The sequence below is a fragment of the Cynocephalus volans genome, chromosome 8 (genome assembly GCF_027409185.1).
Source record: "Cynocephalus volans isolate mCynVol1 chromosome 8, mCynVol1.pri, whole genome shotgun sequence".
Taxonomy (NCBI): Eukaryota; Metazoa; Chordata; class Mammalia; order Dermoptera; family Cynocephalidae; genus Cynocephalus; species Cynocephalus volans.
In genome coordinates, this window is record NC_084467.1 from 7,906,547 (window position 1) to 8,194,904 (window position 288,358).

General features: G+C 40.3%; 6 protein-coding genes and 1 non-coding gene across 22 annotated transcripts in view; 5 read left to right on the top strand and 2 right to left on the bottom strand.

Moving 5' to 3' along the window:
- The first annotated feature begins 4,006 nt into the window (after nucleotides 1-4,006).
- Nucleotides 4,007-137,960, top strand: KIF1B (kinesin family member 1B). 15 transcript variants are annotated; one of them, XM_063106852.1, is made up of 50 exons: nucleotides 4,007-4,087; nucleotides 17,067-17,247; nucleotides 36,519-36,595; nucleotides 37,817-37,996; nucleotides 40,612-40,677; nucleotides 45,531-45,709; nucleotides 46,286-46,397; nucleotides 48,452-48,529; nucleotides 49,244-49,309; nucleotides 55,630-55,705; nucleotides 56,604-56,682; nucleotides 57,437-57,579; nucleotides 58,681-58,722; nucleotides 61,502-61,713; nucleotides 67,995-68,074; nucleotides 69,178-69,253; nucleotides 70,942-71,004; nucleotides 71,532-71,611; nucleotides 72,128-72,234; nucleotides 73,052-73,135; nucleotides 73,357-73,537; nucleotides 73,671-73,743; nucleotides 92,715-92,808; nucleotides 93,850-93,998; nucleotides 95,441-95,619; nucleotides 96,456-96,593; nucleotides 97,819-98,067; nucleotides 103,468-103,586; nucleotides 104,485-104,570; nucleotides 104,917-105,046; nucleotides 105,217-105,379; nucleotides 107,771-107,861; nucleotides 109,562-109,680; nucleotides 110,302-110,357; nucleotides 110,986-111,024; nucleotides 112,328-112,436; nucleotides 113,636-113,702; nucleotides 114,430-114,514; nucleotides 116,150-116,255; nucleotides 122,856-122,970; nucleotides 123,811-123,944; nucleotides 124,876-124,937; nucleotides 126,134-126,279; nucleotides 126,462-126,701; nucleotides 128,130-128,201; nucleotides 129,551-129,672; nucleotides 131,014-131,163; nucleotides 131,536-131,728; nucleotides 131,939-132,057; nucleotides 132,686-137,960. In XM_063106852.1, exons 2-50 carry the CDS (start codon nucleotides 17,142-17,144, stop codon nucleotides 132,726-132,728), a joined length of 5,535 nt encoding a protein of 1,844 aa, XP_062962922.1. In that variant the 5' UTR covers nucleotides 4,007-4,087; nucleotides 17,067-17,141; the 3' UTR covers nucleotides 132,729-137,960. The 15 variants fall into 15 exon arrangements, with proteins under 15 accessions (XP_062962922.1, XP_062962921.1, XP_062962926.1 ...); XM_063106851.1 differs by lacking the exon at nucleotides 4,007-4,087 and adding an exon at nucleotides 4,106-4,192; XM_063106856.1 differs by lacking the exon at nucleotides 4,007-4,087 and adding an exon at nucleotides 4,106-4,192 and having other exon boundaries at nucleotides 61,580-61,713.
- A 15,449-nt stretch (nucleotides 137,961-153,409) lies between these two features.
- On the top strand, nucleotides 153,410-167,850 carry PGD (phosphogluconate dehydrogenase). The gene is made up of 13 exons (XM_063106868.1): nucleotides 153,410-153,510; nucleotides 153,908-153,983; nucleotides 154,682-154,861; nucleotides 156,513-156,578; nucleotides 157,227-157,345; nucleotides 159,169-159,238; nucleotides 161,533-161,667; nucleotides 163,178-163,367; nucleotides 165,879-166,009; nucleotides 166,253-166,386; nucleotides 166,743-166,842; nucleotides 167,015-167,137; nucleotides 167,228-167,850. Exons 1-13 carry the CDS (start codon nucleotides 153,503-153,505, stop codon nucleotides 167,345-167,347), a joined length of 1,452 nt encoding a protein of 483 aa, XP_062962938.1. The 5' UTR covers nucleotides 153,410-153,502; the 3' UTR covers nucleotides 167,348-167,850.
- Nucleotides 167,851-181,035: 13,185 nt separating this feature from the next.
- On the top strand, nucleotides 181,036-192,013 carry CENPS (centromere protein S). Its single transcript, XM_063106869.1, has 5 exons — nucleotides 181,036-181,133; nucleotides 184,382-184,505; nucleotides 185,172-185,205; nucleotides 188,951-189,017; nucleotides 190,952-192,013. Exons 1-5 carry the CDS (start codon nucleotides 181,083-181,085, stop codon nucleotides 191,090-191,092), a joined length of 417 nt encoding a protein of 138 aa, XP_062962939.1. The 5' UTR covers nucleotides 181,036-181,082; the 3' UTR covers nucleotides 191,093-192,013.
- A 7,578-nt stretch (nucleotides 192,014-199,591) lies between these two features.
- Nucleotides 199,592-201,082, top strand: CORT (cortistatin). Its single transcript, XM_063106870.1, has 3 exons — nucleotides 199,592-199,681; nucleotides 200,726-200,861; nucleotides 201,000-201,082. The coding sequence occupies exons 1-3, from the start codon at nucleotides 199,592-199,594 to the stop codon at nucleotides 201,080-201,082; spliced, it is 309 nt and encodes a 102-aa protein (XP_062962940.1).
- Nucleotides 201,083-207,559: 6,477 nt separating this feature from the next.
- Nucleotides 207,560-215,716, bottom strand: DFFA (DNA fragmentation factor subunit alpha). Of its 2 annotated transcripts, none has more exons than XM_063105337.1 (6): nucleotides 215,501-215,716; nucleotides 213,637-213,798; nucleotides 212,195-212,337; nucleotides 209,674-209,863; nucleotides 209,303-209,451; nucleotides 207,560-208,531 (listed from the first exon to the last, which is right to left on the bottom strand). In XM_063105337.1, the coding sequence occupies exons 1-6, from the start codon at nucleotides 215,634-215,636 to the stop codon at nucleotides 208,319-208,321; spliced, it is 993 nt and encodes a 330-aa protein (XP_062961407.1). In that variant the 5' UTR covers nucleotides 215,637-215,716; the 3' UTR covers nucleotides 207,560-208,318. The 2 variants fall into 2 exon arrangements, with proteins under 2 accessions (XP_062961407.1, XP_062961408.1); XM_063105338.1 differs by having other exon boundaries at nucleotides 208,440-208,690.
- Nucleotides 215,717-216,061: 345 nt separating this feature from the next.
- TRNAV-GAC (transfer RNA valine (anticodon GAC)) lies at nucleotides 216,062-216,134 on the bottom strand. Its single transcript has one exon. It is a non-coding gene; the product is annotated as a tRNA-Val (tRNA).
- A 1,505-nt stretch (nucleotides 216,135-217,639) lies between these two features.
- Nucleotides 217,640-288,358, top strand: part of PEX14 (peroxisomal biogenesis factor 14) — a 129,778-nt gene continuing 59,059 nt past the window's right edge. The window contains exons 1-3 of the mRNA XM_063106056.1: nucleotides 217,640-217,680; nucleotides 235,064-235,111; nucleotides 269,067-269,151. Of these exons, the coding sequence (XP_062962126.1) occupies nucleotides 217,645-217,680; nucleotides 235,064-235,111; nucleotides 269,067-269,151 (169 nt within the window). The 5' untranslated portion in view covers nucleotides 217,640-217,644. The remainder of the gene's footprint in view (nucleotides 217,681-235,063; nucleotides 235,112-269,066; nucleotides 269,152-288,358) is intronic.

Here is a 288,358-nt window from a genome sequence, read left to right on the forward strand (position 1 = left end):
TCTCATGCATGTTTTAAACTTTATGTTTAAATGGCATTATCCTACACATATTATCCTGCAACCATTGTTATTATTATTTTGCTCCGTATTACGTTTTTGAGGTTTAGTCACCATGCTAGCTATTTACCTATTGTTTCTCAGCCCTGTACCCACCCTTCTATACTCTATGTTCTTTTCAGGTTCCTTTGCCAGTTGGTTTCTCTTTGGCTCCAACAGGAGCTACCAGACTAGAAATGAGGAGAGAAATCTTAGTTCTTCTTTCACTTTTGTTCTTTTCCCTTCTTCTGGTGCTTTTCCCTGACCCAGCAGCCTCTCCTCCACCCCCCACTAGCTTCAGGAACCCCCTCCTCATCTTTTCTCCCAACTTAGGGATGTGGCACCTGCCTGCAGTTTCTAGGGTGTTAGTTATCATTTCTTCTCTTTTTGTTTCTCTTTGAGACTGGCAGCAACTGGATAACCAATTTCTCTATTAAATCTCCCTGAATGGGCCCTGGCTGTTGTAGACATGCTGTAGCTCTGGATCATTTGCTTTTAACTGCTGCATAGTAATCCATTACATGACTGTATTACAATTTATTCATCTATTTTCTTGTTTTGGTGAACATTTCACTTTTTCCCCATTACAAACAATGTTGCAAAGACTGTTCTTTTACTTGTTTCCTCATCTACATATGCAAGTTTCCCTAGGGTATGCACTTATGAGAGGAATTGTTGGGTTAAGGGGCTGTGCTCTTCTTCCATTCGCCTAGCTCTCACACAGTTTTCAAAGTGATTGTACCATGTCACTCCCTTATGTCACTTGGTATCATCAGACCTTTCATTTCTGGCAACCTGATGGTTGTGAAATGGGATCTCATTTCCAGTGAGTGAAGTGTCTTTTCGTACCTTCCTCTGTGAATTGCCTATTCATACTCCTTGCACATTTTTTTTTTTTTTTTGGTTAGGTTGTATGGATTTGTATTACATGGATTTCTTCATATATTCTGAATACGTCACTGGTTAAATGTATTGTAAATATATTTTCCAATCTATGGCTTGTTTGCTTTGTTTATGATATCTTTTGTTGTATAGAAGTGATTTTTAAAATTATAGACATGTTCATCAGTCTTTTGTGGTTAGTGATTTTTGTCTCTTGTTTAAGAACTTTTCTCTATCTAAAGGTCATAAAGATATTTTTTTCTACTAAAATGTTTACAGCTTTCCTTTTTGGATTTAGGTTTTTATTCTACCTGAATCTATTGTTTGTATGATGTGAGGTAAGGATCAGATTTTTTACCATATAGTTAAGCAATTTTTCCAGTGCCACTTATCATTTTCCCACTGATTTGTAATGCCAGTGCTGTCATATGTTATATTCCCATACCCATGTGGTCTGATTCCAACTGCTGTTCTGTTACATTTCTCTATTCGTATACTCTTGTGTCCATACAACACAGTTCTAATCAGTACAATGTTACAGAGAATCCATACAACACAGTTCTAATCAGTACAATGTTACAGAGAATCCATACAACACAGTTCTAATCAGTACAATGTTACAGAGAATCTTGCTAATTTATGGGCAAGTTCTCACACCTCATTCTTCACAATTGCTGAGTGGCTTTGTTCTATCATGATTTTTAAAAAAATGGACATGGAGTAGATTTATCAAATGAATTTTACTATTGTCTTGTCAAGTTCTCTGAAAAATCCTGTTGAAATTTTGATTGGAATTACATTGTTTTTAGATCAACTTAGATAGAATTGACATCTTTATTTTATTTTATTCCTGTCCTCAAATAGAGAATAAAGAATACAGCTCCATTTATTTAGATCTTCTTTAATGTATTTCAATACAGTTGTATACTTTTTTCCCACATGGATCTTGCTCATTTATCCTTAAATATTTAACTATTTTTATTGCTATTTTTTAATGGGATCTTTTAAAAAAAAATCGCATTCTCTAATTGGCTCTACCTAATGAAAAGGAACATTTTGGATTTTTGTATATTGACTTTTACCCAGAACCCTTATTAGTTGTAATCGTATGTCCGTATGCATCACACTAATAGATCTTTTGATGTCTCCTTGCATCCCAGGGATAGCCCTACCAGACCATGGCCAAATTCAATTTTCTAGTTTTGAAGAGGTGCTTTTGCACACAATCTATAATCTGAAAAACTAAATGGCTGCGCAGAGTGACTTTATCTGTCAGAGGGGCAAAAGGCTGATGTAGAGCAGGCTGTTTTGGCCTTGGAACCTAGAGCAGCCTCATCTGCCTCTGTTGATCATTCTTTGCATGTTTTTGCTGAATTCTTCGAGTGCTGGTTACCACCACACCCCCTTCACTACGTTTTAGGTTCTTTTTAGACTGAGTTCCATTGAGAGCTGAACAATATTGACTAATCATCCAGTTTTTTGTAACTCTCCGTGCTGCTTATCATATACTTAGGCAAAGAACTCCAAGCTAGGACAAAGTGGTGTCTACTGATGAATTCATGAACTTCTGTTTATTAACCCATTTTTGTCTTGGACTTTAGGAAACTAAGCTGAGTTATATGCTCAGTGGTAGCATATTTCCTTGACTCGGGGTTTTTAATATTTTTCTTTCTACACACTCGCCTTATTCAAACAGTTTTTTAAATAGCCTTTTATTACTTGTTTTTATTTATTATTATGAATTATATTTTAATGCTATACAGTTTTATTGCTTGTGTGCTTCAGTGTACGCTATATCAAATCCTTTTGTGGGTAGATGAGTTTAAATTCTAAATAAAATGAGAAATGTTCAATAAATGTTGAGTGGATGGAGAGTCTGGGGACTCCAGAGGTGGTGGAGATTTTCCAGAATCATTAGCGTAGAAAATTAATTTTGACGTTTTAGTGTGTATGCTTGTAAGTAAGGCCTTTTACACCCAATAATACTGTTTTGAATTCAGGGGGAAAATCTGATTTTACTTTCAGTTTCTGCTAGTAAATCAAAAAGCATTTCACAGCCTTATAAAGTAATGGTGTTTGGCATGGGCATGATAATTGCACATTTACCATTGAATATTATATTTTATTAAGTACTGAATTGAACTGTTCATGAACAGTTGTGGGGTTTTTCTTTGGAGCTGAATAAAATCTGATTTTAAAAATCGCTTCTAGAGCTCTAGTGCTCTTCGGGTTTCTGAATTCTAGTAACCCTCCTTCAAGGACGTCTCCCAGAGGGGAGCCCGGTTCATTCACTCAGGGGCTATAGAAAGTATTTTGTTCCCCTACTCACAGCCTGGTCTCCCAAGGAGACAAGCTGAATGCCCACTAAGTCATGCTTTTCTATTACTCATTCCGCCTTTTCTCCCAAGGTGGCGTGTGGGAGGTGTTGTGCCCGGGTTCGATAAGAATAGGCCGGGAAGCTGTCCGCGGGATACACGCATCCTCTGCGCGGTTCAGTTCCGACTGCGCCCTGCTCGGCCGGTGCAACGTGTGAAATGTTTTCCAAAGGGACAATGACTCCACACACTCGGCCGCCTCTCATATTAATCTCAGCTCCTCCACGGGCGTCTGGACCCTCCCCAGTCCCCACTCGACCACTCTTTTGTCTCCTTACAAGGCGGATTATCGGGTTGGCTAGGCGCGGCCACTGCCGACTAACGCCCTTTGGGGGGGTCACTGGACGCCAGCTTCGGCCACCCTGCACCCCCGCCAGCTCCTGCGCCACCAGGGGGCGCTCGGGTGTCTCCAAATCTCCTTGCAGCATGCCCCCCGCTACTCGGCTCCCCCTGCGATTGGCCGGCCCTTCCGAGCTCTGTGCTCTGATTGGTTACTGCTCGCGTCAGTCGCGGGCGCCGGGCGGGCCGAGGTGACGCTCCGCGGCCGGTCTCGGGGCGGTGTCCCGCGCCGGCGGCTGCCGGGGGAGTTTCGTGAGGACCGACGCGGGGCGGCCAGACGGCAGCGCTACAGGGAAGCACCCGTGCGCGTCCGAGCCGCTCCCGGTCTGCCGCGTCCCGGCCTTCCGCACTCCCGCCTTCCGCCCGCCGCCACTCTCGATGCGGGGCCGGGCGGCTGCGTGATGGGGCTGCGGAGCGGCGCCCTGCGGCTGGCGGCGGCCTCTGCTCGCGCTGAGGTGCGTCGGTGCCCGGCCCCCCGCGTCCCCGCGCGCCGCGGCGCCTGCTGACCCGGCCGGCCCGCCTGCCCGCCCGTGGGTGCGTCGGTCCGCAGCGCGGCTGAGGTAAAGCGGCGGGGCAGGCGGCGGTTGGCGACCTGGGGAGGGGGCCGCTCCCTGGGGGAGGGACGGCCGGGCGGGGGTCGGGGCGGGGTACGAGGGGAGGAAGCGCCGGGCGCGAGCGGGCGGCGGGCACGCCTGGGGGGGGCGGCAGCCTCGCCCTCGGCCGGAGGGAGACCCCTCCCTGGGCCGGCGCCGGGCTTGCGTCCAGCGGCCTGCCGGGTCCCCCGCAGTGCCCCGCACCGGCCCTCCGTTTGCCTGGGCTGCCTGCCGGGCCCCGGCTGTGCCCTGCGGTCTCTGGGGTGACGGCGCCTCTCCGTTGGAAGCCGTCCTTTCTTCTTTCTCCTCTCCCCTCTCCCCCATTATGTTCGCGTCGGGATTGGGCCGGGGAGGTGGCTGTGCCCTTTTGTCAGGTGAAGGTGGGAAAGCGTCGCGCGGCACGGCGGGAGCCGGGGCACAAGGACTGGGAAAGGGGCGCGATGGAAAGGGAGGGGGCGTGTTGGACGCTGGCCAGCTGCGCGGGAGGCTGGCGTGGTCTTGGCGTTCAGCAGACCAGGATTACCCCGGCAGCCATATTGGGAGGATGATCTGACAAATCCTTTAGGAGCCAGGTCCGGTTGCTGGAAGGCACCGAGTGACAGCCCTGGCAGCTTTCAGGGTGACTGGCCAAACCAGTAGCCAAGTTGTGGGGGTGGGGAGGCTGCTCGAGCAAGCTCGTCATTGTTCGTACAACACAAAACATTCCCGTCCCTGAAACCAGAACTGAGCTCCCAAATCACTCTTTTCTTCTTGGTGAATTATTAAATGGGCTTCCAAGGTAAACTGCCTTCAAGATTCCATTCTTGTTATGGTGAAATTCTGTGTTTCTGTATTCATCTTCTATGTCCAGTGCTGTGGCTGTAGAAGGCCTGTTGATGCCTTACACGTGCATAGGCAAATCCGAGGGTTGTTAAGGCCACTTGACCAGTATGGAGGCCTCGAGTTAATATATTGCATTGGATGGATAGATTTTCAGAGTAGCTCAGCATGCAGAGAATTAATAAGATTAAGGGTTCAGATCCCAGGACCAATCCATTAAAAAAAAAAAAAAAGTAAACTGGAATATTCTGGTAGTGGGGGAGGTAGCAGCAATATTTCTGAAGACAGATCTTTGTGGAATCTCGAGGTAGCTGAAATTAGATTGTCAACAGATCCCTTGCTCATATATCTCTTACTGCTCTAGGTAGCTGTTCTGCCAACACTGAACATGCTGCTCTGTGTCATGATGTGTCTGTCTGAGCCGGATCAAAGTGTGGTGATTGGATTTGAATGACTCCAAAGAAGTGATATCATGGTGGATGTTTTATTTAAAGGTTGGCATTTCATGCGCTTAGCTTAGTCATAACAGAATCTTAACTGGTATCTTCCTCTAAGAAGTGAGGTGGTGCTTTCTAATTAAGTTGGTATGGTTGTTGGATTATAAAGCAAGTGGGGTTGTTAATGTACTGCTTGAGGATGTAATATGAAGATCGCACATATGTTGGTGTTGTAAAGCAGATCTGGAAATGATCAGTATGGAAATGATCACAAATGTTCAGCATGGGCCTGTAAACCTGTCTTTTCCTGTGTCTTAGGCATGGACAGGTCCTGGCGAGATGGCATACCTGCTTTCTTCTTTGTGCTCTTTGCTTTCATTCAGACTCTATTTCTTAATGAATACATTCTTATAACTTCTTAATTGAACTATTTAAAAAATTTCAGATAAGCTTTTCTAAGAAAAGTTAACACTTTATTTTTTGTTATTTTTATCATTGGGCTTTCCTTTTAAAACTTGTGGAATCAAATATGGCTTAAACAGAAACTAGTGTTTTTTGCATTACATTAATATGAGAAATACAGAATGTCTGTTTTGAAATTCTGTGCCCCAAATAAGAAATATTTCTAAGTCTTGATTTTTGCAGTTGCTTTATTAGTGTAAAGATCTGAAAAATTGTGGTTAAATATAAAAAATATAAACAATTGTGGTTAAATTTCAGCATTTGATAAAGTCAGACCTGATTGTGAATCTGATATGGAGGCAAGATTTTATGAGTCTGTGCAGCTCTGCTCTGATGAATGTTTTTCCAAAATTTATCCAATTAAGTACAGCTTTTAAGGCTTAGAACAGACTGTTTTTCCTTTTCAAGACCAGTTATGAATGCAGTTTTCCTTTTTTCTCTCTTTCCTCTTAACCATTTGAGTTTGTATAGAGAATAAAATGCCCGAGAAGAGTCTGCCAACAGTGTTTCCAAGGCCAAAGCTTTGCAGCCCATTTTCCTGCTGTGGTCTTGTCCTGGGTACAAAGTAAAAGAGAACAATGGGCCCCCTGCCTGCTTGTTTGTAATCCCCTTCTGAGGCTGCTAATCATAGCAAGTCTTTTCCAGGAGCAAACATGTCCCTTTGGTCTTATAAACTGACATGATGTAATTTCACAAGGCTCTGAAGTTAAAGGTATATCATGTCTACTTCATGTAGTTCTCTTTGAAAGATGACCTTGTTTGAGCAGATACTGGTGAATTTCTGGATTCCATAAGAGAGAGTGAATAAATATGCACACTCGTAGTACTTTTTTTTTTTTTTTGGTGCAGCTCATCAGGATAGAAGAGAAATTAAACAGATGTGACTGTGATAGAAAAAACCTGCAAAAGGTACCTTGGACTTCTCTGAGTTGGACTTTTTGGTTACTGGCCCAGCAATTCATTTATGCTCACTTTTACTACAGTCATTACCAGTTAGTAGAGAGTGCGTATAGTAATTTAGTTCTTTACCCTTAAGGAACTTACGCTTTACCATTTGTATACAGATATGGTGAGATAAGATCAATTCCAATTCCTTTCCATTTTAGTACGATTTAGTGTACTGTTCCCCATGCTGTGGTGGTTTCCATGATTTTCACAGTCAGAGCCTTTTTCAAAACTCTGTAATGTCATGTAATATTTGTGGTCTAATACTCAGTTCTTATGGTTGTTTTGTGGTTGTATATATGAGTATGACTTAAGTCACAAGACTATAAATGTCTGAAAAATTTAAAAATATTTTTTATATTTAATATCACATTGTTTACGCCAAAACTTATCATTAAACTATACCATCCTCTATTATTGCATTCTTTGGTGACTTTGATTCTTGGCTTACTTCTCCCTTCTATCCAAATTTTTGACATTATCTTGGCAGATGTTGATGACTGTGTAAATAAACAATAACAGTAAAAACAATAATGATAAAATAACTTACTCATATTGAGCACTTCTGTGTGCCAGGCTCTTTTCTAAGCTTTTTACATTTATTAACTAATTTAATCCTTATAACAACCATATAAAATAGATACTATTATTATCCCTGTTTTACAGGTGAAACTGAAACAGAGGCTAAGTGACATCCCTAAGGTCACTAGAACTAGGAAGTTCACTATGCTGAACTTCCTTTGTAACTACCCTTAACCTTAAAATTCCTTGACTTCAGCTCAAGTAAACTTTGGCATCATTCTGTCCAATAACTCAGTATTGTGACCACATCTTCTAATGTGTTATCACTTTCAGGTCTCAAATTTGCCTTCAGATCTTAAATTCCGATAATGATAATTTACATCTCTTACTTTCATAGTCTCTTTTTGTGTGTTCTGCCTCAAGACTCCTAGTCCATCAGCCTCTTTCATGCTTTACTTCTTTTCCTTTCTTTTCTACACTGTGACCTCTGTGGTGCATTCCTTCAGGTATTTTCTTACTACCACTTGGAGTTTTTATTCTTCCTTATTATTTTGCAGGACCCAACCTCATGTCATTGCCGATGCCAACTTCATATCATTCCTACTGTCCTTACTCTTGGTTCTTACTCTCTGTCATGGAGAAACCTCATACAGTGCTGGGGATGAGTGCTACGATTGATGTGTGGTCTGAGTTCTCCCCTGAGTCTGTCTTTGGTGTCAGTTGAAGCAGTAATGATCATTTCCCACCCCAGTTCTCTAAAGTTGCTTTTGTAAAATCTTGACATCTTGACCACCTGACTGCCCATGCCTGGTAGAAAATCTCACCTACCACCTCATAGGAAAAAAAGGCATGAACTCTCTGAACTTCCTCTTCCTCTATTCACAAACTTCTCTGCCGTCTTTCTTCCCCTCTTTCCTCCACTCTGAGAAAGAGGTTACTCTCGCTGACTTCAGTTAATCCCTTGGCCTGTGTTCTGGATATCACTGCCTTCTAATCTTTAGGGACTTGCTATATTGGTTTCTCATCTTTCTCCTTTACTACTTCTCCACTGTCCCTTGAACACACCAGGCACAGTCCCACCTTAGGGCTCTTGCTCTGATTCTTCTGCCTGGAATCTGCTTGACTAGCTCCTTCACCTTTTTCAAGTCTTTGCTTAAATCTCACCACCTCAACAGGCCTACGTTGAATTGATTTATGCACCTGCACAACACTCTTCCTCACCACACTCCTGATCCCCCTGACTTTGCAGTACTTTCTCTCCTTCATAATGTCAAAGGCCTTTCTTAAAAAAATAATTCATCTGCTTTCCAAATTGAGAACATAACATTAAAATGTAACTAAACTAAGTCTTTTCTATGAAGGATATAACTAATGTCATTCAGGTATGTAACTTTATATAAAGATAAATCTGAATATCTCCACAGAAAACTCATTATTCAACCCTGGTGAGAGCCTGCAATACTTGTATTCTGCATTGTCATCTAAAACAAAACATACCTGTGAAACTTTGAGTATGGGTTTCTCATGTGGCAAGACTGACACATTGATGATACGTGGAAAAGTCTGACCTGTATTCTTGCCCAAATGGTGAGCTACTTCCCAAGTTGCTCCCATGTAAGCTGCAAAGGTGTGGTCAGGACAGGAGCAGATTTCAGAAAGGCAGAATCTTGATTAATACCAAATTTTAATTAACCTTTGATTGAAACTTACCATTTCTATAAGTTTGTAGAAAAGGTGTAGAAATGGTTGAGTTCTAGGGGTAGGTGTTGTCATTCATTTCGACATTTCAGTGGAATGTTGGGATTTGAGTGGCAGAGTTGCCAGTGGATCTGAAAAAAAAATCTGTAGGAGGTAGCTTCAGGTATTAGGACTACTTGACTTAATTGGTAGAGTCTAGTATTTTGGGTAGATTTGACCCCACCCAACAAATTTAAAAAGAAAAAAAAAAGAAAAAAAAAAAAACTTTCGTTTAGAATATTTTAAGCCATGGGCCATAGGAGCTGTTGTTTCTTGATGCACCTCTAGGTTTATGAGAATAAAACCATATCACCCGTGAAAAGGAGGATAGAATTTTTGCTGAGTATCTGCAGGGAATTGGTTCGAGGACCGATACCAAAATCCTCAGATGCTCAGGTCCCTTATATAAAGTGGCATTATATTTGCATGTGACCCACACATATCCTCCCATGTACATGAAGTCATCTCTAGATTACTTATAATACCTAATGCAGTATAAATGCTATGTAAATAGTTATTATACTGTATTGGATTTTTACTTGTATATTTTTTTATTGTGTTTTGTTATTTTTTATTTTTTTCCAAATATTTTTGATCCTCAGTTGGTTGAACTGCAGTTGCAGAACCTGTGGAAATGGAAGGCCCACTGTACTTGATTTCTTATTTGCAGTGGCAGGAGGACATGTTTGTCTAATAATCTAAAAATTGAATCAGGTTATTTTAGATAGCAGTTAAAAGGAAACAGTTGAGTAGCCTGACTGAGCCTGCTCACCCATATTGGAGGTTGGAAATCTGGTCTGTCAGGAAACTATTCCTGTGAAGTTTTATTCTAGGCATTTGGTTAGAAAGAAGAAAGAAGCTCTTCTAATGTGATCTATTTTGAACATTCACAGTGTAGCCCATGGCTGATTTTTATCTGTAGAGTCAAAGATCAGGAATAGACATATCTCATACAGACACACAAATAAATTCTTACATTTTGGGGGGCCATTTTATCAGTATAGCCATGGTCTATCCTAAAACCTTCTCTGTCCTCATGGAAAATATTAGCCTGAGAGATGCAAAAATGTTATATAAGAATGAGTTTTTCGTAGCATCTCAGTAGGAACTGTCTAGCTACGGAAATTTACTTCTGGGTACCAATTCTTTAAATTATAATTTGTTCTTTAAGATGTAATTCAGTGGAAGAGATTATCTTTTAAATAAACTACTTGATGTAAATTTGTCACTGTATAGAAAATTGTGCAAATGTCGAATTTAAAAGACTACTTCTTGCAAAATCTATATTTAATTCTAACAAACATATACTGAATAAAGTATCAAGGTAGAGAGTTACATGAACTACTGACTGTAACGTAGGATAGAATGAAATAAATAGAAAAATGAGCACTCAGTAGAGCTGTTTTTTAGGTTACAGGATGGTGCTGAGAATATCAAAGTCCAGGGTTAGATCCCTGTACCATCCAGCCAACAAAACAAAAACAAAAACAGTTTATAAACTGTTAAGCAAAGAAAAAGAAGGTATGACTTTTGACTTAGAAAGGTGGATATTAAGGAATGTATGACTTAATGCTTCCTGCTCCGTAGTGATATTTGACCTTGTTCTTGAATGATAAGGGCTTTTAATAGGTTAAGAATGGAGATTGGGCTTCCTGGAATTTGTGTGTATGATGTAGAAGATGGGGGCTGGTGGAGAGAGAAGGCTTAGAGTTGGGCAGTGAAAGCTGAGACAGGAAAAGTAGGTTGAATTGTGGAGGCCCTTGAATCTTTTAGGTTATGCCCTGAGGCTTTGGGAACCAATTGAAGGTTTTTAAGTAGAAGGAATGACATGAACTGATCTCTGTTTTAGGAATATAATCCTAAAATTTAAAAAAAAATTTAAAAAGATATTACAGAAACAAACCCCAAAACTAGTATTATCTCACTCTTGTTTATTCACTTTGCTAAAAGATCAATTCAAGTCATCTTACTTAGACTCCTAATAATCCAGGTACCTCTGAACACAAGTGGGAATTCCATAAGATCAAAATTAAGCAGTTGGGCAAAAATTAATTGAGAAAATGCAAATGAATTAGACCTAAATATTTTATTGTCCCTTTAATGGTAGTGAATGCTTTTGGAATTTTTGCTCCATTCCACTTTCCTAATGCTTCTAATTGTATGTCATAAGGAAGGAAAACTGGTCAGAGGCACAGTCTAGAACTGAGGCTATGTAAGTGATTTAGAGTGGGTGTGGTTACCTTTCCTACCTACCTTTCTTCCCTGGCTCTTCAAAACTTGGAAAATGTATTTTTATGCTAATTATTAAGCGTTGTTTTCCTGTAACTTCTTAAAAATGCTCTAATTATTGTTTCTCACTGAATTTGAAACTTGATTTCAGACTTATATAATAAGTAACGTTTAAAAGGAACAGGGAGTTTTGAAGCTGTAATTCTTTGATTGATATGTATTATAGAAGGAGATACTGTTTATGGTAGTAGGGAAGTAATAAGTAACTTTGTATAGTCCACTTAATTGTAGTTTCCAGTTACCGTATCGAATTTTAACTCATTGTGAGGATGGTTGCAGTTTTTCTACCGGACAGTTAAGTCAGAAAAAAAATATGTATTTAGGTTCAGGTTGTTTTGGGGAAAACAATTTTAAAATATATATATCACTTCCAAAAAAAATGAACGTTAGCTTTTTAAAAATTTATTTAATTTTTTTGGCAGCTGTCCTGTATGGGGATCTGAATCCTTGACTTTAGTATTACATATAACACCATGCTCTAACCACTGAGTAACCAGCCAGCCTTGTTAGCTTTTTTAATTAGAAAGGAATTTGAAATTTATGTTTTCCATTTGCTCACACAACCTCTTTTTTGAAACAACTTATGTTTTTTATGAATACCATTTAAACATTAGTCTGTTGACACATTGTAACTAGGAATTCAACCAAAAAAATTCAACTGCTATATTCAAGACCCTTTGTTGTGCGGGATTAGAAATTTAACTGAGATTGTGTTCTTGTCCTTAAGGAGCTTAAAATCTACAGCAGGGATAAGAAAAGTAAATAATTAGTTTTGCCCTGGATAAGGTTAATGAGTTGAGAAAAATATTAGAGGGAGAAGCAATTGGGGGGTGGGGAGAAACTGTGAAGGCTTTAGAGATAGGTAGGATGTGAGAAGGTCTTTGAAGAATAATTTGGATTTTGAAGAGAAAGGAGTGGAGAGAAGGGCATAGTGGGTAAAGGGAATGTTGGAGCAAAGGCACAGGGGCAGAGGAACATGACATGCATTCTAGAAGCCCTCTGGTGGGTGGTTTTTAAGGAATGTGGACTGAAGGCAGTGTTTTGTGGGCTTGTAAAAATAGGTGGTTTATGTTGCAGAACAGTTTGAATGTCAGTGTGGGGAGTTCAGTCATTGCTTGTAGAACACAGGGAAACTGAAGATTTTTAAGTGGACAATGATAGGGATAGACCTGTATTTCAGGAAGATGAATCTGGCAGTATTGTGTAGTATGGATGGAGTAGGCGAAGATGGGAATATTATGTAGTCTCGATGGGTTAGAAGGAAGAAAGAGAATGATGGTTGAGAGGCCTAACAGGGGTGGTGGTGGTAGAAGTGGAAAGAGAGATTTTGTAGATAGAAGCTGTGTAATTTGGCACCTGATTAGGTGGATAGAGGAAGCAAGCTTGTTAGCCTGTGTGGTGGGGACAGGATAATGGTGGGAACATTTAAAGAAATACAGAAGAGGCAAAAAAGCTGATGGTGTTTGGGGGAGAGATACTTTAACTTTGGTTGTGTGAGGCTGAATGAAATGCTGGTAAGATAGCTAAGTAGAGGCGTCCAGCAGTCTATTGAAATTAGAGATGTTAATGCTTTTGTTCGTACTTACACACACATAGTACTTCATATAAAGCCCAGCAAGGCGGTTTCAGCCTTTGTTGTCTTTTTTGTAAGTCAGTCAGTAGTATTCAACACTTTGGTAGGCCCTGGATAGAAGACAAAATAAAAAAGACTTTTTACAAAAAATTTAAATTTCTAAAATATTCAATAATTATGAACATTTTGACAATTTTGATTCTTCTATCATACACTAATAATTGCCTTAATATCTAATACCCATTCTGTGTTTAGATTTCCTTGATTATCTAAAAAATGTATTTTTACAGATTTTCTTGATTAAAGATTGATAGATTACACAAGTCTCTTTTGTGACCTTCCCTCCCAATTATGCTATTTATTTAAAGAAACTGGGTGACTTGTTTGTAGGTTTTTTCTTATTCTGGATTTGGCTGATATCTTTGATGTGTCATCTAAATTGCTTCTGTGCTCTCTATATGTCTTGTAAACTGGTAGTTAGGTCTAAGGTTTGATTCCAATCTTTTTTTTTTTTTTTTTTTTTTGTGAAGTTGGCGCAAGAATACTTACTAGGTAGTGCTGTGTATTTTCTAATGTAGCAGATCAGGAAAATATATCACTTAGGTGTCCTATTTCTAGTAATGTTAAGATTCATGAAGTGGAAAGGGGGAGGGGAAGGGAAAGGGGGCTAATGAGAAATCATTTAATGGACACAAAGAATGATTCCGTATTGTAATGATGAATAAGCTAACTTGATTTGATCTTCACATATTGTACACAAGTATTAATAGTTGACTTTGTACCCTACCAATATGTATAATCAATTATGTTTCAGTTAAAAAAAAAAAAGATTCATCATTTGGTTCAGGTGTTCTCAGCCTAATCCATGTATTATAATATTTTCCCACCAACCAGTCTTTCCTCTAATGCTTTTTAGCAGCCAGTGACGATTATTGCAGAAAGCTTTTATTATTATTAGAGTTGAGAAAAGGTGACATTCTAATTCTTTTATTTCTTCAGCATTTATTAGCCGGAATTTTTCTGTAAAGAAGAATTTACCATCATTGACTATTTGGTTATCCTGGAATATTTTATATATGATATACAGACTGGATATATGTTCAGTTATTTTATTTGCTAGTTTTCAGAATAATGAGGTTTTTAAAAAGTATCATTATGGGGTCCAGCCAGTTAGCTCAGTTGGTTAGAGCGTGGTTCTGATAACACCAAGGTCAAGGGTTCAGATCTCCATACTGCCAGCTGTACCCTGCCACCACCACCACCCCCACCAGCCAAAAAGTTATCATTATGAACTCATGAATTTACTTATTTGATGTTTTTCATTTCATTTGCATTCTTTTTTTTTTTAATGCTCTAATTATCCTATCTTTGGCCAGTAGGAGCTTCTTTAAGTTGGTATTTGTGTCCTTTTGACTTGACCCTGTTTATCTTTGATGGATATCTTCTTTTGGGGCACAGTAAAATGTCCTAGGATCATCTTGAAATGAGCCATTTTTTTTCAAGGAGCCCAAATTCGAAAAGATATTTGAAGGAATGGGGTTTTCACTTTGAGAAGCTATAACAATACATGATAGAATGCTTGTAACACTACAAGATAGAATGCAGTCATATAAAATGATAGCAGTGTTCTCACAATATGTTTGAGGCTGTAAGAGCTGAGGATATGCCATTGATTCTTGGAATGTTTGGGTAAGGCATTTTGGAAGAGGTAAGACTGGAACTGGGCAATCAAGTAGAGAATAAAGTGAAAACTCATATGCCCATTGTAGGGGCGAAATAATGGGGAGAACATGGGTGTGGGATAGTAAAGGAGCTTGTCTAGAACAAAGTACCTTGACTTTGGTCTTGATCTTGTTGTTAGCCCCGGGGAGTAAGAGACCAATTGGAAGTGACATTGAAAGTGTTTTAGAAAGGTTGATTTTGCAACAGTGTTTAGCAATTGCTTAAAGCAGTGGTTCTTAGCTAGGGATCGCCACAGCATCTTTGAAAAATTAAAAACAAACAAACCCATAGCTGGGGCCTGTCTCAAAACTGTTGAATACCAGATTGGGGGAATCTAGGCTCATTTGCTTTTCACAGGACCCTGGTGTGATTCTGTTTTGTGCAACCTTGTTTAAGGACTATTGGATCAAATACTAAAAGCTTAAAGAACAGTTTGGCTATTGCAAGTATTCTAGGCATATGGTAGTAAGGACATGGATTTTAGGGTAATGGCAATGGGAATGAGAGGAAGGGAAGCATAGAATAATACAAATTTATGTCTTAAAATTTTTCATACGTTATTTCATTATAATATTAATAAGAGGATTCAAAGAGAAGGAAACAAAAATGACTCCAAGATTTATGGTATTGGGGCTTGGGAGAATAATGTTGATAGAAATAAGATTAGCAGAAATTGCTATTTTGGGGGAGAAGATAATGAGTTTTTGGACATGATGGGTATTCAGATGATGGCTATATATCAAAGGGAACTCTGGGGGTTTGGAATGTATTCTCTATGACTTGCTTTTTCTGAATGCTTCGTTCATGGCCTTGGCAAAGTACTCAACTATTGAATATAAGTCATGCTACATTTATTAATAACTAATTTATTAGGGTTAATAACTCTAAGCTTTTATTTGGTAAATGTGATCACAAAAATATTTGATATGTTTCATAAAGAGATATCATTTTAATGTAAAATAAAATGAGAAAATAGACTAGAAAAAATATTGCAGGAAGTATCAAAAAATATTGTAATCATTTGAAACAAAAACAGAAAATCTGTAAACCAGGCAAAAGACTTAAACAAATAATTCTCACAACTGAGAAATATGATTCATTAATTTATTTCTTCAGCAAACATTTACTGAGTTCTTACATCAGGTACTGTTCTAAGTGCTAGCAAACAGACAGAGAAGATTTTGGGCATTCTAGTAGTGGTATGAGAGACAGACAAGAGACATGTTCCAAAAAGCAAGAATTTCAAATAGTGAGAATGCAATTAAGAAAATAAGATAGAGTAATGAGGTAGAGAATGACATTTTGGTTTTTTTGTTTTGTTTTTTTGCCTTTTCCTGATGAGCATATTGGTGGTGGTGTGCAGCTGGAGGTTAACATTCCAGTTTTCTACTTAATATGTAGAAAAAATTGGTTAGATTTAAGTACTGTTGGGGTTCCCTGATAATTGGACTCATAAATACTTTTCTTTCTTAGTTTTTTCTTTTATTTGGTTCTTCTTGTAGATGTTTATATAATGGGTAGAGTACAGATTTCTCACTAGAGACATTGGTTGTTTCTTGGGGAACTTTTGTGGGTTGTTTTCACAGAATAGTGTTTGTTTTGTTATGTTGGGAGGGAAACGATTCCTCTGAAAAATGTTCACATTTTTCCTGAGGCTTCTCTCAGTGGTGAAATGTAGTGATTTGATTCTGCTATGAGTCAGTGGCACATATGAGGATAGAACCCAGGTCTCTCGGAACCTTCTCTGCTTATTGTACCAGGGTGGTTGTGAGGTTTCAAACGAGATATGCAAGGCATCATTGAAATTAAAGATCACTGCATGGCTTAGTTAAAGGAGCAGGCTAGAATTTATCTTTGTCCTTTGCTGTTTAATTATACGTCATGTAAGCAAATGTTTCAAACTGTAATTAAATTATAGAAAGTTCAATGCATTTCTTTAAAGAAAAGTAATGTGGTTTGCAGATGGAAATTTACCTATTTAAGGAACTTCAACAAGTAAACATTCTGTGTTTTTCATGTTACTGAAGATTGATTCAGAAACATGGAAAGCAATATAGATGCCTGTTACTTTGCAGTCAGTTATATTTTTTATTAATAAGTTTAGGGACTCTTTACATATGGGAAGGGGATAATGGAATAGGAAAACAAATTTTAGTCTTTAATTTTCTATTTGATAATTTACTGTTGAGGATATGAGATTTGCAGGAGAGAAAAGGGATGAAGTTTTTAGAAATGGAAATAGAAATAGAACTAAAATAGTAGCTCTCATGCTTACGTTAGCCCATGCTTTCTTTAATTCTGACTACCTTGTATGTGATTTTTTTTCTTTTTAAAGTAAACTTGAACATAACTTCAAAAGAAGATTTGATTCTTTATTTCTGGACTGCATATATATAACAAGGCCATCAGAATGTCGGGAGCCTCAGTGAAGGTAGCTGTCCGGGTGAGGCCCTTCAATTCTCGAGAGACCAGCAAGGAGTCCAAGTGTATCATTCAGATGCAAGGCAACTCGACCAGTGAGTACCTGTTTTTTTCTATCAGTTTTATATCTCACCTTCCTCTCCTCCCTCCCTTCCGCTCTTGCTGTGGTCAGAATAAATGAACATTTGTTTATTAACATTTTGAACTTTGCTATTCTGCATAATCTATTGAATACTTTCCCTTCTGTGATATTTGCTGCAGTATGTTTAAATATGGACTGTTTATTTTGCTCTTTACAATTGAGAAACCCTGAATAACTGAACTAATTTAGCTACTGTTAATGCTTATTAAGTTGAAATATTAATAATATTAAAGGTGTTAAACAGTGATTTTTACTAAATCCTGTCGTGGAATATGCCTATTGAGACCCCAAGATTCAATCATTTTCTTTCTTGATTTAAAATAGCACTTTAGCTTGCCAAGATGTAATTAAAACTTACTCTTCTACCTTATAATGGTTCTTTGAGTTGAATGATGGATATAACTATAAGCTCGTAAATGTTTACTAAAATTATCAGTCATTGTTTCCTAGCTTGTTACTCGATAGAATTGCTTAGATGAAAAATGACTTAACGCTAGTTTCTTTTGTACTTGCACTACTAAATTACTTGACATGGGTCTGTAGGCAAATTATTACTTAAAATAAAGGTAGGCTTTACCATCTATAGAACTGTAACTGTGTGATAAAGCAGAATGGTTGCTCTTTCAGACGCTAGTTACTGCTGCAGTAACCATTTTGACCTCATCTGCTTGTGCGCCATTTGCCAGTGTTCTGTGTAGAGGAGTCTACCAGTGGGAAATATTTGTTTCACAGAAATACAGCTAAATATTGCAGCCCACATTTCAGGTAGTTCATGTACAACTTTCTTATACTCCTATTTTTTATTTTTTGCTTAACTTCTCTGAGCTTGATATATAGAGCTTGCAACTGTCTGTTTTTTAAAAAAAAGATTCAAAAGTAAAGCTGTACCATTGTATTTTACGTTTGTCAATTGTGTCAGTGGTTACACGAATTATATTCTGTGAATAATTGTCAAAGAAAAAGATGCAACAATCAATATTGAATTGTACACCTTAAACAGGTATATAAATTATATCTGAGTAAAGCTATTTTTAAAAAGTTAATATTGACCATTTGCTCCTTTCTTAAAGTTTGGTCTAGACTCATAATTAAACTAGAGAATAACATGTTAAATGTTTATGTTCTTGAATGTCATTCATTTAAACTGTGTTATTGTTTGTACTTTATTTTAATAATTAAATTTTATAGAGTATGTAACTAAGTCCTAATTATTGAGCCTGTCATTTCTCTCTGTGAATAATATAATTAATTATAACTTTGTTTTTCTTTATCTGTTGAGATGAGAAAAAAAATTAGTTTGGAGGCATTTTTTGCTCTTGACATTGGCTCTAAATATGTGGGTTGGTATATATCACAAGTTCTTTTAAAAGGTGGACTTTAGGTAATCCTGGATCAAGAGCAGGAAGTGGTTCCAAAAAGAACTACTTTTCTCTGTATGTTTCACAGACTGAATGTCTCTTGCCTATCCAGGAGAAATCCCCAGTGTCATGAGGATCTATTTTCTTTAATGCTTGGGGTATCTGTTGCTACTCTCCTTGTACCGTTGGAAATTTTACTAAAAACTTTTAAACAGGAAATAAGTATTAAAAGGCCGTATCCAAGAAATGCGAAAATCAATTTATCATATAAGTAAATGGAAAATTTTTATTAGTACAAGTAATGATACTAATATTTTTTCTTGATGACAGATCATTTTAGAATGCCCACATCTTAAATTGGTTATGTTTGTATTTATTGTCAAGGCCAAATAACATTATCTTATTTCCCCCCCAATTTTGATTTACTTTTGTGACTAAGTGAAACATTCACTCACAAAGTATACAATTCAGAAGGTACAAAGAGTGTGCAATACAGACTTCCTCTCATCCTGTGATGTAGTCAACTATATCATATAACCTATCTAGGAAGTTCCACTTCCTAGAAGCAACTTATGTTAGGTTTCCTCCCAGTAATAATTTAGATTTCCTCCTAGAGACAGTTTACACAGCAGTATCTTTCTCTTAGATAGTTATTTTCCCTTTCAATTAGTGATAATGTGTAATAGTAGTTTATTTTTCAGTCTTGATTGCATTGTATGTTTTAAATTCCTGAATGATACAATTCATGTTTATAATACGTGAGTTGGGGTTTTTTTTGATAGTTTAGCATGAAAGAATATACATATAAGTTAACAAGGTTGTATTTATTAGCAAGTATCTATTATATACTGAGTAGAAAATATGCTAAGTACTAAATAGAGTATCAAAAAGTAATCAATTGACTATCCAGGAAAATAAAATTATCAGAGTATGTGGTAAAATTTAAAAGCTTTTTTGTAGTTCTGGGTTTCTATAGCTCTGGGTAGTTATGAGAAATCGAATATGGGTCTGCTTGATTTCTGATTTTGCTATTTTTTGATCATCTGGATTAAAACTCAATTATTGATGGCTAATAAAGAAGGAATTAAGTCTCATTGTTTCTAAGATATGTCGCTCTTGTTTTGACCTTATTGTTTTGATTATATACAAAATAATGTCAGTTTAGGAGAAAAAAGTAGTTATCTGAATATGACGTTCACTCTGAATAAAGGATTTCGGAAGTTTTCATTTGTTGTAGAAAACGATCTGAAGAAGAAAAAAAGAACCCTAGTTGAACAGCTTTTGAGAGTAGGGCCATAAAATTTTAGAGTTTATGGGGATATAAACTGTTCACCCATTTTTGCTTATCTCACACAAAAATCTCTCCAGAATTATTGAAAATATTGATATGTATTTTGATGAAACATTAAAGAAGAGACACTAGGTTTGTAGTAAAAGTAATTAATAATTTGTTTAGAATAGGCTTAGTTATATTGTACTAGTACCATGGAAACCAAACTGTGAACCACCTCAAGCACGGTGCTGAAGTACTAATGGTTTTTCCACCATATTTTCAAAACCTTTCCAGACAATAGGCCGAGTGGCTCTGCCTTGCCCGTCCTTTTTTTCCCTTATGCCCTTTTGAAAGTCTGCTATGGGCCAAGTCCTTGGCGCACTCGGGAGAGTGCGGCGCTGGGAGCACAGCGATGCTCCCTCCGCGGGTTCGGATCCTATATAGGAATGGCCGGTGCACTCACTGGCTGAGTGCTGGTCACGAAAAAGACAAAAAAAAAAAAAAAGAAAGAAAGAAAGTCTGCTATAATGTGAGTCTGTAGGAATCACAGAGTTGTATGTATCATGGGGTCCTGCCCTTAGGGCAATTTAAAAGTTGTGATAGGAGAGATAAAACATACTAAAATAACACCAATACAAAGTAAAAGTGATCTAAGTGATAATTGCTATGAAAAAGGGTTTTAAGAAAATGCAAATGTGGGTTGGCAGACGGCATAAGTAAGGATTTATCCATGACATGGTATTTAAACTGGACTTGAGGAGTGAATAGGATTTAAACTAAACGTTCATAGCTCATTTGGTTAGAGTGCAGTGTTATAAGACCAAGGTCAAGGTTTTGGATCCCCCATATCTGCCAGCTGCCAAAACATTTAAATAAAATAAAATAAAATAAAATAAAATAAGCATTCAGTATATTTGGGGAAATTTTTATAATTGTAGCTTATTATTCGAGCTTATTGGTGGTAGTATTAGGATTAGATAATGGCACTCCTGACCCTCAACTGACTATAACACGTTGCCTCGCTGCACGCAAAATTTCAGCAGGAGAAATTTGGGACTTTTAAATTAAGAGTCTACTGAAACAAAAATTCTCATTAGATGAATTGGCCTTGGAAAAATTAGGGTTTATTTTCTAGCTAAATACTTACTTTGTCATGGCTCAGAGATTTGGGGTCATTTTGTTTCCCTTGAAAGGGTGTCTGTTCTCAGAAATCTTTAACTAATTGTACGAGAACTGTTGCATCCATCATTTGAAAAACTTTCCTTTAGTTTTCTGTTTCTGTTTTTGGTCTTATACGGCAATTTCTTAGTAATTTGACTAATATGTAATTCAAATTTTTAAATGAGAGATTTTTTAAGTGGGGCATTTGTGTGAAAGATGCTATGTTTGGAAAGTATTAATGGCTTTTAAAAAAAAAAATTGGGCTTAGATTGGGAGAGTACATACGTTTTGAACATAGAATTGTTGCAAAAATGAAATGAATGTACCGTAGCCACATGTGTCAGCTGCATTGAAAAGGCTGCTATACTGGCAAGCTGGCCTGGACTGCTGCTCACAGGGATTATGGCTGATTGCAAATGGAATGCATTGGAATGTTCCTGCCATAAGGTCTCTTATGAAAAAATAGAAGGCTATGAAGAATACTTTAGTGAATGTGCCAAATCTGAAAACTGAGTAGTAGTCGTTTTATTTGAGCACTTTCTGGTTTTGGAGAAAATATTTTCCAAGGCACAGATAAATGTTACTGCCCTGGCATTTTGGAGTCCTGAGCGCATACAAATGGCTTTGTTCAGTAATATATTCCAAGTTTCTCCCACTTTGGAAACATTTTTTGTTGTCTGATTATTTTGTAAAAGGGAAAATAGGGCAAAGTTAGTGATCTAACTGTTCACACTTATAATTTGGTTATAGGTATAAATCTGGAGACATTGAACCTATATAAATTCCCTCAGAAAAACAGGAAATAGATAAAACTAGTTTTTACTTATGATGTGAGATACACCCCATCAGGTGATTGAATTAGAATATCCCAGTTTTTTGCTTTGTCTTTAACCACAGGATTCTGTCTTTTGCCCTTTGGTAAATCTTATTCATATATTTATCAATCTTCCTTTGCCCAGAGTCTTTTTTCCCTTCAGTGTCCAGTATTAGTGGGAAAGAAGGAACCCTGGCATTTTTCCTGTATGTTGCTTACATTGTATGTTTTTAAAGGCTTTTGCATTCACACATGTATGTTTCTAAACCAAATGCTGCACATCACTATCAAGGTCCAGGGTTTGATTCTTGTACTGTCCAGCTGCCAGAACAAACAAACAACGCAAGAAAAAAATGCTGCACATCACAACTGGTACAAAGAATGATTTCATGTTCACTACTGAAAATTTGGGATGAAGGAAGGGCAGGGATAAAGTGGCGATTTGGAAGGGAAGAATTTAGGAAGGAATGCATTTAAATTTGTATGCTTTTTCTAGCATAAATTAGTATCACCACATGAAAATAAATATGAATCTATTAAAATTGTGAACATTCTGGATAATAAAGAAGTGGGAAGGGACTGTCATCTCTATTCTTAACCTCCTAGCCTCCTGCTGCATTTTGATAGATTTTTGTTGTTATTTTTGTTCCGGTTTGGTTAAATAGTTAGAGTCTTTATACAAAATTAGTATTCTAGTCTTCTCTTGTTGGTCTTTAGTTTTGTTTCATTTTCTTTATTAGTATTGGCTAATTCTCACTTGCACTTTAGTCTGTGTTTCTTTACTGGGATCTATGGATAGACTTCTGAGTGTCTGTCAGGATGGGAACCCCTTGAAATTATATGCAAAATGTATTCGTGTATTTTCCTAAGGAGTGGGTATTCATTTTCCATACAATTTTATAGGGATCTCTGCCTCCGCAAAAGGTTAAGAATCACTAGCTTAGAATCAGAATGAGGTCTCCTTCAGTTTTTTCCAGGATAAGCCAGGACATAATTAGTTAAATCAGACTAAGGTATAAACTTTAACATAGCATCCAAAGTCTTCTCACAATGTGGCCAGAGAAGTAGGATAAGGCCAGCTCTTCAACTACTACTTTTCCACCTTCATACCATATGTTCTAACCTTAGGGATAGAATTTTCAGGTTTTTTTAACCTACCCTTTGTTAGGATTCATTCTGTGAACTGCAGATCTCACTTTATGCCCAATCATGTATCTCCCTATAATCTCTAACAATGTGTTGCATTTCACCAAAAGTCACTAATCTAAAACAAAACTGGAAACAACCCTCATGACCATCAGCAGAGGAATGGATAAACAAATCATGGTACATTTAAGAATTATTGCACATGCACACACACACGCGCGCGCGCACACACACACACACACACACACAGAGAAAGAAATCCTTAATGAACTGTGGCTAGACAAGCAAGTTGCAAAGGAAACCGCATTTTATTTACATAGGTTCTGAAACATGCAAAGCTCTTCTCTATATTCTTTACCTTATACAAACACATGGTGCAAAAATATGAGGAAAAGTAAGACAATGATGACAAAATTCAGGATGGTGGTGCCTCAAGGGGAGGTGGGGTTGTGGGCAAAGAGATGGGGAGGGTCATGTAGTAGAGCTGGAGAGGTAAGAGGCTTGTTCTGTAACTGACTGGTGGGTACGTGGGGTTTTGCTTTGTTGTTAATGTTTATACTCAACATATATTTTGTAAATATATTTACTGTGTAACTACTAAATATTTAAAAGTCTTAATCCTGCAAATAGAGATGTTGAATACCCACGCCTGTCCATGCCGGGAACAGAGCATATCATATCACAGGCACAAGTCCTGCTCTTTCTGAAACCTTCTAGCACTTTTTTACTCCATCCTTTTCCAAAAAGAGTAATCTTTACTTTTTAAGTTACATGGCCACATTGATTAAATTACTCTCATTCAGTCACTAATGTAAGAAGGTAAGCAACTAGAAGATAAAGAGGCTTTATACAGCATAAGAAGACTTCAGTAAACTCTGTTGAAATCAGGTTGAGTCCAGTGTCATTAAACTTCTTTTACATTTTGAAATACAATGCTTTTCCAGTGATCAGAACTTGGAGCTAAAGTAACAAAGGGTGTGTGTGTGTGTTTGGAGGAGGGACAGGTGGGGAATGAAGGTGTCTCTGAAATGATGCTACATTTACTCCACTGCAGTCGATTGAAAGCAATTTGGAATGGCTTGTTCCAGAAAAAAACAATAGAGGGAAGGTCTGGGTCTCACACTGTCAATGGCTTTCTCTTCCTTCAGATACATTGGCTGAAACTGATGGCATAGTCCCTCAGCATTATCAGGGTTGGGGAAGACTGTGGTCCTCAAGGTCACCTTTCTTTAGCATAGGCCTGTCTAAAGATTCTATGAATAAAGTTTAATGGCTTGTTTGTGTTGAAACCATGTTTGGTTTTTTTTTTTTTTTGCATATCTTGCAATTTTTCACTAGTGACTGCTGTGGAGCTTGTATTTATAGCACTATATTGAGAGCAACTGAAGATGATGCATCTTCTGGTTGCTTCATTGAACAAGAGTGTTCTTTTGACTTAATTATCATTTTGCTCCAGTACTTGCCCCATGTCTCTTGTCATTGTTTTCTTTATATTAGGAAAATACTGAAGTTGATAATCAGGGGAAAGAACTATTCTGTAATTCTCTTGGGTATTTATCCATTTCTCAGCAAATTAGAACAAGTAGCATGTTTATTTTTTCTTCAGTGGTTCTTTCATCTGGCTGTAAGTGTCCTTCTCACTGCTTTAGTTAAGAGTTGGAGTGTTGGACAAAGTGCTGATAATAATAGTTGTTCAACAAATTGAATTTGCTTTACTTTTCTGTTGTCATTTGCTATATATAATTTTTCTTCTGAATTAGTAACTATTACCTTTAAATATCTATTGAACAATTATTTGTTTTGGTGCTTTTGAAATAGAACAAAATGAGGTTTGGCATCTCAGGAGTCTCTTGTTTGAGGTGTTCCAATTTTTTGTAGTAAATACAGTAATAGCATAATTACCATTCTTTGGAGATACTGACAACTTCTCTAACTCTTGCTGAAGAGTTATCTTCTGGTATTTTCCCTGGTAGGAGTTTTACTCCATTGATCTTTATGTATAAATACTTTTAGTTAATAAACACAAATGAAAAGTAATTTGTTGGCTGTCATGGCACAGGTTCTTCCTGTCCTTGCCTTTTGTTTCAGAACAATTTCTTGAACATATTTATTCAGTCTATCCATAAATGATATAAACCAGTCAGTTCCAAAATTTAAAGCTAGCATGTAATGCCTTTTATTCCGAAAACAAAAGCAATTGAAAAATTGGAAAACACCAAAAGCACAAAACAAAATCATTTCTAATCTTGCCACTCAGAGAGAACTACCATTAACTTCTTTATGTATATTCCTCTAATCTTTTCTTTGTACCTCCAGACATAATACATTTTTTTTACATAATTGGGTTATAATATATGTACTATTTTTAGCTTGCTTTTTTCATTTTCTAATATTTTAATGTAATTACTTTTTTACATGACTTTTAGTGACTATATAAAATTCTATAATATGGGCATATCACAATTACTCAACTAGTTTTGTTGGGTTTTTTCCCTTCTATTTCATGTAACACTGTGATAAACATTTTTGAAGAGAAATGTTTACATACATTTCCTGAGCAAAAATACATAGATAGGGATTACTCGATCAAAAATATATTCACATTTCAAAATAATTTTTTTTACAGGTGTTTAAAGGGGAAGTATGTCTAGTGGTTATTTTTTATGTTATAGAGAGTTTTTTAAAAGTGTAGTTATAGGTTTTAATATCCAGTGTTTCTAGATATTGAACCATTTTAAATTCCATAGTGATCTAGATGCACCATCTCAAACAGAGCCCAAAGTGCAGAAAGGGGATTGCACAGACTTGGATGGCTAGAAAATATTATGGAAATTACGTTAAATATTGTGTTCTTCTTGTGATATGTTTGTTACTTTTAATAACATTTGACAAATCAATACAAGGATGGAGTGAATGTATTTGATTAAAAAATTTGTGTGTAGTTCATTCTTAAATAGATTATATCATCACAGTTAATCCAAAGGTTGACCCTGGTTAAGTCTTCCAGCTTATTTTTACCTTAGGGACAAATTGAGGTTAACTATTTTTTGTAAACTATTTTTTGTATCATTCATTAATGTCTGTTAGCAATAGAAGTGACCTCTCCAAATGAGTGCTGTCTTTCAATAATGTATTTCGTATCATCTTGTTCTAGTTCTTTATTATTCATGTCTTAATGCATATAACATTCTTACAGTTATATCCCAGTTTATTATAATAGGATGTTTTAGATGTTTGTCTCTTTCTAATAGGGAGGGTTAACTGTGAGGGTAGGGACCATGTCTGTCTTGTTTTAGTACCTAGCCTAGCACCTGTTATTTTAGTAAGCGTTCAGTGAATGAATGGATGAGTCAATGAATGTAGAATAAGACCTGAATGTCCATACAGAAAAAAATTCTTTTTTTTCCTTTTTATCTGAGCACAAAGCTTGTAAATTAAGAAAGATACCTATTATATATAGGTATCTAGTATATAGAAAATACACTATTATATATTAATATTAATATATTAATAATTTATGTAGTATATTAATATATAATACAATGATTAATATTATCATAATATATTAATATTATGATATAATATAACAATACAATTAATTAATATATTGATATATATATTGTGATTTAATTAATGTTACATGTTAATTAAATTAATGGTGTATGTTAATTAAATTAATGGTGTATAGAAAATACACTATTATAATTAATTAAATTTATTAATTTATTGAACACATTCTTAAGTATTCTTCAAAAACATGATTTTAGTGGCTTTATAGTATTCTGTTGTATTTATGAACTATGCTTTATTTAGCTAATCCCACATTATAAGACAGTTGAGCCTTAAAACCATTTCATAGGACTGCTGTGAAGTAGAATGTAAGCCATGGATGGGTGGGGAAGGAATTGCTTTTAGAAGGCAATTTATGCAGCTGTCTACCTGGCATCTCTACCTGCATGTCTAATAAATATTTTAAACTCAGCATGTCCAAAACCGAATTCCTGATACATCCTCTTAAAACCCTGCTACCCTGTGTTCTCCCTCAACTCAGTTAATGACAGCTCTGTCTTTATTGTTGCCCAAGGAAAAAATCATGTAACCATCCTTGACTTGACTTCTCTCTCTCTCTCATATTCTGTCCAACCCATCAGAAAGTCCTGTGGGCTGTGCCACAGAAGATACCCAGTATCTGACCACTTTTCACCACCTCCACTGCCACCACCTGCAGTAACCTCTTACCAGGTCTTCTTGCATCTACTCTTGTCTCCAGCAGTCTGTTCTCAACAGAGCAGCTAGAATGAACCTTTTAGAATGGACATTTAACTATTTTTTTGCTCAAAATTCTGAAATGGTTCCCTTTTCAGTCAGAGTAAAAGCTAAAGTTTGTGCAGTGACTGCCTTTCTCAGGTCATCAAACCATTATAGCCTCCCTGATCTGTCACTTCATAGTCTATTGGGCACATTTCCCCATTTCTTAAATATTCTTCAACGAACATGATTTCAGTAGCTATATAGTATTCTATTGTATTTATGAACTGTACTTTAATTCATCCTCTATATCAGACACTTGAGCCTTAGGTTCTTCATTTATTAAATGGAAATATTGCTAATGCCTACCCAGCCTTCTATCCAAGGGTTTTTGTGAGGATCAAGTGAAATCATGTGTACTGTATAGGATGGTATTTGAAGAATTATTTAAGTTGCTTTTTGTGGTTAGTTTTAAAACCTAAATTGTTATGTTCCGTGGGAATGTAAATTTAAAGGCAGAAATAATTGAACCTATCATGAGGTCGAAGGGGGCTTTTGCTATTGTGTATTTGAAATGTGTTTTTATTACATCATGTAAATTAAACTTCTTCAACTACCAAATCAATTGTTTTCATACCAAAACAGCTAAAAGTGATGACTGGATAAAATCTTTTTGTAGGAAACTCAGTCCTCTTTTTGCTACTTTGTATCTTACAGTTCTAGCATTTTAAGGCCGCCTTAATTAAAATCTGTGCGGCATTTATATATGCATTTGTTGACTTCTCATAAGAGAAAGCAACTATGCCCAGTTTTTTTCATTTTTTTTATTAGTGCCTTCTTTGCAACTCTCAAGAGATGTTCTAGAGTTCATTTTTAAAAGTCTGTGCCAATAACATGGTGCTGATTACTTTTGGTAGTTGCCCAGTGAAGTATGAAAAGCTGTAACGGGAGCTAGCAAAGTCCAGAGTGCAGTTAAAGGGACCACTACTTCCAGTCCTATGTTAGGCAAAGTCGGCATTCATAGATTTAATTTTTGGTAGTGTATCAAGGAGTGCACATTATATAGGCTAAAAACTGTTCTTAGTTATATTGTTTAGAGATGGATGCTGTGTACATGTGGGTGGTAGGAATAAGAAATATGAAATTAGGTTTTTGTGGTTTGCTTTTTTTAAATTTTACTTTTTTTTTTGGCAGCTGGCAGGTAAGGGGATCCAAACCTTTGACCTTGGTGTTACCAACACTACACTCTAACCAAGTGAGCTAACCAGACAGCCTGAAGTTAGGTTTTTGTTATTCGGCTAGCATAGTCCTCACGGCCACCAAGCCTTGAGAATTTTTGCTCTAGTCTTAGACAGAGATAGATAATCAAAGCAGTGTGATGACTATTAGGAAAGCATCTAAATAATTGAAGGGCGAGGCTGGGAAAGGTAGGGAATATTTGAGAAGCCCTTTTTGTTTTGGCAGAACAGAGAACTGTAGGGCCAGAATTAGAAGCAACACAGCAAGGAAATGATTTAACTACACTTATTGTTTCCCCGCTACGTTGTTCTTATTTGGTACCAGAGAGGTTCGTTACCATGAGTAGACTTGAGGGGGCGAAATGGTTGAAGGGAAAACCAAAAACCTTTACTTTTTAAATTGCCGTTTAGTGGGGGAAAATATCATGATTAGTAATTGACAACAACAACACTTAAGCTGTGCCAGTTACAATTAGGCACTTACAGATTTAATTCATTGAATCCTCACAATAATCCTCTGGCAGGTACTCATATTTTCCCCATTTCACAGATGAAGGAATTGAGGCTAAGAGGTATTGGCTAACTTGCCAGGGCTCACGTACACATCTAGAAATTGGGAGAGCTAGAAAATGAACTCAGGTGTTTGGCTTCAGAGCCCTCACTCTTAACCTCTGTGCTCTACATATCACTCCTCAAAATATTCAAGTTTTACTATTCTGTGCAGAAATACTTAATGTCTGTGTCTAATTTAACGGTTAGATTAAAATTTATTTTGATGTCTCTTCTTGATGGAGGGAAATCATGAAAAAGGGGGGGGGGCATAATTATCCGTTCAGACATCTTTGGGCCACTTATATTGAGTGAGATCTAGGTCTTCCAAATCATTTTCCTTTAAAGTCATTCAAAATTTGCTTAGGAAAAGCAGCATTGTTGTTGATTGAGAGTTTATTTACTGTGTATTATAACAAACATGTTTTATATCAGAGCAATCACACTGTGACACTTAAGAGTTTTTTTTTTCTACAGTATATTTTTTAATACTCTGAGATTGAGTATATGATGAGCACATGTAGTGTATTTATGCCTGTTTTATAAGATTAGGAATCTTAAGATTATTGTTTTAAATGATTAAAGAACATTATGATTGTAGGTCTTTTGCTTAAATCTGCTTTATGGCAATATGCTTTATACTATTTTAATATATTTCCAGAAATATATTACTGTGAAGAGGAGAGGGGGCTACCCATGGGTTTTGGTTTTATGGTTTTAAAATATAAGTGGTGTACAAAATATTTTTATTGTGTGCCATTTTTCTTAATTTTTGATATAGGAGGCTTTTGGAAGAGGAAGGTTGTACTGAAGATGTCACTGGGATTTTTAACAAGCCCAAAACATGCTGTGTTAGAAAGATTAATACAAAGTTACAGTGTTGCTGCACTGATATGATAATTATAGTTGCAGACAAAATCTTTAGTAATTTGCCAACAACAGTATAATTGCTACATAGAGACTTTGAGATATTAGATAAAACGAATTTATTCTGGAGAATAAAAAGGCTTTTAAGTACAAATCTTGTTTTGACTCCCTTATTTTCTAGGGCTCAGTAATTAAAACATTATTTCTGCATCTTTATGCTGAAGTAAGAAAGTTGGAAAGAAGGCAAGGAGAAAAGGGATAAAATGGGGGCTTTAACAGACTTTGTAAGGCTAACTTCCACTTGAAGCAACTCCAGAAAGAAGAAGGAGATAGTTCATTGTAATTCATCAATAAACTAAGACCTTTGAAACATTTTGTGATCATCATTTTGAAGGCATTCACATTTATTTTGGATAAGGGACTTCATGTCAGCCGTTACGGAAATGATGTTATCCTGCTCTTCTCTAATATGAATTAGCTACAGTATGAGGAATAAAAAGTTTGAAGACAAAAGGCGAAAGTTGTATGGAGAGGATAAACAGCGGATCATCTTCACTTTGGACTTGGGAAAAGATACATTCAAGCCTTAGATGCAGAGGCTGCCTTCCAGACTTATGTAAGAGGACTCAGGAAAGTGGCCTTGAAACCGATGGGATTTGGATGGTGACTGGGAGCCAAGGCACAGAGGTGAGAGTAAGCAGAGTGAGTTATTGGAATCAGGCGATAGCCTGAACAAAGACTCATTCTTCTAGGGAGTCCTGAAAATGGTTATGATAATAATCATTATAATAATGGTAGGAAACATAGTTTGATTGCCTCCTTGAAGTATTTCCGTCTCTTGGCTATTAGTACCCTATGCTCTCCTGATTGCCTTCCTTCCTTCCTGCCTGCCTTCCTTCCTGCCTTCCTTCCTTCCTGCCTTCCTTCCTTCCTGCCTTCCTTTCTCAGTTATTCCTTACCTCCTCAGGTTAAAAGTGTACCAGGCTCTTATCCTCACTCACATCTTTGTCTCCAGAGGAGACAGACCCCCTAAGTGATTTCATCCAGTCCTAAGACTTTATTTTATTTTGTTTTTGTGGCTGGCCACTATAGGGATCTGAATCCTTGACCATGGTGTTACAAGGTGGTGTTCTAACCAACTGAACTAACCTTCCAGCCAGTCCCAAGGCTTTAAATGTCATTGAGATGATGATTATTTCCAAATTAATTTCTCCAGCTTAGATGTCTCTGTAGAAGTCTAGACTTGTCTACCCAGCTGCCAACTTAACTCTACCTGGAGGCCTAAGAAGCATCTCAAACTCAACGTGTCCTAAACAGAACTTATTTCCCCCTCCCTGCTTACCCAAAGTGGCTCCTTCACTTCATTTTTACCCATTCTTTCAGACCAAAAATATTGGAGTCACACTTACTTTCTTTTTCTTATAGGCCATATGCAATCCATCAGTAAGTCCTATTGTCTTTGCCTTCACAACATATCCTGAATCTAATTACTTTTTACCATTTCTACTCTAGTCAAAATCTGTACTGCAATAGCTTCATATTTGCTTTTGCCCTTGTTGCCATGCAGTGGCCAGTTGTATTTTGGAAACATAAATCAGATCATGTCACGCCTCTGCTTTAAATTCTTCATTGGCTTCCTATCACTTTTAGAATACAACTAGAAATTGTCAACTTGGCTATAAAACCCCACAAAATTTGTCCTCTGGCTAGTTATCTAATCTCACACCTCATCATTGTTGGTTTTGCGGTTCCTTAAACTTCATTCAGATCTCTGCTCAACTATTACCTCCTAAGAGGTGGCATCCTACCCACTCTTATCTAAAATAGCCACCTCTGCTACTTCCACTCTCATCTTTTATTTTCTAACCCTGCTTTATTTATTTATTTATTTATTTTGATCTTATACTACTTTTATTAGTTATTATCTGACTCCCTCACTGAACTATAAGCTCCATGAGGACAAGGACTTATTTTCATTGGATATCTGCAGGTCTGGGGGACATGGTAGACACTCAAATATTTGCTAAATGAAAGAATATTTTGAACATTTACTTTGTGGTAGGCCCTGAGCTAAAACTTGACATGGAGTAGTCATTAATCCTCACAACAATTCTATAAAGTTAGGCACACTATTATTATTGTACCCATTTTACAGAAAAATTGAGGCTTACAGAATTTATTACATGCCAAGTTATAGATGGACCTAGGATAATATTGGATAATCAAGGTGTGATCAGTTTAAATCCTCTACAGTATTCTACTTCCTTCATTGGTAAAATCTTTGAAAATGTCTTCTAGAAATATTTTTTTAGGACAACTTACGATTTGATCATTGAATGTTGGATCAAATTGTAGGAAAAAGTTTAGTCTTGGATCAAGGGACACAATGCTTTTGATGTAGGAATGGATCCTTATCCCTTCCCTCCCCCACAAATACCACATACGGGGACTCATGGATTTCTGATGCCAGATGCAGTTCTCATGGGAGTCATTTTATTATACAGATGGCCAGCAGAGTTCCCAAACATTGTGTAGTGGTTGATGTGTTCAGTGTAATTGGTCTCCATACTTCTACTCATGCGTTCCTCCAGTCTAGCCTCCAGCCTCCAGTCAGGAGGTATTGCAGTCATCTAAGTGAGAGAGGTGGTGGCATAGACCAAGCTGGTAATGATGGTGGTGTGAGAAGCTGTGGGATCCTGGATATATTTTGAAAGTAGAACTGAGAAGATAGATCAGATGTGTAGGGCGAGAGAAGAAAGTCAAAGATGACTCCCAGATCATCTGTGAAAAGTGGCTTATTGGGGGTAGGTCCAGGTCTGGGGTATACTGTGTATCCAAAGAAATCTTGATTGGAGAGGTGGCCTCAGGCACAGGAAGTATAAAAGGGTCCTTGAAAAATGGCATGAAAAGGAGGTTTTACAGGATATAAAGCAATTTTAAGTCTACAGTGCTTAAAATAGAGTTGTGTTCTAACTCCTCAAAAATATGCCAGGAATCTACTCTTTGCAGGAAAAGTGGTGATTTGTCCCAGACAAAGCCTACGTACTGATGACACATGACCCTGGGGGTAGATGCTACATTTTTAACAGCTTTTATGTTGGCAAAAATATGGTTTATATGTTGAATGTATTCATTAGTTACTATAATTCCATTATGTGTATGCTTTCTGAGAAACTAATTAGAAGTCCTACACACTGTATTTTAGCTCAGTTGACCTTGATACAAGAACCAGTGTGTTAATTATTGCTCAGTCTTTCAGTAATGCAATTTTGTTTCTATTCTTTCAGTGAAAGTTGATAAAATCTACTGGTAATTTATGTATATGTTGCACAGGTATGCACTGTTTTGGTTTTTCTTTCTGTGTTCCTGAAAGTGGTATAGGATTTAATCAAACTAAAATTGTACATGACATATGGAAAATAATCATCTGACTACCTGTTTGGTATGGGAAGGTGTAGAGGACCCATAAGACATGATCCATGTACTTATGGGATTTATGATGTGGTAGGAGCACCAGAGATTGCATGTAACAAGGGACCTGAGTGTAGTACTTTACTCTTGCCAAGAAATAGAAATCTTATATTATGCTTTTGTTTACTTTATTAGTTAATGAGCTTTTCTTGCTTTGGTGTAAAGACCATTAAATATTGTTATTAAGCCCACCAAATATTGAGAGCGTCTAAAACAGGGTAAAAATGCCCTTTTTCTTTTTGAAAATTAACATTTGTGTAGTGCTTTACACATTTAATTCTATGAACTAGATATTTCAATTTTAGAGAGAATGCAAAAGCAATATAATACCCAATGTTACAAAAAAATCTGAATATAATATTTCTTTATATGTTTAAAATATTACAAGATATCGATATGTAGGTACTGATGCTGGACCTTTATTCCAAATCTTATGTTCTTTCTATTCTATACCCCACCCTCTACCCCACCCCCACTTTAATGTTTGCAAACATTCAGTTTCTTTCTTAGTTGGGTTAAAGGAAGTGAGTTAGATCTCAGCCATTATTAATTCAGAAAGAAAAGTCCTTTGGCATATTTGAAAACACGAATTCATTGTCCATGGGAGTAATAGTGGAGTTTATGGGCTTTAGAGAATTCTGATGAGCTCAAGTGCTATCATTAATATTTTATCCTTATGAGAATCTTTTTAATTTGCAAGTTCGATTTTTTAAATGTTTTTATTATATCATATATGCAGGATAATACAATGTATATGTAAATATAAAGAGTAAAATAAGAAATGCTATAGGTATAGATATATAACAAGATATAGAAATTAACACTGCCTTCTGAAGCCTCCCTGAAAGAGGTAACAACAATATTGAATTTTTGCATTGTTCTAAAGTATCACATATATATTTATTTTTGAAGGAGGAATTGAAATCTGTGTGTAAATTTAATCTTGTATGACAAAACTATTGTATAAATAGCTGTGTAAATTTGTGTTTTGATTTACTTATTTTAAACATTTAAAAAATGCTTTTGTTGCTAGAGGCAGTAATTTAAAAAGCAGCTTGGTTCTGAAGGTGTAACTTAGGAAAATTTATTAGTTTCAGAAGCTTGAAAGATCTGGGAGTAGGGAATATTGAGGAAGAGGAAAAGGATTTCATGTGAATCAAGAAGTTAACTCATTGGTGTAGTTTTTCTTTACTGGGGAAAAGAGAACAAAGGAGTAGGATCTGAGAACTAGTCCTTTCTTAAGTTGTTGGCAGAATTGGTAGCTAAAAGGCTGAATGAAATATGGCTTACAAGTTTTATGATATCAGATTTTCTGGAGGCTAGAAGTGTTTATTGTAACCATGTTATTGAGTGGTGAAGACTGCTTCAGAGGGCGTGCCCCGAGTCACATCAGTGTTGCTCTTGCTGAGCCACTGAAACCTAGAAACTGGCTCATGCAGCCTGATGCTAATTTCCTTTTTCTTGCTAGAGTTTTTGTGGTCTTGCATCTCTTAGCCACTATAATCTTCGTAGTTCCCAGTTTTAAATGAATGAAGAGTTTTAAACAATAACTGTGGTATAATTTTAGGGGGGTGGCCATATTCATAAATATGTGCATATTCATATATATAGGAATGCCTTTCTGCGGTTTGCCTTGGCAACCCTGCATGTAGGGAATAAGCATTTAATGGATGGTGTTTTGGCTAAGAGTGTGAGCTCTGGAACCAGACTCTCTAAATTCACATTCTGTATTCGCCACTAGCTAGCTCTGTAGCCTTGGGAAGGTTATTTAACCTCTCTGTGATGGTTTCTTTATCTGTAAGATGGGGATAATAAAACATCTGCCTCATTGAGTGGTTAGGAGCATTAAATAGATTGATAGACAGACAGTACTTACAGTTTGGAGTAAGTGTTCTGTGAATGTTGGCTATTTAAGTCTCGTATGTAGTACCTTGTGGTTAGAAGTGTACTTCTTTGCTTAGATTACCATCTGTGTGTGTGTGTGTGTGTGTAGGGAGATGTTCTTTCTAGAACCATGTCTCCTTGTCACATGATTATGCACAGTGTGAGCCTTATTAATACTCTGTCAGCATTTGAGGTTGGAACATAAGTGTGTGTGTGGCCATACCCAGTGGAATCCAGCAAGAGAGAGAACTAGGCACCATAGCAACTGTTGCTATTTGTGTCCTGAGCAGCAGCTGCCGAGACAGATTTATTTTTTAATCCTGATCTCACAGATAGCCTGGGATGTGGCCCTGGCTTAGAGACGTGGATTAGTTGAGATGTCCAGTCTTTGAGGAGATTTCATGACCACATGTTATAAAGATTCTGTTCTATGTGAAATATGAGGAGTTAAAGCTTTGTGTGTATGAGTAAGGAAGAGAGATGAAGCGTTAACATTCACAGTCAGTCCCTGAACTGACTGGATTAATTACATGAGAAATCACTTTTAATATAGGCAGTGAGACTTCATGCTTTTTAGTAAAAAAGTAATTTTGCTGTTTATAACATTCTGTAGGTGATTTAGTAGTCTGTGTGATTCCACTGTATATGCACATACACATATATACATCTATATGTAGTAACATATATTTATTATTGTTAACTGTGGATTTTAGAAATAAGACTGTCTTTGCCATGAAAGCTTGATTCATTACCAAGTGCTTTTCTGAAGTAGATAGTAAGATCTTTAAAAAAGGTTTCAAATAGTGATTGGATTGATTCAGTAATTTTCTAATTTTTGTGTCTGATGTGTTGAAATATTTCAAGCCTTATGAGGGGCCTTGAAATAGTAATGTGGCCCATTTCCAAATTTTGGCTGTTAACTTACCTAGGGAGAATAAACATTCAGTCACAAAGTATTTACTAAGCATCTACTATGTACCAGGCTCTGTTCTGAATACTAGTAACACCACATGAATGTTGTTGGTATGATTTTTTTCAAGTTCTATATATAAATTACCTCTTAAAATGTGATTTTTTTGTTTTTTGATTGCCCTATTCAGATTCAGTGGTATGAATTTACTGATTTGGATGTTTTGTATATACATTGTTACATCACGTTGAACTAAAGAATGTGTAACTGAGTGACTTACAAAATTAAACATTTTCGTCCTTTAGGTATTATTAACCCAAAGAACCCAAAGGAAGCTCCAAAGTCCTTCAGCTTCGACTACTCCTACTGGTCTCACACCTCGGTGAGTGTACTTGTGGTGCAGCGTGCTGCCATCTCCTGCCTCTCCTTTCCTTTTCTATTTGTCTTTTCTCTGAGCCAAAGCAGGACCATGTTTTATTTTGTAAATGTGGTCTAGCATGAGTTCCTGTTTTGATATAGTGAATACTGTCTGAAGAATAAAATCTTTTTGTTAAAAAAGTTTTTTGGTTGATGGAAAGTTCATGCACACTCACACACACATATACATACATATAAAACTGATTTAGTTTACGCTAAATTTATACTGAACCTAATTTAGTCTGATTTTGACATCCTTTGAAGATTTATTTATCAGTTTCTGAGGATTCTGATTATGAATATTATTGTACTTACAGATCTTACAAAGCAACAAATTAAAGATTGCTTAATATGTTAATTTGAAGTTAAATTTTGAGGGAATGGCTGATAAGATTGGAATGGTGAAATTATTACTTTTTTAAAAATTATAGTAGGACAATGCAGGTTTTAAACATTTTGAAAGAGCTTCAATGTCCACAAGGAAAACAAAAGATTACCAACGTCTAGGAAAATGGGGAGTAGGGCCCTTCACGGTATCCTTATGCAGTATAGAATCCCAAATCTTGCTGGCTTCTAGGGATTGTTCACAAATTAGAGTTTGCTACTGAATCATCCATCTCTTTATTATGCATTTTTGTTTTTATTTTTCCTGTTTTGTGTTGGGGAATAGGAGATATTTTTAACTACTGACAAAGCCTAATTGCCAAGGGAAGGGTGTGTAAAAGGCATTGGTAACATTCATCACTGAAAACTGTGTTTTTTGAGAAATAGCCACACTAGCTGGAGTGAGTTCAAAGAAGTATTTTTTATATGTGGATGTTATCTTTGATCTTTTATTCCCCTTTTCTACTGAAAAGAATTTTCTTGGAGCTCCCTGTGAATGGAATAGTGATTACTTTTAAGGTTATGGAAAATGAAATGTAATCATGCCAGATAATTTCATATAGATATTTTTATGTATGGCTGACCCGGATGACTCTAAGAGAGAGAGAGAGAGAGAGAAAGAGAGAGAGTGTGTGTGTGTTTAATGAGAAAAATAAACTATATGTAGGGGAGACTTAAAACATGTATCGTGTATTTTAGGTGACTCTTCTGATTCCAAACACTTTTTATTTGGAAGCAATCAAATAAATATAGAAAAGAACATGAATAAAATGCCTTTTATTTCTCCTTTTAATCTTTACAGCCAGAAGATCCCTGTTTTGCATCTCAAAACCGGGTGTACAATGACATAGGAAAGGAAATGCTCTTACATGCCTTTGAGGGATATAATGTTTGTATTTTTGCCTATGGACAGACCGGTGCTGGGAAATCTTATACAATGATGGGTAAACAAGAAGAAAGCCAGGCTGGCATTATTCCACAGGTAAAAATCAAAACAACAAAAAAACCCCCTCTGTTCATCATTACTCTTAGTCTTAAATTGCTTTAACTGTTATTTTTATTTGGCAACATTTATTCAGGAATTATTTTATGCAAGGCACAAAGATGAACAAACTGCCCCTTTCCCTCAGAGGAGCTTACGGTTGAGTAGAAAAGATTGACATGTTACACATGTCTGTCTTTAAAGGTGGGAAAGTTAATGTTCTGTAAAGATTTTGCCATGTATCCAATGCCGTATTGTTTTGCCTTTTGAAAAGGGCTACCAGCTTTTTAAAGCTCTGTTCTGCATCCTGTGGACACCCAGTGAATGTTATTGATCTGATTTTTTTCAAATTCCAAATATATATATATACAGATTTTCTCTAGTGAATGTGATTATTTTTGTTTTTTGATGGCCTTATTCAGAGATATTTTCATTTTATCTTATTAATTAAATACTATTACTTTAGACTTTGAACAGCCTGAGATTTCTTTTTTTTTTTCCTATTTTTCTTTCGGCAGCTGGCCAACATGGGGATTCTGACCCTTTACCTTGGTGTTGCAAGGCTGTGCTCTAACTGACTGAGCAAACCAGCCAGCTCTGAGATTTCTTTTTTTTAAGAGCAGTTAATATTATTTCTTTTGATCTTTTGTTTAGGAATGGAGAAGAGTTCTGAGAAAAGTATTTAGAAGGAACTTCATTTTTTAATAAAAAGACCGTTGTTTTCTTTTATTAATGATATTTGGGGTTAATTTTAAAGTGCTCTTTTACTATAGGCCTGACACTACCATCTCTATATTCTGAGAATAAAATACAAGGTAGCTGCTTTTTCTACTGGATTATTGGACTATAATTTTAAATTCAGCTGTATAATTGAAATGCTTAATTACTAGTAAGAATAGGAAATTTTTAGGAAGCACTGAACATACTAGCATACTTTTTTTCTGTTAATATATGTTTATATTAAGACATGTATTTGGGAATTACGCTCTTTGTATATAGCAATAGCAATAATTATTATACTAATTAGAGAAAACATAATATAGCACTCCGTATTGCCAAGCATAGGTCTAAGTGCTTTACAAATAATTGCTCATCTGATCCTCCTCATGACCCTAAGAGGTAGGGGCTTTTGTTATCCCCATTTTATAGCTGAGGAAACTGAGGCACAAAGAGGTTATGTCAGCTGCCCAAGTAAGTGCCAGAGCCAAGATACAAAAGCAGGCAAGCTAGTTCTGTGGTCTTTGCTTTTACTATTGTGTAATACAGTACTTCTTCAACAATAAAATAAGTGTTTGTAGATTATACCAACTCATGCTAAATAGCCATATTTGTTTTATCCCATTACGACACTTAGTTTCTCCTTCCTTTCCTTTTAACTTTAATTTGTTATTATAATTACATAAGTACCTCTTTTCTGGTAGAAATTGGGGCGCTTTATTTTATTGCCAAAGCATGGTTATATAAGAAAGAAGATGACGATTATTTATAAACTGCCATTATTTACAAACACACAAACTGCCATTTGTAATAAATTTTAAATTCTATTTAGACTTCTAGAGAATCACGAACATATAGTTCATTTGCGAAATGTATATTGCCTAAATGTATGATTGTCACTATAATGTATGATTGCCTTAATACTAAAGGTATAGCAAATGAAAACTTAGTAGGATTTTTATTAATTTTATTAAAATTTCACATATTTTAAATAAGAAATTCAAGGGGTAGGAAGGAATAAGTTTATAATTTTCCTGATCTAGAAAAATTAATATTTTCTGTTAGAAATGCCATTGTGTAGTAGAATAGCATCTCACATAAGGGTGGGAGTCTTAAGACAGCAGTACAGGGAAAATTTTATGGAGTCAAAATTATTCTTAAAAATACTTTAATTTGGGGCTGACCCCCTGGCTCACTCGGGAGAGTGCAGCGCTGGGAGTGCAGCGGTGCTGGGAGCACCGAGGCTGCGGGTTCAGATCCTATATAGGGATGGCCAGTGCGCTCACTGGCTGAGCGCGGTGCGGACGACACCAAGCCAAGGGTTGTGATCCCCTTACCAGTCACAAAAACAAAACAAAACAAAACAAAAAAGCAAAAAAACTTTCATTTGCCCCCTGAAATAGTATAAATTCTCTCTGTAGATGTATGTATAAATTTGTAATGTATATAGTAACCAATAATATATAATAAATTTTATATAAGTAATGAATGTGTGTAAAATATAGTTTAATAGTTTTACTGCTACAATAGTACTGATATTAGAGTCACAGTTACTCTAGTATAGTATGAAGAGTTAAATTTATAAAAATTAAATGTGCCAGTGACATAACTCTTTTTATGAGAGACATAATTCTGTCTCTTCCCCTAAACATGGCTTTCCTTCTAAGGAGACAATATTGAGGTGCTATTGTTGAGGGAGAATAAAAATTAGATAAGAAGAGTGTATTATAAGTTTTCCTTTTATTTCATTCAAAGCATTAATCATACTTTGGTGTTTATGACATTAATGTTTTTAGAGAGAAAGAGAAAGGGGTCTTACTAATTTATTTAGCACTCATGGATAACTTAGTACTTCTCTGATTTGTGTTATTCATGCTGCTCTCATTCTGCTTCCCTAGTTATGTGAAGAACTATTTGAGAAAATCAATGACAACTGTAATGAAGAAATGTCTTACTCTGTGGAGGTGAGTACAGCCATGGGTTGAAACGAGAGGCCTCTGTACTCCATTTCCTCAAACATTACTTTAAATGACTCCAAATTATGACTCTGCTACACAAATCACTTAACCATTCTCTCAGTTTTGTACTGTTAGGCTATTTCTAAGCTTTGGTTATAATGGATAATATTGGAATTAAATATTTGTTCCTTAGTCTATGCATTTATTTTCAGTTATTACCTTTGTATGTATCTTGCTTGTTAAATAATAAATTTGAATTGCTAAATGATCTTTTAGAAAGAAAAACTGTAATCGATTTTCAATCCCACCAGGAGGGATTGTGTCCTTGCCAGTATTTAGTATTTTTATTTTTTAATCTTTGCTGACTTGATAAGGTAAAATTTCTCTTATGTAAATTTTAATTTCTTTGATTATTAGTGTGTTTGAATGTGTTATAAGTTATGCATATATCTGTTTGTATTTTGGGATTCCAGAGGTTTTCTTATTCATTTTTGTGAACTCTTTCCCCTCAATATTGTTAATAATGATTTTTAACAGGCATAGGTTTTAAAAATATATATAATCAGAAAAATTTTCCCCCTCTAAAATTGCTTATTAGTTTGGAAAATTATTCTGCATCCTGTGTTCACTCTGGCTCTTTCAAGAAGAGGTCTGTAGAATTACTTAATACACATTAGTTTATTGAATAAACATACTTTCTTTTTTGTATATCTTTTATGAAGCTGTTACACACACACACACACACACACACACACACACACACACACACATTTTCCGTATTGTTTTGTAGTAACTGAAATTATTAATGTGTTCAGTTAACATGAGCCTGTTCTTCTGAGAAACTAAGTTGCCTTTTAAGTAAACTCTAGATTTATTTAATCTATAAAGTGTTGCATAAATTTATAAATTTTAAAGAATTCTGCCTTGTGACTATCATACACTAGAAGAGGAATGTGGTGCTTTAAGAATATTTTGTGTTAAAATGAATTTTCTAAGTATCTTGTTTCATCCTATAACTATTTTTTGAATCAGATGATAGAGTTTTTTTTTTTTTTTTTTTTTTTTTTTTAAAAGATGACCGGTAAGGGGATCTTAACCCTTGACTTGGTGTTGTCAGCACCACGCTCAGCCAGTGAGCGAACCAGCCATCCCTATATGGGATCCGAACCCGGGGCCTTGGTGTTATCAGCACCGCACTCTACCGAGTGAGCCACGGGCCGGCCCCAGATGATAGAGTTTTTGAACTCATAAATAATAAAAGATGCCATTTTCTTTCATATTAATCAGAGTTCACAGGCTTATTTGGAGTACAGTGCAGATCCCTAGCTGATACTGCAGTTCCTTGCCACATTTGTGGGACCTTTTTTTTTTTTTTTAAAAAAAAAAAAAAAAAAAAAAAAAAGATGACCAGTAAGGAGATCTCAACCCTTGGCTTGGTGTTGTCAGTGCACTGTGCTCAGCCAGTGAGCCAACCGGCGATCCCTATATAGGATCTGAACCCGTGGCCTTGGTGTTATCAGCACCACACTCTCCCAAGTGAGCCACAGGCCGGCCCCTTGTGAGACCTTTCTAACCATCTACTTGTTTCTCTATTTACTCTTCTCCAGCCACACTGGCTTTTTTGCTGTATCTAGAACACACCAGAAACATTCCTGCCTCAGGGCCTTTTCATGTGCCTTTCCTTTTGTCTGAAATATTCTTCCCCTGGATGTCTTTTTGACTATGTTTCTTACCTCCAAGTCTTTGCTCAAATCATACCTTCTCAGTGAGGCTTGCCTTGACCACCTTATTTATTTATTTATTTAGTAAATTTTATTTTATTTTGTTCATTTGTCTTAACAAGTTCAAGGAATTGTGGTTGTTGTGTCTTCTCCCCTGCCCTGTTTATTTTTAGCTCCCACAAATAAGTGAGAACATGTGGTATTTCTCTTTGTGCCTGACTTATGTCACTTAATGTAATTTTTTCTAAGTCCATCCATGTTGCTGCAAATGGTAGTATTTCATTCTTTTTTATAGCTGAGTAGAATTCTGTTGTGTAGATATATCACATTTTCCGTATCCACTTATCTGATGATGGACATTTGGGCTGGTTCCAACTCTTGGCTATTGTAAATAGTGCTGCAATAAACATTGGAGTACAGGTATCCCTTCAACATGATGATTTCCATTCCTCTGGGTATATTCTCAGCAGTGGAATAGCTGGGTCATATGGTAGATCTATCTGTAATTGTTTGAGGAACTTCTGAACTATTTTCCATAAAGGCTGCACCATTTTGCAGTGCCACCACCAGTGTAGGAGGGTTCCTTTTTCTCTGCAACCTCGTCAGCATTTATCATTCTCAGTCTCTTGGATATTGGCCATCCTAACTGCAGTGAGATGGTATCTCAATGTGGTTTTGATTTGCATTTCCCGAATGCTGAGTGATGTTGAGCATTTTTTCATATGTCTGTTGGCCATTTGTATATCTTCCTTTGAGAAATGCCTGTTCAGCTCCTTTGTCCATTTTTTAATTGGGTTACTTGTTTTTTTGCTGTAAAGTTGTTTGAGTTCCTTATATATTCTGTATATTAATCCTTTGTCAGATGTATATTTTGCAAATATTTTCTCCCACTCTATTGGGTGTCTTTTAACTCTAATAATTGTTTCTTTTGCTGTGCAGAATCTTTTCAGCTTGATATAATCCCATTTGCTTATTTTTCCTTTGGTTGCCTGTGCTTTGGGGGTCGTATTCATGAAGTATGTACCCACTCCTACTTCCTGGAGTGTTTCCCGTATGTTTTCTTTAAGGAGTTTTATTGTTTCAGGGTGTATATTTAATTCTTTAATCCATTTTGAGTTGATTTTGGTACATGGTGAAAGGTATGGGTCTAGTTTAATTCTCCTGCATACGGATAAACAGTTTTTGCAGCACCATTAGCTGAAGAGGCAGTCTCTTCCCCAGTGTAGACTTGGTGCCTTTGTCAAAGATCAGATGGCCGTAGGTGTGTGGGTTGATTTCTGGATTCTCTATTCTATTCCATTGATCTGTGTGTCTGTTTTTATGCCAGTACCGTGCTGTTTGGGTTATTATAGCTTTGTAGTATAGTTTAAAGTCAGGTAGTGTTATACCTCCAGCTTTAATTTTTTTGCTCAGAATTGCTTTGGCTATTCGTGTTGACCACCTTATTTAATACAGCAACTTGCTCTGTACCACCAGCACTCCTGATCTCCCTTGCTCTGTTCTATTTTCTTTTTTCCATAGTATTCATCATGTTCTAAATACAAATTACCTATTTTTCATATTTGTTATTTATTGTCAATCTTCTTTAATAGTATCATAAACTCCCCAAGTGGGGTCTGAAACTGATGGTGCAGAAGTCAAAGAAATAGTGATGGTTTTGGATGGATTCAAAAATTAGAGAATAAGGAACAGAGCACATTAACCTTTACCCAGGTGATTTGTATCCTCTTAGTCTCATACCTGTGTGAAAAGGGACACATTTTCCAAGAATATATAATATCTTCCTGGGGTTCAGGGTTGTAGGTACAAATTAAAGTACACAAGAATAATTGAAGTATCTCACTTTCTAGGATGACTTGCTGTCGGAAAGAATATTTGTTGTCCTGTTGCTTTACTGTCATAATGGGTCAATTGCTTTGTATTTCAGGGTTTTCAGTTTTTTTTAACTGATTTTAAAGTACAGTATGAAAACACAGACCAGAGACTGAATAAGAAGAAAGGCAATAGAAATGGAGATAAGATTCCATTTCAGAGACTCTGAAAATGTATCTGTAGAAATTTAAAGTTGAAAAATGCAGGAGTTATATTGTATCTTGAAAAGCTCGGTGATACAGAAGGATCTGATTCCTGGGAAGCATCATAATGTGGACTACTGTGGTGAATTTACCCCAGTTCAGAGCCTTGTTTGCTTAGAAGTCTGATTTTGTTGATACATCAGGAGCAAAACCATCCTTCAAAGTCAGACTCCAGTGAGGCTCATTTGGCTGTTATGAAACCAACATGTTGCTTTGTTACTTTCCAGTGAGGAATAACTATTACCCAGACCAGACCACTCACATTTGCAAGACTAGTGTGTTGTCTTTCTATATACAGATCTCTATTGGAACTCTGTTAGTTGTTTGTTGGGCATGGAATTAGAGAGAGGTGAGTCGATTAGATAAATTAAATGTTTAATTGCCTCAGGTTAAGAAATGATAGCCTAGTGCATTCATCACTGTGATAGGAATAGACCTGTAGATGGAACAAGGATTCATTCAAGCCTGTTGTCTGAGGCTTTCTCTTTTTCCCTCAAGTCTTGGATAGGTCCTGCCATCATCAGCTTCCATGCTGATCAGCCTTCACCCGTTCTTGCAGATACCTTGTCCATAGTTAGTAACAATGTGGTCAATCTCAAAGAATCTCAGTGTGGTGAGTCTATTTTGTCTTCCCTGCTCTGGAATGTTGATATTGTTCCTTGGTTTTAACTTGGATATAAATCTTATTTACAAGCTCATGGAGTAACCCCACTGTAAACTCTAATTACTGACAGCAGTGTACATTTAAAAAAATATTGATAAGTGATAAATTGGTACTAAAATATCTTTTCTAAGACAAGTAGCAGCCACTATTGGCCAGGGATAATTTGTTTACCTCCTTTTCCTTCCTGAGAATGTCAGAAGGCTAGTTCTAATGTACGCAATGTGGTATCTGTGCAGACTGTTAGTAGAATAAAAGGGCCTAGAACTATGGTATTTCACTTTGTAAAGGTTGCTGATCTCTAATCATAGAGCTTTTAATAAAAGCTTAAAAAAATCGTTTTTTAGCGTATGTGATTTTTCCCCCCACATGCTCTAATTCACTTTAATAATTTGTTCCTAGGTGAGCTACATGGAAATTTACTGTGAGAGAGTACGAGACTTGCTGAATCCAAAAAACAAGGGTAATTTGCGTGTGCGTGAACACCCACTTCTTGGACCCTATGTGGAGGATCTGTCAAAGTTGGCAGTCACTTCCTACACAGACATTGCTGACCTCATGGACGCTGGGAACAAAGCCAGGTATGGTAGGAAATAGATTAATGACAAAGATCTTTGGCACATTTTGAGGCCCTTTATTCCCTGTTATGGGTTTGAGGCCACATTTATAGCTATGAAAGTTGCTTTAATTATGGAGTCCTCCAGTCTTTTGGCTATGCTGCACAGGCGAGAGCATCAGCATATTAAGTATCTTTCTTCTCATCAAAACAATACACTGCTGAAACTCATTAGTACTTAAGTTTTACTGTTAGGTTTTGAGCATGTCAGGGTAAAATGTTAGTCATCGTGTCTGTATGTAGCTATGGTAGACAATGATTCTGGAATAGATGAGCACCTAGTAAAGAATAACAATTAAATGCTTCGGTGGTTTCTAAAGGGGTAGCTGGAGTATGAAAAATGATTCTGATGGATGCCACTGGAGTGGGCTCACAAATAAGGCAGTATTGGGAGCAATTGTGTAAGTGACAATCTTGCAATCTGTGAATAAGTTTAAGGCTATTACTTGTGATTGTTATGCTTATAATGTGGGGCCCGCTTTCCATTTTAACTCTCATCTAAGAATTCCATTGTCACACAGTCATCTTTATGTTTACTTAGGACAGTGGCAGCTACCAACATGAATGAAACAAGTAGCCGTTCCCACGCCGTGTTTACCATTGTTTTCACCCAGAAGAAACATGATACTGAGACCAACCTTTCCACTGAGAAGGTAGGAGAACTTTAGTCCTTGGGCTTGAGTTATGAAGGATGGGGATTTTGCTACCCTCTACATTTTGTGGAGGGGGGTGTTTTATAGCCTCTGCTTGTCATTTTTCTTAAGAAAAAACTAATTAAGATTTTGGATCTCAAAAACCATTCAATGCAAGATAGTTAAGTAGTTCTCTGGGGAGAAAAATCCGTTTCTTTTTCTTGACTGGAACCTTTCAATTATTACTTTATTAGCCTTCTTTGGTGTGTGTATTCTCTCTCTCTTTTTTTTTTTTAGCTAGGATAACATTACTGTGACATTAAGTGTTTAAGCAAATGATTAGGCAGGCAAGAGATGTTTTATTCCTGGAAAATAAATAATTGCACAACAGTTCTGATGTTCTTCAGATATCTTTGCTTGTTGATTTCTTATTTTCTATAGTGGTTAAATATTGTAGACTTTAGAATTAGACTGCTTGCTTTGAACTTGGCTTTGCCTCTTTTCACCTATATTACCATGGGGAAGTTACTTAACGTCTTCGTGCCTCGTTTTCCCCATTTGCAACAAACCTCATAGGGTTGTTAAAAGGGCTAAGTATTAATGTAAGTTAAATGCATATAATAGTGTCTGGAACAGAGTAGGCACTCAATAAATGTTAATTATATTATTTTTGTTAATAAAAAATTTATGTTGAATTCTACTCTGCCTAAATTGATAAGTAGCATGCAACTGCATTTTAAAATCTGAAGTTAGATTTATTGGCAGTTACAAAAGATCCTTTGCCTAATAAAATGAGTACTTTATGATACCATCCGTTGTCAGTAAAAACTAGAATCACCTTTTACTTGGTGACTTTTGTTTGTTTTTAACTGGAAATTATTTTTAAAAATATACTCCTTATATAGCTGATCAAATAACTTGTTTAGCCAAAGATTATAATATTAATCCTATTTGGTAGTTAGGATTTATCTGAGTGATACCAAGGAACATTCTTTGTGAAAGCATTTTTGCCCTTTTCCCCTAGTGTCAAATGTGCAAAATTAATGACGTTAATCCCATAACTATAGCTTTCTTGATAATCCATTTTGGATACTTTTGTCTAAACATTCTTGAAGCTTTATTTTTCTAACAACTTTATTGAGGTATATAATGCTGAAGTATATAATAAACTACACATACTTAAAGTGTAAAATTTGATCATTTTGACATGTGTATACACCTGTGAAACCAGTACCACAGTCCAGATAATGAGAATTTCTATTACCTGGAAAAGTTGCCTCATGTCCCTCTATCCCTTCTTCCACCCCATCCCCAGGCAATTTCAGCATTTATCACTATATATTAATTTACATTTTATAGAATTTTATATAAACGGAATCATACAGTATGTACTATTTTTGCCTGGCTTCTTTCACTTAGCAAAATGATTTTGAAATTCATCCGTGTTGTTGTGTGTGTCAATAGTTCATTGCTATTCATTGCTGACAGTATTCCATTGTATAGATTCACCAGTTTGTTTACTGATTCACTGTTGATGGGCACTTAAATTGTTTCCAGCTTTTGATTATTAAAAATGAAGCTGCTGTGAACATTTGTGTACAGGTCTTTGTGTAGACATTTGTTTTTGTTTCTCTTGGTAAATACCTTGGAGTAGGATGATTGAGTCTAATGGCAGTTGTATGTTTAGCTTCTTAACAAACTGCCAAACTGTTTTCCAAAGTGATTGTACCATTTTACATTCCCACCAGCCATTTGTGAGAGTTCCAGTTGCTCAAAGCTTCATTTTTATTATGCCATTTAATGGGTTGATGAGTTTTATATATTTTTATGACATACTGTTGTAAAATGTTATGTTCATCCTAAAATTACTTCTTTTGAACCAAGATAATTGCAGTGAATTTTATGCACGTTCTTTAAATTATGATATATGTTGTCTTTATCATCTTGTGCCATAGCTATCTAATATTTTTAGTCTTCTCCATACCTTAATCTTTTAAAAAATGTCCTGCTTCTAAATGTTTTCTGTCTCTACCTTGCTTATTTTGAATTGCCCCCATGTTATTGTTCTTTATCAGGTCAGTAAAATCAGCCTGGTGGATCTAGCTGGAAGCGAACGAGCTGATTCAACTGGTGCCAAGGGGACTCGATTAAAGGTATTTATTTTACCAAATAAATGGCCTAGTCAATAAATATTCTGTAAATGGGTCAACAAACTGTGGCCAGTGGGTTAAGTCCAGCCCACTGCCTGCATGGCTATATCCATTCGTTTATGTATCCTCTGTAACTGCTTTTGCACTGCCGTGGCAGAGTTGCAAAAAAGATCATGGCCCACAAAACCTAGAATAATTTTTATTTGGCCCATTACAGAAAAATTTTGCCGACAACTGATTATAACTGCAATGAAAGGATAAGTTATATAGCATAATAGTTAGGGAGGACTTCATGGTCAAGGTGAAAGATGAATAGTATTTCAAGAAACAGGCTAGGTTTGGCTAGATGGAAGTAAGACAGTAATGGAAATAGATTATACAAGATCTAGATATGAGAACAAGCATAGACTTTGATAGAGATATTGCTTAATGAGCAGAAATTTCATGTCAGTGAGCTATGGGAAGAAGGCTCCATCTGTAAGGTTTTGGAGTATAGACATCTTGAAGATACTTTAGGACTATGAGTTAGGCATATGGTCCCAGCGTGTTATCAGTTGGAGAGGAGCAAAGATTGAGGATGAAAGGAGATTTTTAGAACTTGTGATCTTAAATAAACAAATATGCTAGCATATGACAAATTGTATTTTATGTTGTATATGATCTGGCAATAGTAGAAATTCTTCACCATCATTCTTTTATGTTTGGTATTTATTTTAGGAAGGAGCAAATATTAATAAGTCTCTTACAACTTTGGGCAAAGTCATTTCAGCCTTGGCAGAGGTGGTAAGTTTTATACTTCATAATAAGGAGAAATTTGTCTGCTCAGCAAATATAATCATTGGTATTTTTCATTGTCTATGAAGGCTGTCTTTTTTTGGACCTTTTATGTAATCTTGACTTTCTCCTTTTAGAGCTTTTCAGATAAGATACTAGGTATAACACAGTTTGACTTTGTACTGAAAGTAAAAGAGATTGAGGATGGAAAGTAAATACAGATCTGTAAAGGCTAGAGCAGAGACCTAAGATTTGACAAATATTTTGAGCCTTGCTTCATATTTCTCACAAAAACCAAGTGTTTTTATTTTATATTCTTTTCCTATGCAATCTTTTTAAAGTAGAATGTCATACCTTTTGGAGTATTTTGAGCAATTTGGCTTTGGTGAATGCTGCTGATTTGGGAGTCAGTAATACATATTTTTAAAATATTCTTTTCTATTCCTTAACAGTGGAACACAAGGGGTTTCATTATTTAGGTTAGAAGCTGAGGAAGTATTAGTCATTGTGTGCTCTAATTTAGTTTAATAACTCATTTAAGTTGCTAAAAAGAATTAAATGCTTTTTTGCTTGTCTCTGAGAAGTCAATGTGTAACTTAAAATTTAAATGAAATATTATTTTCTATTTGGAGGCTTATTCTGTGTTCTTGTTCATTCCTTTTAATGCTTTCCTCTGTAGGATAACTGCACCAGCAAGGTACGGTGGGGATTAGTGGAGATGAACTAGCTTTAGAATTAACTGTTATGGTTTTAAATTCTCAGCAGGATATATAGAGGCATAAGGAGGAATGGAACATTCAAAAAACTTTTTGTCATTTGTTTTCTTTCTGGCTCTGGAATTCAGAATGGCTATTTAGGGTTACCATGAATCATGAGACTTCACACCAAAATTAATTTAGGGAACATGATGTGCTTTGGAGAAGGAATTAAAAATAAAGGAACAAGAGAGAAACTTGAAGAAACTTTACATTGTGTTATCTTACAGTACTTCTAGTGATCTATAGGACTGTCTTTTGACAGTTCTGCACACCACTTGAAAAGGCAATTAATTAAATTTCTTAAGGGTACCTTTCTAAAACCATAGCTGGCTATTTAAAATTATTGGTATATATTTCCTTAAACCTCTTCGTATTATCTTAACTTATTTCTTACCTTGAAAGGTCGTGGATAAAAACATTAATTTTTTTTTTTTTTACTCTTTGGTTATATTTAAAGTGAAGCCTATAGAATCAAATTAAACTTCTGACTGCATCTAGAAAACATATTTGCATCCTTTTTTACACAAATACTATAGATTTTTCTCTTCCTTATATTTCTATTCAAGTGCTCTAAAATTTATTAGTACTCTTTTTTGTAAAATAATAGTTAGAACCCCTAACAATTTGTTACAAATCACATGAGTATAATTGGAGATAGAGGCAGTATTTGCATTGAAATATTTTATATTCATATTTTCAAATATATAAATTTGTTTATTCTCTCAACTTCTACAAAAATAACTTAATAAAAAGTAATGCCCTTTTTCTGTTTTTCTCTATCAGAAGAAGGTGCCTTAGATTCAGAAATCTACCTGCTATTTGATATTGTATATGTGCGAACACTCTTCAAATATCTATCTAATCTGGGTCCTAGAACGATGAAGAGTTAAAATTTAGTGATCATTCTAACTTGTCCTCTCCATTTGCTCATCTGTCAGAGTATCAACCACAGGAAAAGTTTACAAACTATCTGTATATGTGCCACGTTGCTCTGTGCCACAATAATTCATAAATGATTTTTTTATAATCAGTTTTATAAAACCCAGTTTAGTGCTTTACATCTATGTCAAAACTATAATAGATCAGAAATAAATTTTAGTTTTTATGTAATAAGCATAATTTTTGATGAATTAAGATGTATTATTATTTCTACTGGAGAGAGAAACACACTTATTACCATCCACACTTAACAGTATTTCTTTTTAGAGAGGTTAATGATCCAAATAAAGCTTTTTATGTAACTACTGAAGCACTTATTTTCAAAAAATGTATAAGCATGAGAACAGCTGAGATTAATTTTATAAGAGAGCAAATAGAAAAGAAATGGCTAAAAATTGGACTATTTCAAGTGGAAAAGATTGAAGTTCTACTTATGCTCCTTCATTTAGCTATTCCTTCTTAATTTAGTCTAATTGACAGAAATGAAGACAGAAGATTTTTGGCAAACCCACGTTACTTATTTTTATAGTACTGTTTGTGGTCATTGTAACTGGCATACTTTAGATCTTACAGCATTTTCAGTTCTAACAATGGACAAAGTGAGGTGTTTAGGTGTATTTAGGAACTACAAGAGGATAAACTGAGGTGTTAGGCCTTAGTTGTAGTGATGAAAGTTTGTCCCACTAATCTGTGAATAAATGAAGGTTTAATTCTCTCTAGAGGTCTGTGCAATTTAAAGTTGAAACTGTTATTGGAAATAACTTTCTAATTGGTGGTGTGTGTTTGTGGGTGGTGTGGTCATTTTTGATAAGAGATGGAATTAAAGTGCCCCTTGTCTGGGATTCATCCCAGGGATGCAAGGTTGGTTCAACATACGCAAATCAATAAATGTGATACACCATATTAATAAACTCAAACACAAGGACCATATGATCATCTCTATAGATGCTGAAAAAGCATTTGATAAAGTTCAGCACTCATTCATGACAAAGACCCTCTATAAGTTAGGTATAGAGGGAAAGTATCTCAACATAATTAAAGCCATATATGCCAAACCCACTGCCAATATCATCCTGAATGGGGAAAAGCTGAAAGCTTTTCCTTTAAGAACAGGCACTAGACAAGGATGCCCACTCTCACCACTCCTATTCAACATAGTGTTGGAAGTACTAGTCAGAGCAATCAGAGAAGAGAAGGAAATAAAGGGCATCCAGATTGGAAAAGATGAAGTCAAACTGTCCCTGTTTGCAGATGACATGATCCTATATATCGAACAGCCTAAAACCTCTACAAAAAAACTGTTGGAATTGATAAATGATTTCAGCACAGTAGCAGGATACAAAATCAACACACAAAAATCAGTAGCATTTCTTTTCTCCAATAGTGAACATGCAGAAGGAGAAATCAAGAAAGCCTGCCCATTTACAATAGCCACCAAAAAAATAAAATACTTAGGAATTGAGTTAACCAAGGAGGTGAAAAATCTCTATAATGAGAACTACAAACCACTGCTGAGAGAAATTAGAGAGGATACAAGAAGATGGAAAGATATCCCATGCTCTTGGATTGGAAGAATCAACATAGTGAAAATGTCCATACTACCCAAAGTGATATACAAATTCAATGCAATCCCCATCAAAATTCCAAAGACATTTTTCTCAGAAATGGAAAAAACTATTCAGACATTTATATGGAACAATAAAAGACCACGAATAGCCAAAGCAATGCTCAGCAAAAAAAATAAAACTGGAGGCATAACACTACCTGACTTTAAGCTATACTACAAAGCTATAATAACCAAAACAGTATGGTACTGGCATAAAAACAGACACACTGACCAATGGAATAGAATAGAGAATCCAGAAATCAACCCTCACACTTACTGCCATCTGATCTTTGACAAAGGCACCAAGCCTATTCACTGGGGAAGGGACTGCCTCTTCAGCAAGTGGTGCTGGGATAACTGGATATCGTTATGCAGGAGAATGAAACTAGATCCATACCTCTCACCATATACTAAAATCAACTCAAAATGGATTAAGGATTTAAATATACACCCTGAGACAATAAAACTTCTTAAAGAAAACATAGGGGAAACACTTCAGGAAATAGGACTGGGCACAGACTTCATGAATACGACCCCAAAAGCACGGGCAACCAAAGGAAAAATAAACAAATGGGATTATATCAAACTAAAAAGCTTCTGCACAGCAAAAGAAACAATTAAAAGAGTTAAAAGACAACCAACAGAGTGGGAGAAAATATTTGCAAAATATACATCTGACAAAGGATTAATATCCAGAATATATAAGGAACTCAAACAACTTTACAAGAAGAAAACAAGCAACCCAATTAAAAAATGGGCAAAAGAGCTAAGTAGGCATTTCTCTAAGGAAGATATCCAAATGGCCAACAGACATATGAAAAAATGCTCAACATCACTCAGCATCCGGGAAATGCAAATCAAAACCACATTGAGATACCATCTAACCCCAGTTAGGATGGCTAAAATCCAAAAGACTATGAACGATAAATGCTGGCGAGGCTGCGGAGAAAAAGGAACTCTCATACATTGTTGGTGGGACTGCAAAATGGTGCAGCCTCTATGGAAAATGGTATGGAGGTTCCTTAAACAATTGCAAATAGATCTACCATACGACCCAGCCATCCCACTGTTGGGAATATACCCAGAGGAATGGAAATCATCAAGTCGAAGGTATACCTGTTCCCCAATGTTCATCGCAGCACTCTTTACAATAGCCAAGAGTTGGAACCAGCCCAAATGCCCATCATCAGATGAGTGGATACGGAAAATGTGGTACATCTACACAATGGAATACTACTCAGCTATAAAAACGAATGAAATACTGCCATTTGCAACAACATGGATGGACCTCGAGAGAATTATATTAAGTGAAACAAGTCAGGCACAGAAAGAGAAATACCACATGTTCTCACTTATTGGTGGGAGCTAAAAATTAATATATAAATTCACACACACACATACACACATACACACACAAACGGGGGGGGTAAGAAGATATAACAACCACAATTATTTGAAGTTGATACAACAAACAAACAGAAAGGACATGGTTGGTGGGGAGGAGGGGAGGGAGAAGGGAGGGAGGTTTTGGTGATGGGGAGCATTAATCAGCTACAATGTATATCGACAAAATAAAATTAAAAAATAAAAAATAAAAAAAAAATAAAGTGCCCCTTGTCTACTCTCTTTTTTCCTGAACAACCCAGAGATCATCCACTTACTATCTTTTTCTGAATACCTGTGCTTTTGCAAATAGTTATCATTCTTAGTTTAAACTTTGATTACACCAGGAATGAATTATAAAACTGTCATTTGCTGGAGCGATGTTTATCACTGAACCCTAGCTTTCCCCCTAATAGCTTCTTAAAGCATCACAACACAGAAGTCAGCCAGAGGATATTTGAGTAGCTATTTCCTGCAAAGCATTTGCATTAATTTTTACTTTTAGAAAATATAATTTCTTCCATTTCAGCACTGCCTTAACATTGATGCTTTTTGCTTTGTTCTGTGATAATGAGAAGGGCCATGAAGAGAGCAGTAAAGTAGACCCTTAATAGAAAAATCATCTTATAGTTTTTACAAATCTCTAAATTAGCAAATTGCCCCACTTTGACCTTTTCACTTTTAGTCCTCACTCCAATGGTTAGTTTTATTTTTTGTCATAATTTTCTTTCAAAGAAACCAAATGTATATCACCTTACAAGAGTTATTAGATAGGCAACAATCCACTTGATGACTTGGTGGTTGGCCAAATAAATTTGTTAACTGGGGCTGGCCAGTTAGCTCAATTGGTTAGAGCGTGGTACTGAAAACACCAAGGTCTAGGGTTCAATCTCTGTACTTGGCAGCTGCCAAAAAAAAAAGGACTTTCTCTACACATCCAACCTGGAATGCACAGGATTCATATCTCTCCTGCAGAAATAAAAATTACTGTTTGAGGAGTAGGTTTTAGATGATATTAAGGAATTACTGTTAAGTGTGATAATGGTTTTGTGAATGTTTTCTTAAAAATGTCCTTCTTTGTGAGAGATGTATACCTGAAGTATTTATAGGTGAAATATTGCATTGTTTTAAAACACTAACGTCTATAAAAGACGTGATGTGGACAGAATATTAGGTAATAATATTGTATTGATGTTAAATTTCTGGAATTTGGTCATTGTCCTCTGACTGCACAAGAGAATGTACTCTTTTGCTGAAGTGTTTAGGAGTAAATGGACATGATGTATGCAACTTAACTCCAAAATGGTTCATGGAAAACAAGTGTAGAAAATCTGAGTTTGGGGGATAATTGAAAGATTATTGGCAAAATAGTGATAATGACTGAAGGTGCGTGATGGGTATATGATAGCTCATTATACTACTCTCTCAACTGTTGTGTATTTTCAAAATAAAATGTAAAAAGAAAAAATGATTTTATTGCATGAGCTCTGGGTATTGTGAAGAATTGAAACTGAATGATAAATTTTAACAGTGATAGAGTTCTACTGTAATTTGATTTACTTGTTAATTTTAGTAGACTGGTTTGCCTTTCATGTAAATATTTCCCCCCAAGAATGCTAAGGCTGATCCTTTCTCTTTAATAGAGTAAAAAGAAGAAGAAAACTGATTTTATTCCCTACAGGGATTCTGTACTTACTTGGCTCCTTCGAGAAAATCTAGGTATGTTGACCACTGTTGAAAATGCACTTTGTAGTTATCTTTTTATAGCTGTTTACTGATTATCTTTTGTGGTTAATTGTCCTGTGTCTGTTTTGGAGAAGAATAATCTCTACATATTCATGTTACTAACTTGAGTGCTCCTTGCCTTTTACTTTTAATGTAAGCTGGTTGGATTCACTAACTTTTAAATCAGGGTGTTCTTCCATATTTCATTTACTTTGGGGCATGAACCCTGGTGTCTTCCTGACTCCCCACACTTGCTTCAAACTATTGCTCCTCCTTGAAGTTCTTTCAAAACCCCACGCTCCTCTGAGGTTCACGTAATCAGATGTTGCCAACCCTTATTCCGCCCTTTCTCTCTCTCTCTCTCTTTTTTTGTTTTTTTGGTGGCTGTCTGGTACAGGGATTAAACCCTGAGACCTTGGTGTTATCAGCACCATGCTCTAACCAACTGAGCTAACTGGTCAGCTCCCTTACTCCTTCTTATTGCTAATGTTTTCGGGCCTTCAGGTCATTGCGGTTTATTCACTGCTTTTTCTTACCAAGATGGAGGGAGTGATCAGCTATGTCAAATGTTGCTGATAGAAGAGGCCGAGAATGAACTGTTGAGCTTATCCCCATCACCAGTGACTTTCACATTGCTAAGGGCAGTTTTGATGGAATGGCTGAGATTTTGATTGGAGTGGGTTTGGGAGAGAGTAGGAGGACAGGATCTGGACCTATTAAACCTACACACCAAAATTTGAGTATTACAGTACCTGGCATGGGAACATTTAAGGAATTTGTTGACACTGGATGAAATCTTAGGATCTGAGATTATGCCATCAGATTTGACACATTTAATAAAATTCTTTCTAAAATAAGTGTTATTTGAGATATTTGTAATTCATCTTTTTAGGTGGCAATTCTCGGACTGCAATGGTTGCTGCTCTGAGTCCAGCAGACATCAACTATGACGAAACTCTGAGCACTCTGAGGTACTCTCATTTGATCTCAGTAACTAAATAGACCACATTGCCATCATAAGTCAATTTTTTATATCATGGATTTTCTTATGCTGTGTGGGTAGTCATTTATATAAATAATGATTTCTTCCTCTCATGGCAAGGAAAACTTGGGGGAAAAACTATTTGTATTATAATGGAATTTACCTGTTTATGATTTTCAGTTTCATTGGAAAGGGCAGGAACTTTTTCATAAAAAAGAGGTTAAAATTGCTCAAGTGAGATTTTTGGATAACTTTTAGATAATAGTGAAATTTTCTTATAATATTCATTTCTTTAAAAAGTGTCTCCTGGTGGTTTTTGTCATTATACGAATGTTCAAGTCATAAAAAGTAATACAATTACAAGTACATGTAGCATTAAAAATTACCAACAGAATGTTTTTATATGTGAGTAGGTTCCATTACTTTAATCTGGAGCTCTGTTCTCCCATTTAAGACACTTGATATAATGTAATGGAAGGAACACTATATAGTCTGACAGACTGGGTTTGAGTCCTCTCTTTGGTATTTATTTCCATTGTGATGTTGGGCAAATCACTTAAATTCATTTGCACTTTTATCCTCATCTTTATAAGATCCCGTAAAGCTTTATGTAAAAATATTATTATCAAGGCTCATAAAATGTTTAAATACTCAGGATATTTTATTTAGAAATAATGGTATTTTACTTGTGAGAAGTAGAGCATCTGAGAAATGGCAAGAATGAATTTCCTTTTTGGATCTAGATATGCAGATCGCGCAAAACAAATTAAATGCAATGCTGTTATCAATGAAGATCCCAATGCCAAACTTGTTCGTGAATTAAAGGAGGAGGTGACACGGCTGAAGGACCTTCTTCGTGCTCAGGGGCTGGGAGATATTATTGATAGTAAGTGAATTAAGGATTAACATAAAATCTAATCCTTTCCTCTTCAGGGTTCTTATAAACTTTGATTTAAGGAATTTGATGAAGCTAGATGATAGTGAAAAAAAAAACCAATTTTTTTTAACTCAATGGAAATGATCTCCAGATTCCATTTTGTAGTATGTACCTAGGTTATCCATGTGAACTTATGAAATTAGTTTTTAAGACATGAATATGTCACTACTTGTATCTGTACTAGAATCTATCTTAGATGAACAATGAAATTTATTTTGAATGTTAAACTTATTCTCACTGAGAAATTAATCACTTTATATAAATGGTACTCAAAATTTTTGTTTTTGCTTCATGGGTTTCTCTGGATTAGTGTAGTAGTAGTAATGTATGTATAAGAAGAAACGCTCCATTCAATTCTAGTTTCAGAAAAGATTCATCTTTGAGATGTTCCTTTTTATTTATTTATTTATTTATTCTTTTTTTGGGGTGGCTGGGTAGGTAAGGAGATCTGAACCCTTGACCTGCCCTTGACATGATTCACCGTTGAATGGTCCCCTCCTCCTGTAAAATGATTGAATGCCCCCTGTTCCCTATGAACATAAGAAGGGGAAAAGTCCTATTCCTTTCAAGTTTAAGAATTAGACTTCCAGAGAGTATTGTTTTATAATGTTGTCTTAAAATGCATCTTTTAAAGTCTCAGTGATTTATTGTCTGTATTATATCTAATCAGAAGTTCTCATAAGTGAGTAAAATAGATTATTCAGATAGAGTAGAACATAATGGAATATGGGTTTGTTTAAGTTTTTTTTGGTGTCTGGCTGGTACAGGGTTGAACCCAGGACCTTGGTGTTATCAGCACTAATATTTTTATTTTTTGAGTGTAAAATTTATATTATAGTCCTTGGAATTGTAAGATTTTCAAAGACTAGTTTAGTTCTTCTTATTGATTAGAGCCTAAGTTTAGATTAATATAATTTGTAAAATTGATAATATGTTTTAAGTGTTAACTTTTTCATTTTCCCAAATGCCAAGTACCACTGTTCCCTCTCTGTGTCACTGCTTTACCTGAAGTTTGACCCTTCTCGTATTTTCCCTCCTGCTTACCTTCAGTTGATCCACTGATTGATGATTACTCTGGAAGTGGAGGCAAATGTGTGTATTTCATGCATTGGTTATTTCCAGCACTCTGACTTGCTAATCTGCCTCTGCTGGATCAGTCTTAAAATGAGCTTTGCATGCCAGCAATCCTAACAGGGAAATCCCAGACAGAGCATACAGTAGAATCAGAAATGATCCTATTTTTGCCCTTCTTTATTTAGCAAAACAGTCTTCGCTGAATTTCAGTTAGTTGCTTGAGTGAAACTGAGAGGCTTAAGAATCTCTTGCTGCTTCTACTCTTCAGTTTTTCCCCCTTATGTGATTAAATTAAATCCAAAACCATAGATTATGATGATAATGATGACAGCAGCTCACATTTATTGAGTGTTAATATGTGCCAGGCCCTGTTCTAGGCACCTTGAATGTATTATCTCTTGACTCTGAATAAGTTCCTTTATGCCCACTTTACCAAAGCCTGGAGTGGTTAGTTTGCTCAAGTTCCCATGGTTTCTACTCAGGTTGGGTAGTGTAACTCAGAGCCCTTGCTTTTAATTAATATTACACTTTTTTTTTTTTTTTTTTTTGCCTCGAGTTGCTCCCTTTAGGGTCTGATTATTTTGTAGAAAAATCCTTTTTAATTAGCATTGTAAATTTGAGAATTCATGTATATAATTAAAAATTATCATTTCCAGTGGGCCACACTATCTGTGATTGAGGAGTCTGTAAATGTTGGGTTAGCATTCATTCAACTGTGTCATGCTAAGTTGGTTTTCTACAAATCTTGGGCCTCAGCTTACTTGATGGTTAGATAAACATTTTTTCCCCTTCTCGTAAATTAGAAGTTAAATTTAAGAAAACTTAAGTGTCTAAAATGTGTGCTTGAAAAGAGGACATTTTATAAAAGATTATACCTTTCATTATTCTCTCCATATATATCATTAAGTTGGTGAGGAAATAATTTCTTACACTTTTAAGGTAATTTATCAAGGAATTGTTGTCTTAGAAAAAATGAAGAATCTTGCTTTTGGAGTTAATTTTTAGATTCTTATTAATTTGTTTATTTCTACAGTAAGGCACGTAATGAAGCTTACTGTAATACATAGGAGAAACCAAATGTAGCCCTGTTGTGATAAGGTTAGGCCTTGAAGGCACTACAATGTCTAACACAGAAGTGACCCTTGAATTAGAACAACTCTGTCTGAGATTTCCAAAGCTGAATGATACTGGTGTGGAAAAGATGACTTCTTGTTCTTGCTTTTGTGCTCAGGGTGTTGCCGCTACCAGCTTGTTGCCTACCTCTTTTCTGAGCAGCTGTGGCATTTCCTGAAAAATCATGCATGACTAAGTTTTAATTCTGTATCTGTGAAGGAAAGCAGCCCTGACTACTCTATTTCCATTTTGGTCTACTTCTCTTAATTCCTTTTAGGGCTTGCATGTGTCCATTGGACCGTCTAAACTCTGTCCATCTTGGTCTTTCCCACCTTACTGCCATCACCTGGTAGCTAATTTTTTGCTCCAGGAACTATCCTCTTTTTAAAACATGCCTCTTTGCTTGTTTTCCTGTGTTTTCTATTTGCAGATGGTGGTTTTCAAACTGTCTTGAAGCAACCACTGGCTTTAAGGGGCTTTAAGAACTGACTTTGATTTAATAGTAGAGATGAATAGATCCAGAGAAAGCTAATAATATTTTTTTTGAACTATTTGTATTGACTCAGATAATATCCTTTAAGGAAAACTTAGTTTTTTGGTATGAATTTTAAGCAATACAGATTTCCTCAAATTTAAAAATGAGTTAATTTTAAGGTAGGAATGCTTCAGTACCTATAATTTCCCTTTGGTGTCTCTTTGAGAAGAATGACAATGAAGGAAAGTACAAACAGCAAATTGATGAATTTTGTTCTTTGTGGCCTTTTTTTTTTTTTTTTTAAACCAGAACTAAGTTTAAAAGCTAAATTTATAGATTTATTAGAGACCTTGGTAAATGAAAGTATGTCCTTAAAACTTGCATTTCATACTAGGAAGTAGGATTACCAGTGACCCAAGGTTGTACTCTTAGGCAAAGTAAGGGCTTAAATTAGCCAGTAATCAGCCTTATTTTTTGCTTGTTCTGATAGATTAATGGAAACTACACCAAAACTTACTAATTTGCTAATTGTTTTTCCTTGTTGAGGCAATCAGTTGGTCCTGAATTCTTAACTGGGACTTGCACAAAATCCTGCCATTTTTACAATTACTTCTCCTTTTTATTTGAGGTGTATTTTAAAAATCATTTGAATATGTTGAAATGTTGCTATACAAGGAACACTAATAAGTGCTCAGATTTTTGTTTTAACTTTAACATTTTCTTGGAAATTTTTGCTGAATTTCGTAAAATACTGGGCCAGACTGATATGGGGTATTATTGATAAATAAATAATTATTGATTGTTCCTTACTGGAATTTATGACTAGTGTAACTCTAAAGGCATTGTGGACTTGGAACAATAGAAAGAACAGAAGGAATATAGTTTGGCTTTTGAGGGAGTGTGCCTAAGTAGTGTCCTTTGAGGCTCTGGTTACCTCCTACCAGGTATAACGTTAACCTGCATTGGACTTTCTTAGTTTCTAAATTCAAAAGTGGTTCTTAACCTCTAGGATACCAGTTTTAAAGACAGACATGTTTTAGAACTGCCATCTAGAATAATTATAACTTGTCTTTGTATTGTAGCGTGTCTTTGTTCTGGCGCTTTAATGCTGTCCTTTCTTATACCAGTGTTCCTTCCTGTCTTTTTTTCTTCCTTTGCTCTTTTCCCTCTTTCCCACTTTTTCTGCCTTCCTTTTTTTCTATCTCCCAGATCTGAAAGATTTTCAGAACAATAAGCATAGGTACTTGCTAGCCTCTGAGAATCAACGCCCTGGCCATTTTTCCACAGCATCCATGGGGTCCCTCACTTCATCCCCATCTTCCTGCTCACTCAGTAGTCAGGTGGGCTTGACGTCTGTCACCAGTATTCAGGAGAGGATCATGTCTACACCTGGAGGAGAGGAAGCCATTGAGCGTCTAAAGGTAAGTAATATTTTGGTCTGATATGCAAGGTATTCTGTATAACTCCACAAGGCAGAATTCAGATTAAAAATCACTGAGATTTGGCTCAGTATATGGAGAACTTTCTAATTCTTAAAGGTGTCCTGAAAATAGAATTTTCTGCTTATAAGTTAATTTATTTTCACCAGAATGCGTAAATTTGACATGGCCAGGTGAGATGGGAGAGATACATGGGCAGATGATAGGTTGGCTATGAAGAGTAACTGATAAGTAGACATGTACATTAATTCTAGGGTAGTTTATGTCACAGTGAAATTGTTTAGTTAGAAAAGAAATAGTTGGAAACATTTGGTTCATTTGAAGGTGGAATTCTGTATAGAGCCATGCTTCTGTTAGTAAAATAAATATACAATTAAAAGAAAGTTTGAACATTCTAGTAGCTGTACTAGGTTTATTCAGATACATGTGAAATTATAATTTCTAGAAGTTCACAGAAGGCCTTGACACCTTATGATTACTGTAGAGGAAGGGCTGTCTCCTCCTCTGGTGGCACACATGGGGACACAGGGCCATAGTGCTGCATGTATGCAGGTCACCTGCCTATGGCACACAGATTTGCTGCTGGAGATTTTCCCCAGCCTCTTCCTCTGTCAGGTTCTATTTTGTCTTTCTCCATGAATCTGAAAGAGGAGCAGCAAAGGCTTCCAACTCATAGCTTCTTCCCTTCCCCCTCAATGACTACAGTGAGAACAGACTATTGTCACTTGTGATGCTGAGATAAGCTGTGCGAGAATCCTGCCATCCATCAGATGACTATAACAGCATCGTCTACTTTGAAGCAGATAGTTTTGTCTTCCCCTACATGTCACCTCCAGGAAGATAGTTTGATCCATACCTTTTGGCTTTTGTATTCAGGGGTTCCAGAATAGGGTACACAAAGAGGGCAAAGACACTTTGTAAGGATCTGGGGAGTTGCATTTATGCTGCCAGCCAGCAGTCCTCTTTATGGTCACTCACTATTCCCATGAATGCTGCTCATTCAAGGACGATTGAGAACAGTGACACACTGTGACAAATTTAATGACTGAAAGGCTTGCTGAACCTCTTCACCACTAAAAGTGAATTGAGCTTTTCAAATTGAAGATGTCAGATGCTTTCATTTTGGTTTTCAGGTGAGTCAGAAAAATATTTTATATGAAGAATGGGCTTCTGCTTTTTCTTTCTTGATCAGCCTACCTTTTCCCTTGACATTTTACTCACTTCAAAATACAGTGCTTCAGAAACATAATGATTTTGTTTCCATCAATACACGTTAACAAAAAGTGGGTGAAGTTCTGAAATACCTGGCAGAGGAAGAGGGAGTAAGAAATCTTTTCATTAAATGTTGGAAGCCACAGGGTAATTTCTGCTGTTGGTAAAATTGAAGTTTTACTAAATACCTTAGTGAAGTCCTGTGTGATAAGGCTTCAGTCACTCATTTTCTCACAATAGTCCTCAGTGACCATGTTGCTGTGCAGGCTCTATTCAGAGCCAGGGTGGGAAATAGGGGACTCCATGGGAAGGAGGAATGAAACCTCCCAATTATTGAGTATTTAATATAAAATGTTCTTTTTCTTTTGGAATTTTGAATCTTACTATTTAATTATTAAAGCCTTAGTGCACAGATGAGATTACTCTTCCCTTTGACATTCATCTTGGTGTGGAGAAATTTCTTCCTAACTGCCAAGAGGGACCAACTGAAAATAATGTCGAATGTTAGGAATCAAGACATTAATTAGACTTTTAAAGAATTAGGTCACCTAGTGTCTTCCAAATTGTTTCTAAGGAATAATGCTGTCATTATTCAGGGCTCTCTTCCCCCAACCTACTTCCCATTAAAACAAAACAAAACTGTATTACTTTAGTCAGAAAATAAATCCCTCTGTTTTAATTCTCCCTTAAGCTAACATAAATGAAATCTTCCATTTTCCCTAGCTTTATTCTAGAAAGAAAATAGCCTCTTTACAGTTTTGTGTTCAGTCTTGAGTTTTTAATGCAGCGTGGTAGTTCACTGAAGCATAAGCACCTTAGTTCTGCTCTTATTTTGTGAATGGTGAGAATTCCATTCGGGCAGACCTGCATTTTAATGCTGCAGGCAGATAACGTCTTGCATCCACAATGCGGGGCAGTGGTTGTACAACAGAAATGCTTGAGAATGTTTAGGAGCTGGGTTCCTATGACATGATACTGCAGGAGAAAAATATTGTCATGGAAAATAGCAATAGAGGATGTTAATTTATTTTCCTAACATTTCATTTCCTTTTGCTTCTCTTTATTTTTAAGAAAATAAAAATCAGTTGGTAAGATGCTACTTTTACACAGAATGTTGTTGTCGCTTCATTCATTGTCTAGCCTATTTCCATGTGTAGGACACTCATGTTACTCCATCATAAATATCTTGAACTCTCTACAAACCTCCCTGGTCAGAAAGAGTGATATGTAATTGCTTTGAGTTTTAAGTCACAACTCAAACTGAGTTTGTATCTTTGGTTTGGTTTCCTGTCCAATAAGGTTTTAAACACATAGCTATAGCCACTGTGTGGTGGTTCTGGTATTTATTAGTCTAGCATTAAGTCAGTACTGTGAGTGTCATTGCTTAGGCTCAGTCTATAAATATCCACAAATATCCATTACAGAAGGAGGCAAGGACAAATGCTGTGCTAAGCAGCCTGAGGGCCTTACCCTTGGAACTCACTTATGAAGCATGCTGTGTTCATTACAGTAAAACCTTGGCTATCTGATGGCTTCAAGGAATGTTACATGTAGTAAGCATTTAACCTTTTGAGTATCACATCTTAACCTGTAATTTTTTTTTATGGAAATATTTCTGACTTGTCCTGTGGATTTCTCTGCCTCCTTGACTGAATCATCAGAAAAGATTAAATTGTGTAGTGTATGAACATACTTCAACATTTATTAACCAATGCTGTGTAAATAGCTAGCGATGTAGACATACATAATGTGAGACCAAAGAGTGAGTGACACCTGAGCCCAGCATTCCTTGGAGCTATAAAGAAGGTACTGATATCCCTCTGTTTTTTGGAATTTATTTTTAAGTTTAGTACCTGCAGGAAGGGAGATTAAAGATCTTCTCCTCACTCTGAACTGTGAATCCCCATTTCAATTTTATCTTACATTAGGTTCCTCAAGTGGGTTATGGGCAGCCCTGGACACCAGCATGCTGTGCCTGCCTGCAGAATGAATTGATGTCTCTGAGACTGCTGTTTTCCTGTTGGCATCTCTATTTAATTTACACTAAGTTTGTTATTTGGGCTTGAACAGAATATCCTTTACTTTTTCTTAATTTATGGTGAGCTGTTTTGTAGAATATTTACTTGAAAGCCTATTTATTCTGTCTTATTTAAAGAAAGAACAGTAAGAGTCAGGAAATTCAGCTCTAGACCTGGCTCAAGGAGTAGTGTGGCTTCAGGTGAATCTCTTAGCTTCTCTTTTCCTCAGTCTCCTTATCTATAGAATGGTTCCAGAATAAATGGTTTCCCAGGCCTTTTCCAGTACTGAAGTTTTGCTAATATGACACTCAGTTATCATTTTCTCTAACCTTTCCTCATAGTTTTTAAAAATAGCTTTCTAGACAGCATAAAAATTGCAACTTGAAGCTGTAATGAAAAGTACTCAGCTTATTCATTAATCTCCTTTCTACAAAGAGATCGTGTTCTGATTTACACTCCAAGTGGCAGATAAAATAGAAATCACATTAGAGTTGGCAGCAAAATGGTAAAAGGATTTGTAGACAGTAACTTTGCTTCCTTAGGATGAGTTCTACAGTTGCCCTAAAGTAGGATAGTTTTAATATGACCAGATAAACCTCTACTCTAAAATGATCTTTTTCTGAAGGTAAACAACAAGGAAAAAAGGTTTTTTTTTAAATATCTCATGGGTAACTTTGTATTCCCTAACCACCATAAGTGGTTTGTGGGCCACACTATAAATACTAGTCTAGGTGCTTTGGTTTGGTCCGGTGCATCCTATTGTCCATTTCCTTTGTTTTTATAGTCTTCACTTTGAGATTATAAAGATTTCTACCCAGTTATCTTTAATGAGCCTTAAAATCATGTAGGTTATGATGTCAGCTTGTCTTCTACTTGCCCATTTAAAGTCATATGAGAGCCGGCCTGTGGCTCACTTGGGAGAGTGTGGTGCTGATAAAGTCATATGCAGAAGCATTTAACGCCACTCTGTCAGTCATTGTTGAATAACTCGTGGTGCTTTATAGATATGCTATTGACTACTTGGTACCAGGCACATGGTCTTTCTTGGCTTTCTCATTCCTTGCCAGGATTATATGGAATTGTCATGGTTGCTGGCCCTCTAGTTTGGCCTGTTGGTTCCCCTCTTAGCTTTGGAGTGGCATGTACACTGCATACTAATCATTACCACTTGAGAACTGTATAGAGATGCCATTCAGGTAGCTGTTTTAGCCTTTCAGCCTTGGTGTGTGTTCTGAGGGCTAATGACAGCCAGTTTAGGTGTTTTCACCTTCCTACCCCCACTGCAGACTTGTTCTAGTTTCTTCCACTTAATAACTGGCTCTTTTCTTTTCTGAAAGAGTATCTCCTATGTGTCTGCCTTTATATAAATATTACTGATGCCCATGCCTTTTCTAACTTTTATCTGTTTAGATATTTGCTTAGCTTTGCTAGTTGTTATTGTTTTATTATGCTCTCCTATTTGTTTCTCCTGACTCCTGTACTTCTTTGCTTTTGCAGCTGCTGCCTTGAATCTTTACTCCTGGCTTTTTTACGTGCTTCCTTGCCTTTGGTATATTTTTTGTTTTTGAGGAGATGTCCAATTGTGGAATTATTCTGGAAGCCCAAGAATTCCAGAAAACCGAATACTAGACACCTTAGGGTTTATTGTATTATACTATTCATAGTTTCTTTCTATGTAGATAATTAGATTTTGGAATCCCAGAGGCTTCTTATAGTAGCCTGTTAAATGAATCATTCAGTGAGCTATCTTTTGTGAACTGTAAGACTTTTCCTCGTTAATCACTGCTATTATTGCCATCGCTACTGTCATGTCATCATCATCATCATCATAACACTTTCCAATTTTGTCTCTATGACTCACGTTTTCTCCTTTTGCATCTGCTCATCCCCCTTTTTGGTACTCCTTTTCCCTCCATTCTTTGCCTAATCAATTCCTACTTGTCTTTCATTCATCTGTATGGGCATCCCTTATCCCTGATTCATCTACCTTACAGATTCCTGTGAATACTCCAATTGTAGCACTTAGCGTATTGTTCTGTTGTTAACTTCTGTCATACCAATTTTCAGTCCTCAAACATGATGCTCTAGCCACACGGTTGTTCCTAGGAAACTCCAGGCACTTTCCTACTTATTCCCCTACGTACTCACATCACAGCTCCTGCTCTTCCTGTGTCACAACTCCCTCATAACTAGTCAGTGAGGCGTGTCCTGACAACTTCACTACAAATTGCTCCTTCACCTACCTTCCTCCTATATTCTTTCCCTTCCTTGCTTTATTTTTCTGCAAAGCACCGACTACTGTCTCACGTTCTATGTACTTATTGGTTAAAATTGATTATCTCAGTCTTCTTATGAGAATGTAAGTCTTATAAAGGCAGGAGTTTATACCCTTGCCATATCCCTGGTTGCCTAGCACAGGGTTTGGCATATAATGAGGTTACATATAACTGTTGGTTGAATAAGTCTTCAGTTACTTTTCTCCCTAGTATACAGTAAGCAAAAAACATGTTTTAGTTCTTATATTTCTATAATATAATGAACACTCAGCAAGTAAATTGTCACTTCAGTGGCTAGATGCCTTCAGATGAAATTTAATACTAAGCCTTACTTTATTGACTACTGAGTTGTGTTAAGGAAGGTATTGTGTTATGTTGAAATTATACCAAAGCAAAAGCAATGAATACCTTTGAGACTTTATTCTTTTATAGAAGTGGTGGTCAGAAAAAAGTTTCTTGCATTTTGGGGTGTTAATATTACCCTTCTCCTTTTACACACACAGACTCACTGTTAAGGTATTTTTATTAGGATTTGGAGGATTTATATGTCTGGGGTTGATTTAGTTTTAGGCCTAGTCTTTATGATTTTTACCTTACATATTAAAAGAAGAAAAAAAGAAAGAAAGAAAAACCTCATCACGTTAAACTCTGCATCTTATCCTCAAACAGCATAATCTGCTTCTTGCTTTCCTTTCTAGACAGGGTATGTGAAATTATAAGACTCTTTGCCACTTCATCTGTGCTCTTCTTTCCTTAGGAATCAGAGAAGATCATCGCTGAGTTGAATGAAACCTGGGAAGAGAAGCTTCGAAAAACAGAGGCCATCAGAATGGAGAGGTCAGGAGGTTAAAATCTGGGAATGTTTCTAAGTTTTCAAGGGAATTTGGATTTACTTTTATCGTAAGAAAAGATGAAATAGAAGTTAAAAACAAAGAACCTCCCCTGCTAAAACAGTAAAGAAAAAATAAGCCTTGCTGGGGACTATGGCCAGTTGAATTTACACTTTGAAGTGAAATACACATTTTAAATATTCTCTATGGAGTTGTGTGGTTAATAATTACCATACTACATGTTGCTAGGGACCCATAAAAAATGGGACATATTGAGGGATGGAGTTTTTCATTTGCAAAAAGTAGACTGCCTTTGATGAAGGCCCAACTCCAAGTAGCTCCTCTGATTATTGACTTTTCAGAGTTATCTTCTCCAGAACCTCTTTGGTAAGAGGTGGGCGGTTTGGGTTGCAAACTTTAAAAAACCCTATTCTGTCTTAACCTCTATCAGTTCTCTAACCTGAAGATGAGCATAACCCAAAATGTTGCTTTTTCTATTGGAATAAACATTCATTTAAAAAATGTCTGTTCATGTCTTCCCCTTTATGGAATATGAGGCAGAAGGGAGTTCTAATGTACTGATATAGTGTGTGTAACAAACAATTAGAATTTTCTTATTTATTATGGAAATTTTAAACTAGAATTATTGTGCCAAAATATGGAGGACATGTAGTATAACATTTGAGAAAATCACACTTATAGACCATACTCATATACCAAAGTTATTTTCTGATTGCTTTCTTAGATTCTGAAGAAATGGTTCTTCAGGGTTGATGTACGGCTTTAAAGAATATCTCCCCTTCCTTTTTTATATTAATAGACATATTATTTATGAATTATTATCTATCTCCAAAGTCAGATGAGGCAGAGTTTTTATCCGAGTGAATATAACTTTATCTAACATAGGAGCATAATTTATTTTGAATGTGTTGTTTTTCTTAATAATAATTTCTCATTCATGATGAGATAAGCACATTATTTTGCACTTGTATTACTGACTTTAAATATGGCCAATTGTTTTTGCTTTGCATACTTTATTTTCCAGTTCATATTAGACTAATTTCATTGACATTTTGGTATTGATATTCTGATGTACTTGTTTTTTTCTAGAGAGGCCTTGTTGGCTGAGATGGGAGTTGCCATTCGGGAAGATGGAGGAACCCTGGGGGTTTTCTCACCTAAAAAGGTAGGAAACAACCAACATTGTAAAACTCAACCAAATGGAAACGCTTTTTGTTTGTCTTACTTGCTGGGGCACCTCATGTCTTTCAGGGCTGACTCCTCCCCCTCCCTTTTTTATCTTGACATTTGGCTTAATTTCAGGTATTTCTGTTTCATCTTACAAGGGCAGCTTATTTCTAAAATGCTTATCATGTTTACTGTTTACAAGAGAAAAAATCTAAGGCAGTAAATCTATAACTTTCGGTAATGATTCCGTATGCTTAGTCATCTTTTTTGTTGGTTTCTCATAAATTCCCAGCCTAACGTAGCATAACTTGCTTCAGTTTTGGCTACTCTTTCTATGTAGATTTTGTCACAGAAGTCATCAACCCTGTCTTATAACTTTTCGGAACCAATCTCAGCTGTTCAGGTTTGTGTAGAATAATACTGCTTCCATTTACTTCCATAGTTTGTACAACCATTGCCCTGAGTAAAGCAGTTCCTGTTTTTACCCTTCTAGACTCCTCTGCTCCCTTTTGCTTGTTTTTTTAATAATGACCCCAGTAGTTACCTTCCTAGTTACATAAAGTAGTTAATTAGAATAGTAAGGCTTTTTAGCTAATTAGAATAGGAAGGTTTTTCTAACTAAGTTGCTACTTAGTTAGTATTGGATACTGGAAAACTATTTTTAAATCGTTATTTTGTGTGCTTATTTATATGACAATAGTAGACCAATTATTAATGTACAAAGCATATATTTCATACTACTAATAAATGACCCTTCATTTCAAATGACCTCAAGTTGGCTATTGGAGACTTAAACATCTTCATGCATGGGTTCTGATTATAGTCCCTCTAGGTTAGGATAGAAGGGGTGGGGAGTTTTTAATTGGTACTTTTGTTTTATGTAATATGAAATATTCCTGTGGTTTTTGCTAGGATTCTTTTGGTTAGGTTTTTCTGTCATGGTCACATAACTTTTTTTTACAAATTCTAATGTGTTATTTTGAACAAAAAAGATTGATATAAAGATGTTTTAGATACATATGGTAGAATTAGAACAATGAATATTTTATGTTTATATTGTGAAAGGTCAGTGGTTTTCACAGTTTAATAGTTTTTCCTTTAGTAAGATACATATTCATTCAGATATGTTACCTATGATTATAGAGATTTTAGCAGTCATAGTTTTGATAGAATTTAAATTGTGCCTTTGCATATATCTAAGGGTATTTCATAAAATCTTTCATTGTTAAAAACTGTGGGGAAAATATTTGTAACAACATGTGAAAATATTATGGCATTTAACATGAATCATAAATAACCTGAACAAGTGTGATATAAACAGTGCAGCATTCCAAACTGAGATCTCAAAGCCTTTTCTTTAATTTTACCTATCTTGCTTTGACTTTCTAGACTTCCTCAGGAAAGGAAGGAATATACCACTGACCACATCCAAACTCAGTTTTAGAACCTGTTTCTGAGATTTGTTTTTTCTTAGGCCAGATGGGCTGGCTTTAAAGAACGCTGCCCACAGAGGGCTTTGATTTTCTCAAACCAGCACAGTTCTTAAACTTCAAAGATAGATGCTAGTTGAGAAAATGTTGAAGTTTTTCTAATTTCTTTTTAATCATCTTTTGCAGTCCATTTTCTTAATCCCTTCATCTGACTCTTCTTTCATTTTTCCACATTTGCTGGCACTATCTTGAGTAGATTTTGGCCCCAAGACCATGTGACTTATTTTTGGATCCCAGTGGGGTATTTTCACCAAAGAAGGTTGGTTTTTAAAAAATTTTAGAAACATTAGAGTTAGATGAAGTCTTTTAGAAGACATTTATATTGTTGAATGTACATAAATTTAATTTTTTCTTTAAGGAAAGACTAATAAAGACAATAACTGGGACCATGGAAAAACTGATGAAAATTACAGAAGGAAATGGCAGGGGGTTTGGGGGCTTTTTAGTAAAATTAAATCTTTCTTGAGACTTTTGTCAAAGCATTTACAAACATTGCAATTAACCCATCCAGAGAATCAACCTGTCCTAATTTTTCCTTTGTGTTTTAACCTTTAACCAATAATTGGGTCTTGTTCTTTATGCCAGAACTAATGGTTTATTTAAATAGAATGCATTGGTACAGTTTGGGAAGACCTGAAGAGAGTGTTTTCTGTTTATTATGGTATTGCAACTGGGAAAAAAGAAGTCTCTCTTCAGGCACTGTGGGGAATTGGAGAAGTTTGGCCTCCTGTAGGTCCCCCTTTCCTGGTGCCTTGCTCCAAACTGATAATCTGTGCTCTTTTTCAGACCCCACATCTTGTTAACCTCAATGAAGACCCACTAATGTCCGAATGCCTGCTTTATTACATCAAAGATGGAATTACAAGGTATATTTGTTTCTTGTTTTGGTAACTTCGTGTTTTCTTTTCTCTTAGATGATTGAATAACCAAAAGGAAGTTGTTTGTTGAAAAATTTATTGTAATGATTTGATGTTTTTCCTGTCTGAAATAGTTACAAACTGTCCTCTCTACTCTTTCCAAATTATATAAGTGTTTTAGCAGCAGAACCAGTTAACCTGTAGTTTTTCTCTAAAAGACCCTGAATAAAAATTTTCATTTTAACAACTTATATAAATTCATTAGGGAGTTTATTTAGTTCACTCATGTCTTTTTATAATGCTGTATGAGTTACATTGGTATATTGTTGTTCCTTGGTTTCTTATTCTGATGTAGGGAGGTTGATCATATATGAGAATAGAATTTGCAGTTGAAAGCTTCTGATACAAAAAGGCGATACCTTTTTTATATGTACCAAAAGGATATTCTTTGAGAGAAAGAGGTTCATTGTTTGTAGCGCTTTTTGTGTCTAAATTTCCCTGGGAAACACTTTCTCTTGTGTTCAGGGTTGGCCAAGCAGATGCTGAGCGGCGCCAGGACATAGTGCTGAGTGGGGCTCACATTAAAGAAGAGCATTGTATCTTCCGGAGTGAGAGAAACAGCAGTGGTGAAGGTGAGAGCTTATGGTTTGAGCTTCTCCAATAACTTTTTCATTCTATGTTATGAGAAATCCCTAAGACTTGGTATTCTGTCTCAGCCAGTGGTATTTTCTTGTAGAATCTAATATTGAAAAATGGAAAAACCTGGGCTGTTTATAAATGCAGGGATGGACATAGCTACTTTACATGAAAATAGCCTGGATGGACAAAAGGAGCCCTTTTGTTACTGCCAAGAAGTGAGCAGGACATAGGCAATTAGGCTTGGTCTTGAATTTTAATTATTTAATGGAAAAGTAAGAAAAGAACAAATATCCTGGGTAATAGGAGATTTGAAGGACCTCAGGTCTTAACTCAGTAGAATTTATTTTTTATCTAAAAGGAAAGAAAGAGTCAATTTTAATTTTGCCCAGGTTATTAACAAAACAATACTCTAATGGTATTTTTATGCTATATAATTCACTCCTTCCTTAGTGAAAATATTAGCTTTTACTCTTTAGTTTCTAGTTATTACCTATCTCATACATAAGATTTCTGATGATTTTCAGTTTTCTTGATTGAACTGTCAGATATCACTAAAACTAGCATTTCCTGTCTTCTTCTTCTGAGGTTTTCAAATTCAGTTAAATCTTCCTATCTTAGCCACAGCCCCAAACTAACCTCTTATATTGGATCTGGTTTTGGTACCCTGAAGTGAACAGCTGTATAGATGCTTTAGCCACTTGATTGGTGGCAGGAATCTCTTCTGGTTACCATGAATCCTGAGAGTCAACTGCTTTCCATTATTTGATTCCAGTGGTTTGCAATGATAACATAAGTTTGTGTTCCTTCTAGTTATTGTGACTCTAGAGCCTTGTGAACGCTCAGAAACCTATGTAAATGGCAAGAGGGTGGCCCAGCCTGTCCAGCTGCGTTCAGGTGAGACTGAGAGGGGTTTAAAGTCTTGAGCAATGTACACATGGTTTGTATGTGCAACTCATAATTTTTGACTCCTTGTTTAAAGGCTGAAGTGATAGCATTGGGATTTATGTTCTTGTAAATCTCTAAAAGCTGTCTTCCATCAGAGATAATGGGGTTATTAAACTAGATGCTATACATTTAAAAATTGATGTCTTAACCTGATTTCTGTTTTGTGTTAGGAAACCGTATCATCATGGGTAAAAACCATGTTTTTCGTTTTAACCACCCGGAACAAGCACGGGCTGAGCGGGAAAAGACTCCTTCTGCTGAGACCCCCTCTGAGCCTGTGGACTGGACGTTTGCCCAGAGAGAGCTTCTGGAAAAACAAGGAATTGATATGAAGCAAGAGATGGAGAAAAGGTAATGCACAAATACTATGTGGCCCACGTGACTCTTCTTTTAAACATGTAGTAGCATTCATGAAATAGTTCAGTGATTTCACAATTTATTCTATCTGGGGGTTTTTTGTTTTATTTTGTTTTTTCCCTTCTAGGCTGCAGGAAATGGAGATTCTGTACAAAAAGGAGAAAGAAGAAGCAGATCTTCTCTTGGAGCAGCAGAGACTGGTAGGAGTCCATCCTGAATCTGCTAACTATTAGGGAAAGGGCACCTTGCTCCCATACTTTCCCTGTCCCATAGATGAGCCCTCGCCCAAATTGCTTATCTGGTTTTCAGTGATACCACACACTGTTCTTTCATTTTCTTAATGGAGAATGAACTTAAATCTCCTGGTAGCCTTAGCCTGAAAAACTGTCCATAGAGGTACTATTTTTTGCCCATTTCTATTACAATCAAGTACTTTTTGAGGAAATAATGAGAGCTTTTCTGGTAGCCTTTGCCTCTTGATAGTGGTTTTTGAATTTTCATCAGTGGTGTTTCTTTTAATGATAATTACTCTGAATATTGAATTTGGTGGGAGTTTGCCTTGGTTTTGTTTCTGATCACCTGATAGTACTAATTCTCTGCTCTTGGGCTGACTTGGGGATTGTTCTTGTGCTGGGCAGTTTTTTTTTTTTTTTTTTTTTTTTTTTTAAGTTAAACTGTATCTAAAAGTGTTGCTGCACAGTTGCATGTGTTAATCCTTTTCTGTTCCCTTGCATGGAGTCTGAACTCTCAATAAGGCACGTGTTGTGATGGAAAAGTAGGGACTGTATATCCAACTTAGACAGGAGAGTAAGGCCTGCTTTCTCAGGGTTGAAAAAGGATTTCGGTGAGCAGCTAGAAAGTCACTTTAAGGTCCTAGCTATAATGCTAATGGCTGTAGCATTTTATGATGCTAATTGATTTCCCAGGTTTGATAGAAATTTGTAAGTTGACTCCTTACTGAGATTTTCATTTTTAAAGCCAACCAGTTTTGGTTAACAAAACCCTGGTTATCTGAAGCTTCCTGGCATTCATTTGATATTTAAGGAAAAAGTATAAATAACCTTTGGATACTGTCAAGTCACAGTTTAACAAGTTTTCATTTTTTAAGATTCGTGGTCTTCTTTTAAGATAAGGGGGCATTAGGGAGAAAGGTAAGGCACTGGCTTCTTCCCTTAACATAAAATACAGCATGTAAATGTAGCCTTTAACCATGTTCTGTGCTTTGGAGAAGAAGGGGCCATTGCTAAATGGGCCAGAAAAGCCAAGAACTCAGAAAAAGCAGCCTTTTCTGGGGCAACTCAGGTTCTCAGTCTTGGCTATGGGTTAAACCAGTTAGTTTGTTATTTTGGAAATTATAGTAAAGCCCCCAAAAGAATGGATTTTAAGAATAAACCCAAGTGTTTGGGGCAAGATAATAGTAGTGTTACAGATAGAGTCTCTTTAGGAGGCCCACTTGGCATTTAGTTTTTAATGAAAACAGAAAGATTTAGCTACATTGTGATTAGGGGCTTGAAAGGCTTGTGACACATAAAGAGCCTTTTATCTTAATAATGTAGAATCTGATAACATGTCTCTGATGGTTTGTGAGAGATCAAATGAAGACAGGTGTAATTAAGCTCTCTTTATTATTAACAATAGTGCCTTGTATTTGTATAGTGCTTTATAATGTACAAAGAGTTTTAACATCCATCATTTTATTTGATCCTCGAAACAACCCTCTTTGGTAGGTGTGTACATAAGTAAAATGAGTAATATTACTTCCAGTTTATAGTTGAGGAAACCAAGGCTAAAAAAAAGCGCTACCTTGCCCACTCTTAAACACGTGATCAGTCACAGGTCTGAAGCTTAAACTTGGGTCTTCTGACTTGCTTTGCTGTTCTGTCCATTAGAGCAGTGCTTCTCAACCACCTGGGAGTCTTGCTAGAATGTAGATGCTGATTCAGTAGGTCTGAGGTGGGACTTGAGATTCTGCATTTCTAACAAGCTCCTAGGTGATGCCAGTGCTGTTGGTCCTGGGACCATACTTGAAGCAATGAGGCATGGAAGAATAGGCATGTCTGTCTATCTCCATAACCAAGAGTTGGTGATCACTCTGTCCCCTAAAGTAAAGACATTGGCCTTTAAATAAAGAGAAAATGAATGTCTCTAAGATTTATTTAGTTTCCAGGGGGCAAACATAGGCTGCAGATAATCAGGGTCTGTTTGTCGTTTGCTCTGTGTATCTAAAAGCAAGCTAGGTTACCAAGAGCAGCTCCTTAAAGCAAGGAAGTTGCTTTCCTTCCAAAAGTACAGCTGTCTACTGCACTTAAATTTCTTGGTCTCAAGAGGAACTGATTTTTGACACTTCAGCTTAAAGAATATCCACCAGTAACAATACTAAATGGAAAATGTATTTTTATTACCCTATGTTGGTCAATCAACAGATATATCTCTAATGTATCCTGTGAATAGTCATTGAGAGGATACAAAAGAATTATTATTCAGTAAATATTTATTTAATATTTATTATATGTAATCATTTTTGCATAATGACAGCATTAAAAAATGGAATTCAGACTCATGAGTTTTCTGTTTTGATAGTTCTCCAAATACGTCTCCACATTCCATTTTTTTATGTTACCGAGCATTCTCTTATAGTTAGTGCTCTATTATATACCTAGTCCTTTACGTGCTTGCTTTTTTACACACAGGTTTATGGGTATCTTCTCTCGTATTTGAATAAGCCTCTTGCAGAGGCTCTTCAGGAGGCCCCCTTTGCATTTGGTATTTCATGAAAACAGAAGGATCATTTGGTAATATATGAATTGCCAGACCTGAGTAGTTTTTCCAACCCTGTAATAAATGAATCTAAATATCTTAAAATCTTTTATTTTTATATGAGATAGGATTTACATCTTGGCACATAAACTTTGCATGCATACAGAGTTTTAGTGTCATGGTCAGTATGCGTTAGGGTGGTATGTTTGAACTGTAGAGAGGACATATTCTACAGAGTCAATATGGCAATATTTTTAAAAGAAAAAATTATGGCCACTTGATTTAATTTAAGTTCTTTTGGGTTTATGTAGACTCTCATTTATTTATGTTTTATTTTAGAGTTTAAAAATATAACTTTTGTTTTTCCAGCATGTTACTAAAGCAATGATTAGAATATTTGCCATTTCCTAAATTAGGTAATAATATTCATTTCATCCTTAAGCAATTCTAAGAGCAAAGGAAAAACAGCCAGAAAAAAAGTGATAATTGTTAATTTTATGGGGAGAACCAAAGAGAGTTTATGTTCTGTATAACTCAAGTTTATATGTATACATATTTTTTCAGGAGTTAGGAATACTTTTTTCTCTCATGTTTATTAATATCATCTTTTATCACTTAAGATTAGCCATTCTGATTTTTAAAACTAAAAATGGGGAAAAAAAAGTTTGTACAATTAGCTTTATCTGTTTTTCGTTGCTAAGTTTCAAATAGGTAGGGGTTATGAATGGGTTTAGTACCCATTTATAGGCCAATAGAAATAACACAAATCAATAGCAACATCTTTAAATTCAGAAGCCAAATTATTGTCATAATTGTTAAAGGTTATTTTTTCGTTCCCTAGAAAGTGACTCTACATATAAATATTTGGTATAGAAAGCAAGATACTAGTTATCAGTTTCAGTTCTTTTTTTAAAAAAACAAAAAACAAAACTCTACTAGAGCTATTTTAGGTAATCACAGCCAGGTAAAAGAGACTATTATGTAACAGTATTCTCATTTACTAGACTATCTTGAGCTACTCATTAGTATTTTCTTTTCCCAGTAGCTCTTATTTTCTGAATAGGAAATTCTTCCTAATCCTATCCATTATATGGAATTCTAAATTCACTATTGCTTTCATATAGATCCACATTATCAAGATTTGCTTCTGTTAGTTAAGAATAATTGGTTATTATTCAAATAGCTCTTTAAACTACATTTTTGTGAAGTTGGGTTGCCGTTTTAGGTCTAAGTAAGGTATTTTGAAAAAAGAGGTGATACTGCAAAGACAGCATTGAGATACATTTTAAAGTGAATTCACTTTACATAAGCAGAAAATAATCTTTGTGTTTTATATGTTTATTGTGTTAATGTCACTGAAACTGATATTCCTCAAATAGCTAGAAATGCCATGGGTTTTCTAGATAGAAAGCATCTCTAAGTTGCATTTATTAAAATATTACTTGGGCGTCGATCCCGTGGCGCACTCTGGAGAGTGCGGCGCTGGGAGCGCAGCGATGCTCCGGCCACGGGTTTGGATCCTATATAGGAATGGCCGGTGCACTCACTGGCTGAGTACCGGTCACGAAAAAGACAAAAAATATATATATATATTACTTGGGCAATTTTAAATTATATTTGCCTAGCTTAATTTTTGTTCTGGTAATTTATTTCTCACATTTTGGAGGTGAGGTATTTATCAGTTTAAGTGTGCAAAAACCAAAAATAAAGCAGACCCATTATAAGAATCCTTTTTAAAAAATGGTTCCTTTTTCTCCGGATAACACAGTTTAATTGCACAACTGAAATGGATTAAGTTAAAATAGCAAAAGAAAATGGTAAATTCAATATCTGCTCACATGGAGAGACTAGTTTCAAAACCCTCCCGTCTTACAGAAAAAAAAAAATTAGTTGGTAAGAACCTCACATGGTCAGCCAGTAGGGATTCTTATCACTTTTAACATCATCCCTATTTGACTGCTTCTTTTTCTACTTTCTCATCCTCTAACTTTTTTCTAGGGCTGCTCTTTTTAGTAAAGCTAAACAAAACTGGCGTCCTACAGTCTTACTAACCTTTGTTAATCTGCCTGCTCGTCACATCTTTGTATGGCATCTGTACTCACTCATGGGGGAAAGAGATTCTGGAAGAAGCAACAGCAATAACCAAGGCAAATATGGGGAAGTGTCTGCATGGGTTGTTAGCATGTGTGGGGCATAGGTTTTACTTCATTTTTTTGAGATTATGGAGATGTTATGTCATACCATTTTGTTAATTTCATATGACCTTAGAGTGAGAGACTAACTCCCTCCTAAGAAATTTGGTTGCAGATTTCATCACTTAAGCCAGAAAGTGGAAATTTGGATTAGGGATGCTAAATAAACGAATCTTTATATTAATAGTAATCTACATATGCATATGTCTTAATAGACTTTCACATCATTGAGGGGTTTTGTTTTTGGTTTTGGGTTTTTTTAGTGTTTTTGGTTTTGTTTTTTAATTTGGTTAAGGCTTTTTTTTTGCTTGCTTTTTCTTCAATTTGATTTTCCTTTTTTACATTTTAATTTTGGTTATTTTGGGGCCATTTTTTGATTTTGTTTTTCCAAAGGACGCGGATTCTGATAGCGGGGACGATTCTGACAAGAGGTCGTGTGAAGAGAGCTGGAAACTGATTACTTCTCTGAGAGAAAAGCTACCTCCCAGCAAGTTGCAAACCATTGTTAAAAAGTGTGGCCTCCCCAGCAGTGGGAAGAAACGAGAACCAATTAAAATGTATCAAATCCCCCAAAGAAGGCGCCTGAGTAAAGATTCCAAGTGGGTCACGATCTCAGATCTTAAGATTCAGGCTGTTAAAGAGATTTGCTATGAGGTTGCTCTCAACGATTTTAGGCACAGTCGGCAGGAGATTGAAGCTTTGGCCATCGTTAAGATGAAAGAACTTTGTGCTATGTATGGGAAGAAAGACCCCAATGAGAGAGACTCCTGGAGGGCAGTGGCCAGGGATGTCTGGGACACTGTCGGTGTTGGGGATGAGAAAATTGAAGACGTAATGGCCAGTGGTAAAGGCGGAACTGATGTGGATGACCTCAAGGTTCATATAGACAAGCTGGAAGATATTTTGCAGGAAGTCAAAAAGCAAAATAACATGAAAGATGAGGAGATAAAAGTCTTAAGAAATAAAATGCTCAAAATGGAGAAAGTCTTGCCACTGATTGGATCTCAGGAACAGAAAAGCCAGGGAGACCATAAAGCAAAGGAACCTGTTGGTGCTGGTGTTAGTAGCACCTCTGAGAATGTCGTAAGTAAAGGAGACAATGTAGAACTTGGGAAAGAAGAACGTGTTTCCCAGCTGATGAACGGGGATCCAGCTTTTAGACGTGGACGTCTACGTTGGATGAGGCAAGAACAAATTCGGTTTAAGAACTTGCAACAGCAGGAGATAACGAAGCAGCTTCGTCGGCAGAATGTTCCTCATAGGTTCATCCCTCCTGAGAACCGGAAGCCCCGCTTCCCCTTTAAGAGCAACCCTAAACACAGAAACTCTTGGAGTCCTGGGACACATATCATTATAACAGAAGATGAGGTTATAGAGCTTAGAATTCCAAAAGACGAAGACGGAAGGAAAGGAAATAAAGAGGAAAGCCAAGGAAAAGGGAGTAGAGCAGCTTCTAAGGATCCCCAGTTATCGTGGGGCTCCCTGGGCATGCGAAGTCAAGACCACATCCAAGTTAGCAAGCAGCATATTAATAATCAACCACAGCCACCTCAGTTACGTTGGAGAAGCAATTCTCTCAATAATAGCCAACCGAAAAGTATGTGCTCCCAGACATCTGCCTCTTCAGAATTGTTAAACTCCCACAGTGGTCGCCCCACTGCTGACCTGCAGACTTTCCAGGCGAAGCGTCATATTCATCAGCACCGGCAGTCTTACTGTAATTATAACACTGGAGGTCAGTTAGAGGGCAGTGCAGCCATTTCCTATCAGAAGCAGACTGACAAATCCAACCACTGTAGCCAGTTTGTGACACCTCCACGGATGAGGAGACAGTTCTCAGCACCCAATCTCAAAGCTGGCCGAGAAACCACAGTATAAACTAATTACTGGACAAACTTGAAATTGTGATGGAGGAAACAGGCAGTATTAGCTCATAATTTGAGTTGGTTCTACCCTTGGCCTTGAGTTCCTACTATTTACATTGCAAATATTAACTGGTTTTATATTGTTAAAGCATAAAACACTGATAAACATTTCAACACCTCCCTTTTGCTTGTATATTATAAATGGGCAGTTTCTGGAATTTTGGATAAAACATTGAGACCTCCTTTATTTTTTTGAGACTTTTCTCCTTTCTTGGTGCATAGATAATTAATGTACTTACTTACACAGACTTGTTTTGGTGTAAGTTTATGTTTTTATAGTGCCTATAAATTGATCTAATATCCAGAAAGACCTGCCTCTTAGTTCATGCAGACATTCAAAAGGGGAATTTGATATGTAAAATTAAATGTCTGTTACTCTACATAAATGTTAGAAATTGGTTTAAAAATAATAACATGCGACTGTGTGGACACAGCTTTGGATTTCTCAATTCATGTCTGTTCCTTTAAATATAATTGGAATTTTCATAAGCCAAAACTAAATGTCCTCGGACATATTTTGTAGTACACAGCTTTGCATCTTCCACAGAACTTTCACATCATCTTCTATATTTTACATAGAATTGTTTCAATAGTTTTTTTTTCTTTTGAATGTGTCAGAATATGTATGAAGTTTGTCATAATACTGAAATCTTTAAATTGGCACTATGTCTGGGTTTCTGTTTGTGGTTTGCATTTTGAAGTTTAAAGTATCATTTGACACACACACACACATGCACACACACAAAAATCAACTATTCACCAAAATCATGCCAACAGAAATACCAACAAAAACTTTTATAAGTGTTTGGAACAGTATATATAAGTTTGTAAAGAGGTTATTTGGTGAGAGAGGGAAAAGGTGGGGCATGAGGAGAAGGTTACAGCATAGGGCTCTGTGCTGCATTTTTCCAGCAGTTGATGAAATAATGAAATAAAAGTTAACTTTGGGTTTGGAATAAAGGAGATGATACACAATAAACTCTTCTTTGGTGAGCAGTAGTAGGTAGTAATGCTCACAGATACTCAACCAAGGAAAGGGAAGTCCTGATGAACATTTATTGTATCAATACCTCATTTTACTGTTGTGTTCTCAGTTTGCCTCACTGGAGAATCCACTAAAAAAGATGGATTTTAATGGGAAGAAAAGAATAGTTTTCTACATCCTTCTTCATCTCTTGAACTTGTCAGAAACTTTTCTCAGAGGCAGTGTGAAGAGCCAGAGATGTCAGAGATTGCCTGACTTCACAATGTCGAAGATTCCTAAGTCACACTAAATCATCTATCAAACACTTGTCTTCCAAATGGTGTGAAAAACTGTAGCTGAGATATCAATTGGCATTTTAGGAAGCCTTAAAGATTGTGATTATGTGGTTGTTTTTTTTCTTTGTGTGTGGGCACTATGCTTTATTAGAACACATTGTTTTTAATCATAGTATTTTTTCTTTGCTTCTAAGAAAATGCTTTCTTAATCCACAGAAAGTTGCTTTCAATTAACTTTTTTCCCCCCCCTTTAAAAAGAGAAGCTTTGGGGAGTATTTTTGCTTTCATAGCTGGAACAGTTCTAGACTTCAACTGAGGTTTTAGGGCAAATTAGACATGAGCGAATGATATTTGTAATGGGTTGACTTAATTGAGATGACAATCTCCTGTGCCATTTGGTTTGAATGTACTTGGTAGGCTACTTCAAATCAGTCACTTCAATGCATCCTGTGTAAATCCCACTTGTCCTTTATTCCTTTTTAGACTTAAATATGCTAACTATTCCTTTCTTGCCAAAAAATATTATTATCTAAGATTGAAAATAATAATGACTTAGCTTTCGATTCTTTAGCAAAAGTGGGCCTTCATTTCCTTAACTTGAGATAACATAGGCTAGGCCCATATATTTTTATTTTTATGGTGGCCTTTTATTCTTATTACGGACAGTTGCCTCCCTTTCCCACTAAACAATGGGAGTGAGTTACTCTCCACAGGTGATCAGATGACACTGTAGAATGAAGAGTTATATAATATTTTCATTTACAAAAGTGGGTTGTGATAAGGAATATGCCCACAGTGATATTCCAAAGAATTAGGTTCGTGTTTGTGTTTTATCTGCTGATCCAGGTGCCCTCATATTGCCAGAATGTTTAGATAGCTAAAGGAGCCCTTAATTTTATAGATGACCAGGAGGAAATGAACCAAGGCTTGATTGACTGCTATATAAGTCCCTTCATGCAATTCAGAGCAGATTCTTATCTTAGAAAATACCTTTGTGTGAATAATTGCTTCATTGAATCTCTTACCAAATAGGTGACTAGTACCATGTTTTTGTGAGGTCTTGGTGTAGCCCGTATTACTTTTTTTTTTCTTTCTTAATTTAATGCTTTCTTTCCCTAAAATTTAGTACTACAAGACCAAAGAGAAGTGGTCATCATTAAGCCATTATGATATTATTGAAATATTACTAGCTATTATTATAGCACAATGGGGGAAAAAGTATTTATGCTATCAAAATTATATAATGACCTGACATTAATGGGAATATAGAGGAGTCCTAATTAATTGGCATGCTTTCACAAACTGAAATGATGTTCCTTGGAGAGTTAAAGACATTTTGTTGATCTGATAAGTCCAAACCAAAGGGCTTTTCCTTTGTTCTTGCTTCTTTTATTTTTTATTTTTTTTAAAGGGATGACCAGTAAGGGGGTCTTAACCCTTGACTTGGTGTTGTCAGCACCACGCTCTACCAAGTGAGCTAACCGGCCGTCCCTACATAGGGATCCGAACCCGCAGCCTCAGTGTTATCAGCACCACGGTCTCCTAGGTGTGCCAAGGGCCAGCCCTCATTCTTGCTTCTAATTGTTTCTAGCACAGCGAATTGTTTCTCCTTTCACTGGTAATGCAATGAATGGGAATTATTACACTGAAGTGACTTGAAGTGACTTTTTGTGCTTCAGGTGCAGGTTGATACTGAAACAAAAGGAAACAAAACACTAAGTTTGTCATACTGATGTCTACATTAAAGGTTATCAGACTACAGGAAGTTACATAGACTTCCTACAGTCAGCTGCTGTACCCTGGTGCCTTACTGGTCCTTTGTAGACTTGCCTTAATGATTTTGTACAAAAGACTGGGAGGAGGGGAAGCTGCCTGTGTCCTGGGGTACCTTAATGAAGAAGCCTTCTCAGGTACAGTGCAAACCAAGCATTTGTTCTATATTGTTAGAGCCAAAATTGTTATGAGCAATTTTCATAATTGTCTAGTTGATGTCATCTTTCCCAGATTTTAAAATCTGCTCTAGATATACTTATTTTGAACCACTTTAGGTTGTGAAATGTATTGGTTTTCCTTCCATTACTACTGTAAAAAGAAGTTGTGAATCTTCTTGTTAACAAACTGTGGATTTTACCCTCAATTTCTTAAACAAAAAAATGCTTGACGATTGTCTGAGTGTAAGATCTGCCTTTTCAGAAAGGGAGAGTTAGTTTGTATTGTTAAAAAATAAAGTCCTCATTCAATAAAAGTTGAAGTCATCTTTTAAGAGTGTGATTTCTCTCTGTGTGGGAGGAGGGAAAAGTGAAACAAGGTAATGCTAATGAAACCTTGTGTTGACTTTTATTTATTGCTTTTTCATCCAAAGATGGCTGCAAATCAAGTCTTTTTTTATATTTCTCCATGAACTTGATTAGTTTAAAGCTTTTGCTTCTGCTGCCCTTATCTATTTAACAAAATTCTATCTTAAATGGGATCTTTAAGCCCTGCTTTATGCTGCATTTCACTTTATTAAGATGTTTTCTCTTATAATATGACTAAGGGGATATCACTTTCTGATTTCTTTATCTTAAACTGTGCTTTCAGGTTTTTTTCCTTAAATAGTCTTGATTTGAAGTTCTTTTAAATGAAATAGTATACTTCCTTCATATGGATAGAAACAAAATTTCTTAAAAGCTTTGAGTAACATTGTAGAGCTTTTCCGTTCTCCTTTAATCTCTGCTTTTTTCCACGCAGAGTATTGGTGGTACACTAGATAGAAAACAGGACAAAACAGAATATTTTTCTGTAGTGGGCCATTCGTCTTAACTGAAAATTTGGACCTGACATTATTTTTTATGTTGAAAAATAATGATCATGCATTATGGAGGCGAATACAAAATCTACATGAGTTTTTAGTATGAAACTTGAAACTTTAGAGGAATGTTATGCTTGAATTAGTCTGCTTCAGGCATCATACCCTTTGCCTTCAGGTACTTTGTATTTCTCTGCTATTGGAGAAACTGGTTGGAACATTGCCAAAACCCTACCATTTATGGAGTGACACAGATGATTCTAATACAGTGTTGTATATATAGTGATAGTTGTATGCACAAGGTGAGAGTCACATCCAAAGATGGAGTGGGAGAAGGTTTTTGAAGAAGGAAGCCCTGAGCCAACAGCAGAGTCTCAAAGTACAACTGGAAATTTATCCAAGTGAAGAATAGCAGGAGGAGGGAGGAAGCAGGGACTGCTTAGGACCTGGGAACTGTAACTTAGGATAGTCAGAACATCAGATGTGTGTGGGAGAGTGATAAGAGATGAAGGGGACTGGGGGGACAAGGATCAGATTGTAGCATGCTAAGGAGTTGGGATTTTATCTTGAGTTTGATAAGAAGTTACCAAATTAATTCAAACGGGGAAGATTGTATTATTAGATTCGCCTTTTGGAAAGTTCACCATGGCCAAAGTATAGAAGTTGAGTTGTAAGAAGGCAAATTCAGAGCCAAGTGCATCAGTTGGGAAGTTACTATATGAAACAAATGAAAAACAATGCTTTTCCAAACTAAGGTAGGGAGAAAGGAGAGAGGGAGTGACTTTGATAAATTATTCAGAGGTAGAATCAACAAATTGGTATATACAACCCTCTTGCTTGGATCATGGTTGGAAAATAAAGTAAACAAGACCAAGAAGGAACTTAGAGATTGGGAGAAAATGGGAGCTTTTCAGGTCTAAGAAAAGTGTTGTGGAAGCCCTGGAGGGAAAGATTTGAGACTGTGGTCACAGCACTGCTGATGGTGAGGAGCAGATTTAATTGTTGCCAAGAACTGAGATGTCATTTTGGGTATGGATATCTCCCTTACAGCTATTGCTTGCTTATTATAATTTGTCATTAAGAGCCAAGCCTCAATGTCAAAAACAGCCTAACCAGAAAACTCAGAATGGTGACATTAATTTTACCTTAAATCTCACTTCCTCAGAGATGCCTTAGTTGTGCCATCATCATCTCTCACCCAGACTACTGCAGCAGCATAACTTGTCCCTTTGCTTCTATTCTTGACCCCTATAATCCATTGTCCATATAGCAACCAGCACCATATTTTACAAACAGGTCATATCAGTGGCCTCAGGAGCTCCCCGTTGCACTTAAAAATCTGAACCTTGCCATAGCCTATAAGGTTTTACATGTTTCAGGTGCTTGCCTACCTCTCTGATTTTATATCTTAAAACTCTTGCTATGAACACTCTGGCCTTTTGTTCCTTGAATGTGCCAGGTTTGTTCCCATCTCAGGGCTCTCGGACTTCCTCAGTACTGGAGTCCTTTCCCATCATGCTCAACTCCTCTTCCAGATCTGAGCTCATGTGCCACTCTTCCTGCCTCAGCCAACCCCAGGTCAACTCTCATTGTTTTAATAATGATAACCTGTAATTATCTTTGTACTTGTTCTTCCATGAGAACGTAAACTCACCTAGAATAAGTACCTTATCTGTCTTGTTCATTACACCAGTCATCTGTATACACTACTCAGAAGAGTGGCTCAGACTTAAGGTGCATCAGAATCCCCTGGGGGTTTTGTGAGGACACAGACTGCTGGGTCCACCAGCAGAGTTTCTGATTCTGGGCCAGAGTTTCTGATTCTCTAGGTCTCGAGTGAGACCTGATAATCTGCATCTCTGATAAGTTCCCAGGTGATACTGGTGCTGCTAGTACAGCAACTACCTTTGAGAACCATTAATCTAGAATGGGGGTTGACAAGCGTTTTCTGTAGAAGGCCAGTTAGTAGATATTTTAGGCATCTACCCAACTCCACTGTTGTAGCAGGGAAGCTGCTGTAGACAATACGCAAGTAGTAGGGGTGGCTATGTTCCAATAAAACTATACTACGAAAACAGGCGGTGGGCTGGATCTAGCCTGTAGGCCTTAGTTTGCCAACCCCTGATCTAGAAGATAGTCACTTTTGAGAACTGTTGATCTAGAAAGTCAATACATGATGGTGTATCTGATCTAGAAGACAGATATGTGCCAGATGCCAGGGATTCATTGGCAAAGGACAAACATATGGTCCCTGGCTTGGTGGAGTTCACAGAGTTGTGGAGTTAGCCTTTAGACACGTAACCACACCAACAGTTATTCAGTACATCCGTGGCAAATGCCATGAGGGAAAAATACAGGGCACTCTGAAAGGTTATAGCAGGTGCTTCTGGGAATGAAAGGTGTCCTCTCCTTGCTCTCAGCTTATGGTCTTTGTTCACTGAAGAAAAAAGAAGCAATTAGAAGAATACGTCCTTTTCTTCCTACTTCTAATTCTGCATGCATCCATAATGCATACATACCCATTCTTGTCCTTTCCTCCTGTTAGTGGATGAACTGTTCTTGCTCTTTTCTGAGCCTAACCCTTGTTCCCTGCATTCCATACCTTCTCAAGGACTTATTGTACATTTGTGTCTTTCTCTTTTACAACATCACATTCTCCTGGATTATTCCTGCCAGCACACAAGCATGTCATTTTACCAGTTTCAAAATAGTCCCATGTCCCCTATGAGCTGCCACTCCATTTCTCTGTTCCTTTTTATAAAAATACTCCTTGAGAGAGTTTTCTGTACTTTTTATTTCTCACTTGTCCACCTCCTATTCTTTCTTTTTATTTTTCCCTATCCCCATTCTTGCTTGAACTCATCTAGTGAGACTCCTTCTCTTACCTCACACCACTGAAGCCACTCTTATCAGGATCACTAATGATCTCCATGGTGACGTATCCAGTGGTGTTTTCTCAGTCCTCATCTTACTAAATCTCTCTAGCATTTGACACTGTTGCCTACACTTTAATTCTTGGGACACTTTCTTCTTTGAGCTTCTTATTTTCCTCCAACCTCACTAACTACTCTTTCATGGTACTCTTTTACTCTCTGGCCACAGACCTTGGCTATTTATATATCTTTATCTATTCCCCCTAATTATCTCATGTATTTCTGTGGCTTTATCTTCCATTTTTACACTGATGATGAAAATGATAACTCATGTATTAAGCATGTATTACATGCATTAATGCACATAAGCCTTTTACGTGTGTTAACTCATTGAATCCTCACAAAACCCCTCTTCTGTGAGGGAGGTATTGTTATTCCCATTTTACATACTTTCCTAGACATACCACAGCTACTAAGTGAGAGAGCCAGGTTCAATCTCCTGGAGTCAGTCTGTCTACAAACCACTGCCCTGCCTTGCCTCTCTACTGACTGTCAGATGTACTCTCTCCAGCCTGGGCCTCTTCCCTGGGTTCTAGATGCAGACATACAACTGTGACCTGATGCCCAGATAGCGAGCATGCACATTACATTTAAATTAAACCAGAGCAACTAGCTCAGGTCAAGCCAAAAATCCAAGTTGTCCTCAGTTTCTCCTTTTTTTTCTCACACCTCGTGATCAGATCATCAGTAGGTCCCATTTCCTCTGTCTGTAAAACACATCTCAACTCCATATCTTTTCACCAGCTTTACTACTCACACCCTGGACCAGGCCACCACCATCTCCCTCAGATACTGCTATATGACAGCCTTATAACTACTCTCCTTGCTTCCAGTTTCTCCCAAGCCCCAGAGAGAGTGGTGCTTTTAAAATCACTAGACTGTTTTACTTCCCAGCTCTAAACCACCTAATGGCTTCCCTTAGAATAAAATCCACAGTCCTTACCTTGACCTATAACTCACTCCTGACTATCTCTCAACTGTATTTCCTACCCTTCTCCTTGCTCTGCCACTCCACACACATAGGTTTTCCTGCTTTCCTTAAACACACTGGGCTCCTGGGCCGACCCTGTGGCGCACTCGGGAGAGTGCAGCGCTGGGAGCGCAGCAGTGCTCCCGCCGCCAGTTCGGATCCTATATAAGGATGACCGGTGCACTCACTGGCTGAGCACGGTGCGGCCGGTCACAAAAAATGACAAAAAAAAACCCCCAAAAACACACTGGGCTCCTTTACATATCAGGACCTTTGCACTTGCTGTTACTGTTACCTTGATTGGAATAACCCCCCTCCCCCAAGACCTCAGGCGTGCTTGCTTAGACCTTCCCAGACCACCTAATCTAAAAGTCTTCCTCCCATTCTGCTCTTCTTCCTATTAGCCCCTAATACCTGCCTTTCTTTATCTTTCTTAATAGTACTTCTCTTTACCGAAATCATAATGTATACTTTGTTTACTGTTTATCATCTCTCCCTCCCCTGCCAATGGGACCTTTGTCATATTGACCACTGTATTCCTAGCATCCTGCACATAGTAGGAACACAAAAGGTATTTGTTGAATGAGTGAATGGATGGATAATGATTTAAAAAACATGCTCTGTAGGTTGGCCAGTTAGCTCAGTTGGTAAGAGTGCAGTGTTGTAACACTAAGGTCATGAGTTTGGATCTCCATACTGGCCAGCTGCCCAAATAAAAAATAAAAAGTATGCTCTGAATTGCCTTGGTTTGAATCCTATTTCTACCACTTTCTTAATTCTGTGATCTCTAGAAAGTTACTCAATTTCTTTAAGCTTTTTTCTTCCTCTTTTACATGAGGCTATCAATAGTACTATCTTCGTAAGGTTATTAAAAAGATTGGGATAGTCCATATCAAACATTAAGAACAGTTTCTGGCACAAAATAAGCTTAAAAACAAGGGCGAGTGGGTAGGAGAGAACATTCTAGGAGAGGGAACAGCCAGGACTGTGCCTTTATAAATATGGGGCATATTTTGAGTTAGGACTTTTTATAAACATAATGGCTATTGAAAAATATATTTTTTAGTGCACTTTCCATAATTATCCTAGTTTTCATGAAATAAACAAAACAATAGCATCTGACTCTTATCCAATTGTAAGAAAATCCAATACTTGCAGTTTTTCTCGTGACGTGTAAAATGTTCTTGTTGGAAGCTCATATGCAGCCTGGTTTGGGGAAAGGGGCCAATTCAAGAAATGGTATTGGTATTTGGACTACCAATTGCTGATCAAAATGCAGTTAAAGTTTTTAGGTCCACAGAGTTATGGGAAATCATTTTATGTCAGTTTTACTGTCATGAAAGCACAGCCAGAGCCCATAGGGAAGGTCGTCTTCATACCTTAACTGTCAGAGTCTAAGTATTTATTTTCATTGGTAGTTTGACTATTTAACCAATTTGACCAGCTATCTTGAGAATTTCTTCAAACTTATTCTTAAAGAAATCTTCAAGATAAAATATTAACAATTTTTTACCTGATCATTTTTACATAATCCAGCAGCCTTTCTCTTTTTGCTGAAAGAATCCCTTCTAGTGTATAGTGTATTTTTTAGGGAGAAGAAACTTCTCCCTCCCCAACTTTTTATTTTGAAACATTTTAAACCTACAGAGAAGCTGAAAAAAATAGTACAATGAACTTGTGTATATCCATATGTATATATTTTTTCTGAATCATTTGAAAGTTGCAGGTATTAGCATAGTTTACTCCAAATGCTTCCATATGTATCTCCTAAAATCAAGGATATTCTCTTAATACCATTACCCCATCCAAGAAATTTAATACTGATTCAGTATTATGCAGTATACAGTTCATTTTCAAATTTCCCTAAACATCTCAAAAATATTTGATGTTAGAAGAATGAGAGAGAAAGAGAGAATGTTTTAATCCGAGATCCACCTGAGGTTTATACATTGCATTTGGTTATGATGGTTTTTATCTTTGATTACATTGATATTTTTGAAGAGATTATGCCACATTCTGATTTGACTGATTATTTCCTCAAGATGAGATTTAGGTTAAACATTTTTGGTAAGAGTGCTAATGGTGATGTCTTGTACTTCCCATTGCATATCAGTAGACATAAAATGTTAATTTGTCCTGTTATCAATAAGATTAAAGTTTAATAAATTTGGTTAATGTGAAGTTTCCCAGTTCTCCCCATTGTAAATATATCATTTTCCTTCTTATTAATAGGCATCTGGGGTAGACTTGGGATTATGTGAATATTCTGTTTCCTGTCCACCTTTCATGCAATTATTTTAGCATTTATTAATGATCTTTGCCTAATTCAGTTACTGCATCTGGGGTTGCAGTATGGTAATTTTCCAATTGTTGATCCTTCTGCATTTATTAGCTGGCTTTTTTTTTTTTTAAGATGAGCTTTCCCTTTTTCTCTCTTTCTTTCAGTATCACTATGGACTCATGGATTCTTTCTATACTCAGTGTGCTGTATTTTTTTTTTTTTTTCTGTTGTTACTCTGATGTACTGGCCAGTGGGAGCCCGTGTCCTTTTGAGGAGGCACCAGCAGTCTTTGAGTTCTTCTACCCTTTCTGGCACAAGATATTTCGGGCACACCTTGTATGTTCCTTGCTCCAAACGTAGAAGCAGCCATTTTCTCAAGGAGCACTGGTTCCTTTCAGTGGGGAATAGTATTTAGAAACCAAGATCTGGGTGATAGGAATGCTTAGAAAATAAACTTTTAAAAAACACTGCCTATCATTTTGATAGTGTGTTACCATTTAAGAGACTTTCACATGTTTTTTAAATGGTTCATCTGTTGGGCCTTTCTTCAGTCTTGTGTGGTAGGCAAGTCAAATGCTAAAATCTTTATTTTAAAGGTGAAGAAAGTGAAGTTTAGAGAGGATTTAATTTTCCCAGAATTATAAGGCTAGTAAAAACAGGTGCCAGAACCAAAACTCAAGTCTTTTACTGCTAGTTTGATTTTTTTCTTTCTTTCTTTCCTTTCTCCCCCCGCCCCCCCACCCCATACTTACAGTCTCCTAAAAAGTGTGCTTGCATATCTAATAAAGCTGTGTTGTTGGCTGTTGGTCTTGGTCATTGCCAGCCTCACTAAAGAGAGATGCTTCCTTTGTGAGACTAACTGATAAATATTTGCATCCTTCTTAACATTGCCATTGGGAGCTCCTTCTGTAATGGAGTTTGCTAAGGAGGCTTTCAGTGTGCTGTGTGATGATGGGATGTTTGACATGTGACTTGGAGAGCTCTGTTTGGAAACAGTGCATAGTCATATCTAAACCCTCTGTCTTGTGACAGCCTGCAATTGGGTCACTCCCAAGGAACCAGAGGAAGCAGGAAACCCAAGCAGTAGATCTTAAAATGCTATGCTTATGCTATGATTTAGTATTTCATTATTGAAGGGATCTTTTTTTATCCCTAGTTGTTTTATTTTCATTAAAATTCAAGCTTTTTTTCATTAGCACTCCAAGGAACCTTTTTAGACATTTTTTCCCTAATCTCTCTCCACCATGAGATTTTAATACTTCAGATATACTGTGTATCTGTTTATATACTGTATGTTTATTTGTGCCTTAACATAAAAAAAGTAATTTTTTAAAAATTTCCCAAGAACAATTTTTGCCTCCTTTGAGGGTGACATTGCCCTTATTTACGGTACATGGAGTAGATGGAGAACTGAAGGATAAATCTGATTTTTATTATAATAACCCATTTTGTATTATAATAGTATATTTTAAAATAAAGTGTCTTTCTTGAACAACCAAATGCTCTCTGTAAATTATCTCAATCCTAATAGCACTATGAGCTTTTAGTTACCTGAAAGCTAAATTCATCCCACCACTGCAAAGATAGTAATTTTTCACTTTTATGGGTCCCTTCTAAACAGCTAGATAATTGGGACTTTTTGCAATACTAGTGGATTTAGTCTTTTCCAGTATTGTTTTTCTCTAGAATTCCTTGCTGTATAAGATACTACTTAATTGTATGTTAAACATTTAAGGGACACATGCATTTTTCCCCCTCAAATCCTCCCCCCCTTCTCCTACCACAACCCCAAGTAAAAAACTCTTGAGTCTTTGAGGAAGTAGAAACAGAGAAACTACAATTAAAATGTTTTTGTGCATTTATTCATTACAGACTATCCTGTGTGCTTTCTGTTTTTTTTTTCCCCTAAGCATTTCTCTCATGTCTTTTTATTATTGTTTCCTGCCTCTGTCTCTCTTATCTTTATCTTTTGCTTTCCCTACTTCCCCCAATATTCCTTCTATTTCTCTTTTTCTTCCCTCTTATTTCCTCTCTCCTACATGTTATCTCCTTTCTTTTCATTCAGGACTATGAGAGTAAATTGCAGGCCTTGCAGAAGCAAGTTGAGACCCGATCCTTAACTGCAGAAACAACTGAAGAGGAAGAAGAGGAGGAAGAAGGTGAAATCTAGCAAATGACACTTTCCTGTGTATATCTTTTGGATCTGTACTATCAAATTAGTCCATCATCTGTGATCAAAGCTGGATTCCTCATAATTGGCCCTACGATTTATCTACATTTTACTGAGCCAATTTAAAGATGATTTAAAAGATGCTCAATGCTGAGAATCCAGGCTGTATCCTATGAGGTGGGGGTGGGACTGATAGTGTTTCTTAGAATGTCACAAGGTTTCTGAGCTCAGTCTTCATATAAATCTCTTGGGAAGTTTACATAGGCTGTCTCATATTACTGTACCTATGAAGTTCACATATCTGTTGCAAATAAATGTAGAGCTTAATCTTTGTTAAGATAGTCTATTCACTTTGCTGGTGTATATCAGAGATTTCCCAATGAGAACTTTGGAATGTATCAGTGTACTTTAAAGCCATTTCTGGTAGATTTTGAATCACATTGCTTAGTCATCCTTGCCTTTCTTACATTTTACAGCATTTCCTAGCTGAATTAGGGCTTTTAATGTTAGTTATTGCCTTATAATACCATATGAACATTCATCACATTTCATTTCTCCACCCAACCTTGTGGTAATCTCAAGACTTCAAACTAACTTTGAAGGAACTCTTAATTTATGTACTAAATTCTTTATTTTTAAAAATCTAGGTAGAATATGACCTCCCCTCGTCCCATACTAGAAAGTTAAAAAAAGAAATATACGAAGTTGTCCAATATACCAGAAGCCAGGGGTATTTTTTTATTATAGCCACACATTAGAATTATATCTTTTTAAAAAAGAGAAAGAAGTTTGTTTCTTTGATGTACTGTTTTAAATAAACAGGATGATTTTTTTTTTAAGTTTTCTAAAATGTATATACTATTTTCATAGTATCAACAGAATTTAGTAGCCTTACTAAAAAGAAGAAAAATAAAAGCAGCTGAATGGAGAGAAACTGGAAAGTATCTTAACTTGATAAAAGAAATAAGGTAGAGGAGGGATGTAATTTCCATAAAATTCACCATTAAATATACTTCATTTGCTCTTTCAGTTCCTTGGACACAGCATGAATTTGAGTTGGCCCAATGGGCTTTCCGAAAATGGAAGTCTCACCAGTTTACTTCATTAAGGGACTTACTCTGGGGCAATGCTGTGTACCTGAAGGAAGCCAATGCCATCAGCGTGGAATTGAAGAAGAAGGTAAGGAGGGGGAGAGAACATGGGCAATCTGGAGGCAAAGCTGAGCCTGCTCTGGGTTCATCTGGGCTCTCACCTTAAACTAACCTTGCCCTTGGGGAAACTCATCTTCTTTATGCTATGAAACAGCTTTATTTATGCCTTTATTTAATATATGTGCCTGGAACATAGTAGATACTAATTTAATTTTTATTAAATAACATTTAAAAAAAGTTTTCTAGCTTATTTTACAAATGAGGAGACTGTATTCCTGATAGGAGCTGGAGAAACATATGAGTAGAAAAATGCTTCTCTTGGATTTCTGAAAAACCTCATTTTTGGTTTTCTACCATTAAGTTTATACCCCTGAGTCCTGTGTGCTGCATTGCCACTAATTTGCTCATCCTCTAAGGTCTGAGAGGCACTGTTGTGTAGCAGACAAGTGTATGTGCTCTGTACCCAGACAGTCCAGGTTTCTGTCCTAGCTCCACGAGTTGTATTGACCCTAATAGCTCCATGCCTCTATTCCCTCATCTACAAAGTAGGGTTGGCAATAGTACTTGCTACCCAGGGATTTTATAAGGAATGAAAGCACAAATACATACAGCACTTAAAATAGTGTCTAGACATGGTAAATGGCAATAACTATTATCTATTTTCATAATTATTATCAAAACTTGACATCAAACCTTAGATTCATCCTTCTGTATGTCCCACTGCTTAACAGTCTCTTGACTGCTAAGATTACAGTGGGATACCGTATTGTGTAGTAGGTAAGAGCACAGACTGGCTGACGTTGGGAAAATTCATTATCTTTTTCCAAGGCTATATTCTAGTTTTGTAAACAGGCAATAAGATATCTTCTTCATTCATAATCTCTAGCCCTTCTCATTTTATAATTATTTATTAACCACTCCTCTCCTCAAATAGACCAAATAAAGGCAGGAACTCTGTTGTTTTTTCCCTTACTGCGGTACCTAGCATTTAATTAATATTTGGTGAAAATATATGGTAGCAGTGAGAAATAAATGGTATGATACATGCAAAGTGCTTACCATATGGTGGTAGTTGTAATCCCCAAATTTAAAATGGAAAACCTTGATATGTTTCCATCCTCTCTCAGTGAGGGATTAGAGATATATTCTTGGGTCCACCTTTTGGTTTCTTGTATAAGTTCTACAGAAGTCTTCATTCAGTCAACCAAAATATATTTATTGAGATTTTAGTGTGTTCAAAAACACTTTCCCAGGTTAGGTAAACAAAGTCTGTAAATAGCTGAGTTTGAAATTAGGATTAGTCCCTATGATTAATATACAGGTGGCCATTTTTTTCAGTTTATCACAGCTATTTGTTGAGTACATAGTAGTAATGTGTGACCTATTTCCCAATGGGCATTATCATATCAGCTCATCTCTGAAGCTCACTTGCTGAAAACCATCTGTCTATGGTTTATTTTTTCCATTCAGGTGCAATTTCAGTTTGTCTTACTGACTGATACACTGTACTCCCCTTTACCTCCTGAATTACTTCCCACTGAGATGGAAAAAACGCATGAGGACAGGCCTTTCCCTCGCACAGTGGTGGCAGTAGAAGTCCAGGATTTGAAGAATGGAGCAACACATTATTGGTCTTTGGAGAAACTCAAGTATGAAAACATTCATAAAAACCAGTTGTTTATTAAGCAAGTAATAATGAATTGCTTAAGTGGGCACTCTGAAACTCTCCTCTCTCCGAGGATGCTGTTGCTTTTTTTTTCTGTGGTTTCTGTAAATGCTGTTGCTTGCCAGTGATAATTATCATCCATTTTTTTTTTTAAGTGAATGAATCCCACTCCTCAAACACCTTTAGCATTTATAGCTATTTAAATTTACCCTCCAAGGGCTGGCAGTTAGCTCACTTGGGAGAGCATGGTACTGATAGCACCAAGGTCAAGGATTCGGATCCCCATACTGGCCAGCCACTAAGGAAAAAAAAAAATTAACTTAAAAAAAAGATAAATTTACCCTCCTTTACCCTCCATAGACCTGCTTTTAAATTTTACATGTTCCATTACCATGATATTTATTTCTGTCTTGGATTTAGAAATTATTCATCTTTTCTGTCCTGGACTGCATGATGATCAGTAATAAACAGGGAAGTTACCGTTTAATCTAGCTTCCTCTACAGTATGCTGAGATATTTTCTGCTGTCTCAGTATATTTGAGATGTCATACATCACTGAACTACATTCCCCTGTGACTGTTGACTCAGTAGAGGTTAAGTGGCCATTCTTGACTTTTGGTGGCTTGTTCCTAGATTGAAACACTTTGAATACTGAATGTTTTAGTTTCTGTACTTTTGGCCTTCATTCTTTTTTAATAACATTAAGTGGTGGGAGCATCTTCTTTTTTATAAAAATTTTAGCATGGAAGATGCTTCCAAAGCAAAATTTTAATACAACATCATGATGTTTACCCAGTGCACTTTCTGTGTCCTAAATAGGCAGAGGCTGGATTTGATGCGAGAGATGTATGACAGGGCAGGAGAGATGGCCTCCAGTGCCACAGATGAGAATGAGTCCACTGTGACTGGCAGTGATCCATTCTATGATCGGTTCCACTGGTTCAAACTTGTGGGAAGGTATGTGATGATTTTGTTGACGTCTTCTTTTAAAATAATGAATTTTTTTTTTTATAATTGTTTGAAACCTCAGCAGATATTACAGAAAGTTAAAAGAAAAAAAGGAATATAAAAAAGCTCCATTTATAATCCTATCCACTCATGCACAACCACTGTGTCATTTGGTTTATATCCCTTCAGTTTTATTCAACATGCATATTAGTTTTGAATCTCAAAATTTCAACCAAGGTACAGTATTTGACTGTTTTCCCTGGCTCTCAGCCTATTCACAAAATGCTTTGCAGTTAAGATAGATTTTTTAAAAAAGAAAACCCTTGTCTGTATCATACTTAGCTTAAAATCACAGTACGACTTATCAGATTGCACTCTCTCCATGACCTGATTTGTCCTCACTTTTTTTTTTTTTAAAGTAATTCATCCCACATTAGTCACAGCCAAGGGTAAGTTAATTGCACACCTTGGTAGTCCCCTTAAGCTTCTTTTATGTATTTATTATTTTCAACATTTAATGAAAACATGTAGTGCCTCTGTGAGCCCATATTGAATCAAGTTCTTAGAGGTTTGGAATTTTAAAAGCAGGAAAATTTAAGTTTAACTTAAACTTAATGATTTTGGAATTTGTATTGTTTTGCAAAAAGCCTGTGATGGTTTTTAAAGGAACTGGGTAAAAAAGAGTTGCTAAAGTCATAGTATTTTGTAGAAATGTAAATCTTTTCCACTCCACTCTGATTGTAGTTTTTTTTAAAGAGATGAATTGGCCAAACACATCTTACCCAAGCAAAGCACTTGCTACTTTGGCATATATCATTTCATCCATTTCATTTTCTGCTCTGAGATGATGTGAGAATTTGAATAAAAATTTAAAGCCTTATTATTTTACCTTTAGTGTTGAGTGGCTCCTTTGAGTCCTGAATGCTGATCTCTTGTGCAAACTGGAGAATATAAACATTTTTATAGCACAATATTTACTTGGGATGGTCTACTCATGTATATCCTTTGCTTTTCTTATTCTAAGGATCAGTCCTTGCATAAGTTTTTTAACTGCCCTTGTTCCCTTTCACCTGTTCCAAGTGATTTATGCTTATTTTATCCTTTTGCTTTTCTGTTTGCTTTTATTGTGTTGATTCCCCAGTGGATTCTGTCCTGTTGGCATCTATAGCTTCCTGTTTAACCAACTATTCCTCTCTCCTTGGCTGTGTTAATTGGCGTCTTACCTGGTGTCTAGCTCCCCCATTTTCCACGGCTGTGTGAATGAGCGCCTTGCCGACCGCACACCCTCCCCCACTTTTTCCACCGCCGATTCCGACATCACTGAGCTGGCTGACGAGCAGCAAGATGAGATGGAGGATTTTGATGATGAGGCATTCGTGGATGACACCGGCTCTGACGCAGGGACGGAGGAGGGATCAGATCTCTTCAGTGACGGGCATGACCCGTTTTACGACCGATCCCCTTGGTTCATTTTAGTGGGAAGGTTGGTGAGGTTATTTTGAGAAAGGCAAAAAGGGACCAGCTCTTGTTCTGAAGGCCTCTTGTGCAGTTTTGGATAATCTTGCTTTAGCGAATTCAATTTATTAATGCTCAGTCCCAAGTTCTCCAATGCTTCAAACTCTTTATAAATGCTAATCTGGCTAGAGAGAGATCTCAAGCATTGTTTGTGAAGCACTCAGTCTACTCAGTACAACCTACAGCAATATATGAGGACTCTACATGGAGGACCCCTTGTCTTAAATTGCCCAATAATTTTGGAAGGAATTTTTGAAGAAGGAAACTCCAAAGGAGAAAGTAATTAAAGCTACGTCAAATGTTATAGCTTCAGTGAATGGTATTCTGGTCTAGGTGTTTCCTTTTTAAAGGAATATGATTGAGGAAGCATATGGGAATAACATGAGAGAGAGCAGAACAAGTCCAAAGTTAGGCTAGAAAATTTGTGGTGCTGTAGGAATCAGAGGACAAAGTGGGACTCAGGAGAAGTGTTAGCTTTATTTTTGCTTAGTCTACCAAGTCCTAAAAAGAATCAGGAAAGTCAAGTTTCCCCTTTGTCTAAAATGGATGCCTTTCTTTGGCCAATTTCACTGAGCCTATCTATAGGTCTTTGGCTTCTGCTAAAATTTTACTTATAGCTTTATAAGGATGAATTTCAGAGAATTGTCTGACGCCATCCACAATGAATATTTGTTCAGTGCTACATGAAACTGCTTTGTATTGAGTTGAGTTCACCAAACTGAGACATTGTTTCTGGCTCTCAGTTTGAGCATCCGTCAGTGATGCAGAACTCTCCATGCACGTGTTCCTAATACTGGTGTCTTTGTATACATCCAGTCTTCACATTGAAGTAATTTTAATTGCAAGTTCAACAGTACAGCACTCATTGGGTTAACCAAAAAGTATGTCCAAGTTTTAAAGTATTAAATTTAACTTTAATGGTGCATTAGAACCATACATTGTTGAACCCTTTAAAAATAAGGGAATTATGTCTGTTAAATGCACAAGCACCATTAGCTAAAAATTAAAGTGCAGCAAGTTTCCTGACCCACCAGAGACATAGAATCTCAAAGTTAGCTCATAGTATGGTATTGGTCACCTGATGAGAACTTCTTAATTAATGTATGAGCATACTTCAAAAAGCTCATGGAAAAATAGAATTAAAATATGGGGCTGGTCAGTTAGCTCAGCTGGTTAGAGCATGGTGCTGATAACACCAAGGTCCATGGTTTTATCCCTGTACTGGCCAGCCATACACAAAAAAGATAATACAAATCTTTACATGAACTTTTTGAAGTACCCTCATAGATGATGATCACTTGTTATGGAAAAGGTCTAAAGAAAAGCTTTTTTGATAGAAATGAAAACCTCTATTACAACTGTTGGTCATAATATCAGGCAGTATCTGAGGTTTACAAGGACAAAGGGGCATTTAAAATTCCATTAATAAACATAAAGGGATTATATAGCCATGAATATTGTTTTCTACTGGTGTATTGCCAGGAATAGATGCTTAGAATTTCAGAGAAGCTGATTTATATTAAAATAGGGTCTGTGTCCTTCAGCGTATTTCTGTCCTATTGTAGGAGGGTTGGAAGTTAGAACCAATTTTCTGGCAATAAACTTGGTTCCAGTGCCAGCTCTGCAGCTTTGCAAGCTGTTCGCTTGTGTTCTGCACCATTGCACAGCGAGGAGAAGGCAGCTTCATCTTACATACTATGATGGGGAGAACCCTGACCGAATTGTTAGGAGGAGCCTTGGGTCCTGGCCCATCTCTGTCACTAACTTAGGACAAGCAACTTAAACAGAGGCCTATTGGGTTCTCAAGTGTAAAATGAAGAGTTAGGTAGAAAAAAAAAGAGCCTTAAAGATCTTTTTTCTCTTCTGTCATTCACACAAGCAAAATGAATATCCTGGTTGAGACTTTTGCTCAGAAGCATTTGCGTTTTGAGTCAGTGGTTTGTAAAACTCAAGTCAGAGTCCCACTTAATGTGAAAATTAACTGGCTTAAGATACATGTATTATTTTCTGTCTAGTTTTATTCCTTTTAATCATATCAGGTTTAAGTGTAAGTATAAAGCAATCAACTCTACTTTGATTTGCACATAAAATATTTATGGAGCTATGGCTCAGGAATTGACCTTTCCATTTGTTTGGGTTCCCAGGTTCTAGAACTAACTTTGCCTGCAAGAAAAAGACTGAGATAGGAGGTGAAATCACTGCAATCAGTAAAATGAAAGATAGCTCTCCATTTTTGCCCTCTACTACATTTCTTGTCTGCAAACAAAATTTATAATAATGCAACATCATCTAGTCATGTAGTAATCATTGTCTGTGTAATAGGAGTAAATTTTTTGCTGTTTTTGTGATTCACAGGATTGGATTTCTCCTATTGGTGCATAATTGTAAATATAATTCACTTGTAAAAATTTCTTGTGAAATTCCATTTGTTGGCTTGTTTCTTGGCCTTGGGTGCCTCTGGCGAATCTTTATATGAAAATTAAAAGAGCTTGTCCCTTTAGCTATTCTCTTATGGCATGCTGGGATATTATGAACCATCCATCATAATTTGGGAGGAAATGTAAAATATTTTAGCTAGGCTTCTGGGTTGAAAGAGGGCAAAAGATGGTTATTCTGTGACTTCTCTAAGTACCTGTACTGACATTCTTTCTTTAAGTGTCACCATAATTATGCTGATTTTTCCCCATGTTTATGTTGGCAAATTTGTTTCTCTATTTGACGTGACTTCACAGAAATTTATGCTAATACTAATATATCCTATACATCTTCCCCTCTCTCATCCCTGTTCTCCTTCAGTCTGCTAGGTCAAAGTATAAGAACTCTCAAAAATGCAGAATAATTATGAAAATTCCAGTTTAAAAAGCTTCAGAGGAGAACTTCCATACAGCATTGATTTTGGACTATGAGCTGTGTTCTGATAACATAAAAAGATGCTATCTAGTGAGCATGCAGTTGTGTAGTCACAGAGCTGATGCCTCTGCTCCTGCCATAGAATTGCAGAATTTTCTTTTCTAAAAAGGGAACTCTACAATAATATCTTCAGTTCTTCTGTATTTGGAATAACCATTGCCATAGGCAGAAAGGAAATTCTCATCTTTAATGTGTGCTCAAACAATACTTTATTGTAATGTGTGTATGAATATGATAAGCTTTTTTTTAAAAACAGTGGCTCCTGCTTTTGAATAGCTGTTTTTAAGATAAAAATTAAGTATAGTTAGGAATCTAAACGTGTTCTATATAGTTAATATCCATCATGAGTATGGCTTTGAAAAGTCAACCTAATATAAAGTTGAATGGCTTTGCTTTTCTGCCTTTGGTTTAACCTATTTTTCTGGAAAATCTTCCACTTTTACTTAGGACAGATCATTTTCCTGTTCCCTTGTGTATATAGGTGTCCACTCATCAAGTTATTTATTGAGTGTATTTACTGTATGCCAAACCCTCTGCAGACAGTGGTGAACAAAACCAGACATGGTTCCTGCTCTCATAGACTTATAGTCTAGTGGGTGACACAGACATAAATTAAATAATCACACAAATAAATGTAAATTATAGCAATGATGAAAGAACTGTTGCTGAGATCATATAACGTTGGGGGGACCTGTCATGAGAAAGTGGTGTTTGAAATAAGACCTGAATGGACCGATCCCGTGGCGCACTCGGGAGAGTGCAGCGCTGGGAGCACAGTGGTGCTCCCGCCACGGGTTCGGATCCTATATAGGGATGGCCGGTGCCCTCACTGGCTGAGCGCAGTGCGGCTGGTCACAAAAAAAAGAAAAAAAAAAGAAATAAGACCTGAAGATGCAAATTCAGAGGCACGAGATGGGCAGTGAGTACAGAGAGGACTTGAGGCAGGGGACCTGTGTGATGGCTCTCTAACGGCCCAGCCATTGAAAGTGGGCACGTGTGGCTGGAATGCCGTTAAGAGAGGAGAGTGGTCTGTATGGTGCTGACTTTGGAAGTGAAATTATCCATATGGTAACTTATGCCAGACTCTTAGTCTTATAAACTGTGTCACAGTAATTGGTATATGATGGTCCTGTTTGTAATCCTTTTTAGAAGAACTTTTCATTGTTACATTTTTGTGCAACAAAGCTTTAACCCTCCCTTTCTTAGCATTGCCCCCTGTACCGCTTTGGAGCAGACTGAAAGGGAAGTAGACATTTGATTTAACGTCACTTGCCATTATTTTTGTTATAATTTTTATTCATGTTTCATTTATATCCTTAAAGTTTTATTAACGTTCGTTTTCCGTGATGTGTTTTGTCTATTTTCAGAATTGTTTTCATTGAAATCCCAAGTACCCGCCACTCCATCTTCCTTCTCTTTTTGTTTTAAGGTAGATTTCAGAGCAGGAAAAGAGCAGACAGGCATGTGTGTCGCGTTTAGTTATGTTTGATGTCTTGATGCAAATGTTTACTTTTTGTCTTTTGTTTTATGTTCAAAGATCAGCATATATTATGTGGGAAGACAGGAGTAACAGTAGAAACTAGATTCTATTTCCCTTCTGCTAATAGGAATGAATACCCTTAAGCTTTGTGATCACCAGTTTTTATTGCTGTTCTGTTAAAAAAAAAAATGGCTACAAAATAATGAACGAAGGAAAAAAAAAAAGAGTTCAAATGTAATAGGACTTTACTAGTTTGTTTGAGATATAGTGTTAGATCCGTAACTTTTTATATGCATTTCTTAATTAGGTTTTGGACTCTAGAAGTAAAAGCAAACTTATTAAGGATCAGATGTCTTCTTCTCCCTTAGCATTTATCCCAGTGCCCATTCAGAGTCTCCTATAAACTCGCTACTCAGAATATTCTGGCTGCACAGCCTCTCTACTCATATGTGTCTGCTTTCCTCACCTTGTCAGTCACTCTGCCTGAAGATAATAGTCCTTTCTTAGAGTAAAAATAAAGACCCATAATGCTGTGATGTGAAATCTGTTTTCTTGCCTTTTTTATCTCCTTATTTCTGTTTTATCTGCTGGGAAAAACAAAACAAAACCTTTTTACAATTCCTTAAGTTATAAATGGTTAAGCTCTTTAATGGGCTCATCCCCTTCCCCCCAGCAGTATTCATAGAGCAGTATCTTGAAAATCTACTTCAAATTGTTACTCTTCTACTTACAGTAGTAATTTTTATAGAGATTACTTTGGTGTGAGTTGATCTTTATCAACTGCTTTGTTAGGTATTTGCCTTTGTTCATATATTATCTTTGCTGAAAAAGCAACTGGAGGCAATCAGAGTACAGAGGTAAACTTAAGACAAGGCCAGGAAGCCAGCTCGCAGGTTCATGAAGATATTCTCAGTGAATCTTAAAGCCACATCTCTCTCTGTGGGATGCTCTGATGTTTGTCTCCTGGTTTTTGTCTAGGGCATTTGTTTACCTGAGCAATCTGCTGTATCCTGTGCCCCTGATTCACAGAGTGGCCATTGTCAGTGAGAAGGGTGAAGTGCGGGGATTTTTGCGTGTGGCCGTACAGGCCATTGCAGGTAGGTGACCCTCTTCTGGACTAGAGACAGAGCAGGCCAGTTCTGTGGGGGCCATGCTTCAATTACGTGTGTAAACTGATGAGTTTGTCTTTCTTGGAGAAAACCTTTATTGCTTCCTTTCTAGCTGTTGTTCCCAAGAATCATAAATAGATTTTGTTTAGTCTGGGATACTACTGTTGTGAATAATGGGATAAAGAGATTTCCTTTAACATGAAGAATAACTCTTGGATTTACTTTATAAAATTCATTGGCATTTTACATAATGTATCTTAACTGCTTCAGAATTAACAAAGGATTTTTGGGACTTTTTCTTGCCTAATTTTCTCTCAGGACATTCTCTCTCTAATGGACATTTCTTTGGCCGCTATTATGTAATGCATGGATAAAGATTTTTATATTTTCCTCTTTTCCATGATCCAACCTACATTCTGAGGAAAGAATGTGGCCATTTCCTGTAATTTTTCTTTCTTAACTTCCAAACACTGCGCTGTTTAGTTACCTTTCAGCCTTATCCCCATGGAAACCTGTGACACAATCACCAGCTTTGAGTTTATGGAAGTCTCCTCCACAAGTACAGTATAATATTTTCAAATTTTGTTGTATATTATTGAATATAATCTTGCCAAGATAGAGGCTGACAGTATTTCTAGGTATGGCATTTGAAGCAGTCTCAAGAATATAGCCAATTCTTCATTAACTAGTCTCATTTGAGCTAAAGAGGTTGGTAAATCTACATAGGTAGAGTTGGAAGCAGCCATGTAATTTTACTACTTCGGTGTCATTCTTTCTTTCTTATACAAAAGAACTTTCCTATTTATTTTATAATCCAGTAAGAGTCATTCCCCCCACTCCCCATATGAGGTTTCATTCAATCCTTGCTAATTTTTTTTCTACTTAGCGGATGAAGAAGCTCCTGATTATGGCTCTGGAATTCGACAGTCAGGAACGGCTAAAATATCTTTTGATAATGAGTACTTTAATCAGGTGAGAAACCTTCAGGAGGAAGGAAAACCTTGTGGAACGAGAAGGACGTAGATGGGTTTATAAGGAAATGTTCAGCATTGAAGACCAATTCCCCTACCAGAACTAAAAAATATAGGATGCAGGTAACTACAGAGTTGTTCAATAGAATGTGGGTCACGTCTATCATTTGCAGAGGTAAAGACCCAATATTTATATTTTATTGTATTGCTTTTTCTCAGACATCTGTTAATCCACATGATTTTCTAGTCACTATTATTTGTTGAGCAAATAAACAGAAGTAAGGAAACTGGGGGAAAATACATTTTTATATTACTTTATCACATACCTACCCCTGCCTTGTTTTCAGAGCGACTTTTCTTCAGTTGCAATGACTCGTTCTGGTCTGTCCTTGGAAGAGCTGAGGATTGTGGAAGGACAGGGTCAGAGTTCTGAGGTCATCACTCCTCCAGAAGAAATCAATCGAATGAATGACTTGGGTATGTAGACAGAGTTTACTATGATCAAGGACAAAATTTTTAAAGAGGGGAAAATATTGATCATTGTCATGGGGCATAGTCACTTTCCTGTACTAGGAATGGAAAGAATGCCCGACTTCCTCCTCTTTGCATTATTTGAATCATATATGTGTTTGTTTGACCCTCTTTAGATTTGAAGTCAAGCACTTTGCTGGATGGTAAGATGGTAATGGAAGGGTTTTCTGAAGAGATTGGCAACCACCTGAAACTGGGCAGTGCCTTCACTTTCCGAGTAACAGTGTTGCAGGCCAGTGGAATCCTCCCAGAGTATGCAGATATCTTCTGTCAGTTCAAGTAAGCTACCTCTTTGCCCTGCCTACTTAACTAACTAGCTGTTAACTGAGATAACATCCTTTGTGCACTGCAGAGTGCTTTACTTATGTGAGATGTAAACACTCTTGAGAGATCAAAGATTACCAGTCTCTGAAGGAAAACAATTTCTTCACTCTAGACAGGAGTAAGAACCAGAAACCTGCACTGGAATGAACAGGGATCCTTGTGGGGACGAGTGTGCCACACATCCTGCTAGAGGGTTCTCTTGTATACTACTGTCCCACTCTGCCAGGAATATAGTCTGATCCAGATAAGCCTGTGTACCAGTCTTTTTAGTACTCTTCATGCTGAAGTGTCTTATTAATAAACAAGTCTGAAAGCAACAAATTATCTAGCCACCAATTATGCCTATTTAATACTTGGGAAAAGGCAAATTTTGATAACGTAGATAAGAGTGATGTTCTGCATCAACTGAAAAAAGCTCTAGTATGTAGAAAAGGTGTGACAGGTCTCATTTCTCATCCACTTAGAAGCTTTTTATGTCTTGTGACCCTCTTGAACCCTATCATCTAGGTTCTTTCTTCCCAAGACTTCCCTAGGAAAACACTTTTTTACGGCTCTTAAGTTTTAGTACCTCCAAACATCAATATACCTTTTCAAACTTGGAAAGGGCTGCAGTACAAGAGAATGAAGTTTGACCTGCTTCATACCTAAAGCCCACAGTTTGCCACTGGTGCTACCAAAAGGCTGCTTTAAAGTTCTGCCATCCCTCTCACCTCAGTGTGGGCCTGAGCCTTCTTGGGGGTGGGTCCTAATGCAGTTTATAAAGCATTCCTTTTATATAGGTTTTAGCCAAGTCCAGAATTAAATGTGATTACTACATAGTAAGCCACTAATAATATCATTTACTATAATGCAAAATTGTTGGAATATTACCCATCTAGTATTGATTTTGCCTATTTGGTGTGTTTTTGCTATTAGCCTTTAATTTACAGTAGGATGGAATTGGCTAGATGAATCAGTTTTTTGGAACTTTTACTATTATTCTAATCAGGTAACTGATATGTTTTATGGAAAAGCCCTATTTGATTAACTGATGTCTGAAGTAACAATAATAATAATATGTTGATCTTTGTACTAAAATCTCCTAAAAAGAGTGCAGCATCTCCACCTGGTATTAGCTGTGGAGGAAAGGGGCATGTTGACTCATGTTGGGAGAAGACGCAGAGTCTTCCTCGGTTTTTATAAACACTCATCTGGCCTGTGTAGGGAAGATATAGTTATTAGAATGGTGTGAATGAGTTTTTGTGTCACCAGTGGAACCCCAGGATATTTGTACCTCCTACAGTGGCAGAGCATTAGAGGAGTGTAGGTCAGGTCAACTAATACTCATGGGGGGACCTGTGGCAGGTACAGTGTGTCAGTGCGTGGTCAGGAGAAGGAAAAAAATGGGAAAAAAAAGAAGAGAAGGAGAGGGAAAAAGAAATGAGAAGAAAGAAAATAGAAAAGGATACTCGTGGTGCAGGATGCTATAGTGCCAGCAATGCATCATTGATGTATGGAGCACTTGGCAAAAGTACACTACTGTTTTCAGACTCGGTGAACTCATTTGGAAGACAAGGAGTTCATACTACTATTCTCTCCCGTCTATTCTCTAATTATTTTCTTTTTTTCCCTTTTTTCTTGTGGCGATAGGGCTGTCCTTCTGATGGATATTAATGTCTGGCAATAAATGTTTGTGTTGGATATTCTTTAACTCTCCACTTATTTTTATTTCAGACTAATAACAGGGAGGCAGAGAGAGCAATAAAATCTCACTATCTGTGAGAGTAAATAAACATAGCCCATTGATTCAACAAATATTTCTGGAGTATCTTCTATGTGTTGAGCCTTATGTGTGTCTGATGGGGAGACAGCATTACAAACAGTGAAATCATTGCTGTTGAGGAAAAATAGGTCCCTAGTGCTGTGGGAACACAAAACTGTCAGGGTAAGTCAGGGAAGACTTCCTGGAAGAGGTCACATTTGAATCCACTCTTAGCTGGATATTGGAGACTCCTAGGCAAGTACACCACCCACAGGCTTTAGTTCTACCTCATAGAAGCTTGAGTCTTCTTCAGAGGAATAGGAATTCATTGAATTCACTTCTTCACTCTCTCTAAGGCATTCTTTCATATCACCCACATAGTGAAGTGATCAGAGTCAGTGAATTTTTCAGTCATTTTTGGAAATAAAATCTAAAATGCTATCTGTGTGATATGGACACTTTTCTGCCAAGGAAATGTAAATAACTTAGCTCTGTTAAAAGAATCTGCTTAGGTAGGAAGCTTCCATAGGATCTGAGTTGGGCTCTTAAAACAGAGATCCTTATGAAACTGATGCAACATTCATGTATTTTATTTTTTTATTAAGCTTTTTGCATCGCCATGATGAAGCATTCTCCACTGAACCCCTCAAAAACAATGGCAGAGGAAGTCCCCTGGGCTTTTATCATGTGCAGAATGTAAGTGGCATGAACATTTTCGCCAAACATCAGGTTTGTGGTACCTGGCTTTCTTAGCTGAGGAAGGATGATAATGTGACAATGTGAGGCGGAGCTGCTTGCTGTACTAAAGGGAGATTGGAGGGAAGAATAAACAATAGAGGGAGTGGCCAGAGTGGTGAGGTAATCCTCTTAGCAGGGAGCCTTCTTAGCGGAATTACAATGGGCCCAGTGAGTGGTGTGCCAATAAACTCTTCCAGCTGTTTGAATGTAGTGAGTTGTTTTAGTGTTTCTGTCCTAGAAAAATAAGCTTGTTTAATATGAATTTTGTTAATGCATTGTCCTTTAAACCCTAAGATACTTATATTGTTTGGTTGCAAGTAATGTAGAAAATATTAAATACCTTCTGTAGCTAAATTAAGATTCAGAGTCTGTTTCCTTGCAGCTATTACTATAATTAACCCATTAATGCCCCTTACAACTGTCTTCATACATGGAGTGAGAAAACAGACCTTCCATCTCTTATAGGAAATTTCACTCAAACTCTATTCAGAAGTCATCATCCTCATCACAATAGCAAACCTTTGTTGAGAGTTTATTTTGTGTCTGTCACTGTTCTGAATGTTTTCACGTGTCATTTAATCCTAACCTTTACACCAGGGACTATAATAATCCCTATGGTACAGCTGAGATAACTGAGGCACAGAGCAGTTAAAGTCACTCACCAAGGTTAGAAAGCTAGGAAGAGGCAGGGATGGGATTTGAACCAAGAGAAATGTGGCTTTAGTGTCCAGGATCTTCACTACTACATGAAACTGCCTCTCATTCTCTTCCTAACCATGTAAAGTGAAGGAGGAAAGGACAACTGCAAAGATGGAACAAGCAAACACAAAGTACACTTTTCTTTTTCATGCTTGTATAAATATGAGCATGCATGTATCAGATAAACATTGGTTGGTGCTATGTGTAAGGACTGTGCCTGACATTTTTGGGGAATGCAGATGAATCACAGATACCCCCAAGATGCTTAGAATTATGTTAGCAGAAGTAAAATGCATACATAACATTAGTACAAGATAGAGACATGAGAAAAATATTCATAAAATATAGTGGGAGTAAAGAAAGGGAAAGTTATTTCCATTAATGGAAAGATATTTTAAGTTACAGTTTTATTGGAGCAGGGATGGTGGAGAAAGGAAGTGGGGGAGCTTCCTGAGGGCTGTAGTGTAAGTAAGAAAAGGTACGTCAGACGTGACGTTGTGCCTGGCACAGAGTCCACAGGCAATGCATGTGTTTCTTATTGTTACTATTTGAGCTGGGCCTTGAAGTACAAGAGTGACTTAGATGCATGGAGAGATGGAAAGGCCTTCCGGGTAGCAGGGTTTCAGCTTGGGCTGGTCCTGGCATAGGAGGAGAGAGAGCAAGTGAAAGGAGCAGCAGGTGAGTTTGACTATGTGGAAACTAAAGTGTTTGAAGGGCAGAAGGGGGCCAAGGTCAGTTGGAGAAACTCGTGGAGAGTCTTGAGTGCCTGAAGCTTAGTAAAATTACTTTAGAATGAAAACCAGAGGGCAGCCGCTATCTTTTTGTGCAGGAGCCCTACATAGTAAAATACCCAGAACATACTGGATACTCAACAGTACCAAAGTTCTGATTGACGCACAAATGTGTGTTTTCTTATAATAAATCTTTTCCTAATCTTGCTTGGCTTTATTCCTTATTAGATTGCAGTGGAAGTCACAGAATCATTTGTGGAATATATCAAAACCAAGCCTATTGTATTTGAAGTCTTTGGGCATTATCAGCAGCACCCACTTCATCTGCAAGGACAGGACCTCAACAGGTTTGGACCAGATGAGCAAAGATTTTTGTTGTTGTTACTGTTTTGTTTTTTAGTTCCTCAATTCCTGGAAAGGAAGAAATCTTTTGAAGGATTAAGATAACTAAATAACAGTTTTATGTATAACCCCATGTTTCCTCTTTAGAAATGTCACCACCTTTTTCTAGGCATCTAATTACTAATTTATATAGAACAAATTGAATTTTGCCCAGATGACCTTGAATACCCTCTTTTTGTAGGAAGAGACTTGGAATAGGGCAGAAAATTGAGGTAGTAGGGATATAACATGAAAGCTGTGTAGTGTCCCACAACTCAGTGCAGCAGAAGCTCTAAGTGGTGTCATCACAGTTGATGAGAGAGCCACAATAGGGACTTTTTGATGATGGCAGAGTGTCAATATCAACAGAAGAATTTTCTTATTTCATTCATTAGCTAAGATTTACAGGGGGATTTTTATTAAAATGTTTTAGCCTGTTTCACTATGTGGGATTATGTTTACTCTCTGGTGTTATGCCAGAGTTGAAAATGCGAAAAGACCTGTTTCCTTAAAGGGAATTTAAACATGCCATTAATATCAACATCTGACTCTTTTTAGTCTTGAAGTTTATTTTCCTTTCTTTGCAGTCCACCTCAACCATCTCGACGATTCTTCCCTCCACCCATGCCACTCTCCAAGCCAGGTGAGCACTAGCTACATTCTTTGGATGATGTTCTCTGCGTGAATACATCTCTTATTCTGAATGACACTCCAGATAAAAACCATATTCGAATTCTTGTTCCTCTTTTATGGGTCTTTATGTGTTTCTGCTCCTCTGTGTGTATCCAGCAGAAACTAGAATTCTTGGTTCCAGCTTTAAAATAGGAAGTAAGAAACAATAGGGCTCCATCTGTGCCAATTCTCTGGTTTTATTGCAGATTTTGATTACCTCCCTGTACCTAAATCTCTATGCTTTATGTGTAACTCTTCATAACTGTCAGATGACTAGGCATTTCTTTGCATATTAAAGTTATTCTGCATGCTCACTTGTCTTGTTTTGATTTTTCTTTATTTTCGTCCTTTTTCCTCATTGCCCACTTACCAAATCCTCCCCTTCCCCGTGCTCATTCTCCACCCTCTGTGTACTCCTCATCTCCATCTGCCATCAGACCACGAGAGAAAGATTGAGCTGATTCGGTTTCTCGTGTCTGGCTATGTGAATGTGCATGTGTTGGACACGGTTTCTGAGCACGCCATTGTGCTCGCATCTTCTGCTGCAGCCACCTTCCAGGATGAGGCTGACCCATTGCCACCTTTTCTCTTTCTGCCAGTTCCCAGCTGCCAGAGCGAGAGGGTACCCAAACGAGATGGTTAGTAGCTAAATTAGCTCTGCCTTAGATGTAGAATCAGCCTCAGGGGCTTGTCCTCAAGCCTGGCTCTCTGTGTATGAAACACTGACATCTGTTTGCTACTTGACCTGAATGTAGAGTTTGGCACATTGTCAAGATCATATCACATTTCCTTCAGAGAGATTTTATGAAGCACCTTCTCTACTTGTGCCTCTTTCACATCACCCTAGAGGTGAGGGGCTCCTTATATTTGTCCGTTTGGATTCTTTGCAATAATAGCTTTAATTTTGAAGATTTTTACTAGCAGTTGGTTTTGTTTTAATACGTCTGGTTTTGCTTTCTGACCTTTAGATGACTGTCAGAATCAGTAACCCTGTTTTTTTTCTGACTCGCATCACCAATTCATGTGAATTTCAGCTGGGGTGAATGCTGCTGATAGGCTACACATTCAGATAGTGCTATATGATTCATAAAGCCCCTTTATATACATTATGTTAGTGGAATTTCACAATGCCTTTTCAAGATAACAGACTAACTATTGTGATCCACATTTTATCTTTCTGCTTGATTTTTTTTTTGGTGGCTGGCCAGATAGACTCACAGAGGTTAAGCGACTTAACTAAAGTCCCATAGCATACACACAGTTAAGAATATGGAATTTACATCTGAAGAAAATGTGTAACATAAGATCATTTACTGAATCCTGTATTTACAGATTAGACCAGTGGTTCCCAAATTTATGTGCACATTGGAATCACCTGGGGAACTTCAAACCTCATGGAGGAAGGACTGTGTCCCTGTAAAGATTGTGATTAGTTGATCTGGGCATGGCCTGGGCTTTCATCTTTAAGATCCCCAGGTGACTCTTATGTATAAGGAGGTTTGGAAGCCGCTGGGCTGGTCACCACACCAGCTTTGAATGAGCCCCTGTGATGTCAAGGCTCTACCCAGGTACTTTCCAAGCATGGTCTCTCTCACATTATTACAGTGCTCTGCATGCCACAAAATGTGAGATTCTAGAATAGGAAGATTTTTTAGTGGTTTTGTGAGCACATTTATTCTGCATGAAACCTGTTTTCTCATCTTTGGAGACAGTTTGTTGAGAGGAAAAAAGATACTGACTCTTCATTTTCCTCATTCTCTGAATTTAGAGGTAGTAACAAAGTTGATGTTGAAGTTTCTCTGGGTCATCTGCATTGAAATCTATCCCCTGACTCTTGTTGCCTTTCCCAAGTGTGTTCTTGAAGACTGACATTAGACAAGCTTATACTTTTGCTGAGTAGACTTGAACCAAATTTTGACATTTTCTAAAAACTTTCAAAAGTTCCAGCCACCAAGTTAAACACCATGAGCAAAACCAGCCTTGGCCAGAGCATGAGCAAGTATGACCTTCTGGTTTGGTTTGAGATCAGTGAACTGGAGCCTACGGGAGAGTAAGTCTAACTTTCTAAACTTTTAAATAAGGCAAAGTATTTCAAAATTAGGAAGGGTAATTTTGAGTCTCTTGCATTTGGGTTCATGAATCATTGTTACTGTCAAATCCCAGTTTTTAATTGAATTTTGGTGGTCTTGGTAATTTTCTTTGAATCAGATGTTTGTCAGAGAACTGACTATCCAGCATAATAATGTGCCTTCTTGTCAGCAACAGCAAGGTAATGGAGACTGGCACTTTGTTATGGGGGAAAACCACCTACATAGTGGGTTTTATCAGTAGCAAAGAAAGGAGCATATTGCACAGAATATGGTCAAGACCTTCTTTACTAATCTCAGTGAGGGGTTTGAGGGGCAGAATGTTTCCCTAGACCAGGGCTTTTCAACCTGGGCACTAGTTTAGGCCAGATAATTCTCTGTCGTGGGGGGCTGTTCCATGTAATGTAGGTTATTTTGCAGCATTCTTAGGCTCTATTCACAAGACGCTGGTAGCACTTCCCCTTCAGTTGTGACAAGCAAAATGCTTTTGGAAGAACAAAAATAGAGATTTTCCTGCTGAATAGTGGCAAGGGACTGTATCAGTTAATGGAAAGGGTAGAGGGTAAATCCTAGTATTCCTCTGTGTATAATGCTGAGAACCACCATCACAATCATCACTGTGAAACATTTATTAAGTTCCTACTGTGTGTAGGACACAATGTTAAGTATGGCTCTATTGATCCTTCAGGTAGTTGTCAGTAGTGACATTGCTTTGAGGAATTTGCCTTTCTATAGATCTATAATGTGATTATAATTTGCATTATGAGGGAGAAGTAGTTACAGTAATGGTTTCTACTGAATTAATTGCTTTCTGAATCTTAAAAAAACCATCTAGAATCTGAAATTATCTGTTTCTTACTTCCTGTCAATTGCCATAGCTGTTATACATTATTCATTGAGTATTTTTTATGTAAGGGGCTGGGATGGAACAAATAGATGTTACTGTCCTTTGAGCACTTCAGTCTAGTAAGGATGATGTGGCATAGATATGTGGAAAGGGGTTAGTAAATACAAATGACTGTATGATAAAATGCCAGAACGGTGAGAGAGACATGGGGTCAGAGTTTAGAATAACAAAGACCACTGGGGGCTAAAGCAACCAGGAGAGACTTTGCCAATCGAAGTAGCACTTAACTTTTCTTTTGCATTTCTATTTTTATAGGTATATTCCAGCTGTGGTTGACCACACAGCAGGCTTGCCGTGCCAGGGGACGTTTTTGCTTCATCAGGTACTAATGAGGGAGCAAAATAGGCCTATGAGGTAATACCCAAAAGAGGTTAAAATAAGAAACATAACTCTTTTTTCTCTTCATTTCATCTGTTTCAAAGGTGGGAGGTTTGAGGTGAGGGCCATTATCCTGTTTTCTTGTCCTTTTTTTTCTTCTTTTTATGTTTGTTTTTTAATGTTTCTTCCTCAGATCTTCGCTTACATATACCCTTGCTTTTATATATAAGTATATTTTATAGTAGCTATTTGAAAAAGAGTTTATTTCATTCAACTATTAACATTTGTGTGGCTCCCATGTCATTTTCTACACTTCATTTCATGATGTTTGGAAGCTCTGTGCTTTCATAGCCAAAAGTTCTTAATTGGGGTTGAGGATGAAGGTTTCAATGGACAAAAAATCTGGTCATGAAATGTAGGTCCCCCTTTAGTAAATTAAATATAGATTCAGTTAGTGCTCAAAAATGCTTATGACAGGTGGGCATAGGGGCTGGGGGTCCTATACTCTGGCACATACAATCTGGGCATCTGTTCTTAAAACCGTATTAGAACCCAACTATTCCTCAGTCCTTGACCCGTTCCCCTTTATTTAAAATAACAGTGTGGACAGCATTTTCCCTCTCCATACCTCTCCTTCCTTTCCATTCCCACACCATACAATCCAGTAAACAACAAACAAGAGGAAATGATAGATTGCTCCAACTAAATTGCAGCCCTTCTCCATTATCTAGGGCATCCAAAGAAGGATCACAGTGACCATTATCCATGAAAAGGGGAGTGAGCTTCACTGGAAAGATGTTCGTGAACTAGTGGTAGGTGAGTACATTCCATTGGCTGAGGACAGAGCCAGGCTTTTTAGAGAAGTCATTATTTCCTGTTTGGAGCACAGAGAATGTGGGGAAGACTGTACTGGAGAACACAGACTGTGGAGAATATGTAAAAGCCTTGAGTTTGAAACTACTCTTTTGTTTTCTAGGACATTTTGAGTTAGAGAGGAATATATCTAACATGGAAATGGCTATAAAGCAAAGACCAGAGTGGAGAAATTAAGGCATATTGACTAAATAGTATGAGATTTAGAATGCTAGTCTAAGGGAAGGGTTTGGAACTGTTGTTGCCACGGACCTCTTCGGCAGTAGTGAAGCCTCAGAATTATGTTTTAACCATGGAAAGTAAAGTACTTAGGATTACAAAGGAAACTAATAATATTGCAATACAGTTGTTAAAATATTAAACAAATCTGTAATGTAAGCTCTTCTTTATTGATTCATTAAATTACATGATTTAGTAGCTGGTCTTATTACCATAATTTCAAAGTGGTGATGAATGAGAAAGATATTTTGCATTAGCGTGATATGAAAACATCTGTGGTTTCTGCTGGGGACAGAGTCAGAGTTACTGCTAATTCTTCTGTGGTTTATTGCCTTCCTTCATAATTGAATGAAATGCTAAATTTCAGAAAAAGTTTATGAAAATAAATATGTGATTTTCTTTCCCATCCAAGCTCAGTGGACCCCCTGAATTCTATCCACAGACCACTTATGGTTCTTTGAGCCAGATTAAGAACTCCTGGAAGGGAGATTATATTCTACCTTGTCTGGGGCAGTGGTTTTCAAGCTTTTTCAAAATTATTTTTTATATGGAACACTAGTATACAAAACAGAAGAGATGCTTTCTGACCAGAAAGTGTGGGGGAGGATATAGAGACAATGGTTGCTAAGGCTTCTCTGAAGAACCCTGCAATTTATTTTATTTAACAGACTCTTATGTAGTGTTTATCATGTGTCAATTGCTTTTCTGAATGTTCTAACAGTATTAGTTTATTTAATCCCCATCAGGTAAGGGAAGAATTGTTATTCTAACTTCACAGATAAGGAAACTGAAGCTCAGAGAGGTTGAGTATTATGCCCAAAGCCTCACAGCTAATAAGAATTGGAACCAAGATTTGAACACAAACAGTCCAACATTCAGAGATGGTGCTCTTAACATCTGTGCGATTCTGCATCCCCTACTGTTAATTTGAAAACAGAGTTGTAGGATTTTGAACAAGAGAGCAGTATAATAAAGTCAGTGGCTTAAGAAATTTATATGAGTGTAAAATGGATTGGAACAGGGGAAATGTGAGAAGCAGGGAGACCAGTTAAATGACTATTACAAGCTTGGAGGGGAAGGTGGCCTTTGTGAGCAGGACAGTGATATTGGAAATAAAAGTTGGGATGAGTATGAGAAACTCTTTATGAACAAAGAATCAGTAAGGTTTCACAATTGATTAAATGTGGGAAGTAAAGGAAAGACAGACTGTGGAGAAGAAGGGAGAACCCTACAGGTAACCAAATGACTCTTCTAGTACCTGAAGTACCACAAAGATTTGAAAGTCTCTTTTTGGCTTAATGAATTTATGTTTTGCTTTTAAATGTGTCCATGTTCTGGTTTCACTATTCTTTCTTTTAGGCCGGATTAGGAATAAGCCTGAGGTGGATGAAGCTGCAGTTGATGCCATCCTCTCCCTAAATATTATTTCTGCCAAGTACCTGAAGTCTTCCCACAACTCCAGCAGGTGGGGCACCCTGAGCAGCACGATGAGTCAGCCCCTGTGGGGGTTGATCAGTACACCATTAGATTCCTCATTTGTTCATGACTCCTAGTTCAGGTGAAGAAACTAGTTCCCTTCTCACTTCAAAAATCCCTGTTTCTTCCCCTGCCCACCCAGCTCTCCAAAAAGAAAGAGAGAAACAATCAAAGACATGTGTATGTGATCAGTTACCCTTAGAGATGGAAATGTCCTATCCCATATGGAGTTTGAGTAGATGCAACACAATAAAGAAAAATCAGTAAAGAGAAAACTCAGGGCCAGCCCCGTGGCTCACTCAGGAGAGTGCGGTGCTGTTAGCGCCAAGGCCGTGGGTTCGGATCCTATATAGGGATGGCCGGTGCGCTCACTGGCTGAGCATGGTGCGGACGACACCAAGCCGAGGGTTGCGATCCCCTTACTGGTCAAAAAAAAAAAAAAGAAAGAAAGAAAGAAAAAGAAAACTCGGCATGCTACCCAAGGGTTTAAAAATACAAATTAATTATTGCTAAGCCTAGCGGCTGGCTGGTTAGCTCAGTTGGTTAGAATGTGGTGCTGATAACACCAAGGTCCATGGTTCGATCCCTGGACTGGCTAGCATCTAAATAAGTAAATATTGCTAAGACTAAATGTTTTTCTGTGAAGTGGTTGCTATGGAGAAAGGCTTCTCACTCCTGAGTATCATGGAAATGTGCCCTCCAAGGGATACTGAGGCAAGCCTCTTATGTTTAGGCTTTGCTGCTGCTAGTGTAGGCTCAATTATTCTCAGTATTTGCTTTTCATTTTCATTTATGTGTAAAGGTGTGATAAATTAAGTTTCTCTTAAAATTCCCTTTTATAATCATGTGATTACAGACATTGCGTAAAGTATGTAGCCATTTTACTTTCCCATTGTAGAGTGGAACTAAACCTGCTGGGGGACTCTTATGCCCCCGGCCCCATCCCCCCCCCCCCCCCCCCCCCCCGCTCCAAGGAATTATGTCATTGTCTCAAAGATTCCCTCTCTTCATATCATCACGGCTGGGAAACAGGAGCAGCTGCATGTTCTGATGTGGGCTGAGAATGCTGCCTTCAAGTTACAAGACTTCCCTGCACTTCTCTTTGCTCTAGAGAAACTTGCTTGCATCTGTGTTGAGAAGAGGGAAGGGGAAAATAAGACAGTAGGCAGAAACAGAAAGAAAAGTTTGGGCCAGGATTAATTCTTTCCATTGTGTTCTTGTATTATACTTTTGCTATATGGAAGAGAAAAAAGGAACAAACTTTTGTTTGCTTTTTTGCATATAAGAGGAGCTGTAGGGGGAGGGGTGGCAGAGATAAAGAGGGGTGCTTTGACCATCCCTAGGCCAAATTGTGAACAATATCATTTCTCTGAAGTTAGCAGTAACTCCGTTTTCTCTCTTCTGCTAGATATTTTATAGCCAGTGCTTAGCTGGCATTCACATTTTCTTTGCAACTGTGAAAACTGAATTAAATTTCCCTATGGTAATTATCAAAATACACAGGGAAAAATGGTGTTTGGTAGAAATTTGGTTGTGCTAAGTTTGTCTGCATTAGAGTAACCTTGAAAAGTCCTTTGATTTATGTCTAGCAGCAGGTCAGGTGCTGGAGAAAATGAATTTGGCTTTGTTAGAAGCAGCTTATCTTATATAATAGAAGTTTAGAGTTAGTTAATCAAAAAGTTGGCTAAAGTCAAGAATAATAGAAAGATAATCCACTTTAAACATTTTTGTTTTAATTTAAACTATATGAATGTACATTAATTTATCAAGTTCTTGCTGTAGGGCCAAGGCCTTTTCTTTAATTACATGACCATTTGTTGGAATTCTGATTGTTTGTCTCATAAAACCACACCCATAATTCATCTTCTGTAATTTTCAGTTTGGTGAACAAGAACTAGAAACCTATGCAGAAAATCTAAGTCCAAAATTCTTTAAACTTTTTATCATCTATCACTAACATTTGGTCATTTAAACATTTGATCATTTTCCCCTTGCTTTTATGTTTATCTCACTCAAACTTAATTTAACAGCTATCTTTAAACAACTCATCATTATCAGATCTTTTAAAAACAGTCACCTTTGTTTTCACAGAAACAAAAATTCTTTTTGCCTTCACAGTTGATTGATTTGCCTAATATTTAATTGAATTAACTAATTATAATAAGTACAACTGGCATAAATAGGTTTGAGACCAGATATTACTTTTTACTTTCACTTGATAAGCACAGAACTCAACTCTTGGGAGCGAATTGTCTGGGCATATGAGACATCTCTGTAGTTTAGGATGTTCAGTGAAAAATGGACACCAGTATTTATGTTACAGCTGTGGAGAACATAGCTTAATATGGTAACCTATGTTGCTAAATGGAATTTGAGAGCTTTTGTACTATTTGTCTAAGGTTTAATGTTTAAAGTTGAACTTGTAGAACTCCAATTTGGATGTATAATGTATGTATCTCAGAGGGATTTACTAATGTATTGATAGTATAATTGACAAGGATCATTATTCCTCTTCTTCCCAGTCCTAAATTTATGTTAACTAATTGACGTGGTTTTCCCTTAACTCTATGGCAATTTCCTCCTATTCCCAATACTAAGTCATAACTGGAAGGTATGTTAATAGAGGTGGTCTCCAAATTCCCTTCTATACCCAGCATTTTCTTTAATTGAAAGTCTTAGGAGAGGGACCCATGTCACTGTAAGCCTGCTGCCAAATTGTGCCCCACTGAGTTCTCTGTTAATTGTTGTCCACTTGAATTCACTTTACTTACTAGCAAATTTGTCTTTTTTGTATACATTTTTTTCTCTTCTGCTTTTCTTTTCTTTTTTTTTTTTTTTTCTGCACTAACAAAAGCCTTTTCTATATTTTTGCAGGCTCTTTCTTGATAAGGATATTCCTAGGTATTTTCTGTTTGCTTTTTTGTACATAAAGATTCTAGTTTACCAGAATACTTTATGTCTTATGTTGCTTTGATTGCTATTTTAATTTAGTGTTTTTTCCCCCCGGTAAACCTTAGCTGTACTAAGCATAGAGCAAGACCTTATCCTGTACCCTAAGTCACTCTCCTATACCCTAAAACACTTCTCCTTTGTGCCCTGAGTTTTTCTGATGTGTGTACAGTTTTGCGAATAGCTTCTTAAATAATTTCTAGAGTTCTGAATTATTTTCTCATAAATCTGAATTATTTTCTCATAAATTATTTTCTCAGTAAATTTGTCCATTTTATTCTTATGCCCCTCCAAATTTTCCTCTTCTGTATTATAAAGTAGAATGTTTCTCCTCTCATTTTATACGGAACCTCAGGCTTTGTTTTCTGTTCTCTTTGTCTTCTCTCTCTCAAAAGCTTGAAAGATTTGTTGCTGTGTAACCTTGCAGAACCATTCACTTTTTTGTTTTGTCCTGTGCAGTAGTAGACACTAATTTGGTTATTTGGGTAGTTGAGTCTGTGAGAAATATTTTGTTTATTTTTAAACATACCTCTTTCTCCTATCAAGGTTGCTTGTCTTACCTATTTTCTTTTTGGAATAGAAGAATATCCTGGTGTGGTGATGAAGAAAGCTTTTTCCCATCTCTCTCTTTACCTGATTTAGAAAACTGATAGACATGATACATGACAATATAGCCTAAAATGTTAATATATATGCATATATACAAGTTAGCTGATGTTATCGGTTTAATGAGTTTATATCTTAATCTGGACTCCATTCAGTTCATATTTCAGATGTTCTCCTAATGAACTCAAGAGAGTCCATCAGGTGTGACCATAATGTAAGAACTTGGTTTTTAAATTGTTCATAATTAATAAATTCAAGGAAATAAATTCTTCAAAGTAGTCACCCTGAAACCTATTTCTTCTCTTGTGCTGCTGTTGTTTGGAACATCTTGAGAAATCCATATGGGATCATTTTCTAACCATCTCAAGAGCTGTATAGGAAAACATGTCTCAGTAGTCAGCCCTATTTCTAACCCTAAATTCTCTTGCCAGCTTGCTTTAACTGCCATTTTTCAGCATTCTTGGTTGTATTTCTTACAACCATCTCTCAAGAATTGCCACCTGTGGTGGTTATTACAAAAGAACGTGTTGCAGCAACTTCAAAGCAAAAAAAAAGAAAAAACTTTTTTTTCCTAGTACGAGAAGATTTTAGTGGAGTCAAAATTTCCTTTATGTTAGTCAGGTTTCTGCCAGTGAAATTTTCTCTTTAGGTTAAGTGAAAACCTAATGTGAAAACAGAAATGTGAAGAGGCCTTCTTATACAAATTGAAAACATTTGCCTCAGTTGAAAAAGTCACCTTAGTAGTTACTCTGGGAGGTGTTATCTATGGTTTGGAATTTAGTGAATCACTAATCACAGGCAAATGTGGTAGGAATTTCTGTCACATATCACCAACATCATAAATTCTCTCACTCTAAGAAAGGGGGTGTCAAAAACAAAATTACAACAAATTTAATTGAAGATCTCAATTGGCTTTATTGCACTTCTAGAATTGGGCAACAAGTTATTCCATAGAATAGAATAAGTGTTCCAGTGAGCCAAGCAAGAGGAGAATGGTTTTATAGAGAGAAAAAGGGCTGATGAAAGTAGAAGTAACGAAAGAATGGATTGGTCATTTCAAAGTTACTTTTCTTGTACGGTGGGAACAGGAAATCAGAACTATAGGAAAATAACTGATTAGTTAATATCAGATTACTTCAGGCTATATCATTTGTATAAGGATTAAAGCAGAGGGAACTTTATTATCATACCTACTTAAGATTTAAACTTGGCTATTATCTCTCCCACCTAAAGGTCAGACCACAGCCTAAGTGACATGGAACTTAGCAGGGGTGACTCTGTTTTGATTTTTAGTCTGGTCTTTTGGGACCTAGTGCAGGAATTTAGTCCAAAACAACAGCATCCTATAATTTTTATTTAATAGGGGTTTATTTCACGTTAGCACAGTTGTATCCAGCCCCTGTGATGGGACAGGTAGGCCGCATTCCTGGTACCTTAACAAAAACAGGGACACGATAAAAGAGCAGCTCTCAGGATGATAAGTGTTCTCAGGTGGCTTCTGCTGAAGTAGTGGATATCATCACCCAATATTAGGATTTGTCTTAAGCCAAATTAAAATGAAAATTTGATCTAAATAGGGCTTCGCGGAGCATGAAGGGTTTTCTGCTGAACCCAGGGAGCCCAGGAGCTATGGAAAGACTTCCATCATCCATCATTTCTGTTGCTGTTTGGGTCACTTGGTGGCTTTGCCTGTCTTGTTAGTTGCCCCTATATTCCTTTGGTGTCTTTGTAGAAAAATTTCTTGACCCACACTTGCTGCTTTAAAAGCCGGACATTTAAGACAGTATCAAGTACCTGAAGAAGACTTAGATCTAGAAGCAGCTACAAAGTGAATTGATCAGATCTCACACACTGGTACTTGGAAGATGAGGTGTGGTCAAGGAGTTCACTTTCAGAAATGTATTCTCTTCTCTGTTGATAGTTTCTGGAGGAGGAAGCATGGGAGTGTGTTTAAAGAGAGGGTTATGCTAGCTATTTGTCATAGGAAATCTAGAAGAGGCATCAGTAGTGAGTTTACTGTTTGGGAAGGAGTAAGGAAGAAGGTATTGGGCAGGGAACAGAATGAGCAAATATTCTTTCTAAATGAATTGGGTGAGCTGTGTTCTATCTGCAGAGAGCTAGTGGTGATGGGGTAGACAAGGCTTGTCATGTAGATCTGAGAAGGGAAACCATGGAGTTGAATTTGGAGTTGATCTGTAACACTGCTATTGAACTCAGTACAGTATTTCAGATGAGACTTCTTAAACTGGAAGAATTACTGTCTATTAGGGTCTATGATGTTTTACCAGTAGAGAAAAAAAACAATATTAGAACAACTTACAAAACCAGTTTGCGGGTCTCTATTAAATTAAGCTTCTGGTTGTTATTTAAATGTAAGATTGATTTTCAAATGGCTTTTTTTAAAAAAAACTAATACATAGATAGCATTTGGCTGGCTTTGATGTTAAAAAATCATTCTCTTTTACTGAAACATCAGCTAAGAATAACCTCTTGATCTTTTATTTAAAACAAGGGTCTCTATACTTACATTTTTCTACCTGTTTCCACCATTAATCCTCCCAGATATATTTGTGACGTTTCTGAAGCTCAGCAGAACCGGGTTGTAGGATGTGGAGACCTCATGTGATACAAAGACTGAAGCTTACAAATTACTGTTTGCTTCTTGCCCTCATTATTGACTGACAGGATAGATTAGTAGTCTTTCTTCTCTCAGTTTCTGTCCATATTCACTTATCGTTTTGATCTTAGTCCTTTTGATTGATCACACTATTTCTATGATTATAGGCAGAGGCAAGCTCGTTAAAAAAAAAAAAGCAGCATAACTGTAAGTGCTACTTAATTATGGGTGGGGGCAAGAGGATGGGAGTCCCTTTTCCTCCTAGTTAGATAAGGGCTCCCCTGTGTTATTAGATTTTGATAAATTGAAAGCATTGGTTGGTTGGTCTAAGAGTCTTTAGGATTACTGACAGTGGCAGTACCTGGACTAAGGTAACTTCAACTTTTGGATGACTCCCTCTTGTCTTTCTGATGTTAGGACCTTCTACCGTTTTGAGGCTGTATGGGACAGCTCCCTACATAACTCCCTTCTTCTGAACCGTGTGACACCCTGTGGAGAAAAGATCTACATGACTTTGTCAGCCTACCTAGAGGTGAGGAGACCAGAACTTCAGTTGCTGCAGTCAGCCAGCCCTGAGCAGTGGGCAAGTTATAATAGGAAATGGTTAGCAAAGATTCAGTTTGTTTTGTCCTCCTTTCTTCCTCTGCATCCTTAAGTTATTTATTATATTTGCTGACTGTTCTGAATATGTTAGATTCTGTTCCTGGACTCTATTTAGTCAAAAAGTCACATGACTTTTATTCTAGCTTCAGCTTCAGTAGTAGCCTAATCATCATTCTTCAAAGAATGTATGCTTTTAAGAAAACTTCACCTCTTGTTTTTGTAGCTGTGGACAGTATAGTAATGCTTAACAGCTCAGACCCTGGCACCAGCCTATCTGAGTTCAAATCCCTGTGCTGTCACTTACTGCCTGTATGTCCTTGGACAAGCTTTCTGTGCCTCAGTTTCTTCATCTAGTAAACAGAGGTAGTAATAGCATTTACCTCACAGAAAAAAAAATGCATCTGGGGCCGGCCCCGTGACTCACTTGGGAGAGTGCAGCACTGGTAGCGCCAAGGCCGCGGGTTCGGATCCTGTATAGGGATGGCCGGTGCACTCACTGGCTGTGTGTAGTGCAGACCACACCGTGCTGAGGGTTGTGATCCCCTTACCAGTCAAAACAAAAAAACAAACAAAAGAAAAAGAAATGCATCTGTAAGGAATACCACCTAAGCTTGCTCATATTTGTTGAGTTGCTATTGAAATAATTGGTGGAGCTTAAATCCTCAAGTCCCCACATCTGGGACCAGCTTTCCAAATACACTCGTGCACAGACTCAGATCACAGATACTCTGCCTACATTTCATTAGCATCCACTCCTGTCTACTTTCAGCTGGATCATTGCATCCAGCCAGCTGTCATCACCAAGGATGTGTGCATGGTCTTCTATTCCCGAGATGCCAAGATCTCGCCGCCACGCTCTCTGCGCAGCCTCTTTGGCAGTGGCTACTCAAAGTCACCAGACTCGTAAGTTTTTGAGACAAGTTTAGCTTCCAGTTTGTTTGTACAGTACAACAGAATTAGCAGTCCTTAAGTATTCCTGGCTTGCTGTTTAACGGTTAGTTTACAATTTATACACCATTTTGGTGACTGATACCTGGAGTACAGTGACTTGCATGCTGGCATTTGATAAAATGTTGATGGATGGATGAGTTAATGGAGGAAGGAAGGAATATTATATTGCAAAACTTGCAAAACAGTTTTGCAGGGACTAAATGTTCTTTTAAGTGTTATTAATTCTAACAGATTACCATTGGGATTTTCTTCTTTTTAAGACTTATTGTATCAAAGAGCTGGCTAGTTAGCTCACTTGGTTAGAGCGTGGTGTTGGTAAGACCAAGGTCAAGAGTTCAGATTTTCTTAGTAGCCAGCTGCAAAAAAAAAAAGAAAAGGAAAGGGAAAAAATGATTTATTATATCAAGAATAGTACAATGAATAGCTGTAGATTTATTATATCAAGAATAATATGATGAATACCTGTGCATCAAGGAGTACCTGTTTAGTACTCCTTGCTACTCATAATCCCCAGAATTTATCATTTCATTCTAGTCAGACTTTTTTTTCCTGCATCTCTTCTCTCTTTTGGTAAGAAAAAGCAGATTTTTAGTTTTCCCATTTGTATCATAAATTTTCTGGTTTATTCTATTTTATCCATCTTACTGAAGCTGCAGTGTTTAAAATAATGAGATGAAAACAGGCTGCTTCTAGGAAAAGATATACTACTTAAGTTCAGAATAGGAACAGAACAGTGACTAATAAGAAATGTCTGTAATTATATTTGAGTATAGGTTTCAGTCTTGACAGAGGAGACAGTATTTTAAGTAAAGAGAATTGAGATTTTCCTGTTTTTGTGCTGTTAGAAATTAAACAATTGTTTTCTTTTGTTTTCTTCAAATAGCAATCGAGTCACTGGAATTTATGAACTCAGCTTATGCAAAATGGCAGACACAGGTAGTCCAGGTGAGCTCTTATGGATCACGGAGTTGATAGTTATCTTTGCATATGTTTCAAGTATATTACATAAAAAAATTGGAGAGTCTACCTGTGTAGGATAAATATAAAATCTTTTAGAAACAAACAAAAAGAAACCGTGTGTGTTTTACCATGTGTGGTGGTGGTGATAGGAGTTATCTTTTTCTGAGTTGCAACATTGTTTGGTTTATGATGAGCAGTAACGTTATAAAAATTGTAAAGAACAAAATGTTGCTAGGCTATGAAATATTGTAAAAAATTTGAGTGAATTAGAATGAATTTGGTTTGGAAAACTTCATAACCATTTCCCTCTTACCCAAAGATAACTTGGCAGTGTAACTTTAACAGGTGCTGTCAAACTAGAATTTGAATTTCCTGCCCTAGAAAGACAAATTATTAGGTCACATTTGTTCTACGTCCTTTCCAATGTCTTTTTAGACTGCTGTTGTTCCTCTAGCCGGGTGGACTTAAGCAGCACTTAATTTCTATGTTTGTAAACAGGAACATGAACAAAAGTCAGAGTTTTTTAGAAGCATTTAATTAATGTGAGTTAGAGTCATTTTAGGGAACATATATGGAAAAGAAGTCAGGGCCCATAGGTGAGATTTAGATAAATAAAGAAAACTTTGAGTATGAGCCCAAGTCCCAATAGCAGCTACTTATACTGTCCAGATAGTTCCTTGAGGGATTTTAAAAATTAACGTAAATTCATGTATTTCATATATAAAAAACCAATATAACATTTTTAAAAAGTAAATGGGAAATGATGGAGGCTAAAGCCATCTGTCATCTACTGGCCACTGAACTACTCATATGTGTGTGTGTGTGTGTGTGTGTGTATAGTACCTTCTCACTTTTTTTTTTATATGGGTCTATTTTTATGTATTTGGAGTCAGTATATAGACTATTTAATCTCTCTATACTTTCACTTAAAATAACTTTACCATTTTCCCAAATTGCATTGTAGTCTTCCTAATTATCAAAGAATGTAAAACTCACTTTTAAAAGAAGCTCAGAGAGTTTCTTTGGGGAAAAGGCTTGAATTTTTATTGAAAAACTAAATCCCATTTATCTTGAGACCAAACTGTCTTAGTTTGCCATATATAAGTTTTACTGATTCACTTTAACCAAAAATTGGAATTGAATTTTTCTCTGAAAAAAAGGATTATTTCTTCTTGTCTTAGGAATGCAGAGAAGGAGAAGAAAAGTCTTGGATACATCAGTGGCATATGTGCGGGGTGAAGAGAACTTAGCAGGCTGGCGGCCCCGTGGAGACAGCCTCATTCTTGAGCACCAGTGGGAGTTGGAGAAGCTGGAGCTCCTGCATGAGGTATCCAAGGGCAGGAGATTCTCAAATGCAAGAATTCTCGGGCAGGGTTCTCAAAGTATCAGTCTTACACCCACCTTCTCTATGTGATCATGCCTTCTCAGTTTTTTATCATAATAGAGGCATAGTTAATAACATCTTAATGAGCTTTGTGTTTGCTGAGGCAGTAGTGTTGATCTTCTTAGGTGGAGAAAACCCGCCACTTTCTGCTGCTACGTGAGAGACTTGGTGACAGCATCCCTAAATCCCTGAGTGACTCGTTGTCCCCCAGCCTCAGTAGTGGGACCCTCAGCACCTCCACCAGCATCTCATCTCAGATCTCAACCACCACCTTTGAAAGTGCCATCACACCCAGTGAGAGCAGTGGCTATGACTCAGCAGACATCGAAAGCCTGGTAGATCGGGAGAAAGAGCTGGCGACCAAGGTGTGACTCTCTTCCGCTTTGCTGGGCATTGTCTCACCATGAGGCTTTGTGAGCTGGTCTCTCAGTTTACTCATTTTCAACACCTTTTTTTGAGGGCCTCTGTTTCAAGGCCTGTGCTGACACTGTGAAAATAGAAATAAAACTCAATTCCTACCGTTTACAAGCTTTCAGACTAATGGGTGACAAGCATATAATAGAGGTATGTGTCTCCAATGCTTTGTGAATGAGAGGAGAGGTCTCTGTAGAAGGGGACTTGTTAAACAGGCCTTGGAAGGAGGCACAGGAGGGAGCCAGTGGTGTCCTGCACCGTCAGCCTTACGGAATTCATGTGGGAGAGAGACAGGGGATGGAGTGGAGGGTCGTGTGTGCTACACTAAAGAGTGTAGAGTAGATCCTGATAGTGATGCAGGAATATTTAAACAGGTATTTGTGTCTTAGAAAGATATCTTTGGTGGCAATAAAGAGGATGAATTTGTGGTGAAAGATAGACTGAGGAAGGGAGAACTCTTTATTATAGTAATCTGATGAGGAATGATAAAGGTGTTTTAATGAAGGCAGAGGTATATGGGATGAAGAGGAGGGGGAATCTGACTGGATATGGTGGGGTAAGACGAGGAGTTGTTGAGGATGACTCCCAGGTGTATAGATTCTGGGCAACTGGCTGAAAAGGAAATATAAAAATGAGAGAGGTTTTGTGTTTGTTTTGTTTTAATAATGAAATAGTCTTCTAGTTTATTTGGGAAAATACGTCTATCCAGAAGTCTGCATGTCTTTTAGGACCAGAGTGACTTGAGAATTAAAGCGATGCTTTTGCATTCTTAAGCACTTCTAACCTATGGTGTTTGCAGTAATTCCCTTTTGTAGTCTTGAGAATGACTTTGTTTGTTTGTTTGTTTGTTTTAAAAGATGACCGGTAAGGTGATCTTAACCCTTGACGTGGTGTTGTCAGCACCACGCTCAGCCAGTGAGCTAACCAGCCATCCCTATATAGGATCCGAACCCACAGCCTTGGTGTTATCAGCACCACACTCTCCCGAGTGAGCCACGGACTAGCCCTGAGAATGACTTTTTTTAATCCACTATTTTATCATCTTTATTAAAACATATACTAAACTTGGGCCGGACCCGTGGCTCACTCGGGAGAGTGCGGCGCTGGGAGTGCCGAGGCCGCGGGTTCAGATCCTATATAGGGGTGGCCGGCGTGCTCACTGGCTGAACGCAGTGTGGGCGACACCAAGCCAAGGGTGCGAGCCCCTTACTGGTCACAAAAAAACAAACAAAAAAAAACATATACTAAACTTACCTTGCTATATACTTAATTTCTAGAGCTGTTTAGGCAACATCTGAGCTCCATTGTGGGTTTAGGCGTGTTATTTTCCCTCCTGCCTTACATCCAGGGCTTCTTACACTTCTCTTTCTCTTCTCTAGTGCCTGCAACTTCTCACCCACACTTTCAACCGAGAATTCAACCAGGTGCACAACAGCATCAGTGACTGTAAGGTGAGCACATTGAAGCCATGATTTTTAACCAGCATGTTGGTGACTGATTTCTCCACAGCGGCCCAGATTTGCTGTCCCTAGGTTATGCTGCTTTTAGGTGGCTTGAGATGGGCATAGCATTGTATTTGAAGATTTATGATATCTCTGGTATTTATTCTGATTTTTCAGAGTCATAACACTGACTTCTGAAGATAAAAGTATTCCTCTGTGTCTCTTAGAGAGATTATCAGGTGGGAAACATTTTGGCTTTTCCCTGAATCCCTTAGAGAAGAGTATTCTGTAGGGAGATGTTATGTTGTTGTATGACAAGGCACAAGGAAGTCCTACAGCCTTGACGGCATAAAGTTTTTTTGCCTTCAACACAGTGAGGTGAACACTTCAGAGAACTTCTGTTCATTGACTATTCTAGTCAGCTTGACCTTTTTTTTGCTGTTTCTTAAACACTCCCAGTTTATTCCTGCCTTGGGGTCTTTGCACACTTACTGTGCCTTTGCCTGGAATAGCCTTCTTCCGGATAATCTCATCATTGGCTCCCTTCTCTCTTTTATTTTTCTGCTCAAATATTGCCTCCTTGCAGTGGACTTCCTTAACCACCTGATAGAAAGCTGACAGAACTTTCTACCCATCCCCCGCTTTTTTTTTCTTTTTTTTTTTTTGCTGTAGTTATTACTACTACTGACATTTTTTAGTGTTTGTTGAGTAGTTTATTGTCTTTCTTCTCCCCTAAAATATAAGTTCCAAAAGGGCAGTGTCTCTGCTGTATTATAAGAACAATGCCTGGCACATGGTTGGTGCTTGGCACATATACATAAGATTGTTCTATTAATGCAAGAGGGAGAAAATAATAATACAGGAGAGCAGTAGCAATATTAAAAGCCAACATCAAGGTCAAGGGTTTGGATTCCCTTACTGGCCAGCTGCCAATAAAAAAGCAATATGAAAAGCCGGCTTTGCCTCTTTTTGTAAATGTCTTGATTCCTAATGTGGCACTCAGGCTTTAAAATATTTGTAGGCTTGTATTCTTTCTTTCTTTTTTAATTTGTATTTAATTAATTTATTTATTTATTGACAAATAATATTGTATATATTGGCTTTTTTTCTTCTTCTTTTTGGTTTTGTGTTTTTGGGGTTTTTTTGGCAGCTGGCTGGTATGGAAATCTGAACCCTTGACCTTGGTGTTATAACACTGCTCTCTAACCAACAGAGTAACTGGCCCTTGGCTTGTTTTCTTGAATAACCTTCTGAAGCAGAATATTTATGAAAGTGAAACACTGATTGTGAAAGCTTCCTATTGTAGAGGCAGCTTTTTTTCCAGCTGAATCTTACTTGCTATATCTGTTTTCTTCCAGTTGTCTGATATCTCTCCAATTGGACGGGATCCCTCTGAGTCCAGTTTCAGTAGTGCTACGCTCACTCCCTCCTCCACCTGCCCCTCTCTGGTAGACTCTAGGAGCAACTCTTTGGATCAGAAGTAAGTATCACTTTTCTTCATAATCTCTTTCTGCTCATTTGGTTCTCTTTCTACCCCTACATATTTCCCAATCATATCAGACATAGGAAGCCCTGTCTTGGGGAAAATATTTAGAAACTACTTTGGAAATCTTATTTTGATGCCACCACAAAGCATATAAGTAAGAAAAACAAGGAAATTTAGCCTAGATTTTATGATTTATTATCAAAATCACTTCTTTGTGATATATCCTCAAATTCTTTCCCTTCTCCATTCATTATGCTCACTTATCTAAAGTCACTTGGTTGTACTCATATTTAGAGACTACATTAGAATAGTTTAAAAACAAATAAACAAAACCTTCTGCTTTGAGTAAATGCTCAAAATGAAATAAAATTTAAATTAAAAAAAAACCCACCTGGTTATTTATCACCTATCTACTGTACCAACACTGACACAGTTGAAGGTAGCTGGAGAAAATAACACAATCAGGTAATTTTATTAAATTTAGGATGTCAGTAAGAGATTATTTTACGTGCCATTAAGAAAGAAAAAGCACTGTCAGCTAAATTCACCATGTCATCGATTATAAGATGCATCCCAATTTAAGAAATAGTAAAGTATGAAAAAATGGGCTTTTTAGAGTCAGTGAGGTACAATTAATTAGGCTAAGCTGCTCTACAGAGATACCTAACAATAAAAAGCATAGCAATTTATTTCTTACTGAACAGTCCTGAGGACTGGTCCAGGTTGGTGGTGTAGCTTTGCTCCTCATGGCCATTCACAAACCCAGGTTCTTCCCATTTATTTATTTCTCTGCCATTCTCTGAGTCTGTGGATCTCCGACTTTAGTGTACATCAGCATCCCTTGGCAGGCTAGTTAAGGAACAGGTGGCTGAACCCCACCCAGAGGTACTGATTCTGTAGGTCTGGGTTGGAGTCTAAGAATTTGAATTTCTAACACTTTCCCAGGTGAATTGGATGCTGCTGGTTGGGGGCCACACTTTGAGAACTACTGCCCTAGGTGTGGCTACAGGACTAAAAGAAACATATAAAGGAATAGTATTCATATTCCAGACAGTTGTGTTTACAGAGCTTTAGAATAGGAAGAGACAGTGTGACTTGGTGGTCATCAGTGATCAGTTTCTTTCTGTAGCTTTTGAAAGATGACACCAGTTGAATCCAGAGTTAACTTTTTGACACTAGCTTGTCTCCTCAGCTGAGCTCTCTGAAAATGATGTTGGCAACTGGTGTTCAGGGAGAGGCATTGTGTTCCTCCTGGTGAGGTGGTTGTATGCAATATGCCTTGACCTTAACTGAAACTCTTGTTACCCCTTTCTTCCTAACCTCTCTTTTTTAAAGGACACCAGAAGCCAATTCCCGGGCCTCTAGTCCCTGCCCAGAATTTGAACAATTTCAGATTGTCCCTGCTGTGGAAACACCCTATTTGGCCCGAGCAGGAAAAAATGAATTTCTCAATCTTGTTCCAGATATTGAAGAAATTAGACCAGGGTGAGTACTTTATTGACCAGGGATGCCAGATATAAAAGACAAATCGGCAAGAAGAATTTGCTTCCAGCTCTTCTATATGAGGTCTGTATTATGGTCTGAGGCAAATTGAATCTGGGGTGAAAGAACTGGGCCGGTTTTGTGCTCCAATTGTATCTCAGAATACATCCCCACCTGGCATAGCGGGTTGTTGTGGCACTTTTTGCCTTTTAACTCTATTACTTTCACAGATAAGATTCTAGGCCAAATAGATCATTAGCATGTTTTGTTGAATATGGGGACTCGGCCTAGGTGAGACATATTTTGATAGTACTCAGCTCATGATTATTTTCTTTCTGTGAGAAACTAACTTCTCTTTTGTGCTGTCTTTTTTAGCTCAGTGGTCTCTAAGAAAGGATACCTGCATTTCAAGGAGCCACTTGCCAGCAATTGGGCTAAACATTTTGTCGTGGTTCGTCGCCCTTATGTTTTTATCTATAACAGCGACAAAGACCCAGTCGAACGTGGAATTATTAACCTGTCCACAGCACAAGTGGAGTACAGTGAGGACCAGCAGGCCATGGTGAAGGTAAGTTCTGCCCTGTTTTGTCTTTTCGTTGCCACACATGCCCTTTCCTTTCAAGTTCCAAACTCTCTGTAGTGTGGCCTCGAATCTCTCTTCTGTATCTGGTCTCCTTGAACTTTCAGTGTGAACTGCTGTGTGCACTGTAAATATGGCAAGGTGGTCCGCATTGCTCAGTCTCCGTAGTAACTTTCTCTCTACCTGTGTTTCTTCCAGACACCTAACACCTTTGCTGTATGCACAAAGCACCGTGGGGTTCTTTTGCAGGCTCTCAACGACAAAGACATGAATGACTGGTTATATGCCTTTAACCCACTCCTCGCTGGCACAATACGGTAAGAAGCTGTTCTTGTGTTTCCTTTATTTCCCTGGCTTTTGGCCCCAGGGATATCAGCATAAATAGGAAAGGAAGTATTTTTCTAAATAGGTTTAAAGGAAAAGAAGGAGACAAGTGTAAGTGTGGTCATAGGGTGGTAATGTGGCCTCTGCTTCTCATAAGAGGTCATCTTGTGTCATGAGCCTCTAAGGAGACTCTGGTTGCATTTGCACTGAATAATCTCCTTCTTTGACTTTTTCTCTTTTTTGGCGGCTGGCTGGTAAGGGTATCCAAACCCTTGACCTTGGTGTTACTGCACCATACTCTCCCAAGTGAGCTAACTGGCCAGCCCAACTTTTTGTTCTCAAGAGGTCTGCAGATGGGGTCTAGGGGATGGAGGAAAGGGAAGATTGTGAGAACCTTAACGGTCTTCCAACATTCAGCCCTGTGATTCAGCCTCAGATCCTGTGGGGGGCTTGAGTCCCCAGAGTGGGGAAGACTGCAGCCTAGCCATTTGTTTAGAGAGCCTAGAGCCTTGGGCCTATGGTGCCAAATAGGAAGAACTTCAAGGAGAGGACCACAGAGGAAAAAGACCTGTGAGAAGAATCCAGTTTTCTAATCCTGCCCACCCCCATCTGTCCCCACAGGTCAAAACTCTCCCGCAGATGCCCGAGCCAACTGAAATACTAAGTGACTCTGCTGAGCACCCTCACTCGCCTTCGAGAGATAAAGTGTTACCTCTCATTTCTCTTTGTGATTCTTGATGGTTACTCTTGTATGTAATCCTGTGGCTTAACTACTTCTCTCTCCTCATCCTGCACCTTTTCTAGCTCTCCTGTTCCCCATCTCCATTGCTCTGTACTCTTCTTTTTTTCCATGCTGAGAATCTTGTTAGTAGCATGTGGCTGACCAAAAGAAAAAAAGATACCACCCCTTCCCAAACCCTGAAGGGATCTAGTGAATCTCCAAATTATTTTTTGGTGTATTTTGGCTTCCTTTTGTGTGATAGGTCCCCATTATGACCACTGCTGATGTCTGTACTGCTGTCTTTGGATACCTTTTTCCGTTTTTCAAGACATCATACTTTTTTTTTTTCTTTTCTCTGTTTGTGCTATCACTTTAATTTTTCTTGGGTGGGTTAGAGACTAAGGGAAAAGACGTCTAGACTCCTTAGAATGTGAGAGTAAAGAACTTACCTTTTTTTCTCTTCTGTCTCTGTTTGCAGTGGCTAATCTCTGCATTTCCATTCAGGGAAAAGATTGTGGTGAGCTTAGAAATGGGACAGTTATATTCTGTGAGTCAAAATCAGGGCTTATTTAGAGCACAGTTATGGAATTTTCATTTAGTGGAAGAGAGGGAAAGACGAGTTTTCAGTAGGCCTGGGATGGTGGCTGCCAATGACCCTTTAAGAAGGGAAGAGCCAAAGATATTGCCACTGGATTTCAGAGGATCACAGCATTTGGCAGTGGCCGTGAAGGCAACAGTCAGTAGGATGCTTATGGTTCCTCACAGCAGGATTCCTGTGAACTGTTTTTCCCTGTTGGGAGGGAGGTTCTTCTCTAGGTGTCTTTCAATTCTGTTCCTAGCATTAGTGATAATGCTGGTACGGTTTGGAATTAGTGTGATGTCGTACACAAGTATCCCACAAGGGGGGAGTGTTTTACTTTCTGTTGATAAACCTGATGGTTATTGTGGTCATTATAATTATGATAATACTGATTAGTGACCTTGTGATTATTGTGGCTTCCTTTGATCAAAGAAATGTAGGTTTCAAGTATAAACTTGGAGGTCTTCCTCTCAATCCAGTGGTCATTTTCAATGATGCTTGTTTCCCCATACTAATAAATAAGCAGACATGGCACGCTTTGCTCTCTGGGTTCCAGGATTAAAACCAACCCTCTAGGGCCAAGCCCGTGGTGCACTCGGGAGAGTGCGGCGCTGGGAGCGCAGCGACACTCCCGCCGCGGGTTCGGATCCTATATAGGAATGGCCGGTGCACTCACTGGCTTAGTGCCGGTCACAAAAAAGACAAAAAAAAAAAAAAAAAAAAAAAACCAACCCTCTAACACCACTCCAAACAAAACAAAAAACACTTGGGGGCAAAGAAGGACATCCACCTGAGCCCTGGCCCCAGTGGTTTGTTGCTGGGATCCTGCCTTGTCTGTCCTCCTTTGCTACTGTCTCCTCTCCATCTGGTGTGGAAATACTGCCCAAGGAGGAAGGAGGAAGCTCACTGCTGACTGAGTCTCTTTTCTGACAGACTAGGGTTATCTGGCTTCCAGAGACCATCATAGAAGATAACTCTTTCTTTCAGCTGCTAGTAAATTTTACAGGAATGACATTGGGGAAAAGAAAGTATCCAGGTTACTTCAATTGCTTTGCTAGTTGACTTGGGGTTGTTTTATACTATCCTTTACTTTTCTTGCTCAAACCTCTCTGTTTCACCATTGCTCAGGCATTCAGGAAAGTATCTGTTCGCCCCCACTTTGTGAGGACTGAAGCTTCTTGGCCTTGAGGTTGCTGACTCTTAGGTGATGGGCAGCTGGATTACTATCCACTCCACATAGCAAAGGTCAGACTCACACAGCTCTGCAGAACAGTTGCTAGGGAGACGCTTCACCCAGACCCTTTTTAATGACTTCCTGGTTTGGCTCACATCTGAAGAACAGATCTCCCAGCTTCGCTCAGATGAGTGAATCACAGATAGCTTAATAAAAGGAAGGGTAGAAAATACAGACTATGTCCTTATCTGAAAAATGATCAATAAAAACCCTATAGTGGATTCTTTTTAACTTTCTTCCTCTCCTGAAAGCATAGGTCACTAAACTGTAATGTTTTCTAAGCAGTATGTGAGGTTTCTAATATAATTAGAAGTTTCTTCATTGTCTAATGGACACAATATGCCCTTCTGGTGTACACTCAAATGCAGCAGGATCTGTCGGTGCTTAGAGACAGCTTCCTAGACTGGAATTTCTAATTTCAGGGAAATGAAGATGAAATTTGAAGGTCATTTTAAAAATTAAATCACTGATATTGCTGCTGTTCTAAAGTGTGACAGAAGGATCCATGCCTGTGACAGGGGAGGTGGGAAGCCTGAGTGAGAGTGAAATTATGTAATACACTGAAATGACTTTTGTTTTTTATTCTAACTCAAACAAAACTGGTTTGGAAAGTCTTTGCTTTGGAAGTGCCAGACATTAGAACAAGCCAAACTGGACTGTCGTTCATAGCATGCCCAGATAAAAAGGCCTCATTAGGAAGCCAGAGGAAGCAGGATGGTTGTGTCCTGTCAGGGACTTGGGCATGCTGCTCCCACCATCTGAGGAGCTTCTGCTGGGACTGATGGCCCAGAGAACACCTGTTGGCCCCTCTTTCTCTAGGGGCCGATCTTCAGACTGGAGTTGAAACAGTTTCAGGATTGATGTTCCCTTTCTGGACAGAGCTGTCTGTACTTTGAAATTCTGAGAGAGGATTTATGGCAAAAACTATTTATGAGGCTTTAGCTATAGCTATAATGGCAGAAAACATAAGAAACCTGGCCCTTAAAGAAACCACCTTTTAGGGTGTTTTTTTGTTTTGTTTTGTTTTTTTCTTAAAGCACTTGTTAAATGAGTAAAAAAAAGGCACAAAAGAAAACTCTTACGCAGATTAAAAAGAAATGAATGCCAGTTATAACTTTTAAGAAGATTATCTTCTCCTCCCCTCACTCCCCCACCCTCCTTTTTCCTGCCAAAGCAAACTTCACAACCAACTCCAAACCAGTGCTCGGACCCTCCCTGTCTCTCTGCACCTGCCTGGGAGTCAGTCAGCTCTTAGGCTGGGGCTGTGCGAGGCTGGCCAGCCCCCCTGCACAGTCAGGAGCACAGGCATGGGCTGCTCTGGCAGCAGACACCTTCCCTCCAAGTCTTTGTTAGAAGGTGGAGAAGGTGAGGGAAGGTGAATTTTCCCAGCTAAGAAACCACTATTATTTGATAATTTTTTTTTCCCTTCAGCTATGTAGAACTTATACAACTACTCATATTTTCAATGAATTTTTCAGCTTGCTGATGGTTAAGGAATAAATTAAGTCATTGTGAAGGGTCTTTTGGGATCTAAAAACAAGACGGCATATATTTCAAAGCAAAGACTTTGTTGCCACTGCTTGTTGTCTAATTTACAGGGATATATAATTTTGTAAGGTGTATGTTTATTTATACAGCTGTCATTAATTGCACATTGGACTGGAAGAGAAAGGATTCTCTAGCATGTAGCTCCTGTTGGTACTCTTTCTGCCTTTCCCTTGTGCTGAGTTCCACTCGGGTTCTCCTGGACAGTATCAGGGGTTGTTTGTTTGACGTGGGACCTTCATTTTTTCTTTTGGTTCCCTTTTTAAAATGCGATGGTTAACCTGCTCCTTAAAAAGAAAAGACTAATTCTGCTGCTGCTCTCAGAAGGTTTGCTGAATGTGTTTAAACTAGAACTCTAACTTGTGTGCACTACAGCTGTCCCCCACGGCCAACAGTTCACTCGTGTGCGGGCCAGACCCTGACTGTATGTAGCAGGAATGTATTAAGTTATGCTTCTGTAGCAAATTGAAATATCAGCTGAGAGATTATTTGCGGTTGTTCAAAAGGCCATTTATTAAATTAGTATTTGAGTCCCATAAAATCTCAAGAAAGCCTCCAGTCATTTAAAGGAAGAACTTAGAGTTGATACAAACTTCATGTTAAAAATCCACAGCCAAACAGCTCTGTTCACATGGAAAGTCTGAGCTGAGGCTGGTCTCTTGCCAAACCCTGGCTGTTGCGTGTTTTTTTTTCATGTCTTTGGGTTGATTTTTTTTTATGCTGCATATCCTGGCATCAGTTCACCTGAGGAATTCATCAGCCTCTCGTGTTTAAGGCATTGTCTTAGATTTGTGGCTCTAAAGTACTTGTCTGTTGAGATTTCAAGTCTCTTGTCACCATCCTCACACACTACAACAAAACCCATGAAGCATAAGTGGCCTTTTTGAACCAAGACTTTGCAAACTGATCTCTCCCTAGTGAAGGAGTTGAGCACATTAGCAACAATGTACATTATTAATTTTGAATTTTCATTTTCATGTTCTATTTTGTAAATATAATCTGATGTTTGGAGCTTGAGTATACAGAATGTAAATATAGTTCTCGTATTTGTACTAATTCTGATTCTTTTGCTGTATAGCCATAGATGTGCAATGCAGACATTATCTAACTGTGTATGGTAACCTTGCATCACGGAACTATTAGTGAACGAGGTAAAAATAATAAAGGTACAACCAGTGCATCAGAAGGCTCTTGTTGTGCATTATTCTTGCATCTTTTGAAGGGTAATTACACAAAGATTTCTTTTCTTCACTTGCAAAGATAATATGTCTGAAAGACAAAAGTCATGATGCCACAACCTACAAGTTCCTTTCTGATATTCCAAACAGTGGTTTTTATATAACCAGGAAAGCTTATATGGTGCTATTTCTTTGAAAGTACTTTCCTCCCAAGTATGTGTCTATTTCAGCTGGACAACTTTTTTATTTTTCCTCCTAAGCCTCTCTTTGTGTAACCTACTGTCTGGCTAGGCTAAGGCCTGGAATCCTACTCATGACACCAGTTGTAAAGCTATTCGGCCACACTAGTTGTTGGACTCTTTTACCTGCCGCTAATCCTGCACCGACTGGGCTGATTGTTGAGCTAGGGCTGGGTCTGGAGCTCCCAGACCCCTCAAGCCCATTCACAGGCTGGGTCACCAGACCCCTCCCACCCCCACAGGTCTATGAGCTAGGTAACCGGCCAAAAGGTCCTTGGAGCCATAGGTTGGAAAGCATGGCTGCGTGGGGCGGACACCTGAGGCCGACGCCTGCCTGCCCACCTGCTTCACTAAAACTCCTCTCTCCTCTCTCCCTTTCTCTTTCTCTTTCTCTCTCTTTCAAGAACACAAGAATAGCAACAAAACTAAAAAGACACATTGGCGCACATGTGCACTAACTCCACACACACACACACACACACACACACACACACACACACACACACACACACACACACACACACACACACACACACACACACACACAATTTGCTTTCAAAGGATGCTGAACCACGCCCAACTGGACCCAAGGCGAGGGCCCTGACCAAACTATTCTATTTCCCAACACCTACTAATGATTCTATAGTGTTGTTGTTTTGGGGAGACTGCTGGGGATTTGAACATTTCTGCATATCAGCCTAATTTAACCAACTCCCATTATGAGCAGAGCATGAACAGGGACCCCTATCCTGAGTGTTTGGGGGAAAACAGAAGATGGGAGGAAGAAGCAGCACTCAGGCAAGAAGTAATGATTTCTTTCACAAATCCAAGAGTTCCTGTCCTGTGCTTGGTGTATTGTCTGTATGCTGAGGATCCAGCAGCACACAGGGCAAGCCCTGCGCTGTGACACTCCATCCCAGTGAGGAGACGTTCATTAAACAAGTTTCTAATGCCAAATAGTGAGTATCACAGAGGAAAGCAGAGCTCAATAAAAGAGAGTGGTGGGAAGGAGGCATCTCTTCAGATCATGTGCTCAGGGAAGGCCTCTGTGAGGAGATGACATTTCTTTTTAGTTGGTGGCTGGTCAGTGCAAGGATTGAACCCTGGACCTTGGTGTTGTCAGCACCACACTCTAACCAAGGAGATTACTTTGGAGCAGACTGAATTAAAGGACGGGGTAAGCCATGCAAATGCCTCAGCAGAGAGGTCTCCAAGCAGAGAAATTAAGCCCTTGAGGCAGCAGTATCCTCAGTAGGTCCCAAAAATATCAGGGATGCTGGTGTGGAGTCACTAAGGGAAGAGAGCAATAGAAGGCATCAGAAAGCAGTCGGGGGGAAAAAAAAAAAAAAGAAAAAAGGTCAAGGTTTCAGGAAACCTAAAAAAAAAAAAGAAAGCAGTCGGGGGCCAGGTGGTTTAGGGCTTAGGTAAAGACTTTGGATTTCATTAGAAGAAATGGGAAGTCAGTGAAAGTTTTTGAGAAAAGGAATCACATGATCTTATTTTTGTTTTTAAAAAGACCATTCTGACTGCTGAGTGGAAAACAGTCTGGCGGGGGAGGCAAGGGGATGAGGGGACAAAAGTGGGAAAAGGGAGGCAAAATAGGTGATTATTGCCCCAGTATTCCAGAGGAGATGATGGTGGCTTAGACTAAGGTAGGAGCAGTATACGTGGGGAGAAATGGGCAGATTGAGGATACATTTTGAAGTTAGGTCTAACTCAGGTTGCTGGGAGACTGCACGCAGAGCCAAAAAGAAGGGAGAAAAGTCATTCCAAGGATGTGCCTGAGCAAAAATAACAGCGTTGCAGTTTCCTAAGAGGAAGGAGATTGGTAGAAGAATAGCTAAGGGGTGGTTCTCGGGTCAGAATTTGATTTTGGTCATACTCACTTTGAGACACCAATGTGTCCACCTGAATGTGCAGTAGACAAGACAGGTAAACGATAAACTGCATTCAAGGGGGGTGGCTGGGGCTGGAGACATACATTCAGGAGTTGTCAACATGAAAACTACAAGTAAAGGCTGGAGACAGGTAAGAAGACCTGGGGAGTGTGTGTTGGCTGGTGAGAACCAAGGACTGAGTCTTGGAGCACTCCAACAACATAGACATCAGGAAGAGAGGACAATCCAGCAAAGAGGAAGAGGAGTGGCCCATGGAGAGAGAGTAGATAGTTGGCAGCCAAGTTAAGGAAGCGTTTGACGATAGAGGAAGTGATCACTGTGTCCAGGGCAGCTGATGGGTTAAAATAAAGACTGAGCAGTGACCACAGGCTTTGGCAACAGGAAGGTGTAGGAAGTTTGAGGGACCCAGTGAATACCATCATTTTTTCCCAATTTTAGAACCAAATGAGAAAAGAATAAGGCAGGTGGGAGACCAAAATAACACCATTACTGATAAAACTGCTATTAGAGAATGTGGCTCACATCTGTGAGCAAATTTCTAAGACTGAACCTCAGGATTAGAGGGTTTGGGACAGCGCTTCTTAACTTTAATGTGCACCAGAATCACCTGGGGATCATTCTGAAATGCAGATTCTGATTGAGTTGATCTGGGGTGGGACCTGAGAGTCTGCATTTCTGAAAAGCTTCCTCGTGAGGTCAGTGCTGCCATTGTGGGGACCACTCTTTGGGTAGCAAAAGTATAGGGGAATGCTAGAATGTATGTTTCCTGAAGGCAGCCGAGGTTCTAAGAGAGAGGGTGTCACTGGTTAGGCCATCGCATGCCTGAGGGCTCCTTCCAGGCTCACAGGAACGTTTCACTATTGGAGCTCACTTCTATTGGAGCTCACTTCCCGTGGAAGGCATCAGGAGTGCCTCTGCCCTCACAAGGTCACTGGTGAGCAGAGCGTTTTCATGAGTGGTGCTGGAGAAAGCCTAACTGGTATAGGTTCAAGAGAAAATGGGAGGAGAGGAAGGTGAAAAGGTGAGTACAGACATTTCTTTTAAGATTTTTACTGTAAAGGGGAGAAGAGAAATGGAGTAACTGTAAGGGGATACTGGACCTGTGGGAGGTTTTGTCTTAAGGAAAGGAAATAACAGCATGTTTGTATGCTAGTTGGAATGAAGAACTGAGAGGGAAAAACAGTCAGCAGGGGAGAGAATGGGATGGAGAAGTTGCTAGAGTGGGTCGGCGGGATTGGAAGCCAGTGCACAGTAGAGGGTAGGTCCTAGATCCGACTGATGAGCACCCTGGTTTATCCACAACATAAGGAGGCAGCAGTATGAGTGCTCAGTGATAGGAACACACACAAGTCCTCTTTTTTTTTTTTTTCATTTTTGTGACTGGTAAGGGGATCACAACCCTTGGCTTGGTGTCGCCCACACCGCGCTCAGCCAGTGAGCGCACTGGCCATCCCTATACAGGATCCGAACCCGCAGCAGGAGTGCCGCTGCGCTCCCAGCGCCGCACTCTCCCGAGTGAGCCACGGGGTCGGCCCCACAAGTCCTCTTTAGATTGCTAGCATTTTCTCGATTGGTACTCAGCCACATCTTTAAATTCCATTAGACTTTCAGTTTAAACTGGGTGATCATCCTGTTACCCAGACCCCAAAGGTCTGTTTGCTTGCTGCTCAATAGCCAATAATTGAGAAACAAGTGTTGGTGTAAGGAAAGGCAGCCTTTTATCAGGAAGCTGGCAGCCTGGGGAAATGGTGGGCTTATGTCTCAAAGACCATCTCTGCATCTCCCAGGTTTGCCAAAGGGTTTTATTAGGGGTCTGTGGTGGAAAGTTCATTCATCTTGACCAAGCAGGGACATGCAGACATGCTTGAGTGTTTTAGATAATCATCAAGGAACTTCCCAGGTGGGAGATGACCAACCTTATACTTCATTCTCCATGGGTTCAGTTCCTGTTATTCTCACATAAGATCAGGTTAATAAGCTAGTAAAGAATGGCCATCTGGGTTGATAATTTTTCTCTATTTGTGTACAATGTGAGAGGAAGAGTCATTGTGTTCTGGCAATTAGCTGCAGGCTATGTGGTTTGGGTTATAGGAGAAAACAAGTTTTAAATTCAAAGGTTTAACAAAACGGAGTCACTTCTATTCAGGCTGTTACAATTCCTGAATTAGTTCTTGTAAATCTGGTTGCACCCTACAACTAGACCTCATCCAGGGTTGTGTAGGGTTGGGCCCTCACTAGGGTTGGACTCTCTAAGTCACCAAGTCTCTGACAAAGCTGATAGTATGGAAAGTCAGGCCATTCCTGGAGCTGTGCCCGATTAGTGTGTTATTTTTCAATCTGGTTTTTCTTGTTATTCCACTTTTGGTTGGATGGGGAGATTTCTCACTTTCCCTTAGGAGCTCCTTGTCCCTGCACAGACGGCACTTTTTAGCTATTTTGAGCATGTCACATGCTTACTTCTCTGGCTTTTGATGATAGGGTCTCTGGGTTTTTTCAGAATCGCTCTATCTAGCCTATGTTCAAGCTATTTGAGTTCAGATACAGGAATTATACAGAGAGTAAGTGGCAGAACTGGGATTTTCAGATCTGCCCTAACCAGTATGTTGCTTACACACGCTGTGATGTAAGTCCAGCAAAGGATTCTGCCCTGGGAGGTTTGTGGAGTGGGCCATTTTAATATAATTAATGCCATGCTTGGATTTGGGATTTGGAGAGGTTTTTGTTTTTGTTTTTTATTTTGCTGCAGTTTCAGAAAGTTTTTAAGGTGGATAATAATGTGGGTTGACTTTCTTAAGCATTATAAGCCAAGCATTTGAGGAGTTTCTAAAAACTAAAAGTCTGCATGACGCTCTGGCTTGCCCTGGCTTTCCTCTGTTTATCCCCTGGGAGGTGGGGGAGGTGGGGAAGACGTGCCTTTGTCTCAGCCTCCTCTCCTAAGCCAGTTCACTGTGGTTTTCGAACAATCCTCGGAAGCAATATTTTTCTGCTGCTTGTTAGTACCTTAACATAGAAACAGTCTGTGGAGCATATAACATTAGTAAAAGAAAAATATTATTGACTATTTGATTAGATATATAAATACGTTTGCATAAAATAATGCCTGTTCGGTAGTAACTTGGGCAAGTCCAGCTGTTTAGTCATGTTGACTCAGCATAATTTCTCCCTTGCTAAATCTCAGACTAGAGCAATCAATTTGTTCCTACAACAAAATCTGTAGGCTTTCCTTGTAACCAAGCCCCACAGAAAGAGGAAGTATTTGCAACAAAGCTGAAAGATGTGCCTGTCACCGAAGTTCTTTTGAGGGAGCCATTGTGTAAAGTTCTACCTGTAAAATTTCTACAAGTGCTGTTTGTTCTTCAAAACTAGTCATTGAAAGTTAATTCAATTCAGCTTTCCATTTAAAGTCAACAAAACATTTCTAATATACAGATAGACCCAGTTTCACTGGGGAAACGTGTCAGTATAAGTATGTGTGATTATGTCCTGCTGATCCTATTATGAAAGAGTGCTGATGTTGGCCCTCATAGACTTGGGTTAAAGTGTAGTTCTGCCACTAACTAGTGGGGAAAGTCAACTTCCCTGAGCTGAGTCTCTTTGTCACATGAAGTAATATTAATAATGGCATTTTAAGATTGTAAAGCAGTTTTAAGTTTATGAGGAACTTTCATAATGTTAGCCCATTTTGATATGTATACCCACCCTGGGAAGGAGGCAGGACAGGCTAGAGTGGCAACCCTGCCGTCAAGCAGCCTGCAGACTTTTGGGAGCCTCTGGAACATGGCAGGAGTTTGGGGGAGTTTCTGATCCCTTTGTCCTTTCTGAAGCTTCTCCCTGCATTTTTTTTATCCTGGGTCTCTATCCTTATTTGCTTTGAGGCTGAGATACCAAATCCAGCCTGTGAAAGAGAAATGCCAGCAGAGGTAGCACCCAGCACAGGATCTATTGCAGTATGCCCTGTGATCAGTGCCTTCAGTAAAAGCCCACAGACCCTGACTACTCCCCAGTGGACTTAAGAGGAACCCCTTGGACAGGCAAAAGGACAGGGCTGTGGAGGGACTGCTAGCAATTGCAGTGTGAAGAGGATAAGGAATCCTCTCTACAAGAAATTAAAAAGCAGGGTGGGAGAATCAAGATGCACAATAGACGGTCCCCAGCATCACTGTCTCCCACAATCGAACTGTTTACGGCTATTAAAAAAGCAATAACTGCCAAGCTGGGGCCACTAGAGGAGGAGAGACCTATGGAGTTCATGAAGGTGGGAGAAGCTGCGATGAGAGAGAGAGAAGGGACTGCTCTGACCTTTTTGAGCCTCGGCCTCAGCCACGCCCCCCTGACATCCATAACCAGCCCAATGACAACCAAGCTGCCACAGAAGCCCCCCAGGTCCTTGAGCCAGAGTGGGGGGCTGAGGGCCCCAGCCACACACCCCTGACATTCACATCCAGCCCAGTGATGACCGGGCTACTGCTGGAAGGCCCCTGGGCCCCCTGAGCCAGGGTTGTTGGGGGCCAAGGGCCTCAGCCACATCCCCCCACCCCATATTTGCTTCCAGCCCAGCAACAACTGAGCCGCTGCTGGAAACCCCCCAGGCTCCTCACTAGAGTGGGGGGAACCCACAGGCCTCAGGCACGCCCCCCTCAACCAGGCCAGTGAAGGAGCTGACCATGGGCCAGCCCCACCACCTCCACTTCTGTTTCCCTACTCCCTTCCCACCTGCCCCTCCCATTGTTCTGCAACATCTTTGAATGTAAAATATAAGCAAGATATTAAAAAGCATAAAATTTTTTTTTTAATTATAAAAAACATCTCAAAGCTCTAGAAATCAAACAAAGTCACACAAATTAAGAAGCATTTATTTTTTAAAGAAACTGCTAGAGCTTTAGGTAAGAGCAGGAGTCTGCTGTCCTCTGGCCTGGGACTACTCCCATCTACTGCCCTCTTTTCTCTACCCTCTCTCCACTGGTGAGAACAGTCTTACCGGGTCAGGGTTAGGGGGTAAACTTAATTGTGCTTGTGTGTGAAGGGGCTAGGGAGTAGGGAAGGGAAAGATGTGTGCTTTTTTATCAGTTAAAAGTATCAAACTTAGAAATGAACAGAAAAAACCCACAGCTTGCTAGCTTGAGGTCTCAGTCCAACAAGTAGCAAACCAGCTAGAAATCTGACAGGGAGACTGGACATTAGAGTGTCATAGAAGGACCAGATAAGTCCTCAACACATCCATGGCTGACTGGGAAACCATGCATATAAGCAGGTAAGACTCCAGAAAGCCCCATAGGAATTAAAGCCAAGGGAGACTTAAGAACAAGGTGGGCTGTGAATGCACTTCCCAACCCACACACAGACAGAATGGCAAAGGTATCCAAGTACAACCTCTTCCCAAATCTTTGGCCACAAAGTTGTGGAGACACATGGCAGCCCTTAGGAAGTCAAGCTAAAAACATAAGAATAAAAAATCTGAACAGAGTGTACCAACATATGTGAAACAGGAGTTCAAGAAAGAGAGACATATGGCCAGAAAAAATTATTTGAAGAATTAGCAGCTGAATGTATTGAAAGATATTAATTTACAATTTAACTCCATGATCCCCAATAGGATAATCACAAAGAGATCTAGACAGACACATCATAGTCAAACTGCTGAAGACCAATTCAAGGAGACAGTTTTAAATACAGAAAAACAACTCACCACATACAGGGAAATGACAATATGATCAGTGGTTGACTGCTCAGAAACAGTAAAGAACAAAGCCACTGAAAAAAAATATTCAAAGTGCCAAAAGGGAAAAACTGTCACCCAACAATTTTATATCCAGCAAAACTATCCTTTAAAATGAAGATGAAATAAAGACATACCCAGAACTAAAAAAGAAAAAACTAGAATGATTGCTAGTAGATAAGTCCTCAAAGAAATACTAAAGGAAGTCCTTCCGGCTAAAAGAAAATGACAACAGTATCCTGAATCCACTAGAAGGAATGAAGAGCACTGGAATGATAAATATATGACTAAATGTAAAACAGTTTATATTTTTTCTCTTAAGTTTTTAAAAAGCTAGATTGTTTAAATGAGTGGGGCTGGCTGGTTACCTCAGTTAATTAGAGTGCAGCCTTATAACGCCAAGGTCATGAGTTCAGATCCCCTTACCAGCCAGCCACCAAAAAATAAATAAATAATAAACTAGTTGTAACATCTATTGTTGGGTTTATAACCTATAAAGATATATATCACAAAGATACATAGCACAAAGGAGGGGTGAGGAAATGGAGCTACAGTGTATTAAAGGTACTAAATTTTACCAGAATTGTCAGTGTTAAGCTGAAATACATTGTAATAAGTTAAAGATACATATTGCAATCCTTAGACAACCACTAAGAAAATAATTCAAAAAGATACAAATAAAAAATCAACCTTGGGATTAAAATAATGCACAAAAAAATGTAACAAAAAAGCAGTAAAAGGGGGAAAAAGGTACCAAAAAGTCAGGAGACATAGAGAAAACAAATAGCAAAATGATATCCATATATTTAACCATATCAGTAATTAGATTACATGTGAAAGGACTAAACATTCCAATCAGAGGGCACAGATTGTCAAACCGAATAAACAAGCAAGCTGCAACTATGTGCTGTATACAAGAGACCCTTTAGATTCAAAAACAAATAGACTGAAAGTAAAAAGATATACCTTGCAAACTAACCACAAGAGAACAGGAATGGCTATATTAACACCAGAAGTCTTTCCTGCATACGTTGAACAGAAACTTTAAGACAAGAAATATTATTAGCAACAAAGAGAAACATTTCATGATGATAAAGGGTTTAATATATCAAGGGGATATAATATATTAGAAATAGAAAAGAAATTCCTCAGCCTTAAAAAATGCATCTATGAAAAGCCTAAAGTTATCAAACTTGATGAGAAACTTAGTGCTTTTCCCTTAAGATCAGGAACAAGACAAATAACTCTCTTCTTACCACCTCAACATTGTACTGGAGGTTGTAGCCAGCAAGGAAAATAAAGATTGGAAAGGAAGAAAGAAAACTTTATTACAGGTGACATGATTGCAGATGACAAGGTTTCAGGATTCAAGATCAATATACAAAAACTATATTTCTATATACAAATAATGAACAATTTGAAAGTGAAGTTAAGAAAATGTCATTTGCAATAACACCACAAAGAACAAAATATTTGAAACGCATTTAATAAAAAGTGCAAAGCCTATACTCAAAACTACAAAACATTGCTGAAGAAATTAAAGATCTAAAGACATTATAACACGTTCATGGATTTGGATTTGAAAGACTGAATATCGTTAGGATGGCAATTCGCCCCAAATCGATCTATAGATTCAGTTCACTTCCTATAAAACCCCAGGAGGTGTTTTTGTAGAAATTGACAAACAGGTCCTAAAATTTATATGGCAATGGCAAAGAACCTACATTAGCCAAGAACAATTTTGGAAAAGTACAAAGTTAGAGAACTTAACATTACCTGACTATAAAACTTACTATAAAGTGTCCAGAATCAAGACAATGTGGTACTAGCATAAGATAAGTAGAACAGAATAGAAAGTCCAGTAGTAAACATTTACATTTGTGATCCACACTGATTTTTAAGAAATGTGCCACGGTAGTTCAATGGGGTCTTTTCAACAAATGTCAGTTGAACGACTGGATATCCGTATGCAAAAATATGAACTTTGACCCTTACCTTACATGGTACATAAAACTTAAAATGGCTCATAGACCTACATGTAAGAGCTAAAACTATAAAACTCCTGGAAGAAAATATAGGAAAAAAATCTTTATGGCCTTGGGTTAGGCAAAGATTTTTTAGGTATGTCACCAAAAATGTGATAAATTGGACTCATCAAAATAAAAAACCTTGGTCTTCAGAAGACACTATTAAGAAAATGAAAAGACAAGCCACCACAAACTGGGAAAAAGTACTTGCAAATTGTATATCTGATACAGAATCTGAATTTAGATCACATGAAGAACCTTTAACACTCAATAAGACTGGCCAGTTTGCTCAGTTGGTGAGAGCACAGCCTTATAACACCAAGGTCAAGGGTTCAGATCCCCCTACGGGCCAGCTGCCAAAAAATAAAACTCAAAAAGAAGAGGATAATACTATTTTTTGAAAAACAGGCAAAGTAGGCTGCACTTAATGAGTGGCTTCCAGAGAACAGAGTACGGAAAGGGAGGGAAAAAATAACTTTACAATGGAGAAACTTTACAAACACTGCCTTGGCCAGGAGACCAAGGTTAACATCATCAGAAGCACGTACTTCTGATATGATGTCATGAGAATGACATCTTCCCCCAAAACCATAACCCCAGTGTAACCATGAAAAAAAAAAATCAGACAAATCCCAATTGAAGGACATTCTATAAAATATCTCACCAGTACTCACAACTGTAAAGGTCATGAAAAACAAGGAAAGACAAAGAAACTGTCACAGACAACAGGAAACTAAGGAGACACGATGACTAAATATAATGTGGTATCCTGGATAGGACCAGAACAGAAAAAGTTCATTAGTAGAAAAATGATCATTATAAGACTTCATGAATACAACCCCAAAAGCACGGGCAACCAAAGGAAAAATAAACAAATGGGATTATATCAAACTAAAAAGCTTCTGCACAGCAAAAGAAACAATTAAAAGAGTTAAAAGACAACCAACAGAGTGGGAGAAAATATTTGCAAAATATACATCTGACAAAGGATTAATATCCAGAATATATAAGGAACTCAAACAACTTTACAAGAAGAAAACAAGCAACCCAATTAAAAAATGGGCAAAAGAGCTAAGTAGGCATTTCTCTAAGGAAGTTATCCAAATGGCCAACAGACATATGAAAAAATGCTCAACATCACTCAGCATCCGGGAAATGCAAATCAAAACCACATTGAGATACCATCTAACCCCAGTTAGGATGGCTAAAATCCAAAAGACTATGAACGATAAATGCTGGCGAGGCTGCGGAGAAAAAGGAACTCTCATACATTGTTGGTGGGACTGCAAAATGGTGCAGCCTCTATGGAAAATGGTATGGAGGTTCCTTAAACAATTGCAAATAGATCTACCATACGACCCAGCCATCCCACTGTTGGGAATATACCCAGAGGAATGGAAATCATCAAGTCGAAGGTATACCTGTTCCCCAATGTTCATCGCAGCACTCTTTACAATAGCCAAGAGTTGGAACCAGCCCAAATGCCCATCATCAGATGAGTGGATACGGAAAATGTGGTACATCTACACAATGGAATACTACTCAGCTATAAAAACGAATGAAATACTGCCATTTGCAACAACATGGATGGACCTCGAGAGAATTATATTAAGTGAAACAAGTCAGGCACAGAAAGAGAAATACCACATGTTCTCACTTATTGGTGGGAGCTAAAAATTAATATATAAATTCACACACACACATACACACATACACACACAAACCGGGGGGGGGGGAAGAAGATATAACAACCACAATTATTTGAAGTTGATACAACAAACAAACAGAAAGGACATGGTTGGGGGGGAGGGGGGGAGGGAGAAGGGAGGGAGGTTTTGGTAATGGGGAGCATTAATCAGCTACAATGTATATCGACAAAATAAAATTTAAAAAAAAAAAAAAAAAAAAGAAAAATGATCATTATAAGAAAGTCTGGAGTTGGGTTTTGTTTGGCAGCTGGCCTGTGTATAGCATCTGGAGTTTAGTTAATAGTTTTAAACCAATGTTGGCTTCTTTGTTGTGACAAATATATGCTATGGTTATGTTGTTAACAATAGGGGATACCAGGCGAAGTCTAGAAGGGAACTCTGAACTATGTGTGTGACTTTTCTATAAATATGATTCTAAAATAAAAAGTTATTTAAAATGAAATAAAATATTTGAATAGACATTTCACCAAAGACTATCTGAATAGCTAATAGGCACTTGAAAATATGTTCAACAGTAAATTAGTCATTAGGGAGATGCGAGTTAAAACCACAACGAGATACCACTTACCCACTAGGATGGCTGGAATCACAAAGACACACAGTACCAAGGGTTGGGGAGGATGTGCAGAAACTGGAATCCTCATACACTGCGGGAATGTTAAATGGTGCAGCCACTTTGGAAACAGTTTAGCAGTTTCTTAAAAAGTTAAACTTATACTTAACATATAACCCAGCAATTTTACTCCTAAGGATCTGTCCAAGAGAATGAAAACATATGCCCACACAATGATTTGTACATGAATTCAAAACAATTATTTATTTTAAATTTATTGCGCAAACTAGAAACAATCCAAATGTCCAACAGATAAATGGATAAACAAATTATGATATAATTGCACAGTGGGATATCACTCAGTAATAAAAAGGAACAAACTGCTCATACATACAACATGGACGAGCCTCAAAAACATTATGCTAAGAAGCCAGGCACGAAAAATTACATGTTTTATTTTTCCATTTATATGAAATTTTTAGAAAAGGCAAAACTATACAAAGTGAATCAGAGGTTGCCTGGGTCTGGGGTTGGGAGCAGAGACTAAGTACAAACAGGCAGGAGGGAACCTTGGGATGATGGAAGTGTTCTAAAACTGGATTGTGACACCAAGGTCAAGGGTTTGGATCCCTGTACCAGCCAGCCACCAAAACAAAATAAAACAAATAAATAAATAAAATAAAACTGGATTGTGACGATGGTTACACAACTGTATAAATTAACTAAAAATCATCGAAATGTATACTTACAATGTATGAATTGTATGACATGTAACTTATCCCTCAAAAAATCTATATTTTTTAAAAAGGACCATTCCGTGAAGTTGTAACATATCATTTTAAAGCAGGGTGCTAATATAATTTCTCATCCAAACCAGAACAGTTTTGGCAGTCAAAGGGATTGTGTTAATAGCTATGCAAGAAGAAAGATGTAAACTAGGAGTGTTTCAGACCAACTGGAATGGATAGTGCCCCTTTTCAGAAATTGGTATAAACCAGTCATTCAGGAGCAATAGTTGGTGGCCAACTGCTATGTGCAAAGCATATGGAAGGCGATAGAAAACACTTACGAATAAGGTAGACATGGTCCCTGTCCTTTCAGATTTAATGGTTTAATGAGGGAGATGGAAACAAAAGCAGGTGGTGACAAGCACTGTGCTAAGGGCACATGGAGAGGCACCTAAATCCACCTGGGAAAACAGGGGACGCCTCCTGTAAGCTGAGACTGCAAGTGGATAGGATCCATTAAGTTGAAGAGCAGGCAAAACAGTGACCCAGGCCTTGTTCTGAACCACAAAGTAATTCAGTGTCTCTGGAATATAGTGGGACAAGGAGAAGAGGGCAGAGATGAGTCTTTGACTTACAGTGTTGTGCATTGTGAAGAAAAGACTGCAGAGCTTGTCTTTCAAAGTCAGATTTATCACCTGGATCTAGCAGAGAAAGGGCTGTTTCTCCACCTTGGCTCAATCTAATTGTCAACCCCTTGGATCTAAGCTCATCCTGAAGCCCACGTTCCCAGATATTGTACTGGGATACTCTGGAAAAACAAACAAGTATTTGTAATAGGATGTGCTGGGCCAGACATCCTGTTCCCAAGGAATAAAGAACAGAGGTAATGGCTGTGGGGAAGAGGGTAAGATACCTGGTACGATGTGTGTTTGAAGCAGGAAGATAAATATTGCCAAATTCCTGGGTATGTCATTGTTAAATGGGAATTTTTTCTATAGCAAATATTTCAAAGAATGGACCAATATATCACCAGCTGAGCTTGAACTATGGGAACCACTCAGGAACACTGCAGGAAGCTACAAAGCTGTTCTTCCACCTCTTTCTGCAGCGGGTTTCACAAGGAAGCCTAGAAGAAAACTTCTGATTCAGTCCTATTTTTCCACTAGGATTTATGTCTCTTCTCTAAGTCCTTCCCATACAAAAGACAGAAACTAGTACATGGGTACCAAATGGCAGGTACAAGGTCCCACCGGTTTCATTTAATTCTAGAGATAGTATGAATTTTTGTCATTCCTGTCATACAGAAGAGGAAACTGATAACTCACTAACTTGCCCCAAACTGCACAGCTGGAAAGAAATAGAACCAGAGTGAACCGAAGTCAGAGTGACACCAAAATCCATTCCTTTTCCTCTTCATCAGGCAGTCTCCAAGGAATAAGTTCCAGATCATCTGAGAAGCCATCAGATATGACTTCTGCAATAACATGCTGTCCTACCACTGAAGCTGTCTCTGAATGCCAGACTTTATTGAGAGGTCCAGGGGTGAGAGGACAGGTGTCATACCTCTGCTCTTCGTCATAAGGGTTGTGGCTGACACTCTTATAAAAAGACAGGTTAACAAGAGAAATGCATAAGCAATTTATTTGATCATAGTTTTATGTGACACAGGAGGCTTATTTAGGAAATGAAGACCCAAGGACTCAAGGAAAACTATTTTTATGCTTAAGTGTAAAAATGTGATTGGACAGAAAGGGAGTGATCTGAGTAGGAAAACCCAGCAAAGCCTGTCCAGATTCTTTTAGGTCTCTCTGTGTAGGAGTCCTTCTTCCCTGGTATAGGGCAGGACCCCTTCTGGATTGAGGCATCAGACAAGATAAGTCAGAGAATTTCTTCATGGCCAGCTCCTACACAGAAAGGTGGGGGACGGCAGGGGTGGGGTGGGAGTTATAGTAATAATTCTAGTTTCTATGACCAGCTTTTTGGAAAAGGAATTCTAGTTTTTATGGCCTGCCTTGGGGGAGAAAGGGGAATGGGAGATGGGAAGGAGAAAGTCAGAAAGGGACTTTGCTTCTGAGGCCTTTCCGATGTCCTCTGGTTCAAGACACTCCTCATGCCAAAAAAGTGCCTTACTTTGGGGTATCATTTTTTGAGTCCCAACAGAGGAACCTTGGAGAGTATCTAATCAGTCCCCAGAGTAGCAGTTCCGGAGTTAGCTCTGTCACTATGTGACTCAGCAAGTCTCATTGGCTCTCTGAGCCCCAATTTTCCCACCTCAAAAATATGAGTTGGGATAGATCAGTGGCTCTCAAACTTGTTGGTCTCAGGACCCCTTCACACTCAAAAATTATGGAGGACCCAAAGAGCTTTTGTTTATGTTGAGTTTATATCAGTATTTCTCGTTTTAAAGACTAAAACTGGGAAACTTCTGAATAACAATTTCCCTAAACAAAAAGAAAATCCGTAGGATGAGCGCTATTGACAATTTTGCTAATCTCTTTCACGCGTGGTTTAAGATAGCTGGATTCTCTTCATCTGCCTCTGCATTTAATATGGCTCAGATCACACGTCATGCAGCCTCTGCAAACCTGGAAGGGGTTCAACGCCATGATCTCCGAGCCTGGATCAAAAGACTCACACCCCCACAAATGCATTTACTGCCTGCTCTCTCTGCGCCTCAGCTTCTGCAAAAAGGGGCACACGGTTCCCACATGAGGTCGCTGTGAGGATTAACATTTCACGTCCCATTCCAGGTGCACATACAGCAGGATAAATAAACCTGGTCCGTGCCCTAGAGCCGCAGACACAACGCATACACCCCGCAGTGCACGGCAGCGATGGTAGGAAGGAGCGATGGACACTCGGGCTGCGAAGGGCCTGCGGGGCAGAGGCGCAGCGGCGGCAAGGCCGCTGCTTCCGGAGCTTTTCCTTCGTACCGAGTCGCGGTGCAGAGCCCTGTGCGCGGGCGCGGAGACCCGGGCCGGGCCAGGAGCCCGGTTCCCCTTCCTCCCCCTCTCCCCGGCGCGGCGCTGCGAACCCACGCTGGGGAGGTGGAATCGATGTGCTCGGCGCTCTACTGACCCGGCCCGGGGAGTGGGTGGACCCGTTTGCCCTCAGGTGGTCTAACAGGCGCCGGAGAGAACCAATGGCGTGGCTGCACGGCTCCGCCTCTTTCTTCCGATTGGCCGACACCGGGAAGCCGGTGAGCTGAGCGGCCGCAGCCCCCGGGGGCGAGCAGGCGCCGGACTCAGCTCTTCTCGGCCGCGGTCCTTGAGCTCTCCGCGCCTCGCGCTCTGCTCTGTCTGCCGCCGCCATGGCCCAGTGAGTGACTCGTCCGCGGGTGGTCGGGCTCTGCCTAGTTCTCGCCCACGCCGCCTCAGCCCCAAGGGTCGCCCGAGCCCGGCCTCGTGGGGCCCCGGAGCTCCCGGGTCCAGTCCCCCTGCCCCTGGGCGGTGCAGGCTCGGTGCGGGTCTCTTTCCCGAGGGGTCCGGGAAGGGGGCGCGGACACGCCCCGGCGGGGACGAGCCTGTCCGCAGAGGCAGGACACCTGTGGAGGGGACGGTGGCCAGAGAGACGGGGCGCGAGGGGGACACGGTGCCGTGGACGAGCCCCGGGGCGGGCCGAGGTCGTGGGGTTCCGACGGGCGGAGGGCTGCAGAGGGAACGTGAAGGCAGATCGGGGGGACTGACGCGCTCTTCTCTGCTCTCCGCCCTTCCAGAGCCGACATCGCGCTGATTGGACTGGCCGTCATGGGCCAGAACTTAATTTTGAACATGAATGACCACGGCTTTGTGGTAAGTGGTGGGGACACATCGTCCTCCCGTGGGGTTCTTGGTGTGCGTGATTGTCTGCCAGCCCGGCGGATCTCGTAGGATCTGGAACATCCTTCTCTTTAAACGTGCTCAGTTGCTGCTTAGGACATTTTTGCATAAGAAGGTGAAGCACCACTTTGCGGGGCGGGTGGGAGGCCTACCCTGCGGCTCTCCCAGGAGGTCTGCTGAGTGTGTCCGTCAGCTCTGTAGGGTTTGCAGCCTGAATAAGCGATCGGCATCTTAAGTAGAGAAGAAAGGCCAGGATGAGGACTCCTGCCGGGAGTGTAGACCTCTAACTCTATTGCCTGAAGAGATTTGGGGAGGGTGTTCCTTCTAAATGCTAAAGCAGCTTAGATGCCAGGATTATCACTGACCAAAGGCAGCCCCACTGTCCAGCTCGATCGTAGATTTGATTCGGGGTCCTAACCAGTTAGTGACAGACTCTACCTGACATGCTGTGGGCAGTGGGTCTTTGCCTGACTTTTCTGCCATTTCATCCTACTGAAGTGACCTAACTTTTATAGTGATCAGCCAGCACTTGGGTGAGGCAGGGGAAAAGGAAGGATGGATCCAACCTTCCCAGAACCCTGGACTGAATAGAAGTTTCACTGTTACTTGGTCTACAGTATGAAGGTCTTGTATGTCCTAGAATGGCCTGATCAGGCCTTTTGTCCTTCTAGGTCTGTGCTTTTAATAGGACAGTCTCCAAAGTTGATGATTTCTTGGCCAGTGAGGCAAAGGGAACCAAGGTGGTTGGCGCTCAGTCCTTGAAGGAGATGGTCTCCAAGCTGAAGAAGCCTCGGCGGATCCTACTTCTTGTGAAGGCTGGTCAAGCTGTTGACGATTTCATTGAAAAACTGGTGAGGCCAGCTCTGCTCTTAGCTGCTACTAGGATAACAGAGTTTTTGTTTGTTCCTTCCTTTATCTATTTCACTTCTTTTTCAGCGATTTTTTTTTCAATTTTTAGATATGAACTGCACAGTGCTGACAAAATGATTGCTTAAATGTTTCAGTGTTGGCTAACTTGATTGGCACTAATTAAGCAACAATGTATCCCTGCTTAGTAATAATTTTGAGGACACTAGGAGACATTTCAATAAGAATTAATTAACAAGAATCAGAACAATAGTAATCTTAGGGGGCTTTCTATCTTTGATATTCAGAAAGATCTTACAGTTTTGCTTGCATAATGATTATTTAGTGTTATTCACTAATAAATCTTAGTGTCCTAATTTAGAAATAGAGTTCATTTCTTTCAGTATTCCTAGAAAGCAGCAATTCTCATATAGTTGTATGATTTAATATAAATGACAAAAGATCCCTTTTGGGAATCCTAGAAACTTGGTATTTATTTCTGTACCAAACAATTTGTTGGTTTTAGCAAGTATATATTTTTTGGAAGAAAAAATATGCTTATGAATGAAGGGAAACCAGTGGAAATTATTTATTTATTTATTTAAATTTATGGGTTTTAAAAAATTTTTTGATAATTTATTTAGATACTCAAAAGTAGATCTACAGTAACAACTCTTAAAGAAGCAAAGCACTACCCATTTGGAAGAAATGTGTTGTTGTAAGAAATGCAGTAACAACAAAGGGAAGGGTTGGACATTCCTTTTCCAGAGAAGTGTTAACAGTGGGGTTGTTACCACAGGGAGAAGAATTTGTAACCAGTATGCAACCATTTTTAAAATAAATGACGTAGATGGGCCGAGCCCGTGGCGCACTCGGTAGAGTGCTGCACTGGGAGCGCGGCAACGCTCCCGCCGTGGGTTCGGATCCTATATAGGAATGACCGGTGCACTCACTGGCTGAGTGCCGGTCACGAAAAAACGACAGAAAAAAAAAAAAAAAATGACGTAGAAAGGAAGAACATTGTGATAAAGAAAAGACATACTAAGCCTTTTCTGTAGCAAGATGCCAAGCTGCCCATATTCAGTTTCAGTAGAGTGAAAAAATGATAGATTGTTCTTCAATAGGAAAATATTAAGTAAAGTTAACTGGAGCCTTATAGGGGGAGGAGTGAGTAATAAATAATAAAGCTAGCCTGACTGGTGTGCTCTTCCTGCCATCTCCAAACTGTGGTGATCAAATCATTCATTCACACACTAAAACCATTTCCTAATGTGTTTACTGGACTCTTACTCTGTTCTAGACACAGAGATTTTATAGGAAGCATTTTAATCTTTTAGAGCCAATCCCTGCCCTAGTATTTGAGGATATAAACCAGACAGGTGGTGCACATTGAAAATATACATTTTCCAGTTGGTTTTATTTGTTGTAAAATCTTAGAGTAGTTAAAGAGAATTATCTCAGTGGACGGTTCTGACTGGGTTTGTTAGCCCTAAGCTTTTAAATAGGGTCTAGATCTAGCCACAGAGAGGATTATTAAAGATGAAATAATATGTGCTTTTAGACTTTTTATTTGGGATAAATTCATGTTTGTTTTAATTGGCCAAGGTACGTTTTAGTTTGTCTTTGGTCTACCTTAATGCTAGTGTCTGGTTACAGGTACCGTTGTTGGACTCTGGTGACATCATCATTGATGGAGGAAATTCTGAATATAGGGACACCACAGTAAGTGTTCTTTAGTCCACATTCTTCCAGGTTCTGAGAAGAAAAAAGTATCCGCATTATACATATGACAAAAGGATGAACTATTCTGTGGTGCCGATTCTTTGGGGATTAGTACTGACGATTGTTCTCAGCCTTTTTTTCTGCTAAGACACACTTGATGGGTGGATGAGGTTCTCAGTCACATTTATAACTCATGAGAATGACTACTCCTCAGGTAGAGCAGGCTGAGACTTTATGCTTAATTTGTCCCCTTCCCCTCCCAACTGATCATGATGTGGCAGTGGTCTCCAGTGCTGGGGGACATCCCTGTATGCTCTGAAGTGCTGAAGGGCAGTTAGTCATGCTTGTATTAAACCAGCTCTTAATTAATTCTTATTGTATAAGGTCTTTTCTAGTAAAACGGGGATGTACGTTTGGTTTTATTATTGCCCTTTGGAGACAAGGTACATATCTTGGACATCCATGGATTCCTTTTTTTAAACTCTCACACGGAGGGGGTTAACTTTCTTGGACGATCAGTTAGTCCTAGATCCTCGGATCACCTCCTGTCCAATGCGAGATCTCCACGCCTATCTTATACCTCGTCTCATTCACTGGGAGAAACTTATTTTTTCGGAAGCATAATGAAATTATTTTTCTTTCCTTTAGAGACGATGTCGAGACCTCAAGGCCAAGGGAATCTTGTTTGTGGGGAGTGGGGTTAGTGGTGGAGAGGAAGGGGCCCGCTATGGCCCATCACTCATGCCAGGAGGGAACAAAGAAGCTTGGTAAGTACCATCAGCACCACCCCCAGTTCCGCACGCGGGAGCCTGGACTTTAGAACGAGCGAGCGGGAGCAGCTCTGCACCCTGACCTCCACTGTGGCGCCCTAAGTGTCAGAGCTGGGAGATGCTAGAAATATTTCTTTGGTCTAGACATTTTGTTGCTTTGACATAATATACGTTTATATTCCTCTTTTGCATATTTCCTCTTCTTGTGTTGTTCCCTCCAAGACTGATACCAGAAGTTCTAAATAGGCTTTCAGGAAGCAGTTCAGATGATGTCCTCTGCACTGTCTGGACCTAAGAATAAGGTCTGCCTCTTTTAGCTGATGTGTGGTCCTAAAATAACTTTATTTAGTAATTGTGAGTAATGGAAAATTCTGACTGGGTCGGGGAACGAAATGGAAAATTTCTGTTTAACTTGGGGAAAAACAAATTTTACCCTGTTCACTGTGCTCTGTGAAGAGGAGGGGCTGGCCACAGAAGGAGGGGTGCTCTGGTGATGTGAAATAAGGGATGTGTAAGACACGAATGGGCGGGGGGAGTGGGATGGAGAATCAGAATGGAAAGATGCAGGTAATGAATTATACATAACTTAGACTGAAGGGAAACAGCACTGCTGAGACTGCAGGAAAAAAGAAAGCCAGATAGAGGAAGATAGAGAGATGGAGCAGAAGAGAAAGAAAGAGCAAAGGAAGGATCCTTGTGAGGGAGATGTGGAAGGGTAACATTCTTTTCTGAATGAGTTTGATTTCTAAATATTCTAGAATTATATTAGGTGATAAAGTAAGGGAGTGATCAAACTTAACCTCAAAAGGTGAAGGATTTATTTTGAAAGATTATTCTTTAAATTACCTCTCTCATGAATAAGTCGGGGGGTTCTCTTCAGTGTGTTAAATGTAAAAGTAAAGAGGACTTCCTGCTTCTCAGAAGTTTAAAAGTATTTACCTCGAGGCACCTGCCCAATGGGCTCTCAAAAATGCAGACAGTATACATGGAAATATTTGATGTGCAGAGGGGCTCCAGCTGTTCATCAGTTCACGCTTCTCATGGTGTCTGGCAGAAGTAGAAATGGATTAACTCCAAAATGTAGGCCAGAGATAAAATAAACAAACAAATAAAAGAAGTAGAAATAGCACTTGTACTTGAAAGACAGTAAAAGTTCAGTGAAGTTCTAAAGCTTAAGGTGTAGCTGTCTTAACCCCCAGTCATAATCGTAAACTTAGCAACCCTGTCGGATTTACTGTGAAGAAACCTTTGTTGGCCAATAGTGAGTAGAAGAGTCAGGAAAAAGCCTCAGGAGTTAATATATCTTTGTAGGGAGCTGTGGAAGGAGAAAAGAACATCTGCTTTTTCTCTGAATAGGAATGTATCTCTTAAAAATATTGCACGGTTCTGTCTGTCTTTACTCTTGATCCAAATGTCCAGATCACACCATACCTGGTAACATACATCCAGGCTAATACAAGAGGGTTTCTAAAACAACTTTCATAACTGCTTGCTACCTGGAATCACAGCTTCTTGTGACACTGCAGCAGAAAATGCTTCTGGTGCTTCGATGATTCTTCTGCTTGGGCTTTTTGTCTGTAGTCTCAAATCAAAGAGTCTGCAGCCTCTGCTTTGAGGACCCACCAGGATCTGGAGGAGCAGCCAGTCAGCCAGTCTGAGACTAAAGTTTACCTTGAGAACTTAGCACATTCATTACTTTTTCATGGGCATGTCCACCTCCCATTAGAAAGAAAAAATGGTGGGGTGGTGTCCTTGAACGTTTGATTGAGATTGCAGCCCGTCTCTTCTCATTAGCTGAACTGCCCTGTTTCTTTCCACAGGCCTCACATCAAGACAATCTTCCAAGGCATCGCTGCAAAAGTAGGAACTGGAGAGCCTTGCTGTGACTGGGCAAGTTCTGGGCTACTCTCTAAAGCTAGTTGGCAGCACGGGCATCTCTGAGTCACGAGGTGCACAGAGCAAAGGCCCTGGTCCCAGTGTTTAGCTTTGTGACATAAATGTCTCAATCTTTAAGTTGCTAGTATAACTGATGCCTAAAATGCATGCTTACTGGACATGTTCTCGTATCTTGACTGTTTGTAGCCTCAGGTTTGATAATAAAAGCGGCCTTCCTCAATTCATTTAAAAGATGAATTTCTTAAAAAGGCACAGGAAGGAAGTGGTAAAGTAAGATTTTTTTAAACCATGTTACTTCATGGCCAAAGAAAGAATGTCAAAATCAAAAGTGGCTTTTGCTTGCCTGGGTGAAAGCAAGAGGATTGAATTGCTGTGTCAAATGTCCTGGCCATAAATGTGGGAAAATCCCTTTGCCGTAGCCTGGGTTTTAGGTACTCTGTGCTTGAGCAGGGTAAACTATAGACTTTCACCTTCACTGACTGTGAAAGAGGCCAAAGCTAATGCACAAATACCTCTTCTTCCTGTATTCTGTGTTGCTATGAAAATAAATTCTATCCCATTTTGTAGCTTCAATCCATCCCGTGGATGGATAAAAACACTAGGCTTGGGAAACCCAAGTCGTAATTCTGGCTCTTCACTAATTGTGTGACATTAGGCGAGTCACTTCCCCTATGTGGACTTCAGTTTCCTTATCTGTAAGTTATGGGGGTTGGACTTGGGTTATCTCCAAGATCTGTTTAGCTCCTAATCCTCTTTAACTTCCCCTTTAATTTTATATCAGCAATTTTATACGCTAATTTTATTATTTGCTTTTATTTTATGTGAGATAAAAGGTAAAGATGAAACAAGGGCTCAGGTGTTTGAGGAACAAGGGAAACCTTCCATCCTAGGCCTTCCAGTGACGGGTGGCTTTAGCTACAGCAGCTAACCGGTCTTTACCTTGTCACCAGTGGTTAGCCACTGAGTTCAATCAGAATCTGCTTAGGGTAGTAAGAGGCTGGTGCTGTGTTGTAAAGGGCTGAGTAATCTCGTTAATGTGAAGGATTGGAAAGGGACTTTCGTTCCTTGACAACAGATGACCAAAGTAAAATTGCAGTAACTGCAACTTCTTTTTAGAGACATTTAGGACAAAGTCATGGAGGAAGAAACAGTACTTGCCCTGTATCTGTATCTTGATCAAGTCAGGCATTGACTTTCCAAAGCCTCAAGGCTTAGTTGCAGGTCATTGAAAAAAGTGGTATAGATACTAAAAGCCTGCCTCCTTAGTTCATCATTGAAGTAACCAGGATGAGGTGAAGTAAGATGTTGTTAGTCACATCACCATGTGGCCAAAGCATCAAAATCAAAAGGGATAGGTCAGCAGTAGACACACAGACACAGGAGTCTCTGCCTTAAATGCTGGTCATATCGACCCAAGCAGTGACTGCAGGAGAGTCTGCCCGGGTTGCCAAGCATCGGGTCCACCAGGCGGGGGTACCTGTCGTGGAGCTGATGGCAGAGTCTGATGCTGTGAAGTAATGGGTGCTCATCATCCCCTTTGTTCTGATCTGTGCCCACTAAACAATTTACAGATAATCTGGCTTCACAGGTAGCTTGCCTGTGGGTACAGAATGTGTTGATCAGACTAATACTTGTAACCACCAAGATCTATAGTTAAATTTCTCATCATAAATTTTTAAACCGGTATTCTGATTTTATACATCTTGCCAATTTATTATAAATAAATACCTTGTCAACGATAGGAAGAACACATTTCTGGGCTTACCAGGTTGAGGGCCAGACCTTGGATCTAAGATCATCTTACCTCTCCATAGCCATTAGAAACAACTACAACACATTTATATATTTTTTAAAAAGTGTAAGTGATTTAAGTAGCTAATTTATTTTAACCTCCAGTTGCTAGAAAAGTGTTAACTCCAGGAAAAAGAAGACTTTTTTTTTTTACTCGTGGGTAGGGTCTGGGGAGTAGGGAGGTGCTTTTTAATAACCGTGAGAAAGAGTGGAAAATACAGGCTAAAGAGCTATAGGTACTTACAGTGAATTTGGAGATTTTGAAAAACCTTCAGGGGAATGAATTTGGAATTAGTTCAAAATAACACTGGGCTAGACTGAAGCTTGCATTAACCTGCTATATGATTCTTGTTTCAGAAATACTATATCTGCTTCGTATTTGTTATTTTTTGTACGGAGAGGGCCTTCCCAAAGACTTTGGGGTCAGGTATGATGAGGACTTCTCTGGTGTGTCTTCTGCCTCTCTGAAGGCCTCTTGGTGCTTGTGGCCCCGACAGGTGGGCGATGAGGGAGCAGGACACTTCGTGAAGATGGTGCACAACGGGATAGAGTACGGCGACATGCAGCTGATCTGCGAGGCATACCACCTGATGAAGGACGTCCTGGGCATGGAGCATGATGAGATGGCACAGGTGGGTCCCAGCCCTGCCCCACACTGCAGGGGGTAATCTCCACCAAGATGACAAGGGATTTGGCACTTATAGTCAGTCCTTCCTCACTCCTGATCCCCTGCCCATTCTGTGGCCTGCATGGCCTCAGCCCAATTGAAGGGAATCTTTCAGTAACAGCACTATAAAATATGCTAGCTAGTCACTAAGCAGGAATTTCCCAAAGGGTCTCAGGAGTGACAATTCCCACCTTTCAGTGCACCTCAGTCTGCAGCATGTTACTTACATTATCTCATTTAGTCTTACCGCTGTCCCACGTGGGAGGTGCAGTAGAAGCTTTCTTTTCTGATCGAGTTGGCACTGGCTTTCTGATAGTTTATCAAAAAAACTAGTCCAAGTGGCGAAGCAGAAGCATTTCCCCCAACACTTTATTATGAAAAATATTCACACATGCAGCACAATTGAAAGAATTTTCCAGCGAACGCCTGTGTACACACCACCTGGATTCCCCCATGAACACTTTGCAGTACTTGGTTGAGCTCATGTCTGTCCATCTCTGTCAGTTTCTTCTTATTTTGATACATTGCAAAGTAAACCGCAGGCCTCAGTACTCTTTTCTCTGAAGTCTTTCAGCATCATTAGGTAAACATTTCTTTTAATTGGAAACATAGGAATGTCCATTCATTCACCAATCATTTTTGTAGAGCCAAGGCCTTTTCTTTAAGTGTGGTTATGCTCATTAGCGTTCCAGTCCTCTTTCTCAGGTAGAATTTCTAGTTTCGGTTTTTTCAAGTAGAACGTGCTTTTAACACTGGCAAGGCACACGATGGGGCATCCTTCCAGGTTTTTGACACTTTTTTTCTCCCGGCTGTTTTATTTGTGTCATCCTCCCTCACTTGACTGCTGTGTGCTTCACTGGCTCACCATTCTTGTTCTCTCCGAAACATTTAGCTAGTTTTCATAGAAACAGGACTTTTCTTTTTGTGTTCATATTTAATTGGTTTGTATAATATTTAATGTATTTATTCAACAAACATATGAGTGCTTTACATGCCTGTATATGCTGGGCACTGTTCTAAATATTGGGGACAGAATTGTGAAGAAAACAAAGTCTCTGCCCTCGCGGAGCTGGGAAGACAGACAGTGATAAATACACAAAACTAGTTAGCAATGACTGTTAGAAAGAAAAGTCGACTGGGGTAAGAGGTAGACTTCAGACTGGAGGATCAAGGAAGGCTTCAGGGGGGAGGTGACAGTGCACAGAGACCTAAATGAACTGAGGAGCACTTGGCTCAGAGGAGAGAACAACGGGGTGATAAGAAAGTCAGCACAGCCGAGCTGAGATGAAGGACAGAGACTCGGGAGCAGCGGCAGGCCACAGGAATCCTCAGGAAGAGCCTGCTGGCCCCAGGTGTTCAGCAGTTGTGAGCACTGGCCAGTGAGGACGAATCTGTGCAGTGCAGTCAGTTAAGGGAGCTGCCCCTGTGTAGCCCTTGTTTCTCTCACTTCATTTTCTCTCACGTTCTGCACACAGGCATTTGAGGAATGGAACAAGACAGAGCTAGACTCATTCCTGATTGAAATCACAGCCAATATTCTCAAGTTCCGAGACACCGATGGCAAACACCTACTGCCAAAGATCAGGGACAGTGCAGGGCAGAAGGGCACCGGGAAGTGGACCGCCATCTCAGCCCTGGAGTACGGCGTTCCTGTCACCCTCATCGGTAATGTTTCACTTCCCACTTGAACCCTTTCATTCCACTGATCTCAATGTCCTTCTGGAATATTGATATGGACTGGTCTTTAAGAGAATCTATTCAACCCTAGTCAGGGTTCAGAGTGCTTTTTGCTCTTTCTGCATATGTATGAGAGAGCCTAATGCTGCTTTTCTGTCTTTTTTTTTTTTTTTTTTGTCTTTTTATGTGACCGGCCGCACCGCGCTCAGCCAGTGAGCGCACCGGCCATCCCTATATAGGATCCGAACCCGCGGCGGGAGAGCTGCTGTGCTCCCAGTGCCGCACTCTCCTGAGTGCGCCACGGGGTCGGCCCTGCTTTTCTGTCTTTTTATAGTCTTTCTCTCATTGATAGGAGCTTTGAGGTAAATTCAGAAGTTACTGTCCTTCCTGTCTAGTTTTACTTTGGGAATATTTTAGCATAGTGACTTCATTGTAGTCAGTGACCTAAATTCTCCTAATGGGAGAGGTAAGTGTAATGGAAGTGTTCATAGAAAAGTTCACAGAGAATAACATATGCCTATGTACTCAGAATTTATAATATTTTGCTGGTTTTTTCCCCCCAGATATTAAAAAAATAAAACATTACATTTGAAGCCCTTGAATATTCCTTTCCTAAGTTCCTTCCCCTTCCTCTTTTAGAAGAAAACGGCTATCCTGAATTGGTGTGTGTCCTTCACAGTTATGTTTATCTGATATTAATGAGCTAAGCATCCAACTCAAAAAGATATATAGAAAAGGAAATAATAAAAAGCAGAAATAAACAGACAATAAATAATGAGAGGGTTTACAAAACCGAAAGCTGGTTCTTTAAGAATAAAATGGATACACTTCTGGCAAGACTGGAAAAGGAAAAGGAAAAAGGTGCCTCACATGCCTCACAAAAGGCTAATCTTCGCTCCTGGCAGAATGGTTCTCCCTGTGATAAAACAGAATTCTCCTGTTTGCTATCCCAGATACCCGCTGCCTTTCCCTTCCTGGTCTCCTCCCTTCTTTTTTCCATTAATTGTGCCCCGCCCTGTGTATGAACTGCGTGGTGTAAGGCACAGTGAGGCGGGAAGGAGGCGGTTTAGTCCAGCGCTGTGCAGAAGGAAGTTGGTTGCTTTTGAGCTCAGCTGAGAGATACTGTGGACAGGGGAACGAGGGGACAATAGCTGGGCACAGCTTATTCATCACCGACTCAAATATAGGTGAGAATAGTACAGTCTCAGAAAGAACCCTACTCTTGTTTTAGAGACTTTTTACCCTTTCTGCCAAGGCAGGCTGGGCTTAATCCCTGGGTGGGTGCCACTGGGATCTGGTGAACTAATGAGGAAGTCCGCCTCTGGCTCACCCTTTTGTAATGTGGAAGGAGGGCTTTTGCCACACTTGCCTGTTGCGCCAGATGGATTACAAAGCTTCCTACCACAAGTGCCGAGTCACTGCGTGCGTGCACTGCGGGGAAGGAAGACCAGCGGCCAAGGGCAGACAGACGCCTGCCGTGGTGTGTTCTGAGTTTGGTTAGTGTTCACAGGTTTATGACTACTAAGTACCCTTGACTTAAAAATAAACAGTAAAGTCCTCTGTTAGTTCCCAGAGATTTTACTTCATTTTGTCTGTGGGGGAAAAAATGGTTAAAGAGTAATTTATTCTAATTATATAAATTGTCAGTTGAGCGAATAGTCTGTTATAAGGGATAATTTGAAAAGATATGTCTTAATATTAAAATCCTATATTGAAATGTTTTTTATTCAAGTGAAGTAAAATTATGAAATTTTAATGGTGATCATGGATATACTGAAAACTGCAAAATGTAGGCATTTATTTTTTATTTTTTTTGTCTTTTTCGTGACTGGCACTCAGCCAGTGAGTGCACTGGCCATTCCTATATAGGATCCGAACCCGCGGCGGGAGCGTCACCGTGCTGCCAGCGCCACGGGCTCGGCCCCAAAATGTAGGCATTTATAAATAGAGTTTTTTGAGGGGTGATCCTCTGAGTGTGACTTCTCAATGTGTGAGTTGTTTCAAGATGGTGGGTAATTAGTGCTTTGCAAATTGAGTCTTTGGTGAGCATCTAAAAATTAAAGTCCTCTAAACTGAAACTGAGATTTTACTCATAGACCAACACTGAGTAATTCTGAGTAATAGTGGGAGTTTTGCTTTGTTTTGTTTGCCCTTGGTGTTATCAGCACAGCCAGCCCCAATAATGGTTTTTATCTATTTGTTTTCCCTCAAAACTCCCCTTTGAATTTCATGTTGATTCATGTGGTTGAATACCTATATTTGCTGGAAGATTGACTTGGAATTTTATTTATCAAATTAACTGTTTGGAAATTTTTATATAAGTTCTTTCTGATCCAGGTTAATTTTTGTAGTCTAGGGTCGAAACTTTCAGTTCTTTGTAAAAGTTGAATTTCCCCTCCATCTCTATTTTCCCCATCCTCTGGCTGTGTGTGCTCTTTCCCCTGGCTTGATGTGAGAACTTGGTAATGTATTACCCCCCAACCCCATGCCTCCATGTAGGAGAAGCTGTCTTTGCTCGATGCTTATCGTCTCTGAAGGATGAGAGAATTCAAGCTAGCAAAAAACTAAAGGGTCCCCAAAAGATCCAGTTTGAAGGTGATAAGAAATCATTCCTGGAGGACATTCGAAAGGTGGGGCACACCGTCCCTGGCAGTCGTCTTTGTTGGTCCCTTGGAAGGCAGCGGGGTGGGGGTTGTACTGGGAGAACACAGGAGGCCCCAGGGTGGCAGGTGGAATATTGTTCAGCCTTCACCTTGATCCTGATGTACAGCCTTTTCCTACACTGGTGTCCACTGCCGAGGAGGATAGGACTAGTACATGAGGTGGTTACTCTGCCATCCGCAACTCTCATAAGCCTTTGTGTCATTCTCTAGGCCCTCTATGCTTCCAAGATCATCTCTTATGCTCAAGGCTTTATGCTGCTAAGACAGGCAGCCACTGAATTTGGCTGGACCCTCAATTATGGTGGCATTGCCCTGATGTGGAGGGGGGGCTGCATCATCAGGAGGTAAGTGAGAGGCAGCTGGATGGGAAGGACACACCACACTGCTGTGCCTAGAACTGTGACCTCAGGACATGTGCTCGAACAGTTTCCCTATAACTAGTGTAGTTATTAGCCCTGTCACCGGAACCCCGGCAACAGGACAGGTTTAGATTGTCATGGCCTACTTTTTCCCTAACTAGATTGTTCACACTACACCTTTTAAAGTAGTTCTCAGAACTGTCATGCCCTCTGGCCATGCCCCTTGGGTCTTTTGCTGTGTATTTCATTGACCATACAGATAGCTTTAAGGGACAAGAAATGTAACTTCGTACCTCTCTAGAGTTAAGATTCATTGATTTCTTCCCTCTTGATTATTTCAGTGTATTCCTAGGAAAGATAAAAGATGCATTTGATTGCAATCCTGGACTTGAGAATCTGCTGCTAGACGACTTCTTTAAGTCAGCTGTTGAGAACTGCCAGGTATGTGGCCTAGTGCTAGGTGGCACATGCATTCTGTCTCAGTGGGTTTTGCTCTGGGGCATCTGTTTTTCATTTTCCAGTATTGATGTGGATGCAAATCTGTTGTTTAGAATGGAACCAGCTAGTGTCTCTGGAGCAACCACTAACCCTCGGCTTTGCATTCTGTGCTCAGGGCTCCTGGCGGCGGGCGGTCAGCACTGGTATTAAGGTGGGCATTCCCATGCCCTGTTTCACCACTGCCCTCTCCTTCTATGATGGATACAGGCACGAGGTGCTCCCCGCCAACCTCATCCAGGTACGCCTGTGGAGTAGCGTTAACCTGGCTGGCACCTGAGGGTTGTGTCCGTACATATCATGCTAACTAACACAATTTCTGGTTTTCTAGGCTCAGCGGGATTACTTTGGGGCTCACACCTATGAACTCTTAGCCAAACCGGGACAGTTTATCCACACTAACTGGACTGGCCATGGTGGCAGCGTGTCCTCCTCTTCCTACAATGCCTAATTCAACTGTTCTGTTATCCTCCACGATTCCTTAGACCAGGACATTCCATGTACCATACAACACTGCTTACATGGCCCTTTGCCCTATTTTCTGCTAGAGCTTTTAGAATAAAGTGTTGTAAGAGACTCCTGAAAAAGGCAAACAGTTTATCTGTAAATAGTTCTGTGAGGACCATCCTGCCCTCTGCCCTCGCCCCTCAGGACTGACCAGGAACTGATCATGTGCGTGACAGCGCAAACCAACTCCTTGGAGCAGTTGTTTCCACATGTCCCTTGTAGGTTAGTGAGGCTCTTATCACATAGATGGGAAGGGTGTTTGTGGAATTTGATCAAACTGGAACCTTTTTGTTCGTTTGTTTGTTTTGGTGGCTGGCTGGACGGGGATCCAAGCCCTTGAGTGAGCTCTTAACCAACTGAGCTAACCCGCAGCCCCTAAACTGGAACCTTTGCATCATGCATCTGAATTCCCCTTTCCTCTGTTCAATAAAATCTACAGTATATTTATGCCTTTTCTCCAGACTCTTAAATCGTCTCACCTTTGCCCAACTGAGCCACTATCCCTGTTGCCAGAAAGATTTACAATGGTTCTATTATGTTTGAATCAGTTTCCTTCCAGCTTTGTTAATTTCTTGTTTTCTTAAAAAAAAAAAAAAAAAAGAAGACCCCCGAATAATACAAGAAACACCAAATTTAGGGTAATAATTCCCTCTGGAGGGAAGGGAGAGGCGGCAGTCGGGAGTGAGGACACAAGCGGTTTTAATGTATTGGTTACACTTTGTTTGGGCAGTAGGCATACGGATGCTCATTGTAACATCCTTATTCCTTTTTGTATGGCAAATACTTCATAATAAACTCTTCAGAGAATTACACTTAAATGATGGGCTCAGCCTGGTCTGATTTGTCTCCGTTCTCACGTCCATCTCTTTCTGTTTGTCTCTGAATCAGGCCCAGGGATTTGGCGGGGGTTTTAGCCACCTAAGCAGCTTGGTCCGATTTGTCTCCCTTCTCACGTCCATCTCTATTTGTCTCTAAATCAGGCCCAGGGATGTGATATGGGATTTTTAGCAACCTAAGCCTGCTCCTTGAACCAGGCTTTTCACTTTATTTTATTTACTTAGGAAAAAGCAAAAACCTGCCAGCATACTGATATTGTTACATTGGCCTGGGGCCACTATAACTGTTTTACTCCAGCAGTTTAACTACACCTTGATTTTGTGGGATGCTTTAGAAAGTCCTAAGAGTGGCCTAAGAATAGTGAGAGCAAAGGGCGTCTGTGTTTTCACAGCTGGTGTCAATAATTTGACCTCTGACCTCAGTCTCAGAAGAGTGCAGGGGCCGGCAGAGCTGATATGGGAGAGATAGTCCTTTTCACTCTATCATCAGCTTTTTAAACTCAGCCTGGATGTGAGTACCTAGCTAGACCAGGCCCCACCTGCCCACCTCCTGCCCCTACCTGCAAACTTAAGTGACACTTGAGTAGCTGCTCATGACTTGGGATTCTTCTTTAAGGGTTGTGGTCTCAGAGGTGGTCTATTAACCTTGCTCTGAGGCAGATGGATAGTTTTAGAATGGAGAGTGAGCTCTTCTGAAGAGAGTGAGACTGGAGGCTAAATGTCAAAAGGTAAACGTTTAAAATACTAATGATCAGAAGGGAATCAATTTCAGCCCCTGCCTGCTTACCTTTCAAGAAGCTATGAGTGGTGGTGTTTGGTTTCAAGTCCAGCTCCCTCAACTTACTAGATGTCTGACTTTGGGGAGATTATTTACTATCTCTGGCCTCAGTTTTCTCATTTGTAAAATGGGGATAATAATAGTACCTGCCTCCTGAAGGCTGTTTTGAGGATTCACTAGGTGTTTGGCATATAATAAGCACCTAAGTAAGTTGCAATTAATTATTATTATAACCACTTCAGGGCATGTCTGTCCGTGAAGCAAATGTTACTTCTCAGCACAAGTGGTGAATTCACTTTGTACACTAGTCCTCACAAGGTTCCGGCGAACAACTGTCCCCCTCCCCCAGGGATTTTGAAAAAAATACAGGTTCTGGTTCGGTAGGCCTGGGGTGGGGCCCCACATTCTGCATTTCTAAGCTCTCAGGTGACGCCCATGTTGCTGGTCAGCCTGCCAGGATGAAGTGCTGGAGATCACGCGGAGTGGGATCAGCACAGATTTTTGGAGTTAAGACACGTGAGTTCAAATCCTAATTCTACTACCTACTAGCATTGCCACCTTGGGCAAGTTATTTAAGCCTGAGTTTCTACTTCTTCATCTGTAAAATGGGGTTAATAACTACTTCCTTAGGTTACTGTGACAATAAGTGAGATTATATAAAGTACTTAGCACAGTATTTAGCACATAGTAAGGGCACAATAAATGAAAGCTAGTTTTATTGTTAAGAGTATAACGGTCCCTGACAGGAAGACTTTTTAACTATAGATGCTTTTATGCCTTTTGAATTTTATATCCCATGGCTTATTTTAAAAATATATCAATTAATTTTTTTTAACGATGAGAAGCATTTTTGACCTTACGATTCAGTGACATTTTATAATGGGGGTGGGGTGGGGGAAAGGCCTGGGGGTGTCAAGGCAGATGACCAGCAGGTTTCCTTACCCTCTGGCCAAAACTAATAGCTCTACTTGATGACGGTATGTTTCTTTGGGACCTAAAGTGTCATCCAAGAACTCTGTACTATAGGCTAGTATGTCCCCAGTCCTAGCTACAGTTAGCCACCTGCCTTTCCTACCACGTCTATCATTTGTGCAGGTCTGTGACTTTCCAGAGAATTCACATTGCAGCATTCTTTGGAAAAGCAAAACCAAACATGGTTGGTTTTGTTACCGAATTAGGCTCTTGGATCCAAAAGTCATAGAAATGAACAATGCATCCAGCGGCAAAGCAAGCAATGCTTTATTAAAAGAGATAGACTTGCGCATAAAGGGGTAGCTACAGAGAAGCTAGCCTCCTGAGGGAGATGTTCAGGGTCCTTTATAGGGAAAGGGGTTAAGGGGTGCAGGCCAGCGCCATTATTCCACACTCCTGGAGGTGGAACCATTTTGTTCTTCCTGATTGCATCATGGGCACATGCTCAGTTAGGGCTTCGGTCCTTACTCCTGCTCAGTAGGTCCAAGATGGTGGTGGTGTTCATCATTGTCACCCCAGGAGGGTCATTGTGGCAGTCACCTTGAAGCTTTGTGTGCATGCGGGAACTACTAAAGGGGTCTTAAGATTAATCTGTAACTTAATTTTTAAAATTAGAGACAAGCCTTGGGGAGGGGTTTTGCAACTCAGTGACTATCTGTTCCCCTTTTAGTTTATTTTATCGAGGCGGGCCATGGGGTAATCATAGGCCATTGGGTAATCATGTGCCCTGGGGATCTCAGGACTGAGAGGTGGAAAAATGAGTGTGTACTGCTGGGATAAAAATATATCAATTTAATTAAAAAAACAAAACCCCACTCTATTAGCTGTAGTAACAGCCAGGCCTAATGGTTAGGAGCCTGGGCTCTGGAGCCATTCTGCTGGAGCTCAAATCTTGGCTCCACCGCAAATTCACTGTTACTTCATAAGTTTAACTTTATACATTTTCTCATCTGTAAAAAAGGGGCAATACCTATCTCACAGAGCTGTTTTGTGGACTAAATGTAAAGAACTTGCAACAGTACCTGCCACACAGTACTATTTAAGGGTTTACTATTTACTTATCACCTGCCTCCTGCTCAAGGTGAGATTGTCGAACAATTCTGGGCACAGGTGGAGGTGGAGGCAGAGTGGTTTATCTTCAACCAAGTCAGTACTGTCCAGGCTAACCACCAAAGGGACAACCTGATAGCTATTCCTGCAAAGGGCTTCCCTTGTGCTGAACTGTAGGCCTAGCATGACTCCAGCCACAACATCTTTCTGCTTTGTTTGGGACGTAAAGGGCTTAGTTATAAACACATGGATCAGACAAAGAAGGAGACAGTATTTCTAAGCAAAGAGACCTCAGGCAGGGAATTTGCAGGTGTTACACGGCTTTGAGGCAGATGTGGAGCCCATCTTACTAGAAGGGATAGAGACCTTCAGCATACTTTTTTTGTATATGTTAATATACATTATGTTCATTGTCTATTCATCTTATGCTGTTCCAGTTACTACTGACTGGTGTGTAACCACCCTGTCAGTGAGCTCACAGACCCTTCAAACCCGTCCTGTGCAGACTGGGTGTAGGGAAAGTGAAGGAAAATGGTCAGGGCCCCTCAGATGTTCAGAATCTTGCCAAGCAGTTGATGTAAATATGCGCATGTGCCCAGGTGTTCCTTGGTTATTGTGTCATTGCGCATGTGCACCCAGGTGTCCTGGGTTATGGACTTAAGTATAAAGGACGAGTGGCTTTGGTCCACAGTGCCCCCCCACCCCCAGGATACCTTTCGCGGGGTCACAGGGAGGCCGCCACTGCTGCTGGATCTGTAAGCTGCTGCTGAAGCAGCAGAGGACTGAGCTCATGTCATCTGCCAACGTCTCCCGGGATCTTTTCCCTATTACCTAGTGTGGACCTGCTAGTGAGGGGTCTGGTGACAGCCTGGCATGTGAGGGGGTTTGTGACCTAGTCTGTACAATAGGTTTGAGGGTCTGTGGGCCCTAACCCCTAGCCTTGACAATACAAATGGAAGATGGTGTGTAAAGCTAGGGCTCACAGACCCTTTGAGCCCGTTGTACAGACTGGGTCCCAAACCCTCCACATGCAGGTCTACAACCTAGGTAATAGGAAAAGGTCCTGGGCACCGTGGGTGAAGTATTAATAGGCTTTATTTAGAGCTAGGAGCAGCCACCCCCGTGGCTTCCCGAAGCATCCAGAGAAGCGCTGTGTATCAGAGCTGTTAGTCCTTTTTCTTAAGTCCATAAACCAGGACCCCTGGGTGCCCACGTGCATCTACATCAGACAAACAAGGAACACCTGGGCTCACGTGACTATTTACACTAGGTGCTTGGCAGGATTCTGAACATCTGAGGGGCCCTGACCATCTTTCTGTATTTTCCCAACACAGTGTAACCAAAATAATGAAACATTTTGGCTTCAGTTATGAATTGCCTACCCATACAATTGGCTACACTGGCAGGATTCTGACGATACCCCTAACCGACACTGGGTCACAGACTCCTCATATGCCATGCAGGCTATCTCACAGGCCCCTCATGTGCAGGTCACGAACTGAGTAATTGGAAAGATTCTGGGAGCTGCTGGCAAGGTTGACATGCTCCACCCAGAGGCAAGCTCAGCCGCCAGCGGTAGCGATGGCCTCCCAAGGCATCTTGGGGACCCTGTGGATCAGAGCCAGGCGTCCTTTGTACTTAAGTCCGATAACCAGGAACACCTAGGTGCAAGTGAGGTAACCAAGGAACACCTGGGTACATGCGCAGAAAATGTCCTTAATTGGACAATAGCCAAGGAACACCTGGGTGCACGTACACAGTTAACATATTTACATCTAACAGGCTTGGTACCGCTCGGCAAGATTCGAAACAGCTGAAGGAGTCTGGCCATTTTTCATTTTCATTTACCTTACACACCCCAAACTCGGAGGTATAAAATAAGTCAGAAATCTGGAAAGGACACATTTTGTGGCCTCAGCAAATAAGATTTGACAGCTGGGGGTGACTCCATTGGCTGGGAACACCTGGAAGTGTCCTCTCGCATTCATCTGGTGGTTGATGCTGTTTTTTGGCTGGGACCTCCACTAGGCCTATCAGCTGGAAAAAGTACATGTGGCCTCACTATGTGGGCTCGGGGCTGGGCAAACATCTTACTGTAGTGGCTTAGGGATTTAAAGGTGAGTCCAGGGGAGGCGGGTGGGGAAAAATAAAAAAAAGTGAGTCCTCCAGCTAACAAAGTGGAAGTACACTGCCTTTTAAGACCTGGCCACGCATCTTACACAGCATTATAAAACCACATGTGTTGGTTACAAGCGAGTCACAAGCCCCCCAGATTCAAGGGGAGGAGGATCAGATTCTACCTCCTGATGGGGGAGCGGCAAGGTTCTAGAGGAGCGTGTGGGTCAGGAGTCATTGTTCTGGCCATCACTGGAAAATACAACCTGCCACATATGCTTCTCCTGAAAAGGGAAGTTTGTTACGTGGTGGAGTCACCTCACAAACTCTGACCCTATTTGGGGGTTGTTGGCTAATATACCCTTCGCCAGAAAAGTAAACGGTGTTAAAGACCGAGATACACAAAATGGCACCTGAGAAAGTTTCCCAGAAAACCCCCACCCAGAAAAATCCCCTAGCTGCCATGTCACCTTCCCATGTGCAGTTTTGCCCGCCTATGAGGAAGTCCCAGCTCAGCTTAAACCCTGCTCATTCCCCCCCTTCTTAGCCAATAGGAACAGTCCAGCTCAGCCTAACGATATAAAAGACCCACCCCGACTCTCCCTGCTGCCGCTCCCACTTCTGAGAGGGTAGCCTGCTTGTTCGTTTTGCCTGCCTAATACACTTCCGTTGAGTCCCTGTCCCCTGGTGTGTCTTATTTTACGCTCGGGCCAGGGTTTTTCCTTTCAGGGGTTTCTCCTGGGGGGGGTGTCTCATTTGGTATTGTATTGCTACAACAATAGCTACACTAATTGTCTGGTTTAGGTTATCATTGGACTCCTGCCAACGTAGCCAATTGTAAAGCTAGGCAGCCACGCTACTTGTCGGCTTAGGGCCATTGCATAACTAAAGCCAGAATGTTTCATTATTTTAGTTACACTGTTTTCTATTTGTATTGTCTGGGCTAGGGGCTAGTGCCCACAGACCCTCAAACCCGTTGTACAGACTGGGTCATAGACCCCTCCTATGCAGGTCCACGCTAAGTAATTGGGAAGAGATCCTGGGAGCCATTGGCAGATGACACGAACTCAGTCCTCAGCAGTAGCAGCAGTGGTGGTGACCTTTGACCTCTCAAGATATTTCGGGGGCACTGGCAGCAACAGCTTCCAAAAGCAGTAGTCGCCTCCTCAGGGGTGGGGCGGGGTAGGAGTCAGAGCCACTTGTCCTTTATACTTAAGTCCATAACCCAGGACAGCTGGGTGCACATGCGCAATTACATTAAACAATAACCAAGGAACACCTGGGTGCATGTAGCTATTTACACCAAATTCTCAGCAAGATTCTGAACATCTGAGAGGCCCTGACCATTTTCCTTCACTTTCCCTACAGATATAAATGGCAAATATACAGGAATTATAATGATAGCTAACAGAGGGTATGTCAGGCACTGTTCTAAGTGCTGTACTCATTTAACACCCTCGTAAGTAGGTACTATAATCATCCCTAATTTACAGATAAATCACATGATACTTAGTAACTTGTCCACGGTCACAGAGCTACTGAAGAACTGGAATTTGAACCACAGAGACCTGGTGCCAGAATCCATGCACTTCATCATTAGACTATCTTAACTCTCAATGTGTACTATTCATTCCTCATTCATTCAGCTGTTCAGCACATTTACTGTGTACCTACTATGTGCCATGCACTGTGCAAGGTACCATTTTTCCAGGGGTCAGAACAAGTTGAAGGTCCTGACTTCATGCGCTCATAGAATGCATATAATAGTTAATGGATTGATTTTGAATTGACATTTCACAGTGCAATTTTAGGAAAAACAAATGACTGCTATTGAACTAAATATTTATGGTACACTATTTAATGCAGCTGAAAAGGATTGAAGAGGCCTGCAAATGTCCTTGTCTTATTTATGGCAAGGCAGCAGGATGAGAATAGAGGGTAAGAGCGTGGTCTCAGAAGCTGGGCTGCTCATAATCAACTTTGGGCTCTGCCACCTCCTAGTAGCTCAGCCTTGGGCAACATTCTTTCACCTTTGTGAGTCTGTTTCTTCATGTATAACGGGGCTAGTAGCACCCACCTTGGAGGGCAGGTGAGATATAAGTGAGTGCCTGGAACCAGGACAGGCGCAAAGCAGATGCTCAGTGCGTGTGAACTGCAGCGTCACAAGTGGGCAGCCGCGACTTGGCCCATGGTGTGTTGCTATGCTGACACCTAGTGGCCAGCCTCTACAGCCACCTCCTCAAGTAAAAATTGTTTCAACTAAATATATCCATTTTCCATGTTAATACCTTAGCCCTAGACCTATTTCTCAGACCCTTAAATGCCTGTGTATTCCACATGTTACTACAATGTTCTTTAACCCTGAGAAGCAACTGCTTTAAAATGAGGTCACATGCAAAGTACAAAGTGTAGAAACTGCCTAGGAAATAACTTATTTCTTGAGTTCTTATTTAAACCTTACAACTACTCTGTTGTCTCCTAAGTGAGGGACCTGAGGCTTGCAGGAGTTCTGTGATTTGCTAAGGGCCACCACACTCATGAGAGGGGGCTGGGCTCTGAACCCCAGGTCTGGCTTGGAGCCGGAGCTGCTCTCCAGCACCCTGGTTGGGATCGTGGCGCACTTGCTGCTGGGGACAGGGAGAGCTGCAGCAGCGAGGTAGGAGGACAGAACGCAGCCTCCCGACGCAGGAGCTGCAGGTTAAGGAGACCCATCGGAGGCCTGCCCTGTGTGGACAGTGGACCATCCCAGTAGACTGGGGTTCCCTGAGGGTGCAGTGGGGAGAAGAGGCCACAGGCATCTGTCCTGTCTGGATGCCAGCCACTGATCAGATGCAGCAGAAAATGGTCAGAAGGCCGATTCCTCCAAAACGAGGTCTTCTGGTCCCAGACCTCGGTGGCTCGCTTGTGAGGCTTAGGGGGACTCCCATGGAAAAGGATGCTAAGGAGTGCCTTATGTGCTTACCTTTAATTATACAAGTAACACATGCTCACAAAAAGTGCATAATACAGAAATACATAAAGCAGAAATTTTCAGTGCCCTGTCTGCCCTCGCCGCAGCCACTCTTCGGGCGTGAACTGTACTTGTGCATCTCTCCAGCTCCTTTCCTCTTCCCTCCAGATATTCTGCATCTCCAGAGAGATGCACACGATACCCTTCCTTAAACAAAAACGAAATTATTCTGTACATACTCGTCTGCAATAAGACCATACTGGTCTCATAGAGGACATCATTCTGTACACTGGTAATTTAAATGTTAGAGCTTAGTGTTTGTAAGAACCTTTCATAGATTCTTATTATTTTTTACCGGTAAGGGGATCTTAACCCTTGACTTGGTGTTATCAGCACCACGCTCTCCCAAGTGAGCCACGGGCTGGCCCTTCTAGATTATTTTGAAGAATAAAATCCTAGGTAATGCAAATAATCTGCCCCTAATAATCTCTGCCTCCTCAGCACCCGCACTTAGGGATTCAGCTGAGAGGCGGGCAACTGCCTGGTGAGGGGTCATGAAAGGCAATCCTTGTGTGATTCTTCGGCCGCAATTTCTCACTCTTTTCCCTCTACCCCTGACTTTCTCACTGAGGTAGTGAGGGGGAGATAGTTTGTACGTTCTTCCAGTCGAGCCCCAATAAATATCAATACTGAGCATCCTTCCTTCTATAGGTAGTTTCACATTTGTCAAGAAAGGCAGATGATTTAACATGAGTGGAGCAGTTGGGAACATGGGGAAAACTGGGATGGATTAAGGCCTCTGAGGCTCTCAACGTGAAAAGCTTCCCATCTACAGCTCCACCCCACATGTAACTCAAAACACACAACACTTAACCTTAAAATCAGTGTTGGGAGGTCCAAAAATACTATTTTCCCTCTGATGACTGCAATGAGGCTTTAGAAAATATACAGTAAAGTCAAATCTTTTAAAAATACTGGGGGCCTCTTGTTTGCTGTCGGTGCCGAGTCTGCCTGTCATTAAGGAGCCTCTGCTCTGTTGCCTGCTCACTGAGACGCTGCTGAGATGCGAACATTTAGTAAGCACCCATGGTGTGCCAGGCATGTGGGCTCTCACTGGAATTCACTGTTAAGTCAGGTAGACACTCATGTCTTTAATAACTAATTCCAATATAGTGTGTTTTTTCAACTTTGTTTTTTTTTTTTTTTTAAAAAGATGACCGGTAAGGGGATCTCAACCCTTGGCTTGGTGTTGTCAGCACCACGCTCAGCCAGTGAGCAAACCGGCCATCCCTATATAGGATCCGAACCCGTGGCCTTGGTGTTATCAGCACCGCACTCTACCGAGTGAGCCACGGGCCGGCCTGTTTTTTCAACTTTGAATTAGTATTTTACAAGTCTTTACTATGTGCAGGCCAGTGGTATGTGTTGGGGCTCAGAAAACAGTACCCTAAAGTATGGTGCTTTGGCATGATGAGTACTTCGAACTAAAGGAGACTGGAAGGCTTCAGAAGCAAAATGTCTCTGACCTTCTGCTGTCTTCCTGTCGCCCACCCCTGAATCCAGTCATACAAACCAGAATTCCTCCAGAGAAGCTAGAATGCTAGGGCCGGCCCATGGCTCACTCGGGAGAGTGCGGTGCTGATAACACCAAGGCCATGGGTTCAGATCCCATATAGGGATGGCCGGTTAGCTCACTTGGGAGAGCGTGGTGCTGACAACACCAAGTCAAGGGTTAAGATCCCCTTACCGGTCATCTTTAAAAAAAAAAAAAAAAAAGCTAGAATGCTTCTTCCCCAAAGCAAGCCATAAAACCTAGAAATACTACTCTAACGTTCCCCTGCCTTTCTGTGTAGGAGGTGGCCATAAAGAAGTTCTCTGACCGGCCTTGTCTGTAGTAGGTCATATGACCCTCGTCACACAGGAGCCCTGCCCTCTACCCGGGAGGAAGGAATGCTGCAGACGGGCCTCGCTGGGTCTCCCCCCTCAGTCCATTACCATTAGATCATATTCCTTTCTCCAATCACATTTTTACAGGGCTGTCCATTCTCCATGGAACATAAGCATAAAAATGGACTATTCTCCCTGGGTCTTTGGGTCTTCATTCCTGAAGGGTCCCATGTCACATAAAACTTTGATTAAATACATTTGTTATGCTTTTCTCTTGTTAACCTGTCTTTTGTTATAGGAGTATTGATCTTGATCCTTACGATGGGGAGGAGAGGGATCACACATTTCTACCCCTACGGGTACTACAGGCAGTTCCTACAGGTTGGTGGGAGCTGATTTCTCAATTTTCAGGAATATTGAAAACCAGAGACAAACAGCCATTATTAAAACTCATCACATATTAGGAAAATGTAAAATGTAGTAACATACCTGTTACCTAACTGCACCTGGGGGGTGGATGTGCCATGCAGCACCTCTTCCCAGTTCTGAGTTCAGTGACCTCATATTGGCAGCTTGAAATCAACAATGGTGGGAGTATTGACACCATGGAAATGGGCAAGTGCTACAAATCAGGGTTTGATTTGTTGACTGTCTACTTAAGAAAGTGATGGAAAAAATGTTAATGATGCAGATTAAACTTGAAAGTGTATCATGTCTGTAGCCTTTACATTCTACATAGCATGAAAAACTGAGGAAATATTCTCCTAGTATATGAATACTATTATTTAATTCAGCAAAGAAGTCCCTTGCTCATGTCATCAAAGTATGAGTGAAGCCACAAAAGACTGATGTTGGGAGAGGGTAGTGCTGATAACACCAAGGTCAAGGGTTTGGATCCCTGTTATCACCCAGCTGCCAAAATAAAAAGAAAAAAAAAATTATTAGAATGATGGTAGATTTTTCAAGGCATGCCTAAGTTATACACATATGAAGTTTATGATAAAGAGTATGATGTTTGGAAAAGATACAGAGAGGAACACAGCAAGAAACACCATGTGACAACGGAGGCAGAGACTGGAGGGATGTGGTCACAAATCCAGGGACACCAAGGATTGCCGGCAGCCACCAGAAGCTGGAACAGGCAAGGAAGGATCCTCCCCTAGAGCCTTGAGAAGGAACCAGCTCTGCCAACACCTTGATTTTGCACGTCTGCCTCCAGAACAGTGAGAGGACACATTTCTGTTGGTTAAGCCAGACCATCTGTGGTACTAGGGAGGTAATATACAGAGAAAGTGACAAATAAGTAGAGACCCACAGGATGAGTAGAAAGTGCAGGAGAGGACACTGGGCCGGGGAGGAGACTTAGAAGGGGAAAGAGTGTTCCAGGCACAGGGTATGGCTTGTGCAAAGGCCCTGAGGCAAGGAGACAATGAGTGGAGTCTGGGTGTGACATGTAAGTGACAGAATACTAGTGAATCCACTGAAGAGCAGGACCCTCCTAGTGGCATGAATGGAGTCTCAGGCAACATGACTTATACCATAGGAGACAAATGATGCCTTTCATATATTTTTGAGTGATGATTCAATTAGTGTGACCAAAGCTCTCCAGACTGGGTTTCCCTAGACTGAGAACTACCTGAAAGACTGTAACTCTCCAAGAAGAGTCCAAGCTTGTATTAGGGTTCTCCAGAGAGAACGAACAGGATATATACATAAATATAAGAGATGCGATTTATTAGGGGAATTGGCTCACATGATTGTGAAGGCTGAGGAACCCCACAATAGCCCGTCTACAACTGGATGCTGGTAGCGTGGCTCAGTCCTAGTCCGAAAGCCTCAGAACCAGAGGAGTTAACAGTGCTGCAGGTGTAAGTCCTAGAACCCAGAAGCTGCAGAGTCTTGAGTTCTGATGTCCACCGACACGACAGCAGCGTATTCCAGCTCCAGGAGACAGATTCATCTTCCATCCGTTTTGTTCTCTCCTGGTTCCCAGCGGACTGCATGGTGCGCGCCCATATGGAGGGTTGACCTTTCCTGTTTATTCTACTCATGCTTGAATGGTAATCTCTTCTGGAAACACCCTCACAGACACACCCCAAATGATTGCTTTACCAGGTTTCTAGGTATTTCTTAATCTAATCAAGCTGACACCTAGAATTAACCAAGAAGTCTACATCTATCCTAGACCCTGCGTCTCCAAGACAACGTGGAGGGACCCGGCACTGGGCTGGGTGTGTAGTGGCACTAAACAGAAAATGTTCCAAAAATCCAATCTGGACTCATTCATGTAAAAAGTGCCTGAGAAGAAACAAGCTTCTAGATTTTCTGGGATGGGGCTTTTTGCTTTGGGATCTCTGACAATATCATCCATAAGATAGTTATCATCATCCTTTTTCTTCAGGCTTGTCATATTTAAGTAGATATACAGCACAGAAGCAGACTGCCTTAAAGTTATCAAAAATCATTTTAAAAGAAAATTTTGGAATGGCAGAAAAATGGAGTTTACTGCAAATCTGATTGTGATCCCTTGAAATACCACTTACAGCATCAGCTGCTTTGTAGATAAAGCCATTCTCAAAATAAAGCAGCAGATGAGGGGTGGCCTGTTAGCTCAGTTGGATAAAGCAGCGAATTAGCAGTTCTGGAATTCCCATAAACATCCCCTGTTAAACCTCCAAAAAAAAAAAAAAAAAAAACACTGCGTTTCACTGTTTGTAAATTGTGGGCTATCCACCCTTTATGCCGGTCATATTTATTGTAACAAACTTTCTACCTACAAACATGCGTTTTTTGCAGAGCGCTGGTTGTTGAGCACCGTGCCACGTGCTGCGTCAGGGTCTGGGGTGCAGCACTGACCTCGGTGGTCACGCCCCCTCCCGGCCACTTTCCGGGGGTGAAGCACAGGACGGGGCTCGAGAGGGCCCGCCCCGGAGCCGCCGCCAGGGGGCGCGCACGAGGCAGGGAGGAGGAGCTACGCGCTTTGTCCCTCCGCGCGGACCGTTCCCGGCTCCGCGGCGGGAAAATCAGACCGGGCCGTCCGGGCTGCCGCCTCTTTTTGCCCTCGCGCGCCTGCCTGCGTCAGCGCGCTGTGATGGAGGAGGAGGAGGAGGCCGAGGAGCAGCAGCGATTTTCTTACCAACAGGTACAGGGAAACGGGGTCCCGGCTGGGCTGGGCAAGGACGCCGTCGAGTTTCTGGAGAGGAAAAGGCTCCGGGGCCTCGGCCGCCCCGCGCGCCTGCGCATGCGCCGGCCCGGCTGCCGCGGGGAGTGCTGGGAGGCGGTTTCCGCGGCAACGCGGATGGGCCCCCGGCTGCTACGGCTCCTGAGGAGGCGGAATCTCGGCAGGCTCCGGGGTCCGTCGGCCGGAGGCCACCTTCCGGCTTTGTGCCTACGCCTCGGCCTCCCCTTCTCATACAGGGCTGTTGTGAGGGCGGAATGTGGGCATTGAAGGAGACTCCAGGTGACGCGCTGAGCTCGGTGCACGGTACGGGCAGGAGCCGTCAGCTCCGCGCCCCGCAGAGCAGGAGGCTGCGCCGCAGAGCCCGGCTTCAGCCCGGAAGGCCGGCCCGGAGCCCCTCCTCAGACGGGGCTTCTAACCTCGGGTCCGCCGGTGTGTGGCTGTGCTGGCTCCGGGCCGGACAGCTTTCTGCCACGCAAAACCGGAATAAGCGTGACTCCCCGTCAGGGTAGGTGCGGGTGTCCCGGTCGTGCCTTTAATCAGCACCGGGAATACGAGGCGGCCGAGTCACGACAACATCGCGGTGCTGTGGAGAGGTGAGAAGCAGGACGGGAGTGGCAGCCTCGAAGAGAATCGACCGAAGAAACTCGGGAATGAGCTCGGGCCTGGGAGCTCCTTGCAGCGGAGCGTTGTTACAGCAGCCATCTAGCCCGTCCTCAGCTGAGACGTTCAGCCCCGAAGAAAAGCCGTGGGAATGGTGCGGGAAACGCCCGATGTCCTTCACCTCTGTCCACCTGTTAACATTTTACTGTATTTACTGCCTTGCTTTTTCCCCCTGAATTATTTGATAATTAATTGCAGATAATCTCCCAAGAACAAGGACCTTCTCCTACATCATCTCAATAAATGATCACACTCAGGAAGTTTAGTATTGATAAAATCCTATTACCGAATGTACGGTTCATATTCACTGTCCCCAGTTGTCCCAAAGGTGTTTCTTTTAGCCATCTTTTCTCCTTCATCCAGGATTCAATCAAGGATTGGGCGCTGCTTTAGTATTTAGTATTTAGTATCGCTTCTCCACCCTGTTTTTGTTTTTCATGACATTGTTGGTTTTGAAGAGTCCATTCATGGCAAAGGTGTAGTGAGATGTAAACTTCTTGAGAGCAGGGGCTGTTTTTTTGGTAGCTGACCAGACCAGGGAAAGAACCCTGGACCTTGGTGTTATCGGCACCAGGCTCTGACCATTTGAGCTAATTGGCCAGCCCCCTGTCCTTTTTATTTTTGTATTGTTAACCTCTAGAAGAGCCTGGCTCTGGGTAGAACAATAAATGCTTACTGCTTAAATGAAGCTGCAAAGATGGGCTGAGAAATTTGAACCTCAGCTGTGGCAAGCCCATAGAACTCACCATTCATTAAATCAACTGTCCTTGGCACTAGGTAGACAGCAGTGAACGAAACTGCCAGGGTCCTGCCTTTGAGGAGCTTAGAGTCTACTGACTTAGCCTCTAAGTGCGATGATGTCTGCAGTATTGAGGAAGGCACTTAGCCCAGCTCAGGAGGCAGGGGGTGGGAAATGAGGGATAGAGAGAACCTGGAGTGAAGAGCATTCAGAAAGATCTGTGTCCTGCACCCCAGCCCCACCCATACCTAAACAAGGCTACCCTGGAGAGTCCTTGTCCCTCCAGGTTCTTTGACTCCTACCAAAGGCCTCTACCCTGGGGTTCTGGACTTATGTTTTTTTGCAGTTCTTCCTCATCTTGTCTATAGGGTGAACACTTGCTGGTAGATGTTATGCTGTCTTGGTTTGGCTGTCACCATGTCCAGTTTAGCTCTGTCTTCAGCACAGAGACGGAGCACACAGACAGGAACTCAACAGAAGTTTGTTCACATGTGATTGAGACCATTGCTTAGCTTGTTTTACTTGTGTCTTGAGGTTCTTCCTCCTTTTTCGGTACTTTTACTCCTCTGTGTGGGGAAGAGATGTATTTTTCAGTATCTAAAAGGGCTGCTGAATGCTGTCTGTTCTCTTCACAATTGGCCGCCATCTGAGGAGTTGTGGGAATCTGGAGCTCTCAGGTACAGTCCTTTGAGCTGGCGTAGGGGTTAGGAGCACAGAAGGAAGGCTGGTGGTGAACAAGTCCCCTACTTTTCATCTTCAGAAACCCCTCGATCTGGGGGCTGCTTCGAAGCTGCACTCAGAATGGTCCAGCATCTGACATACTGTTGTAGGCCTTGCTACAATACAGCCTCTAACAAAACTAGGTTGTCCTGAACCCCTGGTAATAGCATAGTTTACTTTTATACCAAGAAGGTTGGGAAAGCACCAAAATCTGCATGTGGCCTGTGTCCAGGCAGACTTCGAGGGGTTTGTGCTGTGAGACATAAAGTTCTTATGAGGTTGTCTAAAACGAAAAACATGTCAGCAGGACCTGTGGTGGCTCCATGTGTGCTAAATGTGTCTGTGACAGGATCAAGTGCTCTTTCCTTACTGAGGAGCAGAAAATCGTTGAAAGTGTTGAAGGCACAAGCAGAGAGTAAGAAAGCTAAATTTAAAAAATGAAGCTTTTCTGAGTAATAAAAAAAGGTTTAATAAAAATAAAAATAAAAGGGCTGCTGAGGAGCAGTGAGGGCCCTGCTGAGGTGGGCTCGCAAACCTCCAAATCACTGGAGGTTCAGGTGTGCCCTCACGAGCCTTTTCTGGTGTCGCTCTGATCTTTTGTCCTTCGTGAGCTGCAGGCCTGGGTCTGCAGGCCTGGCAAGGAATGCTCAGCAAAGGGGTGGGATCCTTTTGTATTTACTTGATTAACCGCCTTAGGGGCAGAATCCCATCGGTTTTTCCTTGGTTCCGCAAATGCCTCGCATATGCCTTTACTCAATAGGAACTTGGCAGAGAGTTGTGGAATGACCCAGTAAAGTCGCGCAGGTACTTGGCAAATACTGGCCTGACTTCTCTCCCTGCTGCCCTACCATCATAATTCCTTATCGCTACCTGACCAAAATCATAACCATTAACTAGGAGGTAGTGTTTCTACAAGTCACACTCCAGAGGGTCTCATTAGTTTATTAGTACGCTTGAGAAGTCATTCAGCCATTATGGAAGGTGCTGAAGGAATTAGGCTGAGTGGACTGTCTCCTGGGTCTTGATTTCTTAAGGTGAGAAAAGCCTGTTGCAACCTTACCCATGAAGTATTTTGATTTTTTTTCCCCAGAGGCTAAAGGCAGCAGTTCATTACACAGTCGGTTGTCTTTGTGAGGAAGTTGCATCAGACAAAGAGATACAGTTCAGCAAACAAACCATTGCAGCAATTTCGGAGATGACTTTTCGACAGTGTGGTATGAAGCTGTGCTCTTCTTGTATATGTATAGAAATGCCAAAGGTTTATTGTGCTTGGGAGCAGTGTGTGGGCAGATCTCAGCCACACGGCACATCATCATAGGACACTTCATGACACACTTCTTGTCTTGGCTGTAAGATTTGGATATTTTATGGGAAGAAGTGGTTTTTTTCTTATACACTAATACTGGGACATTAATACCTTTATCTTATTGTTTTTTAAACTGCCCTGATGGCTGGAACACTAAACATTAAATTTATTTCAGTGCTTTATAACATTTTTATATCGCCTGTAGTTGATTTGACAGCTGAACGTGTGGCATTGATATTTGCTTGACTTCAGAGGAAATGAATGTTCTCATAAGCCCTAACTTGTAGCAGAATTTAAAGTTAAAGGATAGTTTCTGGAAACCAAAGTTGTAGTCACAATTAACGGAAGGCTTGAAATAAAGGGTGGAGGGTGCCAGGAAGGACAAAGAGGTCATAACGAATAAGAAAGCTAAAGGCTATTATTAAATGGTGGGGCTTCCTGAAGTGCCTCCTCTCCCCTTTAAAGGGGTTTGTTGCATTAGTCACTATACAGACTGTAGAAATCAAGATTTCACTTTTTCTGAAGTACGATTGAGGTAAGAGTAGCTAAAGTGTATCTTTTTTTTCTCTTTCAGAAAATTTTGCTAAAGACCTTGAAATGTTTGCAAGGTGGGTTGAGAACTTGATTATCCACTGCTGTTTGTCTGCATTCTATTGATACTCTCCATCTGGTGGTGTATTTCAAGAGCGCTTTAGCTATTCATTTTTTTGTGTGCTTTCTAGATGCTCATCTCTAATCATGATTCTGCAAGAGCATAATGTCTGCTTTAATTACGTCGATTCAGACTGGTTTTGGTATTTTTTGAAGTTTTCCAAGTACTTTTTGTTAAAGAACCCAAGTTGTTTAGTTCCGGGTTAAAAAGGTTTGAATAACATCTCCAGGACTCTGAATGTGTATGGCATGCCTATTTTACAAACCATGTCTTGGGGCTGGGTTGATTGCTTGGGGGCTGAGAATCCGGGTGTCTGGGTGTCGAGCCCCTCTGTGGAGTGGGGCCACTTTGTGTTCTGTGGCAGTAATTGCTTGCAGGTGTTCAGATAATGACAGGCAGAGGCTTTCATTTGCCACATTTGTTATGAGTAAGACATACTCCTTGAAAAGTGGGTGACTTGCTTTCAGCTGGTAAAGCTTGAGCTTTTATAGGTGATTTATGCTCATCTCTTCAATTAGTACTGCAGGTAATTGAAAACAATTGCAATGAATTGCTTTTATGAAGCAATTTGAATGACTAAGGCCTGAAAGAGCTAAAGCTTTCTAATTTGCTACCACTTCTGATTTGGTGCCAGCCTGTCCCACACCCCATACGTTTCACCTTGCTCCTATTAGCTCTTTGTTTCTCGGATGAGTATTTTGAATGAATTAAAGCAGTAGGTTCTCAGAGGGCAGGCTCTAAATCTTTCCTATTCCTCTATATATTAGTCCCTAAAAACCGCTTAGCATCTTCAACTTGGCCAAAAGGGATAAGATAATATTATGGGATGCTGATAGCTCATATGGCTTATTCATTGTTAATTCAGGCGGTTGCCCCTCATGTATGCCCCCGCTTCCCCACCCCATGAAATACATTTATCACCTTTACTTCCCATTTCTGTGTTTGCTGTGGAAAAAGACAATGAAATTTAAAATACTTTTGTAAAAATTCTAGAAACAATGAAATGAGAAATTTTTAGTACAGTAACACATTAAGCTTTAAGATATTAAGACATTCTTTGTTTTTTATAATTACATAAAAGGTCAATATTCTTTTGCTGGGCACTAGGGGGAAAGTGGTGTGTGTGACGTAGACTGTAAGCTTGGAAGGGCTGTCAGCTGCTCTTCTCTAAGGCTGACACTTAGAGACTGAGGCTGTCAGAAGCTCTCCTAATTGTAAGAGAGAGGCCTCATCTTCTGCATTGTCTTGTGTGCTCCAGTGCTTCCCATACTTCACTGAGAACCTGAGCCAGTGGAGAGCCCAGTGAGGATGCCCTTCATGGGTCTAGGCACAGCCAGGGGTAGCAGTGCACCCCCTTCTTCTTGGCACAGTTCACAAGTGCAGATTTTCTTTGAAGATTCATCCTTTGTTTGAATTTTACATTCATTTTCATGATATTCCAGTTTGCTTTCGTACAAGAAAGTATTATTTTAAAGTTTATTGCAAAATAAAACTGATATTCCTAGGTCAACTTTGCTTACCCATGGCTTTGAGTTGTTCCTATTGCGTAGTCTACTCCGAGGACTATGATTATCTCAGTTTGAGAAATCTGAAATAGTACTGTTTTAGGTCAACCGTATATTAAATAGTCTTTTGTAGGCTGGCCTGGGAACCTAACCAGTATTTGTAACATTGTTCCTATGAGGAAACACATTTAAATTCTTTTAATTTAAAAAATTTTTGTTTGTTTTTTGGTGGCTGGCTGGTGCAGGGCTCCAAACCCTTGACCTTGGTGTTATAACTGTGCTCTAACCAACTGAGCTAACAGTCCAGTCCCAAATTTAAATTCTAAATAATTGATTCACCTGCAAACTTTGGAAAGTCAGCTCCAAATGAATTTCCTTTATTTAGCTTTGAAATCTCTGTTCTCCTAATATTGTTAATATGTTAAAGATCAAAAGGCTGTCCAGTTAGCTCAGTTGGGTTGAGCACAGTGTTGTAACACTAAGGTCAACGGTTTAGATCCCTGTACCAGTCAGCTGCTAAAAAATAAACATTTTGAAGAAGATATTCTATACTAAATAAATTTGAGGAATATTTTGGGAATAGTCTTTAAAATTTGTGTTGCTAAGAGTGTTCTATGAAAAATTGCTTTGTTATTTTTCCTAGAGTAAAAAAATTGCTTTATTATTTTCCCTGGAGTGAGAGGTTTGACTTAGGAGAGTCTCTGATATGCAGTGGCTGGCATAGGATATACCTGCCCCTCCATCTAGGAAAGTGTTAACCGTTTCTAGATACCAGATGCCCAGCTAAGTGGTAGAGAGGATTGAGTTTGTTTCCTAAACACTTCCCGTGAACAGATAAGCTTACTCTGTAAACAGGTCACTATGCTCATTCCTTGAACTCATTCCTTTTACTATACTTCAAGAAGAATAGAAATACAGACAGAGCAGCCCGATTGTGCACCACTGTGTCCGTGGCACTTAATATTCTCCACCCGGGACATCTGTGGACTGGCCTCGTACTTTGTGGCTCCTGTTATGTCACCTTCTGTCTGACTTTTTTTTTCTCTCTCCTCTATCCTGGTCCTTGCAGTTGCTAATTAGAAGTTATCTCCTGAAATGACTATAATCTCATGACAAGCAGATATTGCCACTCATGTTGAGATGACGTGATATTTGTACATTTAGCAGGATGTGAAGGATTAATTTGGCCAAATTATGAAGTATAAGTTTTGTGTGATTTTATCTTTAATTCAGCAGATATTCGGTGAGAGCTCTGTGTACCATCCAATTTGCTAGTTATTAAGGATACAAAGTTTCCTACTTATTCCTGCTTATAAAGTTCCTACTTATTTGGGGGAGAGGTTAGAAATGGCAAGAAAAGGTGTAATCAGAGTAATAAATTTAAGAAGTTTTTTGGTGGCTGGCCAGTAAGGGGATCTGAACCCTTGACCTTGGTGCTACAAGGTGGTGCTCTAACCGACTGAGCTATCCAACCAGCCAGAGTAGTAAGTTATTGAATATAGCTTATTATCTCTAATTATCTTTCATAGCAAAGATAGAGGACTGGAATGAGAATTTGAGTCCAAGTTGTGAGCAAGAAACAGACTCCAGTTTAAAGGATGCTCTTTGTTCTACCTAGGACATTGTGGAGGGAATGCACTAACGGCTTGTTGGGAAATGGGGTACTAGGAGGCATCTGCATATGTGTTTCCCTCTAATTTAGCCCTTGGAGAAGAGCTGCAGGATCTTGATATAAATAAAGCCATGCTTCATGGAAATTGTCTTTGTTCTTCTATTTAATGTCTGTTTAAGTAGAGGTGACCTTTGTATTATGAGACTCATTTTCTCTACACTCAGGTTGTACACTGGTCTTGCTCTTTCTGTGGTATTTGCTGCGACCACTGACTAAGCAAGTCACCTTTGGAAGGGTTATTACTCCTCAGACTCCTTTCTGTGTTCTTATTCTTCAGACACCCTTGGCCCTCAGGCGAAGGTGGACAGATGGGCTGCTGTGTTCTCCTGGTCTCTTTATTTAATTGGTATCTTGGCTATAACTTCACTCGTTTTTGTGTCGCTGTTGCTTAATGACCTTAATCTAAAAAGATGGGCTACTTAGAGATCCTTGCTAGTTTGAAGTCTGACCATGAACTTTTGTGTTTCATCAAAACTTCAAATAATACCAAACATTTTGGTGACTTGTGTCTGCCCTTTCTACAGACACGCAAAAAGAAGTACAGTTAACACAGAAGATGTGAAGCTCTTAGCCAGGAGGAGTAATTCACTGGTGAGAGATGAATTTCTTTCCTCACTCCCCTTTCCCATCAGAATACATTATTCCCAATTAATCACTTGAAGCCATGAAGTTATTCCCCAGGGCACCTTGCATTAAAAACTAGAGATGCTTGAACCATTCAGACCTGCCTATAATTTATAGTCTTTCTTTCATTATGATGGATCCTGCTAATAAGCCAACTTGAAATTTTCTTATCAGCACTCTTTGGGTTTCATAATTTGCTTTTTCTGTAATATCTCAAAACTTTGGTCCCATGTTTTATTTACCACATGATGTCAGAGCCTGGTCACAGGCTAGAATCTATAGGGATAGTTTTGTTATGGTGCCCACAGTTCTCCTGGTATAGACAGTTAGCCTTAGAAGAGTCATTTTGTATGGAAAGAGTATCTGTGTGGCTGGATGTGCAGGAAAAAGCACATTTTCTGTCTTTTCAAGTCCAGAAATCTACTTGACCAAGCCCTCATTTTCCAGGTGAAGACACTGGTACCCTGAGATTATGTGACATCCCAGGCTAGTGGCTGTGGCCAGTGGCACACCCATGACACCCGGGAGGTTTCCCGACTGAGTTGAATGCTAGCAGTTAAAACACTTGACCAGCCTCACTACAATGTGGGCTCCATGAGGGAAGGGTTTTTTGTCTTCGTTCTGTACTCCATCTACGTTGCTTAGTGCCTGGCACACGGGAGGTGCTCAATAAATAACATGTATACTACTTTACAGTTTACAGGGGCTTTCATAGATATTATTTTACATATATTATTTAATCCTCACTACTACTCTGTATGGATTTTTTACTAATATAGCCTATTAGCCCCATTTTACAGGCTTGGCAACCGAAGTTAGGTAAGCTCTCAAAGCCAGCTATATGAAGCCTTCTGGCTGATGGCCGAACCGTAACCTTTTAACCCTGACTTCAGTGCTCTTTTCATCATGCTCTCTTTTCAACTCTCCTCTTCCTTTTTCTTTTTTCTCTTTTTTTAAAGATGACCGGTAAGGGGATCTTAACCCTTGACTTGGTGTTGTCAGCACCACGCTCAGCCAGTGAGCAAACCGGCCATCCCTATATAGTAGGGATCTGAACCCGTGGCCTTGGTGTTATCAACACCACACTCTCCTAAGTGAGCCACGGGCCGGCCCTTCATCTCTCCTCTTCTAATATCCTTTCTCCGAAGTTTAAGTCAGGGTTAAGGATGAAATGACTCGTAAGTAAAATAGCTGAGGCACTTGGTTATTCTCTGTATCATGGGAAGACATTCTTCTCTCTTCATGAAGTCTGTGCAGCAACATAACTGTTACCTGCTCTGCTTCAGTGAACAGTTTCTATCATTTGCAAAGGAATGGTCATTTCAACTCATGTAAGAATATTAATTGGGATTTCATCTACGTATTGCATATTTGTTTATTTCAGAAGATTGTTTTTGTTTTGAACTCTTAATTTTTTTCATCTGACAGACCTCATTACTGAAGAATGTAGCTAAATATGAGGATTTGACTAAGTTCTCTGTCAGAGCAGGGACCTTGTCTTATTTACCTTGTATCCCTAATACTGGGCATAGTAGTTGCTCAGTAAATTTTATTTGGATAAGTTTAGGGGGCATTGATTATACTTGTGCTTTGAAGAACATCTTTGGGACTGGCATACCTCCTGTAAACTTCAAATTTTTCATCTTTTTGATTACTCAAGGAACTCTTACATTGAAGTATATGACTTGGAAGATATGTGAGTAGCCGTGAGTTGATTTTTGTAGTTGATTTCTTTTTCTAGAAAAAAATCTTGAAGCTGAATTTAACTCTAAAATGTAACAGAGGCTTTTCCACTCAAATTCTTTGTGTGGGAGTGGTTGGGGAGGGTGTAGTTATTATTACTTTTAGGTTTATAAAATGATTTATAACCAGATATAAATAAAATTCTTTTTTTTTGGCAGTTAAAATACATAACAGAGAAAAATGAGGAGATTGCTCAGTTGAACCTAGAACGAAAGGCAAAGAAGAAAAAGAAGTCAGAGGATCGAAACAAAAATTCAAGGGAGTCAGCAGAGGATGGAGAAGTGGAAAATGAAAATTAAAGTCTCTACTTGGAAAAAGCAGGCTTCAGCAGGTGGAGCCACCTAGAAATGCATAGTGCTGTTTCAGCCACCAAGTTTGGCTGCCCTTTTGCCAAACACAAAAGACTTCAAAGTCAAATATTGATGCAAGGACTGGAAGTTTTAGTTTCAGGACCAGCACCTAAGGAGACAGTCAGACTAAAACTGTCAAAGGCTCAGGAGCCTCAGCAAAATTTTAAAGGGAAGAGTGTGGGAAACAAAACGGGGAGGTTATTCCTATCAGGGGCTGCTACATGCACTCTTGCAGACTCCGGGCTATTCATTATCTCATGGGAGTCTTGTAACTCTTCACCTTAAGCTGGATGTCGTCTTGTTCCCAGACAGGAACAAGCTGTGACTTCGAAGGACGAATGGTTAGTTCTGTAAGTTACTGATTAGCTTTATTACCTTGCTTTTCTTAAACACTAAGTTCTGCATTGTTTACCCATGAGCTAGGCTGTGAGTCAAAGTTACAAAAAGACTTCTTTATGGCTAGCATTCTGCTTAAAGCTGTATTCTACAAAATGGCTCTTCTAGGGCTAATTGTCTACAACTATTTGCTGTGGTGGGCTCTTACATTGCCACAAAAGGAATTTTGAAGGGATACTAGCATTCTGCTTAAAGCTGTATTCTACAAAATGGCTCTTCTAGGGCTAATTGTCTACAACTATTTGCTGTGGTGGGCTCTTACATTGCCACAAAAGGAATTTTGAAGGGATGAATAGATATTTAAAAAGAAAAAAAAAAAAAGGCTCGGCAGCTTTTTGTGCTGTATTCTCCAAGTTATTAACTGGAAAAGCTAGTTTAAAAGAGACCTGGAAACTCTTAAGCAAAATACTCCCATGTCTTTACTCAAGCACATAAAGAAGGTGTGTGTTTGAATGGTATATATTGGAAATTATATCTATTGTAACTAATAAAACTGTATTAGCAATTAAATGTGGTTAACTTTTTCAAGCAAAAATTAGTTATTTCTTCATTTTTTTACATAATTTTCCAGGTTAAATTACAATCTGCAAAACAAATAAAGCTCTATTTATTTAGCTCTTCTGATTACTAATTTTTTTGTTTTAATTTATTTTATTTATTGAATCAAAATTGATTATACATATTTTTTGGGTTCAACATTGAGATATGTTGATCAAATCAATATTACTAGCATATATATTGTCACAAATCATAATTATTCTTTATGCCCCTTGTGCAGTCTCTCCCTATCCGTCTCTCCCTCCCCCCTCTAATCACCCTAGATTTCTTCTCTCCTTCTGAATAATGGTTACTTTGTTGATTTGTTGCCTAGATGATCTGTCCAATTCTGAGATGTGTGATCAGGTCCCCCACTATTATCATAGAGCAGATGCTTCTTCTGTCACTCTGGAATGGGCTTTGTGGAGAGAGACATTCTCTTCTTTTCTTTATCCCTGCTGGTGACTCCCCTTGTGCCAATGCACTCCAGTGGTTGGCAGACCATCTGCATGGTGGTTGTGACATCTAGCTGCTTTTGCAGCAGCCATGGTTATTGTGATGGCTGTGGTGGGCCACCCACATGGAGGTGATGTTTTTGGCATGCTCCTTGGCTCTGGTGGTGTGCCTGGTTGTGGGGTGTGTCTGGTCCCTGGCTCCATGCCTCCAGTCCCTGGGCAGGCCCCAATGCGCTGGCGCGGTTTGCCTGGTTGTGGCGGGGGGGGGGGTTGTCCAGTCCCTTCTCCGGGCCTCAGGTCCCCAAGCAGGGCCTGAGGTGCTGGTGTGGTGTGCCTGGATGTGCGAGTGGGGTCTGGTCCGTGGCTACAAGCCTCCAGTTCCCATGCAGGCCCCAAGGTGCTAGTGGTGTGCCTGGGCTGGAACTAACTTTTTGTCCTTTGCTTACTTCTAAAACAGGGGAACTTCCTGTGAGAACTAGTACTTGAGCTCTGTGGTTGAGCTAAATTGCTGCTTCACTGCTGTTTCCCTAGGGAAGGCTTTATGTGCAGCTCAGGGTTTAATGGTTGACCTTATAGGTACTTCTGGCTCTCCAGAGACCTGGTGGATCTGGGTTATGTAGAAACTCTGATCTGGGCCTGAGTCTTTTCATAAAACTGGACCCCGTGCAATTCTGCATTCCCAACCAGTCTCCTCTGAGTGGTCCTGTGCTGATTGCAGAGCAGGTTGGCTGTCCTTTCTGTGTCCCAGTGTTCTTCCAGTGGGTCCATCTCCCCAACCGCCCGTGCTCCAAAAACTTACCATGGGACCAGCCCTACACCGGTCCCTTGTGATGACTCACCGGCCTCTGAATGGCTCCCTTCTTTCACTTGTTCTGGCTCCTCACTCTTTCATGGGTCCACGGGAACCCCATTAGTGGTTTTGCTGTCCTGGAGGCCGCCAAGGCCCTCTTCTCCCCTGCTACCTCCAAGTAACTCCATCCGAAGGGCACAGCAGTGGCTTCTGCCGGCTCCTGCTCCGTGTGCTCCAGCATTAAAGTGGCTGTGGCCCGAAACACTCAGAGCAGTTTTTTCTTTCTCTCATCGTGGCTTCTCCCGCCTTCATGAACTCCACAGGTCTCTCCTCCTCTTCCCCTGAGCTCCAGCTGCCCCCGCTTGGCTATTGTTACATTTTTATAGCTGTAAATTGGTTGATTTGTGGGAGAGAGTGATGCTGGGGACTGTCTATTCTGCCATCTTGACCGGAACTCCCATTAATGTTGTTTTTAAACCCATGCCACCTGTGATCACCAGGTAAAAGGAAAAAGGTGGATGCTTGGGAACGGTCCTTTTTACTTTTTTTTTTTTTTTTTGGCGGCTGGCCAGTACAGACATTGAACCCTGGACCTTGGGTTATCAGTACCACACCCTAACCAACCGAGCTAAAAGGTCAGCCCTTTTTACTTTTTAAAGTGATTTTTTTCCAGAAACAGTTTATGTGACTTTTCTCTGGCTATTTTGTAATTAAACTGTGGTTCTACTAGGCAGAAGTTTTGCTTGAGGGGAAAATCTACAACTAGTATCCCCAAACACTTCAGTGTGTCGTCCTCCATTTTAGTTTGTGAGACATGATGCTTCCAAAAACCTCAGTTCGACTGTCTTCTCATGTCTTTGGAGTTTCTTAGAGGTCCAGGGCATGCCTTTCCTGTATAGGACTATAGGGATAAAGAAAAGAACTGGCATTAGAGCCCTTTCTGTGTGTCGGGCACTGCACTGGATGTGCCATATGTTACTGCATTGGATCTTCATGACTTTATCAGGGTAGATCTGATTTTCCCCATTTTACTGATGAGCAACTTGAAGCTCGGTGAGATTAACCAACTGCCCAGGATCACCAGGCTGCTGGTCAGTTGAGATGGTATTCACATTCGGGGCTGCTGACTCTACAGTGATGACAGAAAATGGCATGGAGTTTGGATAGAATTTATACCGTCTATGCCCAAATGACATCCTAAAGTCCAACTCAAAGGGAGGTGCTAAGCTATGATCATAGTGTAAAGCACTGCATTCAAACTTCATGGTTTCAGGTTCTGCAAATAACTATTTGATCTCATATTAATTATAACGTGTGTCACATCAGTGAGAGAAAAGTGATTCATAAAGCCTTCCATCCTTACAGTATCTTCAGCCAAAGACCCACGTTAGAAGTTTCATTTTCAGATAAATTCTCTTTAAACTCATGAAGGAGCGTTTAGGGAGTAGATATTATGGACTTTCCAAAAGTTGACAGATCTAGATTTGCATCTTGGTTTTGCAACTCTAGTGTAGCTGTATGACTTTCTGAAATTTTGGGTTTTTATCACAAATAAAGTTATGGCTGGTTCAATGGTAGTGGGTTATCAGAACTTATTAACAGTGTCACAAGCCTCCGCTGCTAAATTTGACTGGCTTAAAAAAAAATACTTTGCCACCAGGTTATTTGTGATGATAAAGGAAATGGGTAGAGCTATTATAACACATCTTATTTTTATAGATTTCTATAGCTCCCAAAGCTCAGAATGCCCATGACTGGAACTGGTGAGCCCATGTGGGCCATGGGTGTCCTGTGCAATTGGAGGGTTGTTAAGGGCACCTCCCACTTGACAGGTATTTTGACATGAAGTTTTCTAGCCACATGAGAAAACTGACTTGATGTTCATGTAATCTTTTGGTTTATTTAGACTATTTATGCAGGACTTGTTTATATATATACTTTTTTTTTGTTTATATATATATATATTTTTTTTTGTCTTTTTCGTGACCAGCACTCAGCCAGTGAGCGCACTGGCCATTCCTATATGGGATCCGAACCCGCGGCGGGAGCGTCACTGCGCTCCCAGCGCAGCACTCTACCAAGTGCGCCACAGGCTCGGCCCAACTTGTTTATATTTTTGACAAGTGGTCCTATCACACATTTTTCAGGGATTGTAATAGGGGTGTGGTCTGACTTTGCAAGGAACAGCTGACTCCGCTTCATGTGTTCTCACGAACTGCTTCTTCCCCAAGCACATTCCAATTAGGGTTTTGTTTATTCTGGAAGGTCCAAGGTGATGTCCGTTATCTTTTTGATTCCATCTTTGGTGACGGATGGCAGAAACGACTTCTAGAAGGCTGTTCTTCCTTAGAGTCCTGGAAGCTCATCTGAACTCTCTCACTAGGCCTGGAGATGATTAGGCCTACTGACAATGAGTGCCTGCTGTGCGTTCCGCGTGTCGTAGGTGCTGTACATGGTCTCATTTGATTAACCATATAAGGAAGCAAATGTCTTTGAAATAAATGTGGCCTGGTAACGCAGGGACAATTTACACTTAAGATACTTGTTGTCTTCCTGCTTACAACAATTCCTTAAAAAGCTTGAAATAAGGGCCGGCCCCGTGGCTCACTTGGGAGAGTGCAGCACTGGTAGCGCTGAGGCCGCGGGTTCGGATCCTATATAGGGATGGTCAGCACACTCACTGGCTGAGCGTGGTGCAGACAACACCATGCTGAGGGTTGCGATCCCCTTACCAGTCAAAATAAAATAAACAAACAAAAAACTTGAAATAAAAGATTCTGTGTTAATGTTTCATTACTAGCACTAACTGGAGCCAGGGAGGTTTCAGAACATCCCCTTCTGTGTAGAGCAGCAGCTGGAATGCTTGGGGAAAGGTCTACACTAGCTTTTATCTGGCTGATATTTTAAAACCCAGATGTCCAAGAAAGGTTAATTGATGTGTGTGTATTGTATTCCCTTTGCTGAATTATGGAATCTATAAAGAATCCTGAGAGGTCATTTAGCCCCATCTCCCCACCAACGTAGGAGCCCCTTCGATAGCATACCTGACGTGTGATTCTCCAAGTGCTTGAACTCTGTGGACAGAGAGCTCTTTCCATTATTGGACACTAATTGCTACAAGTTTGTTCTGTATATAAAAAAAAGTCTTCCACTTTCTAACTTCTACCTGGGTGCTAGTTCTGCCCTTTAGGATAAGCAATCTTTGTTTTTCAAAATAATTTAGTACCGAGTTCCTTTTTTTTTTTTTGTCTTTTTTCGTAACCGGCACTCAGCCAGTGAGTGAGTGCACCGGCCATTCCTATATAGGATCCGAACCCGCGGCGGGAGCGTCGCCGCGCTCCCAGCGCTGCACTCTCCCGAGTGCACCACGGGCTCGGCCCGTACCGAGTTCCTTTTAATTTTTTAAGTTCCTGTTCATTTTTTCAGAAACACACATTGTTGCATGGAACATAGATTATCACCTCCAGGAGGACAGGCCTTGAGGTGGAGAACAGGGATCACTCAGTGCCTTGTGTAGTGCCTGGCACGTGGTAGGTGCCCCATGAGTATTTGTACTCTGTGGCTTAAGTCAGATGTGCTATGGAATAAGTAGGAGCCCTTGCTCAGTTTACGGGGCTCTCTGCTCAGGGCTTCCAACATCTTGTAGTGAAAAGTTCTTTATATGGTGGGTGAGTAAGTGATTGAGAATTTCTTCTTAATAAGAATTCCTAACATTGGGGCTGGCCGGTTAGCTCAGTTGGTTAGAGCATAGTGTTGATAACACCAAGGTCTGGGATTCAATCCCTGTACTGGCAGCCACACGAAAACAAAACAAAAAACCCCCCAACTAACATTGAGTGCTCGCTGTGCATTCTGTGTGTGGTAGGTTGAATCCTCACAGCAACTCTTAGAAAGTAGGTACTATTTTTATCTGCATTTTATAGATGAGGAAACAGGCCACAGAGAGGTTAATTAAATGGTAAGGCCAGGATTTTAGTCTAGATCACTAATCTTTTTTTTTTTTTCTTTTGTCCTTTTTTTTTGTGACAGCGCTCAGCCAGTGAGCAAACCGGCCATCCCTATATAGGATCCGAACCCACGGTGGGAGCGCTCCTGTGCTCCCAGCGCCGCACTCTCCTGAGTGAGCCACGGGTCGGCCCTAGATCCCTAATCTTGAAGTCCTAAGATATGTTGCCGCTCTCTTGAGAACAGGCACAGATCAGATGTCACAAGCCTTCCCTGGCACACTTCTATCCCACTGAAAACGTACTTTTCTTTCATTTGCAGTGTATGTATCCCACTCCTAGGCTGGAACAGCTCTGTCAGGGTGTGGGTGGCATGGGTTCTTTGTGGTCTGCGAGTTCTATGTACACACTGGGTGCTCAGAATACTTTAGTCCATTAAATAAAATCTGCAAAAGGATATAAGCAGCTGGCTGAGAATTTCTCATAGGCAAGAGTACCCCAAAATTCTTAATGGCACTTGTGGGAACTTTTTTAGGCAAAAAAGCAATTATTTTGGTACAGAAATAAAGGACTAAGCAACATGTAGTGTATAAGACAGGTCATCAGGCCATGCTAATGTCACCTAGAAGCAGAAAGACTGTGATAAATGCGATCTAAGACTGAGGTTTCTCTTATGAAGGGGTGTGAACCGGGACTCTGGAAAACTGAAAATGATTCACTTCTGGAAAGAGCTTTATTTATTAATCAGTTCTTTGGTTGCTTTACTTCGGTTCTGAGCCTTGCCTTGGACATTGGTCATCTTCAGTAGGTTTGAGGTGGAGGTTTCAGATTTTGCTGGCTGTCTCAGTTGGGTGAAGGGCTTTGTGCATTTGTTTCTGTGATTCTGATCTGTGAAGAAAGGTTAGGAGGTGGCACAGAGAGGGACTTCATGTTCTGCATTTCTCAGCAGTGGCACCATCCTTGGGAGGAGAGTGAGCCCTGGCTGTTGGCCAAGTGCAGGTGAGGGCACTGTTCTCAAATTGTGACTGTGACCTAGAGTAACAGTATGTTTTACACCTGACATACTGTCTTAGTTTTCTGCTGCTTATAGCAGAATACCTGAAGCTGGGTAATTTACTAAGGAAAGAAATTTATTTCTTACGGTTTTGGAGCCTGGGAAGTCCGGGGTCAAGTGGGAACATCTGGTGAGGGCCTTCTTCCTGGTGGGGACTCTGCAGAGTCCAGAGGTGGCATGCAGCACCATATGACAGTGGGACAAGAGCATCCTGATGTGCTCTCTTCTTATAAAGCCACCAGTCTGCTCTCATGATAACCCATTCATCATGAGTGGATTAATCCATTCATGAGGGCAGAGCCCTTGCAGTCCAATCACCTCTTAAAGGACCCACCTTTCAAATACCATATTGGGGATTAATCATCAACATGAGCTTTGGAGGGACAAACATTTAACTCATAGCATACATACAGTGTGAAACAATATTTATCTGTACTATAGATGATGCACTCTGATTTCTGTTTCATTAAAAAAAAAATGCTGGCCAGTGGCCCACAAGTCAGTGGTCAGCAGCATTTGGGAAACACTGGATGAGAGCCTGGCTGCTCCAGCGACAGCGTCATCTGGGAGCTCTGAGACATGGGGCTCTTGGCCCCTCCTCACACCTCCTGCATCAGTATCTGCATTTCAGGTGGTTGGTGTGTATTTGAGCATCAGAGAAGGCCTGGCCTCGAGGACAGTGGCTCTGGCCTGCTGGGGAACGATCTCTCAGGCCGTCCTCTCCAGTGGATGCTGTTGGATACAGCGTCTCTCAGCCTTTCTCATGGCCTCCTTATTTTTCTGCCCATTAGCGGATTCAGCCATCTTTTTATGTGAGCAAAATTTCACATTTTAAGCTTCTTATTCAAGGCTAATTTTATATTATGTTAAATCACTTGTTTTTGTTTTTATGGCTTCCTGCTTGCTATAGGCATAATTATGAGGAAGTAGAACTTCTTCAGAAGCAAGTGTACATGCATTCCAAAATAAGAGCAAATTTCCTCTGAACACAAGAAGAGGCATGAGTCTTTAATTAAGGGGTTAAATCCACTCCCAAAGCGCTTTTTGTTGGCACTGATTGTGCATTTTTGTTGGCTCAGGCTTGTGCGTCACTGAGTGGAGGAAAGGGGTACAGGCTTCAGGCATGTGTAGTCACAAAAACAGCTGGAGGTTGAGCTTAAAATACCCTCCATCTCTAAAGAAGAGCCCCAAGTGCACAGAGCACTGGTTTCAGGGCTGCCAGGACAGATGAGCAGCCGCAGAGTAGCAGAGAAGTCCTGGGATGGCCACAGGATGCCACTGTGCCTGCTGCTGCTGCTGCTGCTGTTGGGGGCCACCGCTGCCCTGCCGCTGGAGGGCGGCCCTGCCAGCCAGGACCATGGGGTGAGTACTGTCCCTGCTCAGCCACATGGCAGAACACTGTCTCTTTCCTTTGTATTTTTGGGCATGCCTGTGGATTCACCAGCATCTGCATGTGTGTGCGTGCATGCGCACATGTGCGTGCATGTTGCAGTTCACAAACAGGCGAGAATGAAGGGCTGAACTTTGTAGTGTGCTTCTCGGCTGCCCTGTGGAACTGTGATGTCCCACTCAGACCACTGATTCTCATTTACCTTCACTTGTCCCAACCCATGAAGTTTGTTAGAAACTTCTGCAACTCAAGGGGAGCCTCTCCCTGCTAACGATCTCCATCTGCAAATCCGTGAGCTGCTATGTGATCCTGGCTGTATGTGTCACATGTACTTCCAGAGCCTTAATTTATGTATAAGCACGTGTTCTCACTAACTTGGATTCATCGACATCATTACATTTCCATTGTGAGAAACTGTAACTTCATGAGGTGATTTATTTTTCCCTTTTTTCAATTTTGAAAAAGTTCCAAGGAAGAGTACATAAAGTTGACGATTAAAAATGGATTTTTCTCTGAAATTACCAGATGAGTTTGACAGGTTATTTATCATCAGATTACTCCAAGAAGCTTTCTAAGGAATTTGAAAGACCAAAATATATCACCTCAGTCTAATCTGTCTCAAAGAGCAGTTTGTGGGCATCCAGCAGTATGTCCAAAGACGGGAAAAACAAACTAAATTAGCCTGATCTACCTCCGGGGCTTCTTAGGTGCCAGTCGCTTGTCAGAGAAAAATGACAGATTTCCTGACATTATTAAGGACCTCAGCAGAGATTATGGGGCAAAACCAGCAGTTTTTTTTCCTTGACTGAAAATTATCAACATTTCCTTTTCTTTAATTAGAGCAATTTCTATAAGGTATTCTCTTAACTTTCTCATTCTTTAAATGGAAATGTGATTTATTGTTATGGAGCATCTTTTTTTTTTTTTTAAAGTAAGGAAGGGATTGTGTATCTTTTAATGCTGGCTGAGCCGGATTGTTGATTTTTCTTTCCTTTGTCATCTGCTTCTCTTTAAAGCATATGCAAGAAGTGGCAGAAATAAAGAAAAGCAGCCTCTTAACTTCCCTTGCTTGGTGGCTGGAGTGGATCTCCCAGGCCAGTGGCAGGCCCCTCATCGGAGGGGAAGCCAGCAAGATGTCCAAGCAGCAGGAAGGTTCCTCCCAGGCCACTGGTGGGCCCCTCATTGGAGGGGAAGCCAGCGAGATGTCCAAGCAGCAGGAAGGTCCCTCCCAGGCCACTGGCAGGCCCCTCATCGGAGGGGAAGCCAGCAAGATGTCAAAGCGGTGGGAAGGCCCACCCCTTCCACAGTCCACACACCAACACAAAATGCCCTGCAAGAATTTCTTCTGGAAAACCTTTTCCTCCTGCAAATAAAACCCCATGCATGGTTTCGCATGCAAAAATTGTAATGATGGACCCGAATAAAATGTATTAATCAGCAGTGATCTTTCTTCTTTGGGTAGTTTCTTCTTCCCATGTAATTTGAAAAGTATTTTAAATTTAAATTCCGATAATGCCCAATACCGATTGTCTTAAGTAATTTGGAACCCAAAGTGAACATTTTAGATATTTTTGTAGTTTTTGCTAGGCTGTACTCAACATAGCCATTGGACTTTCCTTCTGACCTTCATTATGGTACTTGGAAGATATGTCCTTATCTTCCTTCCTTTGATTCGAAATAGCTAAAGGCTACATATTAAAGAATTTGGAAAAATAATATTTCCGTTTATTTTGATACAAATTGTCTAATTAAAAAAATATTTCCCTCACATTAAAAGCAAATTTTTAACATAGAGCAGAATGATTATTCCTCATGTTTTAGCTAAACTTAATTTAAAAATAAATACTATGGTATTAAACAGACAACATCATGCTGACATGTTTATAAAAGTTATATTCAAATGTGATGTTATGTACCAATTTTAGTTAGTAACAATATTCATTACAATTCTTTTCAGGGATTGTAGCTTCAGATATGCTTTGTGAGGAATGAAGTCTACTTAGAAAAATATTATTTCACACCAGACACAGTGAGCGGTGTGCTGCTGGCCAGCCTGTAACCCACTCACCTCAACTTCTAGCGCAAGGACCGCCAAAGTTTCAGCGTCCAGACATTGTTCAGTGACAAATGGATATGTATTGTGTGTATAATTGTCGTATTAGATTCCCTATTCCTCAGTGATTTCCAGCGAGTAGTGATTAAGTGAGGGCAGTTCCATTTTCTATGACGTAACGCAGAGCAGCCGTGGACCAGGATTTGGTCTGCTCAAATGAAGTTAGGAGCAAATGATGTGCTCAGTTTCAAACCTTGCCAGATTTTTTTTTTTTTTTTATAAAGATGACCGGTAAGGGGATCTCAACCCTTGGCTTGGTGTTGTCAGTACCACGCTCACCCAGTGAGCCAACCAGCCATCCCTATATAGGATCCAAACCCACGGCCTTGGTGTTATCAGCACCACACTCTCCCGAGTGAGCCACGGGCCGGCCTAACCTTGCCAGATTTTAATTCTTCCCCACAGCACCGAAATCCTTGCTTGATTACACATGTTGTTTATGACTCTTGGATCACAGACTATAAAGGAAAGTTCCAGTGTGAAGGTTTTTAGATGCTAAACCTGAAGCTTAGAGATCCATACCTGGAGTTGTGAAAAGCTTCTGAGGGTCAGGCCTAACATTGGGAAAACCGGCAAAGGCTGGCAGGAAGACACAGTAATATTCTCGTCTCTGGACACCAGGGAGTAGACTCTAAGTATGATGCTGACCATCCTGTTCTGTTTTCCACAGAGCTGGACTTATAATTACTAGCTGAATAAAATATAATGTGATAGAAGAGACTTAATAGCATCCACATTTTCAAGCACAGCAGCTTTAGGAGACCAGTAACTGGGTCAGTGCACTGGTAGAAGATGCCTGCTTGAAAGGCCAGCTAACCTTCAGAATTTTGTCTTTTAAGAATTTTCTAGAAGAAAAGCATGCTTATTGTTTTTCAGTTTTTTTTTTTTTTTTTTTTTTTTTGTCGTTTTTTCGTGACCGGCACTCAGCCAGTGAGTGCACCAGTCAGTCCTATATAGGATCCGAACCCGTGGCGGGAGCGTCGCCGCACTGCCAGCGCAGCACTCTACCAAGTGCGCCACGGGCTCGGCCCATGTTTTTCAGTTTTTTAACTGGGGTCAGATACAGTCGTTAAGATTAGGATTTTACCTTTTAACTAAGTAGTATCTGAAGAATGAGGTTCTACTAATGTACTGCCAGGAAATCCATCAAGTCTCCTGAACTCGGGAGATGTAATAAAATGTTCACTGCATTGTTGACTGCATGTTAGACTAGATTAATATGCTCATGATTAATAAATTAGAATAAAATTGTAATTTCCTACCATCAGGTTTTGGGTATACTTTTCTTAAAGTATACCTTTCTGTAGTTCGATATAGTCAACTGTATAGATCTGGGTCATCAGGACCTGGACAACCTTGAATTCATTCTCTTGCTATTATTTCCAGTATTTGGCACCAGAATAGATCCTTAACTGCTGAGAAGAACTGACATGACAAGCATTCAACAGAAATCCCTCATAGTGTCCATACCACAGGGCTGACGGAAAACCATTCCAGGCTTTGGGAAACGCAGACCGGTAAGCTCAGGGGAAATAATTAACTGGATTTAAGGAGCACCTGCTGAAGGGATCACCTACATCTTAGTAACAGTAGCTCCTTCAGTAGAAATATGGATTCCATGCTGAACGAGTCAGAAAAAGAAAACCCGTTTACGTATTAAAAAGAAGGAAATTTTCTGTTTCTAGACCAGTAAGGAAGAGGCAAAGGGTAATGGGGAAACCCACTATTCCTAACTTCTTATAAAGCTAATAAAAATAGCATTTTTAACTAAAAAGTGATCAAAAATTCATGTGTTTGTCTTATTAAAATAATTATCAGCTAGAGAAAAAGCTAGAATTTTTGGTGATAGTTCTTGTAACATGGTATCGCATGCGTTGACCTGTTGGTTCACTTCCTTGCAACTGCACAAGTGTGGTCTGATCTCACTTGAGCAAACAGCCAACCTTAAGGTTCTACAACCTGAAAATGCAGTGTACGTGCCGGGGAGTGGGCCTATTCCTCACTGGAAGTTTTCAAACAGGATGGAGGACCTCATGTCACACCTCTGTAGAGGACTCAGACAGCGGGTGGGTGTTCAGACTAGATCATCCCCAAGGTCCTTAAAAACCTCAAGTAGTATAAGATACAGCCAAAATAACTTAAAGCAAAACTCTACAAGTAAAGTAAAATGGAGAAAAACGCTGAAGGTGAAAAAAAAAAAATTGAATAGATAATTAGGAAATTAAAGAGCTAAACAATCTGGTTAGTAAAGGCACATTAATAATTCTTGTAATTACGCAATTTTTTTTTTTTTTACAGACTATTATTTTATTCCTTTCTCTCTGGAAAATGAAAAATCCATTAGTTTCTTTCTTTTGCTTTTACCCAGAAATTAAAGCTTGGTAAGTGGTAATTAGCATAGCTCCTGTCAAAGCCAATTGCCTAATGGGGACCGACATTTGACTTAAGCTGAAAGAATGGAATATGGCTAATGTAGAGTTCATTAGTCCCAGCTGCTTTCTTTGACATTCTTTTCTCTTGTCATAAGAACAGGCATGCCCTGCTCTCTCTCCTATTTTTAGACATATTGCTGTGCTGCTATGTTTCTATTCCAGAAGGTCTAGAGGCACAGTGGTGGAGGGAAGGTAAATGGTACCAGCGGCAATATAATGCAGCTGCTCTCACTACACATTAAGGCTACAGTTTGCAGACTGAGGTCTCCCCACAGCCACATTGATAGGGGCCTCCTGCCCCCTCCCACCCCATACCATTATCCCCAAAGTGAGAGGGAGCTGCTTTCCATTGTCTGCTGTGTGCTAGGTGCAGTGCTCTTCCTCATAGGGTACCATTTAGCCTTCTCAGCCTTGGGGCCTCAGCTAACTAAGGTCCACTGCAAAAGCTGTAGTACTGTTTCCATTATTCTATTCAGCTGAGATGCTTGGTGGGTTTGTTTCAACTGCAGAACACTGATACCAACACCCAGACGAGTCAACTAAAGCTCTACTGTGTACTTGACAGAAATAAAGAAAATATTTTTATTATTTTTTTTATTTTTAAAAGATGACTGGTAAGGGGATCTTAACCCTTGACTTGGTGTTGTCAGCACCACACTCTCCCAAGTGAGCCACGGGCTGGCCCCAAGAAAATATTTTTAATTCAGGAGGGCAAAGATGGAGATATCAATATGATGCGTGACTAGTATTCTATTATTTCTGGAATCCGGTTTACTACTGTGTGAGCAGCACAATGTTCACTGAGGCTTATTTGCTGCTCCAATGTCACCAGCTCAATGACTGTGGGTAGAAATGTTGTGACAATGATGATGTAGACATATTAGGCCCTTCCCGGTTGGAGTTGACTCCAACTTATTACACTGGCATAACAAAATCAGTGACCTGGATGTAGAACAGAAAAGAGTGCGTGAGGGCCGGCCCGTGGCTCACTTGGGAGAGTGCGGTGCTGATAACATCAAGGCCACAAGTTCGGATCCCTATGTAGGGATGTCCGGTTGGCTCACTTGGGAGAGTGTGGTGCTGACACCACCAAGTCAGGGGTTAAGATCCCCTGAGAGAAAACACAGATAAGTGAAAACAGTGCTAGAATTAGATCCAGAAGACCTGCCTTTGAATCCCGGTCCTGTAGTTAGCCTTGTGACGTGAGGCAAGTCACCAAACCTCACTGAGCCCAACTTTGCTGATGTATAAAATGAGAGATTGTAAGAGGCCCCCCCCGCCATGGCAAACAGTCATGGATAATTAGCCTTAGAAGAGCCATTTTGTAGACTACAGCTTTAAGCAGGATGCTAGCCTTCAAGAAGTCTTTTTGTAACTTTGACTCACAGCCTAGCTCATGGGAAAACAATGCAGAACTTAGTGCTTAAGAAAAGCAAGGTAATCAGTGACTCATAAAAAAAAAAGCTCATCGGTAACTTCTGTTAAAAAGTAAGAAGCTCAGCAGTAACTTCCAAGATGACATCCAGCTTAAGTTGAAGAGTTACAGGACTGCCCATGAAATAATGAATAGCCCAGAGTCTGTAAGAGTGCATGTAGCAGCCCCTGATGGGAATAACCTCCCCCTTTTGTTTCCTACACTCTTCCCTTTAAAAACCTTGCTGAGGCTGCTGCCACTGGGCTCGCCCAGGGTTCTAAGGCATGGATCCAGGCACCGACCACTCCTCCTGCAACCAGGCAAGGAGCATGCCCAAAACACCACTTCCATGTTGGTGGTCCACCATAGCCACCATGATAGCCATGGCTGCAGCAAAAGGGGCTAGATGCTACAACCACCGTGCAGATGACCCGCCAGCTACTTGATGGCATTGACACAAGGAGAGTCACCAGCGGAGACCAAAGAAAAGAAGAGGATGTCTCTCCACAAAGCCTATTCCAGAGTGACAGAAGCATCTGCTCTACGATAATAGTGGGGAACCTGAACACACCTCTCAACACTGGACAGATCATCTAGGCAACAAATCAACAGAGTAACTGCTACTCTTTCAGAAGGAGAGAAGACATCTAGGGTTATCAGAGGTGGGCGGGGGGAAGGAGTGAGGGTGGGGAAAGACTAGATAAGGGGCATAAAGAATAAGTAAGATTTGTAATACTATATATGCTAATAATATTGAATTGATCAACATATGTCAATGTTGAACCCCCAAAATATGTATAATCAATTACGATTCACTAAAAAAAAAATTTTAAAAATCCTTGCTGAGGCTCCTGAGCCTTTGAGACAGTCTTAGTCTATCTCCTCAGGTGCTGGACCTGAAAATAAAGCTTCCTGTCCTCACATCAAGATGACAAGCAATGTCCCGCCTAGCTCAGCTGATTTTGTAAGGCTCCCATGTGTTAAATGCTAGCACACAGCAGACTACAAACTGCTAGAAAAATCCTCAATGGGCATTACTGCCTCTTCAGGGGCACTTTGGAAGTATAGGTGATGCTTTTAGTTATCTCAGTCATTGGGGGTTACTACTGGCACTGAAAGGTGCGGGGTGGGAAGCTAGTTTTCCTGCAGTGCACAGGACAGGAGGAATCATCTGATATCCTGCATGACTTTTGTCTGTCATGCTGGACACTCACACGGATGAAAACCTGTTCAAGGGCTGAGCCTGTGGCGCACTCGGGAGAGTGCGGCGCTGGGAGCGCAGCAATGCTCCTGCCGCGGGTTCGGATCCTATATAGGAATGACCGGTGCAGTCACTGGCTGAGTGCTGGTCACACACACACAAAAAAAAAAAAAAAAAAAAAAAGAAAACCTGTTCAAAATTATCTTGGCTTGAAACCTAATTCTGTTTTGTATACAAAGACAAAGTATTTTTTTGCAGTTTTAATGTACCCCGGATTTTCTAGGAATGTAGCTACCTTGTAAATCAAAGATAGATATGTTATTTTGTGCAGAATTTGACTGTTTTGGGAAATCCCATAACCAAGGGCCATGCTGCTTGAGGTATTTGAGATGACAGTCATTACAAAATAAGCTATAAGAAAGAAAGAAAACATTGGGGCTAATAAGTAAGAACCATCAGTGTAATAAGGCTTCAATAAAAGGATGCGGGATAGTCTGAACCCTCCTGGAAGAAAATCACAGAAGGAAACTGTTCTTTTTGTCCTGTTTAACCATTTTCTTCCTACAAGGAGACTGTATTGTAGATTATAAAACCTGCAGAACAAGTTTGAACGGAAATGGGAGGCATACAAAGAGTGCTCTGCTTTGCACCCAGAGAGACTTGGAGTCATACTGCATGGAAATCGCTTTAATGACCTTTTATACCCCCTGCTGATAAAACATATTAGAAAACTGAGAAGTTTCACAGTGATAACAGATATAATTTCACAATACTGAACTGGATATTAGAAATGGTGAATTAGATTCTTCGTATGTCCCTATGGTCTGCAAACTTAATATGTGCCTTTAAACCAAAAAACTCATTAACTTGAGAAACAAATTTGTGGTCATAATCAACATTCTATTATGTCACCTTCTCTACCATTATTTGTTTAAAATTCTGCAGTTCTATCTTTAGAACAAGATTAATGAGTCTGAAATATGACAATTACTTTTATTTTTTTATTTTTTTATTTTTTAAAAGATGACCGGTAAGGGGATCTTCACCCTTGGCTTGGTGTTGTCAGCACCACGCTCAGCCAGTGAGCTAACCGGCCATCCCTATATGGGATCCGAACCCGGGGCCTTGGTGTTATCAGCACCGCACTCTCCCGAGTGAGCCACGGGCCGGCCCTGACAATTACTTTTAAACAGAGAAACAAGAACATGCAGTTAGAGGAGACAGGACACTGCTAGTGCAGTGATGTCATTCAAAACAGGTGGCAGGGCAGATGTGGAGACCTGGAATAGCTTTTCCGGAGAGGCAGAAAACCAGTCTTCCAGCCTGTTCTCAAACATGCTCTAAGGCAGTGGGTAGAGGAGTATATAGGTGGTAAAATAATCAGGTGGAAGGTATTTACTGATAAAGAACAAGGCCACAGGGTGTTCCTTGGCACAGTTCCGGCTGTGGCTATGTGGGGTCCTGCTTGGCTCGTTTAGGATTCTGCAGTTCTCCAGGCAGCAGATTCTTCCTTGCTGAAATATTCCTGAGAGAATGCAAGCTCTGCATCTGCTGCAGGCGCAGGGTAAGCTCCTGATCACAGGCCTGTTGAACGGTTTCTGTCTTCTTTACATCCCAGTTCAAAGCAACAGCCAATGTTTTGGGGTCTTCCTTGGTAACCAACTGCAGCAAGAATTAGAACCATTGAGAACCACTACTTCTGTGCTCCTCTCTGCTGCTTTCAAGCTTCTTTAGGGGAGCAAGATTAGGCATATCAGTTTAAGTTCTATCTTTACTCTGAAATGCCAGGTTTCTTGCCAGTAAATTGTCATACGCCTTTTCCTACCAAACAACACCGACAGAAAAGAATCTTTAGAAAGAAGTTTACTTAGAGCAACTTTAAAGTCCTACACATACAGGAAATTTAGCCAAGCTCAAGTTAACACAGTTTCCCTCCCTTCTATCTACAACAGGGAGGTACCTGGGACAGGGACAGACAATAAGTAGCACTCACTCTGATGGGTTCCCTTTGTCAAGCTTCTAGTTCCCTGGCCTTAGATGCCAGTACAAGATGATCCCCTCAAGTTTGCCTTTTCAAGTGATATTTTACAGGCCTTGGGATTGACTATGGGTGTTCTTCGACCACTAACAGAACCGGAAGCCATCTCAGAAGCTTGAGCCCTGCTATTCCTCCCTGCCAGGTTTAGTCGTTTCACTACCAACCATGGATAAGAGACTTATGTTTGTTAATCTGAGCAAGTGCACCCATTTTTTTAAAGCCATTTTGATTTAGATTAAATAAGGTGTTTGTAGATGCTTCGGCATATAATAGGCAAATTGGTAGCTATGATTCTGCAGAGGTGAAAAAAAATCCCATGCATGCCTCTGCAGAGTAATGCTACATCTCCAGGGCAAGTCATCCTCTGCAGTTCAGTTTCTCTGGTTCTCGCCCACCTCCAAATCCTGACTAGATAAATGCAGCTCTGGAGCAGGCTTCTCCCTCAGTGCAGTCAGGATCTGGCTCGTAAGTGCAATTTTGGAGATCTCTCCGCTGACACCCCTGTCAACTGCATCTACCTCTTCACCGACGACAGCTTTGGACTCTGCAAAGCAGATGAGAGATGGAGATCAGCAAGCTGTGAAATCATACAGCCACACAATCAACCAGCTTGAGTAATGAGTCGGGCAAGAGAGAAAAGTATCCTTCCAAGATCCCAGCAGCTGTGGCTTCAGTATTTCTGGCTCATTGCAAACACAGGGTCCTCTCTCAAGGGAAGGCTCCATTGGCCCTGAGTTCTCAGCGTGAACCCCCAGCAGAGACCTACCTTCCTGCTTTGACAAGATGTTGCCCTCCTTCTCCAAAGCCTGGAGATAAAGCTCCAGGAGTTGCTTGGACTGCCGGGCTTCCTCTCTCTGGTCAAGCACTTGCTGGAGGGTGTTCTGGAGCCCTTGGACTGTGGCACAACTTTGGCATAGTTCCTGAGCCAGGTCTGAACATGGAACCTCGATGAGCATCTAAGAAACAAATACAGACTCTAAGAAATCTACAAGTCAGGGTTCAGATCCCCATAGCAGCCAGCAGCCAAAAAAAAAAAAAAAAAAAAAAAAAGAAATCTACAAGTACTTTCTTAGTAATTTTTAAGTTTTATATTGCATCAATTGTTGAACAGGTAATATTAATATATTCACAAGGTTCAAAATTCAAATGGTACAAACCTCAAGAGATACTGGTATTACCCCCATTTTACAGAGGAAAATGAGGCAAGAGTGGGTAGGGAACTTCCCAAATATCGCAACCGCCTGCAAATGACCCCAGTGCTCTCTCCTTCTCACCACCATCCATCCTCACGGCCCATGGTCCCTGGGATGATGGCACTTTTCCTACCTGTGGGTGGCAGCCTCATAAGCTCTGAGAGACCTAAGCTTTCTTCCGGAGCCTAGCTGTCAGGGCGTGGGCTCTGACAAATTCATTCTTATTCTGACACCCCTATTTTGGTAGGGCCTATTCTGTTCCGTATTCTTAGGCTATATCATAACATGCCAGTCTGTTGGGGTGGTAAGGGACCTCACATTCCCTTTCTGTTTCTTAAAAAAAAGAAAGAAGTCAAGCTTGCTTCTGCTTTCCTTCTACCTGGAACATTGGCCTCAACCTTCTCATGCAGGTTCCATCTTGTCCTGCAGCTCTCAGTTTAATCATTACCTCTTGGAACCTGCCAAGGTTTATCAAATGCACGTAACTTTAACTCAGCAATTGCCCCTCTATGAACTTAGTCATATAAGCACGTGTGCAAAATGACATTGGCATAAGTTTCCACAGCACTGTCTGGAAGACAAGACTAACGACAACACAAATGTCTATCAGTGGTGGGGAGAGCTTGTTAAATAAACTCATGAAATGGAGTACCACGCAGTGGTCAAAAAGGAACAAGGATGCCTTTAATATACAGATCTGGAATACTCTCCAAATATTTCTTTAAAAACAGAGTAGATATGCCTCCATTTGTGTAAAAAAGGGGAGGAGAAAATATATACATATTTGTGTATAAAATACCTAGAATGGGAAACTGATAGACCAGTTGTCTCCAGGAAGGGAAACATGGTAGGCTGGGGCAGGGCTCAGATTTTTCCTGTATATTCTTTTGTTTAACAGCTTACTGCGCTATAACTCACACACCATACAATTCACCCATATGAAGTATACAATTCAGTGGGCTTTAGTATATTCACCGAGCTGTGCAACCATCACCACAATCAATACTGGAACATTTTCAGCACCCCAAAGAGAGATCCACTAGCAGTTACTACCTACTTCTACTCAATCTCCCCAGCCCTAGGCAACTACTAATCTACTTTGCATCTTTACGAATTTGCATATTCTGGCCATTTTATATAAATACAATCATAAAATATGTGGCCTTTGTGTCTGACCTCTTTCACTTAGCATGTTTTCAAGGTTCATCCATGTTGTAGCATGTAAAATACTCCATTCCTTTTTATGACCAAATAACATTCTCTTATATGGATTTACCACATTTTATTGACCAATGGGTCTTTCTCCTCCCCGTTTTTGATGAATGCATCAGCTAATTGACATTTGGCTTGTTTTCACTTTTTGGCTACCTGTATATTCTTCTATACCTCTTGGATTTTGAACCATATGAATGTATTCATATTACTTATTCAAAATAAATATGTGACTTAAAAAAATAACCAAAAAATCACTTCCACAAAGAGGCCTTCCTCAATCTCCCAATCTACAGTGGCCCCCATCACTCTGTGCACACCACCCTGTCTGATATGCTTTCTTGTTTTTGTCTGCCTCCTCCTCGGAATGCAAGTTCTGTCAGAGCAGAGACTGTGTCTGTGTTGTTCACCACTGTACCCCAGTGCACAGGACCATGCAAGGGGGCTCAATAAATATTTTTTGAATGAAAACATACTATTTTTAGCCCCATTTTACTGGAGAGGAAACACAAACAGAAAAGCTAAGCTACTGGCTCAAGATCATAGTGGTAGAGCTGGGATATGAACCCAGCTCTCCAACTCTACATTCTTTAGCAGTAGTACATCCTTGACCCCCAGAGTCCTCCTGAACAGGTCTCAGGTGGAGCCTGGGCATCTGTATTTAAAAAAAAAAATCTGCAGGTGATTCTGATTTGCATCGAGGGTTGAAAAATGACTAGGTGAGAACTATAAAATAAAGAATCTTAGTTGTAACTTAAGAATTATTTAAAGTTAAGAATTAAGAAATAATGAAATTACTATGGCAGATGTGTGGAAGCTAAGAAGGTGTTGGGGGCTGCAGAGGCTGGGTGAACACTGCTGCAGGTCATGGAGAAGGCTTACTTGCAGGTCCTCCTCTGACAGGAGGATGATGTTGGACAGATCTTCTTTCAGCTGCCTGGCCACATTCTTCCACTTCAACCCTGCCCCGGTGTCTGTTTCATCTACATCAAAGGACTCTTGGGAAACCCAAGCTGTACCTCCATCTGATAGATGGGAGAAAATGCCAGTCACAATCAGTATAACTTGAAGTGCTGTTTTCACCTCCGCCCCCAATACACAGAGACCTCCTGAGGGTGTCTGCATCCTTCCTACTGACCACTCAGAATTTCAGTGAAGGAAGCACCTTTTCTCAAGGATTCACAGGAAAGCCAGTCCCCATCTAGGACCTTAATTTTCCCTCTTCTTCCATCTTCGATTCATTTCTGTGTGAAAGTGCTCTGTATTCTTCTATGGAAAGAAGCCACCTAAACAATCCTATGGTCACACATACCCAGGATCTTATCACACTTCCCTTTTGCTTAGTTTTCATGTGTCTGGGTGTGTTCTGCTTTGGTATACAAAAACATTCAATCTCGCTGGCATCCCTCCCATGCTTGGGGAGTGGTCCCGTCCTTAACTAGTGGAGCTGCAGCCACTGTTTGCTGTCCCTTGCACCTGACCACAAAGGTGGCTGGTCCAGCCATTGCTGAAGGGTGATTTCCTCAATTTCGTGGCACACGGACTTTCTTCAAGACACTTCTTTAGGTCTCTTATCCTCGATCATCAGTGTTAGTCCCCTTTGTATCTCCAGTGATGATGACGATGATAATGATGATGATAGTGACAGGTAACATTTACTGAGCTCTTACTGTGTGCCACATAAGGTCTAAACGCTTCATATTAGCAGTTCTCAGATGGGAGTGATTTTGCCCTCCAGGAGACATGTGACAATGTCTAGAGACTCTCTTGGGTTTCTCACTTGGGGTAGTGGGGTGCTACTGGCATCTAGTGGGAAGAGCCTAGGCATGCTGCTAAATATTCTACAATGCACAGAGCAGATGCTCTGCAACAAATAATTCTCTGGCCCAAAATATCAACAGTATTGTTGAGAAATCCTGGTTTGATATGTTTTATATTACCCTAGGAGATAGGTACCATAATTATTACGTTACTAAGGCACTGAGAGGTTATGTAATTTGTCATTGGTCACCTGGCTACTAAATGGCAGAGCCAGGATTCAGACCCCAGCAGCCTGACTGTAGCCTATAGTACAGATCTCTCTGCCATGCTGCATTTCAGTTGCTATTAGTCTGTGAGTTAGTAGAGAACTGGATCTGTGTCTCATTCATCTTTATCCCAAGGACTCAGTACTGTATCTGGCACATAGAAGGTGCTCAGTAAACATTTGCTGCATAAATGCTTAAAAAGCCAGACAAACAGCTACCAGCTGCCTTTGTAGTAAAATTAACCACAATGGATGTTATACTTCATAGGCTATTTTATATATGGCTAGCGTTTCTTACCTGTATTGTTATATGCCCACTTCTCATTATTGGCCAATGCCACAAACTTAGTATTGGAAGGTAGACACAGGAAGTAATCATCATCATCCACTATGGTGCCATCCTCTGCCAGTACCAGGGTGACTGGGGTCAGGGACTTATCGATGGCCAGAATGTCACAGGCTGAGAAGAATAAAATATTTGGTAACTGAAAAACATCCATAAGGAAATTATATCTGTCTTTGTACCCTCAATATGTATTGCTCCGAAGCCAAGCAGAATTCCTGGTACGTAATAATAACTATAATAACAACCATAACCACGAGCACTAATAACACCATGTGTCTCACGTACGTTCTAAGTGCTTTTCGTATATGGTATTTAATCTCATAATATTCCTATAAGGTAGTACTATTGTTGTTTTCACTTTACAGATAATGAACCCAAGGCTCAGAGAGGTTAAGTTAACTTGTCCAGGATCACACAGTTAGTAAATGGCAGAGCTGAGATTTAAACCCATGTGATCTGGCTCCTGAAAATGTGTTCGACAGCTACCTTGCACCCACATATAGGAGGCATTTGAATCTCTACTTGAATGAACAATAAATCAAAGTCTGGTTTGATTCACTGTGAATAAGCAGTCTTTCATTCACTTATTCAATGGTCATCTTAAGTTGCTTTTTTTTCTTTGTATTATCTTCCTTTGCAGCTTTTCTAATCTATAGGAAAGTGTTTTATCAGTAGCTTTTCATTTTTATTATCACTGGGCAAGAGGCTTTCCCTAGGGCAGGTCTGTACCATCCCATTTAGAGATGACAATGCCTAAAATGCTAATGGCACTGGAGTAAGCAGAAATGCCAAGAGACTACAAGTGTCCTTTGGCAATGTTGTCTACCATTCAAATAGAACAGCAAGACTTGTACAGGCTAAGCTGCAGAGAACACAAGCCTCCATGTCAAATACATCCAGCCAATGCAGTGAAGTGGCACTAAAATTTAAGTAACCTAAAGCCAGGAAAAAAATCTGTATATGCTTATATAGCAAAAGCCATGTCACCAAAGCATTTATAGCGCTTTGGCTGCTCCTGGGTCTCTAAAAGACATCTATATGATATCTGTTGGGGCTTAGTGACTCTGCGAGGAAACACCTACACTCTGACACACACTGTGATACATGCCTGGCTCTGTTTCACACGTTTAATCTGTAGAACTTCTTTGGATAAACAATTCTTGCCACAGGCTAACAACACTTGCAAATCACCTGAATTTATCATCTCATCTAAGAGACTCAACAAATCTTTGAAGCAGCTGGAAATATACCCACCCTGTCAAGGAGAAAACTGAAGGTGGAGAGGTGGTCAAGTGCAAGGTCCAGCAGCACGGGCCGGGCTCGGAACTTAGGTCAACTCGGTCACCTACAACTCACGTTCCTTGCCTGGACCTCCAGGAACTGTCAGTAGCAGTTCCCTTTCTGTGGCACATGTCCCCTACACAGCTGACGGTAGAAACTCGTCCCCGCCCTGTCGTGGGCTCAGCTGGGGGCCCCAGCACCACCTTAGTGAGCCGGAGTGGCGGGAATACCCTGGGCTCGGTTGGGTATTGGGCTAGACCGAGCCCAGTCAGCCAAACTGTGATTTTGGGCCAGACACCTCGGTCTGTCTTCATCCGCATATGGCTTTCTGTCTACCTTTCCACCATTACGAGGGAAAGAAAGTTCAAGCGCCTGAACTCTGTACATCGCTGGACCCACGTGGGCCATTTCCGTACCAAGGTTCCACTGGAACTCCAAGAATCCCCTAGTCGCCTCTCCTGCCCCCGCCTTGCCCCCGCCGGACATCCTCGCCCGGCCCGGGATCCCCCAGGGCCCGCCCGGGTCCAGCACCAACCCTTGCTCCTCAGCTCCTCGAGGCAGGAGGCCGCCACGCCGTGCTGGTCGCGGCTGCGGTTGCGGAGCAGCACACACGGCTTTAGAGTCCGGATCTCGCCGAGTTCCGAAACTCCGGCACCCCCAGGAATCTCCATCTTCCCCAAGGTGAGACCTGACTAACTCCGGGAAATGGGTGGAAACTCGGGGCAGTGGCTCCCCAACGCCCAATCCCTCCCGCGGCATGCCGGGAGCTGTAGTTCTCTCTGCAGCAAATCACGCGTGAGACCAAGGCACGCCGGGAGGCGTGGTTCTGCTTGCCGCTAACGTGTGTGGACCCACGGCATGCCGGGAGCTGTAGTCCCTGGGTTCAAAGCCGACTCGTTCCTGTAGCGCGATTAAGCCCGGGAGTTTATTTTTACCTTGTATTTGGGAGTTGCAATCGCCAAGTTCACAAATGAGGTCACTAGGGATTTATTTTGCATAACAAAGTACACGCGTGTATACTACCTTGCATTTCTAGAGCACTCCTGTTTGCATACGTAGATGCATAATGTTAATATTTATTTATTTTTTAAAAAGATGACCGGTAAGGGGATCTTAACCCTTGACTTGGTGTTGTCAGCACCACGCTCTACCAAATGAGCCAACCGGCCATCCCTACATAGGGATCCGAACCCGCGGCCTCAGTGTTGTCAGCACCACGCTCACCCAGTGAGCAACCGGCCATCCCTATATGGGATCCGAACCCAGGGCCTTGGTGTTATCAGCACCACACTCTCCCGAGTGAGCCACGGGCCGGCCCGTAATGTTAATATTTAAATAGGACAGACTGTCATTGTACCGTGTTCATTGGTTTTCCCTTTCCAACCTGAAAAGATTTTTAAGGTGACTTGATGGAAATCAATTTTAAAAACTGATGAGTGTAGTTTCCATTCTTGCTGAAAACGTAACAAAGTAGCATAAGATATGCGCGCATCTCCACCCATTCCATTCCCTGCTTAAGCTCTGCAAATTGAGTTGAGGCCTCGGAAAAAAATGCTTAAATAAACATTAAGGTCTCAAATTAATTAGTGAGGAAAGGGGAAATGCGAACCACAGCTTGACAACATATGTACCCTTGCTCTAATACTGCTACTTACCGAAAAGTCTGTGTTTTTTTCCTCCTGAAAAACTAACATTAAAGATTAGGAGAATAATTAAGAAATACCCAAAAGCTTCCTCGCTTAAAAGGGGGCATTTCATGTAAACTACAAATAATTATCTGCCCATATTCATTCAGGGTCAGTCCCTTTCCTATTTTGTTTATAAAAACGTGGGTGAGGTTATGAGATATTATCTCAAGAAAAGCGTAGGCATTTCCTTTTTTTTTTTTTTTTTCCCTGGGCGGCTGTCCGGTATGGGGCTCGAACCCTAGGCCTTCATGTTAGCAGCACCAGGCTCTAACCAAATTAGCTTATTAGCCAGTCCTGCAGGCATTTAAAACAGTGTTTGGTGGGCGGATCACCAACAAAAGCAACCCTTTCTACTACTCCATATTGACCAAAAAAAAACTATAATGTGAGCTAGCAGTTCTAACATATGCGAACCTTTCCATATAATTTAGTTTAAAACCTAACAGTTCAACCACTATAGTCATGACGGTTCGTAGAAGCCTCTCCTCCCTAAAAGGGCCCTTCTTCTGTGTTCTCCCAAGTAGACCCGCGCCCCTTTATCAGAGTCCTAACCCCACGAGCCTGTAATTCTGTACTTGCTGGGCTTGGAAGCAGGAGTTGGATCTTTTCACAGCTAGTGCCTATCAGGGTTCCCGGCACTCAATGAACGGTCCTGAACCGAATGGCTAAAAATTAATTTCTAAGTCTCTTCACATTCGTTCATTCATTCATTACTTAGTGAGTCCCTAAATGGGCCCCACGTTGGGGACGGGCAGAAACCTAATTCTATAAGAATAATACATGTATAACAACGCAGAAAGGACAGAGATTTCGGACCTTCCCGTAAAGCAGAGATAGAATGGAAATATTCCAGCCTCTGCCCCAAGTCCCGGCCCCGCCTCCACATCGATAGGATCAGTTCCGGCTACTTTAGTCTGGGCGGGAGGGCGAGAGCGAGGGCGCTTGGGAGAAACCTCGCCCAGCGGCGATAGATTAGTCAGGCCTCAGAAAGATGGCGTCCTCGGAGCAGGCAGAGCAGCCGAGCCAGGTAATGGGAGTGGGACTGGCCCACTGTGGCGGCGGAGACACCGGCTGGAGGGGGCGCTCGGCGCACGGCTGGGAGCCGCGTGGGTGGGAGCCCCAAGTCTCCGAAACCGGGGGCTCCAACCCCTTGACCCCTCCAGGGCCCCGCCCCTCCCAGGTCTTCCCCGCTCGGCCCCTCCTCCTGTGACCCCTCTTTGACCACACTCCCGAGCCGGGTTTCGGGGTCTGGGCCGCGCCCATGGGCTCCCACTTGTCGCCGGCCAGCCCCCTCCGGTCCCACTTGAGCTTGGCGGGAGGGTGGCGGGACGTTTGGGAAGCCCCCAGGCTTGAGCTGCGAGGACCCCTTCTTGAGGACAGGATGAAAGAGGCTCGATCGTTCCCGGCTGTCCCCTCCCGGGAGGGACATGACTCCATCAGGGTTCCCAGGCCCCCACAGCCTCAGCCTCCTGAGTGGCCCCGCTGCCAGCCTCTTCGTCTTTAGTCACCTTTGTGCTTTCCTCGCCACGTTGGAGGGTTGGGAATATCTTCGGACTCTCAGTGCGTTGGTAGTAAGGGGACGCACTGTCAACAGCAGACGCCACCGCGCTCTTGGCTGCGAATCCATCCTCGCTTCCCTGGGTTCGGTTTCGTTGGCCAAAGGCTCCACTCCAGCTTTTCACCTGTACATTCAGCCAAATCCCACTCCAGTAAGGGCTCCATGAAGACCAGTGTTGACGCCTGAGCGTCTACTATCGGGTAGCAATGGATGACAAGGCCTGTGAAGGGGTTTATAGTCCAAAGAGGGGTGGGTGGGGTGAGGAGAGGGGGACTGAGACCTTAGATTTACTGCGCGTGTGCTGTCATGCTGAGAACAAATTACGTTTGTTATCTCATTTAGTGCTCTCTGCAACCTTTATGAAGTACAGGCTATTAACCCCCATTTCACAGAAGTGGATGCTAAGGATTTGTAGCATGGCCCAAATCAAGTGCCCAATTGAGCCTGGATTTGAACCAGGTATGAGTGACTCCTCTGGCCAGCCATACGTGTTTAAATTTAGTTAGAATTAACCAGAGGAGGCAGAAAATGGTTTCAACCAGGAACTCATCACTCATCTTTCACCTCCTTGAAACACCTTTAAGAGTTTTCAGCCCCTTTCTAGTATCTCACTTCCTCCCTAGGCGGAAGACCACCACTTAGTGTTTCTTACCGTCTTATTCTTCATGATGTCTGTTACAGGAATTGCACTTAGAGGAGTTGGTGTGTTTCCCAGACCAGCTTCTGTTAGCAATGTAAATGATTCAGGAAGATGTCTGCATTGTAAAACATGGGAAATAACTAGGAGTGATTCTGGCCTTCTCACTGTCAGAAGTTCTAGAGTTTGGGAAGTGTCGTGGCAGAGGGGACTCCTTTCTTGCCTTACCTCACTTAGTTTGCTGAGGCTCATCAGGACCTGGCTTTCTCTGAACCCTTTGGTGTTAAGAATGCCCACAGGCTGGGATTGCCCACAGGTAGTTCCTGATTCTTTGAGGACAATTAATTTGCAAGTGCTGTGAAGAGTACTAAAAATCTTGCCACTTGGAGCCATTGTCCTGTACAAGAATTCCCTTGGTTCTGGTGGTTGTCCCCTCTGTACATGTGGAAAAGGATCTACAGTCCTTTAAGGGGGCTTGGCCAACGCTTGTTTGGTTTTCAGCTCAGCCTCTCGTTTGCCTCCTTTCCAAAGCTGGTAGAGATGGGATTGCATCAGAATATGCTGGCAGCCTGAGAAAAACTTGCACTCTTCATGCCAGATTCTATCACCGTCTAACAATAAGCTGGAAATGCACGCTTTTTAAGTGAACCAACTCTTTTTCTCACTTGCTTGTCATTTCATCTTCAAGTCCTGATCAACCTTGTTTCCCATTTCTCCAGTCAGAGCAGAATGGGATTGAAAGGACTATTTGGATAATTCCCCCAAACCTGATTTATATGTGAGAAGAGTTGTACAGGGTTAGACCTGTGGGGGTGAGCCAGTATTTTGTCTCTCATAGGAAGTTTGTTAGTCGGCCTTGTGGCATCAATCTCTTGTTTCTAAAGAGTAGGGGTGAATAATGCTCTCTTTCCTTAAAAGGCAGTAGGAGCAGTAGTTACAAGTATAGGCTCTGAGGCCAGCCCTTCTGGCTTGGAATCTTAGCCCTACTACTTACCAGCTGTGTGATCTTGGACAGGTTACATGACTTTTCTGGCCTTAATTTCTCCATCTGTAAAATAGGAATAATACTAGTGCCTATCTCATAGAGTTGCTCTGAGGATTAAATGATTTGATTTATATAAAATTACTTAGACACAATGTGTTGTTTATTATTATTCCATTTAATAAGCTCTGGATTTCACTCACAAGTGGATCTAAACCTTTCCTCAAGCCCTATTACAGTATCTTTTGGGGTATGCTAGTAAAGTTCGTTCATTTGTTCTGAAATAATTTCCTTGAAATTTAAAGGAATGCCCGAATGCTGGTGTTTATGCTAGCTGTCCTTCGTGACTTAGATTTCAGGGACATACTGGCTTTTTCATAATGGTAAAGTATAGTCTTTTTAGTCTATTCTCAAGATAATTTTTTGGAATTTCATTTATTGCTTCATATCCTTGCTCTGTTTTCTGCACGTTGCTCTGTTTGGCATAGCTAGTTTCTTACTGAAGTCTTTTCTAGTCTGTACATGTGGCCTAGAGGAAGGAGAGATGTTATCCCTATTTCTCTCCTTTCCCACTAGCTTTTCTGTCTTCAACGTAGAGCAGAGGCCTGGTTCAATCTGATATGCTTAACAGTTATTGATTGCTGAGGATTATTACAGAACGTAGATTTCAAATCTGGTGAAGTTCATTGCATGTAGTGAGTTTTGGATTGAGAGGACACAGAAGATGAGAAGGGAGAAGAGCGGAGTGAAGGAGTGGGAGAGCACGGCCTCGTATCCTGACAGATTTTGGTTAGAGCTTCAGCACTCAGCTATTGTCCTTGTCATTCCACCTTTCTGAGCTTCCCCTTCTCCTCTGTAAAATGGGAGCGACAGGAATCACCTAGAGGGTTGCTATGAGAGTTGGATGGAATCACAAGTGTGAAGAGCAGCTGGTGCATGGTGAGTGCTCCAGAAGCATTAGTCTTCTTCTCCGAGTCTCTACGTGTAGTTTGGAAGTTTGTTACTCTTGAATAACAGTAGTTTAAACGAGGTATTTCCCCCCTCAACTTCTTCTTTGGAAAAATTTCTAACCTATAGAAAAGTTGAAAGAATAATAGAGAGGACTTCTGTAAAACGAACACAGAAACTTCACCAAGATACACTGTTCACATTTTGCTGAATTTGCTTTATCTGTCTCTTTGTATATCTTTTTTTTGGAAGGATTTATAGTAAGTTACAGATATCAGGATATTTTATCCTTGAGTACTTCACCTTGTCTTTCTTTCATAAAAGTAATGTTATTCCCCTACATAATCACAATACCATTCTTACACAAGAAATGTAGTATTGATAAAATAATATTATTTAATTTATAATCCACATTCAAAATTTCCCAATCAGGATCCAGTCAAGAAATAGGGATTGCATTGATTTGTCTCTTTAGTTTCTTTAGTCAGCTTTAATCTAGAATGGTTCCCTAGTCTTTTAAATTTTTTTAAAACTTTTTACTGAAGTTTAACATATCCCAGAAAGTATGAGGGGATCTTCAAAATGTTCATGGAAAGATTCGTATTATCTTTTAATTCAATGCTTCTTGGTCTTTTGGCTAAGGTCAAGTGCATATTGTCTTTTAATTCTATTTCCCTCGAACTTTTTAGGTTATCCTTGTATACAAATCATGTGTACAGCTTGGTGAATTTTCACAAAATGAGCACACTTGGGCAACCACTACCCAGATCAAGAAGTCAAACATTACCAAGACCTCAGAAGTCCCCCTCATGGCACTCGCATCACTATCCCAACCCCCCAAAGGTTGGCCCTATTCTGACTTATAATATAGATTAATTTTATCTGTTTTTGAACTTTATGTAAACATAAGTGTGTCTGGCTTCTTTTACTCAGTGTTATATTTATGAGGTTCATCCATGTGGTAAGCAGCAATAGTTTATTATCACTGCTATATATAGTTATTAAATTGTGTGAATATGTCTGACCATTTATTATTAACCATTCTACTCTTAATGGACATTTAGGTTGTTTCACCTTTTGGGTTAGTACAAACAGTGCTGCTATAAAAATACTTGTGTGTGTCTTTTTCTGAACGCATGTATGCATTTCTGGTGAGTTCATCTACCTTTTTTGTTTTATTATATTGACATGTATGGAGAGTCTTGGTCATTTGTTTTGTAGATTGTTCTACTATCTGTATTTGTCTGATTTATTTCTTCACATTTAGATCCAGGTTAAATATTTTTTGCAAGAATATTCTGGAAGTGACATTGTGTCCTTCTTAGTGAATCACATCAGAAGGCGTGTGATACTGGTTTGTCCCATTATTGAACATAAGTTTGATTTCTTGGTTAAGGCAGTGTCTTGTCAGATTTCTCCTTTGTAAAGGTAAGTCACTTTCTTTGTGACTTTGCTAGTATTCTAATACCTTAGATTTAATATCTTCTCAAGTGGCAAAGTCCTTGTGGCCTAAACCTTACTGTAGAATTCCAATAGGTGTGTTGTGGTCAATTTAAAGAGTTTTGACAAGTCATATGTACCTGTGTAACCACCACCCCAGTCAAGATCCAAACAATTCCAGTGCTAGCCAGTTAGTTAACGCAGTTGGTTAGAGTGTGGTGTTGTAATACCAAGGTCAAGGGTTCAGATTCCTATACCTGCCAGCTGCAAAAAAAAAAGAAAGTTCAAAACAATTTCAATATCCCTACGTGTTCCCTTATGCTCCTTCCCAGTGAATCCCTGGCTTTGGCCCCAGGAAACCTGAACTGCTTTCTATCAATATAGATTATATTTGTCTTTCCTAGAATTTCATGTGAATGCATTCATTATATATTCTTTTATGTCTTGCTTCTTTTGCTCAGAGTAATGTTTGTGAATCTTATCCATGTTGTTGTGCCTGTCAGTAATTCATCACTACTTATTACTGAGTAGTAGTTCATTATATAGATATCCCCCAATTTGTTGCTCTATTCACCAGTTGATGGTCATTTGGATTGTATTGGTTTTCTATTGCTGTTTAACAGTATTACTAGAAATTTAGCAGCTTAAAACAGCACATGTTTATTATTTCACAGCTTCTGTGGATCAGGAGTTAAGACATAGCTTAGTTGAGTCTCACCAGTCAAGGTGTCTGTAGGGTCTGCGGTCTCATCCAGGGCTTGACTGGGGAAGGATCTGCTTCTTATCTCGTGTGGTTGTTGGCAACATTCAGTTCCTTATGGACTGTCAGACTTGGGCTGCAGATTGTTACTGTTAGCTAAAGGCCATCCTCAGTTTCTTGTTATGTGGTTCTTCTCAGCATGGCTGCTTGCCTCCTCCAAGCCAGCAAGGGAGAGAGTCTCTTAGCAAAATGGACATTACAATCATGTATCATTCCCGTATTAAGGTAATTACATACATCCTGTCACCTTCATCGCACATTGTTGGCCGGAAGCAAGTCAAAGATCCTGTCCACACTAGAGAGGGGACATCAAATGGGCCTGAATACCAGGAGAGGGATCATGGGGGTCACGTTAGAGTCTGTTCCTGCAGGATTGGTTCTAGTCTGGGACTACTATGAAAATTCATGTATAAGTGTGAGGGCGTATTTTTGGGGTTTTTTTTTGGTAAATACCTATGAGTGGAATTTTTGGGTCATATAGCGCTTGTTTAGTTTTATGAGAAACTAAGTGTTTCGAAAGTTGTATTATTTTTCATTCCCCCCCGCAGTGTATGAGTGTTCTAATTGCTCTGCTTCCACACCAACACTTGGTATTGTCCACCATTTTATTTTGGCCAGTCTAGTGAATGTGTAGTGTGGTATTTCATTGCGGTTTTAATTTGCAGGTCTGATGACTGATAATGTTGAGCATCTTTTCATGTGTTTATTGTGCTGGGGTTTATTTTTTTCATTTTTTTCCATATGGGTCTCAGTTGTTCAGCATCATTTGCTGAAAAGATTGCCCTTTCTCTATTGATTTATCATGCCACCTTTGTCAAAAATAAAAAATTGTGTATAAATAGGTCTGTTTTTGGACTCTATTCTGTTCCGTTTATCTATCTGTCTATCCTAATGCAAATATATAATATACTGTCTTGCTTGCTGTAGCTTTATCCTATGTCTGGGGGGCTCGCCAGTTAGCTCAGTTGGTTAGATAGAGCTCGTTGTTATAACACCAAGGTCGAGGGTTCAGATCCCTGTACCAGCAGCCGCTGAAAAAAGCCCAAGTCTTTCAACTTTATTCTTTTTCAGAATTGCTTTAGGCTTTGGTCCTTTGTATCTCCATTTAAATCTTATCAATTCTTACAAAAAAGCTTGCTGGGATTTTTATTGGGATTGTATGGAATCTGTAGATTAATTTTGGGGAGAATGAACATCTTTTTTTATTTTTTTATTTTAAAAAATCTTTAATTTTTAATTTTTTAAAAAAGATGACCAGTAAGGGGATCTTAACCCTTGACTTGGTGTTGTCAGCACCACGCTTTCCCAAGTGAGCCACAGCTGGCCCCAGAGAATGAACATCTTAAAATGATCTTCCAATTCATTAACATGGTGTATGTTTATATTTATTTAGGTGTTTGACTTTTCTCAATGGTATTTTGTAGTTTTAAGTTTACAGGCCATGTACACATTCTTTAAATTTCTCTCTAAACATTTCGTATTTTGGGACTGCTATTGCATTTATGGATTTTATTTTTTAATTTCATTTTTAATTGCTCAATGCTATTACATAGAAATAAAGTTGAGTTTTCTGTATTGGCCTTGTATCTGCAACCTTGTTAAACTCACTTTTAGTTCTACTAGCTTTTTTGTAGATTCCTTATGATTTCTCTGTAGATGATGCAGATGATTATCATCTGCAAATGAAGACAGCTTTACGTCTTGGCTTCCAATTTATGCCCTTTATTCTTCTTACTTTATTGCACTGTCTAGGACTTCAAGTACAATGTTAAAAGGAGCAGTCAGAGTGGACATGCCTGTTCCTGATCTTGGGGGGTATGCATGAAGTCTTCCACATTTAAGTATGGTGTTAGCTGTATGTTTTTTTGGAGGTGTGCTTTGTCAAGTTGAGGAAATTCAACTTTTATTTTTAGTTTGCTGAGTATCATTTTATTTTACTGAATCATAAGTGTTTTTGAATGTTAGGTACTCTTTTTGGTATCTGTTGAACTTCTTTTGTTTTCCTCCTTTATTCTATTAATACGATGATTTATGTTGATTGATTTTTCAAATGTTAAACCAATCTTGCATTCATTGGATAAATCCCATTTGGTCATGATATATTATCTCTTTTTATATATTGCCAGATTTGATATGTCAATATTTTGTTAAAGATTTTTACATTTGTTCTTGAGAATTATTAACCTATAGTTTTCCTTTGTGTGAGTCAAATTTTTATCTGGTTTTGGTGTCAAGGTAATGCTGGCCTCATAAAATGAATTGGGAAGTTTTACATTTTTTTCCATTTTCTGAAATAGTTTGTATAAGATTGGCATTATTTCTTCCTTAAATGTTTGCTAGAATTCAGTGAAGCTATCTGAGCCTAGGGTTTTCTCTTTAAAGTTTAATTATGTTCTTAATTTCTTTTTTTGCTTCTGTATTTTTAAATTAATGTATTTATTTTTATAAATAGATATAAGACTATTAAACTTTATTTTTTCCAGGGTCAATTTTGGTATGTTGTCTCTCAAGGAGTTTGTCCGTATCATTTCAGTTGTCAAATTTATGGCTTAAAGTTATTCATAATATTCCCTTGTTATCTTTTAGTAAAATACAATATGCAGTGATTTCTCTATTGGTATTGGAAGTTAGTGTCTTCTTTCTTTTTTTGACTACTCTAGCTAGAGGCTTATCAATCTTAATACTCTTTTTAAAAAACCCAGCTTTTATTTCATTGATTTTCCTTTATTGTTTATACTTTTTCTGTTTTATTTGTTTCTATTTACTTTGACTTTCATTTTGTCTTCTTTTTCTTGCTTCTCTAGAGTCAGTATTTAAAGCTGTAAATTTCCCTCTGAGCACTGCTGTAGCTGCATTTGATACATTTAGATATGTTGTATCATTTTCATTAAGCTCAGAATATTTTCTTACTTGACCCATAGGTTATTTAGCAGTCTGTTGTTTAATTTCCAAATATTTGGGATTTTCCCAGGTTTTTTTTTGATTTCTAGTTTAACCCCATTGTGATCAGAGAACATATTCAGTATGATTTCAGATCTTTTAAATTTGAGATTTGTTTTATGGTCTGTCTTGGTGAATTTTGATTGTGTCCTTGAAAATAACATATATTTTGCTGTTGTTGGATAGAGTATTCTATTAATGTCAATTAGGCCAGTTTGGTTGATAGTGTTATTCAGGTCTTCTATGTCCTTACTGGCTTTTTGATTAGGGAGAGAAGAGTATTAAAGTCTCCAGATGTAAATTTGGATTAGTCTTTATCTTTTTAACTCTGTCTGATTTTACTTCATGTATTTTGAAATGCTGTTATTGGGTGCATGCTTATTCAGGATTATGTCTTCTTGATTGACCCTTTTATTGTTTTGAAATACCTCTGTTATTTTGAAGTGTACTTTGTTTGATATTAATATTAGTGTTTGCATGATGTATTTTTTTCCATCCTTTGGCTTTTGACCTATGTGTGTATTTTTTTTTAAAAGTGGTTTCATGAGCTGGCTGGTTAGCTCTGTTGGTTAGAGCATGTTGTTATAACACCAACCTCAAAAGTTTGGATCCCTGTACTGGCCAGCCCCCCACCTCTCAAAAAAATAGTGGGTTTCTCCTGGACAGCATATAGCTAAGTCTGTAAGTCTTTCTCCCCCGCCTCCGCCAATCTGACAATCTCTGCCTTTTAATTGGACTGTTTCATTTACCCGTAACGTAAATATAGATATGGTTGGATTTATGCCTACCATCTGGTTATATTTTTTTCTATTTATTTTCCATTTATTCTTTGTTCACTTTTTTCTTGTCTTCTTTTGGATTAACTGAAATGTTTCTTAAGATTTCATTTTATCCCTACTTTTGGTTTATAATACTACTTTTGTTTTTTAATTAGTGATTGCTCTAAAGTTTACAGTGTGCAACACAGCCTACTTTCACCATTACATACAGTGTAAATTTGCATGCAGTACGCTTTCATTTACCTTTACTCTCTTATCTGTTATACTGTTAGTGTCATAGATTTTACTTCTGCATATGTCATAAACCCAACAGTACCTTCTAATTATTTTTTTAAGTTAAATATATATATTTACAATATCTTATATATTTACCAACATATTTACTATTTCTTTCATTCTTTTGTGTAGATCCAAGTTTCCATGTGGCATTGTTTTCCTTCTGCTTAAAGAACTTCTTTTAATATTTCATGTGGTACTAGTATACACTTGACAAGTTTTTTTTTTTTTCCTTTCAGGAAAAGTCTTCATTTTGTATTCATTTTCGAAAGATATTTTGACTGGATTTAGAATTTTAGATCAGCATTCTTCCCCCCCAAGGGGCATTTAAAAAATTCATACCATTCCATTGTATTTTAGTTTGCATAGGTTCAGAAGTCTATGGTCATTCTTAATCTCTATTATTTGTAGGTAATGTTTCTCTCTCTCTTTTTCTGGCTGCTTATAAGATTTTCTCTTTTCATGAATTTTCAGCAATTTATGATGTGCCTTAGTGTGCTTTTGTGTTTACTGTGCTTGGTATTTGTTGAACTTCCTGGATGTGTGAGTTTCTACTTTTCGTTAAACTTGGAAAATTTCCAGCCATTATTTCTTTTCTTTTTTTTTTTTTTTTTTTTTTTTTGTCTTTTTCGTGACCTGCACTCAGCCAGTGAGTGCACCGGCCATTCCCATATGGGATCCGAACCCGCGGCGGGACCGCGCTCCCAGCGCCGCACTCTCCGGAGTGCGCCACGGGCTCGGCCCCAGCCATTATTTCTTCAAATATTTTTTCTGCCTCACCCCTTCTTTTCTGGGCCTCCAATTACACATTATGTTATACTGCTTGATAGACCACAGACCTCACAAACCATCTTTTTTTTTCTCTGTTCTTCCTTTTGGTTAGGTTCTCTTGCTCTGTCTTCAAGTGCACTTACCTTTTCCTCTGCAGTAATCCGGTGTTATTCTCATTCAGTGAAATTTTTATTTTGGATATTATTTTTTTCATCTCTAGGAGTTCTGTTTTCTTTTTATTCCTTACATTTCTCATCTTACTATAATCATGCTTTCCTTTGAGTATGTCTGCTAGCTTTATCATCTGGTTTTTCTTAATATTATTGGTTACATTTTCCTGCTTCTTGGCATATGTTGAGATTTTTGATTGGATGTTGGATGTTGTGAATTTTACATTGTTGAGGGTCTGGATTTTGTGGTCTGTGTATATATGAGATACTTCAAAAAAATTATGGAAATATTTGTATTATGTTTTAATTCTATTTTTCCATGAACTTTTTGAAGTACCCTCATATAGGAGTAAAGAAAACAAAGTGCTTTTCTTGTACTCTTATTCAGCAACAATCAACACAGAAGACTTCTGTGACCAAATGTGGTAATTTCTATCAGCAGGTAAGCAATCAGTTCTGCAATGGACACCAGCTGGGTGTTCTTCAATTCAATTCTGACACTGTCTACCTGGAGATAGCATCATACCCCACAGGTTAAGGGCTCAGTACCTAAGACTGTCCCCCTGCTTTTGATGCCTTGTTGTTTTACCTGTGCTTATGACTGACTAGCTATATTGAGGTGCCTATGACTCCCTCCTTGGGTTTGATTAATTTGCTAGAGTGGCTCACAGAACTCAGGGAAACACTTAGTTACATTTACTGATTTATTATAAAGGAACAAAGGATACAGATGAAGAGATGCGTAGGGTGAGGTGTGGGAGAAGGGGTCTGGAGCTTCCATGCCTTCCCCGGTGTGCCACCCTTTAAGAACCTCCATGTGTTTAGCTGTCAGGAATCTCCCTGAACACTGTGCTATTGAGCTTTTAAGGAAACTTTATTACATAGGCATGACCGAAGCATGGACAACTGTGTAGAAAAGTGATTGGGCAAAAAGGGTGTGATCTAATACTAACAGACCGAGTGGGAGAACCCTGCAAGGCCTGTTTGTTCGGATTCTTCTTGGCTTCTCTGTGTAACATTTCTTCCTCCCAGGTATGAGGCAGGACCCCTCCTGAAATGGGGGTCTTATCACCTACAATCAGGAAAGGTAGGTCAGAGAATTTCTTTGTGGCTAGCTCCAAGACAGAAAGGCAGAGTCTTGCCTTGGGGAGCCAGGAACTGTGAATGAAATCCAGTATATGATATGTCATATATAATTCATAATATCACATGGTCTTATTTTATTTTTATTTATTTATTTAAAAAGATGACTGGTAAGGAGATCTTAACCCTTGACTTGGTGTTATCAGCACCACACTCTCCCAAGTGAGCCACAGGCCGACCCTCACATGGTCTTATTTTAAAGCATGTTGGGTTTTGTTCTGTTGGGCAGTTTATTTGTGATTGTGTATGATTCTTTTAGGTGCTGGTTTTAAGCTTTGTTAGAGTAGATCTAGGGTAACCTTTACTCTAGGGATAATTTGACCCCCCACCACAATGTGGACCTTCCAGGTCTCTGCTGAATGCCCTGAATGATCAGGGAGGGTACTGCACTCTGGCTACTTGGGGCTCACAAGCCCATGAGAGTTCTGGGAACTGTTCCTGCTCACAGCTTCCTCATCGCTCTTTGCTTCACCCTCCTGGAGTCTCACCCTGTGTACACACAAATTTTAATATTCAGCAAAGACTCAAGGGAACCTCCATGCCGATTTCTGGAGCTCTCTTTCTTTATTTTGGTGGATGGACAGTATGGGGATCTGAACCCTTGACCTTGGTCTTACAAGTCTGCACTCTAGCTGTCTTTCTACGTAGCTTTTTTTTTTCTCTCTGGAGCTCTGTCCTCCAACTTTCAGCTGCCTTTGTCTCTGATCTCTGCTTCCCCAACTCAGTGAGACTGCTGTGCTTTGCTGGGGATCCCCCTCTCTCTGTCCTTGGTTTGTAAAATCTGCCTCCTGACAGAAATACAGAATGATTTTAGGGCTCAAATCATTAGTTTCTGTTCTGTCAGGGATCACAGTCCTGTACTGCTTCCTGTCTAATTTCAATAAACAGTGGTTTCATTGATTTTGCTTAGTTTTGTAATTGTTTATAGTGGGAGGGTAAATCTGGTCTCTGTTACTCCATCATGTGGGTTGATTTTGAGCAGAGGAGTGACATGACATCATTTCTAATCCTGAATGTGAGGTGGTGGTGGTATTCCCTGTATTCCTATGGATGATGTAACTGAGGCTCAGAGAGGTTGAGCAGTATACCCAGAGTCACTCAGTTGTAAGTGCCAAAGCTCATGCACTTTCTGCTGTGCCACTGCCTCTCGAAGAATATTTGTGGAGTCGAATCTTATTCTTTCCCGCAAAGAACTGCACAGACTGGCTTAGGACACATCTAGAGTGACAGTCACTTGGCAGATGTAGGATGAGGACTCCTAGACCTGGAGGTTCTGCTCAAACCTGTGAGCTGCATGTGAGGCTGATCTTTGCCGTGCAGCGAGGTCAGCAGCTGGGCACGCCTTCCGGCTGGGCAAGGTCAGTGCCCTGGCAGCAGGAGTGACAGCACCTCTGTCTCTATCAAACGAAAATCATTTCACTCTGCCACTGTGGTCTTTTTTTGGTTTGTTTGCCTGTCTTTTTGCTTTTTAAAGCAGTCTTACTCTTTTGCTTTCTTCCCCTCCTGCTCTCCCCATCCAGGCCCCTAAGGGTCCTGAGTGTCAATTGCCTCGGAGCTTACTCCTTATCCCCTTGCAATAATCTACAGCCGTGGTTTCTAAACCTTAGTCTTTCTTTTCTTTTTTGTTTTTTTAAATCGTAGACTACCCTGTGAAGATTTCCAGGATCAAGTTGGAATTTAATTTGTAGGGGTTTATCTCAAACTAGAAAATAGACTCGACCACTTAAAGGGGTTGACATGGGGGCAAGCGTTTGAGAAAGTGTCGGGCTTTTGTAAAAGCTGGACTGGTGAGACTAATGGACCTGTATGAGCTTGGGGATCCAGCCTGTGACAACCAGTCGGCTGCTCAGCCCTTTATCCTCCTTTCAAGAAGCATCTAGAGTTGTATGTTCAGTTGTGTGTTCCTCAGCATAAGGAAGCAGAGTGGTTAGGGTTCTCCAAGGAGTCCTGTTGGTGTTTTGGATGGAACAGTTCTTCACTGGGTGCATTGCAGGATGTTTAACCTCCTTGGCTCCTGCCCTGGAAAAGCCGGTGGGACTCCCTAATCATTGTGACAGCCAGAAACACCTCCACATTGTTTCCAAATGCCCCCTGGGGATACTGTCCGGTGGTTGAGAACCATCCTGCCACAACGTTACATTAAGAGTAAGGCACATTTGTGTTCGGTTGTAGGTGAAATGTTCCAGGGAAAGACACTGCCACAGTCCTCTGCTTGCTTCATTTGGGCTTGTGTATACCATGTGGTGCCTTTGTTTTAACTTTTTAAATTTTTAATGTTTTGTGCTGGCCAGTACAGGGATCAAACCCCAGACTGTGGTGTTATCAGCACCGTGCTCTAACTAATTGAGCTAACTGGCCAGCTCTTTGTTTAAATTTTTAAAATTAATTTGATTACACACATATTTGTTGAGTACCAGTGATATTCTAGGTGCTGAAGACACAGATTTCAGCAAGATAGTAAGTGCCTGTCTGCAAGAAGCTTAAAATCCAATGGGAGAGATAACAAACTAGTTACTCAATAGAGAGTTTCTGATGGTATTATCAAGGAAAAAACATGGAGAGTAGTAAGGATGAAGGCTATTTTGGATTTGGTCATCAAGGAACAGTTTTCTATAAGCCACTGAGGCAGGAAATGGAGGATGGGCCTTTTTAGACTGCAGACATTTTGTCATGACCTGGAGAATCATTTAGAATATAGTCAGTATTGGGCAATACCCAGATTGGTGAAAAGTCCCCTGTGAGTTCACTGATAAGGTTTGACTGGCCTGAGACAGAAGTGTTGAGTCGAAATACGGTTTGGGGAAATGCTTGCTCCTCTTTTAGCAGCCCTAAGATTGAGCTTAGAGGTGTGGATTTGTAAGACCCAGAAGACTCTGGGAGGCCAAGACTTGAGGAGTTTGGAGAGTGCTGCTGTGTGAAGTTTTGCGGTGGGGACACACACACACACACACACACACACACAGGCATTTTTCTTATAGGCTCTGACTACTTCTGGAAGAATAGATGAGAACCAGTATCAGCAGTGAGCCCCTAGGGATGGGATGAGGGGGAAGCTTTCTTTTTTACTTTTAATATTTACATTTTATTTGTTTCTTTTAAAACAATACATTTACATAGCTTATAGTTTACAAAGATACTAAAGGGTATATGATGAAAGAGACTTACTTGGCTTTGTATATACTGTTTAAAGTTTTTCTATCTGGCAAATATTAGCTTTTCAAGAAATGAACTAATTTTAAGGGACGTTCCTTGGTGATAATGACTCATAGGGATTAGATGTGTCTCGGGAAGAAAGTTTTGGGCTAAGTCAGAATGAGTCTTCCTAAATACTAAAGCTGTTTGAATGTATTTGTTTTGTCTAGTCAAATAACCTACATTATTACTCATGGTATAGCATAAAGGTTGTTCCTTAATAGAATGAGATCTAAACAAAACTGATCATTTTGATTAAGCAGAAGTGTTCAAATTCCTGTAGGACCAGTTACTAGCTGAGTCATCATGAGCATGTTATTTAACCTCCTTTGCCTCAGTTTCCTCATCAGCCATAATTTCATACATTTATTGTAAGACTTTAATGAAGAAAGAGCTAATGGCACTTAGTGTTAGTATCTACCAAATGTAGTGAAGGAAGCCCCCAGAAAGGTAATGAACTTTAATGTATAATCCATTCAGTTGAGTTAGAAGCATTGTTCTATTCTTTGTTGCCCCATTCATTCATTCATTTATTCAAGAAATAACTGTGAAGACCTAATCTGTGCCTGGCACTGTCCTAGGCCCCGGGATACAGTGATAAGCAAACACAGACAGTTTCTGCCCATGTGGAGCTTATAATCTTGTGAAGGAGACAGACATCAGCCAGGTAATAACACAAATGTAAAATCACAGTTCTGTCCAGTTCTTGGAGGAGAGGCTTGTGGTGTCATGTGAGCTTGTGATAAGGAGATTTGACCTAGGCACGGATGTCAGAGGAGGGCTGCCCCAAGGAAGTGTCTTAGCTGGATCTGAAGGATGAGTCAAAGTGTCAGAGAGGAAATGGAAGGAGATGTGTGTGCAAGGTTCATTGACAAGAGGAAGCAAAGGCCAGCATGTCTGCTGTGGGCAGTGCTGGGGAATGTGGTGCCACTTGAGGCCTGAGATGTAGTCAGCGTAGATGCAGGACTCGCAGGCCATGCTGAGAAGTTTTTTTTTCTATCTTCTAAGAGCAGTGAGAAGCCATTAAAGGGATGCGATGATCAGATTATTATTTGGAAATGATAGACTGTGTTGTGGATAATGAATTGGAAGAGAGCCAGCGTGGGTGTGGGTGCACTGATTAGAATGGTCTAGGCAAGTGATTGTGGTAGCTTGGACCAAAGTGATAGCGGTAGAGTTGTAGAAAACTGGGTGGATTGATTCCATGGATATTTACTTTTTCTTTTCTTTTTTTTAATTTCATGGATATTTAGGAAGCAATTTCGGCAGTACTTGATAATGGATTAGCTCAGAGGAGTAAGGGAGAAGGAGCTGTCAAGGGTGGCCTTTTGGATTCCAGTTTGCATGGTTTGATGAAGTGTGTGCCATTAGCTGAGACAGGGAACACTGTCAGAGGACATGTGTGGCAGAGGGAGAAGATTGTGAGTCTGCTGTGGGACATGTTAAGTCCAAGATGAGGCAAGAAGGTAGTTGGATGTAGAGCTCAGAGGCATCCGGCCAGAGATCTAAATGTACGAGCTTATTGATGCCTGGAGCCTTGGGAGGGAAAGAGGGAGGGAGGGCAGGAGGGAGGGAAAGCTTGTTCAGATTCCCTGAGACTGACCCACACTTCCTAGTTAGTTTCATGCTGGCTGACCCTCTTGTCCTGGGACAGTGGGGCTCTTGGGACAGGACTTCGGATGGAGGGCTAGAGTCCTTCATCCAGCTGAGTCCTTGCCCCTATGCTGTGCCAGCTATGTGGTGGCAACTGGGCGAGAGGAAATCTCTGAGAACCCTCTGTGGACTGGGTGCTTTCCTCTCCCACCTTCCGTCCTTTTTCCTGAGAGTCCTGGCACTTGCCATCTGATCTAGCCGGGAGGAGGCTGGAGGCTGGAGGCTGGAGGCTGGCTCGTAGGACACACACATTAGCTGCACTTGTCTGGATATTATCTGGAGATAATTGGCAATTGACTTGAACATCAGTAATGGTAAACTAATCATAGCTCACCCAACCTGCTTGTTTTATTCTTTTGGGGGTCTGTACATTTATTGAGTTTGTCTGCCTCTATCTCTGTCTCTCCCTTTCTCTAAATACTGGCCAGATCAGTCAAGGGTTGAAGGCACTTGTGAGGGTGAGGTGGTGGTCTAAGAGGAGAAGGAAACAGACTAGAACCAGGCGAGTCGGCCACAGTGCTGCCTGCTGCCTGTAGATCAGTCTGTGTATCTGTCAGCCCGTGACTAGCTTATTTCCAAAAAGGATGTAAGCCTAGGGCTTTCTTTATTATTGTGGGGATGGTGTCCTTAGTGACAGGTGATATATGGGAATCAGTGTAGTTTACTTGCTTTGTGGTTCCAGACAGATGCCCAGAGAGAATCCTCAGTGTGGGCAAGTGGGGCCCCCTTGTGGCTGAGTCTGGTTCTCCACTTTTGCTCGGCTTCTCTTCCAGGTCATCTGGGGTTGGGGAGGTGGGTGAAAGAAGTATTTCTCTCTCTTCAAGCCTTTTCTCTGGACTTTGCTATTTCTGTGGATTTTGTGAGGGTCCCCAGCCTTTGCCGCTCAGCAGCTGCTCTTGGGTCCGCCCAAGCAAAACCAAGCCTTGTTCTTGAGGTGCTGGGACTGTGAACACAGAAACAATATCTGTATGTTCCCTGGCAAAGTCAGACTCTTTGGACTACTTCTTATAGGTAGTAGAACACTCTAAAGTTATGAAAGACAGGTGAGACATATGAGAAAGAGGTGTCTGTGTGTGTCGCTTGAGAACAGAACATCTTTGGTTTTTTGATGTCCATTGGGTGGCACTGTGATCTTATTTTTGTTTCTATTTTTCTTTGCAGCCAAGTTCTACTCCAGGAAGTGAAAATGTGCTGCCTCGAGAGCCTCTGGTAAGTACCCAAGATACATGGTATCGTTTCTAATAGTAATGGTAATGTGAGGATAAAGAAACCTTATGATCCTATAGTTTCACATCAGTAGTGTCCCTTTAAAATCAGGCATCAGTGACCTCTGACTTCTGACTTCTTTTCTAGCGTGCACAGATTAGTGTGATTTCTCCTTAGTAAAGCCTGTTTTTTTCTGAAACTAAAAGCATCCACCCCAGATGGTCATGTGCCACTTTGTTTGTTGCTGATCAGTAGTAATTAGTGAGATGGTTGAAACCTTGGGAGGCTGAGTTGAAGTGAGATTGCTGGGCCTAACCAGGTTGCTTCTTGATTGTCTGAAATAGCCATTCTCTGCTCCTCGGGGTGAGAGCACCTCAGGTGGCCTTTAAAAAACAGGTAAGGAGGGCCAGCCTGTGGCTCACTTGGGAGAGTGTGGGGCTGATAATACCAAGGCCACGCGTTTGGATCCCTATATAGGGATGGCCGGTTAGCTCACTTGGGAGAGCGTGGTGCTGACAACACCAAATCAAGGGTTGAGATCCCCTTACCAGTCATCTTTTGGGGAAGAAAAAAAAAAAAAAAAAAAAATGTAAGGAAGGGAATTCTGGTTTTGCCTGGTCAGTAATTAGGCTTGTGATAGCCATTACCAAGATTATCTTCTATTGATAGAGAAGAGGCCTACTAATTACTAAAGATAATTTTCTTTGCAAAGTTATTTTGCTTTGGTGGTCCCAGCCAGAGTCCCTGCCTGCCTGCCTGCCTGCCTACCCGCCCACACCATTTTCATTCTATTTTGCATTTTGGGGCCTGCTGTAAATACTGTTGGCTGGATAGTAACCTGGTTCTGTACAAACCAGGTAAGTTATATGGGAGAGCCAGCTTAAGGTTTAACTTCTCAGAGCCTTTTCTTTCTTTGAGTAGTAATAGCAAGCTTAGGGGTGTACTGCCAAGGTTTTGTTTCAGCAGGGCCTGTAGTTTCACTGGTGTTTCTTCACTCTCCTGGCAGTAGTGGGAGGAGATGACGTGAGGGCCTTAGCTGGTATGAACAAGTCTAAATTCTAGAATGTAGCGTACTAAGGCTTTCCAAGGCAGAGGGTGAGTTGGATCTGGCTGAGCTGTAGAAAGACGCGGGTGATACAAGCGCTGCCGGGACTGTTTCAGGGGAGTACTATTGTCATTCATGTCATCTGCTGTCACTAATTATGGGCTCGCTTCCCAGCACTCCCACAGTGGCCTCATTCACTCTTTTGGTATTGCCTGGGTCCTTCCCTAAGGTCACGGTGTGTGAAAGCCAGAGGAGGCTTGGCCTCACCAGTCTCCTAGATGGGGAGCACAAGTGATTCCCACGGTGCTGCCTCAGTGCCCCGCAAGCCAAAGTTATGGTTGATTTTAGATTAAAGTCCAAATTGAACATGATAGCCTCTTTGATCCTTTATTTCCTCAGTCTCTTTTTGAATTTTTTTTTTTTTTTTCCAAGCCAGCATTTATTGCTGCATAAGCCTGTTCCAGTCCTGAGTGGATCTTCTGGTGGGGGCGTGGGTAGGAAGCTGTGGCCACAGGGGTGAAGGGCAGACAGAGGATGACATGACCGCTATGCTCTTGTCCATCTTTTTGAATTTTGATCTACTGATTTAACTATTAATCACAGAGGAGTGGCCAGTCCATCTTTTTGGGCATGATTGAATAAATGCTTTGGCAGCCCTAAGCAATTGGCAAGCGCCCTGATTTCTGTGTATTTGGAGCCCCGCAGACCCTGTGCTCTGCTAATGTTTCTCTACACTGCTCTTTTCCTGCTGTACTGTGCATCTGCTTGTTGGTGGGTTGTATTTTTATTTCTTTCTTTTCTGGGAGGCCCTGAGCAGTCTTCAAACCCTGGTAGCCTGCGATCGTCCAGAGTTCAGACTCATTCTCTCCAGGCCAACTCTACAATTACCTTATATTTAATTAATATTTTTTCTCCTCTTTACGTACTTGCTGCATAATTGCTCAGAGGAAAGAAAACACATAGCAGCAATTTATATATATATAAAAAAACAATAATTAAAAAAAACACCCCGAAATAAACTCCCATCTCATTTGGGCTGATCCTATGAGTTGGGTAATTAGGGCCCTATTAAAAGGTAGACTCTTTCTCCTTCCTCCCTTTTTTTATATTAATTTTTTTATATTAAACTCCCACAGTCTCTCAGTCATGCCCTTATTGCTTTTGGCCAACCATTTGCAGCAGCCTGATTAAATGAGGGCACCAGCCGAGTTGTACAGCCTTGTGTGAACCACTTTGTCCTCTTGGGAGTGGCAGCAGGAGGGTGTCAGGCAGCAGAGCCCACCGAGGGCTTGCTCGTGTGGCAGGTCGGGGGACAGGATGAGCAGGAGGCTGCTGTGAACTGATGGCAGGCCGGAGGGGAGGTGCTAGAGAAGCAATGCTGGAGGGTGGCGGCCCCCACCACAGAAAGCCCACGGTGAAAGCACACAGCACGCAGCCCCTTCCACAGAGGGGGCTTTCTCAGGCTGCGTGTGTTAGCTGTCTCTTGGGTGCCTGGCTCAGCTCGGGCTTGAGGACTGGGGACAGACGACTGAAGAATAAAACTAAGCCTCGTTCCAAGTGTTCACCCATTTTATTCAGGGAAGAAAAGGCATCTGTACACTGAAACAATTAGCAACCGGCATAAGACTGAATATAATTTTAGCAAACAGCACAAAATCGTATATAATTTGGTGCCGAATTGCCTGGCTGGGAGTATGACAGCCCCTGGTTATTCAGAGAAGGAAGCGTTCTGCAGGGGGTGGGAGGGTGGACTTGGGGATGGTTTATGTGAAACTTGAAGCCAGGTCTTGAGGAATAGGGTATTCCAGCGTTAGGGGAACACCTGGCTAAGTTGTTTTTGTTTTTGTTTTTAACTGAGTGCATATTTGCCTCAAAATTCTTTAATGGAAGCTGCCCGGTCTCTACAATAAAAGGGATAAGCATGGGATACTGAGGCAAATACTCTTACCTCATTCTTTGTCCCAGAACTCTATGATCACTTTGGAATAAATTTTCCTCTTATTAAAAAAGTGAGTTATGGCAGAGGAAGCTCTATCATAACAGTGCAGGTGACATTGCCCTGTCGATGCATTTGGGTGTCTGCGTTATTGTTCTGCTTTATTTGCTGGGGAAGGAAGGCCTGCTTTGCATTTCTAACCTCTCTGGACCATAAAAACTGTCTTGTGACTTTGTGGTGAGAACTATAATCTTGTAGTCTCTAAATGACACATTTGTGTTTATAGCCATCTCTTGACCTTGATTCTAGCCAAGTAGTGACCCTGCATGTTCCCTTCTCTTGCCCCTTCAGTCCTCCCCCTGCCCCGCCCTGGAATAAAACCAGCCCAGCAACCCTGACCATATTAGTGAGATAGTTCCTCTGTTATGAAAGAGTCATCAGAGCTGGAGGTGGATGAACAGACCAGTCTTGAGAAATTCTGTAGACTCTGAGTTGAAATTCTCTGATTGTTAGTGACAAAACTCTTTGCTAAAGTCAAATAGCTGATTACCTTTTCCTCTTCATGCTTTCTTCGCTGAGCTTTGCCTCCTAGGGCAACGAGTCTTGATAGCTTTCCAGAGTACGCTGCAGCTTCTCCCAGACCTGTTGAAGACCTGTGAATCTCCTGTAGACCCGAGTTTCTAGGCCCACGGTTGCACCCATCCTTGGGCTCACACAGAGTCTCTGGACCAGCTTTTGCCACCCTGGCAGGGTCGAGTCCCTGCCTGGTCTGTAGGTCTTTAAGAAAGGGTGTACAATTGTCTGCGTGGGTAACTCAGTTCTCATTTTGCTTGGATACTGAAACTGAGGTTAAGGTAACCTTTGAGATTTCCTCTTAGTCATATGATTTTTGGTTATTTGAAGTAAGCAATAAATATGGTTTCTTTACATGTCTCATGTGGTGTCTCACTTGTCTCAGCTCAGTTTTTCAATATTCGGCAATGCTCACCAGTACACACAGTGCTTGTAGGCTTTGGCTAAACCAGAATTTCAGCTTTTTGCTCTTTGACACCAGGTTTTCTCTAATGGATGAGTCTTCTGCCATCCTTTTTTCCTGACTCGTAGTAGGTATAGATTCTTTTTGTTTTTTCTTAGAAAAGCAAAACTTCCCTGCATCCCTCCATCAAAATAATCCCAAACTACAATACAATGTATTTTTGTAAATGATGATGGTAATTTCTTTTTCACTTTCTCTAGGATTAATATTTTTTAGTGTGCTGAATTCTTAAAAATAAAGATATTCTGCAGTTGCAGATCCAGGCTATATTTGAATAGTTTTGCCTTCTAAGTGCAGAAGTATCCTGTCTTCTTGGGCTTCTCCCTGAGGTGAAATGGAACCTTTTCCTGGAGGTTTTACATCATGTATTTGATTTCAGTCCTTCTGGGGAAGGTCATCCACTCACAACTGGGACACCTAAGATTTTCTCTTTGGTTTTTAAGCCAATTAACCAGAGGCTGGTAATCAAAAGGACATTATTATCTTGAATTCAGGGAGCCAGTACTGTGAGCTTCTCTTTAAGAATAGCTACGTCTGGTTGCCTGTCTCCTAAACACCTCTGACAGGTACAAGGGTACTTCACAAAGTTCATGGATACCAGCCAGCTGCCAAAACAAACAAACAAACCAAAAAAAAAAAGTTCTTGGAAAGATTTATATTATCTTTCAATTCTATTTTGCCACAAACTTTTTGAAATACCCTTGTATTTCTGGCACAGTCTCCCTTGTATTTGTACCTTTTGTGACTTTGGTGGTTAGAATACTTCAGTGTACTTGTTGGTGGGCTCACTGTGGATAGGTGGTTCCCAAAAACATTTCTGAAGGGACATTCACATACTCAATACATTTCTTGGTGTGTACTCACATGTACATGGATGTGTGTGTGCATGCTTGCATATAACATGGAACACAAACACATGTATATTTATTTTATAAAATTCAAAGCATTTTGTGGGGAAATAAAATTGATTTTGATAACTGTACTCATGGAAGTGATTTTACAAGCACATGGATAATGAAACCAGCTCTTTAGAGATTTTGGGAAATTGTCATTTTTCTAGGAAAAATAAATAAATATGGCAAACCTAATTTAAAAGTATTAAAAGTTATCATTTAAAAAATCTGTAGTGGTTGGTTTCTGTGCAGTTAGGTTTGCTGAAGCTAGCTGTCATTTCCACCTCAGTTTCCTGCTCAGGGACATCTGTCAGGATGACATTATAGGGTGACATTATAGGGATAATCCGAAATTCACTCTTGATTTATTTTTAAGAAGTAAACTGCAGATTTTGGTCCTCAAACTGTTACTAACAACATATTCCCGGGGGCACCTCTCACAACTGCTGCTGAGAAACTTGGGGACTGAAATCAAGTGTAAACAACTGGGCTTATGCTTCACTTCGCTGTTGGTGACATGGTCCCAGGCCTGAGACTCGGGCACTTTATATATAGGAAAAATGTTGGCTTTCCTTTTTTCCCACTCCCCGCTCATCAACAGTTTAAAATCTTTTTTTTTTTTTTTTTTTAAAAAGATGACCGGTAAGGGGATCTTAACCCTTGACTTGGTGTTGTCAGCACCACGCTCACCCAGTGAGCAACCGGCCATCCCTATATGGGATCCGAACCCATGGCCTTGATGTTATCAGCACCACACTCTCCCGAGTGAGCCACGGGCCGGCCCGACAGTTTAAAATCTTTAGTGAAGAAAACATTTCTCTTTTAATATTAATGTCCATGGATACTGACTCACATTTGGGAGGGGGCCTAAGATTCCCACTTGTTCTACCAGATCTAGGGAGGGGAACTGGTCAGAACTAAATGCTGAAATGGATGAACTTGAGAAAAGCCTCATTCCGTTTTCTGGGTGGCTATAATCTCTAGGCCACTTGCTGATTTTGAAATTACTGCCTCTTCCTACTTTATCCTTCCTGTTACAGAGTGGGAAGGTTTATTCAATAGACTAGGTGGTGCCCTTTAAGTTGCTTCCTCTTTCAGGTAAATGAAGAGGTTGTTTTTCAGTTTTAAGGTATCCTTTTGCAAATAATTATTAGATGAATCAAAACTCTTAGGAGTAATAATTAAAGAAATGGCATTTGAAATAGTTATTCAGCTTTGTTTATACTTCAGGTTCCTGGCTTTCATAGTAATACTTTATATTTGCTGTAGTTCCTGTAATCAGAGGCCCTGGTTGTTGGATAACTGAGCAGTGTCCTTATTTTGGAAATGTGGGAACTGAGGGACTAAGCACTCACGTGCCTGTTTTCAGAGCCCCACAGTGATTGGCCTTAAGTCTTGTCCCCAACATTATTCTTTCAGAAGAAAAAGTTCTGTTTCCTCCCCTTTCTCCTGGAAGTGCAATCTTAGAGTTCCTTTGGGTGCCCTGCCATTGCTGAAGATGGGATCTACAAAGCTCTTATTTGGGCAGAGGGATGTTCTTAAAATGTTTTTCTTTTGTTTAAAATCAATCATCATCTTATTTGAAAAAATTTTCACATAAAAGTGTCTTTTTAAGTGGACCTAAAGGATGGGTATTCCATATGGCAAACTCAGTGAACCCCCACAAACCCCCAGTATGAAAACCACTGAATGTGTGTCATACTCAGGACAACCGTGTGGCCTACATTTTTTAGGATAATTTCAATGTAAAATATTTGAGCTGGCCAGTTAGCTCAGTTGCTAGAGCACAGTGTCATAACCCTAAGGTCAAGGGTTTGGATCCCTGTACCAGCCAGCGCCCAAACAAACAAACAAACAAAATTTTAGCCCATTGTCAAACCTGCAGCCCGATTTTGGTTTGAAAAATATGATCTTGTAGTTAATCCCACTTCTGCACTGTGAGAAGCCACGGGAAGATCAAGTGGTGCTTTGGAGAAGGACATATTCACCGCCCATCCCTCTTCCCTCCCAGCTCTCCTTTCTTTTATGGTTTGTAGTTATAACCAAGATTTATGCTTGTTGCTCCACAAATCTTCTCTCTGCCATTATGAGTTTGTCTGAACCATCTAGAGATGGGGCCGACGCTGAGTGATTCCAGAGGTAAATCTGTCCAGGGGCACTCCCTGACAGTCAGAGGCAGAGAGGGACTAACTCGTAGCCCCCAGTGCAGCGTGAGTCTGGATGAATTACCCCTTTTGAGAAGAAGATGTGCTGCCATCCTTGTGACCTCTTGCCTTAGCAGTGACCCTGGGGTACAACTCTCCTGCTTGTGTGTACTGAGTCCGTGGTGTGGGGCTCTGGGTCCTGGCGTGTCTGCCTTTCTCTCTCTGGGTTGGCTGCCACCCAGCCAGGCCCATAGCGAAAAGGTCTTTAGGGCCAGGGCCGCTTTTTCCAGCCTTGCAGTGGCAGGGAGCTGCTGACAGAATCACGCACACAAGTTGGTTATTTGTATAAATGGTTTAGTTTTTCCACAGTTTGTTGAAAATGGATATTTATGGAGAAGGGGAATAAATAACATTAAAAAAAATTTTTTTCCCTTCCCTATACTTTCTCTTTGCCCTGTCCTTCTGTCTTGTGTGTACTTTTGAGAGTTATTTCAAATCCTTTGTGAAATGAAGTGGGGGTATCAATAAATATATATATTTTAAATGTGTCAAGAGCTTGCATTGGACCCACTCCTGTAAATGACTGAGTCTCGTTTGGGCCCTGTGGAACCTGCTCACCGGGTCTGTGGTGCTCTGAACGAGACAATCACTCCACACTCGTTCGGCAACCAAGAGGTGGCTGGCTTGTTCCTGAATCTGTGTGTGCCAGTTGTATGTGTCATTGAATTAGACAGTTTTATTAAATATGATGTAAACAGGTGATACATAAATGCAAAGAGAAGATTCTACAAATATAAAACAAAGATAATTGTGAAAAGATGGTTCTGTGAAAACTAAGTTAAATGCTTTGGTAAATGTGAATTGCTAAAAAGATTGCTGTCAACTTAGGTGTGAGTGAGACGGCAGTTTAACATTGCAGGGAGATCATAAAAAGCTAGAAGGATTCTGTACTTCGATTGCTTTACTAAGGTCTTTAAGTTCTCACTTTGTTTTAGAAAGTGTGGAGGGTGAGTTATGGGTGGGGTTTATGCAAGAAAGACGTCTGGGAACTTCAGTCTGTGGGCCCACACTCAAAGAAAAGGTCTTGGCTCTACATCAAAAGATTAGAAAATGACTGTACGTTTATAGGTTTTCAGTTAATATAAAATGTCTAAGGTATGCAGAGTAGGCTCCATTTTTAATGATTCCCTGTTTTAACTGATTTTTTTTGATTAACTGAGCAATTACTAGCTCTGATCACATAGGCTGAGGGCTTCTGCTGTATATGTTGGCCTTGGAGCCTTATTTTTTGTTATCTTGTTTGATTCCAACAAAACATGAGAATTACTGTTTTCTTCATTTTACAGTGAGGAAACTGAATCCCAGGGCAGTAAAGTTCCTACAGCTAGTAAGTGGCCGGACTCTCATTTAAAGTCCCAAATCCATACTGCTGAACTTGAGCAGATTGGCGAGCGGGAGGAATAGTGTGTTGACCTTACAGTGGAGTGCACTAGTAGTGTGCACGAGAGGGGCACGCTGCACAGACACGCCGCAGCTTGTGCTCAAGTGCTGCCTGCTGATTCTGTGCTTCCTTCCGAAGCTGCTGCCTGAGTGTGCTGTCCCTCATTGGAGTCTTTTGTATGCATCTTAGCTGTTGAAAAGGCACCTATTAATTTATCACAGGTGATGTGTGCCTCCTCGTGCTCGGAGGAGGCGTCTGCACCCATGTACCTCACTAATGACAGGTTATGGGATCGAGAGGAGTATAATGGGATCTTTTCATCTGATGTCTATATAGCAAGGTGCTATGTCCCTGGTAGCTTCTAGGGGGCAGCAGCTGCTTGTTATTCTGTCTCCTGCTGGCAGAATGAAGGCCAGACAACTGAGCAACTTGCTTTTGCCTCTGGCTCTCTCAGTGGTGCCTGCGGATCTTCAGGGAGTCACCCGACTCCACATAAGCAAAGGAAATACAATATCCAGGATCTTTCATTTCTACTCTCTCCGCCCTCCACCCCCAAATCCTTTGTGTGTGTCCCCATCAACATCCACAAATTCCTCATTGTCAGAGTTAAGGCAGCAAAGTTCATCTGCTTTGAAGATAAGAGAATAGAGATATCTTTAAGAAAGTAAAATCTTTTTGTCAGATCTTACTTGTTGCTAACTGCTAGACATTGATAACCCAGTCTGATAATATTTAGAGGTTTTGAAACTTTCCCCTATGGGCACGTGTCTTTATTCTGGTAGGAATACCACGGTTGTAAGGTTGATTACCTGTTCTTCCTGTTGTTACTTTCTCCAACTCCACTGCCTCCCCTCTAGCCAAGCTGGACTTAACAGAGATTTCAATTCTATATGACTTATTTCAGAAGCATGTTAAGGGGAAACTTTGGATTTGTTTTTTAGACTTTGGGGCCCAAGACTGACACATGGACAACTTGTGTCTTGTCAGGAGTACATAGCTCTCCCCCCAACCCAAGCACACGTCTGTTTCACCATGGCCTTGAGTGCCCCGGTCTGCTCTCAGATCTTCTTCCAACTGTGTGGCTGAAGCAAGTGACAAGAAGGGGAAAGATTGGTTGCAGGAAGAACCAGATGGTTGCAGTAGTCACGGAGAAGCAAATTGGCCGCGACATTTTAGCCATGTGAGGTGTATTTAGGATTAACTAAGAATTCTCAGTCCTGACTCCACTGTGGGAGATGCTGATGACCTAAGGCCACTTTCTTTGCGGCTTTGCATTCTTGCAGGCTTTCATCTGAGGATCTCAGGGCACTGGGGAGGGGTAGGATCCACCTCCGTTCCGGAGAGTGGCTTTTCTCAGAGACAGAGGCATGCCTCTTAACCTCACCTCTCCAGCTCTCTCTCTTTCTGTTGTCTTTCTGAAAAATGGCAGTTAATAGGATCTGTTAATGAACAGAAGAAATAACTGGAAATAGTGGCAAATCGTTCGACAATGGAGTGGCTTATAACTTCTGTTTATCAAATGATTATCATTATCATTATTGTTATTTCTATTGGATTTTTGAAGAATTCAGCCTGGTCTCCAGAGCCCCATTTGTAAGACATTTTATTTCTTCTTTTGCAATATCCTTTTTCTTTTTTTTTTTTTGTCGTTTTTTCGTGACCGGCACTCAGCCAGTGAGTGCACCGGTCAGTCCTATATAGGATCCGAACCCGCGGCGGGAGCGTCGCCGCGCTGCCAGCGCAGCACTCTACCAAGTGCGCCACGGGCTCGGCCCTTCTTTTGCAATATCTAGAAATAACTATTTTCAGTGAAATCCAGATCTGTAGTCCCCCCCTCCCTGCCAGCTCTGTTCTCTTCTTCTTTTCTGCTTATCTTCTATTACCTCTGCGGGCTCCATCAGGTGGGGGGTATCCCCTACTGACCAGACTGGCAGAGCTAATACCGGCTGGAGGAACGCTGTGATGTTTGTTTTTGCAGTTCCTGGATTTGGTTTAATGTACAATTGATTTTTTAAATGTATTTAATCATTTTTTTCTTACCTCATAAGGATTAACCTGCGCAAACCTCATTTTATCCTAAGTGTGGCTTTGGGAGGAAGAGAGAAGAAAATTGAGTTTATCCAGCGTATTTTATTCTTTTACTTTTTATTTTCCGAATGGCTTTTCCTGCCGAAGCAGCTCTGTAAAGTACAATGTATTTTCGTGGCCATTACTTACTCATTACTAACTGGTCTCTCCTGCTTCCCTTTGTCTGTGAACTAAATACAGGGGGCCTAAAGATAATTGGTAGCTCTATCACAGACTTGCCAATTATAGATCAACAGGGAAGCAGCCCGGTGATGGTTTGTGGTTGGCACTGGCTACCCACCTAGCAAACGTGAGTTATCATTCTGTATCTGCCACTGAGTGGGGGTTGGCTAGGTTGGGCCTTTCCTACTTTTGTACATTGGCTTCCCTAATTGCATCACATGGTCTCCCTGATTTACTGATTTCAGCTTCATTTTATCCTTACACGTGGTGCTTGCATCCACATTATGTTTCTTACTTCTTGCTTCCTTGTCATGTATAGAAAGTATTAATTTGCAGAGGTTTCGTTTCTACTGTTCTTTGTGGTTCCCTAGTACCTAGAATGGTTAGGTGGCAGTCTGCAGATAAATGATTCTCTTGAAACCAGTGGGTTTCTGCACATTTTTGTCTGCTGAGTCCAACTAAAGACAAGTCTTTGTGGGTGCCCAATTTAGCCCTCTTCTAAAGCTTTTATCTGATGTGTGTACCAGCTTATCTACTTTGCTCTGGCATGGAGGGGGAAAGTCCCATTTCATTGCTAGGCTGCCAGGTGCTTGTGTAAGGCTTTCAGGTGCCAAAGTAGGAAAGGAGTCCTATATTGTATGGGCCGTATTTCCACGTGGAATATGTTTCGCGTTTGTTTGTTTCCCAGGTATTTGGCACCTAGGTGCTTTACTAAGCCCTCCGCAGGATGGGCATATTCCATATTGCTCAGCTCCCAGCAGAAAACAGATGGTCAGTACACATTTGTGGATAAATGAATGTATATGCTCACTTATGTAGATGGAGATGGTGAGCCAAGGAGTTGGATTGCAGAGGTGCTGCCTGGCTTCCTGCTAGGAACTTGGGGTGCAACATTCCCATTGGGGCACACATATGCCAATGTTTAGTGGATCATTGCAAAATAGGCAACATAAAGAGGGCATTTTATGAAAGGGAACATCAGAGGAGACATTATAGCTGAGACCTTTATAGCCTTTCCATTATTATGGTTTAAATCTTGACAGTCTTTATTTGCAGTGACACTAGGACCAGTAAAGACAATGCTTGCTCCCACCTCCTTGTTCTTTCTCTCCACATCCTGTTCCGTAGCTGTGGTGCACCGATAGGCATCGTTAAATGTGCAGGCAGCAATGCTGCTTTTCAGTTTGTCTAGAAACAGCCCTTTTGACTCAGAAGTTGGAAACCAGATGACTCACCATTCTATTTGTTTTATTGCAACTGTCATTTCATGAAATGCCCTGAAAGCTTTAAACTGTAAATGCCAAAGTGAGGTTTTTTGTCTTTTTTATTTTGTTACCTTTTTTGTTATCTCTAATCTTTTTATTTTATGTTTCTCTTTTCCCCTTCCCTTTCTGAATTACTTTCTCTTTCATTACTCTCTCTTTCTCTGTCCCTCCCTTCCTTCCTGCCCCCCGCACCCCGTTTAATGACTATAATGGCATCTTTAGTTGAAATAGATTTTGCTAACATCATGGTGCATTCTCTCCAGCTTTAACACTATCTGATTGAGAGTGTAACCCTCAAGTTTTTGTGTATGGTTTAGAAATGGAAATATCCATGCACAGCAGTTTGTAACACTCATTGGATTTAGCTCTAGAAGCTGAGTGCCATGTCAGATCATAACAGTAACTCACTTTTTGTGATAGTACATTTTGCAAAATAGTGGGTGCACTTTGCAAAATGCAAAATGCAGGTCCTCCACACATCCATTTCCTCTATTGAATGGCTGCCATAATCACAGTTAGGACTAAGAGCTTTAGGACTTCTGTGGTCTGTGGGACCTAAGACATCTAAGTCTTCTATGGACTGTAGGATCTCATCAAAATGTGTATTGCCATGAAAGAGCCTTGATCATGTTAACCTCTTTCTCTCCTAAGATGTTATTTAACTGGAATTCCTGAAGTAAGGAGCACCTGCTCAGTCTTATGGCTTAGGGTGGGGTGATGGGATCTAAATTTTTAAGGATAGAGCTCTCAAACCAGGACTTGCAGCATCTTTTTTCCTGATACCTGACACTGAGGCACTTGACTGAGTCACCTGATTGATGACATGAACATTACTGGGTGTTAAACACCTGGCCGGGGAACCAGGAACCCTCTGTGGATTTCCCCAAAGGATGGCAGACAGATTGTCGAATTTTAATGAAGGTGGGGTGAGTCCCTGATGTTCTTCTGCTTTGGAGCTTAGTAGAATCCCAGCATTAACTTCAGGAGTGCTAGTTAGAAACCTGTACTGGTGTCATTGGTTATATTCCACGTTTGTCAAATCCTTAAATCCAACTGAACTAATTTTAGAAGTAGCTAGTTATAATGAAAAGTAACTTAAGATGCATAGGGACCTCTTTTAATCAAATGCTCCCTGTTCTTCTTCTTTTTTTTTTTTTTAAAGGCCTTTGGTTTATTTTGGCCTTCAGAGTAGCCATCCCTTGAATTATATTGCAATAGAACCTCTTTCCTATATGCCTCCAATAAAGGAGAGTCTTTTCCATGATGTGAGTGGGGGAAAATATGTTGTGTTGTCACGATATTTAATAAGTTGATGGCCATGAGTTTTAAAAATGAGTTCTGCATATACACTGTTTAGCATTCAACATAGAATGCTGTGTTTTTCACACACTTGGCTGGATGTCTGATTCTGACACAACCACTTTCCCTGTTGCTGGAAACAGAAAACCACAGGCTGTTAACTTAATACTCTAAGCTTCTGGGGTTAAGGTGGGAGCAGGGTGGGGGTGGTGTTCAAATCAAGTTACTCTCACTCCCCACCAAAGACACATATTTCCTATTCCGGTTGACAGTTTGAGCAGGATTCTAAAGTTTCTGGCCATTTTAATTGAACCTCAGTGAGGGGTGGTCCTGTAGCCTGCTTATGACATGGGTGATTACTCCTAGGGACTGGAGCAGCCTGTCACATGTCCCTCACAGGCTCCCTCTTGCTTCCTTACCTATGGATATCTTCTCGGTTCATGGGCAGGGCCTCTTTGAGGAGCGGAAGGACCGTTTAGTGCTCATGGCCGGTTCATTCCTTGGCTTCTCTGCTGAGCTATCCAGCAGGGGTGCCAATTTTTCCATTTAGCTGACTATTACATAGCCCTTAAAAGGGAAGGGTTTATTTTAGCTGGCTGTTGTATTGATTGCTATAGGGACGTTTCTATTTTCACTGGCTGCTATATTGACTGGGAAAGGGAAAGGGGCCGTATTGCCGGGAGCTGTCATATTGACTGTTACAGAAAAGATCTGTATTTAAGCAGTACCAGTGCAGTGGGATCTCCCAGGCAGGATATTAATGCTAATTCATCCGCTCACCCCCTGCCGTGAGTGTTATTTGTTTAAATCTGTAGATTCCCACAGCGCGTTTATATCCTCACTAGAGTGAGCTCCGCTCCCTGTAATTATTTAACATTATATGCTGATATAAATTGTAACAGTTAAAGAATGGTAATGAGTAGCCAGCAAAGAAAAGAGGAAACGGGGGAAAAAGTAGGAAAAAAAAATGGGGGACAAAATATGTAAAATAGTATATGCATATTGTATATAAGAATGTGTGTGTGTGCTTGTATATGTGTGATACGTATGTATGTATATATGACATTAGAAATGGCAGAGTCAGGTTCTAAGACAGCAGCGAACAGCTGCTGGCATCCTTTCTTTCACCCCAGGTTGATTTGTGCAGTGCTGCTCAGTCCGTGTATGTGCACCTGCTTGTGTATATGTGTGCTCACGTGCTCATGTCACCCACCAGAAGGAGACTCTACTGGTGTGTGCCATGCTTTGTGCACACGTGCGTTATTGCATACAGTTATGTGTGTTCCATGTACTAGCTGGAAATTTATCCACTTAGCGACTCAGCTTCTTGATGCGTAGCTGACATCTGATTTCTATTCCAGCTTCTGTGTTCACGCAGCGTCTCTGGGCCTGAGACCCATCACCTCCAGGGCAGACCTCTGGGGAATTCTCCGTTGGGTTTGAACTGATAGGCCATTGGGTGTCACTGTCGCTCTTCTGGCTATAGTGAAAGAGGGATTTTCTGCTGGGGAAACTGGATTTCAAAGGAGAAGTTTTTCTGCCTTAGTTGGAGGTGTTGTATTTTTGAGATGTTTGTCTGCATTTTGAGATCCCTTTTCAAAAGTAGTTGTTGCGTTTGCTTGTTTTTGCCATGCTAATAAGCTTCTAGCATTTTTATTGTTCTTGAAAATTGTGTGCTAATTGCGAGCTCTAGATAGAACCCACAGCACACCCAGATGCGGATTTCCAATGAGCAAAAAACTGTCCTCTTTCAAAAAAAAGAGGCAGCTCAGTAGCATTCTGGAAACCTGGGTAACAAGGGGAGCAGATTAGGGCAAGAACTTGAGAAAGGAGGAAGAAAATCTCCTTGCAGAAGCATAAATTGGGCAAATGCTCGCCACTCCCCTGCCTTGTCCTCTCCTCGTGGAGGTGGAAAGAGCGCTGAGAGCGAGCCTGCTGCTGCCTGTTCACAGGAGCGGGCTCACTCCTCCAGCGGGCTGCTCTGGCAGTGTGGAGCCGTGCCAGGCTTCACCACAATTCATACTGTGTCAGTTTAATAAATGCACTACTTAAATTATGAAATTACAAAAGAAAAAAGAGAATGCACTTATTCAGACTCTTAATACATTAAAAATAAGGCATTAAAACTCTGACTTTTTTTTTCTTCCAGAATCAATAATGAACAGGAAGGGTTGTAGACATTAACAGTCATGGACATTCAAACTCTTATACATAAATTATCTTAGAAAAATGCACATAAGACTTGAATAATGTAAATACATTAATGCATTTAATAATTTAAACATTAAAGCGCAAGCAGGAATTTGAGGCAGAGGCTGTTCTGAGGTAAGGGATTGGTCCTAGAACGCGTATGTTCTAGGATCGATGGGTGATTTCCCCTTGAGACACCCTGGAAAGAGAGTGCCTGGCCGTCTGGCATGGCCTCCAGCACCAAGAATCCCTGGACATTCCTGATTGCAGCTACCTCCCAGAACCATATTTTTGCATATCCTACCTTCACACTCAGTTCTATCCTATGCTTCTAGTTATTTGCTTGTTAGAAAATTAAATGCTTCCACTTGAAAGAACAATGAATTTTGAGAATGTCTTGGTTGGAAAACCAAACCAAATTAACAGATCCTTCACCCAGCTCTGGCTGCTTGTGATTTTGGAATAAGGAAGTAGTTGTTCCTTATACTCAGTTCCTAGTGCTTCAGCCTCCTACTCCACTGCAGCACTGTGGTGGGTGGATCCAGGTTGCAGCATGCTGGTAGATTTGGAGACCGGATCTAATGGGAGCATGGAACTGATATCCTGTGTTAGCCTCTGGGTGTTGGGCATAACGGTGGCAGATAGCCATGCCAGGAAGCAGGACAGGTGCCGTGGAGTTAGACTCAGTGGTCAGTGATCATGCCTTGGTTTGATTTTAGGGTTTATAACAGTGGATAGACTGTTACTGTTTTCCCCTGTTTCTTCCAAAATCATACAACAGCAGAAACTCGCTGGAATGTTGAAACCCCTTTTCTGGCTGAATACTGAATAATCTAATTCAGTTTTTGAAACCTTCACTGTGAAATAGCCTGGGAAGAACTAAGAAGCCAGGGCCATGTGCCTTAAGTTTTCATTTATTAACCCCAGTGCTGTTCTTTGGTAGTTCCCCAACCTTGTTTTAGAGCCAGAATCATAGATGAGAAACTGGAAAAACCATAGAAAGTATATCAGTGGGTACATACTCTGACAACTTTTTCTCTTTTTCTAGAAGAGGTTTGTTTATTTGGTTAATAATGCAAATGTCCCACTGGGTTTGCTAAGGGATCCCTGAGAAACAGTTATCAGATAGTAGTGATGGAACAAAACCTGTTTTTATTATTGCCAAATCTGTTGGAGTCTTTTTACTGGATCTTAAATCTCCTTCCTGAAATTTTTCCTGGGATCATCTCGATTTGACCCAAGCCTTGTCTGTTCTGGCATCTATGACTTTGTTTGCAACCATTTCCAGTCTTTGTTGCAGCCAAGGACAGTCTGCTTTCCCAGCTAACATGATTACAAACCAGCTTATAACCACTTTCAGGAGAGCACTGTAGGCTGACCTGGCATGTGCAGCAGACACAAACAGATTAGGCTGTGTTGCCCAGAACAGTCAGAAGGAAAACCAGCTCTTTAAAAACAGGTAGTCAGGTACTGGTTTAGAAAGGAGTGGTATGGAGAGTGGGTGAGGACCAACTACAGGAGAGACCTTGAGGTCAGTGTGTCATTCTTGGGATGTGCTCAGATTCTTCTCCAGGCCTTGTGAATAACCGCTTCACTTCATGAGCCCTTCTCCTGTGTTTCGTTTTACGGCAGCAGAGCCTTTCTTACCAGCTTTATTTCAGCTTTGAGATGACTGTCAGTCCCAGGTCTGTTGTGTTTGTTTGTTTTCCAGAGTTTTCAAAGCCCAGGATTATTCCCTCTGTTGCTTGCCCAGCCTTGACTGGTGTCTGTGTCTCTTGCCTGTGTCCACATTTCATCTCGGCAGAGGGAAGAAAGTGAGATCAGGGGAGCATGAGAACCAGGGAGAATCAAATTCTCTTTGGATGTTGCCGGTCACACCCAAGAAAGCTGCTTTCTCTTCCCTTTAGTTCCAAGAAATGTTTTATGACCTTAACCGCACAATTGGCTTGTGCCAGATTACGAAGTGTTCCAGGGCACTGGAGGTGGGGGAGGGGAGCACATTTACTCGCCTATTCGGGGTGCAGAGTGCTAGCTGCCATCAGCCAGGGTGATCAGATAGCACTGATCGGGGTCAGTTCACCCCTCTGATATAGCCTGTATGCAGATTTCCTTTGAAGAGAAAGGAGTCAGGTTCATTAATTAAAGGAGCCTGGCTCAAGAGGCCTGTAATTATAGGTGCTAGAAATCTGAATTTTAAGAGGTCTGTGCAGCTGCAGTTTGAAAAATGTAGGGAGGCACTGAGAAGTACAGGTTGTGGGCAAGAATGTGGCTGAACCAGATTTGGGAGGTTCAGGTTTTGGCAGAATTCCTCCTCAAATTCGTATTTATTTTATCTTTATTTCTTTCGATTTTTTTTTTTTTTTTTTTTGGTGAAGGTTACACCCTGTGACTGAGAGGCTAGTATTGCCAGAGTATATGGAGGGCAGAAAGGAGTTGCTATAAACTAGAAGATGCTTAGTTTTTAAGGGAGCAAGGGATATATTTGGGACTTATAGATGCAGTGTTTGAAGAAAATTAAATAGTGAAATGAATAAGAGGAGGCGGGGCAGAAACTTAATTTGAGTGTATTCTTGGGAGGTAAGTCCCAGGCAGATGTTGGACTCTAGAATCTTTGTCCCTTCTTCTCTTCCCCAGAACAGCACCTTCTCTGTCATATATCACTTTTCGAGGCCTCGCCGGTTAGCTCAGTTGGTTAGAGTGTGGTGTTATAACACTAAGACCAAAAGGTTCAGATCCCTGCACTGGCCAGCCACCTAGAGGGAAAAAAAATCACTTTTTGATATGAATCCAGAGTTACAAACAGAAATTTTCAGACCTTTATGGGAAGTCCTGACCTGTCCCTTTTCTTTCTCATTTCCTCAGTTATTTGTAGCTTGACCTTTTGCTTTCTCTCTCTCCCCCTCCTTTTTTTTTTTTTTTTTTATACTTTTCTATTTGATTTATGACGTCTCTTTTTGTTTCTTGTCACAAAACTTTATTTTGGTCCTTGACTATTTGCATCTCTGCTAATTAATCATGGCTAATTTGGGATGTGGACAGGAACAGGTAGAGTTAAGGGTTAGATGAGTAGGGGTCCACTCCCCAGCCCCCTTCAAAGAAGGAATGCAGAGACTGGTGGTGGGTGGGGACGCTCCAAAGACCTGCGTGGCTGAACAGTTGCTCCCGGCTGATGACAAACCTGATGCCCGGTTACCCTCCTTTCTGCTTTACTGGTTTTGTCTCCTTTGGAGTATTGTTAAGTATCATCCCATTTAACAGCCTGGACCCTCTGCAAGGGGCAGGAAAAATACAGACAGTTCTCAGTACTCTTTCTTACATTCTTGTATGTGTATGTGTTGGGAAATCTGCTAGTGAACCCATAAACTGTGGAGTAGAACAAAAGTCTTGAAGACTCTCATTTGGTGCATTTACAATATGCAGATTGCAATTCCAATTAGATTGAAACCTCTATTTAGTAGAGTGGTTTTGTGAAATAAATAACTTTTGAAGAAGAAGGCCTACTGTATATAGTAAAGACATATTTCTCCTTCGGTTGCCGGCACAGAGCTTCCTACCTTCCAAACCCTTGCCCTGAAATGCTGATTCCAAAGCAGGCAGTGTCTTTGGGCTCTTTGCAGAAGAAATGTCTCTCCTTCACTTTCTGGCACAGGGATTTCATCCTTGATTTACAGTGCCCAGCTTGTTAGTGCTGGCAAAGGGGGGAGAGGGTGTGAAGGTCATTATGTCCGTTTTGTCCTCTCAGAGAGAAAGTGTAGAGGGGGTTTCTTCCTGTATGCTTGTGGTAGTGGTGAGGTTCAAGTGTCCCCCCTTCTGTCAGAGGGAGTCAGGCCAAACTCCCATTCCTCTCCTCTCCACCCTCTATACTACATGTCATCCAACAGGGGTGAATGATTTCTGAAGCCTAATGCAGGATTTCAGGAAGAGTAGCACACCACCGAGTAGAGAGCATCCGCCCCAAACCCCCCTTTTCTAACCCTCCCCTTCTCAGCCCAGCCGTGACAAACTGACAGATAATTAACAGATCAGGTCCTCCTATTAGGCACATCCCGATGCTGGAAGCTGCTCTTGCTTTACGCAGGTCCTTCAGCAGCTCTGTGCATGTGGGTGATGGTGCACTAAGTGGTCATAGCAGAGGGCAGTGAGTGTGTTGGGAAAAGCGAGCAGAATGCTCTTTGGCAGAGAGAGTGCTTAAAAGGGAGAGAGGGGGCAGTAAGGTGCCCGCTTGAAAGCACCTGGTGAAAATACTTGGACTTGCGGAGTTGAGTTGCGATCCGGAATACCACCGCCTGTCTCAGAGAATGGCAATGTGGGTTCTAATAGGATGCCTGATTACAAAGAACATGTTGAAGGCCACTTAGTCCCAGGTCAGGCTGTTCATTAGGTGCACTAATCCTTCACCGTAACACCGGACTGGAATTGCAAACTTGGAAGTGCATAGTCTATTGTGTTTCAGCTTTGGCATTAAATATTTCTATACAGACAGTGCCCTAACATGGCTTTCTCTCAGCTGCCCAACTTTTCTTTCTCTAGCGGAAAGAAGAATTCATTGTGAGAGTATTCTCTTCTACCTACCAGTGACTTTTAAAAACTACTTTTCTACTCATCTTATGTGGTCACTTTTCTCATCTTCCTGATTGAAATATTAATGTGTAGATAAATATAACGACATGTAGGGGCTATACGCAGGCTCAGGTCCTTGGGCCTGGCATGTTGGAGCAGGAAGAAATACCTAATTGCATCAAAACCACTCTAAGTTCATGTATGTGGAGCCCATCAAGCTGAAAGCATCCAGACAGCATCTGCTGTTATCAAATCACTCGTGAATCCAGCTAATTAAAATAGAGCTTCATTTTTCTGAACCATTGTTTGGCAGGAATTCGAAACGGGACTAACCCAATTTCTGCGTGTTTATGAGCCTTTATTCTATCAGAGATACTTTTCTGTAAATGTACAGGGCAGCGTTAAATGAATTGATCCACACAGTATCACTGTAGACGCACTATGGACTTGCTAATGATTTCTCTTCCAGCTTTCTGGTTTCCAGACATACTCTTGAAAGCTTTATGTTCTGTTTTTCTATCCTCTGCTCTTTGTCTTCCTCTTTTTTTTTTTTTTTTTTTAATTTTAACTTTGCTTTTTTTACTTTTAACCTTTTTTCTTTGAAAATGGGAAAAATGTTATCTTAACAAAGTTTTCTCTTCCATTTCTTTCTTTTTCTTTTTCTTCCTCTCTTCCTGTTTTTGCTTTTCTTCTCGTGGGTAAGATTTGCCTTTTGTGTCTATTTCTTGCGGTTTTCTGTACCCTCTTTTCCCTTTTTATCTCTCCCTTTTACATTTTCTGCCATGTCTTTCCCCTAACCTTCTCTTTCTCCTTTTCCTCTTCTTTCTACCTCATCCCATTTTTCCTAATAAAAAGTTCTTTTATCTTTGTCTCCACATGCAAATACAGATTAGGGCAGAAAGGGGGTGCCTGTGGAGGCAGAACTATCTGGCTGCTATGAGGTGATGTCAGCCAATTTTGCTTCTCTGAATTTGCTTGCATGCTTTATTTTAGGTTTTTAAAAGATTTTTCAAACCACATCTACTCTACTTTATAGTCTAATAATCCTACTTTGAAGATGAAAAGTGTTATATAAATGCTAACTAATTATTCCTTATAATACTTTGGTGAGTCTCTCAGCAGTATTAGTTCCATTTTACAGATGAGGGAGCAGAAACAGGAGAAGTAAATAACTCTGAAAGTTACTGAAGAAGTAGGTGGCTGAGTTAGAATTAAAACCAGGTCATCTTAGGCTGTGATTCTTGATTATCACCTTACGGGTGTTTACTTTTCTCCCCATAAGAAACATACATATTTAAGGTAAGGGTGAGAGAGCACCTTCCTCTTCCCCCCTTCTCTTTACGTACTTTTAACCTTCTGAAGTTTCATTTGTAGTCTTTAGATGTTAAATGAATTTCTAGGTAATTCCTGGGAAAGAATGATGCCAAACCACTTATGGGCTGGTAAAAACCCTGTCCATTACAGTATCAAAGCAGAGCATTTACTTTCTGTTTCCAGCAGCTTCCAGTAAGTGGGCCCACGTCACATGCGCTGGCCCCAATGATCATAGCGTTGTAAGAAGCACTGCCATATTTGATTGAATTTAGCCATTCTGGAATGACGTGTGTATGAAGTCGTCTTTTGCATTACTGTGGCCTTTATTATTGCTAATGCATTTTGACATTATAGGTGTAGCCTTGGCTCTCCCAGAAAGGGCAAGGCTGCTCTTTCCAAGCTAAAGAGCGAATTCATGAAACTGTTATATAGTGAGACCAGTGTTCACCTTTAGTTACTAAGCAGAGTAAGGGAAGTAAATGCTTTTGTAGAAAAGATAGCCAAGTGACAGAGGCCTATTCTAGTTCCTCACCTAGCATTGTTTCAAAAAGTGGATCAGTTAGTATTGCTCTCCTACAGAGAACTAGAGCCAATAGATAGAAGGTTCAGGAAAGTACATTTCAACTCAGTTGAAAGGATTTCTGAAAATGAGTCAACAGTTTCTTAATGGAATGGGTTCCCTTTTCATTATAAGCATTCAAGAGAAGTCTTGCTGATCATTTGTCAGGGTTGTTGAAGAGGGGAGTCCTAGATCTTGGGTGGGACCAGATGGCCCAGCATCTCTTTTGGTCTCTCCTTGTCTGAGATTGTGACAGCAAAATCTGCCTCTTTGGGGACCGGCCTGTGGCTCACTCAGGAGAGTGTGGTGCTGATAACACCAAGGCCATGGGTTCGGATCCCATATAGGGATGGACGGTTAGCTCACTGCGTGAGTGTGGTGCTGACAACACCAAGTCAAGGGTTAAGATCCCCTTACCAGTCATCTTTTAGAAAAAAAAAAAAAGCAGCCTCTTTGCTTGTACTATATGATTTTATAAGTGCCTGGTGTGCTGTGAGGACCCCATGAATGCTCAGTAACTATTCATTATTTAATCTTTATCTTCCTACTTCTTAATTTAACTTGAATAAAAACTGTTCTCGTTCAGTTCAGGAAAACCACTATCTCTGGCACCCTCCTGTAGCGAGTCATTCTGGATAGCCACCTTTTCTGGATAGCCATCGAGATCCATATGAAAACAGAACAAAACACAACACTTTAAAACTTTTGGCTGGAAATTATATAAAATGAATGGTATACTTTCTTGCTTTATTAAGCAGAGTATCTGGAATATAGTTTAATCCTGATGACTCAGGATCGTCATTTTAGATGTAAATGTTTGCATTGTGTTGTAAGTGTAGCTGTGTTTCCAAAACCTGTTGAAATATAGATGTGTTATATGTTTGCCCCTACTCTAAATGACTCCACCAATGCTAAATGACCCCAAAATAATAAGCTTTTTGAATTTTTTGTTTGCTTTTCATAGATGTTCCTCTCTTGACATTTGCCATTAGGCTTTTTTTTTTTTTGCTGTCACGTCTTTGTTCTGTAAGTGTCCGTGTGCTAGCTGGCTCGTTCCTCCTTTCTCATTTGCAGCTTTTAATCTTCTGTGATTTAGACACCGGATAACTAAGCTTGTGTATAACATAAATAGTAAGTAGTGTGAGTAAAGCTGCACTGCGTGTAAAATATGTGAAATTTGTAATATCTTTTCTGGCGGCACTGATTTTTTAATCCCTTCCCCTTCTCTGTTGGTTTTCTCCTGTTTTTGAATTGGGTTTGAGCTTGAAGAGCTGAGTTCTGGGAAGGTTGGTCCTTGTCCTTGACCCTCTCTGACCTAAGCTCATATCCCTCCCTGGCTTAGGCATCACAGGCTGTCTCATGGTATTAACTTAGAAATTATAAGATGGCACAGCTAGGAGGTCCTTAAGGTCATCTGTTTAACTCCTTATTTTATAGAAATGAAGTCATGGAGCGGGGACATGAGAGGATAGGTTTTATGACACGTTTGTGACAGGGTTGGACTCAGTACGCAGGTTTCTTGAGATCCAGCCCACTTTCTGTCCTGCCACACTGTCAGGTCTTTCCCCTACCAACTGTAAGCAGAATGTGTGTGAATGAGGAAATATAGGTATTTGTGTAAAGCAAAAAAAAAAAAAAATAATAAATAAATCACGAAGAAACGTTCTCTGCTGGCTTCTGAGCAGGTCCACAAGGAAAGTCCATAGACAAAAAAGGCCTCTGTTTGTGGCTGTGTTTGGCTGTGTTTGCACTCAAGCCTGATATCGATATTGTAGGAGAAGCTTTAATCCTTTCATTCAAATTTACAAGAAATGCTGTTTCCTTTTAGTTTAAAAAAAAAAAAAAAGTCCAAGAGAGCATTTGATTTGAGGAACCAAAAGTCTAGAAAATGTATCCGGGAGTCCGTGTCAATTTGGGGCATAATGAAATATAAAAAATACTCAATAAAAGCTCCTTTATTACTTTAACTGTTTAAATGTGGAGTTTTTAGCCATCAGGTTAATGTTTTGGTATCATTTTTTTATTTGATTGTGAGCACTTTTCCAGGTAGCTCTGCCACTCGAGCGCTAATCAGATTCCCACAGATGAATGGTGCTAGCTGCAGCCTGACATCACCGTGTTTTTGCTTCGACATTATTTTATTTGGTTTTCCTGTAAAAGTTAATAACTCTGTGTCCGTGTGTTTAAACAGGCAAGGAGAGAGAGAGAGAGAAAGGACAATGAATAGAAAACGATGAGAGATGTCTCAGGAAGCTTGTATTAAATTGAGGAGATGTAGGAATTTTGGTAATTTCCATGTATCTTACCCTATGAGCAGGGTGTGGACAATCAAGAAGGTTGCAAAGAAGATGATAATTCATAATCCTTGAGATAACAGAAAATGAACTTCCTCTGTTTCCCAGACAAAGCTGGAAGGAATTCGAAATGAGTTGCCATTGATTTAGAGGAGAAGGGGGAGGATGCTCAATAGTACTGATTTGCTTAATGGTGAGAATTGTGTAAATTTTGCGTTAATTGTAAGTAAATTACATGCTCATTTGGCATCTCCTAGATTACCAGGATTGGTAAGAGCATCAGATGCAGGGCACAAAGACCCTCTTTCTCATCTTCCCTTTATCGCTGTGGCGTAGTGGCTCATGGCTCGGCTCTGGTGGCTAGTGGGCTTTGTTGAATCATCTATTTTTTAAAGTGCGTGTTTGTTTATAGGTAGCTGTGGTTGATAATAGGGATGTTGGTGATGTTTGGTGAAAGGTTGCTGAATGGTTCAAAGCCGTGACGACTACCCTTTCATTCCTCCTGTATGTGATGAATTTCCCGGCTGAGCTGAAGATTTCTAAGTTGGGGTTTATCAGAAGAGGCGACTGGACTGATATCTCTTGATTCGGTTTCTCTTCCAAATTTGCGTCTTGTGCTAAAGACATAGTCTGTGGGTACAGATCTGAAGTGAGTATGAGAATCACTTCCACAGTCCTTATTTCAGTGCCTCTGGAAGATGTGTAAAAAAGTTATGATGCTTTTCTCACCTATATCAGAGGTATAGCTTGTCTTGCTTCTCTGTCGCACACTCTGTGTCAATAAGTTACTTCTGAAGTCATCTGCAGAGGTGTGACCTATTTTACATAATACCCCTTTTGGAGAGTAGAACCTGGCTACCAACTTGTTTCATATGGATGTGAAATACATCTGATGTCTGTCACTCCACTTATTGCCACAGTTGGTTCCACTGATTGCATTGTTCCAGTAGAGAACCCATTCCTGTCCACTCAGAATTGTGTGCTTGGTGAGGAAGGTGACTTTCCTCTGAGAGGAGCCAATTGCACTTGACCATTTGAATAGTAACAGCTTTTAATCCCTGTCATCTTACTGTCAATTTGAAGATTTTTGAGGCTGCCGGCTTACTCTATTATGAATCATACTTTTAGAACTCATATTTTTATTTCTTCCATTAGGCCATAAAAGAATCTAAAATAATAGTGGGATAGGACTTGGTGGTCTTCTGTTGGTAGCAGATCTTAATTGTTTACTTTCTTCTGCTTCCCAGTGTGTTTAAAGGTGATCTTTAGTTACCCAGATTTGTCATTTCAAATTCTTTTCTTGCAGTCTTTTGGATTTGAGCTATTTCTAGGCTATGACTGTTCTTTTTTTGTATTCAGTCTATTTTTTATTTAATTTTTTTTTGGTGGCTGGAAAAACGGGGGACTGAACCCATGACATTGGGATTATAAGGCTGCGTTCTAACGAACTGAGCTAACTGGCCAGCTCTGTTTTTTAACATTTAGTATTTCTCCAGTTCTTATGAGATTTCTGGTAGGAGTGCCATTTAATGACTCAAAGGTTTTGGTTTTGTGCCATATGTGGGGTGATGGTAGATAGAATTTCTTGGTCTAGAGCTTACCTTCCTTAGAATTCAGGAGCCCATCTTCTTGCCCTCAGAGCAGAAGGCGCTAAGCCTTTGTGAGGAGACCCTGCCCTGCATTACCTGGTGGCATCTTTTCAGTGTCCATCCCTCAGTGATGACTTGTGCTTGCAGTTACCACTATCCACGACACAACTTTTCTTTGTCCCCTTCCTGATCGCCTCACAGCTCAATAGTGCATGACTAGAGAGAGCTTTACCCATCTCCATCCAGCATGAACTTCAAAAGTTGTGGGAACTGAAGCAGTGTTTTATCTGCTGAGCATCTGAAGGTACTGGGAGTTTAGGAGAAATAACGTTCAGAAAACATACAGTTCAACCAGTGGTAGAGAGAAAGAGTCGAGGAGATAGAGGCACTGGTATCATTAACTAGGAAGGTCCTGAGGACTGTCTGCTGCATATTTTTAGTGTTGGAGTCACCAGCCACCGTCACTGTGTGAGCTCACAGTTCTCCTAGGGAGCATCTTGGACACTGAGTCATTACATTCCTTTGGAGTGATTCAACTCAACAGCTTGACACCTTCATTAATTTTACAACACGAAGCCTGGGTACTCTCTGCTTCCTCTCTAACAGTGCAGGGAAATTAGAGGAATATTGAAAATATAAGACCAAGGGAAACTGGAAGAAGGAACAGTCAAGGAGCTGTTGAAAGACATCGTGATAAAAAATTGAACTCTCTGCCTTTTCTTGGTATCTCCTGGGACCAAGCACCCAACTCCTGCCACTCGTCTTTGGCACATAAACCTTTTATTTCTGTTCCTGCCATGCTGGCTGAACCTCCGATTTGCAGCCAGCTCGTTTGCCTTCTCTGCTGAGGTCACTGCTACCGTGATCCGTGTATAATGGCATTTTCCTCCTCTTTTCAGTATGGAGGCTATTACAGTTTCTTCTCTAAACAGGACTTCAAACAATTTGCTGCCAGTTGGATTTCAAAGCCAAGGAAAAGGCAAATGTCATCCTTTTTTTATCCCCTCTTTGGGTAACTGCTTTGTTGGTTGCATCAAAAATTAGAGGGGCTGCTATCTAAATTCAGGTGGGGATGCATGGGGACAAGGCATTTAAATTTGCTTTTCTTTCTCCCTGAAGGAGAAAGTCCTTTTCCTTCCCAACCTTTCCTAAAAAGGAACTTTGATCTTCTCAACCCAGAAGCAAGGGTTTTCATTTCCACTACAGCAGGCGCGTGCCCCACAGCCCTTTCTGTGGCGCAGTTACAGTGACTGCCACGGCAGCAGCTCTGCTTCTCAAGCTTTGCTACTCAACTGCACCAGTGCCCTTTGGGCTGGAAGTTGGCACCCACAGTACTCAGCTGGGCATGGAAACCCTCTCCAAAGTCACCCTTACGTCCCTAAGATCACTGTCATTTGATATTAAATAGTGCATGGTGGTTTAATATGCTTTTTATTTCCACGTCTGTTTCTGGAAGAACTACTTTAGTAGAACAACAAAACAATGACATTCTGGCAAGCAGTTCGTGCAATATTTTTAACTAGGGCCAAGAAAAGAAATTTAAATGGCAGAGATATTTCACTTTGAAAGGTAGTTTTTACATATGTGAAGTTGCCACTTTTCATAAAGCCTTTTACTACATATATCAATGTGTTTTAAGAGAGACTAGGGCCAATAATGCGTGCTTTAGAATTCCCTAAATACAGATTTACACAATAGACCTTAAAATATATTATGTTCTATCATGTCAACTCTTGTGCACTTCTACCAGAGGTGTTTTATTTCTTTAATGTGAAAAACAAAAGGACAGAGGAAAGTAAAACAAAGGAAATTAGGGCCCACAAGCTTAATTAGTATAGGGTTGTAACCCAAATCAACAATGGGAAGGACACAATGACAAAACCCAGGAAATTCCAAGTTGAAAGAGAAGCTCTTTCCTTTAACTCTTTGAGTGCCAGGGCACTTGCTAGCACACTCCTTAGTCAGGTGCAGGAGGATCAAGTACAACTCGCTGTCTTTTTCTTTTTTTTTTTAAACTTCCTGCCTTTTGTTGACTTTCTCTTCTCCATTCCCCCCTTAATGTAAATGAAACACGTGTGCGTGTGTGTGTGAGTGTGTGTGAGAATTGTAGACAAATGGGCTAAAAGTACCTCTTGATTTTGTAACTCTTAGAGAAGGGGAAAGAGTACAAAAAAAAAAAAAATTCCTGTCACTGTCATCTGTTCATTTTTAATGAGCAATTTTAAAAAATTGAAAATAAAAGAGGAAAATGAATAGGTGTTGAACCAGCCCGTGATATGTAAATGCCAACTAGTAATTACCTAAAACCTCAATTTTCATTCTGTTTCATCTTGCAAAACATTTCATTTTCCCTGAGTGAAAACACTTAATTTGGGCCGTGTGAGTTAGCGGAGCGGCCGTGCTGGCCTGCGCCTCCGCCGGCTCCGGCTAGGGGGCACTTTGGCTTTGTGCTTCTGCTGCCTGAGTGGCTCGTCCACCTCAAGGTTATTCCCCTCTTGCCATTCCAGTGGTTTTGCTCCGAGTGTGCCGTGGCGCCCCTCCCCCTGCCACTCGTCTGGTTTCGGGGAGCCTGTTCCTCCTTGTCCTTGCAGAGGATCGTATTGAATTTTGGCTGACCGAGCCTTCCTCTGCATATTAACTTTCCCCTGTTACCTGGCTGTTAGACCCTCGGCTTCCCTGAGTTGGATTTCATGCTCTGAGAGCAGTTTTCTGGAAGCTCCCTTTCTCCTTTTGAGATTTCAAACACAATCGTCTCTATATTTTGTTTATTGCTGCTGCTTTTTATTCTTTCTTTTCATTTTGGTGTCTGGGGCAGCTCTCCTTGATTAAAGCTCACACACATTTGCCCTCCTGCCACACTTACAGTGACAATTCCAACCTCTTTTTTCTTTTGCATTCTCATAGATTTTTCTTTTACTCCGGTTTAGGATCTGTTGCCTTTTGGATATATTGATGCAGCACCTTAGAATGTGGCTTGTGGTTGCCCCTGCTTCCTTCCCTCCCCAGCCCATTCCGCAGCTAGAGAGAGCGAGCATGTAGAATTGAGAAAGAATAGGAGAGCCCGGGATTGTGAACGGTAGATCAGGGAAGAGTCTGGGTGCAGAAAACCAGAATTATGTTGTCCTAGGACCCTGGATCCAAGTGTGCTGTGCCTGGAATCTCAAGGAACGCAGCCTCTTTAGTGAGATATATAGCTTCATAATTAGCCCGTTGCATTTTTTCATGAGTGCTAGCATCAGCGTTCTACGATGTGTTTCTCTGATTAACAGCTGCTTTGCAACTATTTCCTTGTGCCACCGATGACCATATTTGTCAAAGAACTCCTGACAGAGTACTGATTTCTTACTAAAATGCAGCATTTCTGTTTGAAGAGAGTTCTTTCATTCTTGGCAGTGCCCGGCATTTAAAGTCAGTTCTTGTTAAAACTCGAGTTGGCCTTGGTCTAACGCTTGTTAACAGGATTCTGGGTATCTGCTTTAGAGTAGGAGTGGAGGAACCTTTCACAGACAATTTAATCTTCTGAGCAGTACATGTGTAGCAGTGTGGTGCTGGAATGGGTTTTCAGGCCTGCATATGGGTCATTTTCTTTTGCCCTCTAGTTGTGATCTCTCTGGGTTAAAAAGGTCTTGACTTTGGTCATTAGCAACATTAATTTTTGAATATTTTTAATAGTTTAAAATGGCTAAGGAATGCTCACATTTTAGGAAATAGATGTGAATGTAGTACACAGGACTGCTGGAATTGGTGGCATTCCAAATAAGTGTCACTAGAGACAATGCATCAGGTTTACATGTCAGGTGTAAAGTGCTGAGGCTCCCTCAAAACCCCAGGTTCATTATTAGGCAGGTTCTGTCTTCCTGTCCCCCTTGTGCAGGAATAAAGTGTGCCTTCTGAAGATTACAATGTGCAGGTCTTTTGTAGGAGGGTGGAAGGCACATAGGAAGCATCTCTTCAGTGAGGACTGTCAGGAACCTCGATTCTTCTCACCAGGGATTACTTACCCTACACAATGCATTTAACAGCGCATAGTTCATAGTAGATAACCCCTGAGTATACTGTATTCCATTGATTTATACAGTTACAAATCCTGGTCTCTCAAACACAAATCTCTCTCAATTGGCCAATCATCTTGGATACAAAGGTGTTTTTCAATCTGAAGTCCCCCCCTTTTTTCTGAGTTGCTGGCAGTGACTCTAGCTTAACCACTGTTACAAGTCTGCCAAGACAAGAATTACTTCTCCTCTTTGCACCTCAGTTTTACCTCTAGCTTTAAGTGATAAACAGTGAAAATTATCAAATTTCCCCAAAATGGAGTTATTGGAGGCAGGGTTGTTTCATTTTCCTTAGGGGAGTATGGGAAGATAGGGTCAGAGGGATTGGGGGGTTGAGAAACTTTGCTCTGTTTTCTTCTGAGTTCATCTTCGTTACTTTTATTAAACTAGCTACTGGTAATTTGAGGTGCATGCACTCATTAAGAACTCAATCAGTGAAAGAGGAGGGGAAAGGAAAACCGATTCCATATTTATCATGAACTCAACAGCAAGTGGCTTCAACAACGGCATCAGGAGCTTTGCACCAGAATTTTCCCTGGCTTGCTGCACTCCCACAACATGTGCAATAAAGTTCCTGTCTCCGTTTTACATCTTTGACATTGAGGCGGAAGATTTGGCCTGAATTTATGTAATTTAGTTGGGCACAAATATAACCCATGAATAGTCACATTCATCTTCTAATTAGAAAATCAAACGACAATACAGGACAGGCTGCAGACACCCCATCACTGAATGCAACAAAAGCGTGTTGTGTGTGTTGGACCTCTGCAGAGGAAAGTCAGTTGAATTGCTTCATGAAGTTAATGAAAAGTGTCCAACAATAGGCGGGCGAGAGGCACCAACTGAGCATCCTGTCAGTTATTTAGTGTGTGAAGATCTTTGCATTATGGGTAGGGAGTTTTGGGAAATCTTTTACCATCAATGTATGAATCATAGGGCTATAAAAGTCTAGATTGGACAGCCCCCCACTGCAGTGCCAGTTCCTCGTGGGGTGGGAGGAAAAAAGAGTGGCCAAAGAAATAATTAGTGAAGGGAAGAGAGAGGTTTTCTTATGTTCACACTTACATGTAGCTGCTTATCTGGGTATCTTTCTTATTCAGCACATTAGGTTGAGGCTATTAGTTTGGGTGCTTTATATTTTTGCATCTGACGTAGTGATATCGATGCTGTTAAATATGTGATTTGCCTGTCACCTGCATTTTCAGACAAAGATCAAGAGGAACATAAACAAGCCCCAAATATACTTTATGTAGGCGTTTGGCAGTATTATTTTATATGACTTGAAATTAGCGAATGGAAACTTTAAAAGAAATTGTTCATATTTTTGCAAGTTTGAAGTGTGCCGGGACTTTGTCAAATTCCCGTTAAAATAAATACGTCAATTTCATCTCCCTTCCAAATTCATTTATCTTGCTTTTTTAAAAGGTGTTTTCTACTTTACCTGATGTTTAAATTGGATTCGCTCGTTTATGCTGTTCTTTGCTGTATCCCCCACGTTTTCCTTAAATGAATTACTAATGACAGAGCACTCCATCATTCCCTCTCTGCAGCCACTTTAAGGAAAGCATGGTGATCTAAACCTTTTAACCTATTAAAGATGATTTTTCCCAATTGAATCAGACCCACCACAGGTGTAATAACTAATCATTTAAACTACACCTGCTATTATGTATTTTTAAGCCATTATGCGTGTTGGATAGATGATAATTCATGTTTATTGCATTGTCCGATGGATCCGTTTTGCCTACACTAGGCTGATTAATGTATTTAAAGAAATAAGAGATGCAATTTTTTAAAAAAAATTGATGGAATGCACCAAGCACTGCATTGAGTGCACCATTAAACCCATCAGAACTTTGCTCTCTGACCAGAAATGCATATACCAAGGGCTGTATTTAAAAAGCAAGGTGAAACCTGTGCGTTTTAGTGGTGGGAGTCTGTTTTCTTTCTCTGTCATGGAAAATTTTGGAAAGATGAAGGAAAGGTTTCTGTTTCTACAGGTAAATGATAGGAGCTGTGCTATTAGCATCTACTGCTTAAGACCTGTTAGCCACATTTCCTCTGACACCTAGTACACGTATCACAGCATGCAGAGGCTGCCGTATGATACGAGTACCATAATTTTCTTGTGTGTTGAAGGTGTATTTTTTCCTCCAGGTGAAGATCAATTATCCCTGAGCCATCTGAGCTGTACAGATTAGTGGTGACCCTTGGGGTCTGTGATTTTGTACCCGTCCATTCTCTTTCCAGGGCATGAGCCTCTCTCCCTTTTGTTTTTCTCCCCCTTTCCTACTTCTCCCCTTTCCTCCCCCTACTTATGGCTCCTTTTGCCCTATCTTCTTCTCCCCTCCTGTTCCATCTTCTACTCATTCCCTCTTCTTTTTTTCTCTTCCTTCTTTCCTTCCTCTTGTTGTAGATTTTGTTAAATCTTTTTGACATTGGTGCAGCCTGAGGAGATCTGGTTGAGGGGCTAAGGCAGGGAGTATGCGGCTCTGAGGTTCTAGAATCTCAAGCATCGATTCCTCTTTAGTCCAGAGCTGGTTGGTTATCACTGCAGTTCATGATGGTGGTTAATGCTGTTTGCAGTATTAGAGGACAGATCATAACCCATAGCGAGCTGGGCTTGGCTCTCTAGGAACATTAGTGTGTCTTATTGGTGACAGGCTCATATCTGAAAAGTCGGGACACAGAGTTTATCCTTCAGGGAGAATGTCTAGCCTCCCAGAGAGGGGTTACAGGGGAAATAAATAAGGGAGTTTCCCTGGCTTTTTTTTTTTAAAATTCCTGGTTTATCCTCATATCTTTTGTTCCTGAGAAGTCTGTCTGGTCTCAGGATTAAACTCATATAAAACATGGGGAAGGAGACAATTTGTGACTTGTATTTCATTTATAGTCACAGTACTTTCTGTTTGAATCTGTTTTACAACTGCTACCTTTAGTTTGAAGGATCTTAGAAAACTTCCTTACATCTGGCCCCTTAGAATGTTTTTCTTTTGACAGCTTATGAGTGAATTGTGTGGCCTGTTGACTTGACCTGTAACGTGAGACCATATGATTCTTTTGGTTTTGATGAGGTCAGTAGTGGCAGTCATTTAAAGTGGCCCCCTTATTACCTGGGGCAGGTTGGTGTTTCCTGCCTGGAGGACCAGTGTCTGGGATGTAGAGCAGACAGTGGCATGTAAACACACGCTTCGTGCGAGCTGAGTGATGGGAAGGTTAATGCCCGCCACAGTTTTCCTTCCATTCCCTACTTGGCTTATTTGTAGATATGAAGATTTCATTAAATAATATTCATTACCAGAGGTAGGAAGATAATCTGTCAATCTGTCAGCTTTTAGCCCTGGAACTCCAAACTTTGCCCTCTGAAGGCCCTTCAGAATTCCTCTCCATCGCATGAGAGCGGCCGGTGTGAGTGGCCATGGGTGTTGGCTCTTACATAATCCCTTCCTGCCGGGGTGTGCAGCACTTTGCCAGGCTCTGTACAGGCAGCGTGGTCTCTTCCCCTCGGTTGCCTGCAGTGTAGTTGGGGAGGCAGCCTGAACCTTAGAAGATGGTGTAATTATGTCTTCACTTACATGGTACACACTCCAAGCATGGAAGACTTTAAGAGAATAGGGAGATTAGAGATGGCTTGCTCGTTTAGAGAAGGCTTCAAGGAATCAGAACAGGCTATAAAAGGGCTGTGCTGGTGTATGTGTGTTAATTTTTAGACAGTTAGAGGTGGGAAAGGGAGGTCTTCCAGAAAGAGGGCAGACATGGCACAAGTGTGGTGACATGGATGAGCATGGCTGTCTGTCCCTGCCAAGGGGTGAAGAATCAGCCTGAGCAGGGGAGAACAGGAAAGGGTCATTGCAGGTCGGAAAATCTAGGCTCAGGGGATTCAATGTGATAGATACGGGCGGCCAATGAAGTCAGGGAAATGATAGTCTTTTAGTTAGGTAGACTTTAAATTGAAGGAATAACGAGTTATAAATTTGACTGCAGTGGTATGCTCATTTCTATGGCCCTGGGAAAAAACTCATAGGATGTTTAATCTTGAAATTCAGTCTACTGAAGTTTACTTTTCTTCTCTGTTTTATCTCCCCCACCAGATTGCCACAGCGGTGAAGTTTCTACAGAATTCCCGGGTCCGCCAGAGCCCACTTGCAACCAGGAGATCATTCCTCAAGAAGAAAGGTACAGATTCTCCATGGCCATGCAGGGTGGCCTGCAGAAAGGGACTGGGGATGGGGCAGATGGAAGCCACGGTGTGGAAAGCAGGTGTTGAGCACCTCAGGACCTCCCATAGCTGTCCTCTCTTGGGGGGAGTAGGGGGAGATGAGTCCCTGGTGGGGAACGCAGGTTTCTTTCCTTACAGTAGAGCAGAGAGATCACAAGATTCAGATAATTAAGCACCAGATATAAGGCAAAGGACTTAGCCCAGAACATCAGGGCAAAGGCAGCATTCAATAGCAAAATTGGCCCTTTGGATAAGACTGTGGAGAACTTCTGTTTTCTGGTCTGTTCTTTTGTCAGTGACCCTGGCTGCAGGATGACTGACTTTAGGTTAGGAGGTCAGCTGCTTCAGTAAAGAATGGGGAAGAAAGAAATGAAGGACAGGGAAATGAGATGACTAAATAAGGTCGGGTTAAGATCAAGCTTGGGGTCAGTCTGATTTACGGATTGAAGTGGTAGATTACTGATTTTATGGTATTTCTGTAAGCAGGGATAAAATGGGTCCTGGCAAATTCAATATTGTCTGAGACAGAATCCGTTCTGGTTCTGTTGGAATTTAGAATATTTTTTCTTCTTGTAAAATGAAAACAAAAAACCCTAACCTTTTAGTCTCTGTACATTTAATTTTCTAGAATTCTAGGAAGTTGTTTAAAGGCCATTATATGCCATAAGTGGGAAAAGTGAGTTTTCTTCCTCACAAAACAAAACTCTTTTCCCTTTAGGAGCTGGAATGTTGTCCTTAAAATTCTGGGTTTTGAGCTTTTAGGCATTTTTGGCTAGAATAGAAGATGGAGTGGTTTGGTGGGATTACCCAGGTCTGTTCCACGATGTCCCGCTGAAGTGGTGCTGCAGGGACCGTGTTGGCCCCTTCACCTGATTATGTCTCAGGGCTGCCCTCACAGGGTTTGGGCAGAATAAGCCTAAACATTTCATCCCTAGGCAGCTGCTTAGCGGCAGCCCCAAGGCTGGGTCTCTGTGACAGAGTGGGTGAGGGTGCTGTGTGCTTGCTGGCCGCCTCCTGCTCCCCCCATCATTAGGAGATTATTAAAATTTGGAGTGTATTGGCTGGCCTCTCCACTCCACAAGCATCATGCCATGAAAGAGTTTTTCCTTGAAATATGTGTACCTATGGGGAGTAATCAATCATAAAAGCTTAGGGATTTCAGCTCTCTCATCAAAGCACTGAAGCTGGGGAAAGCTGAGCCTAAAAGCTGAGCTGATTACCCGGGGTAACCTGAGACAAAATCTATGGTTGCTGAGAGATCCTTAGCCCCAGTATATTGTGCAATATTATAACTGCCTGATCTTCTCTTCCACCGACAATGACCAGTTAGTCCTCATTTTCTCTCAAACGCAGCTGGGTTAGAATTTCATTTGCAGAAGGTATTTAGAGCAATTTAGAGACAAATGTCTCTGGTGTTTGCTCGGCACTTCCCCACCGCAGGCTTTGCTGAGCAGTTTTAGTATCAGGAGCTCCATCTAATCTGTTTAATTTTAATAAATCCCTGACTGAGAGAGGGAGAGAAAAAAAAGAGAGAGAGAAACTCTGGATGAAATAATACTTCTTTTGAGTTACTTGGCTAATAATAACTGTAGAGAGGAAACTGTTTTGTGCAATTATTATTTGTTGCTCCTTTAAAAAAAACCCAATTGATTAATTAATTCGTCCGGGAGCAAGTGTCCACCTGTGCCCTGGCCTGTTCTCCTCCACTGAACAGAACAGACAAAAATCCCTGTCCTCACAGAGCTTAAATTCTAATGGGGAGAAAGGCAGACAATTAACCAGCGGAAAAAGGAGATACATAATATGTCACATGGCGAGTGCCATGGGGAAAAATAAAGCAGGGAACATGGGATGAAGAGCTCCAGGGTTGGTGTGGGCTGGATTGGGATTTTAAACAGGGCAAATGTCAGAAGGTTTCTGAGAGGGTAGAATGTGAGCAAAGAACTGAAGGAGAGGGGTATTTGTTAGCAGAGTAGACATAATCCCTTCTTGGCCCTTCATTTGGAGTAGAGTTTTTAGAATTGTAGAAATCTGGAACCTGGAGAGCCTACCCTACCCTTGTTCCTCTAAAGAGAACTCCCCGAATTTACCCCTGTGCTTAAACCCAGAATCACTTAATCACCCATTTCCATTAGGCTCTGAAATGCTGCTTCAGTCAGTAATTATCCATTTCCGAGTTGAATCCCAAGAGAGTATGTTCTGGCAGGACCTTTTCTGGGCAGAAAATTCCAAGGTTTTATTGGTGTCTGGGGAAGAAAAGCCCCTTCACGTATTTAAAGTTCACTTTTTAAATTTCTGGCTGTTCCTTGGGTCAGACTCACATGATCAGCATAGTTTGGCACCATCTCTGATGGGTTTGAGAGGTAGCATCTTCCCTGTCCCTAACAGTAGTTGGTGGAAGGAAAGAGAATTGGCTCGCTGGTCGTTGGGGGTGGGAGGGACCAGGGTTCTGGCATCCTCACTGTCCTTCTCCCCACAGATCGTTGCAGGGGTGGGTTTGGAGCACTGGCTTTGGGAGAGCTCTCAGCAACTGTAGTCTTGGCTTTTCCTAGCAAATGTCACTTCAGGGAATTGCAGTGGAGCACTGATTTGAATTATAATCTTGACTTTCTTTTTTTTAATAAACATCTCTTTCCTGAAAAGGCAAATCCAATTTTGTTTTTCTTTTAATATTATTTAATATTTAATATAGAAATTGAGGTCCCTGTAGTACATGTCAGTTCAGTGGAAAATGAGGGTTACTTTAGGCACATCAACTGAGTTTGTTTTATTGTGAAACCACAGCCCGGAGCCGGGGCTGCATCCTGCCTCTTACAGACAGGTTAAGTGTTGTGCTGTCTGATTTTGGGGGGCTGAGGGGCTGGGGGAGGGCTAGTGGGGAGTGGGATTGGGATGGAAGAGCATTGGTTTGCAAAGGTCTTTCCTGTTTGGATTTTTGTTTTTTTGTTTTGAGATATCTTTTGGATGCTTTAAAATCTGAATATGGAGTCATTAATGAGAAACATGAAGTTATTAGAATCATTTATCATTTTCTTTGAAGTTTGCACTGTCATTTTGTGTAATTTACAACATTTCTTCCTTTTATCGGTAGTTTTTTAGATGAAAAAGAAAAGCAGCTGTTCACCTTCAGAGTATTAGAATAAATGTTTTTGTTTTCTTTCCCATGACTTGATTCTGCAGGTGACACGTCAACCGCAGAGTCAGCCGCACGTGAAGATAATTGGACTGTGTGTGGGGCGTAAGCCCTCACAGAACTGGTCTCTATATAGAAACTGTTCTTGCCAGGCAGGCATCATATCTGGGGCTTTAAGCAGGCTGCAGTCCAGGAGGTTAGAGTAACTTTAAAGCAGCAGTAGAATCAGCCCAGAAAGGTAGAGGCTTGGAAATTGTTGTCAATAGGCTTATGTTGATTTGACACCCTATCCAGCCACAAAATGTAGGAGGCAGTCTGCTTCCAAACACATTTGGCAGGCCGAGTATAAGATGGGTAAAAGTGATGCCCGTTGGTTGGGGGTGAGAAGGTAGAGGAGGTGCAGGTGGGGGATAGAGTTGTCTGCTAATTTACTCTAACATATCTGTTGCAAAGCGAGCCTCTTGACAAAGGATGAGCATCATAGGCTTTTCTGTGTAATCCTGCATAGCGGGGCCTGGGTGGTGTTGGCTGACACTTACTGTGCAGTTCTTAAGTGTATAAGTAAAGGGCTTTCTTTTCTCCCTCATCTAATAAATAGTCCTCAGGGGTAGGAGGAAAACTAAACAAATAAAACACGCCACCATACTTTCTCATCCTGAAAGGTGAAACTAGATCTTATCTTTCTTCTGTTCCTGGAAGCGGAACCCCCAGTAGCAAAACTGCCTCCTTGCTGGACGTGAACTTGAGGAAGAAACGTGATGGTCTCAACCTTGGCAGTGGGGTAGAGGTGAAGGACTTCTCTCACTGGAGTATTTTAAGGGGGTGTAAATTCTTACACAGATTTCAATTTAACTCTCTTTTATTACTTTTCTTTTTTTATCATTTATGTCCATTTCATGAGGTAGTTTGCATGTCCTTGAATGGAATCTCGTTACCATGAAAGCTTTTTTAGCATTGATTTCATAACAGTCTTAATTTAATAGCTCTGTCATTATTGAGAAGCTCTGGGAGTGGGGCCCTGGCTTTCCAGGTCACTGACCTTTTAATTACAAACCTTGTTCTGATGGCCAGGTTATCGACTGGACAGCTCCCAGCTTGTGCCCCCAGGATGAAAACGAAAATAACTGTTTCCTCCCCCATCTCCAGGAAAAGAAAATTGTAACCTCTTGTTTCTAAAATTAATTTTCTCCTTCAGCTTTACTTTATAATTAATTCTTTACTGTGTCTTAGTGAAGCCAGAAGTCTCTTTGTAAAGCTTTTCTTCCTAGAGCTTGGGTCCAGCAGATCGCTTGCGGGGAGGGGGGAGATCTTGCCAGCTCCCACCCCTTGCTTGACAGTAGCCCTTTTCCTCGTCCTAGAAACTCCTGCGGCTGAGCTGGAAGGAGCAGTATTAGCGCTGTGAGGGGCTGCCTGGCCCTTCGGATTCTTTGTTGACGAGACATGGGTTATGGCATCAAGATTTACATTCACTCCTGTATTTGCTGGAATAATTGAACCTGGTATATCATGGGCATTTTAAAAGATGTCCCCGTTCTGAGAAAAGACTGGAGTTGAATAGTTTTTCTTCTTGTTTTTTATTCTTTGTTATCTTTAGATGACTGGAGGAAACCAGTACCTGATACGGAGTTCTACTCAGTCATGAACTTGAACTGAGTAGGTTGATCTGGGTTCTCTCACTGACTGTGCAGAAAGAGAAAAAAGGGTGGGCAGTGGGCAATAAATAGGGTGACCCATGGTTCTGCTTTGCCGAGGACTGTCCTGGTTTTAACACTGGAAGTCCCATGTGTGTGGACAGCCCCTCAGTCCTGGGTGAACAAGTCACCCTAGCGGTATAAGCCTCCCTCAGGAGTGAGAACTACCAAAAGAGACAAAAGGGGTATGTTTTTGGCACCTGGAGGAAGAAGGCAAAGTGAAAGAGTCCCTGAGAGTCCAGTGGGTAAGGTGGCACCTCCCTCAGCCACTCCCTGCTCTTCCTGCCTAGCCTGCCCCGTGTGGGCCCAGTGCAGAGAGCCTGGGGTGGGGGCGTGCCCTGCAGGGGAGCGCAGAGCCACCGGTGCCGGAGCAGACAGGGCTGCGTGGCAGTGCGCGCTTGTTTCCGAGGATGATTGAGCATCTCCATCCATCTGTTGTGAACGAACCATCTTCCTTCCCTGCCAGTCTTGCATCTGCATATCCGTCACCCGCTGTTCTGGTCCAGCCTATTCATCACACTGACTGGTTCCCCCCCATCAATTTTCCTGCTCGCCTTGTTATCCAAACTTGTCTTGAACTCCACAGATCTTTCTCAGCATCCAGGAGTAGACCTGCAGCAGCAAGATCAGCTGAATGCCAGGGAAATGAGATGCCACGGCCTCCCCGTTCAGAGGGTAGCTGATGGCCCTTGCTCTCCAAGAAGGCTGAGCCAAGTAGTTTCCTGTGCTTCACCCTCCAGTGGGTGGGGGGGGAGTAGCACAGGGGAGGGGGGCGGAGAGAGCTCTTCTGCTGTTACTTTGATGTGTTCCCTGAAAATGAATCTTTTCTTAAACTTGTGTGCCTGCAACAGTACTACAGAGAAGAGCAAAGTGACAAAAGTGGCATTGTGTTTCTTAGTATTACTAAAAAGTCTTTTTTTAAAAAAATTTTTGAACAGGTAAGATACGTGTATGATATAAAACTTCAAACAGTAAAGAAGGGCGTACAGTGGAAAAAAAAAAAAAGTCTCCCATCTCGTTCCTGTTCCCCACTGCATTTTGTTTCCCAGAGGATGCTGTTTCTTATGTATCATTCCAGAGATAGTCTATCCATGTCAAAACATGCTAATGTTTATTATTTCCCCCACAGAAACGCTAACACTTTTTAAAATACAGTGGTCGTGTATTTTACACTTTACTGTTACGCTTGATATTATATCTTGGCAGTCATTCTGCATTGATACATATAGATTTGATTCATTCTTTTCAGTGGCTGCGTAGTATTCTATTATGTGCATGTACCATACTTTTTTAAACCAGTCCTAAATTTATGGGCATTTAGGTAGACTCCTGTCTTTTGCTCTTTCAAACAGTGCCTCAGTGAAAATTCTTGCATATACGTTGTTGGACACCTGTTAGTTTGGCACCATGCTAAAGTAAGAGCATTTTTGCATATGGCAAGCAGGCTGGGAGATATTTTTCCTGCTTGAAATTTCATGAGATTGTGTTTCACAGAAAAGGAGATAAAACTGTTTTCTAACATAAGCATGACTATAGGTAGAAAGAAATTAATAAGAGAAAAAGGACAGTGTAACAAATTGCTGTTAATACTTGGCACAGAATTGGATTCTGAGGACATAAACATTCTGGTCGTTTGTTACATGAAAAATGCTTTCTTGCTAAAAGAATCCTTTTCCCTCCAGTTTTCCAAGGGATGTGGGTGTTCTTAAATTTAATTTTTGATTTGAAGTAAACATTCAAATGAATGGAAAGCTTCAGAAACTTGAAGGTTAGGATCTGTTTTCAAATGAAGTATGTAGCCTAGTTTTCTTTGTTGTGACTGGGTGCTTTTATTCAATACCTATTGTGTGCAGAGTATTATTGCATTAGGCACTTCATGAAAGGACAATGAAGTACGTGTCTTTTACAGTACAGGAGGTCATGAGAAGGAGGTGGGAATGGATGCTGAGTGCTTATCAACACAACCCGTGTACATCTACGAAATAGAAATATTTCAGGTAGGAGTCAGCAAAATTGGACTAGGGAGAGGCTGGTGTGTACAGCTCACTAGACTGTGAGCTCCTCGAGGGCAGGGTTCATGTCTTGTTCCTCCCAGCATCTTCAGGGCTGGCTCAGCCAGCCCTCAGTCAGAGCTGAACAAATGAATGAAGGGCTGTATGAATGCAAGGCTAGATTTAGAAGACACCAGGGAAATTTTCAAAAGAAGCTCAGTTTTTTTTTTTTTTAACTCTACAATTTATTGTTTGTTCAACCCTAGTATACGTGTAGTTTCAGAATTGCTAACTAGAGTACAATATACCAACAAGAGTACAGTGTATGTATGTAGTTATTTTTGTCTTCAGCCTTATGTATTCAGTCAGAACACTCTTTTCCAAAGTTACTGAGATCAGCAGGGCTCAGTCGTGACCTAGGCATTGAGGGAGGCAGTGGGCACAGATAGAGGAGACTTGGAAGGGCAGTGTTGGGGGTGAACTCATGCAGGGACACATGTGCAATTAGCTGGATTGGCCTGTGGGGTCATTGAGATTGGTGAGATAGGCAGTGAGGGAGGAGCCAGTGTTAGGACCCAGTGCTGTAAATAATAGTCAATGGCACTTCTGGAACCAGCTGGAACACTGCAAAACTCTGAGGAAGTTCACTGTAGGCTCTGTGCTTAAACTGACTTGGTCTGGCAATAATAAAATCAGCTACAAAGAAGGTCCTGCCGAGTCCATTGTCAGGTGTGGAGGATCTGGGTGGGGATAGTGGCAGTAGAAATGGAAGTAGAAGTGACAGCAGATTTATGTGGAGAATTTTACAGTTTACAAAACAGTCTCACATATATTAATTTCTTCACTGTAATCCTGGTATGTAGTGGCTGCTTAATAAATATGTGTTAAATGAATGAATACATGATTTAATCAGTGTTGGAACAGCTCTTTTCTCCCATTTTGCAGATGAAAAAACTGAGGCTCAGAGAGGTTATGTAGAGCTAATAAATGCAGAAGTAGAACAAGAAGTAGAACGACCCTTCTGTCCAGAGTTGTTTGAACCATACCACACACTTTCTGGAATGGAAGGACAGAACCACAGACACTCGAAGAAAGAGTAAGCTGTGCTCAGTAGTGGATTGGATATGTGCGGTGAAGGGATGGACTGAAGATGACTCTCAGGGTTTTTTTTCTGTGTGTGTTTAGCAGCTTTACTGAGGTATAATTGACATACAGTAAACTTTACATATTTAATGTGTACAGCTTTTAAAAGTTTTGACATATGTATATATACTTGTGAAACTGTCATCACAAAGTAATAAATACACCCATCGCTCCCAAGAGTTTCCTCAGGTCCCTTTGTGATCCCTTCCTCCTGCCCTCCCCACCCCCACCCTCCACATACCCCAGTTCCCAGTCAAGACTGATGTGCTTTTTGTCACTGTGGTTGGCTTGCATTTTCTAGAACTTTGTATAAATGGAACCGTGCAGTATGTACTCTTTTCTTTTGTCTGGCTTTTTCACTCAGCGTAATAGTTTTGGGATTCTTCCTTATTGTTACATGTATTACTGCTTTGTATTGCTGCATAGTAGTCCATCGTGTGGCTGTACTACAGTTTGTTTATCCATTCGCTTGTTGATGGATATTTGGGTTGTTTCCAGCTTTTGGATATTAAAAATAAACCTGCTCTAAGTATTTTTATATAAATCTTTGTAGGGACATATAGTTCCTTTTCTCTTGAGTAGATACCTAGGGCTGGAATGGCTGGATCGTATGTTGATGTGTGTTTAACTTTTTAAGAAACTTCCAAATTGTTTCTGAAAGTAGTTGTACCATTTTATATTCTCCCCAGTTGTGTATGAGTGTGCCACTGTTTTGAGCCTGGAGAATGGGAAGTTGCAGGTGGCAAATTTTCCAGTAGTGAAACCACTTGGCTTTGGAAACAGTCTCAATAGTGACTGAATAATAGGTTATGTTTGGAATACTTCAGCTTGGGAAGCAATAGTGCATAGACTGTCTGGGTCCAAATCCCACCTTAACCACTTCCTGTAAAATGGGATTTATGGTAGTATCTACTACAAAAGATTCTTGTGAGAATTAAATGAATAGAAAAAGTGCTTAGCAGGGTGCTTGGCACGAAGTAAGGGCTTAGTTGATGGTAATAATGATCAATAGTATATATCCTATTAGAAGGTATATATATATATATATATATATACAGTGAAAAAACTTAAAATGAAAGCACACTATCTTGTACTTCACGAATACAGATACTCTAACTCACATACGTGTGTGTGTGTGTGTGTATTTTTGCGGCTGGCCACTACTTGGATCCAAACCCTTGACCTTGGTGTTATCAGCTCCACCCTCTCCCAAGTGAGCTAAATGGTCAGCCCAGAAGATATATTTTTAATGGACTATAGTCAGTTTACTGTAATGTCAAAAAGATAAACTTGTTGGTGTCATAAAAATTCATGTAACAGGATCCTCTAGGAATTTTGAGCAGAGAAGGATTAATACAGGCAGTTAAGAGCTTACAGACTTATTGAAGGGCTAGAGGAGTGGACTCAAAGCCAGGCCTCCAGGAATGACTTCCAGAACATTGAAGAACTAACTTGCCAGGGGAGCTGCTGCCTGTCGGATCAGGCAATGGGGAATCAGGAGGCTTACACTGGAGCTGTTGAGTTGAAGAGCACACCTTCATAGCATGACCCAGGGACCAGGAAGTTGCTGCTGCCACCATTGCAGGTGTCTTCTGACACCTATACATAAAATGGCAGGAATGTTAAAATTGCCTCTTGCCCCCCATGAAGCTGGAGGCTGGAGACTAGACGCTGCAATAGAAAACCTCAGTGTTCCTGATATCTTGCTTGCCCATCTGCTGATTTTCGCAACAATCAAAAGCAGCAAGGACAGATCCTTTGCCTCATTTCCACTTTCCACATCACCTGTGAGTGCACCTAATTCCCATTCAGAGCTCTAGCTGCCAGGGAGTCTAGGAAATGCAGCTGTTAACATGCCAGCCTCTGTAGTAGAGGAAGGCACACTAGGTAGAGGTGGGAAAGGATGCCAAGTGCTATCAGAAGAATCCACAGGAGCAAAAAGATTCACAAATACAACACTTTGCCCCCAGACAGAGAACAAACACATTTATATCACAAGCCTCTTTCTTACTGAAGGGTAACCTGGGATTTTCAAAGCCATTTGGATATACAGCGCACAAAATGAGGGAAGCGTTTCCTTCAACATAGAGCAAATTGTGTGTACATATGAGGGAGGGATACTTATTCAGTCAGTGTTTTTGTTTTTTGAGAAGAGTTGGGCCTTTAATTGTTAACAAAAACTGCAGTGGCGTATCACCAGTTTGTCTCAGAAATAAATGTTGATGTATTCTGTATCACCACTGACTTTCTAAGATAATTTTAAGAAAACTTGTCACTCTTATCTCGTATCGCTTAGGGATGGGAGTTCTTTTAAGGAGATTTATCTGCTAGGGGTAGGCAAGGGAGTTTTCACCAAAGGGACCACATGATACGTAGGTTTATTGGAACTCTTGGAAAATGTTGGAAGCAGGGATTTTTGAAACTTAACATAAGGTATAACATAAGGCAATCTCTACTGAAAAACATTTTATGTTGATTGGACTGTAATTAGAAAGATTTAAAAATAACTTTGGATAGTATTCATTAATTTACCATCCATTGTTATATTCAACATTTTTGAGCCTATGCCTTATAAAAATAAGTCTATCTGCTGTTGTGTGTGCGTGTGCGAATTAGAGTATCTGTATTCATGAAGTATAAGATAGTGTGCTTTCATTTAAAATTTTATTTTTCACTGTAGGCCTGCTAGGCTGGTTAGTCAACAGCTTTATCTTCTATTTTTGAGGTAAGTAAAGGTGACTCACTAAAGGTCCCCAGTAAATTGAGCAATGGGGCAGTGAGGCTAATATTTAAATTGTGCTAAAAATTGAACAGTTCTGGAAATTTTTCCCTTTCAACTTTAAATGGACCTGTGTTTGGTTTCTAACACATTCTGGTAGGAGATGATCTTCTCAGAGCTCTCCCCTGTCATCAGACAGAGGACTTGGAAATGCTGTAGTTTCATATTGTTAATTATTCTTTTTAGTTTTAAAGCTCTTTTTTTTTTTTTTTTTTCTTTTTCGTGACCGGCACTCAGCCAGTGAGTGCACCAGCCATTCCTATATAGGATCCGAACCCGCGGCCGCTGGGAGTGTCGCCGCGCTCCCAGCGCCGCACCCTCCCGAGTGCGCCACAGGCTCGGCCCAGTTTTAAAGCTCTTTTAAAGTAACTCTTCTGTAATTATACTGTTGTGTAGATTGTCTTTAGTAATATGGTGGTCTTTAAATTTTGTGTAGATTTTCAGTTTGTTAAATGATGGCAAAAGCTTTCATTCATAAAGTTGAAGTTTACTATATCATGGTATTTCAGAAAAAAAAAAATCATGACCCTCTATGATAAATTAAATATCACAACCAAGTAAATGTCATGTTTTCAATGAAACCTAAAGTACATAGGAATGGGACTGTCTTCTCCTCTTTTTCTGGCTTCAAGCTGTATCTGTACTCTTAACCAACAAGAAAAATATTTTACCACTGACAGTGGTAAGCCTATGAAGTTAAAGAAGAACAAAGCCATGCCTTCCCCAGCTTTGTGAGTCACAAACAGAATTTTGAATTAAATTATTCTAATTGCAAAGTTTGGAGTCTTGGCCGAAAGAACAGGTTGAGTTTGAAGAAGAGGCAGTTAGAAAAATCGGTTTAACTTACAAATGGAGATAATTTGCACAGAATGTAATTGAGAGAGAATAAATATGGAGCTCCATGATATCCTCTTTCGAGTCCATTTCTGATATTTACTTACTTTTTTTTTTCCCAACCACAGGGTCTCCTGAAGAGACTAAGCTCTAAAATAGAAATCAAAATAACAGGTAGAAATAACAGAGAATGACAGAGATTACAGAAAATAGCATTGTTCTTTGGAAGACCTTAGTACTTGATTTTGAAAGATTCTTACCATCCATCCATTCCATCCATCCATCCATCCATCCAACCAGCCAACCCACAAGTGTTTACTGAGTGCATATGTTTTACCAGGCACTGTAATCACCTGATACTGAGGATATAATGGTGAATGGAACAGACTCCCCCAGAAATGTGAACAAATAAGCAAGATAATTACAGATAGGTGCTGTGATAGAGTAACAGGGAAGGTGGGGTAGGTTTGCACTGATGGCGTTGCTGAAACCAGAAGAGCAAGAAGTAGTTACATGAAGAGCAGGAGCGTCTGGGCAGAGGGGACAGCAAGCTCAGTGACTCCAAGGCAGGAAGGGAGCTCGATTTGATCCAGGAGCCCTGTAGCAGTGAGTAAAAGCGGGAGTGACATTTTACAGCTTCCATCTGGAGATGCCGTTAAAAATAAAAGTTCTGTTGGAGTTTCATATCTCCCAACCTAGGATTTTTCATGTCATCCATGACCAAGTTCAGCTTTACTCAGCAAGCGTTCCTAGTCTGCTGTCTGCTAAGCTCTGTGCTAAGTGCACTGGGGATAGAAATGGTCCATGCCCTCAGAGAACTTGGTGATGAGACAGTAGAAGCTACTAGTAATACAGTTGTTGTAATTTATAAGCAAGCCTGAGATGATATGATACAGACTGTGTGTGTATAACTGGCATGTGTATTTTGCTTTATACCTTAAAAGCATTCTCACATATATTTGTTCATTTCATCTTCATGGTAACCTAAGTTATTTCCTCAAAAAGTGTGCAAATGGACAGGGAGACTTACAGAAGCCCACCGAATTTGAGGAGCAGGTCTCTGTCATCACTGAGGGGTTGAATTTCAGTGTATAGTCTGCTTATGTGGACTAGGGTACTCATCCTGAAGAGTCACAGTATCAGAAATGAAATCTAGCAGACCATAGAGGTTTTTTATTTTATCCATACCTTTTTCTATACATTTCATTCATTATTATCACAAATAGAAGATTAATTTAATTTTAGTTTATTTCATACTGGAGATTTTCTTGCTGCCTTCCATGAAGGCTATAACCCAGAGCCCCATTCTTATGTTTGAGAAGAGAAAGTCTTGGACTTGAAGAGTATGGCTCTATTAAGTAAATGCCGTTGACTTTGTTGTTCTGTACGAATGCTTTTATCAGGACAATAAAGGGTAAATAGGATGATCTCTGCTCCTGTGGAGAGGTCGAATGGTTACATTACACAATCTTCTAGAGCATCTTGCAGCAAATACATGGGTTATATTAAAAATTGCAATCATATCATTTTTTATAGTAAATTGCTGACCTTATGCAGTAGAATCAGCTTTATTGAATTTCGCCAAAAATGCGTTTATAATTCTGCCACATACACATGATATTCATGTCCTTGCTGTCCATGTGGAAATGTCCCTTCTTATGATGTTAAACAAATTAAATCGACTTTCTCCTGAGCTGCTGTGCCTCACCTTTAAGATCCATTCTCAGGAGTCGAACCTCCATGAAGCAGATCTCATCCCCATTAGCTAGGATGTCATTACCCAGAGCACTAGAGGCTGGTGCATTAGGAAGCCTTGCCCCAGCAGCACAGATTCAGCTTGGAGAGTATTTAGAGGTGGTTCTGGGGCAGTGAATGTATATCATGTATACTGCCTGAACACTAACAAGGCCTTAACATAATTACTCTGTTTGAGGAAATGGTAGGTATTTGTTTAAAAGGATTTCATGGTGAACCCAAAGTATACAGGTGTAGTTAGTCCTCAGCTATTCACCTGTGAATTATTCATCACAAAAGTTTCGTCTTAAACCAGTTTTTCTTTAATTCCCTGTAGCTCTGCTCTCCTTCCAACCAGTGAGGTGCAAAGTAATTTTAATGTTAGTCTAACAAAAACACAATCAGGAAGTTATACTGCATACTTAAGTGAAACATAAATGTTTTAAAATTGTTTGCTTTTTAGAGTCATTTGCTCTGAATTTGTCTCTTTTTTTATATGTCTCTTATCTATACATCTATATATGTATTTGTATAAATTGCTAGTTCCCAGGCAGTTTAGCACATAGAGGCAGTCTGATTCATTGGAAAAATAATCTATTCATTCATTCATTAATCATTTATTAAGTGTCCATTTCCTCCATGTCCTAATATGCACTAAAAATACAAAAATAAGATTTAATATTTGCAATCGAGTGGGTTTCCACAATATGTGAACAGGTGTAGAATGGATGATAAAATATTACAGGTCCTATAATAGGTATATGTATGGAGGCCCAGAGGACGGATTGGTCAGTTTTGTGGTGGGTGATGAGAACTAGCTGGGAAGAGTTAAAAAGGCACCTTCACAGAGGAGGTCACTCTATTGGAGCCCTCCAAGAGGATTAGATGTCTTTAAGATGTGGGGCAGAATGTTGGCTTTAGTCCATGCAGAGGATGTGATGGGAACACAGTCTCTAAGGCAAGAGATTCAGGAGACAGCTTGGTAAGTTGGAGAGGTAGGCAAGGGTCAGATCACGGAAGACCTTGTGTATGTTAACTTAAGAGTTTGGATCTTATTACGTGGACAGTGGAGAATGGAGAAGCCATTTAAGAGTTTTATGTGGAATAGCATCATATCATATTAGTGTTGCAGAAAGCTCTCTCTGAAGGTAGGTGAGCAGTTAGGAGTGGGCAATGGTGGATTAACTGGAACAGTTGTGGGAATTGAGAGAATGGATCAGAGAGAGGGAGGACGTAGAATCTTCTGGAATTGGTGGCTGAATGGATGCAAGGAGTGAAGAAGCAGGAGAAGTCTAATCTCACTGTCCAGGTTTTTGGCTCAGGGAGCTGGCATGAGGGACAGGTGAAAGCGTGGAAGAAGCTCTAGACCAGGGGTCAGAGACAACGTGAGGAAAGGAGAAGTACTCAGAAGGGAAGTACTGGGGAGCCCTGTAATGTGGTGGAAATTACATGGAAGAAAAAAAAAAGGGGTGGGAGAAGAGGCAGAACCCAGGGTGATTTACCAAGTGACTTTAAGGTAGCAATCCAACAGTTGCAAGAGAATCCAAAAGGTAAAGAAAGACCTCTAACCTCAGCTTCCAGGCAAGCGTGTGCCCTCTCTCTGACCCAAGTCACAGATTCTTCCAGGTGCCCCGCAGTGATCACGCAGGGGCGGATGCACCAGTGAGGCAGTGTCACTGCCTTCTGGCTTTCAAAGTGGCTTTCACAGAGTGACTGGTTGGCTTGCTCTCTTCCTATGGACATTGTTAAGTGGTTGCACGGAAATTAGAGGCTCTCTGAAGAAAGAGAAGATAGCATTTGTGAAGCAAGTGTTACTTTATCTGGAAATGATTTCTCATTGATAAGCCTTGTCACTCGGACTCCTGGTGAAGCCTGCCTCTCCTGCCAAGAAGAGGGGTCCCACTGAATTGGACCCTAATCGTGATAGGCTGCTATTCGCACTTTCTCCTGAGCACTCAGCTTCCAGAAAGTGCCTCTGTCCCTCTTGTCAACCACTCCTTATTTGCTCTTCCCCGAGTTTGTCCTTCTCTTCACGTCTGTATGTGTTTCCACTAATCTTCTAGTTTGCTTGCCTGGCCTCAACAATTTTCTGGTCCTCCCTGCGAACTATTAGTTACCAGACTTCGCACGTGCCTTGGTTTTCTGGTAGCAGATGATATTCATGGTACCTTTACTCTTACAAATGGATGGAGTCTGGAGTGGAAAGTATGTGTGGAGCCGAGGTACCAAGCCTAAAGGTCAGAAGCTCCAAGAAGAGAGGATGAAAAAGACGATCTGCACATTAACTGACTTCCTGGAGATGCCAGAGCATGGCGCAGGGACAGTGAACTTCATGATGCTAATTGCAGGTCACCCTGAAGAGGCTCCGCTTCTTGAAGTTCCTCCTCTTGCTGGTCCAGCCTGATTGTAGAGTTCTCTTGGCACTGCAGTGGCGTTGAGGTCTTCCTTTTAAACAGCTGCAGCCTTCAGATGTAGTGCTGCTCAGTCCAGGTCTAATACCTGGAGCCGCAGGTGGACTTGTGTTGGTGGTGAATTAGGCTCTGCACTTTTGAAAAGCATATAGAGTGTGTACTTTTAAAAATAAAATATATCTGAAAGCAGGTTTCTTCTCTGTAGGCATCTTGCTCAGTCTGCTTTTGTCAGCCCCTTCCTTGATTTGGGGCTGCCTTAAAGCATATGTTGGACATCTCTGGAAATTATCCCTCTCCTCCCCAAAACCACCTGCAGGACCGAGCCTGCCCCCAGCGACAACTTACACCAACCCTACCCTGTCTCCTAGTGGCCATTTCTGTCTGGGGTAGTCACTGTCCTAGTCTACTTTGATGGACTTTCACCTCTCCCTTCTGCATTTTTAAAATTAAAATTTAAATATTTTAAATTAAAAAAATTTTTTGAATGGATGGCTTGGACATTTAGTATTGTTATCCACTCGCTTAACTCTTTGAGACATTGACGTGAAGAGCCTTCTTCCTTCCCTGCATACAGAATGGGGGAGAAGGATGGAGGAAATGATGGAGAAAGACATGCTAAACATGGTTTTCAGTGTAAAATAAGAGACGGAAAAATTAATGTTTGAGGAAACCCCAAAAAAGCATCTCTCATTACAGTAATTAAATGGCAGCATTTAACCTATCAGAATGTTCTGCATATGTGAGAGACAAGCCGAGGAGCTGTGTGTTTGAAATTAGAGCTCTAATCCTCGGGGAAGAGAATGGTTAAATAATTTGTTTTTGAGGTGCGAGAGCAGAGCCGGGAAGGTGCGAGTGAGACTGTGTGCGCGGTGCATGTGCTGAGGGTGAGGGCCCGCGGTGCTTGTGTTTACCAAGAATGCCCTGGAGGTGGGTATTTATCAGCACCTGGGTGCTGTCAGGAAGCTTGAGCTGCCGTGGCCCGATCGTTAGGTCTGCAGCAGAGTCCGGGCCTCACCTGGCTTGCATCAGAACGGCGGAGCTTGCTTCATCTGGCCCTCTGGGACGCACAGGAATAGATGCGAGAGGCAGCGTGAGGCTCGGGGAGAAAGAAGAAAAATTCGGAAGAACGCGCCTGGCACTGGCTCTGCAGGCCAGCCGAGGCAGAAGGGCAGTCGGGGACCGGCCGCGACACCTGCCCCTGCCGGCAGCCTCCGCCAGCCTCCGCCAGCCCTCCCCGCTGTTGGCCGGGTGCCTTCTTGCTCACCCGCCGCAGTGTTTGCATTTATGTGGAATGACAGGGATTAGCAGTGTCCCGCCTGCCCCTCTAGCGGCATAACCTTTGTCTTCCTGTACTCCTGGCTGGGGGTTGTGACACTGCTGATGTGCTGCCCCTCTGGAAGCTGCTGCGTTTCTCCTGCTATCCCCAGGGCGCGGCGGCTGCCAGCAGAATTCCACAGGATGGGCTGACCTGGGCAGAGGGGAGCCATGCACACCTGTCCCTGCACCCCTCATTAGGGACTGGGAGTGGGTGCCTATCATGTGTGTTCTTTTTAGGCTTACAGGCTCTGTCAGTCTCTAGGAGAGCACAAAGGGTTTCTATTATACTAATAAGGATCCCCGGGGATGCTGGTGACTGTGATAATCGTCTCCTTGGAGGGCCAGAGGCAGTTGGTGTGTGCTGACCTCACCCTGGAGGGGTGCTGATGAAACTCTAGCTCGGCCTTAGCCCTGTGCTGCACCCCATGTCGGGGGTTAGGGGAGAAGGTTGCCAAGGTGCTGCTGCTGCGCCTTCCTTATTACCTGCCTTGCTTGCCTTTGGGGCATTTCATCAAAACTTCTTTAGTTTTGCTTAAGAACTTTAAAGAGCTGATGAGCCTGATGGAAAATTTTCTGTAATAACTCAGTACAGTGGCACACTTCACAAATACCAGCTAATTGATCCTCAGAGCACCCTGAGGATAGCCAAGGGTATGAAAATGGCACTGGTGTTTTTTATCCCCATTTCATAGACTGAGAGATTGAGGCACCTGGAAGACTGTGACTTGGGTCAGGGGGAGGGCACAAACCTGGAAGCTGAGGTTAGAGCTCTTTGCCTTTTGGCTTCTCGGAACTAACTGTTGGATTCTTGCCTTAAAGTCACTTGGTAAATCACCCTGCGTTTTGCCTCTTCTCCCATCTTTTTTTTTTTTTTTCTTTCCTCCACTTAATGACTATGTCTAGGATATAACTCATGTCAATAAATACAGATCTCTATCGTCAGTTTTAATAACTGCCTTGGTTCTGCTGAGAATATATACCATAATTTATTTTAACCAGTCCCCTTGATGGACATCTAGATATATTCATTTTTCACCATTACAACAATTCTTTAAATATCCTTGAGAAATAGGTATTACTTTTGTGATGACCTTTTTAGGGTAAAACTCTTAGTGTTGCTAATTCTGGGTTAAAGAATATGGACTTTTCAGTTTAATGTGTGTTGCTAAACTGCCCTTTAAAAAGGTTATACCAGTTTACAGCCTCAACACCAGTAGACCGGTGCTCTCGAGCCCAAGTTTTAAACTTCCACATCGTCAAGTTCATGGTTTCTTCTTTGGGTGTTAAGCATGGAAGACCCTTCCCCCACTGCAAGGGTGTAGAAATATTTGCCTACTTTTTTCTTTTATGGTTTTTGTTTTATTTTATGGAATTTATTTTGTTGATAATTGAACAACAAGGAATATAACTTTATTTTTTTCTGGGCGACCAACCTGATTGTTCCAGCACCGTTTATTGAACAATTTGTTTCTTCCCCAACTCATTTGACATGCCACCTTTTTCATATACTAAATTCTTAAATATACTGATGTGTGATCAGGGACATTCCATTCTCATTCATTGATATACCTGTTTATTGTTATGCTAATACTGCAATGTTTGTGTTATTATCGATTTATTTACTTTTTTTGTTAGTATAAGTTGTACTCTTTCCTTACTGCTCTTTCTCAGAATATTCCTGGCTTTTCTGGCCCGCGTATTCTTCTAAAGCCATTTTAGAATCTCTTTATCATATCTCCTTCTTCTTGATCCCACCCCACCACCTGCCGATCAAAGAAAAACTCCTTTTGAAATTTTGATTGTAATTGCATTTAACATGGAAATAAATTGGGAGAGAATTGACGTCTTTGCAGTATGCAGTCTTTTCATCCATGAATGTGGTGACATATGCTCCTCATTGAAGATTTTATATAGTCCTTGCATAGTTCCTCCACATTTCCTTTAATTCGAGGTATTTTTTATTTATTGTTGTCACTTTGGGATCTTTATTTCCATTATATTTTCTCATTGCTCTTTGCTAATATTGAGGAAAGCTATTGATATCTGTGCTTTAAAAATTATCTTATTGGATTCTTTTTAATAGTCCTAATTGTTTTTGTTGGTTCTCCTAGTTGTCTCAGTAACGTATCAG

Excerpts from the sequence above, each read along its gene's own strand:
- CORT (XM_063106870.1), top strand. The coding sequence starts at position 199,592 with ATGCCACTGTGCCTGCTGCTGCTGCTGCTGCTGTTGGGGGCCACCGCT. Across the intron at positions 199,682-200,725 it reads CTGCCAGCCAGGACCATGGG|CATATGCAAGAAGTGGCAGA; the intron begins GTGAGTACTGTC and ends TTCTCTTTAAAG. Across the intron at positions 200,862-200,999 it reads GATGTCCAAGCAGCAGGAAG|GCCCACCCCTTCCACAGTCC; the intron begins GTTCCTCCCAGG and ends AGCGGTGGGAAG.
- KIF1B (XM_063106852.1), top strand. The coding sequence starts at position 17,142 with ATGTCGGGAGCCTCAGTGAAGGTAGCTGTCCGGGTGAGGCCCTTCAAT. Across the intron at positions 105,047-105,216 it reads CAATCGAATGAATGACTTGG|ATTTGAAGTCAAGCACTTTG; the intron begins GTATGTAGACAG and ends GACCCTCTTTAG. Across the intron at positions 110,358-110,985 it reads CATGCCACTCTCCAAGCCAG|TTCCCAGCTGCCAGAGCGAG; the intron begins GTGAGCACTAGC and ends TCTTTCTGCCAG.
- CENPS (XM_063106869.1), top strand. The coding sequence starts at position 181,083 with ATGGAGGAGGAGGAGGAGGCCGAGGAGCAGCAGCGATTTTCTTACCAA. Across the intron at positions 185,206-188,950 it reads GACCTTGAAATGTTTGCAAG|ACACGCAAAAAGAAGTACAG; the intron begins GTGGGTTGAGAA and ends CCCTTTCTACAG. Across the intron at positions 189,018-190,951 it reads CCAGGAGGAGTAATTCACTG|TTAAAATACATAACAGAGAA; the intron begins GTGAGAGATGAA and ends TTTTTTTGGCAG.
- DFFA (XM_063105337.1), bottom strand. The coding sequence starts at position 215,636 with ATGGAGATTCCTGGGGGTGCCGGAGTTTCGGAACTCGGCGAGATCCGG. Across the intron at positions 209,864-212,194 it reads TGTCAGAGGAGGACCTGCAA|ATGCTCATCGAGGTTCCATG; the intron begins GTAAGCCTTCTC and ends TTTGTTTCTTAG. Across the intron at positions 209,452-209,673 it reads CATCTTGTCAAAGCAGGAAG|AGTCCAAAGCTGTCGTCGGT; the intron begins GTAGGTCTCTGC and ends TCTGCTTTGCAG.
- PGD (XM_063106868.1), top strand. Across the intron at positions 159,239-161,532 it reads GAGAGCCTTGCTGTGACTGG|GTGGGCGATGAGGGAGCAGG; the intron begins GCAAGTTCTGGG and ends TGGCCCCGACAG. Across the intron at positions 161,668-163,177 it reads AGCATGATGAGATGGCACAG|GCATTTGAGGAATGGAACAA; the intron begins GTGGGTCCCAGC and ends TTCTGCACACAG.